Source organism: Macaca thibetana, chromosome 1, assembly GCF_024542745.1.
Source record: "Macaca thibetana thibetana isolate TM-01 chromosome 1, ASM2454274v1, whole genome shotgun sequence".
Lineage (NCBI taxonomy): Eukaryota > Metazoa > Chordata > Mammalia > Primates > Cercopithecidae > Macaca > Macaca thibetana.
In genome coordinates this window covers 157,399,413-157,608,942 of record NC_065578.1, presented here as the reverse complement: position 1 = coordinate 157,608,942, position 209,530 = coordinate 157,399,413, and the positions used below count along the sequence as shown (strand labels likewise).

The 209,530-nt window shown below is 48.9% G+C and overlaps 4 protein-coding genes, 2 long non-coding RNA genes, 1 other non-coding gene and 1 pseudogene across 13 annotated transcripts; 5 read left to right on the top strand and 3 right to left on the bottom strand.

Annotated features, from left to right (window-relative positions):
• The first annotated feature begins 8,815 nt into the window (after positions 1-8,815).
• On the top strand, positions 8,816-35,365 carry CDK18 (cyclin dependent kinase 18). 2 transcript variants are annotated; one of them, XM_050763606.1, is made up of 16 exons: positions 8,816-13,820; positions 25,194-25,344; positions 25,534-25,766; positions 26,283-26,408; positions 27,192-27,248; positions 28,092-28,206; positions 28,394-28,488; positions 28,792-28,854; positions 30,134-30,257; positions 30,388-30,508; positions 31,621-31,718; positions 31,948-32,053; positions 32,147-32,189; positions 32,881-32,971; positions 33,222-33,299; positions 33,934-35,365. In XM_050763606.1, the coding sequence occupies exons 1-16, from the start codon at positions 13,620-13,622 to the stop codon at positions 33,966-33,968; spliced, it is 1,737 nt and encodes a 578-aa protein (XP_050619563.1). In that variant the 5' UTR covers positions 8,816-13,619; the 3' UTR covers positions 33,969-35,365. The 2 variants fall into 2 exon arrangements, with proteins under 2 accessions (XP_050619563.1, XP_050619566.1); XM_050763609.1 differs by having other exon boundaries at positions 8,820-13,820; positions 25,534-25,676.
• A 12,577-nt stretch (positions 35,366-47,942) lies between these two features.
• Positions 47,943-71,750, bottom strand: LOC126939584 (uncharacterized). Its single transcript, XR_007720418.1, has 4 exons — positions 71,626-71,750; positions 69,442-69,499; positions 51,228-51,328; positions 47,943-49,658 (listed from the first exon to the last, which is right to left on the bottom strand). It is a non-coding gene; the product is annotated as an uncharacterized LOC126939584 (long non-coding RNA).
• MFSD4A (major facilitator superfamily domain containing 4A) lies at positions 71,480-105,413 on the top strand. The gene is made up of 10 exons (XM_050763728.1): positions 71,480-71,796; positions 82,285-82,483; positions 83,188-83,448; positions 86,427-86,595; positions 87,319-87,434; positions 88,483-88,656; positions 94,551-94,698; positions 100,280-100,350; positions 101,629-101,749; positions 102,911-105,413. The coding sequence occupies exons 1-10, from the start codon at positions 71,567-71,569 to the stop codon at positions 102,964-102,966; spliced, it is 1,545 nt and encodes a 514-aa protein (XP_050619685.1). The 5' UTR covers positions 71,480-71,566; the 3' UTR covers positions 102,967-105,413.
• On the top strand, positions 97,270-97,376 carry LOC126944697 (U6 spliceosomal RNA). The gene has a single exon (XR_007722157.1). It is a non-coding gene; the product is annotated as a U6 spliceosomal RNA (small nuclear RNA).
• A 4,343-nt stretch (positions 105,414-109,756) lies between the features above and the next one.
• ELK4 (ETS transcription factor ELK4) lies at positions 109,757-133,966 on the bottom strand. Of its 2 annotated transcripts, none has more exons than XM_050763951.1 (5): positions 133,712-133,966; positions 125,835-126,050; positions 122,097-122,966; positions 120,768-120,884; positions 109,757-118,117 (listed from the first exon to the last, which is right to left on the bottom strand). In XM_050763951.1, exons 2-5 carry the CDS (start codon positions 126,039-126,041, stop codon positions 118,019-118,021), a joined length of 1,293 nt encoding a protein of 430 aa, XP_050619908.1. In that variant the 5' UTR covers positions 126,042-126,050; positions 133,712-133,966; the 3' UTR covers positions 109,757-118,018. The 2 variants fall into 2 exon arrangements, with proteins under 2 accessions (XP_050619908.1, XP_050619915.1); XM_050763958.1 differs by lacking the exon at positions 133,712-133,966 and adding an exon at positions 133,470-133,506.
• LOC126939574 (gamma-aminobutyric acid receptor-associated protein-like) lies at positions 127,896-128,610 on the top strand (annotated as a pseudogene).
• Positions 133,967-159,336: 25,370 nt separating the features above from the next.
• Positions 159,337-183,578, bottom strand: SLC45A3 (solute carrier family 45 member 3). Of its 4 annotated transcripts, none has more exons than XM_050763626.1 (5): positions 183,358-183,578; positions 165,935-166,336; positions 164,283-165,068; positions 163,319-163,584; positions 159,337-161,143 (listed from the first exon to the last, which is right to left on the bottom strand). In XM_050763626.1, the coding sequence occupies exons 2-5, from the start codon at positions 166,104-166,106 to the stop codon at positions 160,706-160,708; spliced, it is 1,662 nt and encodes a 553-aa protein (XP_050619583.1). In that variant the 5' UTR covers positions 166,107-166,336; positions 183,358-183,578; the 3' UTR covers positions 159,337-160,705. The 4 variants fall into 4 exon arrangements, with proteins under 4 accessions (XP_050619583.1, XP_050619605.1, XP_050619615.1 ...); XM_050763648.1 differs by lacking the exon at positions 183,358-183,578 and adding an exon at positions 173,614-176,527; XM_050763658.1 differs by lacking the exon at positions 183,358-183,578 and adding an exon at positions 172,622-172,644.
• Positions 183,579-183,595: 17 nt separating this feature from the next.
• On the top strand, positions 183,596-191,229 carry LOC126939620 (uncharacterized). 2 transcript variants are annotated; one of them, XR_007720433.1, is made up of 3 exons: positions 183,596-184,097; positions 184,917-185,073; positions 189,421-191,229. It is a non-coding gene; the product is annotated as an uncharacterized LOC126939620 (long non-coding RNA). The 2 variants fall into 2 exon arrangements; XR_007720432.1 differs by lacking the exon at positions 189,421-191,229 and adding an exon at positions 186,087-186,234.
• The last annotated feature ends 18,301 nt before the right edge of the window (positions 191,230-209,530 follow it).

Below are 209,530 nucleotides of genomic sequence, written 5' to 3'. Positions count from 1 at the left end.
CTGCGTAGACAACATTGAGCCTGTGTGTGCCAAGGAGGCAGTGACTCTTGAGCTGGGTTTTGAAGAATGAATAGGAGTTTACTAGGTAAGTGGTGAAGGAGAGAACCTCTCCTGTAGGTGGGAACATGTACCAAGGCAGGAAGGAGTGAAACACAGTGGCATGTACAAGAGAAGTACTCATAGTTTTATGTGGCCGGACACAACAAGAGAGGGAGAAAATCAAGATGAGTTGACGAGGGAGGCAGGGCTGGGTTGCAGGAGATCCATATGCCACAAAGGAGTCTGTGAATGAGCACAAGGAGGCCCATAGCTCCTGAAAATGAATGGAAAATATTGTGCATATGTGTTTTGACTCCTCAGATTTCATCAGATTCTGAAAGAGGGGTTGGGGACCCAAAGGCCCCCTGTTGAGGAGTTATTGGAAGCAACTGGGCAGAGGAGGAGCCACTGGCAGACTGGTTAATGGCTAAGGTTAAGGCCTCTCTGGCATCTGTCTGAAGGAGGGGTGTGGAGCCTGGAAGCTAAAGGCCAGCTGGGCCGGTGGGGCGGGCAGGGTTCGAACCTCGGCCTTCTTCCTTGGCCCTGAGCAAAGTCTTTCCCAGTCAGCCACCTCCAGAGCACCATCCGACAGGCCTCCGGAGCATTTCTAAAAGCCTTCACCAATATGTTCAACTGACTTCTCAAGTTCTACCTGGCTACGGCTAAAATCAGCACCTGTGCTTGGCCCATGGCAGATATTGAGTAACTGCTTTCGAACTGAACTGAGATCCAGCTGTCCAATGAACTCATGAGCTGGGTTTTAGGGTTTGGTTTTAGGTCCTCCTGGGGATCAATCAACTCTCTTGTGTCCAAAAGTCTCAAAATTCTTAAGGTTTGCTGAAAAGAAAATCTATGGTTCCTATCCTTATCAGTTGAGAAATAATTTCATTATATTTCACTATAATCCAAGTAGGAGCCTTTGACCCCATTCTCTAGGGGTAAAGAATAGGCTTAGAAAGCCCAGGTAAACCAGCTGTCTCTCCTCCCCCACCCTGCATAGAGATCCTCTCAGTGGCCCACCCCAGCCAGTGTGGCCTGCAGCCTCACCCCAAAGACTTCCAGTCTTGTTCCTAAGGACCACTTTCCCATTTACACCAGCTTTGTGTCGTGATTCTGTTGTCATGGCAATGCGTCAACCTGAAGGGAGTGTGTGTGTGTGTGTGTGTGTGTGTGTGTGTGTGTGTGTAAGTTTGGAAGGCACCACTGGATGCAGTGGTGGGGTTCTAATTGGTTTGATAGTTGCTAGGGTCAACTGGTCTGTGATTGGCTGACTCTATTTATGTGTCCACCCTGTCCTAGAACCCTCTGGGGATGCAGCTGTTGCCTCATCTGAAATCTAGAATGGTGTGTGCGTGTGTGCACGCATGCGTGCATATGTGTAAACACATGCATGAGTGCACACATGCCTGTACTTTCACCACAAATAGTGAAGGAAGGATATGACATTTGGTGCAGTGATAAAGCAGAAAGTCCCAGGCTCTCTGCTGGAATCACACTGCAATGAGGTAAATGATATTCTTCTCCTAATCATCCCCACTTCTCATAAATCACTGGGAAACAATGGCCTAGGTTTAGCCAGAGGAGGAGTAAGAGTTGGCTCAGTCTAGCCAAGTCCTGCTGTCCCAATGACTCACAGACCTCTAACTAGCTAGGCCATAATGGGTCAGTCCATCTTCAGGTCTCTGCTGCCAATCTCCCTCCTGCCTGCCAAAGGCAGGCTGTTGAGGTGAGTTTCTCTGTTCTCACTTGGCTTCTCATTTCTCATGTCTTCACTTGATTCCTGGAACCCTAAGAAGGGCCCTTTGGCCAAACACTAATGATCTCATACACATGCAGATCATTCTACAGTGTGCAAAGCACTTTGACGGTCACCTTTGCATTTAATTCTCACATTCTGAAAGGCAGGTATTCACACTATTCCCATTTTGCTATAGAGGAAAACAGAAGCCCAGATAAACAAAGTGATTTCTGCACCTTAGGGGCAGAGTCAAGTCTCCGGCTTCCTAAAGGTCCCTGCAGGGCTTTCAGAGATTGTGCCTGCTTGGATGCAGGGCCAGAGGGGAAGGGAGCCCGTGACAATGTGCAGAAAGGAGATTCTCTGTTGGCTGAACTCTCCTTGTCTGGATGCTGTGCCTCCCAGGGGAAAGTGGGGTGGGCGTGAACTTTGGTTTTTCAAAAGCTATTCAAATGCACTGCCCACACAGTCTGTGAGGGAGAGCTGTTTCCAGTTTCCCTGCTCAGCCCTCAGGCACCCAGGGACGCCTGTCCTATCTGCAGAGCAGTGGCATGTCACTGGCAGTGGGGAGGAGAGACAGGAGCAGAGCGGGGAGTGGGCTGAGCTGCCACTGGGGCCACCATTGTCATGCTGCTCAGGCCTGCCAGCATTACACTGCTTCACGGCTAGGGTGACCAGGGCCTCCCAGGGATGCCACAGATCCATTAGACTAGCAGAGGGGAAGGGGGCTGCAGGGCCCACAGGGGATGGGCCCCAGGGACTGGGCTGCCAGGGAAACCCCCAGCTGAGAGTCTGTTGTCTGTCCCTCTGCAAGGAGGGAGTTAATGGGCTGCAGAAAAGAGAAACAGCATTGATTGGGTGCCAAGTTTACATCTTATTAAAACCTCACAACAGCCCCATGAGATAGGGACTGTTACCATCTCCATGTTATGGACAGGAAAGGAAGTCAGATACGTCAGTAACTGCCCAAGGTCACACAGTTTATGTGGCTTTAAAGCTCAAAGTATTGCTTGGTAAGGCAGCAGGGAAGGAGTCCCTCCTTAGTGGAAGACCTAGGTAGTGCTGCTTCGACTGTTTTGGGCTTATTGCGAGATGCACAGAAAGAAAGTTGGCATCGGAGGGCAGGGGACACCAAGGGTGTCCAAAGAGGGAATTTTTGGAATGATACAGATGAGAAGCAGAAAAATTAGGATGACCCAAAGAGCACACATACACAGGCCGCTGATGTGTATGACCGCATATCACGGGCTCCCTATCCAGCTAGGAAGCCCTGCCCAGGGTCACTCTTACCTAGTTCCCCCCTCCCACCTGCCCATCTGCACTTCCCCTTTCCTGAGGTGGCCAAAGCTTGACGTGCCATTCTCCAGGCTTCATATAGATGCCCACCTGCAGTTCATCCTCTTCCTTCAACCCTGAGAAGCAAGATGATGCTTCAAAACTGAAGCTTTCAGAGATTCTGAAGCAATCTCATGTGGTGGGGGGGGGGGCAGGGGGTGACGTGACAGGCTCCGAGCAGGTGGCTGGCCCTACATCGTTTCAGTGCCATCTCTCCTCTGTGGAGCTGTCCCAAATTCTCTTGGGCAGAGTTAAGGGCTTCTTCCTCTGCTCAGCCCATATTGCTTTGGTAGTTGACTGTTGCTCTGAACATCTTTCTCCCCCTGAATAGTGAGCTGCATGAGAATAGGAGCTCAGACTTAAAATAATCTATCCAATGCAAGGATTCAGTATAGTCCTTGTCACAGAGCAGGTGCTCAATAAATGTTTGTTGAATGGATGAATGATGGTAATTATATTTATTATCTATTGAGTTCTGCATTATGAGCCAAGTCCTATGCTAGGCCCTTAGCATACATTACCCTAATATTCACAACAACCATACAAGATTGATTTTAGCAACTTTGTTCTACAGATGGCCTCAGAAAGGTTAGTTCGCTTGCCCAAGTTCAGAGAGCAACCTAAGGAGGTGCTGGGAATCAAGGCTCACTTAAGAAGCTCCAAGGTTCCACTCAGCCTATCACATCAGTGCTTCCAATCTTGACACTCTTGGCTCCCTTATCTTCTAGAATCCAATAGTCACAAGGCTCTATGACCCTTTCTCCTACCTATCTCTCAAATCAGTTCTCTCCTCTCCTCCCTGATGCCGCTGTGTGGTCTAAGCTCATTCTCATTTTCCACTAGGATCAGCCTCCAAATTGGGGGTCTTCAGGACCCAGCACCTGCCTGCCTCTACAGTGTCACCTCCACCCCAGACTTTAAGCTCTGACCTCATAGAACTGTGGGTCCATATTCTTTCACCCCTGCACTCTGCACAAGGGATTATCCCTCCTGGAAAAACAGGTAAAACCCTTCCTCCCCTCTCTTGTCCCCTCATCCTGTAACCCTCACCTCAAGCAGAACAGCTCCTCCCAGGCATCCATAACACTAAGTTCCCTCCTATAGCATCCTAACTGTTTGCTTCCCTGCCCCATTACACCATGAGCTTCTTGTGGGCAGGGACTGGGTTATATTCATCTTATGTGCCCAGAGTCCTGGCTATCATTTGGCATATAAGAGATGTTGAGAAAGTGTTTGTGGAGACCTCTTGACTTCACCCCCTTAGTTCCCTGAAACTCTACCCTTTGGCCCCACTCTCTTTAATCTGCTAGTAAAGCTAGTAAACAGTTCCTTAGCTGTAGTCCTTCTCCCTTTCCCTCCCTGCCCCTTCCAAACCTCTTCATGGCCTCCTGCTCCCCAGTCTTCCCACCACCCACTGGACTATGGAGCAGGTTGCTGCACACCTAAAGGCTCTGGATCCATGCACCCCAATAACACTTGGCGGTTTCATTTTTAGGAAGTGCTTGTACCCAGGAAATCTGCATGCCCTAGCAGAGAAAGCAGAGGTTAAAAAAAGAGTTGGGAGGCCCCCTGTGAGATGTCAATTACCCACAGGTCACTTTCATGCATGGGCCCAGTGTCTTCCTCCATTCTCCTGTCTCCTGCTGAGAGGGGGACCTCAGGCCCATGTCTTCCAGAAGGAAACTGTTCTATTCTCAACAACTCACGGTCCCCAGGGAAAGGGTTCGGGTAGAAGCACATGTACACTGTGGAGCACCCCCTCCTAAGGAGACCTTCCCTGTTGGAGACCCCAGACTGAAGTAGCCAAGCCCGCTGGGAGGGCAGGGGACACAGACCTCCTTGATGAGGTGCGGTAGAGCCAAGACACATCTCCTCTCCTCACAGCCCTCAGGAGGAAGCAGAGATGAGAGGGGCCTGGCAGTGGGGACTGTGCCCTGCACCTCCATCCCCAGATTTTTGTTTTGTTCTTGTGATCCTTGAAGTCAGATGATGTGGGTGCAATGGCCATTGGTCTGAGTTCTAATCATGGCTCACCATTAATTCTGGTGGCACTTTGGGCCAGTTCAATTGCTTTGCTGGGCCTGTTTCCCCTTCTGTAAAATGAGAGTGCCACTAGCTGAACCAGCCATTCTGTAACTTTTCTTGGGTGATTCTCAAATATCCTGTGGAATTTAATTCCAAAAGGACACGTTGAATTATCCTTCGGGGAGGAAAATGGGAATGATGGCTGGTAGCAAGGGCTTCATTCAGGTCCCGGAGAGGTGGGAACTTTGTCTGGAAAGGTAAGTGACAAGTCCCACTGGATAGAGTAGAAGGGGAGCCCGAGGGCTACTATTGTCAAGAAAATGACCATCAAAATTTGTCCATGCACATTCGTTCCTAGGGCGCTAGGTACTGGGAGGTACCTAGAAGAGGTAGGAACACTGCTTTAGAGATAGGCAGGCACTGTCAGTGTACCCCTGGCGCCTTGGTGTCCTGGGGTGATCCAGTCCAGAAGGCCTCATCCCCTAGCCAAGGCTCTCAGGGCCGGCTTTAGAAACGAAACAGGAAGAGGCACTTGGACCCTGGTTCCCAGAGTGGGAGAAAGGGGTGGGCACCCGGGCAGAGGGAGCCCTGGGGATTGGTAGCGGCTGTGGGCAGGGCGGGAGGGCCGGGGGCGGAGTCAACTTGTACATGTGAAAAACTCTGGCGGGGGCCGGGCATTTTCCTTCCTCCTCCTCCTCCTCCTCCTCCCTCCTTTTCCCCACCTTCCTCCACTCCCTCCCTTCCCCTCCCCTTCTACCTCCTCCTCGGCCAGCTCAGGTTGCAGCTTCTCTGGGGAACTGCTCACCTTTCCAGAGCAGGGGAAGCTGCCCCGTGCCCGGGCGGAGACCCCAGCAGGGCGCAAGGCACGGCACCTAACCCCGCGGCACCCCGGCCGTCGCGGGAGGGAGCGGGCGCACTGCAGCCCCCAGGACACGCGCGGTGAGTCCCGCGGGCCGTGCGCCGGGGAGGAAGGGGAGGTCGGAGGAGGGGGCACCGCGGCGCCGGGTGTACGGAGCAAAGGTAAGCGGAACGGCTCTTAAAGGCGCAGTTTTGCTTTTGCCCTGGGGCGGGAGGTTGGAGGGAAATACCGGAGCGGCGAGAGGACAGCGGAGGATCACGAGGCGTGATCTGTGTGATACTGTGTTGTGTGTTGAGGGGTGGGGGGTACCCTGGAAAGACCACTCCTAAGTTCCAGGTGCTGGAGAGGGAGGGCTATTTTGCAGTCTAAGACCCTGCGCCCCCTCAGGGAGTCTCCATCTGGGATCACTTTGGCCCCTGGGCTCCTGTCTGAACCCTACAAAGCAAAGTTTTCCACCCAGTCCCGAACCAGGCGCTTTCTAAGCTCCCTTCATTCTGGGAAGGGCAAGGGGCAGGAGTCTCCAGAGACCAGAGGACCCGAGAGTGTGGGGCCACATCGCCGCCTTGAAGGGCTTCCTGGGCTCTGGTGAACTTTCCAGAGCGGCAGGCAGCGGATGGGAGGCCGGAGTCCTGGGAAGAACGTGGAAGGACACGTGAAGCCCTGCAGGTCCCAGTTCTGGGGCAGGCAGGGGTCTGGGGAATGCTGCCTCTTCTCTCATTCCACCCCGGAAGACCAAAGGGGCAGTGCCCCCTCCACCCCTCATCGGCAGGCGCCAGAGGGTTAATGCAGCAGTGGGAAAAGAGGCGGGGGCAGGGGAGAGGGGGGGAGTAGTGGGCGGTGACCTGTTGGGCTAAGGAGATGTGCCTTGAGGATTCTGCTGTAGTTGGGGGAGACCATCAGGAATCTGAAATCCAAAATCGGGTCTGGACTGGAGGCCTCTGTTTTCGCCCTGTTGGGGGCGGGGATTCCCTGAAGGTGTCTGCAGACCTTGTGCTGGGTGGGAGTTGGGCTACAGAGACAGTGAGGGGTTTTCTGTGCTGCAGGGTCAGCGCCCTCTTAGGCACCGCCTCTCTTCCTTCTCTCTGGGCACCTCCTGGCAGTCGGGGTGGGAGGATTGACACTGTGGGAGTGGGAGGCCCTGGAACCTCTTCTGCGCTGTCTGCTACTGTCTCCCCTTCCTCTCCACCCCAGCCCAGCCCTCAGCAGTTACCCAACTGTGGCCTGGGCCCTGTGACTCACTGACACCACCGGCTTGCCCCTCCTGTGTCAGCACCCGGTGAGCTTTGGCATGTTCGCGTGGCATTCCCCACCCGGGTATGGGCACGCGGCACATATCTGGACACTGTCCTGAGAGGATGCCTGGAGCGCCTGGTGGACTGGCATGTCCTCAGAGATCCTCTGCCTTTAGCCTGGCCTTGGGAGGGGCCTGAGAAAATGGTGCTGAGGGTGCTGAGGGTCGGTGGAGTACAGGGTGACACTGGCTCCAGGTCTGAGTTTGCATCCTGAAGGCGTTCCAGAGAGAGGGTCACCTTGCCACAGCAAAGCTACTATCTCGGGTTACCCTGTCCCAGCCACCTCCTGCGCAGCTGAGGAGCCTGTGGGGCTGATCTCCCCCACCCTTAATCTGGGGTATACCTGACCATTAGGTTCCCAGGACTCTCCCCACTGGGTCTCCAGGACTCTCCCCATACCCTGCCAGGAGAATGGAAGAAGCTCTCCACGCGTGCCAGAAGAAGTTCTTCCCAGACTTATCGTGTGCCAGAGGCAGAGTAGACAAGCCTTAGTGGCCACCATTTGTTGAATATCTACTGTGTGCCAAGCAGTGTGTCACAACTTTATGAAGTAGGTATTATTATCATCCCCATTTTACAAGTGAAGAAACTGAGTCTCTGAGACCAGCTTTTCCAAGGTCACACAGAGGTGGGATCCAGCCCACTTCCTTCTGACCCCAAGCCTCTGCTGTCAACCCCTGCCCCATTATGGGGAGGTTGCGGCCCACTCTGGGGTTCTCTGGTCTGCATCAGTCCTCGGGAGAAGGAAGAATGGGGGTGGTGCTCCAAGTATTGAGGCTCCCATCTGTCTGTCCTGCACTAGGCAGAGCCAGGCTTCTTCATGGGGCACAGGAGAGAAGGCACCAGATCGGAGGAGCAAGTAGGTTCTTGTTCTGAGATCTCGTGGGATCAGGCTGCCAGCCCTGCAAACCCCCACTCGGATCTAGAGGACATGGAGCTGCCTTTCAGGGTGCATTTGCTTCCTCTACAGACCCGGACTCTGTCCTCTGCCTACTTGGGCCGTCCTGCACTCAGGGGAATGCGTCCCACACTGTAGGGCAGAGCCCAACTTGACTCTTCCCAGTTCCTACCCTAACCAAGCCTCTACTTTCTGGGATCACCCTGTTGGGACTTTTGTCCGGCCTCTCCATCTACTTGTCCTCTGATTCCTTCTGTTCTTCTCTAACTGAGCTGGAGACCTAAAGGGGAGGGCAAACCTCTGGCCTTGGTGGAATCCAGCTCCAGCATATAGTAGCTATGTGACCTTCCCTTCACTAGCACACTCATGAACTTCTCCCAGCATCTGTTCCCTCATCTGTAAAATGAGGATCATAACAGAGAGGGCTGTTATAAGATTTAAATGAAATAATGCACAGTGCCTGGCATGTAGCAGAGACTAAATAACCGGTAGCTATAGTGGTTGGTGGTGCTTGTACAAAAAACAGCCACTGCACTCCAGCCTGGGCGACAGAGCGAGACTCCGTCTCAAAAAAAAAAAAAAAAAATAAATAAATATAATAAATAAATAAATAAATAAATGGCAAGGGAATTTCCTAGTGATTGTACCAGGGCTGGTCTAGAGACCAAGGTAGATTTTCCCAGCCCCATCACGCCAAGCTCTTAGTTAGACAGAATCTTTACTGCTCTTCTAGGTTAGGGAGGAGGGCTCTGTGTAAGAATGGTGGTGGTGGTAGGGCAATGGGTTGGATGGAAATCTTCCAGGAGCGGCCAGGAATCTGTGCTGTGGGGGCCCTACCTTCTAGCAGGTATGAATGAGACAGGCACTGGGAGCTGGAGAGGCAGCAGCCTCCTGCTCTGAGGGGCCTCTGGCAGCGCCTTCTTCCCCTGAGGTAGGAGGACCCTCCCCTGGTACTTAATTAATTGCAGTCCCTGTTCTGCTCTGTTGTTCAAAGTGAGTGGCTAGCCTGGTTCCAGGTCCACCTGATTAGGGCACCTTTGGGAATAAGTCACATTTCTCTTCCTCAGCCCTGCGTCCCACCATAACCCCTTCCGTCCCCTTCCCTGGACTTTTCACCTTTGCCCTCCAGGCATTCCCTGCTGAGTGGGCACTTTCCCATTTCCAGAGGGTGGGAGCAGACCAAGGTTAATCTTGTCCTGGCTCCCACAGCTGCTTATACACACACACGTGCATGCACATGCACACACAGGCTGGGCTCACAATAGCTCAGGCCGAGGGTCTGGGACCCAGGAACACTACAGAGCTGGTAGCTGGGCCTGGCTGGAGCTGGCCAGTGGATCAGCAGCAAGTCCGGAAGAGGAAAAGCCGTGGGCGCATCTCCGCCAGACCTCCTGTCTGAAAGAGAGCCCATCTGCTCCTAGAATCTCCACAGCTACATCTGCAGAGGAGGAGGGGTAGTGAGGCAAGTGTGAGGTTTGGTTTTAAACTAAAAAGGGAGGTGGGTGGATTGCTTGAGCCCAGGAGTTCGAAACCAGACTGGGCAACATGGCAAAACCCCACCCCTACAAAAAAATACAAAAATTAGCCAGGTGTGGTGGCACATGCCTGTAGTCCCAGCTACTCGGGAGGCTGAGAGGGGAGAATCGCTTGAGCCTAGGAGATTGAGGCTGCAGTGATCCATGATTGCATCACTGCATTCCAGACTGGGCAACAGAATGAGAACTTGTCACAAAAAAAAAATTTGAAAAGGGTCTTAGGCTGGGTGTGGTGCTCACACCTGTAATCCCAGCACTTTGGGAGGTCAAGGCAGGCAGATCACTTGAGGCCAGGAGTTCGAGACCAGCCTGGCCAACATGGTGAAACCCTGTTTCTCCTAAAAATACAACAATTAACTGGGCGTGGTGACATGTGCCTGTAATCCCAGCTACTCGGGAGACTGAGGTAGGAGGATTGCTTGAACCCAGGAGGTGGAGGTTGCAGTGAGCCAAGATCGCACCACTGCACTCCAGCCTGGGCCAAAAAACCAGAAAAACAAAAAAACAAAAAACAAAAAAAAACGGGTCTTGAAGCAAAGCTCCCTAACAGCATGAGTAACCTGGAGAGACTGGACAGCTTGCTCTGGGAGACATGGGCCAGAACTTTTGAAAGGACTATGATGAGATCCTCTTCCCTGAAACTCTTGATAATGATCCCACCCTCTGAGCCTCCCTACCCCCACCATTAAATAAAAGTCTTCCCTAGAAATGGTGGGGTCGGGGTAGACAAGATGACCCAATAATGGCTGGCTGATGTACTCATGATTATTTATATGTTGAGTGTATGTCTCCTGTCCACGATGGGTGGAGGCAGTTTATGGACTTTGGGGTCAGTTCAAATTCTACCTCCTCCACTCAGTAACTGGTTGCCTTAGGTTAAGTAATTTGCTCATCCAGGTTTCAGTTTCCTCTTTTATAAAATGGGAGGATAATACTATTATCTCATGTGCTTACGAGGACTCCAGTGAGATAATGTCCGCCCAGTAGCTCTTTGCTTTGCCTGATGTCATTATTGAGGAGTGGTGGCAGAGTTAGTGGGCTACATTTGGTAGTTCTCAGTGCCTTTGGCCCACTTGATATTTTTTCTGAAGTCAGGGTCCCTGCAAACATCAGGACTCGGCCCCCAAATTGGGAAGATAACTCTATTCTTAAAATGTTTCTGGCCAGGTATGGAGGCTCACGCCTGTAATCCCAGAAATTTGGGAGGCCGAGGTGGGTGGATCACCTGAGGTCAGGAGTTCAAGACCAGCCTGGCCAACATGGTGAAACCCCATCTCTACTAAAAATACAAAAATTAGCCAGGCGTGGTGGCAGGCACCTGTAATCCCAGCTACTCCAGAGGCTGAGGCACGAGAATCGCTTGAACCAGGGGAGGCAGAGGTTGCAGTGAGCCAAGATTACACCACTGCGTTCCAGTCTGGGTGACAGAGCGAGACTTTGTCTCAAAAAAAAAAAAAAAAGTCTACCCTCCCTCACTCTGAGCACTGTTCCCCATCTTATCATTATTGAGGGAAATTCAGACAGAGCTCTGGAATGATTACTGCCCTCACGACTTGCTTCCCTAAAGAAGCCTGCCCTTTTCTGCCTGGGGAGTCTTCTCAGGAACCAGACCTTCTTCTCTTCTCTGGCCCCAGCCATCCAGCACCCCAGGATGTGGGGTGACCAGCCCAGGAGGGGACAGGGCTGTCCTTCCCACATGAAGCAGGTGGGCGGTAGGTGTTATGCTAGAGGGCATCACTCTTGATAGAAGCAGCGCTGGCTCCCAACTCTGCCTGCAGCATGGGATGAGCCCAGGAAAGGGGTCACAGAGCCCCTCCCCGATCTTGCCATGGAGCCCGGCTGGCAGCATCCTCTGCTGTGGCTGGGCTGGGCGCCGTGTTCTGTGTGGATGCCAAACCTGGCATGGCTCCTTCCCCAAGGAAGGTGGCCCTTGGGGAGGCTGCGACTTTCTTGGCTGTGGTACCCAGTAAAGAGAGTGCCGGCCGGGCGCGGTGGCTCAAGCCTGTAATCCCAGCACTTTGGGAGGCCGAGACGGGCGGATCATAAGGTCAGGAGATCGAGACCATCCTGGCTAACATGGTGAAACCCCGTCTCTACTAAAAATACAAAAAACTAGCCGGGCGAGGTGGCGGGCGCCTGTAGTCCCAGCTACTCGGGAGGCTGAGGCAGGACAATGGCGTAAACCCGGGAAGCGGAGCTTGCAGTGAGCTGAGATCCAGCCACTGCACTCCAGCCTGGGCGACAGAGCGAGACTCCGTCTCAAAAAAAAAAAAAAAAAAAAAAAAAAAAAAAAAAAGAGTGCCATCTCTACGCAGACCCATGCAGTCCCTTCCAACCCTGTACAAAGTCAGAAGCCCACAGTGTGGTTCCAGCTCTGCCCCATCACTCTCAGTGGCCTCGGGCAGATCGCTCACCTTTCTGAGCCTTGCCTTCTTTGCCTGAAACAGGGCGCAGACCAGGGGATTTCCAAAGCCCCTTCGGAGGCTGCTGGTCTGAGTCTCCGACTTTTGCCAGTGCTGCTAATGAGGCGAGCTGTGTGCTGGGGCCCCAAGAGGGGCTCAGCCTCCTGTTCCTCCAAACTGTAGAGCCAGGGGCTTCCCCCAGCTGATATCTGGGTACCTGGTCCCTGCCGTGCTCAGATGGGCAAGGAAATCCTGGAATGCCTCAGCCCTGTCAACTAGGAGGAGAAGAAGTACCTCCCAGAGAAATGGATGCTGGATTCAAACACTACATAGGCACGGGATGCTCAAGGCCAAGGGTTGGCAAACCATAGCTCTTGGCCAAGTCCTGCCTGTTTGTGTATGGCCCATGAGCTAAGAATGATTCTTACATTTTTAAGTGGTCGACAAAAAGTCAAAAGAAGAAAATAAAGTTTTGTGACCCTTAAAAATTTTATAAAATTCAAATGTTAGTGTTCATAGTAAAGTTTTACTGGTGCGAGGCCAAATTCATTCATTTCCATCTTGCCCATGGGTGCTTTTGTGCTACAAAAGCAGAGTTGCAGAGTTGCAACAGAGACTATGGCCCGCAAAGCCTAAAATAGTGGCTGTCTGGCCTCTTACAGAAAAGGTTTGCTGACCCCTGCTCAAGATAATCATAGCTCTCTCCAGACTTTGCACTAAACTGCTCCAGGATCTCAATCTAAAAGTACTTTCTTTTCATTTAAAAATAAGTGTTGCTCTTTTCTTCTTATGTAAGCAATAAGTGTTCATTATGGAAATATTAGAAGATGCAGATAAGCAAAAAGAAGACATTAAAATCACCCATAATTCTACCACCCAGGAATAACTACTGCTGGTGTTTTGACTTACCGCTTTCTGGGTTATCAGTGTGCTGTGTTTATATGTGCATGCCTGTGACACATGTGTATATCCTGCATACATACAGCTTTTACAAACTGTACACATCTGTCTTCTTCACTTAAAAACACATCTCGGCCAGGTGTGGTGGCTCACACCTATAATCCTAGCACTTTGGGATGCCGAGACGGGCAGATTACCTGAGCTCAGGAGTTCGAGACCAGCCTGGGTAATATGGTGAAACCCCATCTCTACTAAAATACAAAAAATTAAGCTGGATGTGGTGTCATCCGCCTGTAGTCCCAGCTACTCGGGAAGCTGAGGCAGGAGAATTGCTTGAACCCAGAAGGCAGAAGTTGCAGTGAGCCAAGATCGCGCCACTGCACTCCAGCCTGGGTGATTCCGTCTCCAAAAGAAAACACATACACACACACACACACACACACACACACACATCTCAAACTGAACCCTTGGGGGACACCCAGGCAGGGTGCCCAGCAGGCAGCTGGACCCAAGCATCTGGAGCTGAGGGGCTTGATGGGGCCACGGCTACAGATCTGGAGTCATCAGCACGCGGGTGGTGGTTTCCACTTCGGGAGGCGATGAGGTCACCCAGGAAGCATGCCCAGAGGGGAAGAGCAAAGGGCCAAAGAGGGAATTGTGGGAGTGTTGACATTCAAGAGACAGGTAGAGGAAGTGAGTCCACCAGACCCAGGAGGAAGGAAGAAGCAGGAGGAGACCCAGGCTGCCAAGGGAGTGGAATCCGAGGCCCAGGGCCCAGGACAGTGCCTGGCGCTGAGCAGGTGCTTGTGAAATGAGTGAGTGACTTTGAGGGGGCTGAACCCTGGTGAGTGAGTGACACTGAAAAAGGACACTTAGAGAACAACTGAACAACTATGAGATGTTCAGAGGCCTGGAGGAGGCCATGCAGGCCAAGGAGGCCTCCTGGGCCCGGCCTGGTGGGAGGGAGACGCGGGGCAATCCAAGTGACCAGAAACTGGGAGCTGGTCAGAGGAGCCCAGTGGAGTTCTTGGCGGTGACATGAAGCTGCTTTTTAAAGCCAGTCTCTCAGATTGGAATGAGGAAGGTTGGAGATGACCAGCCAGGGGTTCCTGTCAGAATGTGGGCACTGGGTGGCGTGGGCCAGCCTGGTGGGGGTGGAGTATAAATAGGAATACGGTTTAGAGATGCTGGGAAATCCTCCCCCTTCCCTCCCTCCTCATGAGACTGAGAGGTCCCCAGGGATGCCAGGCTCAAAGGCCCCTGCAGCTCTGTTGCCAAAGTTGGGCATGGAGAGAAACCCAGAGACATGACTGAAGGTCCCATGACAGGCCAGCAGGAGAGCTGGATGCGGGATGTCTGGCTGAGAGAGGGCTACTGGGTGGGTGGATTTGACACTCTTCATTTCTTCTCCGATTTATTGTATAAAAGATGGTAGGCGTCAGTTTCTGTGCCAGAGCAAGTGGAGAGGAAACAGAAGCTGTTTCCTCTGGGATTTAAGGAAGACCTAAGGAAAGGTTCCAGACTTTGGGATCTCAAAAACACAAGACAGTTGGGGAAGGACCTTCCTCAAGGGTCTTTAAAGAGGGCTGCTAAAAGGAGCAGAGAGGGCTCCTCTGGCTGGGAGAGTAAGGCGGGCTTTCTCTGGAGGCAGGAGGATGTGGGAGATGGAGGCCAGGCCTATCCTGGCCCCTTGCCCCTTCTCTAGTCTCTGATCTGGGATGTCTGTACGCCCAGGACCAGAACTGACAGAAGGGCTCCTTGTCCCATCTTATCACTTGGACATCCTGAGCCTCCTCAGAGAGTGCAGACCAGCTTTAGCTGGGCCCCCAAAAAGGGTCAAAAGGAAAATACCAGAAGATGCAATATACCTCTATTCCTTGAGCCTCAGGAAGCCAGACAGCAGCAGGGTGGACATCAGTAGGACTGAAATGGAGCCACACAGAGGGGCTAGACGCGAGGTCGTGTGGGGTCAGGAAGGGTCATCTGTAGGAGTCAAGGCCAACATCTGAGCCTGAGTAGTGCACCTGCCTGCAAGGCTCTGAGAATCTTCCCTGAGTGACAGAGCCAGGAAGAGGGCCACAGGCCCCTCCAAACCCCATCCCCACAGCTCTGGAGGCCCTAGCTCAATGCATGTTGCAGGAGGAACTTCTCATTCGGGTTTTTCTCATTCCAGTCCACTCCTCAATGTAGGATGGCGCCTCCAGCCCCAAAACCTCCACAGACCTCACTGGGGGAGTAATTGCTGGGCAGGACACTGCTCCCACTGCCCCAGCCCATCTCCCACTGCTGTCGGGCCACATGCTGGCTAGAGGAGGAGGGTCAGGTTTCAGCTGAGGCCTAGAGTCCAGCTTTCATGTATCATTTGCTAGTCATTTGAGGGCTCACTCTGTCTTGGGCCTTGGGTCAGGCTCTGGGGGTGCAGTGACGAGTCACGCCACAGTGCTTGCCCTTAAAAAGCTCACAGGCAAACTAGGGAAATGACAAATAAACAGTTATAGGACAGGGAGCCAAGTGCCCTGTCTTGGGACGTCAGAAAGCTGTGGGAACACGGAATAGGGACCATCACCTGGCTGGGGACAGTGGAGTTTCAGGCTAGAGGAGATGCAGAGGTCCCCATGGCAGGATGAGTAGCACGTTGTTGGTCTGTCCCTAGTCCCCCCTCCATCTGCTTGGGTACCAATCCCTGTATTCCTGTTCCCTCTGAGACCCAAGAAAACTGAGGAGGAAGCATGTCCTGGGGCGTCTGGGGCTGGGTGATTAGACAGTCTAGGCTTGCTCTAGTGTGGCCAGAAAGAGGACAGGGCCAGGCCCACCCCGTTCATGCTCAAGTCCCAACTAGGACAGGAGCTGGCCTGATGAGAAGATACATCTAGAAACAGGTCCCTGGCCTGCCTGAAAGTGGAAGGAAAGGCACCAACATTTATTGCACGTGGCAGTGTGTCCTGGATCTTAAAGGTGACTAAGATACGGTCTTTGTCCTTGAGGGATCTCATGTGTCTATCTCTGTAGAGGAAAGAGGCTTAAACAAGTCATCATGAAACAGTGGCTCGATGGCCTCATTCAGTCACTTGTCCATGCGTTCCACAAATGCTGAGTACCTGGTGGGCTCCTTACTCTGTGTAAGGCACCAGGGAAGCAAAAATGTTAAGGCCCTGTTCTTGTCCTGAAGGATCTCACAGTGTAGTTATGAGTGTGTGCTGGCTGCTCTGGAAGGGACAAGGAGGAAGGATCTCACTCTACCTAGAGGAAGAAGGTGTGGTCACGCACAGCCTCCCAGGGGAAGTGACCCGTGAGTTGAGTTTGGGAGTGGTTTTACCGAGGGGAAAATTGAGGAAGGGCATCCCAAGGCCAAATGATTGCAAAGCCGTGGGGTGTGAGTGGAGTTTGCTCTGGGAATGCCAGGTACATCTGATAAAACCAGACCCTTTGGGGAGGGGTGACAGCTGAGACTCAAGAAGACAGGGATCCAAATACAAAGGCCTGGTCTGCCAGCCCCTGGAGTTTGGACTTTTTCCTGAAGGCAGTGTTAGCTTTGAAGGATTTTTTTTTTTTTTTTTTTGAGATGGAGTCTCGCTGCAACACCCAGGCTGGAGTGCAGTAGTGCCATCTCAGCTCACTGCAAACTCTGCCTTCTGGGTCCAAGCAATACTCCTGCCTCAGCCTCCCAAGTAGCTGGGATTACAGGCGTGCACCTCCATGCCCAGCTGATTTTTGTATTTTTAGTAGAGACAGGGTTTCACTATATTGGCCAGGTTGGTCTTGAACTCCCTACCTCAGGTGATCTGCCCGCCTCGACCTCCCAAAGTGCTGGGATTACAGGCGTGAGCCACCACCCCAGCTGCTTTGAAGGATTTTTTTTTTTTGAGACGGAGTCTCACTCTGTCGCCCAGGCTGGAGTGCAGTGGCGTGATCTCAGCTCACTGCAAGCTCCGCCTCCCGGGTTCATGCCATTCTCCTGCCTCAGCTTTCTGAGTAGCTGGGACTACAGGTGCCTGCCACGTCGCCCGGCTAGTTTTTTGTATTTTTTAGTAGAGACGGGGTTTCACCGTGTTAGCCAGGATGGTCTCGATCTCCTGACCTCATGATCCGCCAGTCTCAACCTCCCAAAGTGCTGGGATTACAGGCTTGAGCCACCGCGCCCGGCGAAGGATTTTAAATGGGCAAACGACACCATCAGAAAGCAGTTGAAAAAGTTAAGTCTAGGACGCTTATGGCGGTTGGATTGGAGGCCAAGTATTATTCTCAGTTAGCAGCAAGGAAACTGAGGCATAGGGTGTCTTCCCAGGTCACAGCTACTAAGTGGGGTTTCTTCCATGACCCCAAACTGCAGAGAATTTTGGAGAGCAGGGCTAGACACCGTGTGTTCCTCACTGCAGGACATTTCTGGTTGGAGTGAGACTTTAGGAGACAACGGTGCATTTGTCTGGAGCAGAGGTGACCCTGATCCCCACTTTGCCTCCTGAGCAGACATCCGACAGGTTTGCCCAAATTGCTCCCGGAAGGCCTTCCCCGCCTACTTCCTGCATTCCAAACAGAGGCTGTGGGAATCCTCCTGGAGCTCCGGGACTGTCCAGAGCATCTGTTCATTGGCAGGGTGACTGCAGGCCTGGCTATGCTCATTTCTGACCACACTGAAGATTTCAGGCCTGCAGCCTCTCTCATCTAGGCTGGGGCAGGGCAAGGTTGTGAGGAGGCCCCAAGGCTTCTGCTGCTTGATGCCACCACAGCTGCAGGCACCTAAGCGGTGACTGGCTTCCCCTGAGGTTTGTCCCAGGCTCTTGGAGACTAAGGCCTCCAGCTGTGCAGAACAGGGTCAGCTGGAGGATGAAGGAAGAGATGGTATCTGCAGGCTCCCAGCAGGCACAGTTCTCCCTGGGAGGAGGGAATGTCTCTGAGGTCCTAGCTCATGACGACTGCAAACTTGGTCAGCCATGGCCTCTAGTTATTTGAAATTCACCCAAAGCCCAAAGTGGCTGAGTGACCGAGGCGGGGGCAGGGACTGGGAGACAGGGTGTCATAGGGATCCTGGCTGGTGGTCAGCCTTCGTGACTGAGGGGCAGACCCTATGGGCTTCAGATAGTGGGCAGCCGCAAGTTACATCCCCCAACCCCTGCCCCCGGGCCCACAGAGACCAAGATTGAAAAGAAAAGCAAACAAAACAAAAAGAGGGACTTGGGGATGCATCTAACATGTGCCTGGAACACAGCAGATGCTCCATATGTGCCTGTAAAGCAGACATGTGCCTGCTGTATGCCACCAGCACCAGGCATAGAGACCAATGTGCTCCAGGTGAGGGAGACAGGTGAAAAGTCATGCCCCATTGAAGGAGGGGCACCTGGTGGTCCTGGGGGTGTGGGGTGAGTTCCGGGAAGCTCCTGAAGGCCCCATGGACTTATACAGCATGCAGGGGACAACGAGGAGGGGCAAAGCCAGAGAGGAAGGGGCCCCAGATCTTGAAGGGCCTTTAGGTGCAGGCTGGGGAATCGGGGCTTTGTTCAAGAGGAGGGCAAAGAGGCATCTTGAAGGGGTTTGCTGGGAGGAGACTCCAGTCCTGGCCCCAGGAGCTTAAGAAGTGAAGCTGGGCCGGGCGCGGTGGCTCAAGCCTGTAATCCCAGCACTTTGGGAGGCCGAGACGGGCGAATCACGAGGTCAGGAGATCGAGACCATCCTGGTTAACACGGTGAAACCCCGTCTCTACTAAAAATACAAAAAACTAGCCGGGCGAGGTGGCGGGCGCCTGTAGTCCCAGCTACTCGGGAGACTGAGGCAGGAGAATGGCGTGAACCCGGGAGGCGGAGCTTGCAGTGAGCTGAGATCCGGCCACTGCACTCCAGCCTGGGCGGCAGAGCGAGACTCCGTCTCAAAAAAAAAAAAAAAAAAGAAGTGAAGCTGGCTTTCCCGCTCTCCAGTGTACAGCATCCCAGATTCCCAGGATGCTCCACCAACCTCCTTCTCCACCTCCATGGTCTCTAGGTCAAGGTCTTTCAGGGGTCCGGCCCCAGGGCAGGTGTTAGGTCTGGGGCCTGGGACAGGTTGTCCCAGCAGTCAGTGGGCTGGGAATCTGCCCTGTCTGGACACTGGGGCCCTGGGGCTGGCCGGGCCTGCTCTGTGGAGCTTTCTTTCCTCCTAAGATAGAAGATGGAGATTGTCTGCCAGGAGCCAGGGTTCCCTGCCTTGCACGGGCCCCACCCTGAGTGGCCCTGCAGTTGTCTAAGGAGGGGGGACCCTGCCTCCCTGGCCCTTCTCCCCCTCACATCTGCCAAGAGATGATCCTGCTCCCTGTCTCCTGGCCCTCTTCTATCCTGGAATCCGAAAGCACTTTTCAATAAGGAAGTCTGCGTGGATGTTTGATGAAGTTTATATGAGGACTCTTTTTGTCTGGGCAGGAACTTGAGAGACGAGAGCCAAGCTTTGCTGGACATCTTCCCTGTGCCAGCGGTGTGTTGTGTTGGCTCACCCAGCATGTCCACTCAGATACCACTGGACATTGAAAATGTCACCTGCTCAACATCCAACTCGTGGTCTTCCCACTGAAACCACTACTCCCAGAATGCCTTGTCTCCTCCAGTGACTGTTCCATCCCTCCACTCCGGCTGCTTGGCCAAAACCCTGCAGAGTCATGCTTGACTCTTTTCTCACCCACAACATGCAATCCATCTGCAAAGCTCTTTGGCTCCACCTTCAAAACATAGCCTGAATCCAGCCACTTCTCACCACCTCCGCTGCTCCACACTGGTCCCAGCCACCACCAAGCTCTCTCCCCTGGGCCTCAGCAGCAGCCTCCTGCCCGGGCTCCCTGCTCTCCCATTGCTCCCCTTGTCTGTTCTCAACACAGCAGCGTGTTAAAGCCTCAGTGAGATCATGTCAGTCATCTGATCAAGCCCTCCTTACCCCTCGAGGCCCAACACAGCTGCTCCACGCTCCCATCCAGCATCCTCTCCAGCCACATCATCATCCTGCAGTGAACCAGACTCACTTCTGCCTCAGGACCTTTGCCCCTGCTGTTCCCTGGCTGACCTGCTTCTCCCAGACCCTGCAAGACTGACCCCCTCACCTTATACCTACTCTGGATTTCTCCTGAGATGTCACCTGCTTCTCGGGGAGGCCTTCCTGACCACCCTGCTTAAACTTGCAACTGCACTTCCCACACCTTCCCTCTTTCCTGCATGAATTCCCATCATTGCACTTGTCACCATCCATCATACTGTGTATTCATTCTGTGTATTGTCTGCACCTCCCTGCCCCTGATGGAAGGTATTAGGAAAGGAATTAATATCTGTTTCATTCATCTGTGATTCTCAGGGTCTGCAACAGTGCCTGGCATGCAGCAGGTGTTCAATGATTGGCGAATGAATGATTGGAGCCAGGAGTGAGAGGGGTTTTATAACGTTATTGCGATTCCACAGCCCGCTAGTGGTAGCACCAGAGTTTGGGTTTGTTTGGCATGCAATTCAGAGTGGGAGAAAACAGTCAAGCCTAGGCCACAGGGAAGGGGCAAGGGCAGGGAGGGCTCCAGGCAGGAGAAGAAAGGAGCAATACGGTCACGTTTGTGCACTTCGCAACAACCAGGAAACTGCTGCATGATCTCGAGCAAGTCATTTCCCTTCTTGGAGCCTCAGCATCTTCACTGGGCAAGGGATGGGGATGGAGGGTGTGTGAGCATCTTCCCCTGCTAACATTCTGGGAGGCCAGCCCTGCTCACTGGGTGCACAGTGGCCTCTGGCAAGTGCTGGCTTTCCTCCCAGCCTGGCTCCTCCTTCCTCCTTCTGTGCCACTCATGGCTCTGGCACCAGCAGGAAGTTCTGGGCCGGCTGCTGTGTCCCTGGAAGGAAGCAACTGGAGCGGGCTGAGAGCTTTATGACTTACCTGGGCAGGGAGGTGGGAGGGGAGGCTGGCTGGGGTCTGCCTGCCCACCCTGCAGCTCCTCAGTGGGACTCTGCTCCTTCAACTTCCCCCACCCCCCACTGCCAGGCCAGCATCCCTGGATGCCCATTGCCCTCTTCCCCTGGCACCAGTTGCACGGGGACAGCCCCAGATGGCTCCTTGGCCTGAGGACAAAGGCTGTGCTGTGCCTGGCCCTGGGCTGGCCTCAGGCTGGTCATACTGAGTCCTTCTGTCCCCACTTGGGGGTGAGGGGCAGACAGCACTAAGGTGACAGGCCTTTTTCCTGTCTCCCTTCCCCCTCAACCCCCAAATCTGAGGAGCTGACTCTCCCAAGGGAAAAACGACAGAGGCATCTTGTGTCTTGACCTAGGGAACAACAGACTATTCACTGCCCAGTCTGCCCTGTCACACCCAAGACCCTGCTGGGTTCAATGCCCCGATTGTCCCCAGCAGAGAGAGACATCCACTCTGCTGTGGTCACCACCCCCACCGCCTGCTCCCCTGTCACCATCAGGAAGTCCATCCTACATCTGACCTCCATCCCTCCATCAGGAAGTCCATCCTACATCTGACCCCCATCCCTCCTGCTACTGACAGACACTTCCTCTCGGGCTCCTCTCCTGCGGGTGGAGAACAGCTGGTCTGCATCGCCTGCACTGCTTGGCCCCACATTCTTGCTCCACTCAGCTGCCTCTGGCCTCACCCTCCCTCCGCCTCCCTGCGTTCACCCCACCCCAGGCACAGGCTGGTGGCTCCTTGCTCCTCACTGAACCTTGGGGAGAGCAGGTGTGACTCAGGGCTGAATCTCCTTTGTCTTGCAGAAATGGGGGGCCTCCTTCCCGGAGGCTTTTAATGAGCTCCCCTCCCCTCAGCCTACAATCGAGAGCAAGGGTGTGAGATTTATGGCTGCTACTTGTAGATTCCTGAGCTGCAAATCCAACAGGCCATCCCATAAATCCCAGACTGCAGGACAGTTTTATGGGGAAGCCCTGTTTTTAGAAAGGGGTGTGGCTGGTCTCCCTCCTGGCAGAGCTCAGACCCCAGGGAGCCAAGTGCCCGCCTCTCCCCACCCCCAGAGAACAACCATGACAAAGCACGGGGACATCGGTTGGTGCCGTGCAGATGCGCCGCCGGCTTCCAGGACAGAGACTTTCTCTCCTGTGGGGGGCCTCCTGCTCTGAAGATCCCCTGCCTCAGCACAGGAGGGTAGTCTGGAAGCCTGGGCAGATAACTGTCCCTGACCTGGACCTTAGATGTTTCCTGGTCACGGCTCCAGGTGTACATCATTGGAGATGTTTTTTCAAATGCATTTTCCCAGACACCATTCTCAGAACCTCAGTTCCAGAATCTCAGGGTAAGACCTAGGAATCTGAATTTTTTTACAATGCTCCCTGGTGATTCTAATGCTCAGCTGTCTTTGAAAATAGTTGGCTGAGTGCAGTGGCTCATGCCGGTAATCCCAGCATTTTGGGAGGTCGAGGCAGGCAGATCACTTGAGGTCAGGAGTTCGAGACCAGCCTAGCCAACATGGTGAAACCCTGTCTCTACTGAAAACACAAAAATTAGCTGGGTGTGGTGGTGCAGGCCTGTAATCCCAGCTACTCGGGAGGCTGAGGCATGATAATTGCCTGAGCCCGGAAGGTTGCAGTGAGCCAAGATCACACCACTGCACTCCAGCTTGGGTGACAGTGAGACTCCATCTCAAAAAAAAAAAAAAAAAAAAAAAAGAAAAAAAAAAAAGAAAATAATTGATCTGTAAAGGGGGCCATCTCCACTCTCCTATCTTACTTGGAAATGGGAGTCACCAGGTAGGAGTGTCTGGGTCCTCTTGTCACTGGGACCCATACCTCCTGCCACCATCACGAAGCCTCCAGTGGCCTGGATGCTATACACAAGTGTGAGGCTTGGTGGCTGCCCTCTGGAAGCTTCCTGTCTGCAAGAGTCCTGCAGACAGCAGACCTGAGACATCGCACAGAGCCATGGAGGAGCAGCTGAAGATGACTGACAGGAAGGAGTTTAGGGATGGGGAATCAGGAAAGTCCAAGGCTGGTGGGCTTTGCCAAGGAAGCCAAAGAGGAAGCACTTTCAGCTACCTTCTCATCAAAGGAGGCATCACCAGCCCCTGAGTTCCTTGAGAATAGGGACCACCCTTTACTTGCCTCTGAAACCCTCATGCCTGGCACAATGCTGGCGCATATTAGGTGTTCAGTTTTTTTTGTTTGTTTGTTTGTTTTTTGAGACAGAGTCTTGCTCTGTCACCCAGGCTGGAGTGCAATGGCGCAATCTCCACTCACTGCAACCTCCACCTCCAGGGTTCAAGCGATTCTCCTGCCTCAGTCTCCCAAGTAACTGGGATCACAGGCATGTGCCACCACGCCCCACTAATTTTTTTTTGTATTTTTAGTAGAGACAGGATTTCGCCATGTTTGGCCAGGCTGGTCTCGAACTCCTGACCTCAAGTGATCCACCTGCCTCAGCCTCCCAAAGTGCTGGGATTATAGGCGTGAGCCACCATGCCCGGCCAGTTTGTTTGTTGAGTGGAACTGAGTGAGACTTCAGGGCCCACTGACAGAGATGGACCTTCCTAGCACTGCAAACCCGAGGCCTCCACTCTGAGAGGTGCCAGCCTGCTGAAGGAATGAAGGAGAGCCTGTTCGTACCCAGCCATGAATCTCGGCTGGGATCAGGGTGGCTGGACGGCCACCACTGAGCTGTGTTTGGGGGCAGCCAGGAGCATGCGCTGCCAGACAGAGGACCCTTTGCAGGCTGGCTGAGGACAGAAGGATGTGATCATTAAGCAAAGCCAACATGTTACTGATCCATAATCCCTTAAACCAGGAGGATTCGGGAAAGGCCTGGTCGCCTTGGCAACCAGGTGCTGGCCAGTGGCAGGGCTGAGAGCATCCTCCAGGAGTGGGCTGTGCCTGATGCATGGGTAACAGCTGGGAGCGGGTGCAGCGCAGCCCATCATAGGGCTCACCCCTTGGTGCCTTCTTGCTGGCATGGGCAGAAGCCCTTGTGAGGCCTCAAGGGCAATGTGTGCAGAGCAGGATGACGGGGGGCTGCACTGAGCATGTAGGAAACCATGAAGGGAAGTGGAGGGGAGGTGGGACAGTGCTGCTCTGGGTTTTCAGGGCAGGAGGGAGAAAGGAGGGTCTGCAGGAAAAAGCAGTTGCATGGGTCTCATTGGGTGGCCAGCAGGGCATCCTCTATGGGGGTGTCTCTGCCAAGAGGATAGAGCTGCAAGTCTAAGAGGGACAGGCATCAGCTCCCCTCCCTGCCTCTCTGTCCTGAGGGAGAGGAGGGTAGCCCCCCTCCCCCAGCCCTGTGCTCCTCCCCTAAGACCAGAGGGCACGAGGAGCTGGAGAGCCTGAAGAAGAAAGCTTTCATGGTTGGGGACAGGGCCGTGGGGGTGGGCAGAAAGCTCACACTGCTCCTGCATGGTGTTCTCAGTAGGGGATACCTGCCTGCCTGGAGGGCTCTGGCCTGGGAAGAGGCCAGCAGAGATCAGGCCTCATCTTCCCTAGGGCTCGACTGTATTTCTGGCAAGCCTCTGTGTTTGCCCTGAGACCTTCCACTGTTCTTTACCTCCCATATTTCAGCTGGAGAGGAGATGCAGCTGGCCAGCTCTGATGCACTCTTCCCCTCCCTCCTCCTTTTCCCCTCTTGCCTCCTGGGGCGTGCCAGAGCAGGGACCTTCATGTGTCAGTATCAGAGGTGAAATGAGGTTTGGACCCAATCATGTCCCAAGGGTGTTGGCCAAGCTGACATTCAGTTTATGGGCCTTGGTCAGTAAGATTTACTGGCCGTTGACACATTCAAGCCCTTGGACACAAGTTAGTAAATTTCTCCTGGCCCAACGACTGCCCGGTTCTGGCACCCTCCCTGCCACCCCAGCCCTTCCCCCAGAACTCTCTAGACCTCTAGCAGCTAAAGGGCTCAGGTCTGGGGGGCCTTCAGGATCCTCTTTGCACATCATGCCTGCTATTATGACCAGTACTTTGCTGGACTAAGTGGTCCATAGAGAACTGCACGGGGTGTGGCCGGGTGGGTTGTTGGCGGGAGATGGGGGCAGTGCTGAGAGGAAGAGGGTAACTGGGAAGAAGAGGGTGAACACCCACCCTCAGGGGGGTCAAACTTTGGAGAAGACACAACCCTGGCTCCCAGTGATGGTGGCATACAGGTCGACAGAACTTGATGGAAAGAGACAGCTGAATTCCCAGTTGGTGGAGACCCAGACTGGTATGCCTTGTTCATTTCACCTGCTCTTCTCACACCTCCCATCTCAGGACCTGGCTGCCCGGTCCCTCATGATCATGAACAAGATGAAGAACTTTAAGCGCCGTTTCTCCCTGTCAGTGCCCCGCACTGAGACCATCGAAGAATCCTTGGCTGAATTCACAGAGCAATTCAACCAGCTCCACAACCGGCGGAACGAGGGTGAGAGGTCTGGGTCCACCCAGCACCTCTCCCACTTACCAGACACTCCCCAGGCACCTCCTTCCCCTCCCTGCCCACCCCCTCCCCACTGGCCTTAGGAGAGGAGCACAGGGCTGGGGGAGGGGGGGCTACCCTCCTCTCCCTCAGGGCAGAGAGGCAGGGAGGGGAGCTGATGCCTGTCCCTCTTAGACTTGCAGCTCGGGCCTCTTGGCAGAGACCCCCCGCAGGAGTGCAGCACCTTCTCCCCAACGGACAGCGGGGAGGAGCTGGGGCAGCTGTCCCCTGGCGTGCAGTTCCAGCGGCGGCAGAACCAGCGCCGCTTCTCCATGGAGGTGAGGGCCTCTGGAGCTCTGCCCCGGAAGGTGGCAGGATGTACGCACAGGGGTGTGCACAGGAGGGCAGCTGCCTTACAGCCAGACTTTGTGAGTTCAAATTCCAGCTCTGCCATTCATTAGCTCTGTGACTTTGAGCAAGTTACTCAACCTCTGTGCACCATGGTCTCCTTGTCTTTAAAATGGTCATCATGGATTAAATGGGTTAATCTATGCCAAGTGCTTAGAACATTCCTGAACTTAGCAAGGGCTAGACAATTTGACTATTTGATCCACACACATAGGCCCAAATATATGAAAAAATATACTTACAGAATCAGTGCCTGTAAGGGCATGAGATTGATGTTGCACAGATGGTGATACTGTGGCCCAGAGAGGCGGAGAGTGACCTGGTTGTGCTAAGGTCACACAGCAGCCCCGGGTGTTCATGTGTATGTCTTGAGCACACACTGGGAGCAGCTGTGAGCTTGGGGTCACAGCCTGTGATTGGGCTCTGAATGGTTGTTCTGCAGGGAACGCTAGGTCCAGAGTGAGCGTCTGGGGCCCCACAGCCCTAGCTACCCTGAAGCCAACAGTGGTGTCCCCATCTCATCCCTGTCACCACAGGACGTCAGCAAGAGGCTCTCTCTGCCCATGGATATCCGCCTGCCCCAGGAATTCCTACAGAAGCTACAGATGGAGAGCCCAGATCTGCCCAAGCCGCCCAGCCGCATGTCCCGCCGGGCCTCCCTGGTGAGTCCCAAGAGGGTCAGAGGACACAAGGTGGGGTGATATGCCCTTCCCAGCACAGGCATATCAGTCCCAGCTGAGGCCTATATGGTGTTTCCAGGAAGATTCCTGGGCCTCTGGCGCCACCTGCTGGCTTGAGTGCATTCAACTAGATCGTCCTCCTACATCATCCATTTCCTAGATGGGTCCCACTTGGGCTAGAATGGGACTCTAAGCCCACACCAGGTCCCACGATCTCCACATGGTTAAGATCAATAGGCCAGCTGGCATGTGCCTTCCAGTCCTAGCTGCCTATCAGAGCTGTTTGGGACATCTTACAAAACACAGACTCTAAGACCCCTCCAGATGCCTATAGAATCAGCCTCTCCGGCTAGGGGGTCCGGGAATCCGTCTTGTTAAGGGTTGGATACACCTGAGCTAGAAGTGTGCTGATGAGACACACCATCAGGTAGGTGGGTTCTGAACTGGACACTCAAGGTAAAACGGGAAAAAAGGCAGCGTTCACTCTGGAGGAGCTTGTGGTCTCAGTCGGAGACACAGGTAGCCAAGATGTGCAACAATCCCAGGTGCCACAGCCCTGGGCTCCACACTCTCGGCTGTCCTGAGAGGAAGAAACTCACACTTCCATGAGCTCTGTCCTTTATCACAGGGATAAAGGGAAAACGAGCCCCTTCCACCATGGGGTCTCATCCCTTCCCTCCCAGAGGCTGGAGTTGGGGGAGGTGTCATGTCTGTGGAGCTGCTAAGGGCTTCAAGCTCATGGCATTCTGTGTCTCTCCCTCGCAGTCAGACATTGGCTTTGGGAAACTGGAAACTTACGTGAAACTGGACAAACTGGGAGAGGTAAGAGGCTGGGTATGGTCTTCTCCAAATAGCCAGGCAGGATGGCTTGGAGGAGGGGCAGACCTCCCTGGTCGGCCCTCTTTGGTTGGCCCTCTCATGGCCCCTGCCCCATAGAGGTGCACAGTCTTGGCCGTGCACTCTGGCCCAGGCTTTGGCAGGGGTTGAAATGGGCTCAGATCCTGAAGGAGGGCGTGAGGATAGAGTAGCCATGGCCCTGGGCAGAATCCAGTCTTTTTTTTTTTTTTCTTCAAGTCCTTCTTGCCTGGGTTCAAAACCTACCTCCGCCATTTACTAGCTCTGTGACCTTTGGTGAGTTACATGACCTCTCTGTGTGCCTCAGTTTCTTCCTCTGTCCAATGAGATAGTAACTGTCCTATCACATAAGGTTATTGCGAGGATTGGGCAGGTTATGTACAGCACGCAGACAATGCCTGGCACATAGGAAGTGCTATATCACTTACGTATTTCTGTTGTCACTGTGCAGAGGCCTGGGGTGGGTGAAGGTTTACAGAGAGGGCAACACACAGCCCTTTCCCTCCAGGAGCCCAAAGAGGTGACCTCTGTGTAAACATCAGCATCATATAGGGAAGAAAAAACCTGGTGTTATCATAGAGGGGCACACGGCGTGCTGGGGCTTAGAGGAAGGACGGATTCACTCCAACTGGGGGTCATTAGGGATGCTTCCTGGAGGAAGTAGGCTTTGGAGGAAACAGCATGTCAGTGAAGGGAGGAAGGGCACTCAGGCCCCAGTCATAGCCCAGGCAGAGGCACAAATGGGGAGACACTGGGCAGAGGCCAGCAGCACCTGAATGTGCCTGGGACCGCTGCGGCCCTCCATCCCAGGGCACCTATGCCACAGTCTTCAAAGGGCGCAGCAAACTGACGGAGAACCTCGTGGCCCTGAAAGAGATCCGGCTGGAGCATGAGGAGGGAGCGCCCTGCACTGCCATCCGAGAGGGTACAGCGTCCTAGGCTCCCACACTGCCCCTGGGGCTTCAGGAGGAGGGGTTCACCAGCCTGCGCCCTGGTAGGAGCTGGGGGTGGAGGGTCATTGCTGGAGTGGGACTCCTGGAGCTGACCCCAAGAAAAGAGGGTATGGGGACACATGGCGTCCTGGGGACCCAGGCAGGCCCGTCTCCCCGCAGTGTCTCTGCTGAAGAACCTGAAGCACGCCAATATTGTGACCCTGCATGACCTCATCCACACAGATCGGTCCCTCACCCTGGTGTTTGAGTACCTGGTGAGAGTCGGGCTGGGGCTGGCAGCCTCTCCCTCTTGTGGTAGAAACAGGGTGTGGGTAGGGGAGTGGGAAGCTGAGGAAGTGGGAGAGGTGGGATGAGGGCGAACCAGGCCTTGTTCTGGAATCAGGTTCTCAGATGTTCCCGTGCAGGAGTGGGCCAAGAGCTCAGGCTTAGGGGTGGCTCAAGCCAGGGACCTGTCCCATTAGTGGGCGTGGGCCCTTCCCAGGGAGGGGCTTCCTCTCCTCAGCCTGTGTCCGGGCTTCTGGCCATGGGGCAGGACTGAGTCACGCTCTGTGTTCCAGGACAGTGACCTGAAGCAGTATCTGGATCACTGTGGGAACCTCATGAGCATGCACAACGTCAAGGTGAGGCCTCAGGGGCAGGGCCCCCCATCTTGGCAGCCACCTGTTCAGTAGCCCAGTGCGGGGACCCACTCTCACCTCCAGGGATCCGGCTGCTCCAGGGGTGGCTCAGACCTTCTCACCTGGGAAAGAGAGAGAGGGCAGTGCCATCAACGAGTCTAGGAACTGGGTTGAGCACTTTACCCCAGGAACAGACACACACTCTCTGCCACTGTCTAGCTGTTGGTATAAAATCCACTCCCAGCCGGGCACGGTGGCTCAAGCCTGTAATCCCAGCACTTTGGGAGGCTGAGACGGGCGGATCACAAGGTCAGGAGATCGAGACCATCCTGGCTAACACAGTGAAACCCCGTCTCTACTAAAAAATACAAAAAACTAGCCGGGCGAGGTGGCGGGCGCCTGTGGTCCCAGCTACTCCGGAGGCTGAGGCAGGAGAATGGCGTAAACCCGGGAGGCGGAGCTTGCAGTGAGCTGAGATCCGGCCACTGCACTCCAGCCTGGGCGACAGAGCCAGACTCCGTCTCAAAAAAAAAAAAAAAAAAAAAAAAAAATCCACTCCCAACTCTGAACATCAGTTTCCCCATCTGTCAAATGGGAGTGTGAGCTACCTGCCAGAATGCAGGGAGGCTTCTGGGGAAACTGGGGGTTATGAATGACCTCTTCTGGTGTTTGTTAAAGAATCAAGGCTGGGCGTGTTGGCCCATGCCTGCAATCCCAGCACTGGGAGGCCAGGGCAGGAAGATGGCTTGAACCCAGGAGTTTGAGACCAGCCTGGGCAACATGGCAAGACCTCATCTCTACTAAAAATTGAAAAATTAGCCTGGCACAGTAGCGTGCACCCATAGTCCCAGCTGCTTGAGAGGCTGAGGCAGGAGGACCACTTGAACCCGGGAGGTTGAGGCCGCAGTGAGCCATGATCACGCCACTGCATTCCAGCCTGGGTGACAGAGTAAAACGCTGTCTCAAAAAGAAAAAAAAAAAAAAAAAAAAAGATCAAGCACATATGTCTCCACATAGGCAGGCATCCTGACCCCCGTGCTCCTGACTGAGACTTCTCTGGCCTCCCCCACACTCACTGCCTCTTCTGCATCCCTGGTGTCCTCCCCTCTGGATGGGACTCCCTGGTGTGGGTTGGGCCCAGGATGGGGGCTGCAGGGTGGGCAGGAGAATGAGGGGCTTGTGCTGACCTCACTGCCAAACCCCTGCCCCCATCCCGGTCCCAGTCTTGGAGCAGAGGCTTAGGACCACCTTCCACCTCACATTTCTCTTCCCCCTCTCCCAGATTTTCATGTTCCAGCTGCTCCGGGGCCTCGCCTACTGTCACCACCGCAAGATCCTGCACCGGGACCTGAAGCCCCAGAACCTGCTCATCAACGAGAAGGGGGAGCTGAAGCTGGCCGACTTCGGTGAGGCTGGGGCTAGGGCCGGGGTCTGATGCCACTGGGGTGCCTCAAGGTGTGGGTGCAGTGGGGGAGGGCATAGCAGTCAACCCCACAGCACCTGTGGACAGAGGTCCAGTGACATGTCTGCCCCCAGGACTGGCCAGGGCCAAGTCAGTGCCCACAAAGACCTACTCCAATGAGGTGGTGACCCTGTGGTACAGGCCCCCTGATGTGCTGCTGGGATCCACAGAGTACTCCACCCCCATTGATATGTGGTGAGTGAGCGCTGTCGGGACTGAGGAGGGGAGGACAGGCCTGGCCACACCTCCAGACTCTCTTGCTGCCCCAAGGGCCTCGGGGAAGAACTTCCTAACTTCCTTTGCCTAAAAGCCATGTGACATCCTGCTGAACTAGATGTTAAAAAATTAAGTCTGGGCCGGGCGCGGTGGCTCAAGCCTGTAATCCCAGCACTTTGGGAGGCCGAGACGGGCGGATCACAAGGTCAGGAGATCGAGACCATCCTGGCTAACCCGGTGAAACCCCGTCTCTACTAAAAAATACAAAAAACTAGCCGGGCGAGGTGGTGGGCGCCTGTAGTCCCAGCTACTCCGGAGGCTGAGGCAGGAGAATGGCGTGAACCCGGGAGGCGGAGCTTGCAGTGAGCTGAAATCCGGCCACTGCACTCCAGCCTGGGTGACAGAGCGAGACTCCGTCTCAAAAAAAAAAAAAAAAAAAAAAAAAAAAAAATTAAGTCTGAAATATAATCGGTTAGGGTTTCCCTGGCTTAAATAGACCCTCCCCCAGGGGCCTGTGGGAGGTTACCAGAGACCCAGAGAGTCCAGGAGGGCCCCTATAGTAAATACGATGAATCTTCCCCAAGCATCAGTCCCAGTGAAAATTTTGAAAGACAAGTACTATTTTTATGTTAAAATGAACAAGCGTATGATTTGGTGTAAAATGAAAAATCAGCCCAAATTGCAAGCCGAACCGCCAGTGGTGATGAATGGCTGCTGTGACTCCGCCCCGAGGTTCCCCCGGAGAACGGATTTATGTACTTCTCTCTTCCAGTGGGGCACACAGTGGAGAGAGTTTGAGACAACACTGCTGAGAGAATTGCCACATGGGCGCTGGCTGCACAGACCCAAACCTCACAGAGCGAAAGGGGAGAGGTCGCAGCTTTCCCGAGCCCAGGGAAGCCCCCAGAGAGGGGCTGTAGTGGGGGCTGGGCAGTTCTAGGAGCCTCCACTGCCCTGGGCCACCCCTCCGCCGCCAGAGCCACGACCCCTGCAGCCAGCTGTGGCAGGTCGTCGTTGGTGCCCTGGTGGAGCAGCCCTAGGAAGGGCGGCCGCCCCTGCCTGATGCCGCCCCTGCCCCTTGCTCCCCGCAGGGGCGTGGGCTGCATCCACTACGAGATGGCCACAGGGAGGCCCCTCTTCCCGGGCTCCACAGTCAAGGAGGAGCTGCACCTCATCTTCCGCCTCCTCGGTCAGTCTCCCGCTGCTCCGCCCCTCTCACCACCAGGGGGCGCCGGAACTCCGTCCAGCCCAGGCGCCCAGCGGGACGGGGAGGAGCGGCTCGCCTAGTTCTCTCCCGGGCGGGGACCCCCCTGTGGCCTCGGCCATCTTTGCTCCCACCTGCTACGTTGCGTTCCTTTCAAGTCGGCCTTGGCCCTGGGCCTCACTCAGGCCCTCCCCACCTTCTCTCGTCTCCCCAGGGACCCCCACAGAAGAGACGTGGCCGGGCGTGACCGCCTTCTCCGAGTTCCGCACCTACAGCTTCCCCCGCTACCTCCCGCAGCCGCTCATCAACCACGCGCCCAGGTAGCCCCGGCGCCCGCACCGCCCCTCCTGCTGTAGCCCTGGCTCTCCCACCCCCGCTCAGGCACAGCCTGTGTCCGCGCCTTCTCCTTGCAGGTTGGATACGGATGGCATCCACCTCCTAAGCAGCCTGCTCCCGGTGAGTGACCTCCCGGCGGGGCCCAGGGAGAGGCAGCCAAAGAGCCGAAGTCCCCGTGCCCCATGCTAGGCCTACGTCCCAACTTCTGTGGCTCGTGTGTTCACACGTCTTTGAAACATCTTCCCTGTACTCTCCACCCCAAGGCCCAGGGGAGCGCTGGCCTCCATACACATCCTCTGGAGTCTCTGCACTGCGAGCCCAAACCGTTACTAGCTGTGTAGCTCTGGGCAAGTTACAGAGCTCCTCCATGTCTCCGTTTCCTCCACTGCAAAGTGGGATTAATTCCTATTTTATAAGCTGGCAGTGAGGATACATTGAGATGACAGGACACACTTAGTGTGGTGCTTGTCTTCTAAGGCACACGATGAAGGGTCGTTATCGGCACAACACTATGTTCTCCTTCTAATCATGGTTGGTTTGCATCTGTATTTCTATCTCAAGAGAAGGTCACTGTCCTCAAGTTTCATTTCTGGTTTTTTCTGGTGGCTGGAGACCAAGGAGCCTTCCCCTGAGTCTTGAGATGGCTTGAGGTTGGATTTGTGGTAGGGGCTGGAGGCTGACCTAGGGCTTCTCCTGTTAGTCTCAAGCCCCACCCACCTTGGTGCTCTAACCAGCACAAGAGTCCTGCTGCTCAGAGGGTTCCCTGCAGCCCCCCAGCCAGGGCCCAATAGCCCCACCCTGTGCCTTTCAGTATGAATCCAAGAGTCGCATGTCAGCAGAGGCTGCCCTGAGTCACCCCTACTTCCGATCTTTGGGAGAGCGTGTGCACCAGCTTGAAGACAGTGAGTGTTGTCCGGGCAGGGAGCAGGGCCACCCAGAACCAAGGAAAGGGGGTGGTGAGTGTGGGTAGAAGAACCAGAACAAAGAGGCCAGAAGCCCCAGGCCCAGCTGAGCAGCCCTGGGCACCTGGCCTCCCCTGCTGGGGTTCTCACTGCAAACTGAGGGGGCAAACAGTGGAAATGAGACGCTGCCTCCAGGGCTCAGTTGGTCCCGCTCCACCCAGCTCTCTCTCCACCATGTCCTCTCCCCCAGCTGCCTCCATCTTCTCCCTGAAAGAGATCCAGCTCCAGAAGGACCCAGGCTACCGAGGCTTGGCCTTCCAGCAGCCAGGTAGGGGCTTGTGCTCTCCTGGAGCCCTTCCCTTGTTAGTGGAAGCCAGGACAGGCTACCCCTCCCCAGTGGGGAATCCCATGGTCCCTCCGCCACTTTCTTCCCTTTGGAGTCTTCAGGGAGCAGAGAAGGGGTTGGTTTCTCCTGCCTAGGCTTCCTCGTCCAGCTCTTCCCTCTTCAACCCTCACCCCAGACAGGACATTGTGTTTGACAGTAGCCCTGGCAAAGAGGCATGCTGTCTCTGGTGCATTCTCTTTGCAAACTCTGAGCTCTCTAATCAGATTCCATCCTGGGAGAACGGTCCTTTGTTCCTAGAACAGTCAATGGCCTTGGACATTGACAAATGCTTCCCATGCATCCTGTCCTTTAATCCTTAAAACACCCCTTGAAGTTGGTACTACTACTGTTCCCCATTTCATAGTCAATGAAACTGAGGCTCTGGGAGGTTAAATCACAAGACATGCAGCTAGTAAGTAGCAGAGATGGGATTTGACACCAGGTCGGACCCGCTCCTGCGTGCATGCCCTTGCTTGCTCTGTCAGAGCAGCTCTGGGGGACAGTGACTGTCCCTGCTGGTCTAGGGTATGCCTTGGCCCAGCCTCTTCGCTGCAGCCCCACCTCCTCCATTCTCCAGGACGAGGGAAGAACAGGCGGCAGAGCATCTTCTGAGCCGCGCCCACCCTGCCGTGGCCCAAAGGACAAGAGATCACATGGACCACAAATTCGGGTAGGACGGAACCTGTGTGGCCCTCGGAAGACTGAAGAACGAGGGCTGACAGCCAGCCCAGAAGACCGTTTGGCAGCCCTGCTGGCCACGGCTGTTTCTTCTCTGTGCTTCCCACGTGCCTCCCCAGTAGTCCTCACCTGCATACCAACCCCTCCATTACCCACGTTGGGGCTGGCATGAGCTGCTTCCCTGAGAAGACATGAGAGAGAGGGGGGACCTTGTACCCTCTCCCACCCTGAAGTGTTTGGGCACCTGCGTGGGATGCACATGGGCGAGAGAATTAAGGCGCCAGGATGGGCACTGTGCCCTGGATACAGGCTTTACCCTCCTCCCCCAGGGGCCTGCCTAGGGCCAGTTTGGTAGTCCCCTTTTCTGGTCCCTTGGAGCCCACAGATGTTTCATCTTTTTCCCTTCTGAGAGCAAGAAGAGACATGGCATGCTCTCTGGGACCCTGGAATCCTAGGTAACCACATGTGTGCCAAAGCCTGCCCTACCTGGCAGGTGTCCCACAGCAACAAAAGGAGTAGTAGTCCCCTTTCTTTCCATCAGCCCTACCCCACCCTCATTCCCCCGACACCCTCTGGCTTGAACCGTGGCTGAGCAGCGCCGGCATGCTTGGATGCCCAGCTATGTCCAGAGGTGGCCTGGGTCCGCCAGTTGCACGCCTGCCACCTCAGCCAGCCCCCACCCAGCTCACCAGTCTGAATGGAGTTGCCTTAAATTGGCAGGTGGTAGCGTGCTCACTGCCCTTGGAGCTGTGACCGGCTCCTGCCTGTCCACCCCTTCCCCAGGTGGCTTCTGCTTATCTTATCATCCTGGGGCTCCGATTAGCCAGGCCTGGTCAGGGTCCTGGGGACAGCACCCAGATATGCAGAGTCACCCTGACGCTGGTACCGGGCTGACCTCAGCTCCCGGAGGGTCGCACAGCCTCCCCATCCCTCCTTCCCGGCCCTTGTGGCTCGTGTCCACCTGATCCCAATACCAGCTTTCCCGAGCCCCTGCCACCCCAGAGGGCAGCCACGACAGGGAGAGGTATAAATGCCACCATCTGAGGTAGAGGAATGTGGACCAGGAGCAGGCTGTGATGCTGAGACACTTGCCTCGGGGGGCCGGGAGCCTGGGGGGCCAGGGCCCCTGAAGAAGGCTCGCCTCTGTATCCCCCAGGTGTCCTCAGCACTGGACTGATCCTGAATGGCACAGGCCAAGGGGAGGCTAGCCTCACCTTTCTACCCAGGGCCCCTGCCCTGCCCACCTCAGGCCCCCACCCTCCACTCCTCCCCACGGTACTGTGAACATCCTGTGACTCAGCGCAGAGACGGATAATATATTTAATTCATGTTGTACAGAAAGGAGCGAGCGGTCTCATACAGAAAAGCTGATTTTGATAGATTGATGCCAAAGATGGAGAACCGAAGGCCCCTCTCCAGGCCTAATGAGTGTGGGTGGGGCGTGGTTGTGTGCATGTGTGTGTGTGTGTGTGTGTGTGTGTTGTATATATATATATAAAATGAGGAGAGAGTTTGATTTGTGTGTATCTCTGACCTCCGCCTCACCCCAGGCTGTGGGACAGGTGCCTAGCATTCCCCCTGCTGTATCCTGGGTGCTGCTGCGTTTGGAGCGAGAAGTTGGCTTTTGCTGAGGAGCATCACTGGTGGTTGTGGGTAGGCAGAGGAGCCCCAGGCCTGGGAGTCTGACCTGTGGCCTGGCATTGGCCCAAGTTGGTGCCTGTGGGGTGGGGCTGGCCAGGAGAGCAAAGAAGGACTCCTGGGCAGGGGTCTGGGGTCTGGCCGTGCAGATGATGCCTGTGTTCCCAGCACCAAATGGCCCCCTGGCTTCTGGGGAGGGAGGAGGCAGGATCAAGATGGGGTTGACATGGGAGATGGCCAAGACCAGGGCAGCAGGATGAGGGTGTGAGCCTTGCTGTAATTCAGGCCCTGCGAGCATTACTGCAGACCTCGAATACACCTCCTGCTGTTGCCTAGACCACCTCCCCATCTTTGATCTGGACGCAACCCCTGCCCACATCACACACAGCTCCCAAAGTGCTCAGAATCCTGCTGTTGTCCAATTCAGTGTCCAGGTTTGTTCTTCCCGAGACCACTCTGAGAATACCAGGCCCCAATCCCTGCCTCGTGACCTGTCCTCATGCCTGGCCTTAAGCACTTTGCAGTTTGCCGGCATGGTTTGCAGTTACTGGAGAGGGTGGCTGCTTTCCAGAGGAGGAAGCTCATGCTGAGGCTGATGATGTCTCCCAAGGCTCTGGAAATAAGGGGCGGGCCAGGGCTCCATTCTCAGCCCAGCACCAGTTCTACCCAACGAGACCTCCTCACTTTGCTTGTAGGCAGCCAGACACCAAAGTAGGATTGTAACTCAGACAATTAGTGCTTGAGGGGAGGAGAAGGGCTGGGAAATGCAGTGGTGGGAATTGGAAACCAGACATTTATTAAGCTCTCTGCTGGGTGCCAGGCAGCCCTGTGCCCAGGCATTATCTCACTGAATCCTCGTGGAAACCCCCCTTTCTCCCCACTTTGCAGATGAGGACATGAGCCTCCCAGGGGTAGCCTGGGGTCACATACCAAATTAGAATCCCAGATGTCTGCCCCCCAGCCCTGTGGTCTTCAAGGAGTGGCAGGCGTGAGGAGGGTTAGGTAGAGACAGTGCAGAGGCCCTGGAGGGAGGAAAACACACAAGGAAGGACATGGGCAGATGCTGCCTTAAGGAGCACTTTGCAAGGCCATCCTTGTGGCAGGCAGAGGTGGCCCGGCGAGGCTGCATCTTTAGGAGTCGCTGGGGGCAGCCATTCTTGCTGCTGCAGCTGTGGCCCTGCGGTGGAGGCACACACACTTCTGACATCAGGCACTCTGAGCTTCTGCCCTAGAAAGCTGCCAGGGCTGGGGATGCGGGCCAGCCTGGGGTTGTGGAACTCAGCTGGACAGGCCCACACCAGGCCTTGGATATGGTTGGTGCTCAAAAAGTGATGGCTCCGGAGAAGGAAGCTGGGTTCGGGCATGAAGAGGGGCTGAGTGATTTTGGCCATGAGCTGCTACTGGGTTCCCAGGGACCAGGCTGAGCTACAACACAACCCAATGTCCTGGAGTGTCGGTTTCCTGGGCACCCCTGCAATCATTTCCTTATGCTAGTGACTCTCAAAAACAGGAGCCTGCCCCATTCTGCAGGAATTCCCGGCCCAAAGCAGCCCTTTGCAAGTCATTTCCCCCTCTGGCCTCACTTTTGCCATCTGCCTGCTTCTGGGACAGGTCAGGAATATCCAGGGTGCAGATGCCTTCCCCTCCACCATGGCAACTTGGCAGGGGCATTTGAGGCATGCAGCAGCCCTGCAGCTTCAGACAAAATGTCCTATTTGCTGAACTCTACAGGGTGGGGGTGATATCAGCTCCCATGCTTGGCACTGCCCACATCATCCTATACCCCGGTGGGATCTGGAGCTGGCTGTCCCCTGCCTCACCCTCCTGTGGGCTCCCACTCACCGTTCCCCTACTGTCTGGGTCCAGTGGTCAGGGCTGATGTCTAATAGGCTACCGCTCCTCTACCCTGCTAGGCCCCCTGGGCCAGCCAAGTGTCAGGCACTGTTGCAGGCCTGCTCCTTTCCTCCCTCCTTGAAGCATCCCAGCCTCCTTTGGGCCATCTCCCCACCTCTATCTCTGCTCAGACCCTTGCTTTTGGCCGTGACACTCTACAGCACCCCCATTGAGCCCCTTTATCTCCAGAAGCAAACCATCAGCACCATGAATTGGCCACAGCCGCCTCCATGCCTCGCCCTGTGGTAGATGCCAGGACATCAAGATACATGACATTCCACCCCCACCTTCCAGAAGCTCAGACCTGCCGGCAGAGATGGCCTTGATTACAACAGGTTTTATCAAGAACCTGCTGTGCATCCAGTGCTGTGCTAGGCACTGACATACATCTGTGAACAAGATGGACAACCCCTGTTCTCATAGAGCTTATGTTCCAGTGGAGGTTATAAGACGTTATCCAAATCAACAGGCATATCAAGGGGGTCATAAGTGTGATGAGACAAAATAAAGCAGGGGCAGGGTTGAGGGGGAAGAATGTGATAGCATAGGGTGGGGAACTGCCTGGTCAGGGAGGGACCTCTCCATCGGAAGTGAGCTATGGGCTGGGCATGGTGGCTCACACCTGTAATTCCGGCACTTTGGGAAGCCAAGGCAGGCAGATCGCTTGAGCCCAAGAGTTTGAGATCAGCCTGGGCAACATATCGAGACCCTATCTCTATTAAAAAAAAAAATTAGCTGGGCATGATGGCTTATGCCTGTAGTCTCAGCTACTCAGGAGGCTGAGGTAGGAGGATCACCTGAACCCAGGTCGAGCTGCAGTGAGCAGTGATCATGCCACTACCATCCAGCCTGGGCAATAGAGTAAGACCCTGTACAAAAAAAAAAAAAAAGTGAGCTAAGTTGTGTAAGGGGGCCAGGTGGACTGTCAGGGACAGAGTATTCCAACAAAGGCCCTGAGGTGAACATGCTTGAGAACGAGTGAGAGGCAGTGAGGCCAGGGCAGAGTGAGCCAGGCAGCATGGCAGGAGGGCTGGATCACGTGGGGCAGTGGCTCTGCCCATTAGATCCACCTGGGAAGTGTTTAAGATGCGCTGCCATCCGGCCCCAGCTCAGATTGATTCAGATGACCCTAACATGTAGCCAGGGTTGAGAACCGCTCACTCTTGCGGGGGCTTGTGGGCTGTGGTGGGGGTTCTGGATTTTATTCTGAGATGGGAAGCCACTGGCCTGTGTTTTTAAAGGCTCAGAGGGTCTAATAGGAGATGTCAGTCCCTATGAGGACGATGCTGGGGCAGGGAGAGGAAGGGTCTCCCGTGTGGTAGTAGAGCAGCAGCAGGTGTGGTGGGAAGGGGGAAGGGAAGCACCTGCTCTCCTGTGTTGCTGTGAGAGGGACTGTCATCCTAGTCCCAGGGAGGGCCACAGAGGCTCTACGGTTAGGTAACCTGCGTGGCCACACAGGGAGTAAGGTGGACTGTCAGTTCCAACCCAGGTCAGCCTACCTGAGCAGCTGCCTCTGGGCAGGTGTCAGCGCTGGCACGGACATCCCACCTCAGTTGTTTGCATGGAGAATGGGCATCTGGTTTCCAGGGACTGGGAAATCTTTGCCTTCTGGTCACCTAAAAGCATTGTCTGACAGGCAGCCAGTAGGCACCTGGGAGTTGGGCAAAAGTCACTGTCCCCCACCCCACCAAGTGCCCCCTGCCATCACCCAGCCCCTCTTCTGGACCCTCAGAACCTCCTGCCATCTGCCAACTAAAGGCATCATTGGGCGCCGGGGCCCTGCTCCCACCCTAGCTGTGGAGGCCCGGTGGCTGGCGTCATTGCTGATGGTCAGTGCCCAGACTCCAGGCGAGTGTGTGCCAATTCTCCCAGACAGGACGGGTGGGGCCAAGGGTAGCTCTGATGAGATTGCAGGTGCCACATGGCCACTTCCACTTCCTCCCTTGCTTTCGCCTCTCCCTTCCTCCTGCTTCTTTTTCCTTCTCTCAGTGCCCCTTGGGGGCACTAGATATTACTCAGTGGGCGGCCCTGAGTAACTGAAATCCAGAGATCAATAATCTGACCCAGCCTCTTCTCTAAGGAAGGAGATTTTGTAGCCTCTCCCTTGAATCACCCAAGCTTCCAGATCCTGAGGTGTGTTCTCAATGCCAAGCATCAACCCTTGCTCCTGCACCCATGGGCCCTTCCTGGCGATGTGACGCAAACATGGAGAGCTGAAGCATGGACAGGGCGTGGCTGGGAGGATCCCCGCTGCCCTGCTGCGTGTGGTCAGCACTCCTGCTTGCCCCTTTCTGGGCTAGAAACTTCTAGCCCAGTTCCTCATCTTGCTGTCTTCTCCAGAGCTCCTCCCTCCCTAATTTACTCATTATCCACCAGATGGTTCCAGACTCTGTGCCGGGCTCTGTTTTCAGTACCCAGGATACAAACTTGACTCTGACTTAGACCCCACTCCTAGTAGCTCAGCGTCTCAGAGGCGGCTAGGATGTAATCTTTTATTCCTCTCAGCTTCTTAAGGTCTCAGCTACTTGGGGGAAAGACAGTTGTCCATTAGTCATTCTATTAAAATTTGCCAAGTTTTTTTTTTTTTCTTCGAGAACAATAAAATGTTTTAATGTCCTCATGTTTTCCCTGGAGGAGGGATTGGCTGAGTCCTGGGTTCCTGGGGAGAAGGAATCTTCCACAACCAGGGAAATATCACACAGGCTCCAAAATCACACAGACTTGGATTCAAATCCCAGCTCTACGGCTTGCAAGCTGTGTCAAGTTGGGAACGTTCCTTAACTGCTTTGTGCCTCAGTTTCCCTTTCTGTAAAATGGAGATAGTGATAACACCTGTTTCACAAGGTTGTGAGGATTTAAGAATGAATATTCAGGCCGGGCGCGGTGGCTCATACCTGTAATCCCAGCCCTTTTGGAGGCCAAGGCGGGTGAATCACTTGAGGCCAGGAGTTTGAGACCAGCCTGACCAACATGGTGAAGCCCCGTCTCTACTAAAAATACAAAAATTAGCCGAGTGTGGTGGTGGACACTTGTAATCCCAGCTACTTGGGAGGCTGAGACAGGAGAATTGTTTGAACCCAGGAGGCAGAGGCTGCAGTGAGCCGAGATCGCGCCACTGCACTCCAGCCTGGGTGACAGAGTGAGACCCTGTCTCAAAAAAAAAAAAAAAAAAAAGAAAGAATATTCAGAAGGGGCCTGACCCAGAGTGCTAGGTAAGTAAGTTTCACATCCTCACTCTGCACACTTCCACCCACTTCTCCACAAGCAGGAATTCCAGCTGTCTCCCTCCTGGAAGTAAAGCGGAAGATCATATGCTTTTATTTCTTGCATTCTTCACTCTTGATAAGATCTCAATCAGCAAGAATGTATTAAGAACATCCTACTTAAAATATTTTGCAAGACTTTTAAAATGACCTCAACCCAGAGTTTTTCTCCATGGGAGCTTTAAACGTAGCTGGGAAAGTAAACATGGAAAGAGAATTTATGATAAAAGGCACTGGGTCAGTGTCACTCAAAGTGAAATCTGCTGCCTCTTGAGGTAGTAAATGCTTTGTTCCCCAGACTGGGAAACCACTTGGGAATTCCAGGGGCACCACTGCCTCTGGTACGTCTTGCCAGGTTCCTGAGGAGGCAGCGGCCAGATCTGCACCCGGCCTGACCCTATTCCTTGGATCTTTCTTTTTTGCTGTGTGGAGTAGCAAAGTGTAACTGGCAGATGAGACATTCCTCAGAGAAGCCAGATGAATGTGGCAAAGCATGATTCTGGGCTAGACAAACACCATTCTCCTTGGATTGCAGGATGCCAGGGGTATCCTCTCAGTCCTGTCACTGGCTTTGAGGCCAGACTTGGCTTTTCAGGACCTAGGACTGATTCTGGGGTGTGGGAATGAACTAATCTGGGATTTTTTTTTTTCTTTTTTTGAGACACAGTCTCACTTTGTTGCCTAGGCTGGAGTGCAGTGGTATGATCTTGGCTCACTACAACCTCTGCCGTCTGGATTCAAGCGATTCTCATGCCTCAGCCTCTCAAGTAGCTGGGATTATAGGCATGTGCCACCACATCCAGTTAATTTTTGTTTTTTGTTTTTTGTTTTTTTTTGAGACGGAATCTCGCTCTGTCGCCTAGGCTGTAGTGCAGTGGCCAGATCTCAGCTCACTGCACGCTCCGCCTCCCGGGTTTACGCCATTCTCCTGCCTCAGCCTCCCGAGTAGCTGGGACTACAGGTGCCTGCCACCTCGCCCGGCTAGTTTTTTGTATTTTTTAGTAGAGAAGGGGTTTCACCGGTTTAGCCAGGATGGTCTCGAACTCCTGACCTCGTGATTCTCCCGTCTCGGCCTCCCAAAGTGCTGGGATTACAGGCTTGAGCCACCGCACCCGGCCAATTTTTGTATTTTTAGTGGAGATGGGGTTTTGCCATGTTGACCAGGTTGGCCTTGAACTCCTGGCCTCAAGTGATCCACGTGCCTCGGCCTCCCAAAGTGCTGGGATTACAGTCATGAGCCACCATGCCCAGCCCTCAATCTGGGATTCTTAACGTTGGAGTTGATGAGAGTAGGAGGGCCACCTCGGAGAACAGGGGATGGGGCCAGAGGTTAGGGCTCAGTACTGTTTCCTGCCTTGGGCAGATGGCTTGAGTGGGTGCCTTCAGCCACCTGTGATTCCACACCTCTGGCCAATGTTCCACTTGATAATGGAATTTACTGCCTGGCTTCTCTGTAGAAGAAGAAGAGTGGGGGTGAGACAAGGTTCAGATTTACAAGCAATAGAGGCAGTCCTGTGCCAGGCTGCCTCAGCCTGAATCCTGGCACCACCACATCCTAGTTGTATGACCTTAGCCACATAGCATGGCTTCTCTCTGCCTCAGTTTCCCCACGTGCAAAATGGGGTGATCATAGGATGAGTGTGGATTAAATGAATTAGTATATGAAAAGCACACAAAGCCCAGGCACGGTGGCTCACGCCTGTAATCCTAGCACTTTGGGAGGTCAAGGTGAGCAGCTCATGAGGTCAGGAATTCGAGAGCAGCCTGGCCAACATAGTGAAATGCTGTCTCTACTAAAAATACAAAAATTAGCCAGGCATGGTGGTGCATGCCTGTAATCCCAGCTACCCAGGAGGCTGAGGCAGGAGAATCACTTGAACCTGGGAGGCGGAGGTTGTGGTGAGCCGAGATTGTGCCACTGCACTCCAGCTTAAGCAACAGAGCAAGACTCTATCTCAAACAAAAAAAAAAAGAGGAAGGAGAAGAGAAGAAGAGGAAAAAAGAGGAAGAAGAGGAAGGAGAGGAAGAAGAGGTAGAGAAAGAGGAGGAAGAAGAGGAGAGGAAGAAGAAGAATAATTTCCTGGTCATGTAGAAAGCACTACACAGTGTAAGCTGTTGTTATGTCATCTTTCCCTGAGGGTAGAAGCAGGCATCACCTGCCTTCTCTGTGTCACTGTGAGGGCTGTGACCAGGAGCCAAAGGTTTCTTACTAAAAGGAGGAATGGTTCCGTGGGGCACACAAGTGAATGAAACCCTTTCTGTGTATGGAGAACTACCCATCTTCCCAAAATGCCATTAGAGTTTGGGAATTCTGGTGTCACTTATTCTAACAGATAGATGTTAGGCAAAAGGCGATGAACTTAACAAACATTACCTAAATTTTAAAACTTTTTAAAAGTTAAGAGACATTTATTAAAACTTTTGGGAGCCAGGCACGGTGGCTCACGCCTGTAATCCCAGCACTTTGAGAGGCCGAGGCAGGTGGATCACCTGAGGTCAGGAGTTCAAGACCAGTCTGGCCAACATGGTAAAACCCCGTTTCTATTAAAAATACAAAAATTAGCTGGGCGTGGTGGCATGCACCTGTAATCCCAGCTACTCAGGAGGCTGAGGCATGAGAATTGCGTGAACCGGGAGGCAGAGGTTGCAGTGAGCTGAGATGGTGCCACTGCCCTCTAGCCTGGGCAACAGAGTGAGACTGTCTCAAAAAACAAAGAAAAAAAAAAACCTCCTTGGGTCCCGGTCCAGTGATTCACACCTGTAATCCCAGTGCTTTGGGAGGCTAAAGCGGGAGGATTACTTGAGGCAAGGGGTTCGAAACCAGGCTGGGCAATATAGCAAGACCTTGTTTCTACAAAATACTTAAAAAGTAGCCGGGCATGGTGGTGCATGCCTGTAGTCCCAGCTACTCTGGAAGCTGAGGCAGGAAGAGTGCTTGAGCCCACGAGTTTGGGCTGCAGTTAGCTCTAATTGCACCACTGCACTCGAGCCTAGGCGACAGAGCAAACCTTGTCTCAAAAAAAAAAAAAAGTCTCCTTGGCTTAGACCACTCTGTGAAACACTAGAGATTCAGAAATAAATAGAGTGTTCTATCCTCAAGGAATTCACAGCCTGGTAAAGGAGAGAGACATCGGTTGCAGAAATAACAATGGCTTTGAAGTGGGCTTTGGTATCTGCATTTCACAGATGTGGTAGAGATTATCCCAGAGATTGTAAACAGCTGCCCAGATGACTTGCTCCTTCCACCTCCCTCCACTGCCCTTCCTCAGCCCCTGCAGTACCTACCTGGTTTGCAAGCCTCATAAACTGAGTTGGGCCTCACTGCTAGGCTCATAGCGGTGAATGAAAATATGAACATGAAATGTCTGCTGCATCAGGAACTTGCTGGAACCCACTCTTGCCTGATCAGCTCTCCCCCTTCCCTTCCATGCAGCAGCAGGCACCTCAGGGCTACCCCTGCTGCCTTGAGCTTAGACTTCAGACTCAAGTGCTCATTTACAGTCACGGGGTACAGCCAATCTTGTTTCCAAGGTGATTCCAAACTCTACTCCCCAACCTCCACCCCTAGGTGTTCCTGGGCTGCAGAGGGGCTCCAGAGAGGCTTCAGGACATCCCACTGACTGTCCCACTGTAACCACTAAGGGTTGAGCCTCCTCGCCAGCAAGGTGCCTAAGCCCCTTGGACCCTGGCTCTGACTTCTCTGCATACTCTACAATCTTGCTACTAGACCAAGGACCCATTTTCCCTGAGGGCACCTCTTTCCTCAAGCCCTTGTGCCTGAGTCTGTCCATGTTCCCTCTGTTTGGACTTCCTTCTTTCCTTCCAGCTCCCTGCAGCACCAGTTCCAGTTTCAGTCACTGCGCCTTGGGCAAACTCCCTCACCCGGCTGAGACCTTGGTGCTTCTGTCCCTACAATGAAGGTGGGCCCTGGATGCCCTCAGAGTCTCATTCTTGCTCCTGGATTTTACATAAACGTGTCTGCTGTCACTTTCGTGTTTTATAATCCCCCCTCTTCTTCTTTCAAACATGCCTCCAACTCCCTTCCTCCAGGAAGCCTTCCTTGATCAGCCCTGTGAATACTCCCATATGCACTCAGTTCTGTGGTAGCAAGTGGGCCTATGCCAATGCTGGTGCCAAGGGGTCCACAGGGGCCTTAGCTCCCTCATAACCTCCATTGCCTGAAAGGCCACCCGAATACCTACAACCTAAGTAAAAAACAGAGCTTAGCATAGGAACAGTGACCACTTCTCAGTAAATTTCCCAAGCATTCTCCCAATCCCCAACCAGACTTACCCCAAGCCAGACAGTCTAGAAATTCTAGCTGTCTATAGTCTACACTCTTTTTTTTTTTTTTTTTTTGGAGACAGAGTCTCACTCTGTCACCCAGGCTGGAGTGTGGTGGTGTTATGTTGGCTCACTGCCACCTCCATCTCCTGGATTGAAGCAATTCTTCTGCCTCTCAAGTAGGTGGGACTTACAGGCACCCGCCACCACACCCGGCTAATTTTTTGTATTTTAGTAGAGACGAGGTTTCACCATGTTGCCCAGGCTAGTCTTGAACTCCTTAACTCAGGCAATCCACCCGCCTTGGCCTCCCAAAGTGAAAGGATTACAGGCGTGAGCCACCACACCCAGCCTAGGCTACACTCTTGTATCTAGGTTTTCAGTGTCTTAAGTCTTTTTGAGGTTTAAGTTGTAAGCTGCCTGGGTTGAAAACGGCCATGCTTTCTAATTCCTGACTGTGACCTCCCCCAGTGGCTTTGTCAGGGTAATGACACCACTTGGTGACCAAGTAATTTTTAAAATAATTATTTGGGTTTTTGTTTGTTTGTTTTTATTTTTTGAGATGGAGTTTCACTCTTGTTGCCTGGGCTGGAATGCAATGGTACAAACTCAGCTCACTGTAACCTCCGCCTCCCAGGTTCAAGCAATTCTCCTGCCTCAGCCTCCCAAGTAGCTGGGATTACAGGTGCATGTCACCACGCCTGGCCAATTTTGCATTTTTAGTAGAAACAGGGATTCACCATGTTGGTCAGCCTGGTCTCGAACTCCTGACCTCAAGTGATCCACCTGCCTCAGCCTCCCAAAGTGCTGCAATTATAGGCATGAGCCACCGCACCTGGCTAATATTTTTAGTAATTACGAAAATGCTTTCATGCCCAGTAGCCCTTGTTGCCTCACCTTCTGTGAGGGAGACAGAGCATGCACGATTTCCCCAATTCAGTGGATGGGGAAACTGAGGCTTTGGGATTTTGAACTCCTTGCACATGGTTGGTTAAGTGGCAACAGTTGGCCTCCTATCAGGCACACCCCTGCCCCAACCCTGTGCACCATAGGTCAGTGACTCTGAACTGCTTTATTTGCCAGCTCAGGTTTTAATCCGTTTCAGCATCAGGGCAGTGAGCAGTGGCCCCAGGGCTGGCAGGAGAGCCAGAATAAGCAGATTTGACTTCTAATCTGACTCACCCAACTGGTTCAGAATGCAGCCAAGCGGGGAAATTTGGGTGAGCTCCTCCTCTTCCCCTCCCTTGCTTGCTCTCAGAGTTGTCCTCTAGCCCCTCTCTCTACCCTCCCCACCCCCCCATGTAGGGGCGGGGTCCTAGGAGGATGTGAGCCCAGGGCCGCGCGGGCGGGATGTTTTTCTCCTCGGCATTGTTCTCCCATGCCCATTGTATGCGCTGAGAGCAGCACGTCACCAAGTCGCCTGGCAAGCTGTCAGCAGAGCTGGGGAATGTTTCCGGAGTGGACTAACCCGTTACGAATGGCCGAAACTTTTTAAAAGCGCTGGCATTTCTTTGGATGGCCAGACTGGGAGAGCCAAAGAGAAGGAAGGACTTGGAAACTCCTGACTTTGAGGCTAAAGGTCCCAGGGACCTTGGCAGACCCATGGTTTGCCAAGAGGGCCGTTCAGACTGGGCCTGCCACCCAGTGAGGGATCTGGAAATGTCACGTGGAGGGGAAATGGCAGGTGGGGCAGTGGATGGAGGGCTCAGCTGGAAGTGTGGAGGGAGTCAAAATTGTATTATAGTTTGTTTACAACACCTGACCCCAACTTGGAACTTGGGATGGCTCACACCTGAGTATGGGAAAGGACCTAGTCACCTTTGAAAGCTTCACTGAGCTCCCCACAGAGGAAATGGAAAGTCAGAATTGTTTTGGAGCAGGTCAGTGTTTGCCAGTGGGTGAGCAATGCTCAGCGCTCCCAGCTCTTTCCTCCCAGAGAAAGTATTCCTCTATGCATCCCTCTCTTTACCACTAGACCGGGGGCGCCATCTCTCCGAGGTGCTTTGCGTACATTTCCTCATGGTTTGATTGGTCTTGTGAGGATCAACTCACAGCAAGACCAATAAGCTTGTGTAGTAACCCATTTCTTATAGATGAGGAAACTGAGTTTCACAGAGGCTGAGATTGCTCCAGACCACACAGCTACTTTGTGGCAGAGCTGGGACTGGAACCCAGGTCTGTGACACTCCAAAGTCCATGTTCTATGACAGAATTTCTCAAGTATTCATGTGCATAAGTGATGACTGGGGTGCCAGCTGAGAGTGCAGATTTCTGAGCCCTGTCCCCTCTTCCTCATCCTAATTTAACAAATCAGAGTTGGGGGCAGGGATCTGTATCTTTGACAAATAACAGGTGACTCGGAAGCTGCTGGGGCACAGGTTGAGAAACACTGCCTTGGGGCTCTGTTGTTTTTTGAGACAGAGTCTTGCTCTGTCACCCAGGCTGGAGTGCAGTGGCGTGATCTTGGCTCACTGCAACCTCCATCTCCCAGGTTCAAGCAATTCTCCTGCCTCAGCCTCCCAGTTAGCTGGGATTACAGGCATGTGCTACCACGCCCAGCTAATTTTTTGTTTTTATTCTCCAATTTAAAACTTTTAATTAAAAAGTAAACTTTAATGTCAAAAATGCAAATTTGGGGAGGGCAGAAGTATCACACACAAGGCTGTCATGTCACACTTGGAGGGTTGCACAGCAGACTGGGCAGACGATGCGGGGGCCAGAGGGACTGGGCAGAGGTGCTCCTCACATCCCAGACGATGCGGGGGCAGAGGCGGGCGACCAGGCAGAGGCGCTCCTCACTTCCCAGACGGGGTGGCGACCAGTGGGCGCTCCTCACTTCCCAGACAGTGGGCAGCGGGGCAGAGGCGCTCCTCACTTCCCAGACAGGGTGGCGGCCAGAGAGAGGTGCTCCTCATTTGATGCCTGGCCAATTTTTGTATTTTTAATAGAGACGGGGTTTCACCGTGTTGACCAGGCTGGTCTTGAACTCCTGACCTCAGGTGATCCGGCTGCCTCAGCTTCCAAAGTGCTAAGATTACAGGCATGAGCCACTGCACCCACCCGGGACTCTGTTTTATGACTTCAGCCAAAAGAGCAACAACCTGGTCTGAAAACACAGGCGCAGCCCAGGGCCCTGCTGAGCCCTCAAGGGGTGGCCCTCACCCCTCACTCCACCTTCACCTATGGAGTGAAACCCAGGAGAAGTAGCCCAGGCTCTCAGAAGGCAAAGGACCCATCTTCTGCCTAGAAAATCTCCCATTGCACTTTATAACATTTTCAACCCCCAAAAGAGAAACCTGAAACACACCGGAACATTTATTCATCCCTCAGAGGTTTATGGGCCCCTTGCCATGAGTAAGGGGTTGGGACAGATACCGCTTAGATGGGTAAAGCAAGTTTCTCAGAGATGGGTGCATCAGGACCCTCCTGTTTCAGAATTATCTGAGGGTTTGCTAAGAATGCAGAGTCCTGGACCCTACCCAGACCTCCAAAGTCAGAATCCCTGGGGGATGAACTCTGGGAATCTGCATTTTAAATACTCTCCTCAAGCAATTTTGTAGCAAGTAGAAGTTTGAGAAGCGGTTTCCTGAGAGTCTGGGAAGGAAAGGAACTGGGAACGCTGTAGCTTTGGGTCCTGCGGGTTAAAGACCATGGTAAGACACCCAAACTACATTTGTCAGCCAGGAATCCCTGGGGTGCAGCTGCAGATTTGTGAAAGGAGAGCTGCATGTGGCATATGGAGGTCTGGGTTTGAATCCTGGCTTGGCTACTCTGTGATTCTGGGCCAGTGACTTAACCTCACGGAGCTCAATTCCTCACATGCCAAATGGGATACTCTAGTCCACTTCCCAGCATCACCACGAGGACCTAGTGACATGCCGCAGCTCCAAATGAACAGCGTGGGCTTGTGCTGGAAGGAGCTCATTCTGCATGATGTGGCTCTAGGCAATGCCATCAATGGGCTCCTAGTAGCCTCGAGCTGGAGCAGACCCACATCACTTTGCTGGGGAGCCAAGGGCTGGGGTTGGGTGGCTGGTTAGAGTTCAAAATCAGACTCTGGACTCATGGGGTGGCCCAGGGTACCCAAAGAGGGTCAGAGCTCAAGCTGTGCCTCACAAGACCCTGAAGAAGACAGTATAGCCCTGGCAGGATAGCCTTGTGGTTAAGGGCATAGGTTCTAGAGCCAGAGGGCTCAAATCCTGGCTAGAGTACTTGCTAGCTGAGCGACCTTGGGCCACTTACTTCACCTCTCTGTGCCTCAGTTTTCTTATGTGTAATATGGAGATATAAAAAAGTACCCACTTCCCTGACACAGGGGAAAAGCCCTCAAAATATGTCACACATATTGAGCCATTATTGACTATTAATGGAAGGATTTTATGCATGGGGAGTCTTTTAATAGTTGACTTCATAGTTGTCTGTGTCTGTGGAGGGCTGTGTGCCCTCCACGTCCAAGTTTCCCCCTGGCTGCCCTAATCTGGAGATGATGGCGAAAATGGAGCCAGACGTCCAAGTCTTCCAGCTGGGATTTATCCTCTTGGTAAATCTGCTAGGATATAAGGATGAGGATGAAAGCAACGGCAGCCAGATTAGGAAGCATCTTTATTAGTATCTCTTAAACCAAGGCTTAAGAGAAAGCATAGATGGACATAAAAGGAATTCAACACTTGCTCTTCTCTTTTTTTTTTTTGAGGCAGAGCCTCACTCTATTGCCCAGGCTGGAGTGCAGTAGCGAAATCCCGGCTCACTGCAGCCTTGACATCCCGGGCTCAAGCCATCCTCCCACCCCAGCCTCCTGAGTAGTTACAACTACAGGTGTGCCCCAGCATGCCTGGCCAATTATTTTACTACTTGTAGAGACGGGATCTCAATATATTGCTCAGGTTACTCTCTAACTCCTGGGCTCAAGGAATCCTTCTGCCTTGGCCTCCCACAGTGCTGGGATTACAGGTATGAGCCACTGCACACGGCTTGCTCTTCTCTTCCATTTCCTTTAGGTTCAGCCAGGGCATTGTGGCTCACACCTGTAATCCCAGCACTTTGGGAGGCCAAGGTGGGTAGAGCACTTGAGATCGGTTCAAGGCCAGCCTGGCCAACATGGTGAAACCCCGCCTCTATTAAAAATACAAAAATTAGCTAAGCGTGATGGTGCACACCTGTAATCCCAGCTACTCGGGAGGCTGAGGCATGAGAATTACTTGAACCCAGGAGATGGAGGTTGCAGTGAGCCAAGATCATGCCACTGCACTTCAGCCTGGGTGACAGAGCAAGACTCCATCTCAAAAAAAAAAAAAAAAAAAAGAAAGAAACCGGCCAGGTGCGGTGGCTCACACCTGTAATCCCAGCACTTTGGGAGGCCAAGGTGGGCAGATCACCTGAGGTCAGAAGTTCAAGACCATCCTGGCCAACGTGGTGAAACCCCATCTCTACTAAAAATACAAAAATTAGCTGGGCGTGGTGGCACGTGCCTGTAATCCCAACTATTTGGGAGGCTGTGGCAGGAGAATCCCTTGAACTAGGGAGTCAGAAGTTGCAGTGAGCCAAGATGATGCCACTGCACTGCAGCCTGGCAACAGAGCGAGACTCCATCTCAAAAACAAACATAAAACAAACACAAAACAAAACAAAACACCCCAATATTTCCTTTAGGTTCAACTTCCATGTGGACTGGGGGCAGGGCTTGGGTAAGAGATGGGTGCAGGCAGTCTGTGAATTACGGGATCTTTGCATGCTGAGAAACTGGGAAGGAATGGGATTCTCGGCCAGCTATGCTCTTCTCCATGAATCTGCTAAAAGGCAAGGAAACATCTCAAATCCTCTGAGAGGAAAGGAGACAGATTGGGGTTGGGCCCTGCTTCAGTCACTCCCCTGCTCCTGTCTCCTCCCCTCCTGCCCAATTTTCTTCTGGACAGGTGCAGGCAAGGAGACTTGGAAGGTTCCCAGGAGGGAGTGGAAGTGTCAGGACAAATGTGTTACCTGGGCTCCCAGCCCCACTTTCTCCAAGATTACTGATGGGATGTGAGAAAAAGCCCTCCTCCTGCCCCTCTCCTGAGGCCAACCAGCCGTCCCGGGAGCCCCTTCTCCTCCAGCTAGACCTCTGGGGGTTGGTCAGTACCCATCCTTGGTTTGGAAGATGCAGCTCTGTCTGAAGGATGCTGCTGAGTCGAGGGCCCCCCAAGTGGAGAACAAGCACCACAGCACGTCTGGCAGAACACCCTGAAAACAGTGATGCACAGAAAGGAGACACCGTGGTGAAGAGACGCCTGTAGCCAACTCGGACTCTCGTAACCCAGCTGTCTCACAGAAGGTGGAGGAAGCAACAAGGGCTTGTGGTCATTCAGCCTGCATTTGCCAGCACTTGGCACACCCCATGAGTCAAGGCGGGGGCCATCCCAGGTGGCAAAGAAGACAAGGTCCACACCCACCAGGAAGCCAGGTCATTGGGAAACAGTTGGCTACATGGGCACAAAGGAAGGAGCCGCTGATTCTATCTGGAAGGGGGTGACATACGAGCTGCACAGTGGAGGCTAGTTCGCATTTCTGCAGGACAGAGGAGAACAACCAAGGGGCCATGTTCAGAAACCACCGATCCTGCTGTGCTGGGGGAGGTTGGGAAATGATAGGGGAGGAGGATGGAAATGCATTGAAGACACTGAGCTTGGTCCTGTGCACCATGTGGAGAAGGGCAGCATCCATTATTTTTTTTTCTGATTATTAGAATTGATATGTTTATCATACAAAAATTGAGGGAGAAACAGAAATAGGATAAAGAAAATTAACCTGGCACTCGTATGCCAACTACCTATAAATAACCACTGCTAGTTAATATTTTAATGCTTTTGTGAACCAAGAATTTTCTAGGGCAGGTGTCAATTAATTTAGAGGTTTATTTTCGCCAGGTTAAGGATGCATGCCCAGAAGACAGATCTGTGCCTGTCTCCAAAGATGATTTTGAGGGCTTCAATATTTAAAGAAGAAAGGGTGGATGTTGGTGAAAGAGGAAGAAATTTTTAAAAGGCATGGGGAGATAAGAGGCGAATGGTTGCATTCTTTTGAGTCTTTGATCAGCGCTTCACGTGTGAGAGGTGGGTAGAGGTGGGTAGAGTCACCTATGCACTCATCTAGCTCAGTGAATCTGCATTTTTACATAAGATAAAATAAACATAGGGGCCAGCATGGTGGCTCAAGCTGTAATCCTAGCACTTTGGGAGGCCAAGGCAGGTAGATCATTTGAGCTCAGGAGTTCGAGACCAGCCTGAGCAACCTGGCAAAACCTAATTTCTACAAAATATACAAAAATTAGCTGGGCATAATGGCACATGCCTGTGGTCCCAGCTACTTGGGAGGCTGAGGTAGGAGGATCACCTTCCATCTTCCAGCAAGATGGAAGCTGCAGTGAGCTGTGATCACGCCACCACGCCCACTCTATAATCTCTTGCTTTTATAAACAGTGCTGCAATAAATAACTTGGTACATATGTCATGTTTTACATGTACGACTCTGTATGCAGGATAACTTCCTGGAAGTGAAATTGCAGGTCAAAGGGCAGGGACAGTTATAATTTTGGTGGATATTGCCAAATAGCTCTCCATAGAAGTGATGTTAATTGCTTTAAAATGTCCTTCTTTTGCTGTAAATGAGGGACACAAGCAAGTCTGAATTTAGAGGCAGTAAGGCTGGATTAGGGGAGGGTCGGCAGGGACCAGCTAGGAAGCTGCTACAGTCGTACAGGATAAATCGCCTGGAACTGAACTGTGGGCCAGAACCACTGGACTAAGGCAGTAGAAGAAGCTGGAGCCCTGAATCCAAGGAACATGCCAGACTTAGAACTGACAGGACACAGACATAATTGGCATTTGGAGATGAGGAAGCAAAGGTCTCTGACACGGACGAGTGGGAAGCTGCATCTGAAGTCAGAAACTAAAGTAGCCCAACAAGCTGGGCGTGGTGGCTCACATCTGTTATCCCAGCACTTTGGGTGGCCAAGACAGGAGGATTGCTTGGGCCCAGGAGTTCAAGACCAGCCTGGGCAAAAAAGGCGATCCCTGTCTGTATAAAAAATACAAAATTTAGCCAGGTGTGGTGGTGCGGTGCCTGTGGTCCCAGCCACACAGGAGACTGAGGCTGGAAGATCACCTGAGCCAGGGAGGTGGAGGGTGTAGTAAGCAGTGGTCACGCCACTGCACCCCAGCCCAGGCAACAAAGCAAAACACTTTCTCAAACAAAACAAACAAAAAAAGAGCGCAACAGAGAAGGAAGGAGGCTCTCAGATTTCAGGAACTTCTGTTTCACACAGGGAGAGATATTCATTATGACGATGAAACTCTCAATTTGTTTCATTCTCCTATGTTAGGAGAATGACCATTCTGAAAAAGATAAAACATACACATTAAAAGGGAATTGAAATTTTCCATTCATGGGCCGGGCACAGTAGCTCACACCTGCAATCCCAGCACTTTGGGAGGCCAAGGCAGGTGGATCACCTGAGGTCAGGGGGTCGAGAGCAGCCTGGCCAACATGGTGGAACACTGTCTCTCCAAAAAAAATACAAAAAATTAGCCAGGTGTGGTGGTGCACGCCTGTAATCCCAGCTACTCGAGAGGCTGAGGCAGGAGAATCGCTTGAACCCAGGAGGCAGAGTCAATGTCGCACCACTGCACTCCAGCCTGGGCAACAGAGTGAGACTCTCCAAAAAAGAAAGAAAGAAAGAAAGAAAAGAAAGAAAAGAAAGGAAAGAAAGGAAAGAAAGGAAAGAAAGGAAAGAAAGAAAGAAAGAAAGAAAGAAATGAAATGAAATGAAATAAAATGAAATCTGCCAGCTGACCAGGCTGGCTCACTCTTAAATATGAGAAGACAAAGATCGTCAGACATTGAAAAATGACCTTAACATGAAAAAGAGACAAGGATAAATGGCGGTGGTGGTCAGGGCAGTGCTCCATAAGAAAGAGAAATAATTTAGGAAACGGAAGACAAAAGAACATTTTAAATATTTCAGGCATTCTCAGATAGATTGGAGAGGTGTTACATCCCTAAACAAGGACAGGATACTATGAAAAGGAGTAATCAGAGAGTAAGTGTGAACTACTGGAAATTAAAGATAGGATCACAGAAATAAAAAAGTCATTAGAAGGTGTTGGAAGGTAAGAGAATTAGTTGTATATCTAAATGATAGTATATCTAGATCCTAAAAATTTCCTTAGAGGTAAAAAAAGAAAGAAAGAAAGGTTACCTAAAAATTTCCTTAGAGGTAACAAAAGAAAGAAAAAAGAAAGGGTACCTCTAAAAATAGAGGCATCAGAGGCTGGGCATGGTGGCTCATGCCTTTAATCCCAGCACTTTGGGAGGCCAAGGAGGGTGTTTCACCTGAGATCAGGAGTTCGAGACCAGCCTGACCAACATGGAGAAACCCCATCTCTACTAAAAATACAAAATTAGCTGAGCGTGGTGGCACATGCCTGTAGTCCCAGATACTCAGGAGGCTGAGGCAGGAGAATCACTTGAACCTGGGAGGCAGACGTTGTGGTGAATTGAGATCTCACCATTGCACTCCAGCCTGGGCAACAAAAGCAAAACTCCGTCTCAAAAAACAACAACAACAACAACAAAATATATATATATATATATGTGCGTGTATATATATTTGCCTCTCTCTCTCTGTATATATATCTATATATATATATGCATCAGACTGGCCTCAAAATTCTCACCAGCAAAGGCTAGAACTATGCCTTCAATATTCGATGACCAAAGCAATTTTCAACCAAGAATTCTATATCTGTCCAAATTACCATTCAAGTGTGAGGGTGGAGCAATGATACTTTCAGACACGAGGGACTCAGTAAACCTATATACCACACACTCCTTGAGAAATTAAAGATGTGGTGCAGCAAAATGAGAGCATAAACAAAGAAGAAACAAGTAGAAGAAAGGAAGAGAAGGAGGGAAGGAGGGAGGGCTGCCCCAGGCCAACACCTACACCTGTGTGGCGGAAGGACAGAGGGCTCTGTGTAACCAGTCCTGAGAAATAAGGCACCTCTACTCATTAGATGGAAAGGCGGGAGCAGACTTGAATAAATAACAAGGGCATTATTAAAGAATAAGCCTGGCATGGTGGCACCTGTCTGTAATCCCAGCTACTTAGGAAGATGGCTTGAGTCCAGCCTGGGTGACATGGTGAGACTCTGTCTAAGAAAGAGAGAGAGACAGAGAGAGAGAAAAAAGAGAAGGGAAAGAAGAAGAAAGAAAAAAGGCAATTCGAAACTCTTATGAAAAACTAGAAGAAATGAAAGAAAATTCATCACAGGACATTGTGTGGCTCTGTAATAAACAATATTTACATTGTCACAAAATGTGAACACTATTTATTGGATTTAAACATTACAAACAACCGATAAGCAAAGCACAGAAGACCTAATTATGGTGAGAAAATTAGAACATAAATGTTGTCAAGATTGAACATTTAAAGTAAATGTGCCAGGCGCGATGGCTCATTCCTGTAATCCCAACACTTTGGGAGGCCGAGGTTGGTGGATCACTTGAGGTTAGGAGTTCGAGACCAGCCTGGCCAACATGGCCAAACCCTATCTCTACTAAAAATACAAAAATTACCGGGGCGTGGTTGTGCATGCTTGTAATCCCAGCTAGTTGGGAGACTAAGGCAGAAGGATCACTTGAACCCAGGAGGTGGAGGTTGCAGTGAGCCAAGACCATGCCACAGCACTCTAGCCTGGGTGACAGAGCAAGACTCTGTCTCAAAAAAAAAAAAAAAAGAAAAAAAGTAAATGTTCAGGAGACAGAAGTTGGGAAGGGCAGCCTAAAGGGAAAGGTAGGAATGATGATATCTTTATCCTATAAACAGTGAGTCAAAACTACTATCAACAGCTAGTGGGATGAAAAATAAAGATGTAGTCACTTAAAGCAACAGAGGTAATTGACAGATTTATTTTTATTTTATTTAGAGGAATTAAATAAGAACAGTTATATATACTGACAGTAGGGTGGGGGGAGGGTTGTTTGGATTAGATATGTGAACTAAATCCTCATTTTTTATAAATTATTATTATTATTATCATTGTTTTGTGTGTGTGAGACAGGGTCTGGCTTTGTCACCTAGGCTGCAACCTCCACCTCTGGGGTCCAAGGGATTCTCCTGTCTCAGCCTCCCAAGTAGCTGGGATTACAGGCACGTGCCATCACACCCAGCTAATTTTTTGTATTTTAGTAGAGACAGAGTTTCACCACGTTGCTCTGGCTGGTCTCGAACTCCTGAGCTCAGGCAATCCACCTGCCTCACCCTCCCAAAGTGCTAGGATTACAGGCGTGAGCCACCGTGCCCCGCCTCATTTGTGATAGTTATAAATTAATAGAGGATGTTTAAACTTGAAAAACCAAGGAACAGTGGCATTAGCATATTATTTAGAGATATGGAAGTTACTCCCAGAATAAAGAGCTAAAAGAGTTAGAAGCAGTTGCCTCTGGGGAGCAAGACTAGAGGTGGGAGGGATGAGGTAGGGGACTGTAAGCTCTTCTGATCTAGTTTATTTTTAACCATGTGCATGAATTACTTTGATATAAAAAATTTTAAGTGTGTCACAAGACAGTTACAAAGGTGGAGGGTGAGAGCTTTTGTGGCCATAGATGAGTTCTGGGGGCCCGATTCAGGTGAGACACTGGAGTCATGAAATCCTTTGCAGGTAGGACTGAAAAACAACCTAGATACATGAGGACACTGGAGATAGGAAAACATTCCGATTTTTACCAGGAGACAGAAGGTATTTCTGGAAACTATAGACCAAACGGCTCAATATAGAATCCTGGCAACATTCTAGCACAGATTATTAAACAGATGGCTTGGGAGTGCTTTGTGACTTTTTATTTATTTATTTATATGCCACCTCATTCCAAAAAGAGGAACCTGTAGTGGCTTACAGAAATACATACTATACTACAAGATAAAAACATTTCTTTAAATGAGGAAAGGGTCTCAAAAAGTTAAACACAGAGTTACTATCTGACACAGCGAACCACCCCACTAGTATGTACCCAAGAGAACTAAAGCATATTCACATAAAAACTTGTGCATGAATATTCTCAGCAGCATAATTCATAACAGCCAAAAAGTAGAAACCCAAATGTCCAACAGCTGATGAATGTATAAACAAAATGTGGTATGTCCATACAGTAGAATACTATTCAGTCATAAAAAAGGAATAAAGTACCGATACGTGCTACACCATGCATGAACCTTGAAAACATTATGCTAAGTACAGGAAACCAGACACAGAAAGCCACATACTGTATGATTCCATTGATATGAAATATCTAGAACAGGCAAATCCACAAAGACAGAAAGTAAGTTGGGGGGAAGACAGAATGAGAAGTGACTGCTAATGGGTATGGAGTTTCTTTTTAGGGTGATGGAAATGTTCTGGAATTAGTAATGATGGTTATACAATCTTGTAAATACACTAAAAACCACTGTACACTGTATACTTTAAAAGGGTGAATATTATGATATGTGAATTACCTCAATTAAAAAGCTTTATTGTAGAAAAAGTTCAGGAAAGGAGGGTGTGTTCGTCCATTCTCACACTGATATAAAGACATACCTGAGACTGGGTAACTTATAAAGAAAAGAGGTTTAATTGACTCAGTTTTGTGGGCTATACAGGCTTCTGCTTCTGGGGAGGCCTCAGAAAACAATCATGGTGGAAGGCAAAGGGGAAGCAGGCACATCTTCATATGGCCAGCAGGAAAAAGAGAGCAAAGGAGGAGGTGCTACACACTTTCAAACAACCAGATCTCATAAAAACTCACTCTTGAGAGAACAGCAAGGGGGATGTCTGCCCCCATGATCCAATCACCTCCCATCAGGCCCCTCCTCCAACATTGAGAATTATAATATGACATGAGATTTGGGTAGGGACACAGACCCAACCATATCAGAGGGTGAAGAGAAAAAGACAAAAAATAAAGTGGAACCAAGTCAATGTGTAACACATACACCACAAAATTCTTTATGAGTGATAAAGATGGACCATGGCTTTGATCTTGAGATTTGCAGCAGCTACCACAAACCTGGAAAATAGTGTTAATTAAATGATTCCTGGAATCCATAAGATAAACATGAACTGGTTGGTCAGGAGGATCATGGCCTTTTTTTGGTGCTGATGCCCAATAGGTATCTCTTCGTTGTGTCTTCATAAAGAGGACCCATTGACAACAACATCTCTCCATACCTCCAGTGACAAGAGTCACACAGTTATATCCTAGGGTCACTCAAATTGGACACAAAGCCCAAGTATAATTCAATAAACGCACTTTAGTGCAGGGCCTAAATGGTACAGGATATGCAGGCAGTTCTTCAGTGGTAAAATGTGGATTTTCTGGAGCAGTGGTTTCCAACCCTAGCTGCACATTAGGAAGCCCTGGGAACTTTTGCAAAATACCAACACAGGACTCCACCAACCAGAGATTCTGACTTTTTCTATGTTTCCAGGGGATTTTAATATATAGCCAAATCTGAGAACTGGAGATCGATACATTGTACATTTTTCATGAAATCCTCTATAATAAATACTATTTCTTGCCTCGGAGTTTCATCAACTCAAGGTTATAATACTTAAACACATTTTTATGTAGCTAATATTTTCTGAATGCCAGCTATGTACCAGGCAGGTGCTGCGCTCTAAGATGTAAGGATAATTGTGTGACCCAATCTCTATCTTCAAGGAGCTGATACAGTATTGATTCGGGTTACAGACACCTCAGCTGCTCTTCATAAGGGAAGGTGGTGAGGAGATGCAGAGAACAAAAGGCAGGCACCCGGGGCAGCTCTGCGTGGGCGGAGCACTCCCAGAAGAATGAACAACTTAGCTGAGTTCCAAAGGAAAGACTAATTACGAAAAAGTGGGGTGGGAGACTGGTACATTGTGGTCAATATTTTTCTCAATAATTTGGATGACTAGGAGGCGGAGCTTGCAGTGAGCCAAGATCACGCCACTGCACTCCAGTCTGGACCACAGAGCCAGACTCCGTCTCAAAAAAAAAAAAAATAAAATAAAATAAAATAAAATAAATAATAATTTGGATGACTATTAGTAACCATTCTATATGAATGTGAGGTGCCATGATTACTCAAGAACATCTGGAGGACTAGCCCCTTGCTACGTGACTGAATGGGAGACAAAAGTGCACCCGTGGACGAGAGGAACTCAAACCAAAATTGACACTCTGGATCAGGGGAAGGCAACTAAGAAGTGTGAGCAGTGCCACCCTGAGTGTTTTAACAGAGGCTTCACATGTGTTATCGTGTAATCCTACATTGACATTTTACAGTTGAAGAAAATCAGCCTTATAATGTCAAGGTAGCTGCCTTGAGTTGGCACAGCCAAGTGTGTAGCCAGAACTCAAGTCTAACCCTGTCTCACTCCACGGTCCAGGTTCTTTCTGTTATTCCACACATATCAAGTCCTGTACTTAGATTCAAAGAATCAACTGCTCATAGACAAGTTAGGAAGTCTTGGTTCAACTGCATTTTCTGTGGGGGAAAATGTTAACAGCTATCAGCTTATGCAATAGTCTTAGATGTGTGTATTGGAGTTGAATGTGAGAGGCAGAACATTCTCGTGGGAAGGATCCAGACTTTCGAGTCAGGCAACGCAGGCTCAAAACTTAGCTTTGCTACTTATGCTGTGTGACTTTAGGGAAGTTACTCTGCTTTCCTGAGCCTCACAGTCTTCTTATCCATAAAATAGGGATAATAATGCCTACCTCACAGGACCATTGTGAAGATTAAAGTTAATGTATATGCATGGGAATGTTTTCCAAGATAGACCATATGTTAGGCCACAAAATAAATTCCAATAAATATTAAACAATCAGACTGGCTAGGCTGGGCATGATGGTTCACGCCTGTAATTCCAGCACTTTGGGAGGCCAAGGCGGGCAGATCACTTGAGGTCTAGAGTTCAAGACCAGCCTGGCAAACATGGTGAAACTCCATCTGTACTAAAAATACAAAAATTAGCCGGGTGTGGTGGTGTACGTATGTAATCCCAGCTACTCAGGAGGCTGAGGCAGGAGAATCGCTTGAACCCGGGAGGCAGAGGTTGCAGTGAGCCAAGATCGTGCCACTGCACTCTAGCTTGGGCAACAGAGAAAGTCTCCATCTAAAATATATATATATATCAGGCTAGCTACGGTGGTTCATGTCTGTAATCCCAGCACTTTGGGGGGCAAGAGGATTGCCTGAGCCCAGGAGCTCAAGACCAGCCTGGACAACATAGAGTGAGACCCCAGCTCCATGAAAAAAAAAAAAAAAAAAAAGAAATTGAAACCATACCAAGTATTTTCTCAAACTACAATGGAGTGAAACTAGAAATCAATAACAAAAGGACCCCTGGAAACTATACAAATACATGGAAATTAAATAATACATACTTGAACAATCACTGGGTCAATGAAGAAATTAAAAAGGAAATAAAAAAAGTCTTGAAACATGAAAATGGAAACGCAACATACCAATACCCACAGGATGCAGTAAAAGCAATACTAGGAGAGATGTTTATAGCAATAAATGCTTATATCTAAATAGTAGAAAGGTTTCAAATAAACAACCCCATGATGCTCCTCATGGAACCAGAAAAGCAAAAACAAATTGAACCCAAAATTAGTAGAAGCAAAGAAATAATAAAGATCAGGGCAGAACTAAACAAAATAGAGACTAAAAATAGTACCAAAAAATGAAAAACATGAAAACTTGTTTTTTCTAAAGATAAACAAAATTGACAAATCATTAGCTAGACTAAGAAAAAGAGAACACCCAAATAAATAAAATCAGAAGCCAGGCACGGTGGCACATGCCTATAGTTTCACAACTTTGTAGGCTGAGACACGAAAACGCTTGAGGCCAGGAGTTCGAGGCTACAGTGTGTGATGATCGTGCCTGTGAATAGTCACTGCACTCCAGCCTGGGCAACAAAACGAGCCTCTATCTCTTAAAAAAAAAAAAAAATCAGAAATGAAAAGGGAGACATAATTGACACCACAGAAATACAAAGAATCATTAGAAACTATTATGAACATCTATATGCCAACAAATTGGAAAACCTAGAGGAAATGGATAAATTCTTGAATATATATAAACCACCAAGATTGAGCCAAAAAGAAAACCTGAAGAGACCAATAATAGGTAACAAGATTGCAAGACTGCACCAATCATGCCACTGCATTCAAACCTGGGTTACAGAGCCACACCCTGTCAAAAAAGGAGAGGGGAGAGGGGTCTTACACAAATTCTTCTCAAATTATTCCAAAATAATTAAAGAGGAAGGAATTCTTCCAAACTCATTCTACGAGGACAGCATTTGATACCTACCTAATATCAAAAACCAGACAAGGACAAAACAGAAAAAGACAACTATGGGCCAATATCTCTGATGAACATAGATGCAAAAATCCTCAACAAAATATTAGCAAACAGAATCCAACAACACATCGTAAAGGTAATAATACACCATGATCATGTGAGATTTATTCCAGGAATGCAAGAAAGGTTCAACATTTGCAATTCAATAAACATGATACATCACTTCAACAGAATAAAGGACAAAAACCATGTGATGATCTCAATAGGTACAGAAACAGGATTTAAAAAACTCTACATATTCTCATGATAAAAACTCTCAACAAATTAGATTTAGAAGAAACATACCTCAATACAATAAAGGCCATATATGACAAATCCACAGCTCACATCATACTGAATGAAGAAAAGCTGACACCCTTTCCTCTAACAACTAAAACAAAATAAAGATGTCTATCCTCATCACTTTTATTCAACTAGTACTGGAAGTCCTAGCCAGAGCAGTTAGGCAAGAGAAAGGAACAAAGGGTATCCAAATTGAAAAACAGGAGTCAAATTGTCCCTTTGCAGACAACAGGATTTTACATAGAGAAAAATCTAAAAGACTACACACACACACACACACACACACACACACACCCTCTTGGAACTGATAGATAAATTGAGTAAAGTTGCAGATACAAAATCGACATACAAAAATCAGTAGTATTTCTATATGCCAATAATTAACTAGCTGAAAAAGAAATCAAGAAAGCAATCTCACTTATAGTAGCTACAATAAAATAAAATACCTAGAAATAAATTTAACCAAGGAAGTGAAAGATCTCTACAATGAAAACCATAAACACTGCCGAAAGAAATTAGAGACACAAAAAAATGAAGACATCTCATGCTCATGGATTAGAAGAATTAATATTGTAAAATGAACATACTACCCAAAGCAATCTACAAACCCAGTACAATCTGTATCAAAATACCAATGACTTCTTCACTGAAATAGATAAACAATCCTAAAATTCATATGGAACCACAAAAGACCCTGAATAGCCAAAGCAATCCTGAGCAAAAAAAAAAAAAAAAAAAAAAAAAAAGAAAAGAAAGAAAGCTGGAGGCATCACACTGACTTCAAAATATACTACAGAGCTATAGTGACCAAAACAGCATGGTATTGGTATAAAAATAGACACATAGACCAATGAAACAGAATAGAAAACCCAGAAATAAATCCATGTATTTTCAGCCAACTGATTTTCAACAAAGTTGCCATAAACATACCCTGGGAAAGGATAGTCTCTAGAATAAATGGTGCTGGGAAAATCAGATATTCATATGCAGAATAATGAAATTAGACCCTCATCTTGCACTATGTATAAAAGTCAACTCAATGGATTACAGACTCAAACATAAGATCCAAAACTACTAGAAGGAAACATAGGGGAAATGCTTCAGGACATTGGTCTAGGCAATGATTTTATCCATAAGACTTCAAAAGCATAGGGAACAAAGACAAAAATAGACAAATGGGACTATATAAAATGAAAAAGCTTCTGCATAGTGAAAGAAACAATCAACAGAGTGAAGAGACAACCTGTAAAAAGGGGGAAAACGTTTGCAAAGTATTCACCAACAAGGGACTAATATCTAGAATATATAAGAAACTCAAACAACTTGACAGAAAAAAAAAAATTAAAAAGTGGGCAAAGGATAAAAAAAAAATAGACATTTCTCAGAAGGATACATAAAAATGGCCAAACAAATATAGGGAAAAATGCTCAGCATCACTAATTATCAAGGAAATGTAAATCAAAACTGCAATAAGATATAATCTCACCCCAGCTAGAATGGCTGTCATTAAAATGATAAAAAAAAAATCAATGCTGGTAAGAAGGCAGAAAAAAGGGAACTCTTATACACTATGGGTGAGAATGCAAATTAGTAAAACCATTATAGAAAATAGTATGAAGGTTCCTTAAAAAACTAAAAATAGATCTACCTACCATACAATCCAGCAATTCCACTACTGAGTATTTATCCAAAGAAAAGAAAATCAGTACATCAAAGAGCTATCTGAATCCTCATGTTTATTGAAGCTCTATTCACAATAGCCAAGATATGGATTCAACCTAAATGAACATCAACAGATGAATGAATAAAGAAAATGTGGTTTATATACACAATGGAATACTATTCAAACATGAAAAATAATGAAATTCTGTTATTCACAGAAACATGATAAGTCTGGAAAGCATTCTAGTAAGTGAAATAAGTTCAGGCACAGAAACATAAATGTAGCATGATTACATTCATGTGTGGGAGCTTAAAAAATTGAGCTCATAGAAGTAGATAGAGATAGGATTGTGGTTATTAGAGATTTATAAGGGTGGGGGATGGGGAGGATAGGGTGAGGATGGTTAATAGATACAAAGTTACAGCTCGATGGGAGGAATAGGTTCTAGTGTTCTGTAGCACTGTAGGGTGAACATGGCTTACAATAATTTAGTGTATATCTTTGAATAGTTAGAAGAGAGGATTTTGAATGTTCACAACACAAAAAAATGATAAATATTTGAGATGATAGATATGCTTATTGCCCCAATTTGATCATTACATACATTACATACATTATACCTGTATCAGAACATCACCCCCTGTCCTCAGACTGTGCAGATAAAAAAAATACTCTGTACCCCATAAGTATGTACAATTATTCTGTGTAAACTAAAGATAAAAGGAAAAAATAATGTATGTGCAGGCAAGGAAAAGGTATTTACAATACATGTAACCAACAAAGAACTCACATCCAGCATATATCAAGAACTCCTAAATAAATTTCAAAGAGATAGACAACCCGATTTTAAAAGTAGGCTGAAGACTCAAAGGAATATTTCAAAAAAGAGGATGTGCAAATTGCCAATAAGCATATGATGAGATACTGAACCATATTTGTCATGAGGGAAATGCAAATGAAAACCTTTGAGATACTAGTACCCTTACAGGGGAACGGAGAGGAGGGGAGGGGAGAGGAGCAGAGGGGAGGGAAGGACTGACAATGCCAAGTGTTGACAAGGATGAGGAACTAAAACTCTAGTAGGAGTGTACACTGGAACAACCACTTTGAAAAACTGTCTTGCTGCATCTGCTAAAACCAAACCTATCTGTGACATAGTAATTTCACTTCTGGACATAAACTGAATAGAATTGGAGCTTCTGTCCACCAAAAAATAAGCATACAAATGTTTAGAGTAGCTTTATTGTAGCTGCAAACTGAAAACAGTCTGAATGTCCATCAACAGTAGATGAGAAAAATATATTGTGGTATATCCATGTAATGGAATACTACATAGCAATGAAAAGAATGAACTACTGCTCTCACATACATAATGTGGAGCAAGTACACTACTGTTTCTGGCATGGGTGCTGGAAATGTTCTATATCTTGAGGTGGATGGTGGTCACATAGATGTGTACACATATAAAAATTCATCAAGCTATTTAAGACTTGTGCACTTTAATACATGTAAGTTTAACCTCAATCAAAACAGTAAACTAAAAAATACTGTATGTCATGTGCTTGGCATGGAGTGGACACTGAATAAATAGCTGTCAGGATTTCTAGAGAAGAGGAGGCAGCAAGCCCATTGCCCTGTGCACTGCTCAGACCATTGGGGAGCCCTGGGTGCAGTGCTGGGAGCCATCCTATTTGAGAGGGTCGCTGACCATGAGAGCATGGCATGACAGTGCAATAAGAATAGCAAGGGAGTACTTGGTAAATGAGAGATGGCTGAAGGAAGCAGAGACGATGATGTCAGGAATAAGACTTGAGAAGAACATAGAGTGTATTCCAATAGTGAATGGCTCTCTGTAGAATGGGAATTAGACTTCTGCTTTGTGGCTCTAAAGCAGTGATTCTCAAACTGTAGCTGCATCTCAATCCCCTGGAGGGCTTGTTAAAACACAGATTACTGGCGGGCATGGTGGCTCACACCTGTAATCCCAGCACTTTGGGAGGCCAAGTCGGATGGATCACTTGAAGGCAGGAGTTTCAAGACCAGCCTTGGCAACATGGTGAAAACCCATCTCGGCCGGGCGCGGTGGCTCAAGCCTGTAATCCCAGCACTTTGGGAGGCCGAGACGGGCGGATCATGAGGTCAGGAGATCGAGACCATCCTGGCTAATACGGTGAAACCCCGTCTCTACTAAAAAATACAAAAAACTAGCCGGGCGAAGTGGCGGGTGCCTGTAGTCCCAGCTACTCGGGAGGCTGAGGCAGGAGAATGGCGTGAACCCGAGAGGAGGAGCTTGCAGTGAGCTGAGATCCGGCCACTGCACTCCAGCCTGGGTGACAGAGCAAGACTCCGTCTCAAAAAAAAAAAAAAAAAAAGAAAAAAGAAAACCCATCTCTACTAAAAATAGAAAAGTTAGCCAGGCGTGGTGGCACACGCCTGTAATCCCAGCTACTCAGGAGGCTGAGGAAGGAGAATCGCTTGAACCCAGGAGGCAGAGGCTGCAGTGAGCCAAGATCACACCACTGCACTCCAGCCTAGGCGATAGAGCTAGACTCTGTCTCAAACAAAAACAAAAACAAAACAGGTTACTGAGCCTCACCCCTAGAGTTTCTAATTCAGCTAGTCTGGGGCAAGACCAAGAGTCTGAACTTCTAACAAGTTCCCCAGACATGCTGCTGCTGGTGGTCCAGGGACACGCTCTGCCAGCCACTGTTCTAGTGCACAAAATGAGGATGGCAGTTTGTGTTGTTGTTAATAATAATAATAACCGTGAGAATGTATTGGGAACTTGGTGTACTAGCTCCTGTGTTACATACTGTCTACATTTTCTCACAGTAAGGGGGTTCTTATTCACCCCATTTAAGAAACGAAGAAACTGAGGGTTGGCTTCTCACTGATTTCACAGCCTGGGCTAGATTCTCTGATTCCAAGCCTAGGTGTGCTCAAGCTGAGGCCAGGTGGCTACCTGCAGGGATGCTATAAGTGGAATCCCATTTCTGAGTGGGAAGTTGCACTAATTTCTTTATTTTATTTATTTATTTATTTATTTTTATTTTATTTTTTTTTTTTGAGACAGAGTTTTACTCTTGTTGCCCAGGATGGAGTGCAATGGTGTGATCTCGGCTCACTGCAACCTCTGCCTCCTGGGTTCAAGTGATTCTCCTGCCTCAGCCTCCTGAGTAGCTGGGATTACAGGCATGTGCCACCATGCCCAGCTAATTTTGTATTTTTAGTAGAGACGGGGTTTCTCCATGTTGGTCAGGCTGGTCTTGAACTCCTGACCTCAGGTGATCTGCCCTCCTCGGCCTCCCAAAGTGCTGGGATTACAGGCGTGAGCCACCATGCCTGGCTGGTTGCACTAATTTCAGGGGGTCCTTCCAACTGTCTGTTAGACTAGCTTCAACTAGCACTTTTAAGCACTAGCACCTAGTAAGCCCCAACTAAATGCCAGACACTAGGCAACACTTCTCCAGGGTGTTTATGGCCACTGGTCTAACTCTAAGATGTTTCCGGGTCATCTCACCTCCTCCTGTCCCTCCCTTTCTTGGCACTTGTGTGACCACTCCCTTTACCCTCCAGGCAGGCTAGCACTAAGTAGCTCATCCGGATATTTGGTAAAGGAGGCTCTTTGTACACACACCCACCTCTGCTGTATTTGCATTCATGTGCCTTAGGATGGCTGGGCCATGCAGGTATAGTCCTTGGCACCAAACTATCTGCCATCTGCCCCATGCCAACCTCAGACAGAGCCTTCCAATCCACCCCCACACTCTGGCCAGCAGAACAACCATACAGGGAGTGACAAGACAAAATCCGGAGATGGGGGAGGGTTGGCTTCATGACCCTGAATGGCCAGAGGAACTGCAGGATGTGCTTAATGACCTTGAGCTGGAGCCTTCACTCTACTGCTCCTGCCTGGCCTCTGCAGAATCTTCGAAGCAGAAACCAGAAGGCCCTAGGGACAGAGGGCAGCCCCAGGTCACTAAGAGGATCCTGCTAAGCATGAAATCAAGCCCAAGTCCCAGTGACTCCCCACTAGGCTGATGAGAATCAGGCCTCTTCTCTTTATATCTTGTTTAAATATTTAAGGTTTTCAATTCTAACAGAAACAGTAACAAAAACAAAATACACTACATGGGTTTATACACTAAGGAATTTCTGCAGCTGTAATGCATGTAAAAGGATAGTGGTAAGGGTATCTAAATCTTATTTCATTGTTTGCTTACTTTCTCCTGTGTGTTTCCACGACATAGATTACCTATAGATGGTCCAAGATCTGCAGGTGATTTATTGCTTCTCAACTTCCAAGTGTAAAGCATAGGAGTTCAGCCGGGTGTGGTGGCTCACACCTGTAATCCCAGCACTTTGGGAGACTGAGATGGGCAGATCACCATGGGCCAACATAGTGAAACCCTGTCTGTACTAAAAATACAAAAATTAGCCAGGTTTGGTGGCATGCACCTGTAATCCCAGCCACTTGGAAGGCTGAGGCAAGAGAATCACTTTAAACTGGGAGGCAGAGGTTGCAGTGAGCTGAGATTGCGCCATTGCACTCCAGCCTGGGTGACAGAGCAACACTCCATCTCCAATAATAATAATAATAAATTAAAAATAAAAGAATAAATAAAAGGTCGGGCGTGGTGGCTCATGCCTATAATCCCAGCACTTTGGGAGGCCGAGGCGGGTGGATTATGAGGTCAGGAGATCGAGACCATCCTGGCTAATACAGTGAAACTCCGTCTCTACTAAAAATATTAAAAAATTAGCCAGGCGTGGCGGTGGGCACCTGTAGTCCCAGCTACTCGGGAGGCTGAGGCAGGAGAATGATGTGAACCTGGGAGGCGGAGCTTGCAGTGAGCCAAGATCATGCCACTGCACTCCAGCCTGGGCAACAGAGCAAGACTCCATCCCCCCCCCCAAAAAAAAAAAAAGCACAAGAGTTCAGCATAGTATGAACACCTCTCACCAAGGAGTCAGAAATCCAGGCACCCAGTGATGAACCAATCCTGTGGTCCTTGCCTTGGAAGGGCGGCACTAAACAGAGAATGAGCACCAGGATAGATTGGGAGCCCCAAAGAGGGAGCCTAGGAAGGTCAGAAAAAGGCTTCTGGAGAGCCAACCCTTGAGGCAATAAATAGATTTCAGTCTCCAAGAGCTTAAGAACCCTTTACTCCCACAGATCCTTTATTCCAATTAATGCAACATTTCCATATTTGGGAGTCTCAGATCACTTTCCATGGCTTGTGAGGGTGGGGGATAATTCCCTTCTAATTTATAAGGGGGAAATCAGAGAGTAGTTAAAGAAGGATGCAAAGTTTTGCCCTTCAAATTTAAGAGTAACCACAAGGTGCCCAACTAAGAACCGACATTTGAATACACAGCACAAAGGAAAGACTGGATAGCCTCTGCCCTTGGGGAACTTGTAACTTGGAGATAGGACATGTAAATGTAAAGCCAAAAGTAATTATATAATTTTTGTGCAAACAATTCACCTCACCAGCTATTTATCCAGGACTTGCTATCTGCAAGGCATTCTTTTATGTGAGGCACATGAGAAGGGGTGGAGTTAGAACACAGGTAAATATGCTACCAGCCGTTAGGAACTCATGATTTAACTGGCTCCTGGTAGGGGCTGGAGGAACAGTCCGTGGAATGTAATACCTGGCCCTGTGAAGATGGGGTAGAAGTACAGGAGTAGATGAGAGTCTTGCTGGAAATGAGAATTTAATAGAATTAATTCATCTGGAAAAGATGCTTAGAGGAGGTGGACAGTGTGTGATGCTGGAAAATAGAAGAGACAGAGAAAGGGATGAAGAAAGCAATAATAAGTAAAACCTTTTCACATATAGACTTGTCTTTCAGACCCCGCTCAAAAGTCACCGCTTCCATGAAGCCTTCCCAGGCAGAATTAGACACTTATCTCTCCAGGCCCTCAAACCGCCCCATTACAGAACGTACCTCACTGCTGTACAGTGGCCCCCGTCTCTGTGGGTTCTGCATCCGTAAATTCAACCAACTGCAAATCAAAAATATTTCGGAAAAAAATTCATCTGTACTGAACATGTTCAGACTTTTTTCTTGTCATTATTCCCTAAAAAATACAGTATAACAACTATTTACATAGCATTGACAGTGTATTAGATATTATAAGTAATCCAGAGATTATTTAACGTATACAGCAAGGTACTGTAGTTGGGGAGCGCCATTTAGGGAAATTATGGAAGGATTTCAGGTGTTTGGGCTAGAGAAGCAAAATCACTAGAGCAAGGTCATTTTGGGTGTCAAGGACTTACATGACAGAGCGATTAGATTTGTTCTGTGTGGGGCTGTGGGGAGCAGTTACAGGGTGGAGATTTTCAATTTTGCCTGAGACCCTTTCTACAACCAGAGCTCATCCACACTGCAAGCAGAGCCCCGGGAATATGCAAGGTCCCCAGCACTAGAGGTGTCAGTCAAGAACAGGACTGGCAAGCATTCAAAGGCAGTTATGGGGAGGGGACAGGGGACTCAGTTGGAGGCTATTCCTTCCAACTCTGAGCTTCTATGGTTCCTGGAGTCCTGTGATAGTGGCAGAGAAGACTCAGTCAAAAACTTGTGGTTATGATTTGTTTAGTGTTTTTTTTTCCCCCAGAGGGTAGCTTTTTAGTTTATTATTACTGTGCAGGCCTCCCATCATCACTATCAAATAAGTACTTGTCATTACCCACAGAGTGATGAGCCAGAGGGACCCTGGGACTCCCCCCTCTCTGGGGCTCACTGTCCAAGGAGGGATGGGGCAGATACAGGGGTGCCACTGTGAGATGGGACCAGTACCTGCAAGATCAATTGGTTGCCCCACCTCATGCCAAGTTGTCTTGGGAACACCCGCCCACATACCTCCTCAGTCTTTTCAGCCCTGGTCCCCCTGGTGGGCCAGTGGACATGGTGTCATGGCTCCTGTCACTACTAGAACACCTGGGCAGAGGTGACACCGCAGGGCCTTACTGTTCTGCCTCTAGGAACCAGATCCTGGCTCCCTTAGGAGCGGGACCACACAGAACCCACCAGGAGCCAGAGGCTACCTGATGAAGGGACAACCTAGGTCAGCTGCAGGCTCCTGGAAGGACACACAGTCTAGAGACTAATCAACCCTTACTCACTGCCAAGGCTTTATCCATCGAAGAAAGGATTTTCCCCAGAAGTCTTTTTAATTTTTTTTCCCAGGAGATTATTTCAGAATTCCTCCCGGGGTTCCTCCAGGACGCGGTCCTTCCCCCTCTGCCCTCCTCCAACTAGTTAAAAGGAGAGAGACAGAGAGTCAGCATAGACCAGCGTCATCCTCCTCCCTGCCGCACCTGGCCAGGGCAGGGATGGGATGAGGCTGGGAAGGGCCTCATCTCAGGCCCTTCCAGGGAGCTTAGTGTGAGGAAGATGTTAAGTTTCTAGGGTTCTCCTTCCAAAGGGCACTGTGATTAACCTCTTGGGGTTCTAATGAAAGCCATGCACGAATACTCTCCCAAGAAGAAACGTATGTACAACAAGATTTTGCCTTCTGTTCTGGGGGAAAAGGGGGTGCCGTTAGACCCTCGAAGTCCATCTGTGAAGCGCCTAGGTTTAAAGGGGTCCGGGTTTCCTCCACTGCCACAGCCCGGGTGCGGGGAGAGGGCCCCTAGCCTCTCTCTGGAGATACAGGATGTCGCGGGCTCTACATCTGCCGGGCTCTAAAATGGGCGCTCGGGCCCCTCGGTCCCTGGGGGCTGCATCCGGAGGCTGGTGGGACTGGTCGAGGGAGAGCGGGCGGGGGGCAGCGCGGCTCCGGTTGGTCTCCGCAGCCGGGGGAGGGCGAGCATGTGCGCTCGGGTAGGAGGGGGAGGCCGGCGCCTGGCACCGCACGGGGAAGGCGCGGGAGCGGACGCGCTGCCCACCCGCCGCAGAGGCGCCCCCGCCGCCGCCCGGGCCCGAGGGCGGGGCCCCTCGCTGGGGCGGCCCCTCCCCGCCCCTCCCTCCCGGCCGCGGGCCTCCCCAGCCCGGCCGGCCCTCCCGCGGGCGGCACTCGGGCACCGGGCTCGCCGGGACCAGAGCCGCGAGCCCGCCAGCCGGCGCCATGGGCTGCGACGGCCGCGTGTCGGGGCTGCTCCGCCGCAACCTGCAGCCCACGCTCACCTACTGGAGCGTCTTCTTCAGCTTCGGCCTGTGCATCGCCTTCCTGGGGCCCACGCTGCTGGACCTGCGCTGCCAGACGCACAGCTCGCTGCCCCAGATCTCCTGGGTCTTCTTCTCGCAGCAGCTCTGCCTCCTGCTGGGCAGCGCCCTCGGGGGCGTCTTCAAGAGGACGTGAGTGCCGCACCCTGCGCCCCCGCCCCGCGGCCCCCGGCACCCACCCTCGCCGGGCCGACCCTTCCCTCCTGCCCCGCGACCCGGCCTCTGCCCCAGCCCCGTGGGGCTGCCCGTCGCCCCCGCCTCCCGGCTGCGACCACCCCTCCCAGCTCCGCCTTGACCGAAGAGCTGCCTCCCTTCCTCCCTCCCCCGCAGCTCTCCCTGGAAAACTCTCTCCAGAGACTGAAGGTGACTTCTGGCTTATTTATTTGTCATCACTTATCCCTGTGAGAGGATAAAACCAGTTCCCACCTGCTTCCCCCACCCACCGCCCCATGGGGAGAGGAGTGATAGAGTTTGCAGAGGTGGGGAGGGTGCCCCTCTTACACAGCTCCTCTGGCGTTTATCAGTAGCCCCGGCTGCCGGGGGCGGGATTGGCAGTGAGGTGGAAGGACCCTGGGAGGGCCAGCTCTGTGGCGGTGCAGGGTGCTGGAGGTGGCCTGCGGCTTGACTGATTCCCAGGGCCGGGCTCCACTGTAGGCAGCTCCACATCAGCTAACACAGGCTGTCCCTTCCCCTGGGTAGCCACGGAGTTGGTGGGTCCTGTGTAGCCCTCCTCCTGAGGCAGCCAGAACATGGTTCCTGCGTTGGCCTCCGAGACACACAGAACCTCACCGTTGAGGCCAGGTTGGGAGGGGCAGGGCACTTTACCCATAGCTTGGTAAGGTGACACTCCAGCCTGGTGCCAAGGTTCCCCTCCACTCCCCCCCAACCTCATGCTACTCCTGCTTGGCCTCTGCCCCAGGACAGGGCTCTGGACTCTCCCTGGCACCACCCCCAGAAATCCCCCTTTGATACCATTGCAGAGCCTTATTCTCTCGACTTAAATTGAACAGGGCCACCTCCGGGGGCCCTTGTGGAAAGACAGCAAGATTCACTCTCCCAGTGCAGCATGGAAAACAGAGACCCATAATAGAATAGGGAATAGATGACTTGCAAACCAGAGGCTGTTGCGTGATTTCCCCAGTCCCCAGCTCCTGGCTGAGTGGTTTCCCAGATCCCATGGACTCAGTCGAGCAAGCAGCCGACCTGGAGACAAAACCGCAGTTGGGCTATCCCAGAGAAACCTCTGGAGGGGCTGTAATGGGCTGTGGTCATGCCCTTTGGCTCACGCCTAGAGGTGTTTGTGAGGGCAGGTGTTTCCATCCATCCACCTCGCTTCCAGAGCTGGTGGAGGGAGCACAGGTGTCAGTACAGATGGACCCCACTTTAAGCCTTAAAAACATGACCAATTTTGGAAGTGATTATCCCCATTTTCCCCAAATCCTCTTGTAAACCAAATCATTCTCCTCTTAAAAAGCAAGTCTCCTTGTGTACACCAGTGTTTTGTGGGTGTGGTACAGGATTGGAATATACAGAAGATTCAGAAAATCTTAAGAAAAAGCTCAAGATTCATTCTGCCTAGAGGTTTAATTAGAAACTAAGGTGAAGGATCCATGGCTAGCAGAGGTTTTTTGGTTTTAAGTACTTTGACTTACAAAAGCTCCTTTACCTAGAACTTTTAAAGAACATATGTAGTGCAAAGAACACCAAGGGGAATGAGGATAATTTGAAATGACACGTTGGCAGGGCAGGGTTTGTGAAACCAGCAGAGATGCACACCCACCCAGCTGGGCCATCTCTCCGGGGGTAGCTTTGTGTCTCCCTCAGCACTGCTTACCCAACAGGGGGCTCTGAACAGGCAGCAGAGAGAACCCTGCAGCAGGAACTGGCTCACAGAAGAGAAAAAAAATCATGGTAACAATGATAACTAACTTTATTCTGCACTTACTGTGTGCCAGGCACTATTCATAGTACTTCACATGTATCAGCCCATTTAATCTTCACAACCACCTTGCAAAGTAGTACTGTTATCTCCATTTTATGCATAAGGAAGTGGAGGCACAGAGAGGTTAAGAAACTTGGCCCACAGCGCATGGTTGTTAAGAAGAGGCCTAGCCAGAATTTGAACGCAGGCGTTGTCTGTAAAACAGATACTTAGGCAATGCCTCTTGTTTTGTGAGTAATCAGTGTAAACTCTGCGGATCAGGCACAGGTTTGGGATGAGTAGCCCTGAGGATGCTCATGGGCTGGGTGTTCCTGAGCTCTGACAACTTCTAGGAATGTAATGGTGACCCTCTGGGGCTTCCTGCTGAGATCTTTGGGGGGTGGGGTAGATCCTATCAGTGGTTGAGGTTTAAATTCTGAACCTCAGTCCTCCCACCCCCAAGACAAAATGCCATGAAGAACTCTTGCCTTTGGTTAAGAGAAGAGCAGATATACAGTGGCAACAGAGGGATGTCCAGGGGTGGCCTTGAGTGTAGGCGACAGTCTCCCTCCACCTCGCTGACTCTGGGCAGCTCTCATCACGGTCTCCCATCCCCGCCGACAGAAGCTCCACCAGCCCTGCAACAAAGCTTTAAAGCTGGATTCCGTGGGACCATGTCTCAGTTAAAATGCAATACCCCTGCAAGCAAGTGCTTTGCAGCTTAAGTGATTAGCAGCTAGCGCTCTCGCTTGGTTTATACTTGTGAGTGGGGGATTGCTTTAACAAATCTGTGAGAGCCAGCTGTTGCGGGGGAGTGGGGGAAAGTTTAGGATGACACATGGGAGAGGAGAGTTGGGGGCAGTGTCTTTCTCGTGGGTTCCTACTCAGGTCCTGCCTACTGCTGGGCCCAGACTGAGGGCGCAGGCTGATTGGGGCTTGTGGATGCCTCCATAGGGATGTACTTTGGGAGGACTACGTGTGGAAGGTGGAGAGCCTTGGTTATTGGAGTGGGTGCAGGGGAAGACTTGAGCTCAGGGCAGCACCAACTTGCTTACTCTCTCAGAGAAAAACTAAAAGCCACCTGTTTGGCAAGGGTGTGTAGGTATGTGCTTTGTCAGGCAGGAAAGGGGAAGGGGTATTTAGATTAAAGATTGGGATTTTTCCTGGTTTCTTGGGGACCTGTCTAACCACCCTAGGCAGTTGGGAGACCCCTTTATCTCGGAGGCATCAGCGTAGGTAAACAACTTTCAGAGCTTCCCCAGGCTTCTCACAGCCTCACCTTGGCCTCTCCCCAGCCTATGCTCTCTTCACAGAGGGTTTGTCAGAGTTCTTCCTCTGTTAAGTTCTTCCTCTCTTTGCCCTGTTCTCTTTCTCTTTTTCTCTCTTTTTTTCTCCCTCAAATTCCTTCTAATATGCAATCCTACCCTGCCCCAGACTTAGCTATGACTCGCTCCTGGCCATTGCATCAAACCCTGTCTTCCATACACCAGTTGTACAGGCCACCCCCAGACACGCTGGCCCCCTCCAGTCCCTGGAACACAGGACAAACCAGCTTCTCCCCCTGAGCTGGGCCCTGGTTGGTCTCCTATCCAGAAAGCCTCTGCCTCTCCCTCCAGCACCTTGTCCGCCAATCAGCATGCAACAAACCTGTGCCAAAAGCCTACTGAGTGTCCAGCACCAGACACTGTCCTTGTTTTAAAAATCAGTCTCAACATGGGACTGTCATATGGTCCCAACTCCCAAGTATGATCCCCAAAGAACTGAAAATGTATGTCCACACACTAAACGTGTACGTGAATGTTCATGGCAGCATTATTCATCCCAGTCAAAAAGTAGAAACAAACCAAATGTCCATCAGCGGATGGATGGACAAACAAAAACGTGGTCTATTCAGCCAGGTGTGGTGGTGGATGCCTTGTTGTTCCAGCTACCTGAGAGGCTGAGGTGGGATGCTCGCTTGAGTCCAGGAGTTCAAAGCCAACCTGGGCAGCATAGTGAGACTCCAGTGTCAAAAGAAAACAAAACAAAAATGTGGTGTATTGGCCGGACGCGTTGGCTCACTCCTGTGATCCCAGCACTTTGGAAGGCTGAGGCGGGTAGATCACCTGAGGTTAGGAGTTTAAGACCAGCCTGGCCAACATGGTGAAACCCTGTCTCTACTAAAAAAAAAAAAAAAAAAAAAAACCACACACACAAAAGTTAACTAGGCATGGTGGTGCATGCCTGTAATCCCAGCTACTCGGGAGGTTGTGGCAGGAGTATCGCTGGAACCCAGGAGGCAGAGGTTGCAGTGAGCTGAGATTGTGCCATTACACTCCAGCTTGGGTGACAACAGTGAAACTATGTCTCAAAAAAAGAAAAAAAAAAGTGGTATATCCATGCAATGGAATATCATTCAGCCATAAAAAGGGATGAGGTACTGACACATGCTATACCACAGATGATCTGGAAAACATTATGCTAAGTGAAAGAAGACCGACACAAGAGATCACATATTATATGATTTTATTTATATAAAAGTTCAGAATAAGGAAATCTACAGATACAGAAACTAAGTTAGTAGTTGCCTGGGGCTAAGGGTAGGGTGTGGAGATGAATGGAGAGTGACTACTAATGAATATAAGATTTCTTTTTTCTTTTTATTTTTTGAGACATAGTCTTATTCTGTTGCCCAAGCTGAAGTGAAGTGGCGCGATCTCGGTACACTGCAAACTCCGCCTCCCGGGTTCTTCTTCAAGCAATTCCCATGCCTCAGGCCTCCCTAGAAGCTGAGATTACAGGCATGTGCTGCCACACCCGGCTAATTTTTGTATTTTTAGTGGAGACAGGTTTCACCATGTTGGCCAGGCTGGTCTCGAACTCCTGACCTCAAGCAGTCCACCTCCCTTGGCCTCCCAAAGTGCTGGGATTACAGGTGTGAGCCACTGCGCCCAGCCTGGATATAAGATCTCTTTTTGGGGTGATAGAAATGCTCTAAAGGTAGATTGTAGTGATGGTTTTACAACTCCAAATATTCTAAAAACCATTAAATTGTATGCTTAAATATGTGAATTTTATAGTATATAATTTATATGTCAATTTTTTTAAGTTAAAAAAACCTCAGAGCTAGGTTCGGTGGCTCACACCTGTAATTCCAGCACTTTGGGAGGCCAAGGTAGGAGGATCACTTGAGGGCAGGAGTTCAAGACCAGCCTGGGCAACAAAGTGATACCTTGTCTCTAAAAAATTTTTAAAATTAGCTGGGCATGGTGGTGCACACCTGTAGTCCCAGCTACTAAGGAGGCGGGAGTGGGAGGGTCACTTGAGCCTGGAGGTTGAGGCTGCAGTGAGCTGTGACTGTACCACTGCACTCCTACCTGAGCAACAGAGCGAGATCCTATCTCAAAAACCAAAATAAAAATCTCAAAACTTATCCCACCCATTAATTCACTCATTCAACAAATACCTCTTGAGCCGGAGGGTCTGTTGTATTCACTTGTTTTAAGGGTGAATACAACAGACAAGGTAAAAGTCACTGCACTCATGGAGCCCACACTCTGGAGAATTTTACATTGTGAAATGGAGGCAATCAAGCAGGGTAGCATGGAGAGTGGCACATTTTGGGGGCTACTTAGCTAGGTGCTCAAGGAAGCCGTTTCTGGGGAGGTGATATTAAAACTGGCTCTTGCATGACAGGAGAGAGCCAGGCATGCAAAGAAATTGAGGGAGAGGTGTTCCAACTGAACAGACTGCAAGTTCAAGCTCAACCAACATCTAAGGAGCACGCCCTGTGTGCCCAGCACCAAGGCAGGCCCCAAGGGATGCCGTCATGCACAAGTTACAGCTCCCAACCTCAGAGTCTAACAGGGTGGTCCTGCCGTACCTTGGAATCTCCCCATAGACCAGTTTGTCTGCCCTTCCCTTTGGATCTCTCCAGCTTTAACATGGGGTCCTGAACAACTGGGGTATCAGTGTGAAGGCTGGGGTGACCAAGTTAGAGGGGGGCCTTTTTACCCCTGGCCTTACCCTTAGTCTCAGCGGCCCCTTCCCCATCAGCCTGGCCTGAGATAGAGTCACCTGCCTGCCCTAGCTCCCAGGCGGACCCTTGTCACCTGGTTTCTTGTCCTAGGTCCCCAAACCATCTCCTTCTGGGCTGCTGCCCCTTTGGGTGTGGATAGGGGCTAGGGACACTTCCATCTGTGACTCTTCCACAGTTCTGCTCTCTGCACCTCTCCCCTGGTCCTTTGAGGAAGGAGATTATCCAGGCTAGGAGGGGAGAGGCAGGAGGAAGATATCCTGAGCGTCCCTGCTGGGCAGAGGGATCACCTGGGACAAAAATGTGAAGAGAATGTCAATGCCATCAGGCCCTACCCAAGGTGGCATGGGGGATGGGCCTCAGCAGCATTCTTCCCCACCCTTGGGGTGGCAGGCAGGAGTGGGCTGCTTGGCATCTTACTTCTCAGGACCTTCCCCTGTTTGGGAGCCAACCATTCCCTCCTCTTTTCACAGAACCAGGAGGGCAAGAGCAGGTGCCCAAGGCAGAGCCAGGTCAAAGTGATCATGTGTCCCCTGTGGGAAAGGCAGAGCATGGGGCTGAAGGGGGTAGCAGCAGCTCAAGGTCACCCAGCAAGAGGGGCTGGGCAGGCGACTCCAGCAGAGCCACAGCTCACCTGGGGGAGATCTGGCTCCACTCCTCTTCCCTCTCCCACTTAGACCTTCTGTGTGGAGCCATTAATAAGTAACTTGGTCATTTCTGAGACTTCCTGAAGTAGGTTTTCCAGACTGTCCAGGCTATTTCTTGGGTCTCTCTGGGCCTTGGGGAAAGTGAGGCTGTTTCTCTAATTGGACTGAATTAACCTGTGAGCCCAGGACCAGGGGAGGGAAGATCAATGCCACTCTGCTACTCTTCCACTCTGCTGGCTTTGCCTGGGTTGGGAGCCCAGACTTTGGATCCTGGCTTAGTTCTACTGCTCTCTTTTCCCCTATCTGGGCCTCAGTTTTCTGATCTGTAAAATGAGGGACAGAACTCATGTCATTGCTGCCACCTTAGCTGGGATGCTGCCCAGGGTGGGGAGTTAGTGGGACAGGGGACAAGGGGCAGGAGCAGGGGTACCTCTCTCCAACAGTTCCTGGGCCAGCCTCCCAGGGTCACCCCAAAGGGCATTGCAGCAGGAATAGGGGCAGGCCTGGGAGGGTGGAATCTGGGAGCTGGCACTGGTCTCTGTACCCTGTCAGCTCAGTGCAGTTCTCTGGGCCCAACATTGCTCTTTGGGGAAGTCAGGGCCAGCAGGGAGGCAGTGAGCACCTGGGAGGGGTGGCAGGTGGCCAGGGGAAAATCCCAGAGAGTGAGCAAAGGAGGATGAAATGTCACATCACATGGACTCCTCCTGGCAGCCTCAACCTCATGCAGAGCTTGTTATCCCCATTTTACAGCAGAGGAAAGCGAGGCTCAGAGGGGCTAAGCGTAAGTGGCTTGCCCAAGCCACACAACTGGGAAGTGGCCGAGGTGGGCCTAGAACCCAGTATTCTGATTCCAGATCCCACTCCATCCTGGATGCCAAAACTGTTTTGACATGGTTATTCCCTAATTTTTAATGATCCACATTCCTAGAAGGGGCTATTGACCAAGCCATTTAAAACAGGCAATAAATGTATTTCAGTCTGGCTCTGGGATGTGTCTGGAACTTCCTTTTCCTTGGCAACAGCATATCATTCTAAAGAAATTTGTTCAGGCTGATGTTTGGAATGCCCAGGCACAGCCCTGTGGAAGCATTTAGGGAGGGTGGGCAGCCTGGGATCTACAGACAAGATTTCCTGTGGTACAGATGTCCCCATTTATTGGGAACAGGTCTCCATCGCCCTAACCTCTGGGCCTATCAAGCTAAAATCACAGCCCGGGGAGATGCAGGGAGGGGATTTCCCAGGCGTGGTTCTCTCCAGCCTCCCTTTTCCGTCTTTTCTCTCTTTATTCCTCCCTCCTGCCTATGGCTGAGCCTGGGACAGACCATGTCCCCAGTGGGCACCTAGTGTCCTTCTCAAGAATGACAGGTGAGAGGAGACAAAGAGCAGCGAACAGGACAGAGATGAGACCTGGACAGGGCTTCCTGACCCGTTCCAGTCCTTCCTGACCCCTTCCCCTTTTCCTGATCCCCCACTGTGCACCTGGCACCTTCCTGGCAACCCATCCCTACATGATTCTTTCTCTGCCTCTATCTCTGTCACCCCATCAGATAAACTAGCAAAACTCGCACATCAGCCTCCCAGCAGTGCCTAGTCCCTTCTACCAGGCCATCCTGTGTGGGGTGGCAAGACAAGCATTCCCCAAGCACTGCGCCAGTCACTAGCCATGTCCAGGAACCTGGGTTGAGCATCTGCAGGGCCGAACTTAGGGCCAGGCATGGCTTCCACAATGAACAGGCGGAGGCAGATGCCTGGGGAAGCTGGTGGTGGAGCCAGCAGTGATGCTCGAGAGCATGTGGAGCTCTGCTAACCCCCGCAGAGGGGTGTTAGCGGCGCATGTTCTAGAGACTGCAGCTGCTCTCCAGTGCTTCCTAGCCCTGCCATTCAACGCTCTGCAGAATCTGGCCTCCTATTCTCGGCTGGCGCTCCCCTTTCCAGCCTGGCTGGGTCTGTGGCTCCCTCCCCTCCCCTCCTGTATTTGCACCTTCTGAGTGGAGCCATTAGTGAGTAACTCGGTCACATACCCATACACATGCACCCACATGTGCACACACACACTCCTCCTTGGAAAAGCAGCATAGCATAGGGACTATCAAGCCAGAAGACCTTGGTTAGAGTTCAGGCTCTGTCTGCTGCTATCTTAGCCTTTCTCAGCCCAAGTTTACTCACGGGTCAAATAGGCACAACGACAAAGCCTGCCTCACAGCCTTGTCATATGCACCAAATGACAAACGTTAGCAGTTGTCAGCAGACCACAGTAGCACTCGATGTTATCCTGGTTTCCTTTCCCATACCTCTGCGCAGCCCCTGCCCATGTCAGTTTACTGATCCCAGATCCCGTTCCCCTCAGGACTTTGCTGCAGGATGCATGATTTCACCACTTCCCTGCAGGACTGAAAGGCAATAATGATAACGGGCTAGTTCTTCAAGGGAGTTTTTGCACTTGCCTTGTGGCATCCCTGCTTACCGCAAAGTGAGGTGGTAAAAATGTCGTGTCCTGGTACTGGCGTCAGTGGGGGGACCTCTGAGAGTGCAGACAGGTGACCCTCTTGCTATCCCTGAAGTCAGGCCACCCAGGAGGCTGCCTAGTCTGTCTTGTCCAGGGAAAAGGAAGGGAAAGAGAGAGAACTATGATGAGCAGCCTGCTGTTTCATCAGCCCCATGGTGTGTGTTAGCATTGTCTCCCCATGACGCACTCTCCCTCCATCTCCTTCTAACAGCTGGCCTTGAGGTTGGTCCCCTTCCCCTCCCCCATGAGTTCTGAGTTGGGAACACACTGGGGTCATGACTGTCATGATCGGTAATCTCCCCAGCAGATCAGCCTGGAAACAAGAAAAGAGAAAATAACGAACTGCTGCTATCAGCAGAGCCGTTCTGATAGAGGATTTAATCAAAGATGGGGCAAGATGAGGTGGCTGAGGACCAAGGCCAAGAGCCAAGGGGGTCGGGGTAGAAGCTCTGGAAAGACAGCCTGAGGCCCTCCCCTTTTTTTTTTCAGTGTGAAACTCCGAGAGGCCTTTCCCCCTCCGTCTCTCAGCTCCCACCTTTCCAGGTCCAGCAGCCACAGTGGAGGCTGATGCAGGGGCTCTCTCACTTTTCATAATCTGAGAAAGTTCCTCTACAACCTCCAGAACCTTCCTGCTGCCCAATCTCTCCTCTCTGACATTAGACTTTCAGACTGGTCTCAGAAAATACAAGGCTTAATCCTTTCTCTGAGAGTCTGGTTATTGCGCAGAGTGTCCTAAAAAGACCTTGACAGAGCCTGAGACACTTCATCCATTCATTCACTCATTCATTCATTCACTGGTAGGGTAGCAGGCCCTCCCCCTGCCTCCTGTGGGCATTTCTATTATCTGAAGAAGGGGAAGATCAACACAGTCACCTCTCAGTGGGGATGGCCGCAGCGCCTCCTTTCCCCACTTCTGCACATTTGCCAGGTACGGAGCCTGAGACCTCTGCCTGCTACAGGGGTCACAAAATCACCTGAATACCTGGGCTGTGGGCGCTGGTGCGGGTGGCTCAGGCCGGGTGCCTGTGAAGTAGTGGCTGCCTCACCATTCCTGTGTGGGGAGGGCACAGGGCAGCCAGTGCCAATGCCTGCACAGGAGGAAATGCCCAGCTCAGGGACTTCTGGGCTCAGGTTCCATCGGGTCCCACCTGCGGTTGCATGCCTGTGGCACAGCTCTCTTGAATGCTCAAAGCAGGTTCCCAGAAAAGGGTGGGAAATATTTTCGCATTTAATTGCTTTTAAGTAAACCATTTAGGATTTAAGGAAATAACATACAATTGTTTGTCAATAGAATAATAGTGGCTAGGCTTTGTGAATTGTCCTGCAGCCACCTTGTGAGGTAGATTGTTATCTGAGCAGATGTTGACAACTTGCCCACAGCTAATAAGTGAGCAGCTTCTTCCTCAGCTCTCTTCCTTTTCTGCCAGAGGGGGAGAAATGTCTTGGCTGCCCAGACCACCCAGTGAATGGAGGAGAAGCGGGAGGGGATGCTTCCAGCCCCCTCCCCTGACATCACCCTTCCCTCCTGCAGCCTGGCCCAGTCCCTATGGGCCCTGTTCACCTCCTCTCTGGCCATCTCCCTGGTGTTTGTCGTCATTCCCTTCTGCCGCGATGTGAAGGTGCTGGCCTCAGTTATGGCGCTGGCGGGCTTGGCCATGGGCTGCATCGACACCGTGGCCAACATGCAGCTGGTGAGGATGTACCAGAAGGACTCAGCCGTCTTCCTCCAGGTGAGCCCTGCCAGCAGGCACAGGACTGGGAGCTGGGGAAGGTGTGGGAGCTCCCTAGGCCCCCTCAGTCTCTCTCAGCCTGCTCCCCCAGGGAGCCATTTACCAGCAGGGTTAGTAAGTTCTGGACTCCCATCTCTAAAGCAGAGCAGTGATCCCTGCCCTCACTGCAGGGTGTCCCAGGAGCCTCAGCGCTCAGGAAAGAAAATTCTTTGTGAACTGGAAAGAGGGTATGACTCAGGGCTTGCCTCCCCTCTCCTTCCCCTCCTTCCCTCTCTCTCCTTTCTTCTTCCTTCTCCCCCCAGGATTCAGCCAGTCCTTCCCTTTTTGTGCCTGGGATTCAGCCAGCCTTTCCCTTTTTGTGCCCCCTTCCCTTTAGGGTGTTAGCTGGTGGATGCTACCATGGGGATCAGTCCCAGCTGGGGATTGATAGAGATGGGGAGGGAACTGGGCACTGTCACCCGAGTCATCCCAGGCCGGCAGCGTGGTTGAGAAAGGAGTGTCACTCCTCACCTCTCCTCACCTTTCCTGCTTCCTACCCCCATGGCTCCCTACTCCAGGGCTGGGCAGTAGCCCCCAGATGGGGCAGAGGGTGGAATTGGGGGAGGAGGCTCAGTGTGGGTACTCTGGGCTGGAGGCCAGGCCACTGCTTCCCTGGCCTGAAGACTGAGCCACGTCCCCACCCGCCACCTCTCCTCTGTCCCCAGGTGCTCCATTTCTTCGTGGGCTTTGGCGCTCTGCTGAGCCCCCTTATTGCTGACCCTTTCCTGTCTGAGGCCAACTGCTTGCCTGCCAATAGCACAGCCAACACCACCTCCCGAGGCCACCTGTTCCATGTCTCCAGGGTGCTGGCCCAGCACCACGTAGAGGCCAAGCCTTGGTCCAACCAGACGTTCCCGGGGCTGACTCCAAAGGATGGGGCAGGGACCCGAGTGTCCTATGCCTTCTGGATCATGGCCCTCATCAATGTGAGTGTCCCTGGGGCGGGCCGGGTAGGGAGCTAGTGGACAGTCCACACATCCCAGTCCACCCCACACCCAGTGCAGATTCTTCAGATGCTGAGAGTGTGCTGGGGCTGAGGTGTGCATCCCAGAGGCAGGAGGATTGGAGGACTAATCCTCCCCGGGATCCCCCACACTACTCCACCTGTGATTGCAGTTCTCGACGAACGTAAAACAATGAGCAGGCTGAGTGCAGTGAAAATCAGGGTCAACTGTCGAATTATCGGAGGCTCTGTGGGAAACTAGTTTTTTTCTCCAAGGCCAGATAAAGTGGGCCCTGGACAGACCCTGGCAGGAAGTGGCAGGTTTTTCTCTGGGGCCTTTCATCGACGGTGGGATTCTCTTGTACCCTGCTGTCAGGGGCTCCTGTGGAGGCTAGGGGACAGACAAGATGGCCTCTGAAGGGCCCTGCCTGCCAAGGCAGCCTGTGGTGGGAACAGTGAGAGACCACTTCACTCCATGACTGCGTCAGATACCGAGGCCCGCTTTGTACACCCCTGCCAAGTGAGCACTGACTCAGGCCTCTGGCTGGAAACCTCCTCTGGTGCTCTGCAAACCCAAGTTGGGATCTCTCATGTTAACCCATACTGGAGCCAGAGTGTCAGGTGGGGAGACCCTCTACCCACATCCGCCTGGCTTGGGGAGGACTGTCGGGAACACCAGAGAAGCCCTGGCTCCTGGGCTGGGGGTGGGAAGACTCCAGTGGCCACTGTCCTGGCTGTGGGGTGGAGGCACCGTGCTGCTTGTCATGGTGGCTTAGAGCCTCTCTTTGCAGTAGGTGGACTTCTCAGCTCTCCTGGGGCAGGTAGGCTGGACTCAGGCACTAGAGCAGTGGCCCAGCTGCTGCTGAGCCTCAGAATATGCCACACACATAGCACTGAAGGGAGCCTTTGAGACCACCATTCCAATGAGCAGCAGGGCGGCGGGGGGTGTCATGCCATCACCAACTCAAAGCCTTGACAAGGGACTGGTAGGGGGCTGAGCCCGGCTGGAAGCCCTGACCCTCAGCATAGACCATCTACTGGCTGCCCCCTCATCACCAGTCCTTTTCCTTCCTTTCCTTTGTAGATTTCCTTTCCCTGGTCGGAATCTCCTCTAGGGGCTCTCATAAATGCACCCTCTCCCTCTGCTCCTTCCCTTTCCAGCCCATGCCCATCCAGTCCTTCCAGGAGGGACCTGCGAAGGGAAGGAGCAGTGTCAGTAGAACCTCTAGGCTGGGACTCCCAGACCAGGAAGCCGGAAGGTCCGGCTTAAGCCCGAGGTTTGTTCTCTCTTGCCCCACGAGGTGCAGACTGGAGGGACTTTGTTTGCTGCAGGATTTCCGGACTTTTTCTGTTGGTTTGTGTCTGAAAATAAACAGTCCAGCACAGAGGAAGATGGGGCTGTGCATATACTCATGAGGGTGTGCACACACACACACACATGCACACCCCACCTGTCCTTCTCTGACTTAAGGTGGGGCTGCCTTCCCTGAATGGAATTCTTATAACATCAGGCGTGTTCCTGCCAGCAATGCCAGCCAATCCTCTGTGAAGCCCTTCCCAGCACCCACCTCCCTGGAAAGCCCCACCTGAGTGATCACGCCTCTTGTACAGCTGTTTCCCCTTGGCCTTCACTCAGGCACTCTGCCACTACAGGCCTCTGTGGGTGGGTTTCCTGTTTCCCCCTCACACTGGAGGGAGGGCTGTGTCTCCCCCATTAGGGCTCAGCAGGGGCTGTTCTCTCCCCACTCAGGCCTGACTGCCAGGGGCCACAGCTGACCTTGACGTCTTTTTGAGTGTGCAGAAAGGCTCCCAAGGTCACCATAGGGAGGTGCCAACACAGGGGTGGTTTTTGTCTTTCACTCCTGTTAGGTGACTTTGGGAAATACTGGTGAGAGCCAGCCTGCCTCCAGGGGCAGGGAAGGGCTCCCCGAGAACAGCACCAGACAAGGGCTGGCAGTCTGCCGGTCTTCCATCTCTACCCTGCCGGCCTCTCCCATGGGCCGTGCAGACCCCAGTAGCTGGGCGTTCTCACCAGCCTCTAGGACACATCCGCAGCTCCCTGGGCTTCTTCTCTTTCCTAAGCAAAAGGAACTGGGCTGAAGCTGCAGCAGGAAGGACAGTAGTTAGACTTGAAGTGGTACTTCCTGGCAGCCAGGGTGGTGAGACACAGGCAGGGGCCTCTGAGGGAGGTGGTGGAGGCTTCCCCAGGCAACTTCAGAAGCAGGAGCCATTTCCCACTGCTCTGAAGGAGTTCTGATTTAGCACAAATAGCAGCAGACGAACATTGGGCTTATGTGTATGGGCTGCTCGTAAACATGCATTTTTCAATCAAAAGGAGACCACGTTTTTGTTTTCAAGCCCCTGAGGAGAGCCTCTGTGCCCTGCTAGGATACACATCACCAAGGCGGCTCCTCAGGTGGAGACAGCGCTGGAAGAATCAGGATGCCAGGCTCTGTTCTGGCTTTGCCCTGAGTCCACTGTGTGACCAGGGCAGTCTCTCAGTCTCTAGTTTATCCCTCGGATCTCTTCCAGTTCTAACAGGTTATGACAAAGTGATAACATCCCCCAGCATATTTTGTGGAGATGTGATGCCCAAAAGCAAAGCTGCTTTGTAAAGCATCATGTGACCCACCAGCATGAAGGAGAGTGAGGTGTGATGCTCCGGCAGGCTCACCCCCAGCACCTCTCCTGGGCCGGCAGAGAGTTTGAGTCTAAGCTTTGCATGTGACAAATACCTGTCTTTTCAGGGCAGTGAGTATGTTGATCAGGCAGGAATTACACCAAGCTTCCCCACTCCTACCTTGGTCAAGGCACCTGGCTTCTTAGGTAGGGATGGCTCAGCTCTTAGCTGGGCACCCTTGGAAAAGAGCTGTCTTGTCCCAGGACTATGCACATGCAGTGTGTGCAGAGGTCAGGCGTGGGAAGGGGGAGCCTTCTCCTGACCCTCTGCCTGCTCCCCAGCTTCCAGTGCCCATGGCTGTGCTGATGCTGCTGTCCAAGGAGCGGCTGCTGACCTGCTGCCCCCAGAGGAGGCCCCTGCTTCTGTCTGCTGATGAGCTTGCCTTGGAGACACAGCCTCCTGAGAAGGAAGATGCCTCCTCACTGCCCCCAAAGTTTCAGTCACACCCAGGTAGGGGCTAAGATGAATTTGCATCCTCACAGCCTCATGTTGAGGCTTCCTTGGTAACCCCTCTCCCAGAGAGAAGGAATCTAGATCACAGGTGATTTTTTTTTTTTTTTTTTTTTGAGACAGAGTTTCACTCTCGTCACCCAGGCTGGAATATAGTGGTGTGATCTTGGCTCACTGCAACCTCCGCCTCCCAGGTTCAAGCGATTCTCCTGCCTCAGCCTCCCAAATAGCAGGGATTACGGTCGCACATCACCACACCTGGCTAATTTTTGTATTTTTAAAGTAGAGACAGAGTTTCACCTCGTTGGCCAGGCTGGTCTCAAACTCCTGACCTCAGGTGATCCATCTGCCTCAGCCTCCCAAAGTGCTGGGATTACAGGTGTGAGCCACCATGCCTGGCCACAGGTGATAGTCTTTTTTTTTTTTTTTTATGGTGCAACCTGGCCAAGAGAATGAGGAAGGCAAACTTCTGGCTCCACCCTCCATTCTGCTCAGCTTTGCCTTTTGTTATGTTGGGCAAGTCACCTGACCTCTCTGAGCCTTGCTTCCACCCAGACTGGGAGATGGACAGGGGTTGTCCCTAACAGAAAGGTGGTGAAAGTGGAGGTAGTAAGTGGGCCCCATCCTGTAGGGCTCTTCTGACTGCCAGCCATGGCCCTGGGACGTGCAGAGGGAGGGAGCAGAAGCTGAGACTCACCCCTGTTTTTCCTGTGCCTCCTGCAGGGCATGAGGACCTGTTCAGCTGCTGCCAAAGGAAGAACCTCAGAGGAGCCCCTTATTCCTTCTTTGCCATCCACATCACGGCCGCCCTGGTCCTGTTCATGACGGATGGGTTGACGGTGAGCCTGCCTCAGAGGGCGCCCCCTATTGGGGGACCCTTCACCCCAAGACTCCAGTCTGGGAAAGGCAAGAGAAAGAGAGGAGCATGAAGGTTTCCTGGAGACCTCTCCTGGAGTACAGTTGATTCAAAAATTTAATCTAAAGCCCTAGGGAGACTGTCTCCAGAATCAGTCACAGCACGTTGGTACTATAGGCTTCTGTCTTGGCCAATTGTTTTTTATTTTTGTTTTATTTTTGTTAGTGCTATAGGTAGGGGCCTAACTGGTTTGTTGTCAAGGACAGGCTGCCTGCATTTTTTAAAAGGGTGGTGCCCTATTCCCCAGTTAGAGGTCATGCTATATAAACGCTAGGGCACTTTGCTTCCTGGAATACATTACAAACCTGGGTGTCTTGAGCCATTGTTGTAAACAAGCTTCAGGTGGAATTTAGGCTCAGCTGTTCATTCCACTAGTGACCTCTGTTACGTTAGTCAGCACCTTTTTCCAGAAACTTCTTAGGATTATATTAGGGCAGTCGTAAATGGCTGACCAACTGATTGCCATATGATGGCCTCTCCAGAGAAAAAAGCCCTAAGAACTTAGATGACCTGATGGAAAGTATTCGTGCCAGTACTGGTTGGCGTCTAGCACTTGGTGTGACCTTGGGCAAGTCACTTCTGTCTACTTTCTCATCTGTAAAACCAGATGCTTGCACACACCTTTTTTTTTTTTTTTTAAATTGGTGTTCTACTCTGGTTGAAGTAGGGAGCAGTGCCTGTCTGCCCAGGCCCTGCAGGCACTCCCATGGAGATCCAGAGCCACCTCTCTGGAACCCCTAGGTCTCCACGGTGCAGTCTGTAAGCTAAGGCACCCTGGGTTCTGTCCTCAACTTTGGCAAAGTGTGCTCTGTGGCCTTGGCTTAAAGCCCAGCACTGGCTGAGCCTCTGGGAGTGGGAACAGGCAGTCCTCCCTCTGCCCTCACCACACGTGCCCAGCCTGGGCTCCCTTTGTGAGGGTCGTCGTCTGGCTGGGCTGCAGGTGTGCTCAGCGGCACCCGGTCTCTCCACAGGGTGCCTATTCTGCCTTCGTGTACAGCTATGCTGTGGAGAAGCCCCTGTCTGTGGGACACAAGGTGGCCGGCTACCTCCCCAGCCTCTTCTGGGGCTTCATCACACTGGGCCGGCTTCTCTCCATTCCCATCTCCTCAAGAATGAAGCCAGCCACCATGGTTTTCATCAACGTGGTAAGCAGCTGAATAGCCTCCTCTCACTTCCCCTCCTGGCCCTACCCGAGGCCTGCACTCTGCCAGCAGGATGGGAACTCAGGAGTAGAGGGAAGATAGGAGAGAGAGGATGACGAGGAAGGGGTGGGAGCCTGGGAGGTGGAGCCTACCTGTGTGACCACGAAAAGTCTCTTCCCCTCTCTAGGCCTGTGATCTTATACCATTAAAACATAAAAGGAAAGGTCTGTAGGAGGTGCTGGCTGCAGTGTGTGGAGCCCCTCCCAGCCGACAACCGGCCACGAGGATGAGGAAAGCCAGTGCTGGCCCTGGTCCTCCTGGGTTTACCTTGGTGCCCAGCTGCTTAGAGACCTCCAGTCAGTGGAAAGCTATGGAGGCCAGGGATCCTGCAGCCTTTGGAGTTACCACCTTGGGCTGGGGCCTGGGGATTTGCATTCTGTAGCTCTCCTAGGGGATTTTTTTTTTTTTTTTTTTGAGATAGGGTCTCACTCTGTCACCCAGACTAGAGCTCAGTGGTGTAATCTCAGCTCACTGCAACCTCTGTCTCCCAGGTTCAAGTGATTCTCCTGCCTCAGCCTCCCAAGTAGCTGGGATTACAGGAGCCTACCACCATGCCTGGCTAATTTTTGTATTTTTAGTGGTGATGGGGTTTCACCATGTTGGCCAGACTGGTCTTGAACTCCTGACCTCTCAAATGATCCACCCGCCTTGGCCTCCCAAAGTGCTGGGATTACAGGAGTAAGCCACTCTACCCAGCCCTAGGTGATTCTTAAGTAGGCAGAAGGGCATGGAGGATGGCCTTCAAGGAACCGATCTGCCTGGGAGGCAGGAGGTCTGGGCCTGAGCAGTGGGTTAAGACTCTTGCCTTGGTGTCCATACACATCACCATCCATGACACAGGGGTCCACATTACAGACTCCTGCCAAATCGTCTAGTCCAACCTCCCATCAGGCTGAGCCACCTCTATAACATCCCTTCCAAAGGGTCCGCTGTCTGCTTAAACACCTCTAGTAACTGCAACTCACTACCTTTCCAAGTAGCCCAATGAGGGTACTAAGCCCAGGAAAGAAAGCATTTCCTTTGTTGAATTTCTAGCAGATAAGGGGTTTGGACATAATGTTGCAGTTTCAGAGACAAAGATCATGATCCCTGAGAAAGGCCTTTGGATTTGACCTTGTGCCAGTTGACCCTCAAGAGAGAAATTTCAGTTCAATGTAGATGGGAGGTGGGTGGGTAAACCCAAACTCAGGAGGTTGAGGGTGAGAGGGAGATGAGCAGTGGAGGAATTTGCATTTCTCTTTGTCAATATTTTTGAGTTGAAGGGAGTTGTGTTCTGCAGGACTCGGGGTGACATGGGCCTGTTTATAGTAGAGGATACAGGGAGGACACCTATTAGGAAAAGGGGTCTGTGAAAATACCATTGTGGGAGAGTAACTGAATGAGGAAGGCCCTGAGAGAGGGGAGGTGGGATGGAGAGTGGGAGTGGAGGAAGCGCTAAGCTCAGCAAGGAGGAAGGCCCCTGTCCATGGAGCGGGGGCAAAATGATGTCAAAGGGGAAATGTTCCAGAAGAAGAAGGGCACAGACATGGCGACCAGCCCTGGCTTCCTTGTCTGGGTCAGACACAAGGCCAATTGCTAAGACAGAGGAGAGTGGGTGGAAATCTGAGTTTGGGAAAATAAAGGTCTGAAGCATCCACATGTGTTAGGCATTGCCCATAGATACTCACCTGGGGTGCTGGGTTTTAAAAAGGAAAATCAGGTTCCTGGGCCCAACCCAGACTGACTAAATCCGAATGTCCAGGAGGAGGCATAGCAATCTATGTATTAAACAAATGCCCCATGGGAATTACATCATCCAGCAAGCTTAGGAAAACACTGTCCTAGAACAAGTGACTCCCAAATACATTAGATTCACTGGAGCTGCTTTTTGAAAATAGGATCATGAAAAGGCCAGGTGCAGTGGCTCACACCTATAATCCCAGAACTCTGGGAGGCCGAGGCGGGCGGATCACGAGGTCAGGAGTTCAAGACCAGCCTGACCAACATAGTGATACCCCATCTCTACTAAAAATACAAAAATTAGCCGGGTGTGGTGGCGTGTGCCTGTAATCCCAGCTATTCAGGAGGCTGAGGTAGGAGAATCGCTCGAACCCAGCAGGTGGAGGTTGCAGTGAGCCGAGATGGCGCTACTGCACTCCAGCCTGGTGACAGAGCGAGACTTCATCTCAAAAAAAAAAAAGAGAGAGAAAATAGGATCATGGACCCTGTACCCCAGAGATTCTAATTTAGGAGGTGTGGAGAGGAGCCTGGGCCTCTGGGTTGTTTTGGAAGCTTTCCAGGTGCTTTTGTGGGCACCCTGTTTGGGAACTGCAGCTGAGTGGCCCTGAGCAAGCCTCTCCCGTGTAGATGCGAAGTGCCTGTGTCATATTCACTGTGACTATTTCTGAGTATTCCTCTCTAGGTTAAATTAATGGCCACCTGTTCTTAGTGTTCTCCTGGAGCTCAACAGCTACTTCCTGACTTAGTATGTTTGTGCTGTGTGCAAAGCCTTGCTGCAAACTGCAGGCCGCCAAGTTCTGGAAGACAAGGTTCTTACTTTCAGAGAACTTATGGCCGGCCAGAGGAGGGCAGTGTGCCCTGGCACAGATGGAGGGTGAGGGGGTGTAGGCAGTGGGGATGCAGGCTCAGTGCCAGACTGAGTCACTGGCTGAGGCAGGGGCCACACCGCGTGGGAAGAGAGTTGGTGGAGCTGATAGTTCGCCCTGGTTGTATTTAGTCTTCTATCACCAAGGCTAAAATAAGACTTGGTTGTCTTTAAAATGTCCCCAAATCTGGGGATTTTCAGGGTGACAGTCTTTGAGGCTTGGCTGGAAATGCATGTAGTTTGTACATGGGATAGCCAGGTGGAGGAAGAGGAGCAGGAGTGGTGGCTTCCAAACCCCGGCATCTGTCCCAGGCTCCTAAGTTGAACACTGAATATCAAGAAGGTGCCAGCCCCTGAAGGCAGGAGGTGAGCAGGCCTGGCTGAGGTTCAAAGGCCCATGTTCAAAGGCCTGGGTTAGCGGGTAGGAGGCTAACTTCGGGGGAGCATGGTAGGCAGGGTGGGGGATGGGGAGCAGAAAGAGATGAGGATGGGAAGTAGACAGGGGCTACATCCTCAGAGTTTTGTAAGCCGGGCTTTGAATTTTATTCTAAGTGGGCAGGAAGCCAATAGAAGGTTTTAAAAAGGTCTGTATTGCATTTTCTTTTTATTTTTTTTGCATCTCACAGATACATTTATTCATGCTATGAAGTAAACGGCACTTATACAAGCGTCCCATGATGTTTCACATTTCCATCTAACATAGCTTGCATTGCATTTTTAAAATTTATTTATTTATTTATTTTTTATAGAGACAGGGTCTCACTATGTTGCCCAGGCTGGTCTCGAACTCCTAGGCTCAAGCGATCCTTCCTGCCTCAGCCTACCGAAGTGGTAGAATTAGACAGGAACCACCATCTCCAGCCTCTTGCACTGCATTTTAAAAGTGTACTCTATGTGGAAGAACAGACTGTAGCTGGCAAGAGTTAAGCATGCACTGTCTGTTATTGTAGTCCAGGCACAAGAGGGAGGCGGTTGGGTTGCGGGTAGTCTGGATGGATCTGGAGCGGTGCAAAGATTGAACATGTTTTTTGAGGTGGTATGGACAGGACTTGCTGCTGACCCAGGTGTGGGAGGAATCAAGGACCTTAGACACAGGACTTGAGCAACTGCATGACTGGGATGCTCTCACAGGATTGGCAGAGGAAATTAAAAGTCCAGTTTGGGCCACATGGTTAGTCATCCAGGGACTGACTATATCCAAGGGGCAACTTTAGGTGCAAGTCCGGAGTCCTGGACACAGCTCATGGCTAGAGGGATAGATGTAAGCACGCCTGCTGTAGAGGCAGGTGAAACGTGGAGCAGGGCACTGTGGATATGGAAGAGCCAGAATAGAATCCTGGGCCACCTCAACATTGAGAGAGTGAGCAGAGGGGGCAGCAAGAACAAATGGATCTCAGGGACCATGTTCCATGCCAAAGAAAGACATGACCTTTGGAACCACAGATAGGCTATTACTTTCATATTTTTACTGCATGAAAGAAGTCTTTTGTCTTTCCATTTCCATTGTGAAGGGAAGGTGTTTCTCTCAGCCACTGTTTTGTGGTTGATCCCTCCCCAGGGCAGGAAGTCTGTCTGGGTAAGGCCTCTGAGCCTCGAGAACACCTTCCACCTAACAGATCCTGTGGCAGAGACCGAAGCGCTGCTAGAGGAGTGTAAAAGCCTCAAGGATTAGGAGCACCGCCTTTGATTTTCCAATTGGAGCAACTCTCCCAGGATCGGCTCCCAACTCTCCGAAAGTCTTTTCCTTTCTGCATGCCCAGAAGTGGAGGGGTTGGGAGCTGGATGAGATTTCTTGCCTAGCTCTATAGTCCGTACTTACTTTTTAAATAAACAGATGTCCTCATCCAGGAGATTATTACCTCAAAGCCATAGGCTGCTATAGAAGATCCTTATCTCCTGAGATGTCTAAGAAAAGCCCACAGAGAAACACTAGGACTCATATTTGTCTGATGCACCACAGTTTACAGAGCCCCTTCATTTATATTATTTCACCACCACTCTTTAGTGTGGCTTTTGTAACTATTCCTATTTTGCAGATTAGGAAGTTAAGAATCAGAGCAATCAACTACTTCCGGGTTCCACAGCTGTAAAAAACACCATCGGGACTTCCACCTGGGTCTTCTGACCCCAAATCTTGTGCTGCCTGGGTTTATTCCCAGATACATCTTGCATAGAAGTGACTCAATGCAGACATAAAAACGTGTTTAAAGAACTTAGAAATATGGTTATATAAACAAAAATATGCTTGAGTGACAGAGACCTTGACTGAACTAGAAAGATTTGGCCGGGCATGGGGGCTCATGCTTGTAATCCCAACACTTTGGGAAGCTGAAGCAGATGGATTGCTTGAGCCCAGGAGTTCAAGACCAGCCTGGGCAACATGTCAAAATCCTTTCTCTACTAAAAATACAGAAAATTAGCAGGCGTGGTGGCACGTGCCTGTAGTCTCAGCTACTCAGGAGGCTGAGGTGGGAGGAACGCTTGAGCCCTGTAGGTCGAGGCTGCAGTGAGCTGAGATCGCACCACTGTACTCCAACCTGGGCAACAGAGTGAGACCCTCTCTCTCTAAAAAAAAAAAAAAAAAAAAAAAAAAGGTAAGAAAAGAAAAAAGATTTCTGGGTCTCCAATCATAGGTTAGCATCTGCCATGGGAATCTGAGTCAAATCTGAGGGTGCCAAGCTGAGCCACTGACCCTCTCCCTGGGAAGCTGGCTAGGATTCCCAGAGGATGGGACCCTGCTGCCACCATCCCTTTTTCCCTGATATCTGATGGCTTCCTGTCTGTGCACTCTTGGCCTTCAGAAGAGAAGCAGCTTCTCACAAAGAAACAGAGGACTCTCCTACCCCCAGGGCTGGCAGGGCAGAGAGAGCTGATGAAACTGGCTTGGGTGGAGTTCTCGTGGTTACAGATCAGACCTTGGGGACAGGTAGTCCTCAGTCGCCAAACGCTTACGCAGGGTGTGCCGTAGCTGTTAGGGGAGATGTCTAGGTGGGGAGATGTCTAGGTGGGGAGATGTCTAGGTGGGGAGATGTCTAGGCGGAGTCTCCTTTCCACGCTTGCTTCCGGATGTCAGAACGGTCCCGGGAACACTGCGGTTCCCGCCCGGTCCACGGGGTGGCGCGCGGGTCACACAGCTGGGCTCCTGGGGCCAGAGAGGAAACGCCGAGTCAAGAGACGCCGACTCCTGGCGGTTCCTCAGCACGGATGCTCGGCTTTTCGCAATTCCTAACCGCCTCCACCTCTGCCGCGACAGGTCGGCGTGGTGGTGACGTTCCTGGTGCTGCTTATTTTCTCCTACAACGTCGTCTTTCTGTTCGTGGGGACGGCAAGCCTGGGCCTGTTTCTCAGCAGCACCTTCCCCAGCATGCTGGCCTACACCGAGGACTCGCTGCAGTACAAAGGTGAGGGCCGGGCCCGAGCCAGGAGGCGCGCTCTAGCTGGGCGCCGCCGCCTCGCTCTGCGCCCTCTCTGTGCTCTTCTAGGCCAGCACCATCTCCCAGCGAGAACGCTGCCCTAGCTCCCTGGAGAAATGAATGCCCCGCTCCTGACTCTGGCGGGAGCAGGCTCACAGCGGGGGTCGTTCTGACCCGCTGGGATCCCTCCATTCAAAATTATCCCCGTAATGATGGGATTGCAGGCCAGAGAGAGCAGTTAAGCTTCTTTTTTCTATCTGCTTTGTGCCCATTGTAACGTCTGCTGACCTGCAGCTGACATTTTGTGCGATATGCATGTGCTGGAAATGCCAAGTTCAAAGAGAAGCAAAGATGCACAGGAGAAGTTATGGCATAGGAAAGGCATTTTGTAACCTAATTTTCAGTAACAGTACGTGCCTGCCTCGTGGCTGTGGTGGATGTTGTTAAAAACATGGAGGATTAGAACACTGACTCCACATCTGGTTTCAGGAGTGACACAGCCTCTTTGATGTCAGAAATCTCGAATTCTCTCTACTAATCTCCCTCCCCTTTCCCTAGCCTCCCAAGTGCCTATAGCAAAGATCTCTTTTTTAATGAGTTAATTAAAAATAATTATGTTTTGAACATCACCAGAGACGCACTAGAAGCTGGAAAACCAGCATTAAGATGAGCAATTTCTGGCCGGGCGTGGTGACTCACGCCTGTAATCCCAGCACTTTGGGAGGCCAAGGCGGGCAGATCACCAGGTCAGGAGATCGAGACCATCCTGGCTAACACGGTGAAACCCCGTCTCTACTAAAAATACAAAAAATTAGCCGGGCGTGGTGGTGGGTGCCTGTAGTTCCAGCTACTTCGGAGGCTGAGGCAGGAGAATGGCGTGAACCCCGGAGGCGGAGGTTGCAGTGAGCTGAGATTGCGCCACTGCAGTCCAGCCTGGGCGACAGAGTGAGACTGTCTCAAAAAAAAAAAAAAAAAAAAAAGATGAGCAATTTCTTTAGAGAGGAGTGGGGGAAGTTGGTGTACAGGGAGAGTCAGGGCAGTTAGAGCTGCACCCAGCTGTCATCCACAGCCTGGATCCTTGAAATCGAGGGATAAGCCCCAGATAATTTTAGCACATAACATCACCATCAGTCGTTAGGAATAAAATCTTTTCTATGATAAAGCTGCACACTTTTTGTTTTGTTTTCAAAATGGAATTTTTTTAAATTATATAAGTCGTATGTGCTCACTGCTAAAACCTCAAACAATAGAAGCATAGTTTAAAGCAGTAAGTGAAAGTAACTGAAAATAACCCTCTTAGCAGTTCATTTCCTCCCAGATCCCTTCTGAGCTTGTGAGACCATTCTCTGCGCTGTTTAATTTGTAGTTTAGAAGACAATTCCTGTGAGAGAGTGAATTAGAGATTCAAGTGCATCTGAGTTTCTTTGGCTTCTGGCTCCTCTGAGTGGGGGTACTATACATCATCTGAGAAACACCCCCAAATCAGGGCACACCTGGTATAAATTCCATTGCATCGTGACTCTGAAGAGATCCTGGCCATGGTGAAAACTGAGGGCAGAAAACGCATCAGCCAGTCATCATCCAGGCAGCCCCTCACTCACCCGTCTTTCTGCTACTCAGGACATCATGCTGGGCGCTACGGGACATGGCCAAGGAAACACAGCCTCTCCCTGCCGCTTGTCCTAACAACAGGACAGCCACGCACCCAGCTCCCACGGGCGAGGGCCCAGGAGCCCTCAGACTCCTCCCTCGCCCGTCAGTCTCCAAGAATCAAGGGAATAAATGAAGTAATGAAATAAGGTAGCTATCACATGTCACACAGCAAAACTCAAGAGTTTTAGGTGATCAACAAATGTTAGAGCTTAATAATGATAAATGAGGCCGGGTGCGGTGGCTCACGCCTGTAATCCCAGCACTTTGGGAGGCTGAGGCGTGAAGATCACTTGAAGTCAGGAATTTGGGACCAGCCTGGCCAACATGGTGAAACCCCGTCTCTACTAAAAATACAAAAATTAGTTAGGTGTGGTGGCGGGCACCTGTAATCCCAGCTACTTGGGAGGCTGAGGCAGGAGAATCGCTTGAACCCGGGAGGTGGAGGTTGCAGAGAGCTGAGATTGCACTCCAGCCTGGATGACAGAGCAAGACTCCGTCTCAAAAAAAAAAAAAAAAAAAAAAAAAAAAAAAGTGATATTGATTGATTCGCCTGCAAATGATCACTCAAATCCATTCTCTTCATTTCTTACTGTCCCTGCCTAATTTAAGGGCTTTATCTTCATTGACCTGCTTGGACTAGTTAATGGTACCCAGCTTTTTCCAAGTTCTAATCACCTCCATCCCTTCTTTGATGGGTCTTGACTTGTCTCCTTGTCTTCAGTCTTGCCTCCATCTAACCCAGCTGGCTGAACGTTAAAATCACCTGGAGCTCTGGTACCAAAACCCAGTGACTGGGCCTTACCTCTGAGTCTGATGCAACTGACCCAGAGCGGCTGGGTGATTCTACTGTGCAGCCAGAGGTGAGGACCATGTACTAAGCCACCCTCCACACGGTAAAACAGGGCTGTGCTTACTTCAGCAGCACATGTACTAAACTTGGACCAACACAGAGATGATTAGCATGGCCCCTGTTCCAGGATGACATGCAAATATGTGAAGTGTTCCCCAAAAAACCCAGAAAATAGAGCTGATCACAACCTCCAGATCTACCTATGGAGCGTCTTTCTCTCCAACCTTCTCTCTCCCTGCTTCCCCTCGAAGCCTGCATCCTAGCCACAAATTACATGCTATTACCTGATAGCACAAAAACTGTTCTGTACCTGCCTGCTTTGGCACGTGGTGAACCCTCTGCCTGGAACGTCCTCCCCGCTCCATCTCGCCCCTTTATCTGCCTGCTCTTCCTTCCAGACCCAACTGCAGGAAGCATCCCCCTCCAGGAAGCTCCTCTGATCCCCACTGGAAAGGTGTGCCTCCCCTTTGTGCCCTTTGACGTTGCCCCTGTCTCTCATGTTTGACCCATCTCAAGACTTTTGTACCTATGTTATCTGCTTCTTCTCCTAGACAACATGACCCCAGCAAGGGACAAGGGTAAGAGCATGGGCTGTGCAGGCAACTGCACACCTGGCAGTCCTGCCTCCAGAGTTACCGGCTTTATGACCTTGTGCAGTTTCACTTCCTTCCCCTCTCTGAGCCTCAGTTTTCTCATCTGTAAAATAAGGATGCGAATACCTGCCTTTTATGATTGTTTTGTGAATCAGAAAAAATGTAAAGCTTTTGACTTAGCATCGAAGCTGGCTCACAGGCACTCAATGTCTTGTTAACTCTTAGTATTCACCTGAGCATCCTCAGTGGTTAGCACAGAACCCAGTGGTCCTCAGTTTCTTAAACAAATGAGTGGAACAGACAGTTGGGTGCTACTGGAATTCAGGGAAGGGAGTGAGGGGGCAGTGTTGATTTAAATAAAAGTAGCTTCATAGAGGGGATGGGATGTGAGCTGGCCCAGAATCTAGAAAAGCAGAGAGGAAAATGGAAAGGCATTCCTGGGCAGGGTGGGGCAGTGAACAGAATGAGAGCAAAGGCACAGAGACAAGTCTGAACATAAGTGAGACTGAACGAGCTAAAAGGAACATGAAGTCCAGAGTAGACAATGATGACAACCATTTTATTAAAAAAAAAAAAAAGTGTCTACTATGTGTTAGCTGCTGTGCTACTAACAAGCACTGGTTTATGCCAGTGATCTATATGACAAGGCATGGCCATCCTCTCCTGGGCTTCCAGCCTTGTGGGGAGGGCTGGCTGGTCAACACAGTGTGGTGAGAGCAGGTGTAGGGTGATAGCACAGCACAGAGAAGCAACCCATCCAGGCTTGGGGACCAGGGAGGAACATTACTGATGGAAGTCAAAACTAGGACCTAAAAGATGAATGGGAACCAGCTGGCCAACATGATGGAACCCCATCTCTACTAAAAATACAAAACTTAGCCAGGTGTGGTGGTGCATGCCTATAATCCCAGCTTCTTGGGAGGCTAAGGCACTGTACTCCAGCCTGGGTGACCGAGCAAGACTCTGTCTCAAAAAAAAAAAAAGGCCGGGCGCGGTGGCTCACGCCTGTAATCCCTGCACTTTGGGAGGCCGAGATGGGCGGATCACGAGGTCAGGAGATCGAGACCATCCTGGCTAACACGGTGAAACCCCGTCTCTACTAAAATACAAAAAAAAAATTAGCCGGGCGCGGTGGCGGGTGCCTGTAGTCCCAGCTACTCGGGAGGCTGAGGCAGGAGAATGGCGCGAACCCGGGAGGCGGAGCTTGCAGTGAGCCGAGATGGTGCCACTGCACTCCAGCCTGGGCGACAGAGTGAAGACTCCGCCTCAAAAAAAAAAAAAAAAAAAAAAAAAAAAAAGGTGAATGATAATTTACCAGAAAAGAGGAGGAGGAGGAATGTTCAGTGGGGAGTAAAGGTGTGTGTTGGCCTGGAGGTGAGAGTATGGGGGTTGCAGGGGGAGAGAGAAGCCTGAGCCGTCAGCAGGGGCAGAGTCTAAAGGGCCCTGCAACCACATGAAAGCCCTTGGCCTTCATCCTGAAGGCAGTGCTGAAGGGCTTGGGCAGAGAGTTGGGCTGGTTTTGAGTTTACTGTGTGCCAGTCCTATGCCGGGCTCTTGGCATGTCTTACATCAGAGTTACCCACACAGTAACTCTGTGAAGGATGTGTGAAGCCCATCTTACCGAGAAGGAAACCAAGGCCTAGAGAAGTTAGGGAACTTGTTTAAGGTCACATGGCTATGTGACTTTGAACCCATCTGACTCTGAAGCTTGGGCTCTGAAGGTCTGCGCCATGCTGCCAGACTCATGAAAGCGTATGGCTGGTCAGTGCAATGCCAGGACAGCGAAGACACCAGTCTGCCTGCACCAGAGGGCGAGTCTCAGGATATCAAGAAATCTTTCTAGAAAGGTAGGTAGCAGTCAGAATGGGAATGGTGCTGAATGCCAGGGCTAAGCAAGATGGGATCTACCCTGAGAGAGTGATGTGCAATTGAAGGTTTCAGAACAAGGAAGGGACAAAATGACAGTAAGACCTCGGCATTCCCAAAGCAAAGTTACAGGCTCATGTCTGAGAAATCCAAAGTAGTCCTTTCCACCATGCCATCTTCCAGAGGTTTCCCAGAAGCAACCTAAGTTTGCTTTTTTTTTTTCCTCCCCCTTTTTTGAGAGGGTCTCACTCTGTCACCCAGGCTGGAATGCAGTGGTGCGATCATGGCTCACTGCAGCCTCCAGCTCATGGGCTCAAGGGATCCTCCCACCGTAGCCTCCCAAGTAGCTGGGACTACAGGTGCACACCACCATTCCTGGCTAATTTTTTAAAAAGTTACTTTTTGTAGAGACGAAGTCTTGTGATGTTGCTCAGACTGGTCTTGAACTCCTGGCCTCAAAAGATCCTCTCACTTCTGACTCCTAAAGTGCTAGGATGTGCCTCCCAAAATGCATACGCCACTGCGCCTGGCCAAGAACCTGGATTGTAACACTGACTTCTGTCTCCTTAACTTGCCTTTACCAAACCAAACCTTCTCTTTTTGTTAGGCTGTGCAACCACAGTGCTGGTGACAGGGGCAGGAGTTGGCGAGATGGTGCTACAGATGCTGGTTGGTTCGGTATGTGGGGACCTTTAAGGGCGAGGGGAGCATTTGGGGAGCACTCCTCTGACAGGTGAGAAGATGCAAATAGCCGCCTTCTGAACTCAAACTGTCCCTTTCCTGAGTCTCCTGCAAAGCCAGCAGGGCCCCTGTGCCGGCGTTACCTGTTTCCGTTTCCAAGCCAGCCCTGAGAGCTGAGTCTCCATATGTGGGATCTGGAGATGTGAACGGATGCATGGAAAAGTCCAAAGCAAACACAAGCCATGTCTGGGAGCGGAGCCAGAGGTGGCCCGTGGGAATGCTATTTAGCTCTCAGAGCCTGAGATGGGTTGGAACTGCAGTCAGAGTTCTTTTTCCATCCCTTCGGAACCCACCACTCCCTACCCCACCTCTCACAGCCTCTGGCCGCACTGCAGAGGGCCCGGCTTCCTGCCCAACTCCGGCCCTGACCGAGAAGGCCAACTCTTCCAGTTCTCTTCAAATCTACCCATGTTTCATTTGTTCACCAGGAAAAAAAAAACAAAAAACCTAACATCTACTTTTTATTGAATACTATAATGTAGATTATTCCCCTTTTTACAACAGAGGATATGGAAACTCAGATGAATTTAGCAACTTGCCCTAGGTGAATCACACTTCTAGTAACTGACAGAGAGGACCTCACATCTAGATCTTTCAGCCTCCAAAATCTCCCTCATCGTGACTCAATTCTCCTTTCCTCCTCTTTTGCCCTGCTGGAGGGAGAGAAAGAGCTACATCTCACCATACCCTCCTCATTGAAATGACATGATGTCTGGGACTTGCTTTAGTGTAACCTAGTGCAGAAAAGAAGCGCAAGGCCACAGATGAAACTGGTGCTGACTGCTAAAGTTGAGTGATGGGTTCGTTGGAGCTCCATATACTACTTTAACATGTTTTAAATTCTCATAATAAAAGATTAAAACAATATATCCTTTGCAAAGTTCTGGTTAGGGCTTATGGGTATAGAAGTACCTAGTATGACTGAAATTTCAGTGATGATAGAGATTGTCAGAAGGTTCCAGAACACAGAGCTGCCAAGGGACTGCAGGGGGTCACGAGGTCCAGCCCCTGCCTTAGAGCAAGACTTCTGCCTTCTCCAGACACATAACTTGAAATAAGGCCACGGTCTCCCTCCTCCCCGTGATTCCATCTCTTGGTGTGACGGGCCTCAACTTGACTGAAAAACCAGCCAAGGATGGAGAAGGCTGCTTCCTCCAATACGCCTTCCACATGAAGTTTTAATGGTCTGTGTCTCTGTGTTTTCCCCTTTGGCAGATATTCCAGGCTCAGGGCAGCTATAGTTTCCTGGTCTGTGGCGTGATCTTTGGTTGCCTGGCTTTTACCTTCTATATCTTGCTCCTGTTTTTCCACAGGATGCACCCTGGACTCCCATCAGGTAAGGAAAGAATCTGTTTCTACACAAGAGGAGGAAAACAGAGCGGGGGTGGGGGGTGGGGGGAAACAGGGGACATGCTATGGATCTTAACGTGCCAGAAACGCTGCTCTGTTCCAAGTAAAATGCAAGGAAATGTTTATTTTTCTACAGCTTCCTTTTCCCCTCTTCCTGCTTTCCATACGATTGTCTGCGCTGGACTCTTAAGATAGGCGAGAGCTGGGTCAGCTGACTCATGGTTTCTCCATTAGCAGAGGGGCATGGATTGTGAACTTGGCTTCCTGCATCCCACCATACCACGGAACCATGAGCCAAGAATCTCTTTCCAGCCTGTTCAGGGCACTGAAAGGCAGAGCCTGACTCCTTGGCTGGAACTCAGCCCAACGGCCTAATTGGCCATCTCTTTGCAGTTCAGGATTTTGATTCTAGTCCAAATGTTTTTTTCAAAAAGAAGTCCTTCAGGCCAAGTAGCAAAGAAAGCCTCCTTCAGGGCAGAGACAACTCCTAAGAATAGTCTCCCTTCTAGAGACCCCAGGCAGGGGGAGTCCCAAAGCTATTTTCATAACCCTGAGCCCTTACCTGCCCTTTTGCCCACTGCTTTCAAAGTGCCCAGGGACTGTATCGGCTGTGTGCAAAGCCAGTTCTTAAAGAGAAGGTGCCCAGGCAGAGACTTTGTCCTCTCTATAAAAAGCAAAATAATCATGAAAAGACTAAAGGAACAGGCATCCACCATCTGCTCTCAGTGGGTTAACATATCCATCCTCTAAACACTCAGTACAAAGGCCCAGAAGGAAAGGTGGCCCCCAAAACAGCACTAACTAGAGCCTCACTTCTGAGACAGCAGTACTGGTTCCCACAGTGCAGAGTTTCATTGAAGACCTACATTCAATTAATATTTACTGAATATTAAATGAGTAACACTTAATGGGTTCCTTACTCATGGGAGACAGACACATTCCCCAAGCCCTAGACAGTAGTCTCAGGAAACTGCCTCCACCAACTGTTCGCCAGAACTAGGGGGTCTGACTTTTCACTTTGCTCCCTCTAGAGCCACAGAATGGCAGAGAAACAAACAGACTGGGTAAGTTCTCAGAATGAATCATCGCTGCATCTCATCAGAGCTGCTGAAACATGCTACCTGTTTGTTTTGTTTTTCTTTTGTAGTTCCTACCCAAGACAGATCAATTGCAATGGAAAACTCTGAGTGCTACCAGAGGTAAAACTGGGTGAAGGAGGCAAGAGAAGACTTTCAGCCTCTTGATCACCAGCACGACCATACTGTTTCAGAAAGCTGGGTGGTGGTGGAGGCGCTCTCAATGACCGTTAGTCTTCTCCACTAAAACTTGGTTGGGTAGAGGAAATTAAATTGGGTCCTGGTACCTGGTCAAAATCATTAGAAATTTACCTGGCTTCTCAAGTTACCTTCTTCCCTGGTTCAGACTGTTGGTAAGAGCTGTCCAGATACCCAGATGGGAAGGAAGGAGACAGCCGCGTGCTTCACTCCATTTGTCACCTCATGCATGGACCATACTCTGGGTTTGAGATCATTCTTCATTGAAGTTTGTAAAAATAGGTTGAAATTGTAAAGCTCCACGATCATTGCTATATGTAGATATATTTCAATTTAAGCAAAACAAGCTGCAAGTTATTCTCTGGCATGCTCAAAGGATTTTTGTGCTTTTCACTTAATAGTCCAAAGTCCCTTAAATTCCCGCTGCAGACATCAATAGCTTATCTATATTCTCAGACACTAAAAGGAGAAGTTGAATCTTGCTCTCTTTGGTATACTAATGTAGTGGTATGCTAAGCTAGCTCATACCAGCTTAGAAAAGCTGATTGTAAAATTTTCATGTTGACAGCTGGTTATTAAATGCAGCCATTATTAAAAATCAAATCATACAAACTTATAATTAAATCAATTACATTTAAAACAAAGGTAATAAATATTCAAAGCATATCACTTCCTAATTTTATCTTGCTGCTCTTGAGGTAATTTCTGTCCATGGTACCTGTGTGGTGGAATTACTATGTATGATGGTGTGCTACTGTGCACCTTGTCCAACCCCACTCTTCGTGATAGCATGTTGGTAGCCTGCAATCAGCCAGGTGGGAGTGTTAGCATGGACACTGGCAAAAGCTACAGATCCCAGAGAGCCAGTGTTTAAACATTTACCAGCATACCACTGCTAGTAATCAAGGCTAACTGGTCCAGAAATCGCCCGGGAGAAGGAGATGGATGTTCCATTTTTCTTTACTGACACTGACTAGCATATAAAAGATATAGAAACAGCACTAAGAATTTCTGAAAATACCTAATGAAAATGATACATCTTTTTTTTGTTTTTTTTTTTTGAGACGGAGTCTCACTCTGTCGCCCAGGCTGGAATGCAGTGGCGTGATCTCAGCTCACTGCAACCTCTGCCTCCCAGTTTCAAGCGATTCTCCTGCCTCAGCCTCCCGAGTAGCTGGGACTACAGGCACATGCCACCACGCACAGCTAATTTTTTGTATTTTTAGTAGAGACGGGGTTTCGCCATGTTAGCCAGGATGGTCTCTATCTCACTGACCTCATGATCTGCCCGCCTCGGCCTCCCAAAGTGCTGGGATTACAGGCGTGAGCCACTGCACCCGGCCAAAAATATTACATCTTTTATAGGGGGAAAAAAACTCTTTATACCATGGCAAGGCCTTTTCTTTCACAAAAAGCTGGGCGTACTGAACAATTCAAGCTGTGCAGTAGTAGACTGAAAGCAGAATTTGTTCAGGAGTTACCGCTTCTGTCCAGAGCAAATCCTGCAGTGATAGAAGGAGAATGTAAACTTGCCAGCTTTAGACAGGGATCAGTCCTGAGACTGTTGGCAGTAGCAAATGGCTGTTAGAGTAACTGTAAAATGGTTTTGCCTGCACCTTCTCTATGTATATACAAATGTACATGTATAAATATAAAAATTAAGTGATCATGGTTCTTGGTAACCTGTCCCAAGTGCTGTGATTCACATGCCTGACACTAAAAGGTTCTTCCTGGTCCAGTCAGCCAGCTGTGACCAACAGCAGCACAGCTGAGTGCTGAGAATCTGGCTGGAAAGAGAAACGTGGCTCAAGCACTGGCTCACCTTCTAGCTGTGTGGCCCTGGGCAGGTTACTGAGGCTCTTCCAACCTCACTTTTCACATGTAAAATGGCATTTCTAAAAGTACCTACCCTACCTCAATGGAATTCTGAAAAAATTAAGCGAATTTGTATAAAGCACTCACAATATGCCTGACACAGAAACTGCTTAATAAATGTTAGTAATTTTTAAAACCTCTTCATAAGCAGCTTAGAAATTATTCATGTTTGGTACATATTTATTGCAAGTCAAGCAGATCCAACTTTTTTTGAAAGCTGGTGGTCTAGGAGTATAGTTTTAATTATGTTTGTAAATACTCAGAAGTATTAGATGCCAGTCTAATTTAAATGCAGTCTGACTGTAGCGAGTGACTGACCTGGGCAATGAAAAAGCAGTTGTATTTTTCTTGCGGTTTTTCAAGAAAATATCCTTTTTATACAGACTTAGAAAGAAGAATCAATGGCTATATCGAAGTTGATTGTGACTAATTTGTTAATACAGAAAACAACATTAAAACAAATCTAAGAGTACCTTTCCTAAAATAAAACATTTCAACTTACTAAGTGTGTTATCCATTACGAAGAACAATTGATCCTCTTGTATAAACTCAGAAACAAATGGCCTGATGTTCCCAGAGACAGGTCTCTCTCATACTATAAGTTAATATGGCTTATATTTTAGAAGAAAGAAAACTGTCTCACAAGGGAAACTGATTTTTTTTAAAAAAGAAAAAAAAATTAAATAAAAGAAGAACCTCTCATAGCAGGGCTGAGTGCTACTATTCCCTATTACATAAAATCAGAATAAGGAAAAGGCAGACTGATTCTTACACCACACACTTCTCAATCAGTTACACAAGTAGGACTTTCTTCCTCAACTTCCTTTCAGGAATTTGGACATTTCAGAATCCTGTGGAATCAACGTTTTCAGATTTCCCTCTGCTACTTGTGTATGGAAATCTAACCCATCAGGCACATCTGATTCACTAAAAGAAGACACAGTGACATAGAGTTCTTTTAGAGTGAATTTCATTTATTCAGTCAAAAAGGATTTGTTAAGCACCTGCTATGTTCAACGCACTAATCTAGGTACAGACATACAGTGGTGACTGAGACAGAAGTCCCTGCCTCACAGGGATTATACCGCAGGTGAAGACATACAGACAGCAAACAAATTATGTAACATGCCACAGGGTGAGGGGTAATGTAGCACCACAAAGAAACATACAGCAGGGAAGGGGGGCAGGAATAGGGAATGTCAAGAGATGCTCTGGGGCCAGGCGCAGTGGCTCACACCTGTAATCCCAACACTTTGGGAGGCTGAGGCGGGCAGATCACCTGAGATCAGGAGTTCAAGACCAGCCTGGCAAACATGGCAAAGCCCTATCTCTACTAAAAATGCAAAATTTAGCTGGGTGTGGTGGCGCACACCTGTAGTCTGTAATCCCAGCTACTGGGGAGGCTGAAGTGGGAGAATTACTTGAACCCGGGAGGTGGAGGTTACAGTGAGCTGAGATTGTGCCACTGCACTCCAGCCTGGGTGACAGGGTGAGGCTCTGTCTCAAAAAAAAAAAAAAAAAAAAAAAAAAAAAAAAAGGAGAGAGAGATGCTCTGGAAGGCCTTTCTAAGGAGGTCCTATTTGTGTAGAAAACTAAATGATATGTAAGACCAAGCTATCCAAGTATGTGAAAACATCCTATTAGGCAGGGGACACAGCAAGTACAAGAGCCTTAGGGTGGAATATGCTTATGGTACTGGAGGAACAGCAAGTAGGCTGGTATGGCTCAACTGCAGTGAGGAAGAGTCACACAGAACAAGTGGGAGTGGTTGCTACAGGCCAGATCTTATAAATCATGGTATGTGTAGAGGTTTTTTTGAGTGATATAAGATGACTGGGAGAGTTGTGAGCAGGCAAATGACAAGATCTGATTTACATATGTGAAGTATCACTGGTTGCTATGGAAAAGAGACTGTGGGGCAAGCATGGAACTGCAATAGACCGAAAAAATAATGGTGGCTTGGAAATGTAGATAGCAACGGAAGTGGTGAAAGTGACTGGATTCAAGCAATATTTTGAAGGTGAAACTGACAGAATTTGCTGATGGATTGGGTGTAGGGTGAGAAAGATAAGAATCAAGGATGAGCCAGGCACGGTGGCTCATGCCTGTAATCCCAGCACTTTGGGAGGCCGAATCAGATGGATCATCTAAGGTCAGGAGTTCGAGACCAGCCTGGCTAACATGGCAAAACCCTGTCTCTACTAAAAATACAAAAATTAGCCGGGTGTGGTGGCAGGCGCCTGTAATCCCAACTACTTGGGAGGCTGAGGTGGGAGAACCAACCGGTTTAACCTGGGAGGCAGAGGTTGCGGTGAGGCAAGATCACGCCATTGCGCACCAGCCTGGGTGACGAGAGTGAAACTCCGTCTCAAACCAACAAAAAAAGAATCAAGGATGACCTGAAGGAATCTGACCTAAGTAACTGGATACATGATGAAGCCATTTAACTCTGGAATGCCATGGGGAGACATTTAGAGTTCTATTTTGGACATGATCATCTTATGATGCAATCTTGGATGTCAAGAAGGCTGTTAGATATAGAAGTCTAGAGTTTAAAAGAGAAGTCAAGGCTGAAGATATAAATTTTGTGGTCACATTGCCCAGGTTGGAGTGCAATGGCGTGATCTTGGCTCACTGCAACCTCCGCCTCCCGGGTTCAAGCGATTCTCCTGTCTTAGCCTCCCAAGTAGCTGGGATTACAGGCATGCACCACCATGCCCAGCTAATTTTGTATTTTTAGTAGAGACAGGGTTTCACCTGTTGGTCAGGCTAGTCTCCAACTCCTGACCTCCAGTGATCTGCCCGCCTCAGCCTCCCAAAGTGCTGGGATTACAGGCATGAGCCACTGCACCCGGCCCACTTCTGTTTCATTTAATAAAATGAAGTCATTTTCATTGACCCCCTGCAGTTACAAGATGTCCTCCAGTAAGTACAGTGTTTTGTAGCAACAATCAGTGTAAAATCATATAACTGTTACTTATTATCTCCTACCTGATAATGCCAACCCTGGGAAATTACCCAATATTAGGGTATTAGTTTGTCATTAACTGCAACTATGAAACACAGAAAGTGCTTGCAAAACAGGTAGGCTTCTCAAAAGAAGTGTCAACAGTCAGAAAGGTTAGAAAATGGTGGTGACTTAAACAGGCTTTTTTTTGTTTGAGATGGAGTCTCGCTCTGTCGCCCAGGCTGGAGTACAGTGGCACGATCTTGGCTCACTGCAAGCTCTGCCTCCTGGGTTCACGCTATTCTCCTGCCTCAGCCTCCCGAGTAGCTGGGACTGCAGGCACCCACCACCACGCCTAGCTAATTTTTTGTATTTTTAGTAGAGACGGGGTTTCGCTGTGTTAGCCAGGATGGTTTCGATCTCCTGAACTCGTGATCCACCTGCCTTGGCCTCCCAAAGGGCTAGGATTACAGGCATGAGCCACCGCGCACAGCCTAAACAGACTTTTTAACTGAAGGGCTTGGCACTCTTTATATTCTGAAATCCCTTTTGAACTTCTGTGAAGAACCCATTTCCCAAACTGATTTTGCCTCATGGGGCTGCCGTCGCAGGTGATACTCTGAGAGCAGTGTGTTAGGAGCATGCAGCACTCCTCACTGTGCCCCACATGCTGACTGACCCACCAACCAAAGGGACATTACACCCATTTCACCAGGGTAGTGAACTGCCCCCTTTGCCCCAGAACAATCTGTCACTCTATCCTCCTGTGATTTTCATTTAGAGATATGAAACAGCTCTCTCTGCCGTCATTTTGCCACCTATACACCCCACTTTTGGGCTGGGTGCGGTGGCTCACATCTGTAATCCTAGCACTTTGGAAGGCCGAAGCGGACAGATCACCTGAGGTCAGGAGTTTGAGACCAGCCTGACCAACATAGTGAAACCCCGTCTCTACTAAAAATACAAAATTAGCTGGGTGTGGTAGCACATGCCTGTAATCCCAGCTACTCAGGAGGCTGAGGCAGGAGAATCGCTTGAAGCCAGGAGGTGGAGGTTGCGGCAAGCTGAGATCGTGCCACTGCACTCCAGCCTGGGCAACAAGAGCAAAACTCCGTCTCAAAACAAAACAACCCACTTTCCCTTACGTATATTATTTTGACCCAATTCTGAAAAAGCCTAATTTAATTTGCTAAGTGAAGTCTAAATTGCTTTTTACAAGGGCTAGATAAAAGCCTCTAATTTTTTTTTTTTTTTTTTTTTTTTTTTGAGATAGGGTCTTGCTCTGTCACCCATGCTGGAGTGCAGTGGTGTGATCTCAACTCCCTGCAACCTCTGCCTCCCAGATTCAAGTGATTCTTCTGCTTCAGCTTCTCAAATAGCTGGGACTACAGGCACACCCCACCACGTCTGGCTAATTTTGGGAGGATTTTTAGTAGAAATGGGGTTTCACCATGTTGGCCAGGCTGGTCTCAAACTCCTGACCTCAGGTGATCCACCCGCCTTGGCCTCCCAAAGTGCTGGGATTACAGGTGTGAGCCACTGCACCCAGCTGATTAAATTTTTAAAAACTCTTTTTGAATGTAAACAAATTTTTCAAGTAAAATAAGAGATTTCGCATAGTGAATATTTTTTCTAGCCACTCAGTTCTCTCTTAATTCCTTTTATGTCAACAATCATTTTACAATCTCCCGTGTTCACCACCTATCTGAATCTAGACTTTAAATGTTTTAATGCAGATACATACCAAATTGTTGAAGGCCAGATTTTAATGATGACCATTGGGAAAACAACTCTTTCCTGACCCACAGTTAGCACGGATGAAAATGTAATACAGAGACTGCAAAGAGACCACTTCAATGAATGTGAGAGAAGGGAAATAAATAATCAATTCAGAAAATCATTTTGTTAAAAATATTTATTTAAAAAAATACAATTGCTGTCCATATCTAGTTGCACATATATCTATTAACATATCTGTATACTTTTAGACTTGTAGTAAATTTGCTACAGTGCTTTTGTAAAGCCAGCTTGCATTATACAAAGCAAATTCCTCTGTCAGTTTACATAAAATAGATTTTTAAAAATGTATATCTTTCCTAAAAGATGCATAATATCACCATTATAGAATTTAACAAAATTTTTGCATAAAACCTGGGAAGTGATAGAAAAAATGATCACCTGATTGGTCAGAGCAACCCCTTACTATGTCTGGAGATGCACTTGAGTATCAACTACACATTTATTTTTCAAGCAGCATATTATTATAAAGCCCTCAAAGTGCTTTCGCATCCTTTTGCTCACCTCTACACTCTCCATAAAGTTTCTCTGCCACATACAGATAGAATTCAAGACTCTAGCTACAATCATCCTACTCAATCTTAGAGCAGTATCTCTTTGTTTCCCAACAGGTAAGTCAGACTGCTTAGCTAGGTGATATGGCAGCTTCCCTCCAGCTGTTTCATCAACTAATATGAATTTTAATAAATGTTAGCAGTGACCATTTTAATTGCTTTTTTAGGAAAAAGAAAAAAAAAGGTGCTTCTAATACTCTGAAGGTGCTTTTTAGGTGTCCCTAATGTAAATTGTGCTGAAATTAACTAAGATAAGCTATTAGTAACACTTTAACAGTTATCCATTCCTTTGGGTAGGTATGCACTTACATTATATGTAAGTATCTCTACAAAGTGTTAGATACTGGATATGAGATATAGATTTCAATAAAACAAGGGAAAAAATAAACAATGAAGTAATTGTCTTCTCAGTTGAGCTGACAGGTTTGAAGAAAGCACTCTTGACATGTTCTTACTACCACATATCCCAAACTAAGACATATACATAAAATAACACATCTGTCCTGTGTTAACACTGATGGAACGCACTGCAATAGTCCCATGGCAGACATATGCTTTTCTTCTGAATTACAGATTGGTGGAATGAAAATTAAGAGTTTATTATTAAACATCTTTTAATTTTTAAGTGACGTCCATACTTGATGGTTCACAAACTGCCACTGCCACTGTGTTTAAATCACTGGGTGTATGAAATTTAAAATAATCTAACCTAGAGTTATTTCCCATTAATCAAACTCATCCCTAATTGTCTCTTAGGAAGGTCTTCTTAAAAGAAGATCGAGTAGGGCTCATGAAAAATTACTGGTTTGTTCTTCAAAATGAAAAGTTACATACCCTTATTTTTTAGCCAATTTGATTATTTGATAAAGCAAGGGCGTAATTCTAAGTTTTAATCAAAAATTTTTACTTGCCTCAAACTAAAGCCAACCGGTAACAAAATGACTGGACTGAATTCATATTTAATCTTCCCTGCCCACAAAGATAAATGAAAATGCTCAAAGGCAAAAGTAAAGAAATATAATTGTGATTAGAAAAGATCCAGGGCCAAAACAAATAAATAGGACTCAACAAATAAAAAATTAATTGTATTCATTTCTTTTCTATCTTTACATATATGCATCTGTTAATTTCACTAATACTGAACAGGGAAGTTCATAAAAATGCTACTCTACCACATAAACAATAAATGTAAGCAATGAATGTACATACAAAGGCCACTGGTTAATACTGCCCCAAGAAACAAAACAATGAAATATCTTAGGATTGTGTCCCCTACACAATAGACAATAAGCAACAATGACCAAATGGAAAAGAAACTTAAAATTGGATACTTTAAAAATTTAAGTGTAATCTATCAATTGCAAATTATTTTAAAAAATCGTTAATTTTTACAAAGCACAATATTAAAAGCTTGCAAATTATTGTAAAATATCCTAGCCAAAAGGGCATACCTTAGAGAGCCCAGAGGAACGGCTCATTAGGTAACCCATTTATCCCTTCTACAAACACCCTATAAATTCCAGAAAACATAAACAAGAAATAAACCTTACTTCCCTGACCCTCAATATCTTTAAGTTGAAATTAAACAAAAATAATTAAGTGCTTCCAGTTATTAAAAATCAAACAGTGCTAATATTGGTGCCCAAGAAAGTGCCAAGTGATTAACACCAATATATGGCATTCCCACCCCTAAACTTTAGGCATTCTTCTTGAATGAGTCCATTGGCTAGAACTCTGGGCTAGCCACAGGAAACCCCCACCTCCTCCCTGACCCCATCCAGAAGACACCAGGCCTGTGTGAGCATGACTCACAATCCCTGCAAGGGAAAACAACCAGAAGGAGCCTTTATGAGATGGGAAACAAGGCGAAATTGAGAAGATCATTCAGCCCAAGACACTCTACTCGGAGGTTTTGGCTAATACTAATGACATACAGTTTAAAAGGATAAATTAGGCCACAATGCCAGCATTCCTCCACTACTGTATTCAATCCATGGTCGAATCCCTGTACTTGAGAAATACTGCTTCCAGTATAAACCTCCTCTTGGAGAAACTTATAACACAAACTAATAAAGATTTTACACAAAAGCAAACATAAATGTAGAAATTTTAAGAAAGGACATCCTTATTTACTCAATAATACATGAACCTAAGAGAACAGTTTACGAAGACTTTGTTTAGAGTATGTCACATGTGAGCAATGTATTTCTAAAATGTTGACAAGCAATTCGTCTTTAAGGCCTACTGAAATGTGCAAAGCATTAATCTTTTAAAAAGTGGCAACTGCAAAGTGCAGCAAAATTTTTTTAAGTTTTAGTATAAAATAGACTAGGAGCCATCAATGTATGTTCCCTCTGAAAACAGATTTACACACACACACACATTCAGTCAACACATCAGTATATACGCATACACATACATTTACTAGGACAATAAATCAGAATGACTTGGAAAGAAATGGTCTAGTCTCCCAATTAAATATTTCAAAGTAAAGTTTTCAACCTCATAAAACTTCCTGATGTGGACTATACTCAAATGGTTAGCACTCAAGAGATTAACTATGTTGACTGTATCCCTCATGAATATTCTTGTTAAAAGTTTCCTTTAAAATTATGTCAACAACAGCATGAATTTCCTGTTTTCTGTAGAAAGCTTACAGCCAGTATTTCCCCTCTCACACAAACCACTCTGGATTTTCATATTTCACAATAAGTAAGTGTGGATGGCAGCACCTTAGAAATTGCTATTTTCTGGCAGGCTATCCATCTATCACAACTTTTTTCAGAGAAGTGACTTGAAGAAACTGACAGCTTCAAATGAAACAATTATACTACCATTAATGATTCACCTTTCAGATTTGCTCGGCTTACAGGTCAAAACATGACTCCTATAGTAAAAGGTTCCACCAAGTACAAGAAATAAAATCAAACCATCTTCTTTTCTTAATATACCACCAGCCACAAGAATTCTAGATTCTAAGATTAAAACTTCAACTTCAGTAAGCAGAGTTCTGATGACATAAGAGGAATAACAGGGCACTTTGTTTCAGGCAATGCCAGCAAAATTAAAACAGTAACACAACATTTGTTGATCCCAAACCAAGAATATAATTCTATTTTCCATAGAACCCGGTCTCTCGTCAGAGTATCTGCTGAAGAAAGATAATTATGGCTGACCTCCACACTTCACCTACACTACAATGGACTGAATAATTAACTTTTCAATACTATTTTAGAAATAATATATTCTATCATAGCTTCAGATGACACACTACATCATGAGTAGTCTTTTTAACTTTCCTACTGGTTTGGTAAATTCATTTAGAGCCCCAGGTTTCTGCACAGAGACCTGCATTGGTCTCCAAACTTGTTTTCACACCTAAGAATGGCACCTAAGCACGATTCTAGATTCCTGGCACAGGTAAATAAAACATATACAGTCAGTGAGGTTAAAAACAGAACAGACCTATGAAGAAAAGTATTCCTTCAGTTGCTGAAATATCAGATTTTAAAAATAAAAAACGTATTAATGCAGCAAGAAAATGTAACTTGTTATATATTTTAACATAAAACAACTTGAAATAATTCTAAATTTGTTGGTAAAATACAACATAAGGCCCAAACAAGTTTGTGAGCAGACTAGTAAAATAAAAAGAGTCATACCTAACATGAAGATAAGAGACAACAGACTGACGAAAGTAATATGAATGAAGCCGTGGAATACATATGGTAATGGATGATTATCTGGGAATTTATCAAAAAGAATTAATGTGAAATTTCAAAAGCGGACAATAAGCTCTCCTGAAAAACTCCAAATCTCTAGGATTTCTCCATATATCATAAGAGGAACATCATACATGTTTGGAGATCGGACTGGGAATGTGCTGAGTCAGCAGTCTTTAGGTAAAGCGTATGCTTCTGGAGGACGCACAAGACAACGAACTGGGGTGTGGGAAGAAAGTATTATAACTGCTCCTCAAGATTTACTCTTTATGCCATCCTTCATTTCAATTTTTGTGTATTTTTTATAACAGACATATTACTTTGGTATAGCGGTATATAGTTTAACATATACCCATATGAATTCTTAATAGGGAAAGTTTTTATGTTTGATAACTTTTACAGATCAATTTGTGTGTTCAAAAAGGCTGGACACTCCTTTTCTGAACCACTGCTTCAGAGATATTGAGAAGTGGTACTGAGTGGCTCTAACTGTGCTCACATTCACCAAAAACATAAAGAGACACTTGTAAGAACTTGAGAATCACGGTAGAAAGTCTGAGATCAGGATGAAACAATGCTGTCAGACTGGACATCACACAATGCAGGGGTGAATGGAACTGAAGTGATACTATCAACAGCCTGGAGTTACAGCTCCAGAATTCCAAACCTCTGATTTACTTCAGTCAGTCTTGACTTTTAAAGTCTGTAATATAGTATGTAAATCTTCAAGGAATTTTCCAGTTAAAAAAAATCCAGTAGCCTAATAGAAGCTCATGGGCTTACTGTCCCTATCAAAATTTCAACTGTCAAAATGTGGGAAAAAATTAAACTCATATTTTAACTCTAAAAAGCTTACAGTTGACCTTTTAAGGGCCTCTAATTCTTTTTTTTTCTTACCGTAGTCCTCAAAATCTAGATTCTTTGTGCATAAATTAAAAAAAAAAAAAAATCAATGAAAATTTCCACCTTTGTTCAAACACATAAAGTATGCCATGAGCAATACAACATCACAAACATACTGTGACAAACCATTAATAAAGAAGGATGACTAAGCCAGGTGTGGTGGTGCATGCCTGTAGCCCAGCTATGCGGGAGGCTGAGGCAGGAGGATCACTTGAGCCCGGGAGTTTGAGTCCACCCTGGGTAACACACCAAGACTCCATCTCTAAAAAATTAAATTAAAGGATTACTGAAAGATCTCATTTCTAAAAAAAAGAAAAAGAAAAAGATCACTGAAGTCAGACATGAGATTTTAATTTTGTATTTTTAAAAGTCAGTATATAAACAAGAAAAATTATTTTAGAAATTATGTGAAAATCCACTCTTGGGTGGAGTAAATGCAATGGTTTGCCAGCACTGGCTCTGAGCCAACTGTGCACATCCCTTCTCAACTCTAAGGTGGTTGGCTTGAAATCAGCCACAGGGGGAGTAATTAATTTATATCAAAGAAATCAGCAAATGCTACAAATTCAGGGCTTCCCCCACCACCACCCCAGAGATCCTGGTTGTTAAACATTTTCTAGCACACGACTGAGTGGATAGTGGCCGGAGGAGAAGGAAAGCTAAGATATCAGAGATGTCTCAAAACCCCATTCAATCTGTTCCCCTTCTGTAACTTAGGCTACTGCTGCCCAACAGCATTCATCCTGGCAAAGTGACTAGGGATGGATACGAGCTACAGCTACCGAATACAAGTCTCTCCAGTGAAAACTGATCTGAAGTGGTACATCACCTTTCACACTAAGAATTCTGCGCATATTCAACAGAATATGAAGCTGAGACTTTTCCAGGAAGGAGGTAGTCTATAAACTGAACTGTCTGCCTCATACACCTGCAGTAAGGTTGTAAACTTTGACTTAAAAAACGATACGCACACATACATTTCTCCAAATTAGTTGATCTCAAAGAGATAGCAGATCACCAATCTGTGACAGCCTTACACCTCTCAGAGGCTATAGGTTTATGCAAAAAGGACTCACTAAAATGGTTTGCTAGGAAGTTGCTTCAACTGAGTTTCAATGGTGCCCTTGGTTCCAAGGTACTTCTGTGCTGAGACAGTTAATTATGAAAAATACCATCTGTGAAAACAAATCAATGGCTTTTCTCCTTTAATTCAAAAAGATAAAATACCTTTGTGCTTTCAAAATTTAACACATCTAGTTAAATCAACCATCTATATCTACTTATTTAATGTACAAAATGTTAACCTAATAAAACTATTCCAAAGTGCTGCTGAGAGGTCCAATTTCAAACAGGCATGCAAACTAAATAATTCAATATGGAAAAAAAGTCCAATATGTCTGTTCCCCATCACTATTAAACGCTACCTTTCAACACTACTATTGCACATCTCAGGAACAGAACCTTCAGCTGATAACCACAAATGAACCAGTAACAAGTCTCCGACACTACAGATACAAAGGCAGCTCACTGAATATGTTCCCTCTACTAAGTTAGCTAGCATAGATGTCTTCTTATACAAGAGCTTCTCTACACGTATATAAGCACATTTAAAGTAAATACCATGCATCTGAAGATGCTAGTTTGTAACAGTGTCAGTTTGAGCCTTCAAGTCCTTACTCCTTCATTCCATTTAGTTCATGTGATTCTACAGGGTTAGAAGATGAGTTTAACCAGTGGGAGAGGTTGGTGGGGGAGGGTAGTAGTGGTGGTAAATGGTGACAACATATAATTTAATCCTGGACTTTAATGCCAAATTTTTCAAAAGACTCCACTGTGAACTGATATCAATTCAGTTTGGAGAACCAACAAATTTGTACCTGGCATTGATTACCATATGGTAATATTTTTAAAATTTGGTAATGAGGAGAAGAAGGCCTACATTTTTTACTACTAATATGAACAATCCAATCCCTATGTATAAGCATTCCTAAATGAACTCTGTTCTTTAGCATTTAAAAAACAAAAAAGTTGAAAGAAATAAGCACATCTTTACTTCGCTACTGACTGGGGAGGCTTTGCTTTGAATTCTACCTTCCTAATTGCATCTTTAAAACTATCATAACCTCTAACAACCTTAAACATAAAGGAAAGGTGATAAATATTTAGCAGAAAATGAGGTAAAATGAACAGGAAAAACACAAGGTCCTTCACTTGGTTATCTTCTAATTGAGAAAACCCCTACATGTTGTTTCAAGTTATTTGATCAAATCTTTTACTCAGAGATGTTTCAAATATTCAAAATCCAAGTTCATCCTCCTAAAAGTGATCCTTGCCCATGCTGTATTCCATGGGCATATAATCATACCACCCAGAGGGCAAACAGCATTTCTGTGCTAGATGTGAAGTCCCACATTCTCACAAGGTGTTCCAAAAACTGTCTTAAACCCCAGGTCTAAAAATCTTTCTACAGTGAAATAGACTAGCTCCATGCTCTGTTGACAGGTTCAGACAGGATCATACATATGGCTATGAGACCCACCCTGAATAAACGTAAACAAGATGCCTTTTCATGGAGTTGCTTACACATGTTATAGTTCACACAAAACAATCTCCCCAGTATGACTGCTCCAATCTTACTTTGTATGAATAGGAATGATCCTTCTTTTTCCCCTGCTTAGGAACAGCTCATTTTAAGCCATTCTACAGAGCACACTTAGTCCTAAAGATACCAATTCATTTCACAAATATTTCTTTAAATAACAGATTCTAAGCATAATTTTTCCTAGCCAAAGGGTCCCAACAGACAGAAGGAGTAACTTTGTTCTTCATTGCTCTTGCAAAGCACAACCACTAAACCCCACCACAAATTTCTTCAGCACAAAGCTCAAAACATTTTGAAAGGAGAAAAGAAAACAAAGGAAGGAAAAGAACGAAAGAAAAAGAAAAGGAAAAGACAGAGGGAGGTGGAGTTTGGACTCCAATTAAGGCATTTTTATACATATAGTCCAACTTGAGTCCTATTCAAAGACAATCCTAAAAAGATGCTTTCAATGGGGAATGGCAAAAATCACAACAGTCTATTATTAACATTGTAGAACTATCAATTGCTCACTTCAAATGCAATCATGTTGAATGTCTCTCTGTTCTTTGTTCCTCGGTTCACTCATTCCACAAGTGCATAGGTTATGTCTTCTGTAGGTCTGGGGAAAATGGGCCAGGGGTGGAAGGTCCATCCAGCCCAGACAGAGTGAATGGCCCATGACTGTTCAGTACAGAAGGAAACTGAGAAATAAAATAAAACACGTTATCATCCTATTACTCAACCCCAGCTTTTACTTTCTGTCCTACTCTATTACCCGAGGCAAAACACAACAGCCTTCTGCAACGGCTTACAGGACAAAGGCAGTGGCTGTTTATCATGAAAGAATAATGATGTCATAACAAAAACTAAAAACAAAAATCGTTTGTCCTAACATATTAAATATTAACATTCTCCAACTTACCTCGATGGAGTAGAAACAAAGAACAACCTGTACCTTCCTTCACATCCTAAGGTACACAGGTTTACAATTAACCTCAAATGAAGGTTTTAGAAAGTTCGAGAAAATGACAATATGCACTATAGAGTGCAATTCAATTATGAAGCAAATCATAAACCCTCAAAAAGAGATCCAGAAAGGTACGAACAGTTAGAGGGTGTTCATAATAGAAAAAGGGTCCCCATCAAGTATTCTGAGGCCAGCTCTATAGGGAGATTCCAGGCTGAAGCTATAGGAGCACTAGACTTTGCTTAAGGTCTCACCTGACTCTATAACTCAATCTGCTCATGAGCGGCAATGAAAAAACATATGAAAAATTCTCAACTTTTTTTCCTATTCAATAATTTTAAATGTTTGCAAAAAAAAAAAAAAAGCAGTAGATTTTTAATTTTCTTCTTTTTCCCTACCATTCCATTTCTAAAAGAATGAGAAGTTAAATTACAAAATATAAGAAAATCAGAGATAGTCAACCCTGAATAAGTAAATGAATTGGCTCCAAGAAAGTCTTTAAGTTATAACGTCTAGGTGTTTTGGGCAAAATAATGGCTAAACCTATTAGGAATGGCAAGAATTTTCCTAACACCTTGGTGAAGAGATAATACAATATTCACTTTTTAAAAAACGTATATATAAAATGTTGATTATCAATTCTGAGTGAGGGAGAAACGGGAGTGTTTGATGTACCATTTTCAACACCTTTCTCTATTAAAAAAAAAAAAATTATTGGGCCAGGCGCAATGGCTCACGCCTGTAACCCCAGCACTTTGGGAGGCAGGCCAAGGCGGGCGGATCACCTGAGGTCAAGAGTGATCACCATGGAGAAACCTCGTCTCTACTAAAAATACAAAATTAGCCTAGTGTGGTGGGCATGCCTATAATCCCAGCTACTCAGGAGGCTGAGGCAGGAGAATCGCTTGAACCCGGGAGGCAGAGGTTGCGGTGAGCTGAGATAGCGCCATTGCATTCCAGCAAAAAAAATCCTTAAATAAAAGAAGGAACCTATGTGCAGAGTTTCCCCGTATGTGTATGTGTGAATGTGTGTGTGTGTTTGTGTGTGTGACAGAGGGAGAGACAGGGAGTGAGAGAGAGAGAGAGAGAGAGAGAGAGAAGATTTTGTTTTTTTTGAGACAAGGTCTCATTGTGTCACTCAGGCTGGAGTGCAGTGGTGCCATTATAGCTCATTGCAGCCTTGATCTATTGGGCTCAAGCGGTCCTCCCACCTCAGCTTCCCAAGTAGCTGGGACCACAGGCACGTGCTACCATGCCTAATTTAATTTTTTTTTTTAATTTTTAGTACAGACAAGGTCTCCTTAGGTTGTCCAGGCTGGTCTCAAACTCCTGAGGTCAAGTGATCTTCCTGCCTCAGCCTCCCAAAATGCTGGGATTACAGGCATGAGCCACACAGTGCCTGGCCCATTTTTTTTTTTTTTTAAGTTTTGAAGTTTTTTTTTTTTTTTTTTTTTTTTTTTTTGAGATGGTCTCATCGCTCTGTCACCCAGGCTGGAGTGCAGTGGTGCCGGATCTCAGCTCACTGCAAGCTCCGCCTCCCGGGTTTACGCCATTCCTCCTGCCTCAGCCTCCCGAAGTAGCTGGGACTACAGGCACCCGCCACCATCGCCTAATTTAATTTTTTTTTTTTTATTTTTAGTAGTAGAGACAAGGTTTCACCGTGTTAGCAGGGATCGTCTCTCGATCTCCTGACCTCGTGATCCGCCCATCTCGGCCTCCCAAAGTGCTGGGATTACAGGCTTGAGCCACCGCGCCCGGCCTTTTTTTTAAGTTTTTTTTTAATAGAGAATTTCTAGCAACAAAAAGATGGGGTGGGCTCTAAATCTCCTACAGTATAGAACAATTCTTGGTCTAACTCAAATGTAATAGTAAATAATGAAAATGAAACTTTGCTGTATTTATCCAAGCTGTTTGCCAGCTAGAAAATTAACATTTGGAAATTCAAAAATAAATCTAAAGAATATTTACTGGGCAGGGCACAATGGCTCACGACTGTAATCCCAACACTTTGGGAGGCCAAGGTGTGCGGATCACCTGAGGTCAGGAGTTGGAGACCAGTCTGGCCAACGTGGTGAAACTCGGTCTCTACTAAAAACACAAAAATTAGCCAGGTGTGGTGGTGCACACCTGTAATCTTAGCTACTCCGGAGGCTGAGGCAGGAGAATCGCTTAAACCTGGGAAGTGCAGGTTGCAGTGAGCTGAGATATGCCACTGCACTCCAGCCTGGGCGACATGGTGAGGACGCCATCCCAAAAAATAAAAAAGGAATATTTATTAAATAGAAGTTTTATAATGATTAAACTGAATAGTGGGACCCTGCCTTTTTGCCTCTTTCTTCATTTAACATGCTCCAACTACAGAAGACAGACTTTTACAAAATTACCTGGAAAAGTGTGTTAGCACCTTGCAGTCTGGCTGGACTTAGGGGAGCAACGGGACTGAGAGTACTCCAAAAGTGGATACTGGAGAGCAAGGGGCTTGGAGTCAGTATGATGGGTGTCTGTAATACACAAAGCAAAAATATTCACTGAATGACTTACCAGGATGTTTTATCCTTGAAATAGCATACAAATAACCCAAACCTAAATATTGCCCTATCCTCCACTCCAAGTATCTCCAAGTCTGAAATTTTATCATGACAACTCATAAATGATTTTTACAAGCTAAGAAAGATAAAGGTGATAATAACTACTTAAAAATTTTTAAATTTTTATTTCAATAGTTTTTAGGGGTACAAGTGGTTTTTGGTTACATGGATGAGTTATTTGGTGGTAAATTCTGAGATTCTGGTGCTTAACCTCTTTTTAAGTCAACATTTATAAAGTCTTTTCCAAATAGAAAAACCAACCGGGGCCGGGTGCGGTGGCTCAAGCCTGTAATCCCAGCACTTTGGGAGGCCGAGATGGGCGGATCACGAGGTCAGGAGATCGAGACCAGCCTGGCTAACACGGCAAAACCCCGTCTCTACCAAAAAAATACAAAAAAATACTAGCCGGACGAGGTGGTGGGCGCCTGTAGTCCCAGCTACTCGGGAGGCTGAGGCAGGAGAATGGCGTAGACCCGGGAGGCGGAGCTTGCAGTGAGCTGAGATCCGGCCACTGCACTCCAGCCTGGGCGACAGAGCAAGACTCCGTCTCAAAAAAAAAAAAAAAAAAAAAAAAAAAAAAAAAAAAACCAACCGGAATTCAGGTACAGAGGAATAATGGGTAACCAAGACACCAACATGTTTTTTTTTTTTAATAATGAGGCCTGGGAAAAATCTATTAAAATGTTCTATGAGATGAGCAGGTTAATAAATAGCTAAAGTAACTGTACCAACTTGTTACTCAACGTCACACTGGTCATTTTTCTTACGGTTCTCAGGACCTACTGTTTTCTAACTTGAGATTATCACTGTTTTATAAGGTACCAACGAGTTTTATAAGACTGAGAGACAGCGAGAGAGCGTGTGTACTTTCTTTAGGAGGAAATAGAAAAATCAAAATATTTATTTAATTGTAGAACAATGAATTTTTAAAGAAAATACTCCAAACTTTCTATTTTAGCAATCCTAATTAAGATGAGAAATGGGGTAACTTTCACATGATAGTCACACATAACCTTTCTAAGACAAACCTAAGTAAAAGAAAGCAAACTTGAGTGTATAAATTCTGGATTTGCTTAAAAGGGCAAATAAATGAAAGCAATGGTGATACCATAAAGAGCGAGTTACCTGTGAAAAAAATGCTGGTGTAAGAGAAGCTGTAGGGAGAGATGGGCTCAGTATTCCCAGTGGGCTTGGATCACTGCTTGTGATCACAAGGGTGGGTGCCAGTTCTAACCCTTTGGGTTTCTTGGATCTTGAAGAATTATTTGCTTTGTCCTTTTCTGGCAAGACTGAATCCTGGTCTTTAGGCTCCAGTGACAAGTTCTCTGCAAGTTCCATTGGCTGAGAAGCCACTGAATCAATGTCTGTGTCGATGTCTGGGTGAGAACTCAGTGGTGGTGAAGGTGTTCTGGGAGGTTCCTGCAAAGGGGGTATAGACGAAATGGGTGGTGTGGCAAAAACAGTTGTTACGTTAGATGCAGAAGTTGGGGCTTCCAGGGAAGGAAGTTTTGGGGAAACCAATGTCTCCAATGCTTGGATAGTTTCTTCTGAAGATGGAGAAATACTTGGGCTGGTTGAAATAGTAGCAACAACAGGTTCAACCGGTGGCTTTTTGGAAGGTGTCGTGACAAATTTGATGACAGATGGTGTGGGCTCCTGAGGAGATTTTTTCTCTGCCAGTTTCTCGGCTGGATTCTCAGTCTTTATCAATTTGAAAAGCTTTACATTGGAGGAGTTCAAAGAGTTGAGAGTAAATGAAGAATATAAGCCAGAGTGTATGTAGTCATTGCGGCTAGAGGTCTTGGCACCAGGCTGAGGTGGTTTCTCTTTCCCTCCATTCTCCACATCTTTGGAACTGCTGCTGACTTCACTGAAGTTTAAACTTTCACAGTCACCTTCAATCCTGCCCACTGTCATAGGATCCATGTTCAAAATCTCTGGATAAGAGACAAACTTGTACACAAACTTCTGACCATTCACTTTTTTGATGATATTCTGTAGGTTTAAAAAAAAAAAAACCAGCATTCTTATCCTTTCTTACAAATTTTATCCCATAGTTCATGAAAAAGCTGGCGTCGGCCAGGCGCAGTGGCTCACGCCTGTAATCCCAGCACTTTGGGAGGCCAAGGCAGGCGGATCACGAGGTCAGGAGATCAAGACCAGCCTGGACAACATAGTGAAACCCCGTCTCTACTAAAACAGAAAAAATTTGCAGGGTATGGTGGCGTGCGCCTGTAGTCCCAGCTACTCAAGAGGCTGAGGCAGAGGAATCATTTGAACCCAGGAGGCGGAGGTTGCAGTGAGCCAAGATCAAGCCACTGCACTCCAGCCTGGGGACAGAGCAAGACTCGGTCTAAAAAAAAGAAAAAAAAAAGAAAAAGCTGGTGTAATAAGGTTTGCCATTTTAGAAGTAGACGTCACTTACTTAAAACTTTCAAAATCACCTAAATTCATCTAGCCATACCAAACACAGTCCCTACTATTATGGAGAAGTTAAGGCAAGAACACTTCAATGTCTTATTAACAAAACCGAGTATGTTACACAAAAGCTGAATAATTTTAATTGCTTACTACTCTCAACCAAGTATGTGTACAGGTGAGAAGTCCCTGAACTGCAATCTCAAACAATTCCAAAGGTATAACCCATACACAGCCTGAGTCAGCAAAAAGGAATTTATTTACTTATTTATTTTTTTGAGATGAGGTCTCGCTCTGTCACCCACGCTGGAGTGTAGTGGTGCGATTCAGCTCACTGCAACCTCTGGTTCCCAGGTTCAAGCAATTCTCCTGCCTCAGCCTCTGAAGTAGGTGGGATTATAGGCACACATCACCACGCCTGGCTAATTTTGTATTTTTAGTAGAGATGGGGTTTTGCCATGCTGGCCAGGCTGGTCTTGAACTCCTGACCTCAACTGATCACCCACCTCGGCCTTCCAAAGTGTTGGGATTACAGGCGTGAGCCACTGTGCCCAGCTGCAAAAAAGGAATTTAGAACATAATATCTGTTAAGGTTCTTACTTCCCTCAGAAATTCCAGTTTATCTCCAGACAGGAAAGCTGATAAGATCAACCACTTAACTGTGAAAGAGCCCAGCATGGTGGCTCACGCCTAAAATCCCAGCACTCTGGGAGACCAGGCGGGTGGACTGCCTGAGATCACGAGTTCAAGACCAGCCTCCTGTAAAGATTGTGAAACCCCATCTCTACTAAAAATACAAAAAGTAGCCAGCTGTGGTGGTGCATGCCTGTAATCCCAGCTACTTGGGAGGCTGAGGCAGGAGAATCACTTGAACCTGGGAGGCAGAAGCTAAAGTCAGCTAAGATCACGCCACTACGCTCCAGCCCAGGTGACAGAGCGAGACTCTGTCTCAAAAAAAAAAAAAAAAAAAAAGTGAAAGAAATTAAGATCTCAGCAATTTTAACTAAAAAACCAACTCTGTGTATAAACAACTACTACTTAAGGTATAAGGTGTTAATCTGTATTCCCTGGGTTAAACTAAAACTAAAAATTAAGATATAAAACAAGTATATATATGTATATATATATGTGTGTGTATATATACATATATGACGCCCCCCCTCCCCCAAGTCAGGGTTACTTGTCACTCAGGCTGGAGTGCAGTGGTGTGTGATCATGGTTCACTGCAGCCTCGACCACTTGAGCTTAAGCGATCCTCCTGCCTCAGCCTCCTGAGCACTGGGACTACAGGTGTACACCACCACCACGCCAGGCTGTTTTATTTTTTGTAGAGACGGGGTCTCCCTGTGTTGCCCAGGCTGGTCTCAAATTCCTGGGCTCAAGTGATCCTCCTGCTGCAGCCTCCCAAAGTGCTGGCATTACAGGCATGAGCTACTACTCCAGGCTTCACAATTTTTAAAGTAAATTATGACACACACGAGAATATTTATGTATCCTCAAGAATCTCAAATTGCTTTTGTCATATTCCAATTCTGTACATACTTTTTCTTTCAAAGACAACTGTAATTAGGAATAAAATATGTGTAATGGGAATAAGTTAATAAATAAGATCTGGGGTGGCTGGGTGTGGTGGCTCACACTTGCAATCCCAGCACTTTGGGAGGCCAACGCAGGTAGATAACCTGAAGTCAGGAGTTCGAGACGAGCTTGGCCAACATGGTGAAATCCCACCTCTACTAAGGAAATAAATAAATAAATAATAATAAATTAGCCGGGCATGTTGGTGGCCACCTGTTATCCCAGCTACTTGGGAGGCTGAGACAGCAGAATAGCTTGAACCCTGGAGGCAGAGGTTGCAGTGAGCCAAGATTGCACCACTGCACTCCAGCCTGGGCGACAGAGAGAGATTCTGTCTCAAAAAAAGGAAAAAAAAAAAAGAAAAGAAAAGAAAAGAAAGATTTGGTAGAAATACAGCCTGAACATTTATACCTTGTATCCTAATTCCAAACTGCTGCTACAAAATACACTGGATTAAAATAAACTAGGACATTGGTATCTATAACCTCAACAGAAAAGAAGGAATCATTCTTTTTTTTTTTTGAGATGGAGTCTCTCTGTTGCCCAGGCTGGAGTGCAATGGCGCGATCTCGGCTCACTGCAACCTCCGCCTCCAGGGTTCAAATGATTCTCCTGCCTCAGCCTCCTAAGTAGCTGGGATTACAGGCACCCACCACCACGGCCAGCTAACTTATTTTTGTATTTTTAGTAGAGACGGGGTTTCACCATGTTGGTCAGGCTGGTCTTGAACTCCTGACCTCAGGTGATCCACCCTCCTTGGCCTCCCAAAGTGCTGAGATTACAGGCGTGAGCCACCGCAACCAGCCAAGAAGGAATCATTTTTGTCTTGAGGTTCTCTGTATAGTGTAAGATCAGGATGTGTACTACCTTTACATAATAGTATCTGAGGGCTCGGCTGAGTTTGTCATAATTCATGTTAGGTTTGTTCTTGCGAATCCCCCAGAGACGAGCCACCTCTTCTGCCTGCAAAAGCTTAAACTGCCCATCATTAGAGGTCCAACAGATCATGTGCTTGTTCTGAGGCTTCTGCAGGAGCTGAAGAAGGAACTGCCACAGGGTGATAGCACTGTCCATAGCAATGAGCTGAAACAATATAGATAAGATATGTGATAATATTAACAGCCTATTTAACACTGTATGTCAAGCACTGTTTTAAGTGCTCTAAACATATGAATTCATCCCCACATTTCTATAAGGTAGATACTACTGCATCCTCATTTTACATAAGAAAAAACTGACTCATAAGCGGGTTAAGTAACTTGTCCAACATCACACAAGGAAATGGTGAAGCTAAGATCTAAGCCCAGGCAATCTGGACCCAGAGTCCAAACTCTTAAGGATGCCACGCTGCTTAAGAAATGCCTTAAGCAACAAGCAACTTGCAAGGAGGAGAAGCTAGTTCCCTAAATTATAGCAAAAGACAATGATTGTCAATCACTAGTGACTGTCAATCACTGTTGTTAAATTTGAATCCTAAAATCTCATTGCTGTATTCTCTCAGGAGACCACCATTCCAGCATCTGTCTAAATCAACCCGATTTGGTTATTTGCCTGCGAGTGTGTTTGTGTCTATCTCAGGATGGCGCAGGGGCTGAGGTGTAGGGAATAACCTACTTTTGCTCCAACTGGTTTCCATCACCATAAATGTCATTTACATACAAATTGGCAGCATTTTTAATTCAACAAAGTGTTCTCTTAATTTCTCTGTCACTGTTCTGTCCACAGGGATTCCATCTGCAAAGATTCTCCTTTGATTAGCAACCTTTATGTGATTATCAAGACATGGGTTGAAGAAAAATCTTTTAGTATCTTAAGTTTCAGGATCTCCCTATTTAGGCCACAGTTTCTCGATTTTGGCATTATTGGTTTTGGGGGCCAGATAATTCTTTGTTGTGGGAAGTTGTCCTGTACACTGCAGTTTGTCTAACAGCATACCTGGCCTCTACCCACTAGATGCCAGTAGTACCCCCTGCCCCACTGAGACCATCAAAAATATCTCCAGACATTACCAAATATTCCCCTACGGGTCAAAATCATCCTGGCAGATAACCATTGGTTTAGGCAAAGGAGCAGCAAGGAATGCTCTCTCATAAAGGTATTTTCCTCATAGAATTTCAAAACACCTTTCTATTAGGAAGAATTCTTTAGGGCAGAAACTCTGGCCAAATCCATGTAAGTGCGTCCTAAGAATCCTATGATTGAATACTTCACAACACAACAAAACAAAAACAGAAAACCTTCCTTTCTCTAGTAATAAGATCTCAATGGGTTAGAATAGAGTTTGAAAACAAATTAAATCAATACCATTAAAACACTACAAGAGGCCGGGCGCGGTGGCTCAAGCCTGTAATCCCAGCACTTTGGGAGGCCGAGACGGGCGGATCACGGGGTCAGGAGATCGAGACCATCCTGGCTAACACGGTGAAACCCCATCTCTACTAAAAAATACAAAAAACTAGCCGGGCGAAGTGGCGGGCGCCTGTGGTCCCAGCTACTCGGGAGGCTGAGGCAGGAGAATGGCGTAAAAACCCGGGAGGTGGAGCTTGCAGTGAGCTGAGATCCGGCCACTGCACTCCAGCCTGGGCGACAGAGCCAGACTGAGTCTCAAAAAAACAAAAACAAACAAACAAAAAAAAAACACACTACAAGAACAGATCAAAATTGGACTGCATCAAAATTTAAAACCATTGTGCTACAAATAATGCCATCAAGTGAGAAGACAATCCCCCAAATGGGAGAATATTTTCAAACCATGTATCACAAAAGGAACCTGTATCCAAAATACATAAAAAACGCCTACAACTTTAAAAAAAAGTAAAGAATTTGAAAAGACATCATAGCAAAGAAGATATACAAATAGCCAATAAACACACAAAAAAATGTTCTACATTGGCTGAATCTGCCCACATGTCACCACTATCACCACCACCCCCATCCTGGCTCCCCCAGGTTCCCTCAGCCCAGCCTAGTTCAGCCTGGTTACCGGGAGGATGAAGTTCGTGTACAAAGAAGAGCATCCGTTCAAGAAACACGCTGCTCCCAGAGCGAGAAGATTGGAACCAAATACCCAGACTGGGTGCCAGTGATAGTAGAAAAAGCTCCCAAAGCTTGGATAGGAGACCTGGACAAAAAGAAATACCTGGTGCTTTCTGATCTCACAGTTGGTCAGTTCTACTTCTTTTTTTTTGAGATGGAGCCCCACTCTGTCACCCAGGCTGGAGTGCAGTGGCGCAATCTTGACTCACTGCAACCTCCACCTCCTGGGTTCAAGCGATTCTCCTGTCTCAGCCTCCTGAGTAGCTGGGATTACAGGCACCCACCACCACGCCCAGCTAATTTTTGTATTTTTAGTAGAGGCAGGGTTTCACCATGTTGGTCAGACTGGTCTCAAACTACTGCCCTCATGATCTGCCTGCCTCAGCCTCCGGAAGTGCTGGGATTACAGGTGTGAGCCACCGCACCCGGCCCAGTTCTACTTTTTGATCCGGAAGCGAATTCATCTCCGAGCTGAGGATGCCTTGCTTTTCTCTGTCAACAATGTCATCTGCCCACCAGTGCCACAATGGGTCAGCTCTACCAGGAACACCATGAAGACTTCTTTCTCTACGTTGCCTACAGTGATGAAAGTGTCTACGGTCTGTGATGCTGCTGCCCCTGAGCTGAAGGTGGGGGTCTCATTCTGCAAAGAGAGGTGGCCTCCCTTTCTTGACCTCCTCCTCCAAGCTCAAACACCACCTCCCTCATTCAGGACCGGCACTTCTTAATGTTTGAGGCTTTCTCTCCCGCCTCTCTTAGGATGGGTAATGGTGGAGTTGGCATCTCGTACCTCTCCTTTCTCCTTTCTTCCCCTTTCTCTGCCTGCCTTTTCCACTCTGCTTTCGACTTCTTGATTGTCAGTCTCTGTAACATCCAGTGGTTGTTTTGGTTTCTGTTCCTTTTCTGATCGCCCAAGGGGCTCAGAACCCCAGCAATCCCTTCCTTTTACTACCTTCTTTTTGGGGGGTAGTTGGAAGGGACTGAAATTGTGACGGGACCACCAAAAAAAAAATGCTCCACACAGTTATTAGGGAACTAAAAATCAAAACCACCTAAGAAACCACCTCATGCCTACTTGGAAGGCTATAATCAAGAAGACAGACAATAACAAATATTGGCAACGATGTAGAGAAATCGAAGCCCTTGTACATTGCTGGTGGGAATGTAAAATGGTGTAGACACTTTGGACACATTTACCACATGACCCAACAATTCTACTCCTAGGTATATACCCAAAAGAAATGAAAAATATGTCCATACAAAAACTTACACAGTAATGTTCTTAGCAGAATTATTCATAACATCTAAAAAGTAGAAACAAACTAAAAGTCCGTCAACTGATGAATGAATAAAATGTGGCACATTCATAATGGGGTATCATCCAGCCACAGAAAGGAATGAGGTACAGACACACACACACACACACAAGGACGAACCTTGAAAACATTATGCAAGTGACTAATAGAAGCCAGTCCACAGAAGACCACATATTGTATGGTTCCACTTATATGAAATGTCCAGAATAGGAAAATCCATAGACATAGAAAATAGATTAGTAATTCTTTAGGACTGGGGGCCAAAAAGCAGGGGGAAGAGAAGTGGAGAATGACATATAATGGGTACAGGGTTTCTTTTGGGGGTAATGAAAATATTCTAAACTTAGATTGTGTTGATGCTTGAACAAAACCCACAGGATATTACACCTAAGGAGATGAATTTTATGGTATGTGAATTATATCTCAATAAAGATGTTTAAAACAACACAACAAACATTACAAAAGTTAGGTCTGGGAAGACTAATTCTAACAACAACTCACAGAAGATGGGATCCTTACGGGTCAACTATGCCTACTTCCAAAAAGGGCAGAGATAAGAAACTGTAGTGGAAAATAGTTGAGTTTCCATAACTTTTCTGAAACACTGAGAATGTCCTCCAATAATCCTCATGATTATCACTCTGAAGCTGGTTGTACAGAGATAGTCATCTAAAAGTAACGATGCAAAAATAATAAAGGATAGAAAGGGAGAGATGCTGCCCACAGTGAGAATTCATGGAAAAGCTGAGGCCATGAGTCCCAAGTCTCTTTCATCACAGTCACATACTCTATCCATTAGGGAAACCACTTTCCCAATGGATAAAAGCACTCACATCATTGATTGATTGTTAAAAAAAAAGCATTACATATTAGATACCGATAATAATCCACAAATATGAAGTGCTACCTTAATGCCAAATAACCGTGCCCACTGGAAATCATAGTTCCCCATAGCCTCACTTAAGCGGGGCTAAAATAGTGGTTTTATACTATATCCGTTAAGCATGGTGGAGGCAGGTAGGGGTTCCCTGTTATGTCTCTGAGTTTACCTGACAGGCCTTCCTTCTGATGCCTAATGATGGCAAGTTACTGTTCTACAACACAGTTTTCCCACGTAAACAATTATTTCTCATCTTATCCTGTTAAAACTACTTTCTAGTAAACGTTATCTTAAGCCAAGAACTCAATTTCCACATTTCCAGACATCACCTTCATATAAGACTGCTTTTAGGGGTGGAGTATGAATCCATTTGTGAGATGATGAAGGAAAGACAGAGAATGGGAGTCTCTAGCCTACACAAATGGGGTGCCTATTACTCCATTTGTTTTTGAAAAAATTCCAACACCCGAATCCTAGAGTCTTAATACCGATCATGTAGATAACATTTGAGCCCTGTATAAGTTTAAAGCCTCGGCTATACATCTAAAAAGACAAAAACAACAAATTAATGTCCCCATAATGAGCACTCAAGGAGATTCCCCAAAATACAGGTGTTCCCCAGATGGTACAGTTAACTTGCACCTTCCCTGTTGGTTATCAGTGGAGCAGCATGTATTCAGTCAAACGCTGGTGAGCTGTTGGCTGCTTTAGGGTAAAACTGAGCTGTTGTGGAAAATGCTGATGCTTCTTTAGCATCTAGTGTGTCTACGATAGAAGGTTGTGGACAGCAAAAGAAAAATGGCTTTGGCCAGGTATAGTAGCTCACGCCTGTAATCTCAGCACTTTGGGAGGCAGAGGCGGGTAGATCACGAGGTCAGGAGATGGAGACCATCCTGGCTAACAAGGTGAAACCCGTGTCTATTAAAAATACAAAAAATTAGCCGGGAGTGGTGGTGGGCGCCTGTAGTCCCAGCTACTCGGGAGGCTGAGGCAGAAGAATCCCTTGAACCTGGGAGGCGGAGCTTGCAGTGAGCCGAGATCGCGCCACTGCACTCAAGCCTGGGCAACAGAGACTCCCTCTTAAAAAAAAGAAAAAAGAAAAAATGGCTTTGAGGTTTTAGACTGAAGTATTAGAAATGATTTTGAGAAAAACAAAGATATAAAATGGACATTTTCAGTGGGTACTTTAAAGGAATATTTTGTTAATTCAATTATGATATTGTTATTCTTTTGATTGAAAAGCACCTAACGTCTTCGTATATAGTTAAGTCAAAACTCTTCATGTTAGTTTCAAAAAGTGTGGTATTAACTATGATCTTCAATGATTTCATCAGATATAAAAGAGAGCTGGCCGGGCATACGTCTATCATCCCAGCACTTTGGGAGGCCAAGGAGGGCAGATCACTTGAGGTCAGCGGTTCTAGACCAGCCTTGGCCAACATGGTGAAACCCTGTCTCCACTAAAAATACAAAAATTATCTGGGCATGGTGGTGGGCACCTGTAATCCCAGCTACTCGGGAGGCTGAGGCAGGAGAAACATTTGAACCCGGGAGGCGGACGCCACAGTGAGCTGAAATCACGCCACTGCACTCCAGCCTGGGAGACAGAGCAAGACCCTGTCTCAAAAAAAAAAAAAAAAAAAAAAAAAAAGGCTGGAGAAAAAATCCCCTAAGACAGTTATTAAAAACTACGTAGTGGCTTCATGCCTGTAATCCCAGCACTATGGGAGGCCAAGGAGGGAGCTCGAGCTCAGGAGTTCACGACCGGCCTGGACAACATGTTGACACCCTGTCTCTACCTAAAATACAAAAAATTAGCCGGGCATGGTGGTGCGTGACTACTCGGGAGGCTGAGGTGGGAGAATGGCTTCAGCCTGGGAGATGGAGGTTGCAGTGAGCAGAGATCACATCACTGCACTCCAGCCTGGGCAACAGAGTGAGATCTTGTCTCAAACAAAACCAAAAACACAACACAACACAACAAAACCTTTTATTCTTATCAAAAAAAAAAAAAAAAAGGAAAATTACTTGATTTTCCTTCTCACAAGAATCTCGAGTTTTCTACAATTGCAATTTTTAAAGTTTAAAATTATAACAAAGGAAGAAAACACTTAACTGGTCCAAATGAAGGAGTTTGATTTTTGAGGTGGTAAAGGCTGAAAACATAATTGATTCTATTTTAACACTTCAAAGATAGACCAATCCCTGTGCTAAATTGAAAGACGTGAGCATGTTGAAGTAATGTATTAAGGAAAGGAAGTCTCTATTAAATAAAACCTTTTCCACCCTAAACATGTTTATAATATACACAGTCCAGTTGCTGTGGTGACCCATAGCCCAACTATTTTTCAGAGACAGTAGCTAAGACCCAAAAAAACACAAAGTCTCCAAATTTTCTTCAGCCTGCTACTTAAAACCAAGTATCAAGCCTAGTTTCGAATCAAAATACTCACGGTTGTCAAAAAGTAACCAAAAGTAACCAGACGTTTTTAACTACACAGGCTCCTAAAAAATATTCTCTTTGTATAGGATCCTGCAGTCCTTACAATATTCTTACAATAAAACTTGAAGACACTATTTCACTAGGAGTGAACAGATTCCACTTATGCAGTTTTAATGTTTAAGTAAAATCAAAGAGAAGAGTGTTCCTGAAGGGAAAATATTGAATCATACTACATTTTAATGAAAACACCGCTGCCAAGCCTAAATATTGAAGCACCGTTTTCCAAGCCAGGGGGTGGGAAGAGGACACAGGATCTTTACCAACCAAAGAGATGGGCAGACCATTCTGATGAGGCATAAAACTCCAGAATCTTTATTTAAATTCCCCAAATTTCAAAGAGCAATAGCTGGAGAAAAAGTCAAGTGTGTACTTTTGACTACTTCAGTCAACAACATCCCTATTTCCTTCCAAGGCCAGTTACTATCCCGCCCCGAAAGATGTTTCCAATTGATCTTCCCAGGAACGAAGCTACCAGCCTTGATGCAGCTGTGCACAAGGCGGAAAGTAAAGAGGGGCGGGGGGCCGCTGGAGCGAAATAGCAAAAGAAATGAAACTCGACACCGGATGACTAGCGAGCTTGGGGAGAGGAAGAAACACGGACGGCCGCGCGTGCCCCACAGGAGATCAAAGTCCAGGGGAAGAGGTGCAACCTCACCGGGCCTTGGTAAGCACTGAGTTACTGTACTTTCATTTTCCAACTTCCTGTCACTACAGAAAGTCAGAATTGCTCCCCTCCTCCCCACCCACGCCGAAAAAATCGCCGCCACCTTTCGCCCACGGGACCTCGGGGGACCAAATAAGAGGCGACGAGAGCTGAGCGGTGCGCTCCGGCGTCCACCTGCGCGCCGCGGTGCCCGGCCGGCCGGGGGCGGACCCAAGAGGAGCGCGCGCCCGGCCCCCGCCCCCACTTCCTGTTGTGCCGCGCACCCCCTCGGCCCCCGTCCCAGCTCCCGGCCGGTGAGGCTGCGGCCGCGAGATCCCGAGGGGGTGCGCGGGGCTGGCCGCTCACCGACGCCACGCGCGGGGCTCCCCCTCGGTCTCCGCCTCGAACACGATGCGCCTCTCCGCCCTCAGCCTCCTCCTCACGCTGGAAACTCGAGGACGGCGCGGCAGCCGCTGCGACCCCCGCGGCGGAGCCGGAGAACGCGGCGGCGGCCCAGCCGAGCCCGCCGGGTGCCCGCAGCCGCCCGCATCTCCCGCCGCCGCGGCTCCTCGCGCCCCGCCCACCCCGCCCCCGCACGCGGCAGCGGCGGCGCGGGTCTTGGGGCCGCTACACGCCGGGCGCGCGCGCTCGGGGCGTTCCTCGCAGCGGCGGGGCCTGCCAGGCGCTCCGCGGCCGCCGCCACTCTCAAACCCCCCGGCTGCGCCTGGGTCCCTCCCAGTCGCCGTAGTCGCCAACGTCACTTCCGGGGGGAGGGGCCGCGATTCCGAGAGGGTGTTGTGAGCCGCGGCTGCCCGCAAACCCGGGTTTGGTGTGGCTAGGGGATGCAGCTAGGGCGCCTCCTGGAGTCGTCTCGCCGCTGTCAGCGGCGTTCGGTGCAGTTGCTTCCCGTTCCCTTAGGCGCCCGTCCGGGACGCGCCAGCACCCAAGCTACCGCCTGGGCCGGGACGTTGGACTACTCAGGGGCGCGCCACGTTCTCCTCGGTTGGAGGGAAGAGGTGGCGCTCGCGGAGCAACCTGTTGGGGACCACTTCTGTTGGTGTTAAGCTCTGGCAAGAGGCTCCTCCCTCCTGTGTTACTCGTCTGCCTTACCACTCGCTATTAGAAGTTGGGGTCGCTACAGCTTTCTCACCGAAGTGCCAGATACCAGGACATTACAAACGCTTGATAAATACTAAATTAGCACTGTGGCTTTCTAGCCTGGGGACTAACAAATGGGAGCGCTGGAGTCGTGGGAAAAGTTTGCCATGGCGATGGAGGCAGTGACCAGAAATCCATTCGTGGCTCTACCCCTCACTAACTCACCAATTTTAAGCAACCTTAACCTCTCTAAAACAAGGATGGAGAGAACCCAGTCTCTCAGAGTTGTTGTAACGATTAAAGAAGCTAAGGTGCATGAAACACCTAGCAAGAGTTTCTCGCTTAGAGGTTCTCATTAAGTAAAATTCTTAAGGAATCAGGTCACACTTGGTACAAGAAGCTACTTGAGCAGTTTAGCACCAGAAGGAATGTAAAGTCATAAATTAGGACAGCTGAACAAAACCTCCAAGAAATAGATTACATGTTTGTTTAACAAGAAACCAAAGCCAGGTCAGTGTCTGAGTTACTGGTTATTCGTGATCATTTACTAGCTGTGTGACCTGTAGTGAGTTGCTTAACCTCTCTGAACCTCGGTTTCTTCATGTAAAATGACGATAATAAGCAGCATTGCTGAGAGGATTAAATGAAATATAGGGCGTAATGTACTTATGTACCTAGCATATAGTAGATACCCAGTAAATAGTGGTGTCATTTATTTTTGCCCCCACAATTGAATTTATAGTTAATTGAACTCACTGAAATGTGATTCTGTCATCCTTTTGTAGGCTTTTGGAAGAGAATCATCACTTCCTTGATTTCCGGCCTCCTCCTCCATAATGCAGAGTAATTATAATCCACAAAGGTAGCTTATTCCTGTAAAAAACAACTCTACCAAAAGATGTTAGCTTTCCAAAATAAATTTTACCAAAGCATGCAAACGTATTAAGACATATGTTTTATAAGGAACATACGGTATCTGAAAAGCCCTAGCAGTCTTGGCCCCTAACATAAAATTTTCCTTGCAACAACTTCCATCTTGAAAACCAAGAAAAAAAAAATTATTAAAGTAGGCTGTTAAAGATATACCTATTGGAAACATTTGTTTATAGAAAGATTTCATTTTAAAGCCTCCTACCAAGAACAGTTAAGGGTTGTGGAGATTTGCAGACTACCCTGCTGTGTTCAAACTGGCAGTAAACATCTGATTCAGCCTTAGGGTCAGTAGTTGTGTCATACCCCTTTTAGACTGAGCTTACAGCATTGTCAATTGCAGTGTATTTTTGGAAAACAGCCTGCTTTGGGAGTTCTTAAATTAGTCATAGCAAGTCTGTCTGCTTTTAAATTGACTTTTTTTTTCTTTAAGGCAGTACATGTTGACAGAAGAGAAAGGAAGAAAAGTGGATTTCTAACTAGAGAACTTGAGGGGAAAAGTTAATTAATGTGTCTGGTTTTCCCACTCAAGATTCTATAAATACGCAATCTCTCTCCATGGTTCGTCACACAACAGATGGTTCTGTTTGTGCAAACTCCATGGTAGTTACGTTGGTCAACCAAAAAGAGTCAACCAAAAAGACCGTGCTCTTTTTTGTTATCTTGTTTGGTCACTTTCCCACCAGATACATGGATTCCTAATCTTAGCCTTAGTTACTCAGGGCCATCCCAAAGAACATTTGTAGGTTTTATTAAAATGTTTATTTGTTTTTTTGAGACGGAGTTTCGCTCTTCCTGCTCAGGCTGGAGTGCAATGGGGCAATCTCGGCTCACTGCAACCTCCGCCTCCTGGGTTCAAGCGAGTCTCCTGCCTCAGCCTCCCAAGTAGGTGGGATTACAGGCATGCGCCACCATGCCTGGCTAAATTTTTTTGTATTTTTAGTAGAGATGGAGTTTCTCCGTGTTGGTCAGGCTGGTCTTGAACTCCCAACCTCAGGTGATCCGCCTGCCTCGGCCTCCCAAAGTGCTGGGATTACAGGTGTGAGCCACCATGCCTGGCTTAAAATGTTTAAATATGTATTTTCTACCTGGTCTGCCCGAGATTTTGTTTCTTTTTCTTTTTTTTTTTTGAGACGGAGTCTTACTCTGTCACCCAGGCTGGAGTACAGTGGCACAATCTTGGCTCACTGCAACCTCTGCCTCCCAGGTTCAAGCAATTCTTCTGCCTCAGTCTCCTGAGTAGCTGGGACTACAGGCGTGCACCACTAGGTCCGGCTCATTTTTGTATTTTTAGTAGAGATGGGGTTTTACCATGTTGGCCAGGCCGGTCTCAAACTCCTAACCTCATGATCCGCCCGCCTCGGCTTCCTAGAGTGTTGGGATTACAGGCGTGAGCCACCGTGCCCGGCCTAGATTTTGTTTCTTAATCACTGCAGTTATCTCAGCTCTGCAACCCCTTCCCCCTAATTTAATTACATTTCCTATCCCAATAACACATAGTTATGATAATTACTTCTCAAGACAACTTCTTCTTCCCTCTCTTTTATTTCACTGCTTCATCATTACTCCCAGTCACTATCCCTTTTTCCTAAAGAAGTGTTTTCACAGATTATGACTGACTAAGCAAGCATGGAGCCATCCAGTTGCCTGTTACGTCTTTCAAGCAATGTCTTGCACGTGACGTCAAGAAGAGAGATCTTTTAAGTCAAAGAGAGCACCCACAACCCCAGGTGGGGATAAGTGTGGAGCAAATTGCAACATGACTGAGAAGAAAGAAAAAAAATCTGGGATATCTGGGTTCTAGCCTTTGAGTCTCCCTAAACTCAAAGCTTGAAAGTTACCCTTTCTGGGTTTCACTTTCAGTGTCTTTAGAAATAAAAGAGACATACCTTTCACTTCGTGCCTGTGATGGATAGACTAAAAGAAAAAGGTAGTAGGCTGGTTGCGGTGGCTCATGCCTGTAATCCCAGCACTTTGGGGGGCCGAGGCGGGTGGATCACCTGAGGTCCGGAGTTCAAGACCAGCCTGGTCAACATGGCGAAACCCCGTCTCTGTTAAAATACCAAAAAAATTCGCCAGGTGTGGTGGCAGGCACCTGTTATCCCAGCTACTCAGGAGGCTGAGGCAGAAGAATGGCTTGGACCCGGGAGGTGAAGGCTTCAGTGAGCTGATACCACGTAACTGCACTCCAGCCTGGGCGACAGGATCGAAACTGTGTCTCAAAAAAAAAAAAGGCAGATGATGAAATGATGCTTTGAACTCTTGGTAAATGGCCCTATTGCTATTATATTTGTGTGGACTGAGATCTTAGATAGAGGGAAAGTTATCTTTGAAAAGAAAACTCTGACTAGCTGTATATTGAATCTGGCAGCACTGGCAACCCCTACTACCTGTTAAGGTCCTAAACTTTACCAAATATAACCAGTAAAAGTTTCATCCCCAATAATAAGGCTTTTAATCAGAAGGTATTCAGGGCCCAGAGAAAACCCAATCAGAAGGTCCTTGAACAAGGTACCTGTGGTCTCTATAGACTGAAGTAAACTCATGGCACCATCTTTCAGGACTTGCTGTAACCTCCACACAGTACATTGTTTTCTCAGAGAGGGCATGACAAGACATACGTTATTGCAGTTACTCCCTGGGGCATAGCAACTATGTAATATGTTTGATGACCTGTCACAAACACAGCTCAGAAAATAGCTTCATAGAATTTTCATTCTTGATCTCTATACCCAGTCTACTTATTTTCTTTTAACATTTTTAACCTCAATTTTACTGGTCTTTGATAAATGTATTATTTCTAGGCCTATAAAAATCGATATGGAATATATAATAGAGAAAGAAGAGAGAATATATCAATTTTTGTTTCTGAGACAAAATCTCACTCTGCCACCCAGGCTGGAGTGCAGTGATGTGATCTTGACTCATTGCAACCTCTGCCTGCTGGGTTCAAGCGATTCTCCTGCATCAGGCACCTGAGTAGCTGGGATTACGGGTGTGTGCCACCACACCTTGCTAATTTTTGTATTTTTAGTAGAGATGGGGTTTTGCCATGTTAGCCAGGCTGGTCTCGAACTCCTGACCTCAGGTGAGCCACCTGCCTTGACCTCCTAAAGTGTTGGGATTACAGGCGTGAGCCACCTTTGGAAAAGGTGTTCCTTAACTGATAAAAGCTCATGAAATCTGCCTCTTATATAATTGTTTAAGATTCTGGTGTTTGGATCAGCTCCCTGCAGAATACATATTGCTCTGAATTTTAAGCCAAAAGAATTTTTCCTCCCTGGTGTATTTTATAATCACTGTCTGAAAAAAAATTCTTCAATTAAAATTAATTAAGGAACCACCAGTATATGATAACTATGCTGTTATTACAGAAGAAACGCAAAGAGCATTTGCTCTTCTAGGAATTTTGAGTCTTACATTGGCAACACTGACACTCTCAGGGACCATCATTGCTATCCACGACTTCAGCATTTTCAGAATTCTTTTGCTATCCCATTCACATGAACAAAGAATTCAGCTAAGGATCCAGAAATGATGGGAGAGGCAGGCAGGCTGACAAACGAAGATGTAAGTGCAGCTCTGAGCAGGGTTTTGTGTTGCTGTGAGGGAAGGAAAGTGAGGGTTTGGAGAGAGGAAAATTGCCACCTCCTACTGCATTAAAGAACATTTCCTGGAAAAGGTGGAGTTTGAAAGACTTGGTGCTAATTCAAAGAGGTGGAATGCCATCTTTTTTCTTCCTTGCTTTATATATCTAGCAGCAAAACAAAATTGTTCTGCTGTGCTAGAGAATTTGGCTTGTGAGTTGTGTACACAACTCAGGAGTGTGACACAGCTACCAGCTTTCCTCCTTCTAACTCAAGGGAAGAAAATTCAAGTTCCATCTAGGCTTGCTCTGTAAAGTGGGAAACTTGCTGGTTTTGTAGGCTTTTTTTCCCTTCTTTCCTTTTCTCAGCTTCTCCCTGCTTCTCAGAAGATGCAGTTGTGATGCCTGTAACTTACCAAATTTATCTATGAATCAGATTCCAATGGGAGACCCCTAAAGTAGAGGGAGAATAAGGGGTTCTCCCCATGATGGAAAATACCCAAAGACAAGGTTTTATGGAGCAAAGAATTCTGGCTAGATTTGGTTTGTAAGTGGATCCCTCCCCACTGTATGTACACTATCTTTGTGTCTTTGCTTCTTCCCCACCCCCTTTCCCAGCTCTCTCTCTCTCTCTCTCGTTCTCTGAACGCTTTTTCTTCCTATGCATACTTTTTCCTTTCCCTTTTTAACCTCTATGTCTTAATCCTACCAATGGCCCTCTGAAAATTTATTAGCCATGACAGGGATTCTTAGGCCTGAGATTTCTTATCAAAAAATATTTTTAAAGCATTAACCGTATGCTGAGCTCTGTGCTGGATATTTTGGGAGATTCAAAAATAAGATCAGTCTCTTCAGAAGTTTCCAGTAGTAGATAAAGGGGTAAAATCACTATAATATAGGAAAGAGTATTTAGTGGAGGTAAAAACTACGAATGTTGAGAGTAGGGAGGAGAAGATCAGGACAATCTTCGTGTTCCCACCAGAGAACAAACCTGACCACTCCAGGGCATGGTCTTCAGGTATTTGGCCTAAATGTCTTCTCCTTTACTCTCTCCCATCTGACTGTCTCCTACTTTAGGTCTCAGCTTAGATGTCCCCTATTCCAGGAAGTCCCCCAACACCCTAAACTGGCTTTGGGACTTTCCAGTGTCTCGCGTCATGTCCAGTACTGGTCCTTCTTGCAGCACTCTCCACACTGACTTGAAGTTTCTTGCTTGTCTCTTCAAGCCTTTGAAATGAGTTCTGGAGAAGAGAGCCCCGGTTGTTTAGCTTTGCAGCACAGCTCCAGAATAATCTCTGCCCCAGGAGTGGCTCAGTAAAGGTTTATTGAAGAGATCATCCAGGCGAAGGGAATGGCATGGCAGAGCTCAGAGGCACAAACTGCCTGGCATAGAGAATTGCAGCATGGCTTGCACTGGAGCCTGTTTCCTCTGCCTCTCCATGGCCTTTGCTTCACCCACTATTGTCTCTCTCACCTTTGGCCTCTCACCTCCTTCTCCTTCTGCTAGTAAACATGCTCAAGTCCCACCCATTCTCAGAAAACTTCCCCCTTCAATTATCAGCCTTTCCTTCTCTTTAGTATCAAACCTCAAAAAATAATGGTTTGTATCTCCTGCCTACCCATCCTCACCTTCTGCTCACTCTTCAACCCGCTGAATCTGTCTGCTGTTTCTACCACTGACTTTTCCCTAGTAAAGGCTACAGCTACCCTGATTGCCAAATCTCACATTCCCTTTTCAGGCACTGTCCCGTTCGCTGTCTTCGGCTGTTCCTCAAGACCAGTTTAGATGTCGCCTCCTTAGGTACACATCCCCTGACCTCCAGAGCAGACTTAGCTGTCCCTTCCTGGCACCCTCCTGGAAACACTCTCTTCTCTTGGCCTCCGTGATTCTTCTATCTCCCTGACCAGTTTTTATCTCTCTTTTGGGACTTCTCTTCTACCAGCTCTGAAAGAAGGTTCTGTCCTTGCTTCAGGTTTCTATCTTCGGCCTGTTGTCCTTCAACACACTCCCCGTAAGGGACCCCATTCTCTCCAAGCCTTCATTCATCACCCAGATGCTAATGAGCCCTAACCTTTATCCTGACTTCTCCTGTGAACTCTGGATCCAAGTTTCCAGTGTCCTACAGGATTTCTCCATCTGAATGTCCTCATGACACCTCCATCTCAGAATATACAACTTGAACTCATTACCTATACCTGCCACACCAAACTAGATCCCCTTTCCCAGTTTCAGTTGAAAGTGTTACCCAGACACCTCAGTCATCCCCAACAATTCCTTCTGCCTTACCCTCCACAGACAGTTGGTCACCATGGCCTGATGTATGTACCTTTAGAATATCTCACATTAATCTGTTCCTCATGCCTGTCCCCAAGGCTCTCATCATCATCTCTCTCTCTCTCTCTTTTTTTTTTCTTTGTTGAGACAGAGTCTCGCTCTTTTTGCCCAGGCTGGAGTGCAGTGGTGCTGTCTTGGCTTACTGCAACCTCCGCCTCCCAGGTTCAAGTGAGTCTCATGCCTCAGCCTCCCAAGTAGCTGGGATTACAGGTGTGTGCCACCACTCCCAGCTAATTTTTGCTTTTTTTTTTTTTTGTAGAGATAGGATTTCACCATGTTGGCCAGGCTGGTCTTGAACTCCTGGCCTCAAGCTTCCCAAAGTGTTGGGATTACAGGTGTGAGCCACCATGCCCAGCCTCTCATCATCTCTTGCTAGGACTATTGCAGTAGCCTTCTAACTTGTCGCCCAATAACAAGGCAATCCAGTCCATCCTCCACATTGCCACATGGAAAATTTCTGAAGTACACATTTGATTGTGTCACTCAGCTGTTTAAGAGTAGCCAGTGATTGATTTCTCTGCTGCTTCCAGAATCAAGTTCAAACTGTAACCTGAAAGACCTGAAAGCAGCAAAGTTTAAAGGCCATATCACCTTCCACTGTTCCCTACTTTCACCTTTTACTGTCTAGCCCTTTTTAAGCCTAATCCCCTCCCTCATAAACTGTATCCTCTGCAAACACATCAAGCGTTTTTAGGACTCCAGCCTTTTGTTTGTATAGTGCTCTCAGCCTAGATTGTCTCCTCTATCCCATGGGATTCCGAAAAAATAAATGCTGTGTCAGTCATCTCTGTATATCCAGTGGGTCCTTGCCCAATGCCTGGCATAAAATAGGGACTTAGTAAATATTGAATGATTAATTCCCACTTCAAGGAAGACTCAGCTCTCAAATGTTATTTCTTCCCTGCTTCCCCTGACCACTGCCCACCTCTACCCTATGAGATGTGATTGTTCCTCCCGTGTGAATGTTCCTATGTATTTAACAAATATTTCATGAGTTCCTGCCATACACAAGGCACTGTGCTAAGAAAGAGGAATATAAGATGCTTTCAGGGCCAGGCACAATGGCTCACACAGGTAATCCCAGCACTTTGGGAGGCCGAGGTGGGCAGATCAGTTGAGCCCAGGAGTTCAAGACCAGCCTGGGCAACACGGCAAAAACCCATTTCTATAAAAAAATACAAAACTTAGTTGGGCATGGTGGCATGTGACTGTAGTCCCAGCTACTTGGGAGGCTGAGGTAAGAGGATGAGGATCACCTGAGCCCAGGAGGTGGAGGCTGCAGTGAGCTATGATAGCACCACTGCACTCCAGCTTCGGTGACAGAGCGAGACCCTGACTCAAAAAAAAAAAAAAAAAATAGGCCGGGCGCGGTGGCTCAAGCCTGTAATCCCAGCACTTTGGGAGGCCGAGACAGGCGGATCACGAGGTCAGGAGATCGAGACCATCCTGGCTAACACGGTGAAACCCCGTCTCTACTAAAAAATACAAAAAACTAGCCGGGCGAGGTGGCGGGCGCCTGTAGTCCCAGCTACTCTGGAGGCTGAGCCAGGAGAATGGCGTGAACCCGGGGGTGGAGCTTGCAGTGAGCTGAGATCTGGCCACTGCACTCCAGCCTGGACAACAGAGCGAGACTCCGTCTCAAAACAAAACAAAACAAAACAAAACAAAACAAAAAAGAACAAGACATTTTCAGTTAAGGTTAATAGACTGATAAGTAACCAATTATAGCACTGTATGAATTTGACTTCTCTAGGAACCTCATATAAGTGGAATCATTAGTATTTGTCTTTTTGTGACTGGTTCATTTCACTTGGCATAAATGTCCTCAAGGTCCATCCATGTTAGAATTTCCTGAATAATACTAGAGACTCACTTTTATAGCATATCCGTTTGTTCTAATTTTTTTTAATGGAGTCTCTGTCATCCCAGCTGGTGTGCAGTGGCACGATCTTGGCTCACTGCAACCTCTGCCTCCTGGGCTCAAGCAATTCTTCTACCTCAGCCTCCCAAGTAGCTGGAATTACAGGTGCCCACCACCGCGCACGGTTAATTTTTGTATTTTTAGTAGAGACGGGGTTTCGCCATGTTGGCCAAGCTGGTCTTGAACTCCTGACCTCAGGTGATCCACCCTCCTCGGTCTCCCAAAGTGCTAGGATTACAGGTGTGAGCCACTGCACCCAGCCTGTTCTGCCTAAATTTTTTAAACGGTGCATTAATGATGCAATAGTCACCTCTTACATGACAGCTTTCCTTGCTCTCCAAACTGTGTATTATTACCATCTCTTCTGTATCTAACAGAGGAGGAAGAGAGGTGTATATGCCTCTTTATAGCCTGCGTAACATTCTGTTTTGTATTATAGCCATGTGTGTACTTGAGATGGGGACCTTAGTGTCTCTTGCTGAACAGAGTGCTTTATACACAACAGACCAACCCGTTTGGTTGGATGAACGGTCATATTCAACCTCTTCAGATGCCACTATTCATAGCAATTTACCATTGTCCACAGCCTCAAATCAGAGAATCTCAAGGTTAGAAGGTACTTAAAAATAATGTAGCCCAAGCATCCCTTAATGCTTCAATCTCCTTCACAGCCCTGCACCAAGCAATTATCCAGCCCATGTTCCAAAACCTCCAAGGCAGAGCCCTTGACCCTTTGCCTACCAAAACCTGTATTCCTGTAACCTCTCCTGGCCCCATTCTGATCTCTGGGGAACAGAGAACAACTCCATCCCTTCCTCCTCAGAGCAGCCTTTTCAATAGCTGAAGACTGCTCTTGAGTCTCCTGAGGAATCTCTTTGCCAGGCTAAATATATCTCCATCCTCTAGTGGATTTCAAGAACCTTTACTATCTTGCCCATTGCCCTTGCTCTAAATAAGAGGTAAAATGACAATAATGGCCAGATTGGGCACAGCATGGGTTTTCTGTTGCAAGCTATTGACCCCAAATGAACAGTCATAAGCTTTATATAAGCAAAAAGAAAAAAAGTTTTACATCAGGTTTGAAAATAGGCTACCAGCTGCCTCACTGCTCCAAACACCCTGCTGCCCACTTTGCCACCAGCTAGCAGGTGAGATTAGTGGGTTGTACAGTGGGAAGAGCCTTCCTCGTTGGGCCTCAGTTTCCTCATCTGTAAACTGAGGGAGTGGTTTGATCCCCACTTCCATAACACAACCAGGAAAGGGGTGGCATGCCTAAAAATGCCATTGTAAAGAAGACGCGATGCAGTGCTACTGCTAGACTGTTTGCAGAAATCTTCTACCAGCTCACTGAAATTAAGCATTGGGCCAGCTCCAGCCATTCATCCCTCTGGATATGTACTGTTGATTTAGTTTCCCAGCGTAACATAGACTACAGTGGTCTGGGACAGCTCTCAACAGAGTAACAAAGAGGCAAGGTCTTTGGGCCTGGCCTGCGCCTCCCGTACCCCGTCTCTCATTGTCTTGAATGCTCACTTCCAAGAACCAAACTGTGCTCACTGTGGATAGTTTGCTTCTGTGCATCTTTGAAACTCATTGATCAGGGATCTCTGAGAGGATAGGGACTGTCCTCTTTTCACCCTGTGCCCCTGCCTTCCCCCATTGCACCTTGCTCTTCCGAAAACAAAATTCATCCAATTGTTTGTATTTTCATATGAATTTTTTTCATATGAAAATTTTCCCATTTTAAGTCTTATTTCTAATTATGGTCTCCAATTAAGGGGATTCCATCCTCAGTTAACAGGTAAGATTAGTGGATTGTGCAGTGGGAAGAACTTTCCTCATTGGGCCTCAATTTCCTCATCTGTAAACTCAGAGTGCTTTGATCCCCAGCTCTGCTATCTATGGATTGATGATTTATTTGATATTAGTAAATAAGCCTAGGGGCCCTCTGTGCATTCCCAAACCCCTGTGCCCCCATCACAACACTGTCACCTTGTATTAGGCAGAGTCTCCAGATAAATAGAACCGTGTGTGTGTGTGTGTGTATGTGTAAAGAGATTTATTAAAGTGAATTGGCTATGCTTATTGGAGGCTGACAAGTCCCAAGCCCCAAGATCTGCAGGGTAAATCAGCAAGCTAGAGACCCAGGAAAGCCCATAGTGTAGTTCCAGTCCAAAGGCCAGCAGTTACAGACCCAGGAAGAGTCAATACTTTAAGTCCATAGACAGGAAAAAGTCAATGTCCCAGTTTAAATGCAGTCAGGCAAGAGGAATTCTCTCTTACTCAGCACAAGGATCTGTTTTGTTCTGTTCAGGACTTTACTGATTAGATGAGGCCCACCCACATTATGGAAGGCAAACTGCTTTACTCAGCCGATTAAATGTTCATCCCATCCAAAAACATCCGGAATAACATTTGACCAAATATCTAAACATCCTGTGGCCCAGTCAAGTGGACACATAAAATTCATCATCATACCCTTAGAGGTAGGTAACAGCCACTCAAAAGGCCTGGCCCTGTCATGAACAAGAGACATCAGACAGGCAAATTCTTTGAACTCCTGGATATAAAGAAAGGTAAGGCCCATCCTTGATCTCCGACTCCACCTCTTCCCCCAACACCCCTGCCCACCAATCCTATACTTTCTTTCCACTGCCATTCACACCCTTTTTTTTTTTGAGACGGAGTTTCACTCTTGTCGCCCAGGCTGGAGTGCAATGGTGTGATCTCGGCTCACTGCAAATTCCACCTCCCAGGTTCAAGCGATTCTCTTGCCTCAGTCTCCTGAGTAGCTGGGATAACAGGCACCTGCCACCACACCCAGCTAATTTTTGTATTTTTAGTAGAGACGGAGTTTCCCCATTGTTGGCCAGGCTGGTTTCGAACTCCTGGCCTCAGGTGATCCACCTGCCTTGGCCTCCCAAAGTATTGGGATTACAGGCATGAGCCACTGCACCCAGCTACTTTTTTTTTTTTTTTTTTCTACATTAAGAAAATTTTAAGCCAGGCGCGGTGGCTCATGCCTGTAATCCCAGCACTTTGGGAGGCCGAGGCAGGCAGATCACTTCAGGTCAGGAGTTTGAGACAATCCTGAACAACTTGGTGAAACCCCGTCTCTACTAAAAATACAAAAATTAGCTGGGCGTGGTGGTGCATGCCTGTAATCCCAGCTATTCGGGAGGCTGAGGCCAGAGAATGGCTTGAACCCAGGAGGCAGAGATTGCAGTGAGCCCAGATCACACCACTGCATTCCAGCCTGGGTGACAGAGTGAAAACTCTGTCTCAAAAAAAAGAAAAAAAGAAAGAAAAATTTAAAGGATGTTCAGGAAAATATCACTTATAAAATTTCTAGATATTCATAAATTAAATAAAATTATGCTTTTTATAGCACACGGAAACAAAAGCCACAAACTCATCTGAAAAACTGTGAAACCACTCATCATTCATAGAGTATTACTAAACTGAATCTAAAGGTCACAAAAAAGTACTGCAGTAAACCACATGATATGCAAAAGTAAAACACAACTTTTATCTTAGGCACAGCCACCTGATATTAGAAACCAGAGCGTTAAGCTGAGGTTGTCCACTTGCTCAAAAGTAATACAGTTTTCATTTGCCCATTCATTTTGTTTGCCCAATAATTCATTTAACTAAACAAGCAAATGTAATGAGCACCTACTATGTGTAAATACAGAGCTAGACTGGGGGCAACACAACAATGAATAAGATACAGCTTTTCCTCGGAAGATCTTGGTGGAGGACCAGATTGCAAATTCTTGCCTGGGCTTCAGAAATCAATTTAGTGTCATGGCTGGGCGTAGTGGCTCACACCTGTAATGCTAGCACTTCGGGAGGCTGAGGTGGGCAGATTACCTGAGGTCAGAAGTTTGAGATCAGTCTGGCCAACATGGTGAAACCCCATCTCTACTAAAAAAAAATACAAAAATCAGCTGGGCGTGGTGGCACGTGCCTATAATCCCAGGTATTGGGAAGGCTGAGGCAGGAGAACTGCTTGAACCCGGGGTGGGGAGCTGAGGTTGCAGTGAGCTGACATCGAGTCACTTCACCCCAGCCTGGGCAAAAGAGCAAGACTCTGCCTTAAAAAAAAAAAAAAAAAAAAAAAAAAAGCATCGTTTCTCCTGGGAAGCCCTCTTTGATCCCCCAGGACCCCTCTGAGACTGGGCCCCTGCAGCCACTTCCCCAGGCCTGCACCCCCATCACAACACTGTCACACATTCTATAATTGCCTCTGCATATCTCCAACCCCCTCACTGCTTGGGGACATCCAAGAGGACAGGGACTGCATCTGTCTCTTTACCCTGTCACAGCCCTAGCATGTGGTAGTTGCTTAATAAATGTTTGTAAAAAGACTTAGCAGATGATGAAGTCAAATAAATTTCTGCCCAGTGAACATGAGGACCACAGTAGCAGTATGCTACAGGGAGACTGAGGCGGGAGTGATTAACTTCAGAGGCCATAGAAGGAAATGTTTAAGCTGAGGGTTGGAGAATAAATACAAATTCAGTAGGCAGAGACCTCTCCATGAAAAGAATGCAGCCAACAGCAAAGACACTGAGGCTCAAAAGAGCAAAGTTTGCTTGAATGGAGGGAAGCAGGTCCTCATGGCTGAAGCAGAATTTGAGGGGCTGGGAGAGCTGGAGTGGTGGGCAAAGGAGATAAAGAGGTGTACAAAGCCACACGTGAAGGGCTTGTTTGCCACATGCAGAAACATGAGTTTCCTGAGGGTCCTCTGCCAGCCCAAGCATGCTGTAGTCACCTCAGTGCTCCGGCCAGATAACCCAGGCTGTAGTACAGGCGTGGACCCAGCGGAGGGACAGGTGTTACTGGAGAAAGGAAGAGGGATGGGTTCATATGTGAGTCCAGAAAGAGATGCTAAGGGCCCAACCATGACAGTAGCAGTGAGGATGGCAATGAGACAATCAATGTGAGGGATATGTAGGAGATAAAATCAATAAGACTTGGTGAGGTTTTTTTTTAATGACTAATGCATGAAGACTAGGAAAATATATGTACAATCAATTGAAGTGCTCATGTCTTTCAAAAGAGTTCATTATGTCAAAAACATTCTGCAGCTGTTTCATACAAGGAAATCTTTTTTTTTTTTTTTGAGATGGAGTCTTGCTCTGTTACCCAGGTTGAAGTACAGTGGTGCCATCATAGCTCACTGCAACCTCCGCCTTCTGGGTTCAAGCCATTCTCCTGCGTCAGCCTCCTGAGTAGCTGGGATTACAGGTGCCCGCCACCACACCCAGCTAATTTTTTTTTTTTTTTTGTATTTTTAATAGAGACAGGGTTTCACCATGTTGGCCAGGCTGGTCTTGAACTCCTGACCCCAGGTGATCCACCTGCCTCAGCCTCCCAAAGTGCTGGGATTACAGGCATGAGCCACCGCACCCGGCCAGGAAATCATTTTTATCCCTATTTTAAAAACCTTCTAGTGGTAATTTCTCTCCACTTCCCCCAACTTTGTACCTCAGTGTACTATTGGCACTTATCAAACAGTCTTGTGCTGTTAGAAATAACTTTTCTGGCCAGGCTCGGTGGCTCATGCCTGTAATCCTAAAACCCTGGCAGGCCGAGGCCGGAGGATGACTTGAGGCCAGGAGTTTGAGACCAGCCTGGGCAACATAGTGAGACCCCATCTCTAATAAATAAAAGAAGAATAATCATAAAATAAAAATTATAAAAAAATAAAGGACTTTTCACTTGAACATGTGTTATTTTCCCACAGGGAAAACTGAGAACTCAAAGAGAGCAAGGCCAGCGTTTTAGACATCTTCATACTCACCCCATAGTTGTATGTACCGTGGTGCTTTATACCTACGAGGTATAAAGGGAGGTTCCCAGGGAGAAAGGATCAACCAGTAAACAGCAATGGCTGGTTGACTGGTTGGTTGGTGTGTATCAGAAGGTGATGAGATGGGTCAGAAGTCCTCCACTTTAAAAAAAATAACTGGGCCAGGCGCGGTGGCTCACACCTGTAATCCCAGCACTTTGGGAGGCTGAGGCAGGCTGAGGCCATCTTCTCACTGTGTCTTCACATGGCAGAAGGGGTAAGGGAACTCTTTTAAAAGGGCACCAATCCTATTGATGAGGCTTCCACCCTCATGACCTAATCGCCTCCCAAAGGCTCCACCTCCAATGCCATCACACTGTGGGTTAGGTTTCAGCATAATCTGGGGAGGAGTACACTCTGTAGCAGCCGCCTGCACACTATTCACCCATCACTGCAATAAAATCACTGAGAAGAGGCCAGCCAGTGCCGTGTTCTCTGGGTCTAGAGCCTCTCCAGGATCAGGTCCCTTGGCAGGCAGGCAGCTGCTCCCTGTCTGCCTCCTCAGAGCCGAATCTGGGCTGCCAGTGTGTCTTTCATTGCCACAGCCCCAGAACTAACATGAGGCTCAGCATACAGGAAGGTAGACAGATATTACTGGATGGAAAGAAGGACAGTGCATTAACTAGGGACTGTAAAATGCTAAACGGTCAATTGGGGGAGGGGAGTATAGAGTGAGGTCCTGGAATTCTAGAGTTGGGTCTGTAATCCCAGCACTTTGGGAGGCCGAGGCGGGCGGATCACGAGGTCAGGAGATGGAGACCATCCTGGCTAACACAGTGAAACCCCGTCTCAATGAAAAATACAAAAAATTAACTGGGCGTGGTGGCGGGCACCTGTAGTCCCAGCTACTCGGGAGGCAGGAGAATGGCGTGAACCCAGGAGGTGGAGCTTGCAGTGAGCCAAGATTGCACCACTGCACTCCAGCCTGGGTGACAGAACAAGACTCTATCTCAAAAAATAAATTAATTAAATAAATAAAATAAAATAAAATAAAATGATCTGCTAACACCCTCACTTGTTCACACAGTAGTAGAGTAACTGTTCAAGGTCATATGCTAGTCAGGGGCAGAATGGGGCCAAGTGCTTCTGTTACAGGGCGAGCTGCCCCTAATGTGCATGGAGATCTAGTGACAGTGTTGGGTGCCAGAAAGTCCCAGCTCTAAACAGCCCTTCTGCCAAGGGTGATAAAACCGTCAGGCTGCTGTAATCAAATCTGACCCTGGAAACCAAGGGCTTTTTCCCCAGCAGCACCAGGAGTAACCTTAGATCCAAGCTCCCCTGAGAGAGATTCCCCACCCCTACGCTGGCTGCCCACTGCCCCATCTCTCTGTAACTGGTTCTGCAGGGAGGGATACCCCAGGCCAGAAGGGAAGACCCATGAAATGTGCAAAGGATGGGGCATTGCCCATCCAGTACCCCTCCAGCCCCACTCTCTCCAATTCCCAGCCTCAAATGCAGGCCAGAACCCAGGGCTCCACCCCCCTGTGGGAGATGGGCAGGACCCAGCATGATGGGGCAGTGAGGGCTGCTCCCTCCTCCTCCCCACCAGGAGTAATCATGCACCTCCCTCCTCTAAACTCCATTTGTGGCTCATGTTCTGCATGTTCTGCTTTCATCCTCCCTGACACATCTATGCACATTTGACTCACACATGCTTTTTCCTTTCCACCTAAATTAAGTGGTCCTTAAGGGCAAGGGCCAGATTGCACTTGTCTTAGACCCCAGGTGGAGAGACCTCAGTAAACGTGACATTTCTGAGGCTACTTGCAGTTTCTAAAGTCTTTCTCTTCTTCCTGACTCTCTCCTCGCTTCTGTACTTCTTAGCAAGTTGATGTTTCTGTGAGGAATGTGATTTAAAATCAAGAAACTACCAATACAAGGTCCCAATTGCCTCTGAACTGGTTTAGCGGTCCTGGATATTTATTTATTTTTTTGAGACAAGTTTCGCTCTCTCATCCAGGATGGAGTGTAGTGGCGTGATCCTGGCTCACTGTAACCCCTGCCTCCTGGGTTCAAGTGATTCTCCTGCCTCAGCCTCCTGAGTGGCTAGGACCACAGGTGCACACAACCAAGCCCAGATAATTTTTTTGTGGTGATGGGGTTTTGCCACTGTGCTTGGCTTTGGTCTCAGTTGTTTAAAACGTGTGCTAGAAACGCTCCTCTGTGCCCCCGAACTTCCTGTTCCTTAAGGACTTCCAGGCTCCTTTTGTGTGCCCTGTTGAGTGTCAGGACTGAAACCATCCACACGTGAGGACAGCTCCTGTTCCCAGGGAGAAAGGATGAATGTGCCTGTGGACCAGGTTCTAGGTGTTGTTACCACATTAAGGCTGACACTGATGATTACCACCTCTATTTAAAAAAAAAAAAAGGAAAGAAAAAAGAAAATAAAAAACATTTCCTGGGCACATGTTCTCAGGGCCTCCTGAGCCTGTGTCACAGGCCATGATCCTTACACACAAAATCACACATTTCCTAGCTTTGTCAACAGAAAAAGCCTAAAACCAATGACCAACTCAGTAACAACAAACACTTCTGATGGTCATGGTATTTATGGTCTCTAAATCCCATTTCCACAAGAAGCAACTAAAGACCCTTAAAGAAATAGCTCATTCCAGGTCTGTGGCAGCAAAAATACAAGCTAATCCTGCACGTCCAGTCATGCTAGAAAGCAAAGAAGCTTTCAAAGACCACTTAGTCAAGACTGCAGTGAGCCATGAACGCACCACTGCACTCCAGTCTGGGCAACAGAGCAAGACTGACTTCAAAACTCAACAAAACAAAGACCATTTAGGATTGTGTCAAAAGGACTCAAATCAACTTGAAGAGGCTCCCACTGGCCAGAGATGGGGACAATTTGAACATGAATAGGGATAACAACTGCAAAGGACTTAAACACAACAAATATGTTTAAATCCATGAATACATCATAAACTAAGGAAGAAACCTCTGCCATCATCAGGGGATGCTAGGGAATCAATTCATTATTTTGAAAACTGGTGAGTACAAGGAAGAAGGTAAGAACTTGTTGAAGAAATCATAGAATATCCTGTGGTAGATAGAAATGATAGAATATCCTATGATAGATAAAAATGATAGAATATCCTATGATAGACAGAAATGATAGAATATCCTATGATAGATAGAAATGATAGAATATCCTATGATAGAAATGATAGAATATCCCATGATAGATAGAAATGATAGAATATCCTATGATACATAGGAATGATAGAATATCCTATGATAGAAATGATAGAATATCCTATGATAGATAGAAATGATAGAATATCCTATGATAGATAGAAATGATAGAATATCCTATGATAGAAATGATAGAATATCCTATGATAAATAGAAATGATAGAATATCCTATGATAGAAATGATAGAGTATCCTATGATAGAAATGATAGAATATCCTATGATAGATAGAAATGATAGAATATCCTATGATAGATAGAAATGATAGACTATCCTATGATAGAAATGATAGAATATCCTATGATAGAAATGATAGAATATCCTGTGATAGACAGAAATGATAGAATATCCTGATAGATATAAATGATAGAATATCCTATGACAGATAGAAATGACAGAATATCCTGTGATAGATAGAAATGATAGAATAGCCTATGATAGATAGATACAAATGATAGAATATCCCATGATAGATGGATAGAAATGATAGAATATCCTATGATAGACAGAAATGATAGAATATCCTATGATAGACAGAAATGATAGAACATCCTATGATAGACAGAAATGATAGAATAGCCTATGATAGATACAAATGATAGAATATCCTATGATAAATAGAAATTATAGAATAGCCTATGATAAATAGAAATGATAGAATATCCTATGACAGATAGATAGAATATCTATGATAGATATAAATGATAGAATATCCTATGATAGGAATGATAGAATAGCCTATGATAGATAGAAATGAGAGAATATCCTATGATGGATAGAAATGATAGAATAGCCTATGATAGATACAAATGATAGAATATCCTATGATAGATAGATAAAAATGATAGAATATCCTATGATAGACAGATAGAAATGATAGAAGGCGGAGGTTGCACTGAGCCGAGATCATGCCATTGCACTCCACCCTGGGCAACAAGAGCGAAACTCTGTCTCAAAAAAAAAAAAAAAGCCAAGTGTGGTGGTGCACACCTGCAGTCCCACCTACTCAGAAGGCTGAAATGGGAGAATCACCTGAGCCCAGGAGGTCAGGCTGCAGTAAGCCACCACTCCAACCTAGGTGACAGAGCGAGACCCTGTCTCAATAAAAGAAAAAAAAGCCAGACAGTATATGCTCCCTTATATAGAAGTACAAATCTATTAAGTATTCTTGCAAAAACAAGCAAACCAAATCTGTTGTCTCTGACTTTAATTACTAGTTTACAGAAAATACAGGGGCAGTAAAAAAAAATTACCATGGGAATGCAGATGGTCTAACAGAAACTCCAAGTTTAACAAATACAGAAAAAATAATCAAAGACATACTTTGGATTACAAGGTTACAAGAGAAACAGGCGCTGTGGCTCACGTCTATAATCCCAGCACTTTGGGAGGCCGAGGCGGGCAGATCATGAGGTCAAGACCATCCTGGCCAACATGGTGAAATCCCGCCTCTACTAAAAATGCAAAAAAATTAGCCAGGCGTGCTGGCAGGCACCTGTAATCCCAGCTACTCAGGAGGCTGAGGCAGGAGAATCACTTGAACCCAGGAGACAGAGGTTGCAGTGACCGAGATCACGTCACTTCATTCCAGCCTGGGTGACAGAGTGAGACTCTTTCTCAAAACAAACAAAAAAAGATTACAAGAGAATTTTAGAGACATATCAGCCCATTGCAATGTATGGAATTTACTTAGATTCCAATTTGAAAAAAACTATACCCCCAAACATTTATGAGGCCGGGAAATGTAAACAGTGACTGGATATGTACTTACCTTAAAGAATTACTACTCTTAGGTATGACAATGGTAGTGTGACTACTTAAAAAAGCAGTCCTGGCCGGGCGCGGTGGCTCACGCCTGTAATTCCAGCACTTTGGGAGGCTGAGGTGGGCAGATGACCTGAGGTTAGGAATTCCAGACCAGCCTGGCCAACATGGTGAAACCCTATCTCTACTAAAAGTACAAAAATTAGTCGGGCATGGTTGCTCATGCCTGTAATCCCAGCTACTTGGGAGGCTGAGACAGGAAAATCGCTTGAACCCAGGAGGTATAGGTTGCAGTGAGCCAAGATCGTGCCATTGCACTCCAGCCTGGGCGACAAGAGCGAAACTATGTCTCAAAAAAAAAAAAAAGAAAGAAAAAGAAAAAAAGTCCTTATCTTTTAGAGATATATTCTGAATTATTTCCTAAAGAAATATGATAGCTGAGATTTGCTTCAATGTTATGTAAGAGGAATGTATGGAAGTATTGATGGAACAATGTTGACCATGAACTGGTAATTGCTGAAGCTGAATGATGGGTACATTGGCATTCTTTATACTCTTCTCTCTGCTTTTGTAGGTATTTAACATCTTTAACATCTTCCATGATAAGAAGTTTAAAACAGGCCAGGCGTGGTGGCTCACGCCTATAATCCCAGCACTTTGCAAGGCCAAGGCAGGCAGATCACTTGAGGTCGGGAGTTCGAGACCAGCCTGGCCAACGTGGCAAAACCCCGTCTCCACTAAAAATACAAAAAAAAAAAAAAAAAAAAAATTAACCAGGTGTGGTGGCATGTGCCTGTAGTCCCAGCTACTCAGGAGGCTGAGGTGGGAAAATCGCTGGAACTCGGGAGGTGGAGGTTGCAGTGAGCTGAGATGGCACCACTGTACTCCAGCCTGGGCAACAGAGCGAGACTCCATCTAGTGTTATTGTCAGCAATATATTCATATTGTCACTTTGGAAACTTCTGTAGACTGAATGATAAAGCATATAAGTAATTATGTTAATATGACTAGGAACCTAAAATTTCAAGACAATTGATACAAATGAAATAAATACATAATATAAATATATATATATATATACACACACACATATACACACACACACACACACACACACACACACACACACATATATATATATTTTTGAGATGGAGTCTCCCACTGTCGCCAGGCTGGAGTGCAGTGGCACAATCTTGGCTCACTGCAACCTCCGCCTCCCAGGTTCAAGCGATTCTCCTGCCTCAGCCCCCCGAGTAGCTGGGACTAGAGGTGTGTGCCACCATGCCCTATTTTTGTATTTTTAATGGCTATTTTTGTATTTTTAATAGAGACGGGGTTTCTCCATGTTGGCCAGGATGATCTTAACCTCGTGATCTGCCCGCCTCAGCCTCCCAAAGTGCTGGGATTATAGACGTGAGCCACAGCGCCTGGCCCCTGCAAAATATATATATTTTTGAGATGGAGTTTAGCTCTTGTCGCCCAGGCTGGAGCCCAATGACACGATCTCGGCTCACTGCAACCTCCACCTCCGGGTTCAAGCAATTCTCCTGCCTCAGCCTCCCAAGTAGCTTGGATTACAGGCATGTGCCGCCACACCTGGCTAATTTTGTATTTTTAGTAGAGATGGGGTTTCTCCGTGTTGGTCAGTCTGGTCTTGAACTCCAGACCTCAGGTGATCCACCTGCCTCAGCCTCCCAAAGTGCTGGGATCCAGGTGTGAGCCACCATGCCCAGCCACCCTGCAATATTTAATTTGACTTGGAACATCAGTATTAACTTACTTCTTGTTGTTTCTGAAAGATAAACATCTCCTGGCTATGCCCACTGAAAAAGACCTTTAAAAAAAAAAAAAAAACTAGTAGCAATCCTAGGACTCAGAATGTGGTCTCTGACATGCACCAGAGACTGAGAAATGGCCGAGTCCATGTCTAGGGCAGGAAATGGACAAGTTGAACTTGAGCTATCTTGTGCCTAAAATCAAGGAAACATCAAAGGCTACTGGAGTGGTTGAAAGAACACAGGAAACATCCAGAAGGAGGTCCCAGATGGACAGCTTGAGCCTCAACAATACCAACTGCAATGGATTGAAACACAAATGCATGAAATCCACAAGTTTGTAATGATAATTAATTTAAAACAATAACCTCATTGATCACCTTTAGTAGCTGTTAGAGCATCATCTGATTATTCCAAAAATTGGTAAGTGATGGGAAAGTATCAAGCGTTTATCATACTTTTCCCATACAAACCATATTTTAGCATAATCAAATAATGAAGAAGGAAAACATTTTCTTTATGGAAGACTCATACCCAATTAAGTAATTAAGGAGTGATAGAACTAGAAAATCATAACTTTGCAATATCTAATGCAATAGAATCTAGGCAATGATCATCAATGGTTTAGGAGAAAGATTAACGAGAAACTTTATAATGGCCAACGTGGGCAATATCTCTACAAAGATAAAAACTAGCTGGTGTGGTGGTACGCACTGTAGTCCTAGCTACTTGGGAGGCTGAGGCAGGAGTATTGCTTGAGCTCAGGAGGTGAAGGCTGCTGTGAACTATGATTGCATCACTGCACTCAGCCTGGGTGACAGAGTAAGACCCTGTCTCCAAATAAACCAACGAACTGTATAATAGATCAGTCTGGTATCACCTGAACCCACTGAAAGTGGAACAGCAAGGCATTATATGCCACATGAGATGATGCCAGCTCCACTTATGAAACAGTCCTGTCAAAAAATAAAAAAAAATCTGGCTGGGTGCGGTGGCTCACGCCTGTAATCCCAGCAGTTTGGGAGGCCAAGGCAGGTGATCACCTAAGGTCAGGAATTTGAGACCAACATGGTGAAACCCTGTCTGCACCAAAAAATACAAAAAAATTAGCCAGGCATAGTGGTGCGTGCCTATAATCCCAGCTACTTGGGAGGATGAGGCACAAGAATTTGCTTGAACTTGGGAGGCGGAGGTTACAGTGAGCTGACATCACACCACCACACTCCAGCCTGGGCAACAGAGCAAGACTCCGTCTCAAAAATAAATAAATAAATAAATAAATCTAAATTTATTCAACCTCCTAGCTCTTATTATCTTACAGAAAAAAAAAAAAAAAAAAGAGGACAAAGAGGAGTATCTTTTTATTTTTTGCACAGATGGGGTTTCACCATGTTGCCTAGGCTGGTCTCAAACTCTTGGGCTCGAGTTATCTGCCTGCCTCAGCCTCCCATAGTGCTGGGACCACAGACATGAGGAATCAGTGCCTGGCTCAAGAGGAGCATCTCGGCAGGACGCGGTGGCTCACGCCTGTAATCCCAGCACTTTGGGAGGCTGAGGCGGGCGGATCACAAGGTCAGGAGATCCAGACCACGGTGAAACCTCGTCTCTACTAAAAATACAAAAAAAAAAAAAAAAAAAAAAAAAAAAATTAGCCGGGCGCGGTGGCGGGAGCCTGTAGTCCCAGCTACTCAGGCAGGAGAATGGCGTGAACCCGGGAGGCGGAGCTTGCAGTGAGCCAAGATCGCGCCACTGCACTCCAGCCTGGGGGACAGAGCGAGACTCCGTCTCAAAAAAAAAAAAAAAAAAAAAAAAAAGAGGACCATCTTAGACACCACTCTGAGGATACAGTTAGCCAAATATAGAATGGGGGCAATTCTGTAGGAAAAATTATTGTTCATCAATAAGTAGCATTGAAAGAATAGAAGAGCTGGCCGGGCGCGGTGGCTCAAGCCTGTAATCCCAGCACTTTGGGAGGCCGAGACGGGTGGATCACGAGGTCAGGAGATCGAGACCATCCTGGCTAACACGGGGAAACCCCGTCTCTACTAAAAAATACAAAAAACTAGCCGGGCGATGTGGCGGGCGCCTGTAGTCCCAGCTACTCGGGAGGCTGAGGCAGGAGAATGGCGGGAACCCGGGAGGCGGAGCTTGCAGTGAGCCGAGATCGCGCCACTGCACTCCAGCCTGGGCGACAGAGCGAGACTCCGCCTCAAAAAAAAAAAAAAAAAAGAAAGAATAGAAGAGCTGTTAGAGATTAAAAGAAACCTGAGAGACACAGCAACTAAATACAATTTGTTTATCTCAGTTGATTCCTGACTCAAACCAACCAAATAATTTTTGAGGCAATTGGAGAAAACTGTCCATGGACTGGATAATTGATAAGGAATTACTGTATACTTTGTGGGATATCATGGTATTGTGATCAAGTTGTTAAAAATTTAGTCCTATTTCTTAGAGACACATACAAAGTATATACAGGTGAAACTAAATTGTCTGACACATGCTTTAAAAATACCCTAGGGGATTGGAGGGAAGGCAGATAGATGAAACAAAGGGGCAGAATGTTAATAACTGTTGCAGCTTGGTTCTTTATATTCTGGCTCCTTACTTGTGTACATTTAAAATTCACCATAACAAAAAAGTTAAATATAGAACCTTTTTAAAAAATAAGCAAAACAAGCCCTTGCACAGGTATTCACGGAACTGAACTCTTGGAAATTTAAGGAACTGGAAAGCCAGTCAAGGCTGGAGGCGTTGGGGAGATGGCAGGGCAGGGAAGACTCTGAGTTTGACCTGGGCCTGGCATGATGGTGGAAGAGAGGGGAAGGGGCATGAACCAATGCATAGTAGGGTCAAAAGCCTCATCGTGCACATGCCAAGTGCATTCCCTGTTCCCATGCTGTGGGTGATGGGTGCTTGTTCCATCTCCTGGCCACACTATGGAGCCTTTATTTTTTTTTCATTTTTTGAGACGGAGTTTCACTCTTGTTTCCGAGGCTGGAGTGCAATGGCACGATCTAGGCTCACTGCAACCTCCACCTCCTGGGTTCAAGCAATTCTCGTGTCTCAGCCGCCCGAGTAGCTGGGATCACAGGCACACACCACCACACCTGGCTAATTTTTTATATTTTCAGTAGAGACGGGGTTTCATCATGTTGGCCAGGCTGGTCTCAAACTCCTGACCTCAAGTGATCCACCTGCCTCAGCCTCCCAAAGTGCTGGGACTACAGGCGTGAGTCATCATACCCAGCCCTACTCTGGGGTCTTTTAGATGAAAAATGCCACCATTGTCCCACACTTCAGACTCTTCCAGACCCCCTCTCCCCAACTCCCAAACCCCCCAGTCCAAGGTGCAGCACCGCCCCACCCAGTTGGCAACTGACACAAAGAATGCTGGTCTATGCCTCCACCTGCTGGTGGCTACTGGGAAGTGAACCTGCCAAAAGGCAAAGGGCCCCCTGAACAGGGAGTTAAGAATGTTGAAGAAAGATCTGGTCTTTCCCTCATAAAAGAAACACATGCCAATAAACATATAAGAAAGCCTTTAATTTCATCACCATAAACATTATACTGATTGCTCACTTACAGTATAAAATATTTGCCCCGCTAAATAAATAAGACATTATTGCAAACGGCACTTAAACCCCCCTGAGAGATAAGACCTCCTTAGCTCAGGCAGGGGGTGCTCCTGAGTTTCTGTGTGAGATTCCCCAAGCACAGATATACTCTGGGGGGCTGAGATGGACAAAGGCCTGGGAAACCACACTTTGTGCTTCTGGTCCTGCAACAGCTCCAAACAGGGTTGTGGAGCCAGTGGGGAAAGTTGGGGGTGAGGGAAATTTCAGGCAGTGCCTTCATCAGCCCAGTCCTAGAGACAGTAGAGGGGAGTAGAAGTGGGGGGAACCAGGCTGGGCCAAGAGAAAAGGGGTGGTTAGGGAAGCTGTTGAGACCTGAAGCCCCACCCTCCACCTTCCTTCAACCCCCTAACCTTGGGTAACAGCATTTGGAATTATCAGTCGGGATGAGTAAAATTTCCAAGGTCCTGGGTTAGGCATTTTGAGGAGCCAGACCCCAGGAGAAGAAGATTCTGGCAATGATCAGCCCAATGACCAGTGATCTCAGTGGACCTGATTGTTGGGGATCCCACCCTACCCAAATCTTAGACACCAACACAGAAAAGCTAGCAATGGATTCCCTTCTACTTTGTTAAATAAATAAGTTAAATATTTAAATGCCTGTGTCCCTATGATGGCAACAAAGGGACCAATAGGCCACGTCCTGATAAAAGGTAAGAGTCGAGGGATCAGCAAAAAGGCAGTGCTGTGGGCTGAGGGGACCTGGTGTGTTGCCCCTCAGGACTCTTCCCCTACAAATAACTTTCATACGTTCAAATCCCACGGAGGAGTGTTTCATCCTAGAAACTCCCATGCAAGAGCTACATTAAATGAAGCTGCAGGTTAAGGGGGCTTAGAGGTGGGAAACCAGGTGACTGAGTTTACTCAGCTCCCAAAACCCCTTCTCTAGGTATGTCTCAGCCAGGAGGCTAGCTGTTAACCCTGAGCCTGGGTAATCCACCTGCAGAGTCCCCACATTCCAGTGCATGGAGCGAATCAAATGCCCTGCCCTTCTAGCCTCCCTGTAGAAGTCCAGACTGAAACCCCCTTGGAAGGCTTCCAGTCAGGCAGCCCTAGAGACTGGGGAGAAGGGAGAGGGATGCCCCAGCCCCCAGCTGTGCAGCTACGCACCTCAGCAGCACAGGGTGGCAGCAGAGAGCCACATTACTTTGGCAGCAACAGAAACTGGCGGCCAGCCCAGCAGCCCCATGGGGCTAACAAAGAGTGGGGAGCTGGGACCCAGTGAGGCAGGCCCTCCACCCCAATGTGCTGGAAGTTTTCTACACCGAGTATTTGGCCAAGTCGCTCTTGTCAAATACTACCTGTGTAGCAAAGTAAATGGCAACCAGACCCAGGCCTGCAGCAGACACCATATAGGCAGTGACAGACTGGCTGAGCTGGACGATGGAGCCCATGAACAGGGACGGGGCCACCTGGGACAGCAGGAAGGCACTATCCAGGATGGCGAGGTCCAGGCAGATGCCCCGGCCCGGAACCACCCTGGCCTCGGTGGGCTCACCCACCACCACACGTACAGAGACATCGCAGGCAGAGGCCCCGCAGAGCGCGGGTGGAGGCGGAAGCAGGCCACTGCCTCCAGCACCCACGTGTCCATTAGGGAAGGGAGCTCCAGGCTTAGGGCCTGGCAGGAAGCTGGTCATCAGGCTGTCCTCACTGCTAGTGCCTCCAGCGTCCCCTCGGTATTTGGGCAGGAACACCTAAGGCGGAGGGGTGAAGGAAAGGGGAAGAGGACAGGTGTGTACCCAGCACTGGGCCCCCCATGCCCCCCAGCTGTGAGACTGGACCCTCACCTCCACCCCAGGGGCCGGAAAAACACAGGCAATGGGGCTTCATGAGAATCAGGAGCAGGAGAGAAGATGAAGACCTTACTTGGTGCAGGTCTAACCAGGACCCTTCCTCAGGAGTGGGAGAAGGGTAATGGGTGGGGCGGGGACAAAATGTGAACCCCAAAGTCTAGGTCTCCTCTAGCCTCTTAGAACAGGTAAGAGGCAGACAAACTCAATACCACAAGTCAAAGAGAGAACAGAGCTCCAAGGTAAGGAAAAGACACAGGGGGAATGAAGATGGTGGGAGGAGATGCACAGAATAGAGGAACAAAAGCCAAGGCAGGGCCCCTGATAGCCCAAACGCCACGCGGCTCTCCTAACCTTCCTTCCTGCCTGCCCTCCGCTTTGACATCTGGAAATCCTCATTGCCCTGTGCATAGAAGCTCTGCCTCTCTGGCATCCCAGATGCCACTAGGGTAGCTGCCCTGCCATGCGCTCCCTTGTCCCCAGCCTTGGGGCAGGGAGAATCCAGTAGACCTCAAGCAGGAGGAATGCCCCTCTTCCCACCTCCTCCAGCCCCAGCTGTGCTAATGTTGAAGGCTTCCTACTTCCTTCCTGTCTGACTTAGATCAGAGTGACTGGTCGACCAGCATCCCCACAACCCCTGCCCTTGATGGCCCAGAGCCTCCTATTTCAGGACAAGGCCAGGTCTTATCCAACATTGTCTCCATGCCAGAAGAGTTGAGTTGGCTGCATTTGCGAGCTAGGAGCCATGGCAAAGCTCAAACCTGACACCAGGGAAGCCCACAGCTCACCATACAGCTCAACAAGTGGGTAAAGGAACAGGCAGACAGCGTGCAGTGCCAAGTCTGCCATCAGCTGCTGTTAGGAAGGGGCTTCCCAGGACTTCTCCTCCCTGCCTGCCACCCCAGGAATGTCTGCTAAGGCTGGAGTCTGGAGGGGTCCGAGGATGGACATGCTGCTGCATCTGGAAAAGATGGCTAGCCCCAGAACGTTCCCTGGCACGATGGCACACACTCAGGCCTGGCTGCTGATGCCAGCCCCCTGCCCCCAGCCCAGGCAAGCAGAAGAGTGAAGGTTGAAGGTTATCAGTGGGCTAACAGGGGTCTCAGGGACCAGGCTCCCCCAACCAAAACCTTAGCCCCTCCCCTCCATACCTCTCACCCCTGCAGCTACCTGCTTAGTTAACCAGCCTCTCAGCTACAAACTTACCTACTCCTCCTCAAGTGCTGTGAGAGGCAGGGGCAGGTCTTCCCTACAGTCTGAGAGCTCTCTGAGAGCAGGCCTGCATCTCCTCCTCCCTTGGGACACCCCAACTGCATGCCCTTCAAGGCAGAGTCCAGCACCCAGGGTTGTAGCTCAGTGAGGTCACTGGAGGGGACAGGGTGACCACACTGCCTGGATTAGGTAGCTTCCCAAGGAAGGGAGCCCCTGGAGGGCTGGTTAGTGTAGGGCCAACCAAGCAGGAGGTCCCCACGACTCACACAGTCCCCAAGTGAGTGGGTCAGGTGTCAGGCTCAGATATCTGCCATGGGGGAAGGGGAAGGGGAAAGGGAAGAACAAAGGAGGGAGGCAGGAAAAGAAAAGGGAATTAGAAAAGCCAGAAAGGAAGTGGGTAGGAAGGAGCCCGCCCTATCTACAGACCAGAGTAGGACACAGGCTAAGTCAGGTTGCTGCTCCCTGAAGAAAGAGGTGTTGCTAAGGACGGACCATTCCCACTCCCATCTGCTGAGGCTGACAGGGGTCATCCGATCTAGCGCCCTGCCTCTTCATAGAACAACCAGCCTAGAAACCTATGGCTCCTGCTGGCCTGACTCTTCGGGATTCCCGCTAATGGTTTTGCATTTCCTGCAATCATCCATTCAAGTGCTACACAGTCCTGACCCCAGGAAGTCATTCCCAGAATCTAATCTACACTCTTCTGCAGACCAAGCCTCTGGCCCTGGGGCTAGGATGAGCTTCCTCTCTGATTCAAAGAAGCCTTCTCCCAAGTTCCTTGCCAGGTATCAGGTTCTGGGCTAGTGGGCCTCCCAAAAACCCAGACCTCCCCTCCCACCCTGACTCCACCCACCAGCCAATGAGTACCTGCCTCTCCCGGTGGTAGAGGGAGGCCAGTGTGTAGGGCAGGATCTGCAGGGCTGAGAAGGTGAACCCAGTGAGGGCGGCTGAAGCCGTCACCACAGCCACGCTGTGGGACAGGCACGTGGCACCGGCAGCCACAGGGAAAGCTGCCACACTGGCCAGATAGACTGCTCGAGTGCCGAATCGCTGCACCAGCCGGTCCATGACCAGAGAGAAGACCAGGGAGATGGCGCACTGCAGGAACAGCCCCAGACTGCCCATCCGAACGCCTGCAGAGGGAGAGAGGCCATCAGACAGGGCCTGGCAGGGAAGGGTACGCGCAGTCTTGAGGAGATGAGAAGGCGGGACCACAGGCACCTGCTGCACAAGACCTGCTGTGGACCAGCCCTGCTCCCCAGCACCCTTCCCCTTTCTACCTGTAGCAATGGGAGTCCAGGTTCTTCCCCTGACCCTCAGAGAATGTGGGCAAAGCCCCTCGCTGAAGGCAGAGGAAGGTGGTCCGAAGGTTTCTTGGGAGTCTCAGCTGTGGGGACAGGAGGGTGAGAGGGAACACAAAGACAGATGGCCATAGGCTTCAAGACGATTCTAGGACACCTGGAAGGCACTGGTGAGATTATTTGGAAAGTTGTCAGGGGGAGGAGAGGCAACACTGCGGCTGGAACCAGGCAGGTCTAAAATCCAGCCCTGACTCCTCCACTCCCTCAAGACTTTGAATAAGCTCCACCTTTCCTTCTGTCAAACTGGGGCAATGACTCTGATCAAACTCCTAGAGCAGCCAGAGGCCCTCCTGAAACTGCAGGCAGAGATGTTCCACACCCGTGAGGAGCTGTGTGTGCAGACTGGGTCCATCCCCACTTTCCTGACAGAGAAGGGCCAGGATGGAGAGGCACCAGCCCAGACACAACCCCAAGTGTCGTCTCTGGTGGGCGGCTCCCACACCAGCCTCTGCTGGCTGCCGAGGCCTTACCTTCATCATAGTGTCTCCGGGCCTCGGTGCCCAGCTCAGCTCTGGGCACGCCCTGGTACAGCCCCTCGCCCACGAAATCCGTGTAAAACAGCGTGAAGGTCATGAGTGCCATCCAGCTGCACAGCTCAGCCACGAAGAGCCGGCGCAGGGTGCGGGGCATGCGGCAGCACAGCTGGTGCAGCCGGGGAAGCAGGGCGCCCAGGTTCCGGAAAGCCAGGCGGGCCCAGCACGGACAGCAGTGGGACGGCAGGGAGGGGGCAGACAGCCCTTCCGCTGGCTCGGCGGGGCCCAGTGCTGCCTCCTCGGCCACCAGCAGTGTGGCTGCTACGCAGGTGAGGAAGATGAGGGTGAGCAGGCCAAAGAGGCACTCCTCCTGGGTGCCCAGGTAGGGGGCCAGGGCACTGGTGTCCCAGTCAATGGCAGGCAGGAGGTAGCCCAGGCAGCCCCCAAGACTGATCATGAAGGCATAGACGGAGTAGGCCTGGCGACAGTGGTCCGGGTCCCGGAACAGGTCAGAGAGCAGGGCCTCCAGTGGAGTGAAGCACACCTGGCCACAGAAGTCCAGCAGCCCCACGCCCAGGATAAGCAGTGCCAGCTCCAGGGGCCTGGGATCCGGGCACAGCAGCCCTGCCAGCCAGCCGGCCCTTGGGATGAGAAAGAGGCTCAGCAGGATGCCCAAGGACAGCGCCCAGATGAAGGGCCGCCGGCGGCCATAGCGTCCGCGCCAGTGGTCACTGGCTGAGCCTAGGAGCGGGACAGAGACCAGGCCCAGCACTGGACCAATGCCTGCAAGAAGGGAAGTAGTATGAGTCAATGGCTGGGACAAGTAAAGGGCAAGGGGAAGGGGACCCAAGCTCTGTGAGAAGGATGGAAGTAACATTCCGTACTCGACACTGTGCTACATCTTCCCAGGGATGCTGTAATTTACTCCTCATAACACAGGCATTACAGATGCCCCCATTTTCAGATGGACAAACTGAGGCATGGAGCAACTAAGAAGTGATACTTATTCAAAGGCACAGACCTAGGGAGGGTAAGAGGCAGTGTTTCAACAAGCAGTGTGACTCCAGAGCCTGCAATCCTCAGAGGGACACCTCTCCCTGGGGGTAAGGGGTTGTCACACAATGGTGACTACTCGCCTTCTGTGGCTTTTGCAGAATTTATCTGCAGAGTCAGAAGCTTGCCCCTTGTCCTAGGGGTAGGAGCAAGCCCCAGCTGGGAGACCTTGATGGAGTCCCAGCTCTACTGTTCAGCTGCTATTTGGCTTCGGCTAAGGCTTACCTAACCTCTTAAAAGCCTCTGCTTCCTTCTCTGTAAAATGGATCACCTCAAATGGTAGTTGTAAACATTGAATGAGATAATCGCTGTAAATTATAAAAGGGCTAGCCAAAGGTTAGGAGCCTTTCTCCAGTGTCTCCTATGAGCCAGGCACTGTGCAGGACCAGGGATCCAGAGGTGACTAGGGTATGTCCTTGATATTCTCTTCTTTCTCTTGGTGTGCCCCCTCAGCCCAGGGTCACCCTCCTGCCTAGCAATGCCTTCCCAGCAGACCACCTCTCCCTCCAAGCAGCTCCCAGGGCAGAGGTACGCCTGCCCCACATCCCAGGTGGCACGTATCTAGAACAGGAAGGAAGGAGGACGTTGTGACTCACCCAGCACCATGGTCATGAACTTCTCCTCTACCCCCACTTCCAGCAGCAGAGGCGGCACATAGGTGATGCCTGCGGCCAAACACACTTCCAGGCCAAAGGTTAGCAGGTTGATCAACAAGAGCTGGGCTTTCCGGTGCCGCAGCAGGCGGCTCACCCACAGCCTCTGGACCATAGTGGGCCAGGCGGGTAGGGCTCAGGGGGCCGTTTAAGCACTCCAGAACTGCTTCGTCTCCGCTCTGCTCCAGATGCCACGGCCTCTCCTCCTTGCTGCCGCCAACTGCCTAGGAATCAGCCAGGCGCCCATTTCCGCCAGCCCTTTGGTGCCGGTCCAGCTTCTCAGCCCATGCTCAACACCTGCTGCTGTGGGGCACCTCAGTGGGGACACATCTCATCACTCAGATCCTAAAAGGGCGGGGCAATCACAAGCACACAGGGTGTTAAGTTCTGGGAGCCAGGTCTCCAGGATTTGCTCTAAATTGTCTGGATCCTGATCATTCACAGGCTGGCGATTGGCCCTGCCACCAAGGTGCCACCCCCTGCTGCCCAGTCAGGAAATGCATGTTAATATTAGCCTAAGGCTGACATAATTAATAAGGTAAATATGATTTTTTAAACCTCAGCACTCTCCAGAGCCAAACAGATGTTGATTGTTCTCTGTTTTGAAAAATCTACAATTGCCCTTCCCTGTTAGTATTGGGGAGGGGAGGGGGTAGCAATCAAACCAGCTAGCAAGGTGCCCCCGGAGACCCTCTGCCAGGCCTGGTTTGTTTGCCTTTCTCTTTCTACTCCCCAAACCTGGGGTGTTCAATTCTCATTTGTTAAGAGTAACACTTCCTATTCCACATTGCTTGGCCATGAGCCACACTGCACCACAACCCCTAACCCCAAAGACCAGGATGAAGGGGAAAGGGAGGAGAGGCTGTTTTGTTACATTGGGTTTTAACTTAGAGAAGGCTCCCTGGGATGAGCCGAGGCCGGAAAATCTCTACCTTGAGTTCCTCCCTGAGGTGAATGTTCAAGGGGAAGAAACAATCCCACACGTGACTGTCCAACTGTCATGGGAGAGTGGAGCCGTCCCCAGGTTCTAGCTCACAGGGGCATGAAACCACACCACCTGGCAACACCTGTAATGATACCAGGGACTCCCCCAAGCTGGCAGGATGCCCAGCCACTTCCAGGGCAGCCCTTCTGTGCTCCCTAAATGGCAGAGAAAGAAATTTTTCTGTGCTCCTTTCAATTTTCAGCAGAGAAGTCCCACACCCCTTCCTGCTATACCTGCCTCCTGTGCAAAGAGAACCATCCTGTATCTCCCCCGCCAAGCAAGTGGCCTCCAAGTCTTACTCCCTGACAATACACCCATTGCAGTCATCTCTGCTTAGAAGTGACTATGAAAAGCCAGGTGTGGTGGCACACGCCTGTAATCCTAGCACTTTGGGAGGCCGAGGCAGGCGGATCATTTGAGGTCAGGAGTTCAAGACCAGCCTTGCCAACATGGTGAAACCCTGTCTCTGCTAAAAATACAAAAATTAGCCGGGCGTGGTGGCAGGTGCCTGTAATCCCAGCTAATCAGGAAGCAGAGGCAGAACTGCTTGAACCCAGTAGGTGGAGGTTGCAATGAGCCACTGCACTGTAGTCTGGGCAATAGAGCAAGACTCCCGTCTCAAAAAAAATAAATTTTGGGAAGCCAAGGTGGGCAGATCACCTAAGGTCGAGAGTTTGCAACCAGCCTGACCAACATGGTGAAACCCCGTCTCTACTAAAAATACAAAATTAGCCAGGTGTGGTGGCTCATGCCTGTAATCCCAGCTACTTGGGAGGTTGAGGCAGGAGAATCGCTTGAACCTGGGAGGCAGAGGTTGTGGTGAGCCGAGATCACGCATTTGCACTCCAGCCTGGGCAACAAGAGCAAAACTCCATCTCAAAAAAAAAGAAAAAGTGACTACAAAAGAGGGAACCAAGTCACACATCAAGAGTAGATACTACAGAGGGTGAGCCTTGGTGAGGAAAGGCAGGAGGCTCCTTATCTGTCATCCATCCCAAAACAGAGGAAGGGGACAGAGCTTCCTGGCACTCGTGGCTGGAGCACCTTCCTTCTCCTCCCTAATTCAATCCCATAAATGCTACTGAAGGGCACCTACTCTGGTGCAAGGACCACAGTGGCTGAGGGCCTGGCTCCAGTCTCCTCCACCAGAGACCACCCCCAGGCCCCACTCATGCCCTCTGCCAATCTCAGCACCTCATAATAAAAGGCACTTCGACTTCTCTTATCTTTTCACGTAATACTAAGCCCCATGGGGCCTTGCATGTTACAAAGCGTGTTGTGGGTGCTCTGAGCTGTGCCACAGAGAAATCAGGACCAAGTGTGGTGGCTCACGCCTGTAATCTCAGAACTTTGAGAGGCCAAGGCAGGAGGATCACTTGAGCCCAGGAGTTTAAGACCAGCCTGGGCAACACAGCGAGACCCCCCTTCTACAAAAAATTTAAAAATTAGCCAGGTGTGGTAGTATGCACCTGTGGTCCCAGCTACTTAAGAGGCTGAGATGGGAGGATTGCTTGAGTCTGGGAGGTCAAGGGTGCAGTGTGCAGTGATCAGAACATTGCCTCCAGTCTGGGTGACAGAGGGAGACGCTGCCTAAAAAAAAAAAAAAAAAAAAATTAGATGGCTATCAATCCTGGGTAAGGTCTGTTCACTCCACCACCAGCTTCAGGGGCTTTGCAGCTGGCAGATCATGAAGGAAGGGAATTGAGATAAGGCTGGGCAACCAGCAGCCTCCTCCCCTAAATCCTGGTCAGACTCACCCTTTGGGATGGGGCACAGGGCCTCCTATGGAGGTGGCATGAGAAGGTGTGTAAAATACTGACCCATACTGTCTTCAAAAGGAAGGTGAAGGCCAGACCTCAGTCTTAGCTGAGCTGTCGTAGGTTCAACTTGAGTCCCTCATTGCTGCATTTCCACAGTGCCCCCAAGAAGGAAAGCAGGAGACAGCACAGAGACCAAGAGGCAGTGCCATCCAGCCTAAGAGGAGGGATTCTGTGGCCAAAGGCTTCCAGCCCATTCCACTCCCCACCCTTGTTCTGGGAGGGCCCTGAATGCTAACCTGCTCTGGGTTTTCAGGAGACCAGGTCCTCCCTGAGCAAACAGAGACTTTGTTAGACCCAGCCTCGCCCAAAACCTGCACCCATTCTCTAAGTCCTGGCTGCTCCCTATTGTTTAAAATAATTTGCAGGCCAGACACAGTGGCTCATATGTGTAATCTCAGCACTTTGGGAGGCTGGAGTGGGAGGATGGCTTGAGGACAGGAGCTTAAGAACAGCCTGGGCAACATAGCAAGACCCTGTTTCTACAAAAATAAAAATAAAATAGGCAGGGCACAGTGGCTCATGCCTATAATCCCAGCACTTTGGGAAGCCAAAGCAGGCAAATTACCTGAGGTCAGGAGGTTCAAGACCAGCCTGGCCAACGTGGTGAAACCCCATCTCTACTAAAAATACAAAAATTAGCTGGGCATGGTGGCGTGCGCCTACAATCCCAGCTACTTGGGAGGCTGAAGGAGGAGAATCACTTGAACCTGGGAGGTGGACGTTGCAGTGAGCCAAGATCATGCCACTGTACTCCACTCTGGGTGACACAGCAAGATTCTGTCTCGAAAAATAAATAGAATAGCTGGGCATACTACCACACCTGGCTATTATAGGTGGTTCACGCCTATAATCCCAGCACTTTGGGAGGCGGAGGCAGGCGGATCACCAGGTCAGGAGTTCCAGACCAGCCTGGCCAACATAGTGAAACTCCATCTCTACTAAAAATACAAAAATAGCTGGGCATGGTGGCGGGCACCTGTAATCCTAGCTACTCAAGAGGCTCTGGCAGGAGAATCACTTGAACCCGGGAGGCAGAAGTTGCAGTGAGCCAAGATTGTGCCACTGCACCTCAGCCCCTGCAACAGTGCAAGACTCCATCTCAAATAAAATAAAAAATAGGCTGGGCACGGTGGCTTACGTCTGTAATCCCAGCACTCTGGGAGGCCGAGGCAGGTGGATCACGAGGTCAGGAGATCGAGACCATCCTGGCGAACACGGTGAAACCCCATCTCGACTAAAAATACAAAAAAATTAGCCGGGTGTGGTGGCAGGCGCCTGTAGTCCCAGCTTCTCGGGAGGCTGAGGCAGGAGAATGGTGTGAACCCAGGAGGCAGCAGAGCTTGCAGTGAGCCGAGATCGCACCACTGCACTCCAGCCTGGGCAAGACAGCAAGACTCCGTCTCAAAAAAAAAAAAATAAAAATAATAAAATAAATAATAAATAAATAAATAAAATAAAAAATAAAAATTAGCTGGGCATGGTGGCATGCACCTATAATCCAAGCCACTCAGGAGGCTGAGGTAGGAGGATCTCCTGAGTCCAGGAGTTCAAGGCTGCAAGTGAGCTATGATCGTGCCACTGTTCTCCAGCCTGGGCAACAGAGTGAGACTTGATCTCTAAAACACAAATAAATAAAAATAAACCACAGCTGTCCAGCAACCATTAATCACCCCACCTGCCTTGCCCCTCCCTTAATCCAGTTCCCAGCCCCCCCAGGAATTAGCAGGATCCTTCTTAGCCCACATGGGAAAGACAAAAGAAAGGGGTAAAGAGAAGAGTGCCCCCCACCATCCTCCTACAGCCCAGAGAGCTCATTAGTAGCTTCCCCCTTCCTGGGTTGTCTTTCTCCAATGCCCCCCACCCCCACCCAGAGATTCTTTACCTGGTAACTAGGGGTTAGGCCAGGTGGGGAAAGGATTTGACTAGGAAGGGGGCAGGCTTCAAGCACCCCTGTATTTGGTTACAGAGCCCGTCCTCCCTTGTTTGAGTTCTACTCTGCCCAGGGGTCCAGAGTCCTCTTGACACCCCCAGACTTTACTCCCAGCTCAGAATTGCCTGAGGAGTTCCAAGCCCATAAGCACACTCTGCCCTCCAAAGCCCCCTTTTCTTATCCTTGCATCCTTTCCAGTGCCTTGGTCCCTGTCATTTCATCCCTACTCCAGGGTCCTCGGGCTAAGGAGACCACAGAGGACTCCTGAGCACTAAGTCCAGTGGCTTGCCATCCCCCTTCCAGGGCTGCCTTCCCTGGAGCATAAATGGAGGAGCCCAGCCTTTCTCAGTTCTCAGGCTCAGGGAGGTCAGAGAACAAGAAGTCTTTCAGTACCACTTTCCTGGCCACCACTCCCATCAGCAGCCCCAGGGCAAGCTTCTTGCCAAAGCTTGCAAGTGACAGATCAGTGTTGGAACCCCGCCTCCTGCCCCAAGTCTGCGGAACTCCCCCGTCCTCCTGGGGACAGGGTCCTATTCTCCCCTACACCCTCCAGTCTTGGAGATGCTTCTAAAATCCTCCTGCCCCACTACTCCTGGAACACTTTGTCTGGCAAAGACAAGATCAATCAGAAGAGCCAGCCTCACAGTGTTCACCTGGCAAGGAGTGGGCAGGAAGAGGAAGGAAGTGGAGGGGCTGACCTCTCAGAAAGGCAAGGAACAGGCAGCCTTCTAGGACAAGTCCTTCTCAAGTTCCAACCATCTCCCCTCCTCTCTGGGCCCAGCAATGGCAAGAGAGCAAGAAAGCTGGAGGAAACCCAAGGCCTCTGGGAACCTTTCTGGAGCTCTGCCCCAGGTTATCCTTCCTCATCCTTGGGGGAACAGAATCAAAACCCAGAGAGACTGAGGGCCCTGGGCAAGGTTAGTCAACCTGGATCCTCACTGCTCCCCTATAGGTACTGGGAGATACATGCCCCTATGCACCCCAATATGTAATACCCCCAGGGCTGGCTCCGGCCCCAGCAAGAAAAGGGACCTAATGAATGAATGGCTAAGAGCAAGGGGTGGCAGTAGAAGCAAGGGTGAGGGCTTCAGTCCTCCTCCTCTCACGTGCTCCCCACACACCGAGGACTTTCCAGGCCCAACTCCAGAGGGAGCAACTCCTACGGGCTCAAAGGTGGTGAGAGGCTCAGATAAACCCTCCTGGATTGGAAAGCCCCCACTTCAGACCAGACCCCGAGCAGGGAGTTTTGGGGGAAATGAAACTGAGCAACAGGAACAAACTTGGCCTGAACTTTGTCCAAAATACAGAAGCCAGAGTGGCAGAGGAGGAGGAAAGCCGACCCAAGCCCACTCCCTGGTAGCTCCCTAAGGGAAGGGAGGGTCAGAGGGGGATGCATAAAGAGGCCTTTGAGGGCTTTCAAAGGGGATCCTGCCACCCCGCACGGCTGAGGTGGAGCTAGGGGAGCAGATTCCCTCTGCTGACAGACAGAGGCCAGTGGAAGCCCAGGCTGGGGGCAGCCCCCGCCCCGGGCCTGTGTCAGGCAGCAATTCTAAGGCTTCTTTATGCAGGCCAGCATCAAACCCCACCCAGGCACATCAAACGGCTGCAGCCCCCACCCCGACCCCGCAGGCTCGGCGACCCTGCGTGTTCCCTGCACACTCACAAAGACCCGCTGCTTTCTCCCAGGCTCCTCAGAAGCAGCTCCTCTCCCCTTCACAGCCACCCCGCAGCCCTCCCCACAGAAGGGGAAACCGGGGGCTGGCGAGGCACGAGGAATAATGACTCAGCGGAGGAAAGCGGGTGGGGTCACCCTGGGCCAACCTCCCGGACACACACCCCACCAAGGCTGCCCTGCCCCAGGTCGGTGAGATGGCAGAAAAGGGCGACCCCAGCACCTTGCTCCAAACTGAGCTCTCCAGGGTCCTCTAGGTTGGGGACAGGGAGCGGACCTCTCAGGTCTGGGGGTTCCCCAGCCCTCATCCCCACTACCCACCCCCAACTCGCCCCAGTCCCAGGGGACCAATGCTGTCAGCTTACCTAATGAAACCTGGTACACTGCACTCCCCACATGAGCCCCACCCTCACAGCAGCTCCACAGGAGCCTTGGGGACACCCGAGAAACAGCCTGTACCAGCCAGACCTGGAAATGAGCATTCTTGTGAGACAATGAGCTCCTCATGACAGATCCCTTGTGAGAGGTGCTGTGTGCTTGGGCTGCCACGGAGATGGCGGGAGGGACACGGCATGAGACAACCACGGCTTTGGTGACTCCCAACCCACTCAGTCTTTCATTCTCTGGGGCCAAACATTCCCAAAGCAGTGAGGGTCTCTGCTTTCCCCAGTCCTGCCCTAGAGAAAAACAGTGATTTGCAGAAAGAGCGGAGGCACACAACCTCGCAGGGCTTCCAGGGGCACCTAAGGACCCCACTCAGAAGGAAGCCCCCCCACCTCAGGGACTCCTAAGAAAGACTAAGGGCCAGCAGTGGGACGGGGAAGCCCAGCCCCACCCCAGACTTGCTCCCGGCCTCCCCCAGGGCCTGGAGGCCAGGGATTTAGAGTTCGCCCTGCTGAGCTGCCTTTTCTTCACCGGGACTGGAAGCCTTCTGCTTAGCAGCTTGTCAGAGAGGGTGAGGGGGCTGCAGGCCGGGACACAAAGGGGGATTAGGGAGAAACCTCTCGGCCTGCAGAGTAATCCATCAAACTCTCTCCGGCTGCCAGCGCCAGCCCCTTCCCACTCAATTCCCCTTCCAGCTGCTGCTGGCCCCCACCCCCTCCGGCTCCTGAGCCCATCACATCGGGCAGCAAAGAGAATCCCAGGCCCTAGGGGGGCAGAGGGGGCACACCACAGACACTGGGAAAAGGGCAGCGGCTCCCTCCCCCCACTCACCCCCAATGTGTGAAAACCCAACAGGTGGCAGTGGCGTGGTGGAGAGTGGCTTTTGTTGCCCTGTCTGAGAGCCCCAGTCCAGCTTTGGAAAGGAAACAAATGCCAGAGGAGATTGGGGGAAGGGGAGGGGAAGGGACAGAGGGGCAGTCCCTGGAGCCAGCACTGCCCTCCCCTCCCCTCTCCTACCCAGTGACAGGGATTCTGGGGCTGGCCTGACCCTCACCTTGGCCAGAGTCAGTCCTGGACAGCCTAAGCTGGGGCTGAAGCATGCAAGGGTCACCTGGCAATCCCATGGTGACAGTCAATATAGACACAGTCTGACTCCAGGCACCTGGGCCTCCTGATCACACTTCGTTTCTGAGAACAGCTGCGACCCAAGGTCACACTGGACATGCCCTCCAAACCAGGACCAGCAGGGCTCTTCAACCTGGAGCTCTCTTCCACCCGAGGGACCACAACCCTCTGAATCCTGACGTCCCCAAACCCTGGCAGATTCTGCAGGTTGACCTGGGTTTGCAAGTCTGCCCGACCTGGGTTTGCATGCCAGCTCCACCACTTATTAGAATTGCATGAGCCTGTAACTTCATCTCCCATGCCTCAGTTTCCTCATCCACAGTGAATAATAGCAGGCCGGGCACAGTGGCTCACGCCTGTAATCCCAGCACTCTAGGAGGCCGAGGCAGGCAGATTACCTGAGGTCAAGAAGTTCTAAATCAGCCTGGCCAAAATGGTGAAACCTCGTCTCTACTAAAAATACAAAAATTAGCCAGGCCCAGGCATAGTGGCACACACCTGTAATCCCAGCTACTCGGGAGGCTGAGGCATGAGAATTGCTTGAAACCGGGAGGTCAAGGTTTCAATGAACCAAGATTGTGCCACACTGCACTCCAGCTTGGGCAACAGGGTGACTCTGTCTCAAACAAACAAACCACAAACACACAAAACAGAAAAGAAAACGCACAATAGCAGCCAACATTGAGGTTGTAATACATGCCAGGCACTCTGCCATGCGTCTTGGTCTTCCAACCATCCGATGAGGTGGGTACAATTAGTATACCTATTTTACAGGCACGGAAACTTAGATTAACACCACCAACTTTATAGATGAGGAGTGTGTTTGAGATACAGGATATGAAAGTTCCTGGCAGCCACTTCTTTGGTTGCCTCCTCAATGGAGGAAGGGCTTTCTCATTCCCAAACAGGAGCAGCCGTGGTTAGGGGAAACCAACTACATTTTCTTCTCGGTTTCCATTCCCCTCTCACCCATGTGCCTCCCTCACCGCACCAGCGCCTCTTCCAGCCCCTAGCAGCAAGAGGAATGCCAAGAATGCAACTGCCTCCCCAGGTGCTGGCCCCAACAGGTGAGGAGAGGTCACTGCAGCAGACCTGCCTGCTGGAGGAAGGCTGAGAAGGGAGGTGGAAGGTGGGACAAAGATCCCATAGTTATGAGACAGCACGATTTCCATCCACAGGGAAAATGAACACAGTGGCCGACCCCTACTAACTGCCTCAGAGGCGTCTAGCATGTGCTAGGTACTTGATATATTGTACCTTCTCTCCAATAACTCATAATTCATACACTCCAAATCCAAGGTAGGTATTTAATATTCATATTCAAGGATGAACAGCTCAGTCTCAGAACGTAACATGCCTAAGGTTGCACAAATAAACAGTGGTTGAACAGAAAATTCGAACCATTTGAAAATGCTGGAAGGTGCTCTGAACTGGGAGCCAGGAGACAGCAGTCCTGTTTCAGCCACTTTTTTTTTTAAGAGCTGTGTGCCCTAGACAGGCCATCTCACCTCTCTGGGACTCAGTTTCTACATCCGTAAAATTGGAGCTAATCTGGATAATGCCGAAGGTTCTTTACATCTGTGCAGCCAGCTGATCTCACATGCACCCCCTACCCCCGGTAGGTGATTTTTCACCAGCAGCTACCCCCTAAGGGCTCACTGACGAGGCTACATGGCATTCAGGAAGGCATTCATGTTCATCCTTGTGAAATAGGAATATAAAATCCCTACTTTGTATTTGGACTTTCATGGCCTCCTACCAATGAGTCAAGGGGAATGAGGTGGAGAAGGATGCCCAACTGCACTTACCCCAACCTTTACCTGCCCACACACTCTCAGGCACCAACAGAGTGCCAAGGGTCAGCGGTCACCTGAAAGTAAGCTGAGTAACCAGGACATCTGGGGGCAGAACTGCCCTCTTCCCTAGTCCTTCCCAGAGTTGGACTCTGTTCCTGGCAGAAATTAGTAACTGAATTCTCTCCTTGGGCCACAATAAATGCTTCCCTACAAGGTGGGGCAGCAGTACCAAGAAATTCCTTGGTCCAAGGTAGGGGAATAGGAACATGGGAGGGTAAGAGGGAGCTTGGCACAGCGTCCAGGCCACTTGGAACTTCCTTCCCTGCAATCCTGCCTTTTCATACAGCCCCTGAAAAGAGAAGCCTGAATGGCCTTCCTCCTACTGAACTTGACCCTTGCCAGTCAGCCAGGCTAGACAGCTCTCCCTATCCATGTACAGCCAATCCTACTCTTCCCTTTAGCCTGGCCTCCCTTAGGAGGTGAGGTATACAGGAAAGAGGCCAGGAGACTAAGGATCTGTGCAAACCTACAGATGGGCAGCGCCCTGGACCAAGAGTCAGACCACGGTGCTGGTTCCACTTCTGCCATGTCCCACCTCTAGGGTTTCAAACGCAGTGGCCTGTAAGGCTTTATTAGATCTGAGTCCTAGAGTCTGTGATCAGTCCCATTTATAAACAGAGGGCTCCAAGTGAGACTCAGTACTCAGAAAGTGTGTTCTCAAAAATAGTCACTCAGTGGTGGGCAAGGAAAGAGTGGGCCCCCAAAGAAACTCATTTTCTGATTTCAAGATCCCAAGCTTGCTGACCCTTAGAAGTATACCTCAGTGCATGCAACCTAACCTCCACTACGGGAATGTCAAACAGCACTGAAACCCACCCACCCACCCCCCCACCACCACAGAGCCTCAGTTGTGCGTAAGCTCGCTGTGAAGGTGCTGGGGACACAGAAACAACTGATCACAGCTCCCTTTGGCAAAAGGGATAAAATGCAATCGGTGTGCAATGAGGTGGCACAAGTGTGAAGACACAAATCCATGGGGGGGACCCAATGTGGGGGGCACATGCAGTTCTTCCAGGGCTTCCTAGTGGGAATGGCCATGTTGCTTAGCCTTGGGGGATAAGCAGGTAGGTACTATGCAATATAGGGGTGGGGGTGGGGGAGATCCTTTTTTCTTCCCCATCATAAAGGTCAGAACTGACACTTCTATAACGAAAGATATGGTAACAAGAGAAAAGCATAACAGGCTGGTCGCAGTGGCTCACGCTTGTAATCCCAGCACTTTGGGAGGCCAAGGTGGGAGGATGACTTGAGGTCAGGAGTTTGGGACCAGCCTGGGCAACATGGTAAAACCTTGTCTCTACTAAAAATACAAAAATTAGCTGGGTGTGGTGGCACGTGCCTATAATCCCAGTTACTCAGGAGGTTGAGGCATGAGAATCACTTGAACCTGGGAGGCGGAGGTTGCAGTGAGCCGAGATCGCGCAGGGCAACAGAGTGAGATGCCATCTCAAAATCGACGCTGTTTACAAAAAAAAAAAAAAAGAGTGAGAGAGAGAAAAGCATACAAATTTATTTGATCATAATTTTACATGACACAAGAGCCTTTAGAAATGAAAACCCAAGGTCGGGGACGGTGGCTCACGCCTGTAATCCCAGCACTCTGGGAGGCCGAGACGGGCGGATCACAAGGTCAGGAGATCAAGACCATCCTGGCTAACACGGTGAAACCCCGTCTCTACTAAAAAAATACAAAAAACTAGCCGGGCGAGGTGGCAGATGCCTGTAGTCCCAGCTACTCCGGAGGCTGAGGCAGGAGAATGACGTAAACCTGGGAGGCGGAGCTTGCAGTGAGCTGAGATCCGGCCACTGCACTCCAGCCTGGGCAACAGAGTGAGACTCCGTCTCAAAAAAAAAAAAAAAAAAAAAAGAAATGAAAACCCAAAAACCCAGGGAGAAGTATCTTTTTTTTTTTTTTTTGAGACTAGCTCTCGTGTTGTTGCCCAGGCTGGTGTGCAGTGGCACGATCTCAGCTCACTGCAACCTCCACCTCCTGGATTTGAGCAATTGTCCTGCCTCCGCCTCCCGAGTAGCTGGGACTACAGGTGTGCGTCACCACGCCCGGCTAATTTTTGTATTTTTAGTAGAGGTGGGGTTTCACCCTGTTGGGCAGGCTGGTCTTGAACTCCTGACCTCAGGTGATCCACCCAACTCAGCCTCCCAAAGTGCTGACATTACAGGCATGAGCCACTGCGCCCAGCCTAAGTATCCATTTTTATGCTTAGGTTTGAGGAAGCACACATAGGATGCAGAAATGTGATCAGACAAAAAGGGTATGAGCTAATGCTAATAGACTGAATGGTGAAGCCCAGTCAGACCTGTCCAGATTGCTCTCGGCCTCTCTGTTGCAGGATCTCTTCCTCCCAGGAATGGGGTGAGACCCCTCTGCAATGAGGGCCTTACTACCTACTATCAAACAAGGTAGCTCAGATCATTTATCGCCGGTTCTTACCCAGAAAGCCAGGAGAAAGAGCAATATTTTTAAGTTATATGGCTGGCTTTGGGGAGAAGGGTTCTAGTTTCTATGACCTGCCTTGGAAAAGAGGGATTCACTTTGGCCTGCCTCAGGAGATAATGAGGGGTGAGAGACAGGAGGTCAGACAGAAATTTTGCCTCTGAGGCCTTCACTTTGGGGTATTGTTTTCTGAGCCCCAACAGCAGAAAAGGGTGTATGTCTGTAAACCAAGGCCCTTGGAGCCTGGGACTTCTAATCACTCCCACCCCTCCTTTTGGCCTCTCCCCAGTGAGGTGTGCTGGAAACAATACCGGACTCAAAATCATGAGACTGGGTTTTGATCTCAGATCTGGGCTGGCTATCTGTGTGTCACTAGATGATTCAGCATACCTCCATGGGCCCCCAAATAAGAGAATTCATTAGCACTGGGCTTGTTTTTGCTTCCAACGTGGTCACCAGGCTCTGGTTTCTTCCCCTTCCTGGACTGCCTCTCCCTTCCACCTGAGCCCTGCCCAGCTCAAATCTCACACCTCCTCCACAGCCCCCTGGAAACCAAGCAGTCAAGTATCCCCTCTCCCCGCTAAATCTCAACTGCTCTAACCAGGCAGTCCCCAGGGTTGGAGGCTGCCCACAGTCCTCAGGGTCTCGGATTTGCAGTCCTTCCCACTAGTGCTTCAGCTCCTGGAAAGCAGGAAGCACAGACCCTGAGAAAAGTTGGTGCCCAATAGAAGGCCTATGGGTAAGGCTGAATCAGGATTCCCGTCGGATGTGATTTTACCAGTGTGCCTGGGATCCAGGCAGGGCCACGTTCAAGCTACCTGGGTGCTCCGGTCACTAAGGACAGGAGCCAGGAGTGGGAATCTAAATTGCCACATCCCTAGGGATGGGCCAGGCACTCCTAGCTTGAACACTATTTGCCAACTCAAAGTACACTTGAGATTAGCAAGGCCAGGGGGCAGGGGGGCACACAGCGACCACAGGGGAAAGACAAGAACTGCTGTTGTGGGCTGGCTACTCCCGAGGGTATCCTCTCTGGCTGGGCATCCTGTCTATCCTGGATATGGTGACTGGGGATTGTAGACTACAGTGCCAGGAGGTGGCCTCCAAACCCCTTCTTGCTGGCTGGTCCCCGCTCCCCAGAAAGTGATCTCCAGAAGTAACAAAGAAGGGGAAAGGAACAAACATCTATGGGACACCTGGCATGTGCAGGCGCTTGGCTGAATATGCACATCACATTTAATCCTCACCATAACCATGCAAGGTGAATCTTATCTCCATTTTACAGGCAATGAAGTCGAGGCTAACAGGGGAAGCAGGCCCATGTCCAGCCTCAGAAGCAAGAGATTCCACAAGTCAGTCAGGGCCGGTGGCAAAACTGTGGATTTCTTCCCGTGGAGGGGAAAACACAGACCATGTAGTAGAAAAAAGGATTCAACAGGAAGTTCTGGCGAGGGATCAGGAGCATCCCATGACGGCTCTGTCACCAGCTGCCCCCCTCCCTAGCCCAAGCAGGGACACTTAATACACTGGACAAAGCTCAACACTCCAGCTCTACTGCTGGGAGTCGAGTGGCATCAGTGTTCAAGACACTGGGCCTGGTACCAGCTGGTCCAGTCTCCACCCCTGCTGCCCAGCAAACAGGGCCACTAACTGTTCAGAGAAAGCTAGGCTGGGTTTTTTTTTTCTGGACACCAAAGAACAGTGCAAAAGATCCTAAGGGTTGGGGAGGGAGGACAGAGCAGAATCCCAATTTCAGGGCACCCTCCCTATGCAGTTTTCCTAAAAACAACAACAAATAACTGTTTGCATAGAAGGTTCTTAACTTCTCAGGATATACATTCATGTCCATGGTACCCTTTTCCAGCCTGAGGGGTATACTCTGGGAAGGTAGGCTGGGTAGGGGTTTCTGCACTAATTAAATACAAGTCACACAGTAGCAGAGTACTAGACGAGAGACATGGACATCCAATCTTGGTGTGATCTTCGCACAGGACCACAAGTTCAACTGCAGATGTGTCCTTCGTAGCTTACATACAGTTATCTATGGGCTAATTCCCTTGCTAAGAAACTCTGGTTTCTAAGTGTAAACCACAATGATTGGCTCCATTGTCACCAAATAACAGCAGCTGACATTTATCAAGCTCTTTTTACAAGCAGCTGCTGTGCTCAGAGCTTTACCTACATCAGCTTATTTAATCCTGGAAATACTGTGAGGTAGGTACTATTATCCTCATTTTACAGAGGAGGAAGTTGAAACAGTTTAAATAACTCGCACAAGAGGAAACCAGATTCAAATCATTTTGCCAAAGCTCAATCTCTCAACGGACTCCTCAAAGTCCAGGAGACCTTGCTACCCAAGAAATAAGGTCTAGAGCAGAGTTTTGTTTTGTTTTTTAAGAGCAAGGCCCAAGAAGAGAGTCCCAGGCTAGGCACTGCTGTCCATTCAGTCCCAAATGATTGATATAATATATAGTTGGTACTAACATTTATTGAGCACTTACTATGTGTCAGACACACAGTTTAGTACTCTATATATAATAGTGAATAAAACTATAATTTTTAGACTTTATATATTACGTAATTATATGTTTATAAATTTTATGTCTGTTATAATCTACTTAACAAAGCTATACAGTAAGTATTATCCCCATTTTGCAGCCAGGGATATTGAGGCTTGGATGAGGTTAAGTAACTTGCCAAGCTGGTGGAGCTCACCTAGCGAAGCAGCTAATATAATAACTGTCTTTCAGGCGGGGCACGGTGGCTCATGCCTGTAATCCCAGCACTTTGGGAGGCCGAGGCGGGCGGATCACGAGGTCAGGAGATTGAGACCATCCTGGTTAACGCGGTGAAACCCCGTCTCTGCTAAAAATACAAAAAATTAGCCAGGCATAGTGGTGGTGGGCGCCTGTAATCCCAGCTACCTGGGAGGCTGAGGGATGAGAATCGCTTGAACCCAGGAGGGGAGGCTGCAGGGAGCTGAGATCATGCCATTGCACTCCAGCCTGGGCAACAAGAGTGAAACTCCATCTAAAAAAAAAAAAAGAAAGAAAGAAAAGAAACTATCTGATAGTCTGGGTTTTTATCCATAATGTTGACTTATCAGGCTGTGACGTCCAGATGATAGTGCTTAAAGTCTTCAAGTTAACTTTACTTTGAGTCTTCAGACCAGCCCTGCCCAGGCTGAGAGCTCCAGTTTGGGTAAGGGGAGAGCGGGAGGGAGGCCTCCACTATCCCTCCACCACCCAGTGGCCTGGAAGGGGCTCAGGAGACCACCAGGGATCACTGTCTACTCCTCCTCCTCCTTCAAGGTTATTCAGGGAGCCAGGAGGGACGGGGAAGTTCACCACACACTCCATGAATACATAGGAAAACTCCCCCTAACACACACCCACTAAATTGGGGCCTATCTGTCCACAGCTGTACATTCATCCACAGCTGTATTTTTATCTTCAAACTCATTCTGCTGACTCAAGCTCCATTTTCTGAGCACTTTCAGAATAACAGAGTCCTGGCTCCACGACAGGCCTGGTGGGAGGAGATAAGGGAGGAATGAGGGAATGGGACTGATCCAACAGAATGGCCTGCGACCTCAAATTACGTCCCACTTACCCCTACAATGTGCTGCTCTATGGGTTTCCTCAGGCTTCCATTCTAGCCTGGGCCTCGCAGGCCCTTCCCACTCCCAGCCCACAGGCCAGCCTGTTCCCCAGCCCTCGGGCAGGTGAGTCCACACCAAAGTGGTCTCTGCTCTGAACGGAGATCTGCTAAGTGCATCAGGAAAGGTAGTCCGAAGCCCCTAAGACCTCAACCCCACCCCTGAGCAAAGGTTCCAGGACCCAGCAAGGGTCACTCTGGGCCCCGGTCAACTGGCAATGCCCGGCTGCAGACTCCAGGGCAGCAAGACAGCAGCTGGGCTATTCTTAGTCCCTGCTTCACTGGGATCGGGTCTGTGTAACAGCTGAAGGGCGAGTCCTCACCAGGTACCCACCATGCCAAACCCCTCCCTACCCACAACTCTGGCCCCTTGGAAAAAGAGGAAGCATAGGGAACATGCCCTGGGGTGGGGAAAAGCTGAGCAGGTCAAGAGTGTCTGTCAGGAAGATGGAGACTGATTCAGAGGTCAAGGGCAAGAGCAACTCACAGGACTGCAGTGCCTAGGGGGAGCGAAAGACTACAGGAAGGCCTGACCCGCACTCCGGAGAAAACCTGCAGGTCCCTGGGGCTTTTCCAGCAAGCCTGCTTAGGCCTACAGCTCTGAGAAGCTGCACGGGATGCCCAGGTACCACCACATCACACCTGTTTGCCGTTTGCAGCACTCTCTCCTTCCCCACCTGAGACCAGGGAGGCGAGGAAAAAACAGCGGCCTTTCTCTCCCCACAGAGGGGGAAACTGAGGCTGAAAAAGGGACACAGTAACACACACACACACACACACACACACACACACACACACACACACACACACACACACACACGGTCCAGCCCCAACTCTGTACGCAGAGCTCGCCCCAGGTCTAAAGTCCAAGAGGGCTCCGTCCCCTTTCCCTCTCTTAACTCTCTCACTCTTCCTCAAGAAAGCCGAACCCGGCCTGAGCACCCCGCGGCGCCGCGGCAGTCGGCCCCCGTCCCCAATCCCCCAAGTCCCGGACTGTGCGCGCCACAGTGGCTCATCCTGCCCCTTTCCGGTGAAGCCCAGACAAGAGAAGAAAATAAACGCAACTTTCCAAAGAAAAGTCTGACGCGGGAGGCTGCAACAGGAGCGAGCGGCCGGTCAGTCAGCCGTCGGCCCGGCCCGACCCGGCCCGGGGCTCCGGGGAGGGGCCGCTCCCCGCCCACACCGCCCCCCGGCCTGGGACAGCGCGGGCACCTCCTGCCTGCCCGCCCTCCGCGGAAGAAAGCACAGCTCAGCAGGGACCCGTGCAGGCGCCGGGCACTCGGCACCCGCCACGGCAGAGCGCGTGGGACGCGCCCTTCTCTGGGATTCGCGCGGGGCTTGGCGCGCAGCGCCCCGGACGGCCACGGCGCGGCCCCATCCCGCGGGGCGCAAAACACGCGACACCGCGGAGCTCGGCCGCGCACTGCTGCTCCCTTTCCGGTGCCGGGACCCTCACCCCTGGGAGAGGAGGGGCCGCGCTCCTACCTGGCCTAGGCGCGCGGCTGTCACCCGGAGCCAGCGCGTGCAGACTGGTTTCCCCCCTCTTTTCCTTGCCCCCCACGCGCGCCAGCCGGCGGCTTTTAAATCTCCAGGTTACTCCGCGGGGGGAGAGAGCATGCGCGCTGGGACTGCCAGGAGGGGGGCGGGGCGAGGCGGGACGGAGGTGGGGGGTGCTGCGAGGGGGGATAGAGGGGTGGGGCTGGTACCCAGGGGAAGAAAGCGGGAGGTCTCCAAGCTGGCTTTGTAGCCGCACCGCGACGGGCAGCCCCCGCGTGGCTCCCAGACTGCCCTATCATTACCTAGGGCAGGGCACCGCCCCCTCTGTCGCTTGCCACCAAACATTTAGGTGAAAGCTACCCGGCTTCGCAGGGCACCTCCTCTCCCCTCCTGGGAGCCAGTCTGCTGCGACCATTACCCAGGCGTGCCTTTCTGGCCACCCGATCTCCAGGCAGAGCTGCACCCTGTCTGTCCAGGACCATCCCTTCAAAGGAGAGGTCACATTGTTCCCGAATTACCCTTCTGCTCTTTGCTATTCTCCAACGCAGATAGAGCTAACTCAATCCCTTTTTCTGCGCTAAAAACCAAATTCCATTTTTTTTTTCTCCTTAAGAGTGTGTATGGGGAAGAATGGATGATAAATTGCCAATGAAATGTTCTCTTTGTCAGCTGTTGAGCAAGGTCCTAACAGACACCTGTTCCAGAATGCCTTTGATAGAAACGTGCAGGTGAAGGCGGAGAAGTGGAGTCCCAGGCTGGCCCTGGGGGTGGGGGGTGGGGGTGGGGGGCAGTTTTGTCTTTTTTCCTCCATGGAGTTTTATTGGGTGGAGAGAAATCCAATTTAGATGGATCGTTGACTTGAATACTACGAAGTCCCAGGAAGATGCCTTTGAAGGGGAAGACCTGGTTGGCCTTAGCCCTGGACTGGGCATTGTGGCACTGGGTTCCAATGCTGGCCCTGTGTCAACAGCTGTGTGATGTGGGCCAAGTCCCTTCCATGTTCTGGGCCTCTGTAAGTGGGAGTTAGCCTAATGATCTAAGGGCACCTTCCATTGAGAGGTAGAGGGAGGCAGAGAAGAAAGGGAGATAGAGAAGGGAGAGGGAAACAGTGGCACCCTGGTGGTAGTGGGGAACAGAGAGCAGGTGCCAGAGAGAGTTGAGAAGAGAAAAATCAAGAATTTACCTTCTGAGTCACTAAACAAGTTTAACTTGAAAACTGTCTCAGCGTTGCCTCCCTGGAGCACACACGCCTCTACCTGGGGACCCTCCTAGCGATGGCTTTCCAAAGTCTTCGGCATACCCTCTTATGGCCAGCAGAGAGACCAGGGTGGAGTCCAGGGTCTCTGAGCTGGTGTCCCCTCTCCTCCAGGAAAGAGGTCAGGAGTCAGGGGAAATTTCAGGTCAGCTGGAAAATTACAGAGCCAGGAGAGAGTGGACGGTGTTATTTTGCGGGCTTGGGAAAGAACATGGGGAACATGAGAGAGTTGTCCCACCACAGACAAGTAACAGCCCCCCTCTTCCTCCTGCCTCCCACCACTTCTTTCCAGGGGCCCTTGTGCTTTATGCCTTGTGACAAGGGGATGAGGAGGGAGAGCTCAGGGAAGTGAGCACACAGCCTGGATCCCATAGTGATCCTGGGCCCTACCCAATCACCCCCCCAACCAAACCAGGTGGATGCGCTGGCCAGGCCCCACCCAATACAGGGTACAGTAGGGCTCTCTGCTCTGAAAATCCCCCTCTTTCTGCTGATGTAGCCTCATGTTATAATAATAATAGTTAACCATTACTAATTGTGCCAGGCACTGTTTCTAAATACTTTGTGCGTATTAACTCATTGAATCCTTAGGATAACCCAAGAGATGGGTACCATTTTCAGATAAAATGGAGGCAATTGGCCAGGTGTGGTGGCTCACACCTGTAATCCCAGCACTTTGGGAGGCCAAGGTGGGCAGATCACGAGGTCAGGAGTTTGAGACCAGCCTGGCCAACATGGTGAAACCCTGTCTCTACTAAAAATACAAACTTTGGTGGGTGTGGTGGTGCACACCTGTAATCCCAGCTACTGGGGAGGCTGAGACAGGGGAATGGCTTGAACTTAGGAGGCAGAGGTTGCAGTGAGCTGAGATCATGCCACTGCACACCAGCCTGGGTGACAGAGCAAGACTCCGTCTAAAAAAAAAAAACGAGGCAATTCCTTAGGCCAGTTACTTCCCCGACAGCCCCTGATTACACAGAAAAAACAGTCTCTGGGCCCCAGAAACAAGGCAGAGGCAGCAGTCCCTCAGCAAGCCTGGCCAGTGACTTCAGAGCCTCAGAGAAAACCCATACTACTCTCTAGGATGCTGTGGCATTCTGGGCAAATAACTTCTCTGGGCCTCACTTCTCCATGAGGTCAGCTGGAGGAAAACCACCACGGCCCCTTCCCTTCCTCTCTCTTCCCTCCCCCACCACACACACACACACACACACACACACACACACACACACACACACACACACACACACACACACACTACTCCCCAGCCACTTCCCATTTATAGGAAATGGGGGATGACGTGAGGAGCAAGGCCATCCTTGGGGAACTGCTAATAGTCTAGCTGGATATTGGAGAAACCAAAGATGCTGGCAAAATGCATTAGCAGTCTCTGCCCCGGCCCCACACACAGCCCCTCCTCATTGTCCTTGGGCTAAGAGCAAGCATCCTTCTCATTCCACAGAGACAAGATACCCAGCTGCATCAGGTTGGCCTCATGGAAGCCTGAGAGGTCATGAAGGACCTGGAGTTCCCTCGCTGTTCCCGTCTCTTGCCATCTCCATCATCCAGGGCCGGTGGTCCACTTTGAGCTCTCTGTGCTCCTTCCTCTGTCTGCCTCAGGATGAGGGTGAGCAGTCTCTTCAGGCATAAGGGCCAGCAGCAGGGCCAAATCCTGGCTGTGGACTTGGAAGGAGGAGGGATGAGCCCCCCGGGACACAGCAATTCCATTTCTGGAATTTCTCTGGTGGCAGAATAATCAGAGATGTGTATATCAGAAGTGTGGAAGAGTTTTTCATCTCATCATTCCTTATAATAGTGAAAAATTAGAAACAATTTAAATGTAGAATAATAAGCCATTGGCTAAGCAACTTATGGCAAATCCACTCAATGGAACACTATGCTGCCATTAAAAATGATGGCATAGAATAATTTTAATAGGCTAGGCATGGTGGCTCACGCCTGTAATCCCAGCACTTAGGGAGGCAGAGGTGGGTGGATCATTTGAGGTCAGGAGTTCGAGAGCAGTCTGACCAACATGGCGAAACCCCACCTCTACTAAAAATACAAAAATTAGCCAGGCATGGTGGCGGGAGCCTGTAATCCCAGCTGTTTGGGAGGCTGAGGCAGGAGAATTGCTTGAACCTGGGAGACGGAGGTTGAAGTGAGCAAAGAACGTGCCACTGCACTCCAGCCTGCACTCAATTTTTCTTGAGATGGAGAGCAAGACTCCACCTCAAGAAAAATAAAATTTTTTTTTTAGTTTTGAGACAGAGTCTCGCTCTGTTGCCCAGGCTGGAGTGCAGTGGCATGGCACGATCTTGGCTCACTGCCACCTCCGCCTCCCAGGTTCACGCCATTCTCTTGCCTCAGCCTCCCGAGTAGCTGGGACTACAGGCACCTGCCACCACGCCCAGCTAACTTTTTTTTTGTATTTTTAGTAGAAATGGGGTTTCAGCTGTTAGCCAGGATGGTCTCGATTTCCTGACCTCATGATCCGCCCGCCCTGGCCTCCCAAAGTGCTGGGATTACAGGTGTGAGTCACCATGCCTGGCCCAATAATAATAATTTTAACAGCCTGGGGAAATGTTTATGGTTTTTTTTTTGTTTTGAGAGAGAGTCTCGCTTTCGGCACAATCGTGACCTATCTCAGCTGACAGCAACCTCCGCTTCCCGGGTTCAAGGGAGCATGGACAGCTAGGTTTTGTATTTTTAGTAGAGATGGAGTTTCTCTATATTGGCCAGGCTGGTCTTGAACTCCTGACCTCAAATGATCTGCCCACCTCAGCCTCCCAAAGTGCTGGGATTACAGGGATCCCATCCTTCCGAAAGTGCTGGGATTACACGCCTGGCCTTATGGTATACTAGTAAGTGGAAAAAGCCAGCAACAAAATGGTGTACCGTGGGATATACGTTTTATTTTAAATTATATATATACTAATGCAACAAGATTGGATCTTAGAACAGAAAAGGGATATTAGTGGAAAAACTGGTGGAGTCTGAATAAAGTCTGTAGTTTAATAAATAGTGCCGCCAGTGTTAATTTCTCAGTATTGTTTTTGTTTTTGTTTTTGAGACAGGGTCTTGCTCTGTCACCCAGGCTGGAGTGTAGTGGCGTGGCACAACCATAGCTCACTGCAGCCTCAACCTCCTAGGCTCAAGCGATCCTCCCACCTCAAGTCTCCTGAATAGCTGAGACTACAGGTGTGCATTTTTTGTACAAACGGAGCCTCATTATGTTGCCAGGGCTGGTTTCAGACTCCTGGGCTCAAGTGATCCTCCTGCCTTGGCCTCCCAAAGTGCCGGGATTACAGATGTGAGCCATCAGGCCTGGCCAGTTTCTCAGTTTTTGTTGTTGTTGTTGTTTGTTTTTTGAGACAGAGTCTCACTCTGTCGTCACCTAGGCTGTAGTACAGTGGCATATTCTTGGATCACTGCAACCTCCACCTTCCAGATTCAAGCAAGTCTCGTGCCTCAGCCTCCTGAGTAGGATTACAGGCATGCACCACCATGCCTGACTAATGTTTGTATTTTTAGTAGAGATGGTTTTGCCACGTTGGCCAGGCTGGTCTTGAACTCGTGGCCTCAAGCGATCCACCTGCCTCAGCCTCCCAAAGTGCTGGGATTACAGGCGTGAGCCACCACACCTGGCCAATTTTGCAGTTTTGATCATTGTAATATGGTATCGTAAGATGTTAACATTAGGGGAAACTGGTTGAAGGGCATGTGGGAACTTAGTATTATCTGTGCAGTTTTCCCATAAATCTAAAATGATTCCAAGATAAAAAGTTGTTTAGGTATATCTCTAAAGAGAGGATATTATAAGAAAAGACAGACATAACCATAATGTGGATACTGTTTTTTTGTTTGTTTGTTTTTTGAGATGGTGTTTTTGCTCTTGTTGCCCAGGCTGGAGTACAGTGGTGCAATCACCTCTCACCACAACCTCCACCTCCCGTATTCAAGCGATTCTCCAGCATCAGCCTCCCGAGCAGCTGGGATTACATGCATGCACCACCATGCCTGGCTAATTTTGTATTTTTAGTAGAGATGGGGTTTCTCCATGTTGGTCAGGCTGGAATGCAGTGGCGCCATTTCGGCTCACTGCAACTCCGCCTCCCGGGTTCAAGTGATTCTCCTGCCTCAGCCTCAGCCTCTTGAGTAGCTAGGATTAGAGATACCCGCCACCACACCCAGATAATTTTTGTATTTTTAGTAAGAGATGGGGTTTCACCTTGTTGGTCAGGCTGGTCTTGAACTCCTGACCTTGTGATCCACCCACCTCGGCCTCCTAAAGTGCTGGGATTATCGGTATGAGCCACCACGCCCGGCTCGGATACTGTTTTTTTTTTTTTTGAGTGGAAGAATGACTTTAATTTTGAGGGAGTGCTAAGATAACTTTTTCTTTTTCTTTTTTTTTTTTTTTTTGAGACAGAGTCTCGCTATGTCGCCCAGGCTGGAGTGCAGTGGCCGGATCTCAGTTCACTGCAAGCTCGGCCTCCCGGGTTTACGCCATTCTCCTGCCTCAGCCTCCCGAGTAGCTGGGACTACAGGCGCCCGCCACCTCGCCCGGCTAGTTTTTTGTATTTTTTAGTAGAGACGGGGTTTCACCGGGTTAGCCAGGATGGTCTCGATCTGCTGACCTCGTGATCCGCCCGTCTCGGCCTCCCAAAGTGCTGGGATTACAGGCTTGAGCCACCGCGCCCGGCCAAGATAACTTTTTCGAGTCTTTGAGTCTTCTATGTGCATCAAAAATTGCTTTTGTAAATATAAAATAATCAATAAAAATATTTTTAAAGGGCAGGAATAAAATAACATGAAGGAAGGAGGAAGCAAGAGGAATGAGAGATCACCATGGCGGGTGTTCACCTGTGTGGACTGCTAAACTCCACTTCCATCCAAAGGACTGGAGTCATGGAGAGATCAGGAACCTGAACAGGAGAACCAGCCCCAGGAGCCTCCTTAACTGAAACACTTAGGAGGGTCTGGTGAAAAGAAGTAAGATGGAACAGAGTTTGGAAAGGGGTGAAGAAAGAACCAGCACCTAGCACTCTGAGCTTTTGGATACTTTGTGAGGACAGGACTTTTTTTTTTTTTTTTTTTTTTTTTAAAGAGATGGGGTCTCCCTGTGTTACCCAGGCTGGCCTCAAACTCCGGGACTCAAGGGATCTTCCCACCTCTGACTCCCAAAGTGCTGGGATTTCAGGCATGAGCCACTCCGCCTGACCGGAGGACGAAATTAAAACCACTGAAAGGAGAGTTGGACAGCTGCTTCTTCCCTCTCAAATCCCAAGCTTAGGAATGACCGTGACCTCTAGTTCTGGAGGTCACCCGTGCCCCACCTTGACTGTCATCACAGGCTGGCAGAGCCTTGGAGCTGCTGACAGATGAGCCCCTCACTACACAGCTGGTGATGCTCAGATTTGAGTGTTGCCCCTGCAGGGAAGATTTTGAAACAACAACAAACATGGCCTTCAAGGGCGCTTTCTTCAGGAAACATCCCCCTGACAAATGAACATCAGAAACACTTCTGTAAAGGGATCTTTCCTCCCAATTTGAACCTCCTTCTGCGTCTTCCCCTTCCCCACCCAGACCTACGCGGGAAGTCAGAGAAGAGACCAGAAGGGCCTCCAAAGCAGAAAGATTTAGCTGAGCAGAAAGCAGAGGTGGGGAAATGCCGAACCCATTCTTGCCATGGAAACGTATTGGCTCTTCTGCAGGCAAAGTCCACGCTGAAAAGAAATGGCTTCGCAGGGCAAACCTCCATCAGAGGAGACAGTTCGGAAGCCAGATCAGAGCTCAAGTTAGGGAAGAAGAGGTCTAAGGGAGTTTCCCAAAGGGGCAAGTCCCAAGTGGCTTTAAGCAGAGATTAAGCATGATGGAGACATTGTGAGACTTTCAGGCACCAGGTAAGAGGTGAGGCCGAATGAACACAATGGTCCTTTTCAGTTCTGAAATCCAATGAAGCCCGTCACAATCTCCTCTCAAAGACCCAAGTAGCTGGGTCTCAGCCTCTCATGTTTTAGAGGCAGCAGCAAAATGCTGTGATGGCTCATATTTTAGAAACGGAAATTACAGGACAGATTGGGATTGGGGTTAGGCTGCTTGGTGGAGCTCAGTCAAGGCTGAGAGGCAGAGGCATAAAAGGTAATGCTATCTCCTTCCCCCTGAGGGTTTCAGGATAGAACCAGACAACCTCCCAATAAATCTCTAAATAGCAAAGACACCAAGGTGACTGGACTGGCTTCTGAAAAGCCTGGAGCGAGGAGGTGATTATGTCACTGTGAATACCAGGGATTCTACTCCCAAGCTCAGATGCCTGAGGTGCTAACTACAGGGTGGAGTTTGAGACTGGGGAGGGACAGCCAGAGGCGACAGAGCTCTGCCAGCTCCACATCTCCCATGGAGATCTTTCCCCAGCTAAAATCACTGAGAAGCTGTGTGCTACACTGGAGAAACTGTGTGCTCTGGAACCAGACAGACCCAGTGCCATGTACCATGCATGCAGTCATTCATTTCTCATTCGATGACCATTTAAGGAAATAACAATTACAAATCAGGCTCAGTGCTAGGATCTAGTAACCTTATGCCTGTGAGTAAGTCATTTAACTTCTGAGCTTCTTTTTTTTTTTTTTTTTTTTTTTTTTTAAATGCAGAAAGCTTTTTTTTCTTCTTTGAAACAGGGTCTTGCTCTGTAGCCCGGGCTGGAGTGCAATGGCGCCATCACGGCTCAAGTGATTCTCCTGCCTCAGGCTCCCAAGTAGCTGGGACCACAAGTGTGTGCCACTATGCCTGACAAATTTTTTAAATTTTTTTGTGGAGACAAGGACTCACTATGTCTCCCAGGCTGTCTTGAACTCCTGACCTTAAGCGATCCTCTTCAGCTTCCCAAAGTGCTGGGATTACAGGCATGGGAGCCACCTTACTTGGTCACAATGAATGTTTGTTCATTCTTCTGTCTGTATAGAATCCTAAATGTGATGCTGTGTGGCAATGGAGACGATCATATAAGATACAGTTTCTGTCCTTGTGGAGATGACAGTCTTCTCTGGAAAACAGAAAGTTGTACACAAATGTGACCCAGCAACATGGCAGCAAATGCAAAAATCTCAAGGCTGCAAACCAACTCCAGAGGGTAAAAATGATTCGAGTTAAGTGGGATAAATCCAAGGAAGCAGGGTGGAGTGGGGGAAGTTCTGAGCTGAGTTTTTGAGGCCAGTTGGCTGGTGATGGTGAAAGATAATTACTTATTTCTGTGCTATACTTAAGGGCTTTACTAAGCACTTTAATAAACGTCGTCAGGTTTGATTCTCACAAGTACCTCTAAGGTGGGCAGGTGCCACCTCCTTTTACAGATGGGGAAACTGAGGTCAAGTGACTTGCCTAAGGTGGCATCTCTGAAGAATGAGAGCTGAGGCCCCATCAGCTGGGTGTGCTCTGAGAGCCCTGAGTTCTCTGTGGGGCAGCAGAGGAGAGGGCTTGGCTGTCACTAAATTAGATCTGCACCTCAGCAGTGTGTTACGGCGGCAGCAGCAGCAGGCTCAGACAGAGCCCAGATCAGGAGGCTGAGGAGCTCAAAAGGGATTTGGTTGCCAGCTGTGACTCCACAATCTTCAGAGTGGGGAATATAAAAGGGTCAAACAAGGGGCAGGAGGGCGCAAGGGGAGAGGCCGAGAGGTCTCATTCCCATTCTCCCCTGTAGGGCTGACTCTCTGACTTGAGATAGGAATAAAAGGAGGAGGAGTCTGCTACACCCACCATTAAGTGTGCTCACAGTATTTATTCAACCAGTGACAAGGAGCGCCAAACAAGGGGAAAAATACTAGAACTGCAGCAAGACGGATGGGAATCACACTAGGGGAGGGACTTCCCAGGGCATCTGAGGCAAGGTGTAAAATCTCTACCTTCTCCTCCCTAAATGTCCCCACAACTGAATCCAGTGCAATACAGCCTGAATATGACAGATGGGTGAGATGGCATATGGAGGCCCCACTGCAGGGCTCTGATGATGGGGATCCTCCTGGCTGAGTAGCTTTTCCCATTCTGGAAGGGATGTCCTGAATGTGCTAGGAGTTGTGTGGGATGGCTGGGATTCCAGTAACTTTTGGCAGGATTTACTACTGTATCTGGACCTTTGGGGTTGAGGGAGGAGCAAGAAGCTGATACTGCCTACTTCAAGTGGCTATAAAGTCATTCTCACGGTCCTGATGCAATGCTCAAGATAAAAAGCAAGTGAGTAATTAATAACTAGGTTGTGAACTAACCTCTCGCTCCAAGGCATAGTACCGTTTTGCACAATCCATCCCCAGGCCTGCGGGAAGGAGAGACACTGGCCTGAGTCCAGGTGTCTGAGCAGGAACACCAGCCCCAGACTCCAAAAGAAGCTCCAGAAGAACAGAAGGAGTTGGTGGGAAGGGTCCCTCTGCTGCGCTTCAGGGCCAGGAAAGGGAGAAGGAACAGACATAAGTGGTGGCAGAGCACCATCCAGTCATGTTGGTCAGATAATGCCTCCTTTGTTCAGTAAGAAGTGAAGAGATAGAATGCTAGAACATTCAGCCGGGCGCGGTGGCTCACGCCTCTAATCACAGCACTTTGGGAGGCCAGGCGGGTGGATCACTTGAGGTCAGGAGTTAGAGACCAGCCAGGCCAACATGGTGAAACCGTGTCTCTACTATTAATAAAAATACAAAAATTAGCCAGACGTGGTGGCGCATGTCTGTAATCCAAGCTACTTGGGAGGCTGAGGCAGGAGAATTGCTTGAACCCAGGAGGTGGAGGTTGCAGTGAGCTGAGATCGCGCCACTGCACTCCAGCCTGGGTGATAGAGTGAGACTCTGTCTCAAAAAGAAAAAAAAAAAAAAAGAATGCTAGATCATCCATTTGTTTCCTGGCTGTCCAGAGCTGATGGTGCCACAGATGAAGCAGCACTTGCAAGCAGTCACACCGAGGTGTGCTTACCATGGGTACTGAGTCTAGAGGACCTGCAGAAGGCACCTGGTCTGCATTTGGAGCAAAGAGCGCCCTCCCTCTACCTCCCTTCTTCACAACACCCCGCCCCCCTGTGAAACTCCTTCCCCCCCTCCCCCCCTCCCCCCCGTGACACTCCTCCCCCGGTGACACTCCTCCCATTTACATATCCTTTTTTTTTTTTTTTTTTTTTTTGAGATGGAGCCTCGCTCTGTCGCCCAGGCTGGAGCGCAGTGGCACGATCTCTGCTCACTGCAACCTCTGCCTCCCGGGTTCAAGCAATTCTTCTGCCTCAGCCTCCTGAGTAGCCTGGACTACAGGTACACACCACCACGCCCAGCTAATTTTTGTATTTTTGGTAGAGATAGGGTTTCACCATGTTGGCCAGGCTGGTCTCGAACACTTGACCTCGTGATCCGCCTGCCTCGGCCTCCCAAAGTGCTGGGATTACAGGCAGGAGCCACCGCGCCCGGCCTCCATTTATATATTCTTTCCCATGTTTTTTTCTTCTTCTTTCCCATTCTCAGTTATTCTTTATTGTTTAACTCCCTCTTTTCCTAGACTTTTTTCTTTTTCTTTTAATTAGTTAATTAATAAATGAATTAATTTCAGTGTGTCTCCCAGGGCTTCCATGTACAGTTGTATATGTGATTCACTTCCCAGGCACAAATAGGCATGCCTCATGGTTGTATCTACCTTGTTCTAAGTTGCATAAAAGCACTATATGGACCAGCAGTAGCCCTGGCACTTTCTTTGGGCCAGGTATTGTGCCAGGCATGTAGAAATACTTCCTGTCTCTCACTTCTTGTATTCCAGTGAATTCTTCTCCTCCTATCTCCATTTTACTCTTATGCCTACCCCCAGAATAGGTTTTCTGGAAACTTGGTGGAGTGCAAAGGTCACAGACTCTGGAGTCAGACAGATTTGGGCTTGCTGGTCAACTCTGCCCTTACTAGCCATAAACTTTGGGCAAATTGCTGAACTTCACTGAGCCTAGGTTGCTCCTCTGTAAAATGGGTGTTACAGTGTCCATATCACGGGCTGTGAGAGGATCAGAGAATGCTTGGTTTAGTGTCTGACATAGAGCACTAAATAATCATTTCCCCCTGCTCCCCAGGCCCTCCACACCTTTCCCCCTCTGTCCCCCAGCTCCTGGCTCGGGCCTGCTGCCTGTTTCTGTCCCCATTATCCCGCCAGTCTGTGTCCGCTTCCCCATTTCCCATTCCACGAAAATTGCCGTCCCTTGCATGGAAATGGAGCCATTTTCAAAGCACTTCCGTAAGCGCCTCACATTTGCTCCTCAGCACTCTGAGAGTGGACAGGAAGGGAATCGATGCTGCAGTTTATGGGAGGAGGTTCAAGCAGTGAAGATTAAGTGACTTCCAAGAGCTCCATGGCTACTGAGTGGCAGGCCTGGACTAGAGCTTGGGGCCTACTCCCCTTCACACTGAGCTCCCCTTCCAAGGATAAAAGAGGAGAAAGGGAGTGGCACCTGAAGTCCACCACATTCAGAACCTCACCTCCACCTTCCTGCCTTGAACAGCTGAGCAGCAGAGGAGGGCCAAGACCCTGGAGAAGCTGCAGCACCAGAGTGGGGGCAGCAGACCACTATCACGGTCCAACTGCCAGGGTCGAACAGGAAGGCTGGGCCCTGTCAGAGACGCTGAGATCAGACCACAGGCGTGATAGCATCTCCAAGGCCTCCTAGCTGTTGGAAGGGCCTTCCTCTTCTCACTCACTTCTCCTAGGTTGGATACAACATCTTGGTGATAGAAGCCTCAATCCCGTGGCCAGGCACAGTGGTTCATGCCTGTAATCCCAACACTGTGAGGCCAGAAGTTCGAGATCAGCCTGAGCAATAACATAGCGAGACCCCAGCTCTACAAACATTTTTTGAAAAATAGCCGGGCGTGGTGGCATGCTTATAGTCTCAACTACTCGGGAGGCTGAAATGGGAGGATCCCTTGAGCCCAGGAGTTAGAGGCTGCAGTGATCTATGATCGTGCCACTGCACTCCAGCCTGGGTGACCATGCTTAGGTGTGCGCACATAGATCGTAGCTTGTTCACATGAATATTCCTTCCTGGGCTTTATAGTTTTCAAAGTGGTTTCATGTGCAGCATGTCATTTTGTCCTCACAATGACCTTGGGAGACAGGTGTTATTATATGAAGGAAATGTAAACTTAGAGAAGTAGTGACTCGCCCACGAAGCCACTCAGTGTTGGAGCACGGCCTCAACTTCTACTTCTTCATCCAGATCTACTCCTAAGGAAGGTGACCCAAGGGGGCAGAGGCTGCCAGATGCTTGAAACTGGGGATGCTGAGAAAGGACAATGTTCTACCTTTGTTACCTGAGAAGTCTGGTAAAACAGGACTTTTCTTCCCTGGAGGGCGCAGGGCAGTGGTGGGGGTTGGCCCAGCCCTCCAGACTTCCCAGAGATGGTGGAGGAAGGACAAGGGGAAAGAAGGAGGCATTCAAGGGGTGGGCTGGCTGCACGGCCACACTCCTGCACTGCACTGTGCCCTTGCCCCTGCACTCAGGAGGGCAGCCACTGTTTCCTCCTACTCTCAACTTCCTGTTCATCCCCAGTACCCTAGCCTTTGCAAGGACAGAGCCTTTGCGTTTGCATTTAAATTCCTGTCCCTTCTCTGCACAGCCCTGTGAATATGCACACATACCCCACCCCCAAGGCCACACAGCAGCCTTCTTCAATGTCGTTGGCTCCATCAGCCCTGGTGTCTCTGCCACACGAAGGGGGAGCCTCCCACGGTGATTATAAGCTCCCTAGAGAGAGAGGCCTGTCATTAGGAGCAGAGTTTCCACCTCCCTGAAGCGGCTGGCTCTCCTGCTTTTCCTAAGAATAATCTACCAGGGCTCTCGCAGACTGCCCGCCTACATAGGGCCTGCAGTGCAGATGTGCAACAGCCTCTGGGAGGAGAGAGGGTGCCCAGGGCTCCCACTTGGGGTGGGTTGCCTCTGTCTTGGAGAGCTGGTGTCCGGAAGTCCAGCCACCTTAACCATGCCACCCTCCCTACCTTCTGGAGAAAACTAAGCCCAGGAAAAAGGGAGGTCAGAGGAGCTGCCACAGGGCAAGTGGCTCGGGGATGGGGGGTTCTCACTGGGGGGGCTTCCCTCTGGGGCTCCTTCCCTTTAGGAGGCGGACAGCTCCCTCAAGCTGTCTCTGGGCTCCAGGAGGCTGGCAGTGCCTCTGCAGCCAGAGGTAAAACAGAATCTTCTGAAGCATGCAGCAGAGAGCCCCAAGAGAAACAGTCCCCTGAGATTGGCCTGTCCTCTCCTTGTCACCACACAGTCTCTTAGACAAGCTCCTTATTAGAATCTGTAAAGAGTCAGATGGGAAATATTGCAGGGGCTATATAGTCTCCATCACAACTACTCACCTCTGTGCTTGTAGCACGGAGCAGCCATAGATAATACAGAAATGACTGGGTGTTGCTGTATTCTAATGAAATTTTATTTATGCACACTGAAATTTGAATTTCATACAATTTTCATGTGTCATGAAATATTCTTCTTCTCTTGATCTTTTTCAACCACTTAAAAATGTAAAACCATTGATTGCTCAGGGATCATACAAAACCCGGTGGTGTGGCCGGGTGCGGTGGCTCACACCTGTAATCCCGGCACTTTGGGAGGCCAAGGCGGGCGGATCTTGAGGTCAGGAGATCGAGACCATCCTGGCTAACACGGTGAAACCCCATCTCTACTAAAAATACAAAAAAATTAGCCGGGCGTGGTGGTGAGCGCTTGTCGTCCCAGCTACTCGGGAGGTTGAGGCAGGAGAATGGCGCGAACCCATGAGGCGGAGCTTGCAGTGAGCCGAGATTGTGCCACTGCACTCCAGCCTGGGCGACAGAGTGAGACTCCGTCTCAAAAAAAAAAAAAAAAATTAGCTGGGCATGGTGGCATGCGCCTGTAGTCCCAGCTACTCAGGAGGCTGAGGCAGGAGAATCGCTGGAACCCAGGAAGCAGAGGTCACAATGAGCCAAGATCGTGCCACTGCACTCCAGCAAGACTCCGTCTAAAACAAAACAAAACAAAACAAAACCCAGCGGTTGTCTGGATTTGGTCTGTGGATGGCGGCATTCTGTTTATCCCTCCATCAGGGTTGCCTGGTATTGCAGCCTCCTTAAATGAAGAGCATGATACAGTTAATTAAAGGAGTGGAGGTGAGATTAGTGTGTAACGGCAACCAGACTCTATTTTACTATCTCTGGATAACCACGTGGATTGTTTTTAATCTATATCTATTTTGCACTTTCATGTAATTCTCTCATCCTCACTGCAATCTTAGAAGCCAAGCGATAGCATTTCTGTTTTACAGATGGGGAAAATTAAATTCAAAGAAGTAAAGTAACTTGTCTGGGATTACACAGCTAATATATGGCAAACCTAGGATGCAAACCTACACTTGTTTGGTTTATTTTGTTCCTATGCTTGGTTTTCTAGTCTCTGAGGTCAGCGTTCTGCCCACAAATGGGCCTTCTCCAGTCTCACTGCAACATCAGAGGGATTCATTTATCACCCGACGAAGTATTTGGCTGGGTGCGGTGGCTCACGCCTGTAATCCCAGCACTTTGGGAGGCTGAGGCGGGCAGATCACAAGGTCAGGAGTTCAAGACAAGACTGACCAACATGGAAAACCCCGCCTCTAATAAAATACAAAACAAATTAGCCAGGCATGGTGGCGTGCGCCTGTAATCCCAGCTACTCAGGAGGCTGAGGCAGAAGAGTTGCTTGAACCCGGGAGGTGGAGATTGCAGTGAGCCGAGATTGCGCCACTGCACTCCAGCCTGGGCGACAGAGTGAGACTGCGTCTCAAAATAAATAAATAAATAAATAAATAAATAAATAAATAAAAGCCAGAGTAAGAGAGGCAGAAATGGGGTGAGATAAGTGGGCAGAAACCAGACCACATGAATTTCATTCTCACGCAACAGGAAGACATTAAAAGGAGTCAAGCAGAGGAGCAACATGATGTAATTGACTTAAAAATTTTTGTTTCTTGAGCCAGTGGCTTGCTCTGTTGTCCAGGCTGGCGCCATCATGGCTCACTGCAGCCTCAACCTCCTGGCTTAAGTAAGTCTCCTGCCTTAGCCTCCCTAAGTGCTGGGACTTATAGGTGGGAGCCACTGCACCTGGCCATAATGTACATTTTTATTTTTATGTTTTATTTATTTATTTTTTTGGGACAGAGTCTCTGTTGCCCAGGCTGGAGTGCAGGGGCGTGATCTTGGCTCACTGCAACCTCTGCCTCCTGGGTTCAAACAATTCTCCTGCCTCAGCCTCCCGAGTAGCTGGGACTACAGACGCATGCCAACATGCCCGGCTAATCTTTTGTATTTTTAGTAGAGACAAGGTTTCACCATGCTGGCCAGGCTGGTCTCGAACTCCTGACCTCATGACCTGCCTGCCTCAGCCTCCCAAAGTGCTGGGATTACAGGCATGAGCCACCGTGCCCAGTCTACCCATAATGTACTTTTTTTTTTTTTGAGAGGGAGTCTCGCTTTGTTGCCCATTGCCCATGCTGGGGTGCAGTGGCACGATCTAGGCTCACTGCAACCTCTGCCTCCTGGGTTCAAGAGATTATCCTGCCTCAGCCTCTCGAGCAGCTGGCATGCATCACCATACCCAGCTAATTTTTTTGTTGTTGTATTTTGTTGTTGAGACGGAGTTTTGTCCTGTTGGCCAGGCTGGTCTCGAACTCCTGACCTCAGGGGGATCTGCCCGCCTTGGCCTCCCAAAGTGCAAGGATTACAGGCATGAGCCACCATGCCCAACCCCATAATGTACATTTTTAAAGGTCATTTTGGGAGGTATAAATTTGGCAGGGATCAATAAAACCAGTGAAAAAAGTAATGATTGCCACAAAGAAGTTTGGAATAGAACAGAAAATGTGCTGTGACCACTAGAGTGGCGGGGAGGGTCTTGAATGAGGTGGGAGGGCTCTTTTAAACTGGCCATATACAAAGCAAACTCTATCTCTATCTTCCTCCTTCTATCTCCCCTACCCCATGCCCACTCTGGAGGAGGCAAGACCAGAGGCCCAAAGGATGATGGGAGAGAGAATTGGCAGACCATGCATTCAGGAGTGCAGTGGCCTATTGTCCCTGGTCACCACCACCATTGGCTTCAAAGGCCAGGGGCTCTTCCCACCCACATCTCTGGCTCCAGGGGGAAGCAGAAGGAAGTCAGGAGCTGGGAGGTGCCAGAGGCAGGAAGAGTAGATGAGAGCAGGAAACAGAGACTCGAGAGCCTGTGATCCCCTTCTCTTCCAAAAGACCCGAAGGGAGGTAACCCATGTCCCAAAGAAACAAGAGTGGGAACAAGGAAAGGAGGGTTCTATTTCCCCCTCATTCCAGTGGCCCACGATGGGATCAAAAGGTCAAGTGTCTTCATGAGATCAAAGGTAGCCATGGGAGGAGGGCTGGCAGGGCCAGGAACTTTCTGGAAGGCGTTGGAGGGACCAAGGACTTTGGCTGCTTGGGGTTTGGAATCTGAAGAAGGGGTGGTTGAGTGGATGGTTTGCATGTGCCAGGCTGGAGGAGAGGGGCAGGCGAGCATCTTGTCCAACACACCCTAGTAGCTGCTCCAAAGAGGGATGCCCACTGTCTGTGTCAGGCCTTTAATAAAGCAAGGAGAAGCTCACCTTGAAAGCAGAAAAAACAGAGTGTGGAGTACCCAGCCAAGCAGTAACTGAGCTAGTGACTCCTTGGGCCAAACCCTATTTGTGAATTCCTGCTCTGCTTTGAGGCAAACCCTATGCTCCAGAGGGGGCCTGTATCTAATTCAGTCCACTGCTGAGTCCAGTCTCCCTACCTGAGTTCAATCTGTCCTCTGTCTTACTCATATGCCCCCTACAAGCTTTCTTTAAACCAAAGTCCTTTTCAGAGGTCTTTCCTGACTAGCCAGCCCCAATATCTTTTTCTTTTTTTTCTTTTTTTTTTTTTTTTTGAGATGGAGTCTTGCTCTGTTGCCCAGGCAGGAGTGCAGTGGCACAATCTTGGCTCACTGCAACCTCTGCCTCCTAGGTTCAAGTGATTCTCCTGCCTCAGCCTCCCCAGTAGCTGGACTACAGGTGCCTGCCACCACATCTGGCTAATTTTTGTATTTTTAGTAGAAACAGGGTTTCGCCATGTTGGCCAGGCTGGTCTCGAACTCCTGACCTCAGATGATCCACCCGCCTCAGCCTCCCAAAGTGCTAGGATTACAGGCGTGAGACATCAAGCCTTATTTTTTTTGTTTGTTTGTTTGAGACAGCGTCTTGCTCTGTCACCCAGGCTGGAGTGCAGTGGCACAATCAACTCACTGCGGCCTTGAACTCCCAGGCTCAAGTGATCCTCCTGCCTCAGCCTCCTAAACTGCTGGGACTACAGGCATGAGTCACTGCACCCCTAATATCTATTACTTCTTTACTTCCCGTTAGGGAGGGCAGGCAGAAAGGAAACTAATATTCATTCAGGGACTACTGTGAGTCAAGAACTTTATGTATCCTATTTTACTCATTCCTCAGGACTCTTATGAGAAAAATACTATTATATCTTCATTTTACAGAATAGAAAATGTAGTCTCAGAGAGATTAAGTACCTTGCCCAGAACACACAGCTAAAAAGTGGTGGACGCAGGGTTTGAATAAGGTGTTCCCAAAGCCCCTGCTGTCATCACTGTTAGAGCTACTTCAGGATTCCTGTGACCTGCATGTATATCATTTCACTCACTGTACCATGCCATGTCCACTGTCACTCTCACCCATATATCACCATTTGTTCCCTATATGTAATTTGGCCTCCTGTAGTCCCAACTGCTTAATACTAATGATGACCACGCATCCTTTGACCAATCCTTTCCTCAGACTGAGCCTTGATTTTTGGCTCATTGTTCGTGGAAACGACCACCCCCCACCATCATTCTTGCTTTCTTCCCTACTCCCACCTGGACTGCAGTGCTAGAGCAGATTGTCCTGAGTCATTTCCAAGGAACGCTGACTGAAGATCTGATGTGTGCCCGGCATGATACTGTCACTGGATAGACAAACACCTAAAAACTTGATGTTCACATAAAAATGAACTGTCACATGAATGTCCATAGCAGCCTTATTTGTATAGCCCCAAATGGAAAACAACTCAAATGTCCTTCGACAGGTGAATGTTCAAACAAACTCTGGTACTAACATACCACAGATTACTGCTAAGCAATAAAAAGGAATGAACTATCTTTTTTTTTTTTTTTTTGGGACAGAGTCTCGCTCTGTCTCCTAGGCTGGAGTGCAGTGGTGCGATCTCGGCTCACTGCAACCTTTGCCTTCTGGGTTTAAGCAATTCTCATGCCTCAGCCTCCCGAGTGGCTGGGACTACAGGCACACACCACCACGCCCCGCTAATTTTTGTATATTTTGTAGAGATGAGGTTTTGCCATGTTGCCCAGGCTGGTCTTGAACCCCTGAGCTCAAGCATTCTGCCCACCTGGACTCCCAAAGTGCTGGGATTACAGGAGTGAACCACCGTGCCCAGCCAGGACTAAACTTTTTTTTTTTTTTTTTTTGAGACAGAGTCTTGCTCTGTGCCCCAGGCTGGAGTGCAGTGGCCAGATCTCAGCTCACTGCAAGCTCCGCCTCCCCGGGTTCACGCCATTCTCCTGCCTCAGCCTCCCGAGTAGCTGGGACTACAGGCGCCCGCCACCTCGCCCGGCTAATTTTCTTGTATTTTTAGTAGAGACGGGGTTTCACCGTGTTAGCCAGGATGGTCTCGATCTCCTGACCTCGTGATCCGCCTGTCTCGGCCTCCCAAAGTGCTGGGATTACAGGCTTGAGCCACCGCGCCCGGCCAGGACTAAACTTTTGATGTATGCAATGACTTGGATGGATCTGTAGGGAATTATGCCAAGAGAAAAACCAATCCCTAAAAGTCACATGCCATATGATTCCCTTTATAGAACGTTTTCAAAAGAAAATTTAGAAATGGAGGACAGAATAGTAGTTGCCAGGAATTAGGTACAGAAAGGAGAATGGGAAAGGAGGAAGTGTGGTTATAAGAGGGCAACATGAGGGACCCCTTCGTGTAGTAACTGTTCAGAATCTAGACTGAGGTGGTGGATACTCACATGTGGGTGATGAACTTGTATAAAACCCAACACAGACACACACACACACAGGTACAAATAAAACAGGAAATCTGAATAAGGTTGTTGGATTGTATCAGTGTCAATATCCTGGTTGTGATATTTTACCGTAGTTTTGCAAAGTATCATCAATGGGGGAAACTGGGCAAGTATACAAGAAATATCTCAGTATTATTTCTTATAAGTGCATGTGAATCTACAATGATCTCAATAAAATGTTTAATTCAAAAAAAGACTTGAGGCCAGGCGCGGTGGCTCATGTCTGTAATCCTTGGGAGGCCGAGGTGGACGGATCACTTAAAGTCAAGAGTTTGAGATCAGCCTGGCCAACATGGTGAAACCCTGTCTCTACTAAAAATACAAAAATTAGTCTGGTGTGGTGGTGCACACTTGTAATCCCAGCTACTCAGGAGGCTGAGGCAGAATTGCTTGAACCTGGGAGGCAGAGGTTGCAGTGAGCAGAGATCACGCCACTGCACTCCAGCCTGGGCGACAGAGCAAGGCTCCATCTCAAAAACAAAACAAAACAAAACAAAAAACAACCAAACATAAAAGACTTGAAAGGTCTCCTGCCCTCAAAGGGCTTGTACTCTCAACTGTGTTCCTGGTTTCTTTCCTCTGCCTGTTTCTCTTATCTAGCTGAATGCCATCAGTGCACAACAAGTGACTGTCCTGATTTTCTTCCGGGAAGACATTGCTAAATGATCGGTGAAGGACCATATATTCAGGTCACTCCTCTTCCCAATTTCCGCAATCCCAGTCTCTTCAACTTTGACATGTTATGTTTTTAAAGGAGAATTGGGAGGTGGGAAGCTCTTAGAAACTTCGGGATAGCCTTGTGTTTCTTGTTTGTGTTTGGCCTGTTCATGTGTATGATAGAGAAATAGAGGCAAAGTATGAAATTTTTGTGTATTTGGGAGGGTTAGGGGCTGAAAGAGAAGAGGCCAGAGATTTTCTCTTGTGTAATCCCACATTGCCAGGCTCCCAGCTGACCAGCTTCCATCTCACTGTAGGTATTGAAGAGACCATGGAACCGCTGTGGGTCTCTCTCTCTCTCTCTCTCTCTCTCCAGTAGTGGAAAGAGGAAAGGTGCCCAGAACCCTCACATCCTGGAATCTGCTCCATGAGTAACCTCTCTAGGGAAACAGCAGCCCAGCTGTTTCCTGGACTGGTAACTTCTCTCCCCAGCCCTCCTCACCTATAGTCCCCAACTGACTGTTTTCTGAAACCACCTCCCAGAGACTGTGCTGACTGAGGGAGGCTCTGGAGGGAGAGGAAGATCTCGCAGCCTTGTCCTGGGACTTCAGCCAATCTCCCCTGCCTCCCCACTGTGTCCCTGCCCCCAACCCCAGCCAAGCTTGGAGCAGCCGGCTCTGTCCCCAGCAGCTGTACACAGCAGGGGTGGGGTACAGTCACACTCCCTCACTCCCAGGCTGCGGCTAAGGGGCTGTGAATAATGAATAAAAAACTTGACTTCCTCAGGGGTCTGGTTGACATCCAGCCTGTATCCACCATCTAATCCCATCCTTTGCTTGGGTTTTCTCAACATATCCATGTCCTGGCCATGCCCAGTGGCAGGTCTGGAGGCTCCTGCTGGCAGAAGGAAATGGTTCCTGTCTCCAGGTGGGGCCGGGCACCCCTCGAGAGGGTGGGGAAGGCAAGGAGTAGGAGCAGCTGCTTCCTTTCTTGTCCTTCCCAGATACCCATGACGAGGGGGCACCAGGGACTTGGGTTTCCCAGCTCAGCTGAGAAACTATTTCCTTTCATTAAAGAGGCATGTAATTAGCCCGGGGAAATGGGAGGACCCTGGAGAGTGAACACATCCTTTGCTGCATTGACAAGACAGGGGCTCCAGAGAGATGAGAAGCCCCTGTTCCAGCCCCCCACCCTCCCAAACACACAAAAATTCCACACTCTGCCCCTCTATTTCTCTACCATACACATGAACAGGCTAAACACAAACAAGAAACACTAAGTGTGCCCTAGGGTGCATAGAAGCCCCTTAAAATCTTGCTGCATTAGGAGCACTGTGCGCAGGAGGCAGGCAGATGCAAGCCCGGCCCCAGCTATAAGTCCTAGTTGTGCGTTCCTAGAGGTGCTGTGCCTCCTTGTGACCCTTTTGTCTCTGCTTCTAGTCCAGGTCTGGGTTGCCAGATGGATTGCAGTGGTCAAGGTGAAAAAGCAGAGCTTTCTTGGGGCTCCCTAAGCCAGGCAGGGCAAGTGGGGCCAAGGGTTGGGCTTCTTCCCCTGAAGCCAGCTTTGTCCCTTGCTCTTTGATAAGACCCATAGAATGAAAAACTCAAGACCAAATCACTAGGAAAAAAAATGTAGGAAACATTTAGATCAGTAGTTCTCAGTTGGAGGCAATTTTGTTCCCCAGCGGACACGTGGCAGTGTCTGAACACTTTTCTTTTTATTTTTTTAATAATGACTAGGGAGGCCGGGTGCGATGGCTCATGGCTGTAATCCCAGCACTTTGGGAGGCCAAGGCAGGCAGATCACGAGGTCAGGAGTTTGAGACGAGCCTGGCCTACATGGTGAAACCCCATCTCTACTAAAATTACAAAAATTAGTGGGGTGTGGTGGCATGCGCCTGTAATCTCAGCTACTCCAGAGGCTGAGGCAGGAGAATTGCTTGAAACCAGAAGGCAGAGGTTGCAGTGAGCCAAGATCATGCCACTGCACTCCAGCCTGGGCAAAAGAGTGAGACTCCATCTCAACAAACAAACAAACAAACAAACAAACAAACAAAAAAATGACTAGGGAAGAGAATGCTATTGGCATCTGACAGGTAGAGGCCAGGGCTGCTGCTAAACATCCTACAATGCACAGGACAGCTCCCCCAAACAAAGACTTATCTGTCAATTTGTGCTAAGGTTACGAAATCCTGATTTAGGCTAGGGGTGGTGGCTCACTCCATTGCACTCCAGCCTTGGTGACAAGAGTGAAATTCCGTCTCAAAAAAAAAAGGAAATCCCGATTTAGATAATCCAATATTTCTCTGACTTCTTAGGATAAAAATTTCTCCTTCCTCCCCATCCCACAGGAAAAAAAAAAAAACCCCACAAAACTGTCCACTTAACAAGGTATCACTTCCTGATCACTTCAGGTCGATTTTTCTTCTCTCAAGGGAAAAAAAAAAAAAAAAAAAAAGAAAGCAAAGCTCCCCACTAACAAAAAATGTGTCCTCCATTTAGCTGGCAGATCAGCTTTCATTCCCTTCCACAGTGGCACATTTATATATATTTAAAAAAAGGAGAAACACAGCCAAATAATAAAACAATTATCTCCATAAGTAAAGAGTACAGCCTTGTTTACCTAGTTGCCACTGTTTATTCTGAAAGCCTACACTAAGCAAATAGTGAGCCTGACAGCTAGGTTGGAGGGAAGAGGTTTCTAGGCCACGAAGGCGCAAAGCCCTCTTTCAGATCACAGCCTCCACCATTTCCCTTCAGAATGGTGGGTGCAGGACCACCCCCAGCCGTGAGCAACTTGAGTTCCTAGAGGGAGGTGGTCCTTTTCTTCATGCTTCATGCTTCTTGTTCACCTTCTATTCACCATCAGCTGTTCTCTACCTCCCAGCAAGACCCAGAGCCCGCAGTTCTACAAAGCTGACAATAAGAGTCTATCCACCTATGTGTGGATGTGAATTCCCCGCCTCTCCACCACACTCTGACCCTGCTAAGCCCCTGTAGGGAGGCAGAGGCGAGCCAAAAGCTGACTGATGGGAAATACCCAGTGTGGCCTGTCTTCCTCTCCAAGGCTCAAATAAACTCAAGTCATGTGCACCAAGGGAGCAAGGGAAAAGGAACAAGAGAGCTGTGTGGGGTTATTCTGCATCTCAACAGCCCACCACCGGCCCCTCCCTCCTTTTTAGGAATCCACTGCAGCATTAGAGAGAGAGGTGTAAGAGCGAGTTCACAGTACTCCCAACCCACCCCACTGCCCAGCTCTTATTATTATGGTCCCATTTCCTAGGGTAGAGCTTCCACATTCAGTGTCTCACAGGGGGTACCAGTTACATATTATTTCCATCATGCCTTCCACCCATCACCTAACCAGGGAGATCTGACCAGCCAAGAGAATGTTATGAGGCCAGCCTGGTTGGTGCCCTTCTGAAAGTTAGGGCATTCCAATAGAGACCTCTGTCTGGCTCCATCCACAAGTATCAGAATGTACATAAGAAGCGTGTTGTTTGCCAGATAGTTCACAGAACAAGTATAAATAAACAGATAGCGTCTGCAGCAAGGCAGCCAGGGAGGCACAGAGGGAGTCAGGAGAGCTGAGACATGGTGGACCGTAGGATTCCAACCTGCCCTCCCTTCCCCTTATTTACCCAGTTTGCGCCATCATCCCACCCTTGAGAGAAAACATGGAGAAAGGGAACTTCCCTCGGCAGCAAGAATGAAATGTACTGTGGCTCAGCAACCAAGGCTGCTCCTTGTTTCTGCTACTGATGTCCATTTAACTTCTTATCTCCCAGGGTGAAGATATTACTGCAAGGTCTTTTGTCGGGCAGTTTCATGTTTGATCCTTATGACAACCCTGAAAAGTAGATGTTACTGACCTGGTTAACAGTCTCAGAAACTGAGACTCAGAGAGATTGTGTTCCCAAAGACCTAGCTGGTTAGTGGGGAGCCAGAACTCAGACCTAGCTCCCTAACTTTCTGTCTAGAGTTTTTCCCACTCTATCTCTCTTTTCATCTATTTTTGGTCAATTCACTGCTCCCTGATGCTTCTGCTGGAGGCTCGATATTCTGGGAAGTAAGTGAAGGGAAGCAAAATACAGCTGATCGGTGCTGACCTTAGTCAACAAAAAGCTTGCAGAGAGTTGTGGTTGTCAGGCTTTGCTGCTTAACCATCTCTAGACCTCTGTTTCTTCCTCTGTAGTTTGAGGACAGTAATATTACCTGTAACTCATGGGTCAGTGGTGAAGATTCAATGATAAAAGGCAGGATAAGTGCTCAAGATGATGCCTTGAACATAGTAAGCCCTCAATAAAGGGGAGCTGCGGTTATTACTAAGACAGTGTTGGAGAAAGTATAAGAGCCACAGTTTCTCCAGGGTAAGACATAGATTATTAAAGGCTGATACTGTATATGTTCTCTTAGCTCCTCTCTTGAACATGAACATCTGTGGTTTCTCAAAGACATTTTCAGGATCCAGTTTTCTTTTCAAAAAGAGGAAGGAAAAAAACCCCAAGGCCTGAATCTATAGGAAGTCCAAATGCACCCAGGATTCTTAAGTCACAAGATAAAAAGTGGAGATGCTTGAAGAGGCATCTGACAGTGGAATTCATCGAAGAGGAAAAGGTCAGCTCGATCTCTGGTGACTCTAACAGAGGGATGAAACCATCCAAGAATGAAGAAAATTATTTCCAGGAATGGCAAATGAGGATGGAACCATAGAATTTAGTTATTGTTGTTAAACCAAACCCAGAGGGTGCAATAATGGGTCTGTCTCAATAACATCACTCCGGCCAAGTTGCTTTTTCCAAGAAGGAAAGAATAAGGATTTAGTCCAGCTGATCCTTCGGCATGATTTAAACCAGCAGTCGTTGTCAAACCTTAGTGTGCCTCAGAATCACCTGGAGGGCTTGTTAAATCCAAACTGCGAAGTCTCATCCCGAATTTCTGATTTAATGGATTGGGGGTGGGACCCAGAATTTTGCATTTTGAACAAGCTACCAGCTGATGTGGAGACTGCTGGTCCATCCAGGGACCACATTTGAAGAACCACTGATTTAAAGAACGTTTCTATGGGCAATCAAAGAATATCAAATCGCAGAATTCTTTTTTTTTTTTTTTTTTTTTTTGAGACGGAGTCTGGCTCTGTCGCCCAGGCTGGAGTGCAGTGGTGCGATCTCGGCTGTGTGCTAGCTCCGCATCCCGGGTTCACGCCATTTTCCCACCTTAGCCTCCCGAGTAACTTGGACTACAGGCCCCCGCCACCACGCCCGGCTAATTTTGTTTTTGTGTTTTTAGTAGAGATGGGGTTTCACCGTGTTAGCCAGGATGGTCTCGATCTCCTGACCTCATGATCCGCCCACCTCAGCCTCCCAAAGTGCTGGGATTACAGACGTAAGCCACTGCGCCCAGCCTCAAATTGTAGAATTCTTAATACCTTGATACTCAATATGTATAACAGTTGCATTTACTTATTAGCCTCTCTCCTCTCTTCATTCACAATGATTTGAAAATGAATATGTGTGTTCTCAATTAAGAATCTTATGGTAAAACAGGAAAAATCAAGAGCAAAAAACCCAAAACGAGAAACTTCCTTTGCAAGTCTGATTGACATAACAAGAACTAACTTGGCTTGTCAAGTAGGTAGACACGGGGGCTCCAGAAGCAGAGCTGCTTATTTCTCACTCTACTCCTTCACCACTGAGCGTCTTCAGACTGAGAACCGGCCTTGCGTATGTTTATCTCCAACTAAGTTAGTATTCTGACTCCACAAGAATGTTGTGAAAGCGAAGCCTCAGGAAAAAATGCTATCCCAGTTTTCAGTGAAGTTTTCTTAATACCATCCTCTTAAGAGAGAACAAAATCCAGTTCTCACGACCTTAAATGCTGACACTTGTCCAAAAGGCCTAATGAGGGGGAAGTATGCGTCACGCACATTAACAGAACTCAGTGATAGAAATTGTGTTGAGACAAGTGAAAATTTTACCAAAGCCAAATGACTAGTTCTATCTCCTTCAGCAAGATAACATGACAAGAGGAACTTCAGACTTCTGAGAGTTATCTTATCTATCCAAGCAGCACACATGATGATCTTAGCAATCTGGAGGAAGTGGGTGTTAC

Coding starts and splice junctions, on each gene's coding strand:
- CDK18 (XM_050763606.1), top strand. CDS start 13,620: ATGAGGTCACCCAGGAAGCATGCCCAGAGGGGAAGAGCAAAGGGCCAA. Junction 26,409..27,191: donor TGTCCCGCCGGGCCTCCCTG/GTGAGTCCCAAG, acceptor TCTCCCTCGCAG/TCAGACATTGGCTTTGGGAA. Junction 33,300..33,933: donor CTTGGCCTTCCAGCAGCCAG/GTAGGGGCTTGT, acceptor TCCATTCTCCAG/GACGAGGGAAGAACAGGCGG.
- MFSD4A (XM_050763728.1), top strand. CDS start 71,567: ATGGGCTGCGACGGCCGCGTGTCGGGGCTGCTCCGCCGCAACCTGCAG. Junction 86,596..87,318: donor AAAGTTTCAGTCACACCCAG/GTAGGGGCTAAG, acceptor TGCCTCCTGCAG/GGCATGAGGACCTGTTCAGC. Junction 87,435..88,482: donor TCATGACGGATGGGTTGACG/GTGAGCCTGCCT, acceptor GTCTCTCCACAG/GGTGCCTATTCTGCCTTCGT.
- ELK4 (XM_050763951.1), bottom strand. CDS start 126,041: ATGGACAGTGCTATCACCCTGTGGCAGTTCCTTCTTCAGCTCCTGCAG. Junction 122,967..125,834: donor TCAGATACTATTATGTAAAG/GTAGTACACATC, acceptor TTAAACCTACAG/AATATCATCAAAAAAGTGAA. Junction 118,118..120,767: donor GTGCTAACACACTTTTCCAG/GTAATTTTGTAA, acceptor TTTATTTCTCAG/TTTCCTTCTGTACTGAACAG.
- SLC45A3 (XM_050763626.1), bottom strand. CDS start 166,106: ATGGTCCAGAGGCTGTGGGTGAGCCGCCTGCTGCGGCACCGGAAAGCC. Junction 163,585..164,282: donor CCGGAGACACTATGATGAAG/GTAAGGCCTCGG, acceptor CTCCCTCTGCAG/GCGTTCGGATGGGCAGTCTG. Junction 161,144..163,318: donor TCTACCACCGGGAGAGGCAG/GTACTCATTGGC, acceptor CCTCCGCCTTAG/GTGTTCCTGCCCAAATACCG.